Below are 280,499 nucleotides of genomic sequence, written 5' to 3' on the forward strand. Positions count from 1 at the left end.
TGGTTTCAGTGAGTGAATCAAGTCGTATATACACGTCACCCGGGATCAGCCAGGCTCAATGGCTTATTCCTTTGCCAAACCTAGACGCTTGCCACCCCTGCCCGGTGTCACCGCTTTGCGGAAAGGGCGGGGCGTCTGCTAATTCGGACAGGGCCTCCAGTCACCCACAGGTGGCACTGCTCCGGGGACTGCCCGGCCGGCTGGGGATGTCAGTGCGAGCCCTCGTGGGCGGCTCTTAGACCAGGAAGCTGGGGCCTCCGGAGGTCCAGAGCCTCGCCGCGGGACCCAAGGACGCCCCTGCGACTCTCCGGACGCGCGGGCAGGCTGGCGGGAGCCGAGCCCCGCGCCCAGGCGCCGCTCCACCTGGTCGGTTTCGCTCGGGCTAGACCCGCCAGGGGGGCCTCGAAACCGCCGAAAGGCGTGGGAGCCCGAAGCCGCCCCTGGCCGCGGCGCGAGGGGGCGGGGCGATCCGTCGGGGCGGGGCGAGCTATGGAGGCGGGCCTGCGGACTTGGGGCTCCGGACACTCAGACCCCGCGGCTCCCGCCGGACTTCACTCCCTGCGGTGCTGGGCGCAGCCGTCACGCTCCGACCAGGTAAGAGTGTGTTGCCAGTCGGCGGAGGGGCTGGGCCGCTGCGGGACTCCAGGTGAGGAAGGATTCCCGGACAGGGATGCGCCTGGTGGCTTTGACAATCCTGAAAGGTCCGTGGTTTGAAGCCACCAGCACCTCTGTGGGGACAGAGATGTGACAGTTTGCTTCCATAAAGATCCCAACCTTGGCAATCCTGTGGCACAGTTCTACCCTGTCCTTTAGGGTCGCTATGAGTCGGAATGGATTTGATGGCAGTGGATTTGGCTTTTTCGTTTGAGCACCAGCGAGCGCAGACGGGAGGATCAGGTGAGGGACATTGCCGCCGCAAGGACAGGTGTGCGCCCTGTGTGGCCTGCCTTCCGGGCTGGCGGGCGGCCTAAGGCAGCCTCTCCTCCCCGCCTTAGTGTCCCTGTTCTAGGGCCAAGCAGTGGCGTCGCTCTGGGGCTTCACATTGCACAAGGTAACACGGTCAGAGGCAGTGACGCCAACATGAATGTCTGTAATGCTTGGGTGCAATCTTTCAGCAGACAACTATTGTTAGTTTTCGATTAAAATATCCCTGAAATCAGTGATAACAGTACAAACTTTTTTTTCAGTATACCCAGCTTTCATGTATCAACATATATATAAGGTTAAACTGTATGCTAATACTTTTTAAATCTTTTAAGACTCTCCAGTCAGATTCTCATTATTACCCAATTAACAATGGTCACTTTGAGTCCTGTGTGCTCTCTGCACATGACACAAGCAGGGGCCCTTGGCGGCTTTTCCTTGGCTGCCCGTGTGTAGTTGCCGAGTTTGGCAGAGTTTCCGGTGTTTTAGCTCTGATTTTGTGGCAGTAACTATTCAGATAATGAAAAGAAGATAATGTAACTAATAATGTAATTCATTGTAGAAAGATTTCACAAAGAATCATGCATGTAAGCAATTTACAATTAAATTATTGGATTTAAATAGTCAAGAAATATTATGAAGTATTCTGTATGGTCTGATCTAGGAGGGGGCAATGGCGTTGGTATTGGTGTTGGGGGATGGTGGTGGTGACACTGAGTTAGCGCACTAGGTGACGCTAAGTCCACTGACACTCACTAGGGGTCAAGGCTGAACTGGTAGTAGCAAGTTTAGCGTTGGTTTCACTTCCCGGCTATGTGATGGAGTTGACTTTTCCTCTCTGCTTGGGTGTTAGCTTGTCTTCTCAAAGTCAGCGGAACCACAGGGCAAGTTCGACAGTTGCCTGGGTCTGAGCGCCTCACCCCACCTAGCTCACATTTTTGTTTGTTTGTTTTTTCTCCTGGATCGTTGTGTTTGAGTATTGAAAACGGGAGGTTAGTGAATATTTGGACTGGAAAAATGAGGGCTTTAGCTTCAGTGTATACATGTTTCCTTAATGCCTCAATTTCCTTCTGAATTTCTTACCCACACCACGGAAGACCAATACACTGCTGTGTACTGGGTCCCGAGGAGAAAAGATAATACATTCTTCTCCCGCCAAAACTCACAGCCTCAGAAACCCAAAGGGGCCAGTTCTACTCTACCCTACACGGTTACTGTGGCTCAGAAGTGACTGGTTGGCAGTGAGTTTGGCTTTTGGTTTGGCACGGCCAGCAGGTTTGGAAACACTCTGAACGATTGCAATTCTTTCGCTGCCAGGATGTTTGATTAGAATGCTAACTCAATCCAACAGGATGCGGTGGCTCAGGGTGGGGGTGGGGGGGTTGAAGATGGCCCAACATCATCAGGCGTCTGCAGCAGTGTCGTGTGTTTTTCCAGTGGGTGACCATTTTCCTCTTAGGAAAGTCTGAGACTTCACTCCCTCTTAGAAGATTGCCCCCTGAAACCAAACCAAACTGCAGGGAGAAAAAAAATCCCCAAACTGCCAGGTTCCCAAAGAGCTTGGAGGTTTCCCTGGTTATTTGGTGGCACCTGTAGCTCCTTGGCCCACCAAAATCATATGGAATGTCCTGTTTCTACGAAGAAAAATAGTGTGTATAATCTTCTTACTTACTTGAAAGCATTTCTCCCCCAGTATAGTTACATTTTCAGTGCTTCCGAAGGACCGATGCTTTCCCCATCCTCCAGGTGCTCTACTATGGTACTCCTTTTGTTGACGTGGGATGCTTCCTTACTATATAGTGTGTGTATATCAATGATCTTGATTCTCCCCATCAAGGTATGTGCATTCCGGTTTAGTGTTGTAAACACATGCAAATCATGCTCCAGTTGACAGTACCTTTGACCCACATCCTACCATCCATCTCCCCAAACAGGAGAGAAAATGAATGTTTACTCAAACCCTTTCACGCTGTATTTAGATAGTCATCCTGTTTCCCCAGCAGCCAGTTCCTCCAGGGGCAGAGGGTGTGTTTTAGACCCTGGTGATCAGAGACTAGCTACCTTTGCTCCCTGAAGCTGACACTTGCCGGGGGAGTTGGAGGGGTTGTGGGCAGTGTAGGCTCACTTTTGGGCTTGGGGGAGAATTGCCGGTCTCTCTGCCTTGCTCAGCTCACTCTCCTCCACTGACAGCCTATGTGTATGCTGAGTGCCGGGAGCCTGGGCTTTGGGCCTTCTGCTGCCACACCTTCAGCCTACAGGTTCCTCCAGGTTGACAGGGTTGGTGCCTCCCATCTCCACCCCAGATCTTTCAGCTCCTTGGCTTCCACCCCAGTCCACCCCGCCTGGGATTTCCACCCCCAGGGAGAAGCACCTTACTGTGCAGGGTAGGCAGACTTGGTGGGTGCCTGCTGGTAGCAGTATCCCTTGTCTCATAGCCCCTGCAGTGCTCCCATCTTGCCTAGTCTCCATGTGCAAAGTGGAGTCACTGAAATTGAACTCAGCAGCCTCAGGAACCAGCTGTCTGGGTTGAACTGGGCACATAAACTAGGAATGATTTTCTTACGGAGAGGAGTGAAATTGGCCCATGGTCACTGGAAATTGTAAAATTACCCCATATGATGTGTTAATGCCTTGAGAAATGCTTTGGGAAGACAGAATCCCCAGAAAGGGGGCTTGGTCTTTACCTCCTTCTCCAAATTGTCTTCTGGCCTTTTGGTCTCTGTCCTAACTCCACCAATTCACCCTTGGATTGAACTGTCATAGCTCATCTAAGTGATCACACTTAGTGGAGAGAGGAACAGTGAGTCCGGAAAGTCTGGAATTGTGTGTGTGTGTGTGTGTGAATTTGCAGTTTTGCCCTACCCACAGTCCTTGTTTTTTTGGTCAATATCTAGCTCTTCTGGTCTCAAGGTGGTGGAGACTGTGGTTCAAGTGGACAATTGATCGTGTAGACGAGTTCCTTCTCTAAATCTTGGGTTTCCTTCTTTCCCATTTGTAGGGAACAACAGTTGTGCCTTAGATAGATGGCCTCCCATAAGCTTTTAAGACTCCAAATGCTACTCACCAAGTTAGGACAGAGAATTTAAACTTTATGAACTATATTCAGGCAGTTGCGACCATGAGTCATGAGATCGTGACTCTAAGTCTTCAAACCAAGAAGACTAATCCTGTGAAGTTAAGTCTAAGAAGCATCAGGTTATATGACCCTTATTTGTTTTATAGGCTGCAATCTGCAAGATCAGCAGCTTGATACCACAGCGGCTCCATGGCAGAAAGATTGAGCTTTCTACTCTTGTAAAGAGTGATAGTGGTGGAAACTCACCCGCAGTTCTACCCTGTCCTATACGGTCACTATGAGTTGGTGATACTTGATGGCAGAGATGTTTGTTTTACATATACATGTGTGTGCATGTATATATATATGTATGAAGGTAAATAAAAAGTATTGCTACCAGAATTCCAATTAATCCATGCACGGGTTTATTCCCAATAGAATTATTTAAACATTATTAAACATGCGCTGTCATCCGTGGGTGGCTGTAGACAAGTGCTGTTAGTGATATACTTGTCTCAGTATCATTAAGGGGCCTTCAAAAGAGATCCAATCAAAACAGTTCAATTCAAGACAGAGATGTCATCTCAAAAAGTTATGGGGTTCCAAAAGGGCAATCTTGATAGGCTTCTCAAAGGATGCAGGATGATCACGGGGGCTTCTCAGGAGGAAGTTTAAGACAGTGACAAACTGCACGTATGAGAAAAAAAGTTGTTCTGAGAATTTTTTTTCCTAGAATGAAAATGTTTTCTCCTCGAGCTTAGCAAGGATCATCCTACTAGAATTTTATTGGCAAGCCTTGCCCCACGTACCCCACGGTCCTGATTTTGTCCCTTCAGACTTCTTTTTGTTCCCCAAACTAAAAGAGAAAAATGTAGAGGAGCATAATTGAGTCCCTCAAGGATGTCAATGCTGTCGCCCTGATGTGTACATTACAGAGCACAGCATTCTCGGGGAATGCTTAGAGAGATGGAGGAGAGGTTGAGAAACAACACACATACACACATGGATACTTCATAAAGATTTCTGTGCTTTTATAGCAATACTTTTTGATGTACCCTCATGTATGCGTGCGCGCGCGCGCACACACACACATACACACACACACAGAGGTCAGAGGTAGCTCTCCCTTTTAGAAAGCTTGAAAGTTCTCTTTTGGCCCCTTTGAGTAAATACCCATGTAAAATGAAACCAAACCAAACACACTGCCAGGGAGTCTGTTCTGACTCACAGCGATCCTATGGACTCGGTAGAACTGTCTCTGTGGGTTTCCGAGGCTGTAAATCTTTACAGGAGCCTCATCCTTCTGCCACAGAGTGGCCGAGGGTTTTGAACTGCTGATCTAGCGTTTACCAGTGCATTGTGTATTCCTCTGTAACAGCAGGGCTCCTTAGAAACCCTCGGGTAAGTATCTCTTTGAAAGAAAAGAATGTTCTCTTTGATGAAGAAAGGTGAAAAGTGAAACCAGCCATCTGTGAGCGCTTGTTTTGCAGCCTGGGGTGAGAATGGCAGTGCTCATCCTGAGCAGCCACAGTGGCGTCTCTAGACTTCTTCCCTGGAATTACACTCAGCCGCTGCGCATTATGCTGCCAGAGCGCTGGTCTGGCTCTGAAAACGCTGACTGCCAGCGTTACTCTAGCTTTTTCCTGTTGTTTGGTCTGATCCCCATAGTAGATTAAAAAAAATTTATTGGGGGCTATTACATCTCATCACAATCCATACTTCCCTCCAACACGTCAAGCACATTTGCACATATGCTGCCATCATAATTTTCAAATCATTCTCTTCCCACTTGAGCCCCTGATCTCAGCTCCTCATTTCTTTCCCCTCCCCACCCTCCTGCCCTCCCTCATGAACCTTTGGTAAGTTATAGATTATTTTTTCCATATCTTACATCATCCTCTGTTGCCCCTCACCCACTTTTCCATTATTCCTCCCCCTGGGAGGGGGTTCTAGGTTGATCCTTGTGATTTATTCCCCTTCCTCCCCCCACCCTCCCCTAATCCTCCTGGTATCTCTACTCTCCTTGTTGGCCCTGAGGGGTTTATCTATCCTGGATTCCCTGTGTTGCAGATGCTTATCTGCAGCAGTGTGCATGCTCTGGTCTAATCTGATTTGTAAGGTAGATTTGAGGTCATGATAGTGGGGTGAGGGAAGCACCAAAGAGCCAGAGGAAAGTTGTGTTTTTCATCGGTGCTACACTGCACCCTGACGGGCTCATCTCTTCCCTGTGACCCCCTGTGAGGGGATGTCCAATTGTCTACAGATGGGCATTGGGTTTCTACTCCATTGCTCCCCGCCACCCCTGCTTTACATTGGGTATTGTTTTATTCTGGTCTTAGATGCCTGGTACCTGATCCCATTGACACCTCATGATCACACAGGCTGGTATGCTTCTTCCATGTGGGCTTTGTTGCTTCTCAGCTAGATGGCCGCTTGTTTACCTTCCAGCCTTTAAGACACCAGACGCTATATCTTCCTTCCATTGATTTTAGTTCACTTTTTGTTCCTTTGTCTCTGGGTTGGTTCCCACCCCCCACCCCCATTTCTTTTCTCCCACCTCCTCTTCTCCTGTATTCCAACCCCCTGCTGCCCACCCCCACTGGGAACTCTCCAAAACTTCCCATCTAAAATGGATAGTAATTGCCTCTTCCCTTTACCACATTGTTTATTAAAATAGGTTTCACAGCAACACCCTGCTTCCAGATAGCTGGGGAAACTTTGTGTCTCTGTGTGTAAACATATATGCACACCCCTGGGCTGCTAACCACAAGGTCAGCTGTTTGAAACCACCAGCCTCTCTGAGGCAGAAAGATGAGACTTTCTGTTCCTGTCAAGAAGCCTCAGAAACCCGCAGGGGCAGTTCTGCTCTGCCCTATAGGCTTCAGTTTATACTCAATTGCAGTGCGTTTGGGTGAGTACACGTACACGCATACCTGCATATACATACATGTGTTTTTGTTGTTGCCAAATTTTATGTGACATGTGGTTGTTAGGTGCCTTTGGGTCGATTCTGCTCAGAGTGCTCCTGTATACAACAAAAGGAGCGCCGCCCAGCCTTGCACCGTCACCTTCACAATTGTTGCACTGGAGCCCATTGTGGCAGTCCCTGTGTTCATCTATCTTGTACAATATCTTTCTTCTTTTTTTACTGCTCCTCTGCCTTGCCGGGCATGATATCTTTCTTTCTTCAGGGACTGCTCTCTCCTGATAAAACGTCCAAAGGAAGTCTTGCCAATCTTTCCTGTAAGGAGCATTTTGGCTTTACTTCTTCCAAGACAGATCTATTTGTGTTTTTGGCATTCCATGGTACTTTCAATGTTCTTGGCCAGCACTATAAATCAAATGCATGAATTCTTCTTTGGTTTTCCGTATTCAGTGTCCAACTTTCACATGTATGTGAGGCCAATGAAAACACTATGGCTTGGGTCAGGTGCACCTTAATCCTTAAAGGAATATCCTTGTTTTTCAACACTTTAAAGAGGTCTTGTGCGGATTTATCCAGTGGAATGTGGGCTTGATTTCTTTACTGCTGCTTCCATGAGCATTGATTGTGGAGCCAAGCTAGATGGAATCTTTTCTTCTTTATCATGATGTTATCTGTTGGTCTAACAGTAAAGCTTTTGGTTATATTTACTAAAAGATGAGTTTTTATCCATATCAAAGGCTGTAATCCTTGATTTTCATCAGCAAGTGCTTCAGGTCTTCCTCGATTTCAACAAGCAAGGCTGTGTTATCTGCATATCTCAGGTTGTAAATAAGTCTTTCTCCAATCCTGATAGCACATTCTTCTTCATGTAATCCAGATTCTCTGATGATTTTTTCAACGTCCAGATCTAATAAATATGGTGAGATGATGTAATCCAGACACACACATTTCCTGATTTAGACCATACAATATTCCTTTATTCTGTTTTTACAACTGCCTTTTGAACCATAGGCAGGTTCATCATGAGCACAATGTAGTATTCTGGAATTCCCATTCTTCTCAAGGTTATCCATAGTTTGTTATGGTCTACACAGTCAAATGCTTTGCATAGTCATTAGCCAAAACATTTGTGTGTGTGTGTGTGTATAGCAAATGTGTAACATATCACTGACCCAAACATTTTTTGTGTGTGTGTAGATAAAGGCATCTGTTACTTTGGTTAAGGTGTGTATACCCCTCCCATGAAAATGAAAAGTGACTGGTAGCTCTCTCAGGTAAGCACTGGACTGCTAACCACAAGGTAGGAGGTTCAAACCTACAAACTGCTTCTTGGGAGGGAGATGAGACTTTGTTCACTCATCAAGATCTACAACCTCAGAAACAATAAAGAATAGTTCTACTCTGTCCTCTAGAGTCACTATGAGTCGGAACCAACTTGATAGCAGTGGGTTTGGTTTGATGTTTGTGTGTGTGTTTGTAGAGATTGAATATCCCTCTCACTTCTCCCACCCCTACTCTTGATAACAACCAATGAACTCCTTGGCCTCTGTGTATATAGCTAGTCTTACCATTTTATAAAAGTGAGCTCAAAGAACCTTTGTCTTTCTGTGACTGGCTGATTTGTATTCAGCGTAGATACTGCTGGCTTAAACCATGTTTCCATAAGTTTTGTGAACTCATCTTTATTGCTCCAACTTGTGCCTTATTTTGGAGGAAGACATCCTCCAACAGCTTCCTGAAAGGGAGTCATGGGAGTTCTGTTGTTGGCAACTGTGAATACCTGAAAATATCAATTTTAGACTACTGATAATTTTGCTGACTATGGAAATTTAGGAGGAGAATTATTTCCTTTAGAGTTTTTAAGGAACTGCTCCATTCGTTGCTTTCAAACTATGGTCTTGCAAGTTAGAAATTCAAAGCTGTTCTGACTCCTCATTTTTATGGTTGATAACTTGTGTACTTTTTTATATTATCTGGAAGGCTATAGAATTTTCTTCTTTGCTGCCACAGTTCTGAAATTTTATGATGCTCTGCATGAGGGTGGGTCTGTTTTCATTCATGGTGCTCAGCTCTTTGCATCTGGAAACTCACATCCTTAATTAGGGAAATTTTCTTAGACTATTTCACTGGTGATTTCTTCCTCTCTGTTTTCTGGATGGTCTCTTTTAACAATTCATATTACAAGTTCAGATATTGAATATCTTGGGCTGGGACTCAACTTTTCTTATCTTTACTTTCTTGGTTCCAGTTTTAGGGAGGTATTTTTCAACCTTATGATTCAAACTTTCCAATGAGATTTCACGAATGTAATAATATTTTTAACATTTTAAATGAAAAGCTCTGTTTTGTTCTCTGTATACATACGCAGAAAGTAGCCCTGTTGGCACAATAGGTTAAGTGTTGGGCTGCTAGGCAAAAAGTGTAGCCCTCAGAACCCACTGCCCCTCCCCAGGAGAGTGATGCCACAGTCAGAACGATTCACAGAAACCATATGAAGCAGTTCTGCTCTGTCCTGTGGAGTGTGAGTTGGAACACGGTTGACGACAATTGGTTTTGGTTATAGTTGTGTGTCTGCCTTTTTTAAAAAACATGGCTTCAGTGTCTGCCTCCCAAGTTGAAGTGTTGTACATTAAGTTGAGTTTCTGTCTCTCATGCTGGAGGGTTTCCGTATTTTGGATGCCTCTGGTTTGGGGCTGTTGTTTCAGTCGGGGAGTAACAGCTTACTGATGGGAAACTCCACTGCAGCACGATCTGGTTTGGCCCTGTATTTGGGGAGTGTCTTCTATTATTTTGCTTTTAGTTGTGTTCTCATGGGTGGGTAGGAGGCCTCCGAGATGCTTTCTTGAATATCCTTCCAGGAGGGTGAGAGATATCCCATCTGTGAGCCATCACTTGGGGAGGAAACGGAGACAGCTGAATGATGGCTTAGCGTCTAAGATGCAGATGTTCACATAACCCCTCCATAACAACTTGATGGCTTTTCCCAGAACACCCCGCCCTCATTTAAGTATGCCCGATGCACCCCAATTTTGAGACCCCTCTTTGGTTCAAACCCGCCAACCTCTCTGAGGGGGAAAATAAGGCTTTCTTCTCTAGTAAAGACTTACAGTGTCAGAAACCCAGAGTGGCTGTTCTACACTGTCCTGTAGGTTCTCTGTGAGTTGGGAATAGCTTGACTGCAGTGAGTTCGAGTTGATTTTGTTGTTTAATTCAGTTATGGTGTAACTCAAGTTGTTTCTCCTTTCCCTCACGCGGCCAGCTTTGGATCTGGCGTTTGCAGTTTTGCTAAGTCATTTACCACTGGTGCGTATTTTTAGCACCTTGCCGCTGTCTATCTGCTCACTCATGCTTTCCATGCTTGTGACAGGCTTCACAGGGGGCTGGGAAAACCATTTACTGTCCTTCTAGTTGACTTTTTGGAAGAAGAAAAACTTCAGTTTTGTTCAGTCTCTCATGAGTGCCTGGAACCCAGGTTGCTTAACCACCTTCTACCCAGACATTCCTGTGGTTCCAGCTTAGCTTGGACCCTACAGAGCTTTTATAAGTCTAATATTAATTTAATCTGCAAGGTAGGTCAGGCGTCATTGTTGGACATTATAGCCTCAGTGGACATTACCATTGTTTCTGTTTGGAGGCCCTATTTCCAGGCTTCTGTCTTTCTTGGAATGGCATCAAGGTCTTGGTTCTGGCTGCTCTCCGTAGAGGTGACTGCCCTATGCTGCTTCTCCAAGAGGGCCACTATTTCCCATTCCCTTTTTACCACTCGAGTCACTTCCCACAGCCTCTTCAGACAGTCTGACCTTGTTGCATTCGATCCCAAGAGCTCTAGCATCTACATTACTTTATGCTTGCCCACGAAAGACTGATGACAAGATTCCACTTCCACCAAAGTAAAGAGAACGTTTTCCCCAAACGATCTTACCTGCACAGAGAAAGCAGAAGCCTACACTTCCATGATGGTACCTGTGCATTGAGAATACAGAACACAGCACTGCCAACGGCTGCTCTTGGTGAGCTGCTGTCATGCTGACGTGTTCTTTGGAGGGTGATCATAAAGGACCAGGTAGTTCTAAGGTCTGGAATCTGCTAGCTTCCGTTATGCGCTGAGCTTGCCCAATGGCAATTCCATGGAGTGCCTTTTGCTGTCAATGTGCTTCCAGAGGCAGCCTCTCTTCTCTATGTGGAACTTTAAAAAAAATGAAAGTTTCATTGTCACAGCATTCACATATCATAAATTCAATAGTTCAATCATATGAAGAGTTGTACATTCACACATGTCCTTGACACAATAGATGTATGTATGGATTGTGATACAAGCTGTAAGAGCCTCCAATAAAATGATTTAAAAAAAGAGTTGTACATTAATCCCCACAGTTGACTTTAGAATATTTTCTCCTTTCTTGTGTTCATTGTTGTTAGCTCCTTATTTCCCCCCAGCCTCCCCTGCCATTCCCTCAAGAAACCATCAATCCAGTTAATCTCTGTACATGCACTTATCCTGGATTCTATATACAGAAAAACTCAGAAGCAACAACAACGAAAACTCAACAACATAAACAAAGTAAAACGGAGAACAACCTCCATCAAAAAGAAAGCAGGAAATATTAAAACTAGAAGAGATTTAAAATGGGCTATAAGGGAGATCTAATCATAATATGTTATATTTTAACCTAATTGCACCTGCGGTAATTCTGTAAGGGAAACTTTAAGAATCATCACAGTCTCTCATTTAAAGAGGAACAACTCATGGTGGGCTAAGCATTGGGCTACCAGCTGTAAGGTCAGTGGTTCAAACCCACCAGCCACTCATTAATGCTACCGGAGAGCGATGACGCTTTCTGCGTATAGGACAGTCTTGGAAACCCGAAGGAGAAGTTCTACTCTCTGCTGTTGGGTCACTAGGAGCCAGAATTGGTCCTGAGGCAGTGGTTTTACTGAGGAATCGTTTTCTTTCTAATGTGTTAAGGATTTTCACATACGTTCTTTATGTCTTCTCAGTAAGATTGTAAGTTTTCTAATGGAGAATGTACTGAATGAAATTCTAGGTCATTTTGGCTACCTCTCTTTAAAAAATAATTTTATTGGCATATAATTCACATATCATTCAATCGTATTAAGAAAAGTTGTTTAATCGTCACCACGGTCAATTTCAGAACATTTTCTTCTCATGCTCATTGTTGTTCGCTCTTCATTAACCTCAACCTCTGCTGTTTCCCCTAGGCAATTGTTAATTTAGTTGCTGTCTCCGTAGATTTACCTCTCCTGGATTTAATATACAGAAAATCATACAATACACAAAGAATCAAACAAAAATCCAGCAACAGTGACAAAACAAAACCAGAAATATTCAATCAAAAAGAAAGCAATATTAAAAAACTGAAGCAACTTTATAAAGGGTCAAAAGGGAGGTCAAATGATAAGGTTTTGCATTTTAACTACAACTGCTATAATTGATTTTACAATGCTCCTGTCTAGGAGCAGTACACAATCCTGGCCTATGGTCAGAGGGAATTCACTGGAAGCTTAATCTATGTGAGGACCCTGCCAATAGATTTTGACTTTCATTGTCGTATGTCGTACATAGCCTTCTGCAAATTGAATGTTCACGATTTAAGTTCTGATACCATTCCCTCCTTCAGATTGAGATTTTATTATTTAGAATTCTGGGATCACACAGTCTGGTGTACATCTACTTTGTGGATTTAGTTAATGCCTAACTTAGATGGCTGTTTGTTTGAAAACAATCCTTGAAGACCCCAGAAGCTATTTTTCTGGGCACCGTCTGGTTTCTTCACCACACTGTGCTATAGAACCTGTATCTTTAGTGATCTCTTATGCACGTGAGCATCGAATAGGGCCATGCCATAAGAACTAATTTTTCTTGGATTGGGGCTAGAATTAAGTGTGAACTCCAAATCCATTAATACATTTATGGTTTGTATATGTCTCTGGTTTACTTTAGTGATATCATGTTCATTTTATGACAGAGAGAACATTATACATTATCTACCTAGGGCATAAGATGATTCTATGGATATTGTCATTAATTTAGCCAATGGTATAGAATTTATAACACTGTTGATAAAAAGAAATTATACATGTAAAGGCTGGCTTTTCAGAGTGCAGTCCATGAATTGTTGACTTGTACAGACCAAACGCTTAAATGATTGGACACTGTTTACACCAACAATGCGGGGGTTGGTGATAGGACAAACTTTCAGTAGTACTCATGTTTGCCAGACTAATACATGCCGTAAGGAAGCAAGGAGAGCATTTAAATAGCAAATATATGACAGTTCCAGGCACCTTCCATTGGGCACCCTCAAAGCAAGCGATCTAAACCAAAGTCTAATGACCACCAGTCCATCCTTTGGGATAGTACTCCCCTGCTGCTTCTTAGGCCCAAGGTGTTTCAGCCTTACAGGAATATGTCAGTTCCTTCAGTCTGCCGCAGGTGAGTTTGAGGTGAAGCCCAGTTCCCTTGGTGGAGTTTCCACATTGAGTCCTTCTGGTAGGTACCTCTTTTAAAGAAAATAAAAAATAGTTGGTCATAATTATCCAAGGTGTGGACAATAGCCTAAATTCGTTATTTTCTGGATGAACTGTTCTGTGCCCTTTGGGTATATAGGCGGAGCCACCGAGCATTCCATTTGAGCCTATGGAAGCGTTATGTTTCTCAGGTTATTTAGAAATATTCCTTAGTGGAAGCACTCTTGAAAGGAACACATAAGCTGTATTTTTAGTTTTTCCACTCATATATTTCTTCTTAGCACAGTGACTCAAAAGAATGGTTTATGGAGAGGGGAGGGAAACGGGTCAATTAGATTGTCTAGTCCAGTGAGTATTAAGTTTTAAACCTCTGCTTTGGCTTTCAACACACACACACACACACACACACACTTTTGTAACTGCGTGGCATTTACTTTTCAGAGTGAAATGTTTTGGGAACACCTATGGGATATCAAATGGCAGATTGAAAATTTTCATGTACTTTAAGAGCCCTGGTGGTATAGTGGTTACAAGTCAGGCCACTAACTACAAAATCAGCCTTCAAACCACAAAGTGGTCTGAAGGAGAAGGATGCAGGTTTCTGCTTTGGGAAAGATCGACAGAAACCCCGGGACAGCTCTGTTCTGCTCTTTAGAGTCACTGTAGGTTGAAATCAACTGGATGGCAAGGAGTTTGGTGAGTTATACTGTGAAACTCCCCGCCAAATTGATGAGATAACATCAAAATATGGTGGAAAAATGGAATTGAAAGATAATGAAAAATTTCCGCCAACTATGAAGCCCCGTTGCATTTCTCTTTTTACCCTTAATTTTTGCAAAGTTCCAACCTGGTTCAATAGGCTCAAGCTTTAGCCTTTTCTCTTTACCTGCTCAGCATCTCTTCACGTTAGTCCCGCACACATACCAAGTGCTTTCACTTCATGGCGATGTGCAATTGCTTATGTAACTCTCAATTTTATAATCCTTGTTTAGCGGCATGCCATTATGACATTGTAATTAGGGCATGCCTAATGTTTTGGGGGTAGCACCTTATTATAGAAGTGATCATTGTTTAAAAACTGCATGGCTTTGGATCATGTTAACAAAGAATGGTATTTTGGGCCTTCCCCCAATTGTTGAACATACGTGTTATTTTTCAAAAAAAATTTTTAAGTGAGTGTTGTCATGCATTTTACCCCTTTGGCAAGATTGTTTCCCTTAAGGGATATGTCTCAAAATATCACTCTGAAATCAAGATGTTTCTAGCTTCTCTTCGTCATTGTCCATGCAAATCAAGCCCACTGCCATCAAATCAATGCTGACTCATAGCAACTCTATAGGATGGGCTAGAACTGCCCTTGTGGGTTTCCAAGACTGTAACTCTTTATGGGATTAGAAAGCTTCCTCTTTCTGTCAGGGAACAGCTAGTGGTTTTGAACTGTTGACTTGGGGGTTAGTAGCCCAACATGTAGGCACTAAATCACCAGGTCTTCTTACGAATCAGTTAGAAGGATTTAGAGTAATACCTTTTAAAAAACCCACCAGCAACCTGACATGTCGAACTGGCAAACGTTGTGTTATAAATATTTTTATAACCATTAAATGGGAAAAGAATGGAAAAACCAACTTCTCAGTTATGTAAAGTTTTCATTCGCCTTGCTCCTTTGAGTAAGGAAGGACAGAAAGTACATCTGGACTTATTGAGGCCATGTTATGGCTGCAGTTGTAGAGGTTACAAGTTGGGCTGTTAACCACAAGGTCTGCAGTTCAAAACCACCATACGCTCTGTGGGAGAAAGAGGAGGCTTTCTACTTCCGCAAAGATGTACAGTTTTAGAAACCCACTTGGGAAGTTCTACCTTGTCCTGTAGGGTCGCCAGGGGTTGGAATCAACTCAATGGCAATGATTTTGTTGTTTGTTGTTGTTGTTATGGTGGGAAAAGTTCCTAGGAATTAGTAACAAGAGGTGTAGAGGTGGTTATGATATCCTTTAAATGACATTTGACTTTTGTGTTTAGGTAAGGGCTCATGCACCACCCTGTGCATCAGGAAGGCATCAAACATCCTTAGGTGGCTAGAGTCCTCACCCATTTCCCTCTTCCTGACTGCGTGAGTCATCAGGGCCCAGCCGCATGAGCCGGGCAAACCAACGTTAGACAATTTTGCATTCGTGTGATTTCTTGACAAAAAAAAAACAAAAAACAAACAGGAGCAGAGTGAATGCTTATTCAGATTTTTTCTTTGACTTCTCTTTTGGACCTCTTATCCAAATGTTTCAGCCTTGGAAAGTCTGAGCTGGATCTCTAAGTCAGCTATTAAGTGGAATTATATTCCTATGCCTCAGGCTTTCCAGCTCTGAAACATAGTATAGTGACACCTAATTAACAGTCCACTTCAGAAAGATTCTTGGCCTCATGCTGTGAAGGACTGTGAGTTTTTCCTCCAGGTGTTTTATGCATGTGCGTGAATAATGAGATGGCTTACTGCCGTGTTTGGCAAAGAACACATATAATACGCCCATTTTATAGACGAGAAAAGTGAGTCTCAAAGATAGCTTGCTGAGAATTAAAAGGAAAATTAACTTATGCATTTTTTCCCCTTGAACTTTGTGGAGCAGTGGAAAATAAAACAAATCTTGCATGGGTGTGCATGCGGAGGAATGTGGATTTTTATAATTTTAAGCAAACATACCCAGTTTGGGGAGGCTCGACTACTCCTTTGTAAAAGAAAGTTGTGTTTGAAGAATGTGCCACAGGTCTTAAAGGACATTAAACAAATATGGAAGCCAGTGATAACCGGTGATTTTCAAAGTAGTTTTGAAAGCATTCCACAGCAAAGGCTATTACGTTACGTTGAGTTGGAGCGAGACTGGAAGGCATGTTTCGAAAAACAGGAGTGGGGCGGAACTGAAAGAACAAAGCTGAGGCACAAATGGACATTTCTCAGAAACCAGATGTGATTGAACCAATGATATCTCTTAAGACCAGTGAGGCATAAGATAAATACACAGTGCAAACTCCAAATTTACAGTCAACAGTGAATTTATTGACACACTCAAAAGCCAAGCTGTTGATCTCCGGTCCACACAAAATGGCCAGAGGGGAGTTCTACTCTGACATGGGTTATCATTTATTGGAATTGACTTGGCAGCAATGGAGTAGGGGGTAAGTATGAGGAACACAGGTAAGTTAAACTTTCCAGTGGCCACATGTTCTCAGGAAAGACCAGTCCCTGGAGAAGGATATCATTCTTGGTAAAGTAAAGGGGCAGCAAAAGGGAGGAAGACCTTCTTTGAGATGGACTGGCCCAGTGGCTGCAACAATGGGTTCAGACACAGGAACTATCGTGAGGCTGGTGCAGGACCGGGCAGTGTTCGTTCTGCTGTGCTATATGGTCGCTTTGACTTGGAACCAACTTGATGGCACCTAACAACAACACCAGCCACAATAACAAGTACCCAACAAATGTAGAAAGTTACTGTTGAAACACATTTTTATATTATAGCGGTTCCAACCCAATGTATTTTTAAAATATGGTATTTTAAAGATGTCACCTATAGAAATTACTACCCATGAGATACTAGAAACTGTTCCTGAGCTTGATGAGGACACTGGTTTCTCTCCGGTGGTACAGCGCACGAAGTGAAATGGAGCCCTTCCCATACAATCAGGTATGGTGAACAGAAAGATCCTTAGTGCTACTCCGGCTTTAAGATGAGCATCAGTGAAGGTGGAGAATTCAGGACTTCGGTCATCCTGGCTCTACTTGCAGTACTTCCTGTGGTGAGCAGCTGCCATATTGGAGAAGGCACTCTGTCTCCAAAGGCCCAGGTTCTCCCAGCTGCTGACCCCTACATTGACCCCAGGTCCTTCTTAGACGTCCTTTCTTTTGCCTGCCCGTGCCCAGTGCTTCCAGGACACTCTTACAGGGTTTGCCCTGTGGACAACACAGTCAGATCCTGGGCACCGTTCACATGGTAATACCTAGTAGGTTTGTGCATTTACTGCACCAGTTTTGAAGGGCGGTTGAGGTAAAGTCTTTCACGCAAGAGGCAGTTCTCCTCATTTCTGCTACAGCTTTTTTTGTTTGTTTGTTTTGGATGGTGGTAGCTCTCCTTCGCCTTTCTAGCATCATTAGACCTGTTGCCTTATTCTCGTTGTCTTTAGCACTATTCATAAGCCATGGTTGAAAGTACGGAGACTGCCTCAACCAACTTCCCTTCCCTCAAAAGAGATTATCCTAGAGCTGCCGGCACGCTTCATGGCAGTTGGCCATGAAGCCATGCGAACCTCATCCGACGTTGTACCCCTGGTGTCATTGAGCATTGATGTCCCAAACTTGTAGCACTTTGAATTGTTATGTCAGTGTTGACTTGGCTCCTGCATTGTGTCGTGATTGGCCTTTCTTGGTACTGGAATCGGGCCTGATGGATCCAGGCTCTGATAGGACTCGGTCTTTCACCACGCCCCGGCTCCCCCTTCATGTGGTAGGTACCCTGTTCTCAGAAGAAGAGTAAGGGTCATTATCATTATTACTGCTAATGACAGCTGCCATTTACTAGGCAGTTCCTTTGGTGTCGGGCCTGGTGTTCAGCAGCGCATTATTTGATGGATCCCCACAAACATCCCTAGTCTGTAGGCACTATGCTTATCCTGACCATCACACAGCGAGTGTTGAGGCTGAAATTTCAAGTTAGTTCTGTCTGACCACAAAGTCCTTCTGTGCTTCAGGTAGCAAGATTGGGCTTCTTCTTTTGGTTTCTGGATCTCACTGACCACTGACCACACGGTACTTACTGATGTGGTGATTCATGGTGACAGGGTAGAAATGCTCTTGTGAGTTTCCAAGACTGCAATTCTTTATGGGAGTAGAAAGCCTCATCTTTCTTCCATGGCATGCCTGGTGATTTCGAACTGCTGACCATGTGGATGGCAGCCCACTGAACAGCCTCTACGTCACCAGGGCTCCTGACCACACTGTTATGGACATATATATGGTTTTTGTTTGCCCAGATTTTCTTCCTATGGGGCATCATTCTGTCCCCAATTTGGATGGAGTTGGAACTAATCCCAGTGCGGTCATTTGACTCGGCTTTAGTCAATCAGAGAAGCCCCACTGCCTGGTGCAGTTAGCAGGGTGGAGGGTTATGTCTGACCTCTGGAGGCCCTATTTCCTAACTATGCCTCCACACTCCAGTCTTCTTTACCTACATTGACCCTAGCCACTCCCCCCATGGCACTCCACTTCTGGGCGAGAGTTCAGTACTTTGCTCTAAGGGCCTCACAGAACTCAGCCAATATTTGCAATCATGGGGGCTTATTAGGGAAGTTAATAGGGTACCCCAAGTCAGAGCCAGTAAGCAGTGAGGTCACAGTCACTGGTCCACAGCAACACCTCCCCTCAGTCAGCAGTCCAGTCTTTCCAGCCCCCAGCCACGCAGTCCCTTGGCTTCTGCCCACTCGTTGGTCTGTCTCAGTCCCATCGCCTCAGCACTGCTCCTGGCGTTCTGTCCCATAGTCTCTGGGCCACAGCTTCTGGCATCCCTGCACTCGGCCTCTGCCACAGCAGACAGATCTGGAATGTGTTCTTCTCATGGTCTTGTTCCTTCTTCAAAGATGGCTTATCCTTATAGCCAGTGGGGCGGTAATGAAAACGGACCTCTTTGTATAGCCCGCCCCCATCATCTGAAGGGTTCCAGTCATGTAGGGGGGAAGAGCCTCCTTTAAGAAATGCCATTCCACCGCACCTGGCTATGTGGTCCGGGCTCCAGCACATGATCCGAGCTGGCTGAAACAGGGCCTTTTGCTGCTGGAGTTTCGGAAGGGAGGCATTCTTTTCCTCTGGGAATTTGTTGCTGCAAGTGTGATGCAACGTGTAGCTCCTGGGGCCCATCTTTCCCAGGGGGCCTTGGAGAAAGCTGTTGGCAGCCGGTGAGCAGGAGGCCGTGATACAGAGAGATATCACGGAGCAGGCCGGGGCACAGGCTGTCTGGAGCAGCCCTGGCTTTCTTGACTGTGTAGACCAACACAGGCTTTCCCTTGTCCTTGATGCTTTTCGCTTACATCTAATTCTTTGTATTTGAAAAAAAAAATCCTGTCTAATATAGACTTTAAAGAATTTAGATGTTGTTTTCTGCATTCTGTATTGCTTTTCTCTTTCTATTAGACAAGCCCACCTCTTCTCGGGCCTTGGTATATATTGTTATCTAGACTGTGAGTGGAGGCTTTTGATCTCTGCATGGTACCTGTGATTAAGCATTCAACCAGCCAAAAGTTTGTCTGTTGAACCCACCCAGAGGAGCCTGAGAAGACAGGTCTTAGCCTGGAAAACGACTGCACACCTGAGTGCCGTGAGTTGGAACTGACTCGACGCCCGCCCACCCCCCAGCACCGCTGCATCGTGAACTCTGTACTGTGTGCAGCTGAGTTTTGCTTTTCAGATCTACAATCACTGCCTTAGGCTGAAGGACGGAGCCTTCCCTTCCACCCAACCCTCCCCCCCACTGCTCCCCACCCTTCCACGGCACAGCCCCCACACAGATCTGGGTGGGATGAAGTTTGGGCCAGCAGTGTAGTATTAGAGAAGTCTGTTCTTCATAGGCATCTGAAACCGACCCACGAACCTATTGTTTGAATGCTCCTCAAAGACTTTCCAATGCTTAACTCTTCAGACCTCTGACACAGCCTGGGACCCCAGCCAGCTTGGGCCAACGCCTTGCCTCTTATTCCCAGTCTCCTTGGCAACTAGTATTTATGACCAGCTGTCTTCCTATGTACTGTCAACCCCCCTCTGATTCTGAACTTCCATTCATGTTGCTGGCTTCCAGCCCAGAGTTTCCCGGTGGCCCTCTGAGAGCATTGTTCCTTTGTGAATCCACTCTTCCACACCCTGGCCCTCTCACAGAATGCAGGCACTCCTTTCCCTGAAAGCCTCGCTCCTGAATCTTTCCTAGATTTTTCCATACTGCTCCAAGGCCACCACCTTCTGCCCTCCTGCAAAAATCCTTTCTCCTTTGGTTCAAGTACTTCTTGAAAACACCCTCCCACTTTCTTCTTTGGCCACCAACCTCTTGGTCATTCTCCTTGATAACTTCACCTGCTTCACTATCTTCTCCCCCAACTCCCACATCTGCGTTCCTTTGCACAACCCGTTGTATGCCTCTCACAAAGGTCAGCAGTGAAATTGCCTTGGCGACAGAAAAGGGGAAAGATGATTCTGCATACAAGTGATTTCCTTTCCACCCACTGCCACCCAGCCGTGCCTGCTCATATCAATCCTGTGGGACAGGGGAGAATTGCCCTTTGTGAGTTTCTGAGACTGTAACACTTAAAAAAATCATTTTATTTATCTATGCATCATCCAATCATTGTGTCAAGCACATTTGTTGCCATCATCATTTTCAAAACATTTTCTTTCTACTTGAGCCCTTGGTATCACCTTCTCATTACCCCCCTCCCTTACCCACCCTCCCTCATGAATCCTTGATAATTTATAAATTATTATTGTTTTTTTCATGTCTTACACTGACCAATGTCTCCCTTCACCCACTTTTCTGTTGTACATCCTCCTGGGAGAGGTTTATATGTAGATCATTGTGATTGGTTCCTCCTTTATCCCCGCATCTTCCCCTTCTCCTCGTGGTATGGCTACTCTTAATACTGGTCATGAGGGGTTTATCTGTCTTGGATTCCCTGTTTCCAGCTTTTATCTATACCCATGTACATGCTCTGGTCTAACTGTATTTGTAAGGTAGAATTGGGATCATGATGGTGTGGGGGAGGAAACATAAACGAACCAGAGGAAAGTTGTATGTTTCATCGGTGCTATACTGCACTCTGGCTCCTCTCTTCCTTGTGACCCTTCTGTAAAGGGATGTTCAATTGTCTACAGATGGACTTAGGTCTCCACTCCGCACTCCCCCTCATTCACAATGATATGATTTTTTGTTCTTGATTGATCAACCTGATCAACACCTCATAATCACACAGGTTGGTGTACTTCTTCCATGTGGACTTTATTGCTTCTCAGCTAGATGGTCGCTTGTTTATCTTCACGCCTTTAAGATCCCAGATGGTCTATCTTTTGATAGCCAAGCACCATCAGGTTTCTTCACCACATTTGCTTATGCACCTATTTTTTTTTCAGTGATTGTGTCAGGAAGCTGAGCATCACAGAATGCCAGGTTATTAGAATAAAGTATTCTTGTGTTGAGGGAGTACTTGAGTAGAGGTCCAATGTTCATCTGCTTCCTTAATACTAAACCTATAAATATATGCACATAAATCTATTTCCCTATTGTTATATATAAATATGTTTACATATGTACATGCCTGTATTTAGACCTCTATAAATTCCCTTTGCCTCCTAGTTCTTTCCTTTATTTCCTTTTACTTTCCTCTTGACCCAGTATCATGTTCAGCCTTCATTTGGGTTTCAATAATTCTTGGTTACATTGCCATGGATCAAGCCCTACCAGGCATCCTATGCCCACCTCACCATCAATTTTAGATCACTTGTTGTTCCTTGGTCCCTGGGCTTGTTAACCCACTTCCTTTCCCTTGCCTCTCCTTCTCCCATGTCCCCACGGAACTGTCAGTCCCTTGTTTTCTCCTCTGGATTATTAATCCTGCCTATCTTATCTAGATAGACTTGCAGAGACAATAATAAGCACAAAAACAAGACAGAGCAAAACAAGACAATAGAGACTGTGACTCTTTACAGGAGTATAAAGCCCTGCCTTTCTCTTGAGAAGTGGCTGCTGGTTTGAACTACTGACCTTGCAGAGATTTCAATAGGTGGTTAAAGACGGAAGAGCCTTCCACGTAGAGAACAGCATGAGCAAAGGCATGGAGATTTGAAGTCTTGATCATTGGGAAATAAACTGGTGGGAAATGAAGGTGGAGCTCAGATAGAAGTAGGCATAAATATAATATCTACTTAAGGTTAAGGAATGACCTAAAGAGAGTACAAGTTGGAAAATGTAAGAACAAGAACTGCCTTATTACAAAAGGAGAGGACATACTTCGAAAAGATTTCAGGAGGGGGATGATATTGCAAATGACAAGATTCAAACTCTTTTGGGTGGCTTGTCAGGAACCCTGATGGTGTAGCAGCAGGCTATGGACTGAGCTACAGGGTTTAAGACTAGCAGTAACTCCTCGGGAGAAAGATGTGACTTGAGTCTTGGGAACCCAACAGGGTCAGTTCTACTCTGTCCCATAGGGTCACTATGAATAAGAATCAATTGGATGGCAGTGGGTTTGCTTTGGATTGATTGTAAAGGGGGAAGAAGAATTATAGAGCAATTTTCATGTTAAGACTATGGATGTAGATTGAAGAGAGGCAGAGGATTTTCAGAGCAGGCTGATTTTGTAGGAATAGATTGTAGAGCAGAGAGACCAGGCAGGATGTGGGGAGGTAGGCGAGATAGAGACCCTGTGTCGTGATGGGAAGATTAAAAGGACAGGATGCTGGGGGGAAATGGTGGGGTTATCAGAAAACACTTAAATGAAAATCCATCCGCTGCGTTCTAGATATGAGTCAAATCATTTTAACTTTTAATTATATATATTTATATGTAAAAATAAATAAGTAATATAAACATATCAACATACAAATTTATAAATCACTTATTCTTTATATATATGTGCATATATACTATATTCATTGTGTATATATATATACACACACAGATAATAAGGTAATTTATATATTTTATTTTAGTAAAGATGCGTGTAGACTTAAGGTGTTTTCCAAACTGTGTATAATGGACTACTACAATTATGCGAGAGGTTAATCAGGTTCGAGAGGAAGAGAGCTCTGTGATGGAATAAGATTGGGAAGTGCTGTACTCCTCAGGATTCACAGAGTCTGCTCATGGATTAAGGGCGCTGAGACATGCACACGGGAAACCGGTTTGGCATTGTTTGACCCTGTTTCCCCAAACACGATTTGTTGGTCCATTCCATTGGGTATCTCTGTGACATAAAATCTCTTCCAAGTGTTGATTAACAAGGAGGTTACTTTGAGGACTAAGGTGCACCTGACCCAAGCCATGCATTTTCAGTTGCCTCAAATATATGTGAAAGTTGGACATTGAATAAGGAAGTCTGAATCTATGTGTTTGGATTGTGGTTTGGGTGAAGAATTTCCAAAGTACCCCAGGCTGCCAAAAGGATAAACACATCTGTTTTGGAAGAAGTCAGTCAGAGTGCTCCTTAGAGGCAAGGATGACGAGACTTCATTTTACATCCTTTGGGCATGTTGTCAGGAGAGAGCAGTCCCTGGAGAAGGACACCATGTCTGGGAAAGTGGAGGGGCAGTGACAAAGAGGAGGGCCCTCACGGAGATGGAGTGACATTGTGACTGCAGCAGTGGGCTCAGATATAAGGATTATTGGGAGACTGGTGCAGGACCAAGCTGTGTTTTGTCCCTTTGTAGACAGGGTCACTAGGAGTCGAAATTGCCTCGGTGGTTTCTAACCATAAAAGCATCACGTGTTGGACATTGTGCTGGCCACGGATCTGTAATAGTGAATAAAGCCAGTCAGGCAGGCATCTAAACCCTCTGGTTGATTCCAATTCATCGTGACGCTAGAGGACGGAGAACTATCCCAGACTGTTAAATGCTCACAGAAGCAGACTGTCACATCTCCCACCAACCCCTCCTCCCCGACCCCCGGTAGCTGGTGGGTTCAATCCATTGACCTTTGGTTAGTAGCTGAGCGTTTTAACTACTGTGCCACCAGGGCTCCTTCTCTTGAGGTGATGCTCTATTAAAAGTAGATGTTCTCATTTGACAAGCCCTAATGTTCCACCGTCTTCTCAGGAAAGACCAGTCCCCGGAGAAGGACATCATACATGGCCAAGTGCAGGGGCAGCAAAACAGGGGAAGGCCTGTGACGAGATAGATGGACACAGTGGCTGCATCAGGGAGCTCGGGCTTAGGAACCATTGTGAGGATGGCACAGCACTGTTGCACAGAGGGTCACTACGGGTGGGAGCCAACTCGATGGCACCTAACGACAGTGTCCTAAGAAACATCATTTGGGAACATTGCCTTCGAGTGTTTAGACATTACTCTGTGTGTTCTGGCATGAGGTTGTCCATTCCATCTGCAGGTCATTCTATCTCCATCGGTCTTCTCTCAATTTCTCTTGCGCATCACTGAATATTTCTTGTGCCTCTTTCAGCACATTGGAGGAGCTGATGACAAGCTAAGTTTTAGACCGTGGAGATTGGTGACTTCCCAAGGTTACCCCACTGGTTACTGGGAGACCAAGGCCAGAACCCCAATATTCTCATTCCAGATCCGGGGATTATGCCATTCTTGGGAGAAGTGGCATATTAGAAATGGGTGAAAATTGAAAACTAAAATTAGGTGGAGTGAGATTCTAGAGATTTATACCAATTCAATGTGTAATGGTTGGGTTGCCTTCGGGTACCATCACTGACGTCAGCACCATCATCACATAATGTTTAATTAATGACGGATGCAGGTAGGAACACTGGTGGTGTTGTGGGTTACAAATTAAATTACTAACTATAAAGTTAGTAGTTCGAGCCCACTAGCTTCTCTGAGGGAAAAATATCAGGCTGTCACCTCCCATAAAGATTTATAGGCTCAAAAACCATATAAAACAGTTTTTTTCTGACCTATAAGGGTCACCTATGAATAAGGATTGGCTTGATGAAAATAGGTTCTTATCTTTGCTTTTGGTGATCCATGCACCATACTAAACACTTTATGTAACATTTCCAATTTAATTTGTGCAAAAACTCTAAGAAGTTAGCCCACTTTATAGATGAAGAAGTGAAGTTGAAAGAGGTGAGTAGCATGCTCATATTTGCACAGCTACTGAAGAGCAGAGCCAAGCTTCATTTTAAGTTGTGTGTTAGGCCTGGTTGACTAGAGAAACAAATCCAGAGACACTCATATGTATAAGAAAGAGCTTTATATTAAGAAGTACTTATATATCAAGCAAAACATCCCAGTCCAGTTCAGTCGAGTCCAGATCAAGTCCACAAGTCGGATACTAGTCCATAAGTTCGATTCTAGTCCATAAACCCCTCTTCAGACTCACACAGCCAAATGCAATGATGCAGAATGCAGGAACATCACGGACTGGTGGGTGCAAAGTCTTGTGGATCCAATGGTGGTGGAAGCTTCACAGGACTCTCGCGGGCCTCCAGCATGGTTCCAGCACCTTGCAGAGTGTCTGTCTCAACAACAGGACAGTGAAGCGGCGGGGGGAGGGGAGTTGTTCCTAGAACCCTCCTTAATGAGAAGGCCAACCTCCGAAGGACGCATCCTCAGGCTGTGACCTAATTGACCGGCTAGGCTCGGCCTCTTCCTTCAAGGTGGCATGAAACCCTGCACCTGCCTCAGGTTGTTTCAGACTCTGAACTCTCAGTTTCCTGCTGTACCTGCCGACATCGTTTTCCTCCTTCTAAACGTTTCACTCAGATTAGTTTGCATTCCCCTTTCCATTTCCAGCTTGATAGCTCCTTCATCGTACAAACCTGATCTCAGAAAGTTTCCAAGTCGTCCATCTATTCTGTAAGTCAGATAGCATTCATTCAATATTTAGTGGGTATCTATGTAAAGAAGCAGTTTTAGGAGCTGGTGATCTAGCAGTGAATAGACAAACAAGATACCCATTTTTCCTGGAATTTATAGCTAGTGGGAAGATCAGAAAACGAACCAGTTATCAAAAAAAAAAAAGAGTCACATGATGCTACCAGGTACCATGCAAAGAATTAAAACAGGATATCAATCCATTTAGAGTGCGTGATTGAGGGAAGACTTCTCTGAGACGGTGACTTTTTTAAGCTGGAAAATGAGTTACAATAAGGAGAAGCTTAGTGTGTAAAGGAGCTAGGCATGCTAAACCATGGAGCTAGAGGTAAGTAACCCATAGAACTTGGCCAGAAGCTCATTGGTGGAGTGGGTGCCTTTTGGTGCTTAATTGATAGCACTACAAGAGCTTTTAACACTTGCCTCAGCAAGGCAGAGGCCAAAGGAGCCATGACTGAGATGCTAAGGGCCTGAGGGGGATGTGCATTATGGATATGACTGAGAAGAAACGGTCCTGATTAAAGAATTGTATCCTGAGTAGTTTCTCCTTATGAATTATAAACTGTTACTTCCCAAATAAAATCTATAATTTAGAGTTTTAGAAAGGAGCCAGCTACAAAGAAAGTAAGTGGAATGGTTTTCCAGGCAGAGGGAGGACTGTGTGCAAAGACTTCTACTATCAGTTCGTTGGGTTTGAAGAACAGGAAGGCTGCTCTGGTTGCATCATAGTGGCCTATGGGAGGGGTGGTCCTAGATGAGGCTGGAGAAGTCGTGAATGTGCCAAGTGAAAAGTTTGGGTTGTCGTCTCAGTACATGGGGATGGCATGACAAGTTTAAGAAGGCTGAGAACATGAAGTCATCTAGGTTTTTATAAGATCATGTTGACTGATGAGGGAACCTTGGTTGTATCGTGGATTATGTATTGGGTTATTAACTGAAAAGTCATTAGTTTGAATCCATCAGGTGCTCCACGGGAGGAAGATGAGGCTGCCTGCTTCTCTAAAGATTTATAGCGTCCGAATCTCAACTCTGGTCATAGGGTTGCTATGAATCAGAATCAGCATGATGGCAAAGGGTTTTCTTCTTTTGCTGGTTGACTGATGAGTGACGGAAGAATTATAAGAAGGTAAGACAGGAAGTAGGGAGGCTTAGTGGGAGCCCTTTGCAGTAGTCTTGACAAGAGATAATGGTTGCTGCTTTAGTCATCATGGCAGTAATGGCGTTCACCAAACATCTCCTTAAATGTAGTAGCAAATGACAATCAGCACTTACTTTTGTACATGAGTTTGGATAGGTCTGATGATATGGTCTAAGCTTGGTTGCCACGGACTTCTCTTTTCCAGGAGCCCATTCACTCGGGCAGCTCTGTAAACTTGGCTGGAGTTTCTAATATATTTCATGTGGAAGCTGGCTGTTGGCTGATCTAAGATGGCCTTAGCTCAGATGCTTGGTGATAACTCGGTTCTCTTCCATGTATTTTTCACATCTCTTTAGCAGGATTGTTGTTATTAGTAGCCATCCATTGCCCAGCCATTGTACAGCCAGTCAGTGCCCAGTGGCTTGCAGTGACTCGTGTACAATAGAAAGAAACATTGCCTAATCTTGTGCCGTCTTCATAAGCGTTGATATGGCCTTTCGAACCAAGGGAACACATTTTCCTACACTGTATCAGACATATTCTGTTGTGTCAAGTTGACTATCATCTAATCAAATTGAGTCACATGGATTTATCCAAAGTCAGCATGCGAGATCATCACCAAAGGCCAGGGTTACAGGAGGTATGAAAAGGTACAGGAAGCCGCACAGACTATTACATTAATGGGAGAAGAGTGGAGTCTGGGCACTAGACCCTTGACAGTGTTATAATTTGCACATATTTTCTCCCATTCTTTTAGCTTTTATGAGCGTGTCCTTTAATAAAGAAAAGCTCTGTGATTTTGATGAAATCTCATATATGTATTCTTTTTAAAAAAACATTTTATTAGGGAGTCATACAACTCTTATCACAATCCATACATACATCTATTGTATAAAGCACATCTGTACATTTTTTGCCCTCATCAATTTCAAAGCATTTGGTCTCCACTTAAGCCCTTTGCATCAGGTCCTCTTTTTTCCCCTCCCTCCTCGCTCCCTCCTCCCTCATGAGCCCTTGATAATTTATAAATTATTATTTTGTCATATTTTGCCCTGTCCGATGTCTCCCTTCACCCACTTTTCTGTTGTCCGTCCCCCAGGGAGGAGGTCACATGTAGATCCTTGTAATCGGTTCCCTCTTTCCAACCCACTCACCCTCTACCCTCCCAGTATCGCCACTCACACCCCTGGTCCTGAAGGTATCATCTGCCCTGGATTCCCTGTGCCTCCAGCTCCTATCTGTACCAGTGTATATCCTCTGCTTTATCTAGACTTGCAAGGTAGAATTCGGATCATGGTAGTTGTGGGGGAGGAAGCATTTAGGAACTGGAGGAAAGCTGTATTCTTCATCGGTGCTACCTCACACCCTGACTGACTCATCTCCTCCCCTAGACCCCTCTGCGAGGGGATCTCCAGTGGCTGACAAATGGGTTTTGGGTCTCCACTCTGCACTTTCCCCTTCATTCACTATGGTTAGATTTTTTTTTCCTGATGATGCCTTATACTTGATCCCTTCGACACCTCGTGATCACACAGACTGGTGTGCTTCTTCCATGTGGGCATTGTTGCTTAGTACTTAGGTTAGGCTGGGTTTTCTAGAGAAGAAAAACCACACACACACACACACACACACACACACACACTCACACACTTTTTATATCACAAAAACAACTCCCGCAGTTGTACAAGTGGGTCCATCTTGTCCAAGTTTCATGGGTCTAATGTTAAGCTGGAGGCTTCTGTTGACTGACAGCTTCTGCAGCTCATGAGCCCCAGGTGAGGAGTGCCCCACAGGCTGATATCAGGTTATGGATGTGGCTGGATTCCAGGTCAGTAAGCCAGGCTTATGACTGAGGAGACAAATAACTCCCATGAACAGTTCCAGTCTTGGAAACTCACAGGGGCTATGAGTCAGGCATTGACTTGAGTTAACTTGAGCTGTTGTTTTAAGATGACTGCAAGAGATATTTTTGGTTTAAGATTGAAAGATGATCTCAGGGCAGCCCTTTCTCTTTTGTGCTTTATTTTGCATTCCTGGGACTGGTAGTATCCCGGGAACGGAGTAGCTGTTCAGTTCACAATGGTGTTTTTATCAGGTTCCCTCAAGTTGCTTCCTACTCATGGCAACACCATGTGCGACAGAACAAAATATTGCTCTCCCTGAGCCATTCTTATAAACAACAACAATCCATCAAAACTCCAAACTAAATTCACTCCCGTCATGGCAATTCTGACACAGAATGACCTATAGAACAGGCTAGAAATGCCCTGTGGGTTTCTGAGATGGTAGAAAACCTCATTTTCCTCCCCAGGTGGTTTTGAAAAATGCCCCTCGGTTCCAAAGAACGACTCAGCAACCGCAATGACAAGGAGTAATTGACCCACCACGTTCCCCAGTGCCTGCTCTGTGTGCTTTCTGGCTCCTCGTGACAGATAATCTCTGATGGCTATCGTCTTCCTCATTTTGCAGATCAGGAAGCCAGCTCAGAGGAAGTAAGCCGCTTGCATAAAGTTATATAGGTGATAAAGAGCAAAGCCAAGGTTTAGAACCAGGTCCGGCAGACTAAAGAGTTCAGATTATTTCCACTAAAAGATGCAATTTAGCTAGAACTGTCCAGGTAAATGGTTGGTGAAATAAGATCCATGAGGATGATGTGGGGAAAGACACCTGTAGGATAATTTGTACAGAACCATTGCTTATGTTTTTTCCCGCTCGGTTATGAAACAAGTTAAACTTTGGGTATTTTGATATCAAAACCTATGTACCTACATGTACCCACATGCTTTATAGATGACTGAATTCCAAGGGAGCTTCTAGAACAGTGGTTCTTAATCTTCCTAATCCCATGGCCCTTTAATACAGTTCCTCATGTTGTGGTGACCCCAACCATGAAATTATTTTCGTTGCTACTTCATAACTGTAATTTTGCTACTGTTAAGAATCATCATGTAAATATTTGATATGCAGGATATATCTTCATTGTTACAAATTGAACATAATTAAAGTGTAGTGATTAATCACAAAACAATATGTAATTATAGATTGTGAAATATTTATTTCTAATGACAAATAAATGACATTTTGTCTTGAAGCATGGTGTAGCATGGGTAACAGTCTTCATGCCGGGTAATTGTTTGTGGGCCTATCTGCATGTGGGCAGACCCGCCTGGAGACAGATAGAGGAGTGGCGTCTCGGTTCCTAACACCATCGGAAATAGGTCTTAGGTGACCCCTATGAAAGGGCCATTCGACCCCCAAAGGGGTCGCGACCCACAGGTTGAGAACCACTGTTCTAGAATGTCACGTTATATAGAACAACTGCATTTTAGAGCTCAAGGCAAGGCTAGAGCTCCCCAGTTTCAGCCCATTACTCGTACAGATGATAGCACAAGGCCCTCCTTGTTTGTGATTGTACTACGAGTTGTATTGTTGGTTAAAAAAGGCAGGTGGGGACAAGGACAGATTTCCTTGGCACCATGAAAGCCACTTTATTAATTAATAAAAGACTTGGAAGGATGATGGGTAAATAAAAATTTGTCATCGTGAGGAGAGCTGGGCTGAAATAATATCATTTCACACACGAGAGACACACAAGACTCCAGACTAGGCCTCTCATGATTGAACTAAGCTCTCAGCCTCTTCAGGAAAAACAGACAAACAGAAAAACCCTCCTACATAGGACAGGAGACCTGGTGGCACAGTGGTTACACATTGGGCTGCTAGTCTCAAGGTCAGTAGTTCAAAACCAATAGCTTCTCTGAGGGAGAAAGATCAGGCTTTCTATTGCTGTGAAGGATTAACAATATTGGAAACCCACAGGACCTGGATAGGGTCCTATGAGTCGCCACTGGCTCGAGGGCAGTAGTTTGGTTTGGTTTTCCTGCATAAGAAAGACTTGATCCTCAAGGCCAATTCAGAACAGAAAAGGATCCTCTTAGTTATGTGTTAATTTATGATTCCAAGATCCTGTTGATTCAGAATGCAGATGGATGTACCAGGTTTCCTTCAGCTCTGTCCAGTGACAATAAGAAAACTAAAAATGGTGAAGGGTTCGAAGTAAACATTTTGGCTATCTTTGAGGTTTAGTTTCTGAAGTGACTATTATCTAGTTTAAAATAAAGTGGGTTCCTCAAGTCATCTAATAAATACTGAATTCCTATTGTGTTTCAGGCAGTGGTCGTGGAAAATAGGACATTTTCTTTTGCTGGATCAGTAAAAGACTGAATGGGGTCCGGGGCTGGTGGAGCAGGAAGGACAAAACTTAGACTACACCTTTGAGACATTGCTATGGAACAGAAGATTTATACATATGTATACATGTGATCTCCTCACTTTAGACAACCAAGGTTGTGTCATCTACACATCAAAGGTTGTTAATAAGCTTTCCCCCATCCTGATGCCGCATTCCTCTGCATATAACCCAGCTTCTCTGGTGACTAGCTCCGCCTACAGAAGGAAGAAGTATGGTGAGAGGATGCACCCTGACTCATATGTTCCCTGGTTGTAAACCATGCAGTATGCCCTTGTTCTCTTCCACAACTGCCATAGCAAGATCCATATCGAGGCTCCGAGTGAGCACAATGTGGTGCTCTGGTATTCTCCTCCTGCTCAAGGCTATCAAGGAGTGGGCAGTGTTTCGTTCTGTTGTACATCGGGTCGCTGTGACTTGGAACCGACTCCATAGCACCTAACAACAACAACAACAACAACAACATGCATATATTCCATTGAGAAAGATGTAGCAGTGTGCTTCTATAAAGATTACAGCCTTGGGAACCCAATGGGGTAGTTCTATTCTGTCCTACAGAGGCTCTATGAGTTGGAATGGACTCAGTTGCAGTAGGTTTGGTTTACTCTTATCTTCCCAGGTGGTAGAAGTGGTTTAACATGCTGTCTACTAACCAGAAGGTTAGAAGCTTGAGTCTATCCAGAGGCAGATGAAAGACCTGGGCATCTACTTCTGAAAAACCAACCAGTGCACACACGATGGAGCACCATTCTACCTGACAGGCATGGGGTGGCTCTCAGCCTTACAAGTGGCCACTTACAATGGTTTGGGTTTATACATATTTTAACATATATTTGTATGAGCTATTCTGTGATGGTGATCAATTTATCAGCATCACTTATTTAAGTACACTTCACATGTAGCATTTCATATGTACAGCACTGGAAGAATTAGACAGGTTTATATATTTATTTTTTGGTACAGAACATAATTTCTCAAATCAGACTATATTAGTCCAGCATGGTGTTGAGCTCTTACCGTAGGGAGAGATGCCTAGCTAGAGAAGCTTTAACTGTGTGGTCAGAGCATGGTTACGAGTGAGAAAAACGAGTTTTGTAGTTAAGTGTTAAAAGTAGTAGGGTATGTTATGGAAAATAGTAGATTTTTGTTCAAATGTTTGAAAATATTGGAAGGTCTATGGAACTATTCCTTAATTATCTAGTCCTCAGGTCACCTGGATGCCAACATCATTCACCTTGGTTCATCATAGATGTTTGAACCAATTTTTTTCCCCTATGAAAATGTGCTTTTGATTCTATAATTGAGTGCACATAGAAAATTGCTCTGGTTGAGCTATTTGGAATGCAGTGAAAATGTGGATAATTTTAAAAAGGAACTATTCTGTAACTAAAGACGCATTCTGTTTAACTGCTTCTGTCCTAAGCCAATAAAATGTCAAAAATTAGAACCCATGATGGAGAACCATTCTAGAACATTTGGAAAGGACATAGCCAACACACGACCATATTTTCTTTTCCTTTCCAGAGACTCATCTGTTTATTATTCTGATTAAAATTAAGCGAGTTAAACATTTTTATTTCCTCATGCATTATTTGAGGAAGTGGTTGTAAAGGTCAGAGCATTAACGTCTACTTCCATTCATGTGCTGGACATCTTTGTCATCTGCCAAGGTCCTGTTCAAAGGTCATTTCCTCATCGAGGTCCCTAACACTTTGAACAGGGTGACTGTCTGTCTTCTGTGCTTATGTTTTAGTGATTACTAGAGGATGGCAAGGCCTTTAAGCACTTTTATATCTTACCTCCTGTCTCTCCCTTAGCTGATTTTATCTTAGCGCCTTGTTTCGAGTCACTGTCTCTTGTGCCTTTCTAGAGCCAGGAACATTTCTGCTCACCGTTATGACCACTTCAGTGTCTCGCACATTAGCACATCTAGGTTATCCATTCAATGCCATCAGAAACGATCACATCAACCCCTGAAGTAATTCCTGTGGACAAATTGACTCATGAGCTGGAAGTAAGGCCCAGGTGAAAGGAGGCATTTGAGTGAGTGAAGGAAGGTTGATCGGAAGTAGAGATGAAAGAAATGAGAACAGGGCAGATAAACGGGGTCCCATAGAGCATGTGTTCCAACGAGTCCTGCTCTGTAGCAAACCACTCTGAACGTAAAGCATACCAGAGCAGCTGCTTTATTGTGATCATGGATTCGGCAGGTCAAGATTTAGGGGGAGTGTCTAGCTCTGTTCCACATGTCTAGGGTTTCATTTGAGAAAATCAAATGCCTGAGCGTGACTGAAAGACTGGGGAGTGGAATAATCTGAAAGCTCTCTCACTCAAAATGGGCAGCAAGGCTGAGTTGATTTGAAAGCTGGGCTCAGGCAGGTCTCTGAGCTAGGACATCTTTACTTGACTCCTCCGTCTGCTGTGGGCTTCTCTCAGTAGGTGACTGGATGCCAGGGAGCGTCCAAAGAGCTACCAAAACTAAGCCAGTTGCTGGCACTTCTGACTCATGATGAGTCAGTGTGTGCAGAGAAGACCTGCATTCCACAGGGCTTTCATGACTCTGATCTTGAAACACATGTGCCTTTTGACTAACCATTTGCACCTCCCAAGGGTTGCCTCCCCAAAGCAAATGGTCCCAAAGAAACAGATGAAAGCTTCAGACATGTCAGAACCTAGTCTCAGAGGTCACACAGTGTCACTTCTATTGTAATTTAATGACGTTTCAAGACACTCCATTGTGAGAGGAGGGAGAATAGATCCTGAGATGAGATCAGTGTCAGTGAATTAGCAGCTCTCCCCCCTCTCTCTCCCTCGTTTGATGAGTGTGTATACAGCCAACTATCTATCATTTTAATTTTTACATGTGTACCTCTGTGACTTCGGTCACATTAAAAAAAAAAGTTTTGCTTAAAACCACCCTGGAAATGCGGTTTCACTTTGTTCTTCATCTATTATCTTAAAACTCACTGCCCCTAAGCTTCCCATCCAGTCTCTCCGTGTGAGTTTGATAGCACAGACAATTCTTTCAAAGAGCATGATGCGCAGAGCAGGCATACCCTACGAATGCAGGTCTTTCTACGAGCAGGGCAGTCAGTCTATCAAAATGGACTAGATCGTGACAATGATAGGTAAGAAAAAGAACAGGCAGCCTATGCTGCCGACATCAGAAAAGGACACTGGACATTTCCAAAGAGTAGTTAAATTGTGACTTAGGGTCATGACACTTTCTGAGTATAGTTCTATTCCTGGAGTCTTTGGGTGGTGTGGACCATGTGCTTGGCTGCTAGTTGAATGCTTGATGGTTCGAGTTCACCTAGAGGAATTCAGGAGAAAGGCCTGCAGATCTCCTTAGAAAAACCAGCCATTGACAACTCTCTAGAACACAGGGGGACTCTGATACACATGGGGCTTGCTAGGTATTGGAATCAACTTGATAGCATCTCTTGGCTACAGTTTCTCTTTGTTTTAGTGATGTATGAAAGAAGTATTTTAAGCTTTTCCCCCCTCCTTCCTCTTACATCTCAGGTATATAACAGCTGACATTTCAATTTTAGAAATTCTTCATTATCTGAGACCCAGAAACCTTCAAAGTAAAGAAGTCAGAGTATTTCCCTGGTTAGATTTTTCCATCTTCCTTTTGTATGCTCTGAAGCGTAGTCATTGATCTTTGGTGATCTTTCTAAGGATATATATATATATGTTCATATGTATAGGAATTCACACATACACACACACACGCTGCAATTTAGATATATCCATTTTGCCTGATGGCCCACTGTGCTTTGTTACTGTACTCACTCACTGCCGCCAAGTGAATTCTGACTCATAGCAACCCTAGTGGGTAGGGGAGAGCTGTCCCTGTGCGTTTTCGAGACTGTAAGTCTATACGAGGAGCGGAAAGCCTCATTGGTACCTGATTAGTCTGTACCACATTGTACCATGCTGTAAGCTTGAAAACCCAACCTTGCCTCCTTGAAATTTGACAGAGGAAAGCAAGAGAAACAAAGGGAAGAGAAGTTATAACACAGACAAATGCTGCATTACATTGTGGTTTTATTTGGGGCTTCTAGGAACCACATATTCCTGTGTGTATGAGAAGAGGAAGTGTCATAATACATTATCAGAGGCTCAGCTGATCCCCAGGAAGAGCTCAGTAGTTGGAGGAGAGTTAGTGAGGCAGTAAAGCAGTGTTGGTACTCAGGGAAGCAGAGCCCCACCCTTTGGGACTCAAATATGAGGCCCTGTTCCTATTCAATCGCTTCTGTTCTTTCAGGCCTGGCTTCCCTTCTAATCCTTTCACCAGCTTTCAACGCTCTTTCTTTCTTAAACAAACAAAAACCTTTTTATTGTGAATTGGGTGAAGGTTCACAGAAAAAAAGTAGTTTTTTTTCTCCCTTCAATAGTTCATGCATTTCGTTTTATGCCATTGATTGCAACCCCCCCCCCCACAATGTAATAACACTTACCCCATGGACTCCCCCTTGTTTCCCATTTCCTTCCCTCCTTATTTCCCAATCTCTCTGAACTTTGTCATCGGGTAAGTGTTACCCTTATGATCACAGATAGTTGATTATTCTAGGACATGCATATCCCCATGTATCTTTCCCATATAGACCTGTCTATGGTTGGTTTGAAAATTGAGCCATGGGGGGGAATTCAGTTCAGTGACTAAGGCCATGCCAACAACCTCAAATCACTGTTTTCTTTGGAGTCGATTTCCCACGATATATTTGGGTAACTCGTGGTCTTCTCTGTTTTACCTGTCTTCTTGGTTATCAAGTTTGTTCTCTTCCTTGAAGATGTTCAGAAAGGTCTTTTGGGGTCTAGGCTGCCCCAAGAGTTGCTTATTTGGAAAAACAATTCTTCTAGGGGGAAAGTGCTGAACAAAGATAGGCTCTTAGTCTGTTGGATACAATTATCGTGTCATTAAACTGATGAGCACGGCTGTGAGACTCAGAACAATGTCCTGGACAGAGGCCGTCGCGTCTTTGTGGTTTGGGTTTCACACCCAGTCACACAGTGACAGCTTCCCTCTTCAGACTGTTCGTGTCAAAGACTAATGTGCTAATGATTAAACTTTTAAAAATTGTCGTCTGGGGAAAAGGAAATGATATTCTTTTGTCTAGCTCCTCCAGTTAGGCATCAAGGAAAAGGGATTAAATGACAGTTTAGAAAAGACAGTCGTAATCCTGAATTGTAGGAAATCCTCAAATGGGTTGGGACAGAGCCTAATATTTATTTGCTGTGGTCTTAGAAGTGGAGAAATGTGTCTGATATGCTCTACGTATGACTTGAGGGAACTTGATTAACTTCATTTATCACCGTAAGCTTGAGTCTCAGGAATGTCCAAAAGTGCTGAGGGAGCACGTACCCTGCAAATTCTGTTGACAGGCACACATTCTCTAGGAGAAAACGCCCTTTCTCCCATCTGTGAAAGGAAATCCTCGCCATCTCTCCTTAGGTCCCATTTTCCTGTTCCCTTTCATGAAAAACGTTCCTGAAGGAGTTCAGTGAAAGCTCTCGTCTCTGTGCACAACCTCCTTCCTTCCAAACTGCTGTTTACAAGAAGCCTCTCTCATTGGAGATGTGTTCAGCTCATTTGTCAACCGTTTTCTGATTCCCAACATCAGGTACTCTTTCCCTTTCCCTTTTTTGTACTTTCTTGGTTTAATCTTTTTATTAGGGGGTATACTTTCATATCTCTAAGTAAAATGCTTGAGTCACTACTTCTTGATTTTTCAATTTGAGTAGTTATTTATTGACTTCCTTCTACTACTATTTCACAACATACTCCCCACCCACCAACAAGCACATTTCCTGTTTTTAACTTCCCCCAATATATTTCTTTAAGAACAGTAGTTTAATTATTGTTTGTATTATAGTGCAAATGGTATTTATGAACTCGGTAGTGTGTCATGATTATGTTTTCTTTTCTGGAAAATTTTGAGTTTTCCCTCAGATAGTGGGCAAGGTGAGCAGTTCAAATCCACTAGCCAGTCCCCTTCAGAGGGGATGAAGCTATCTCCTTCAGTAAGATTTACAGTGAGGGAAATTCTATAGAAATCCTATAGCAGTCCCATGATGTCTGTAGAGAGTCACTGTGAGCCAGAATTGACAATGGATTTGGTTTAGGATAAGTTTCACTAAAGTATTGCAAATTTTTTTCTAATACATTCAACTGAATATTCTTTCCCATGAGCCTTCAAACCTGGTCCAGTGTAGATCAGGTGCTCTCTAACCCAGCTACTCACTGTCCCCTGGGGATCACTCTTCGGCATCATCTAGGGATCCTGCTTTCCTTACTCTTGTATTAGAACTCTGATTTCCCAGAGCCCACGTATATTTGTAGTGCCCTCTTTTATTCTGGCACAGTAAATCCTTAAGGTGAGTAAGAGCTGAAAATGGAACGCTTCGTGAATTTATAAATGGCCTTAAAACCTAGAGGGCAGCCCTTCCGATGCCACGTCGTACATTCCGTCACGACGGAGGATTTCCCCCCAGGTCATTTAGAACCTTTATTCTTTCTTTCTGCCAGCACCGAGTACCCCTCGCTCTCTTCGTTCGGTTCTTGCGAACCTTGTGTGGTGTTCCTGAGGTCTTTTGCTTCTCATACAGGCTGTGTCTGGCACGTCTGTGTTTAGGTTGTTTTCTTTGCATCACCCAAAGAATAATCAATCATGCCGAAGCCAGTAGTCTTGCCACCACCAAAATGGGTGCTGAGTCCAAATACAAAAATGGCATCTGGTGTGGTCTTGTACATTTTGGCTAGTTTTTTTTAAACGAATTTTTATCTTAGGCACTGTCACTTTCCCAGGGTGAAGGACAGCAATGACCACTTGTGTTCGTTGAAGTAGTTGGTTGGTCATGAACTTCCTAGTCCAGATAATTTCTGGGTCATTCATGATGGTGGGGGATGCTCAAGCAGCCAGAGACTGACTTATAGGAATTTTGCTGGTTAATTTTCTAGTAGGCATTTCTTCCTAGTCTGTATTAGTCTGGAAACCTGCCACCATGGGTGACCTTGCTGGTATCTGAGATGCTGATATGTAGCATCATAGCACCACTCAAAAGCCCCTGCAAATCCCACTGAGTAACTTGCTTTTCTCTGAGAAAATTTCCCTTTAAAAAATCATTTTATTGGGGGGTTCATACAACTCTTATCACAATCCATACATACATCAACTTTGTACATTCATTGCCCTCATCATTCTCAAAATATTTGCTCTCCGCCTAAGCCCCTGGCATCAGCTCCTCATTTTTCCCCTCCCTCCCATTTCCCCTCCCTCATTAACCCCTGATAATTTATAATGATTATTTTATCATATCTTACACTGTCCAACATCTCCCTTCACCCATTTTTCTGTTGTCCATCCCCCAGGGAGGAGGTCACATGTAGAGCCTTGTAATCGGGTTTCCCTTTCCACCTCACCCTCCCTCCACTCTCCTGGTATCGCCACTCTCAGCATGGTCCTGAAGGGATCATCTGTCCTGGATTCCCTGTGAAAATTTCCTTTTTAAAAAACATTTTAACTGTTTTATCGGCATGTATCTCATGAACAACACAGTTCAACAGCTTAAGCATATATGAAAGGGCTGCGTGATCATCGTCACAATCAAGCTTTGATCATTGTCTTCATCCTTGGAGCCATTGCTACTAGCTCCCCAGTGCCCTCTGCTACCTAACCTTCCCTGTCATAACTCGAAGGATCTCTTGGTCTAGTGGCTTTACCTATCTTGCATTTCATACACAGAAGACAATACTCTAAAAACACATGCACATACCCACCCAAATAACCCATCCGCAATGTAGGTAGCTATTTTCATCGTGCACTGAAATTTTTTTGCACAAAGATGAAATGATAGCTTCCAAAGAAGTGATTTTTATACGTTGGCATTTTCTCCAGACAACGAGTACCACGGTTTTAACTGCAAATATGGAGAGCCAACTTAGATGCAGCCAGAATATGAGCTGTTCTCTGAGTACTCAGCTTAGGGTGGTTAATGAGTTCCTTGAGCCTTTGATTAGTATGTTTATTGAGAATCTACTTTGCGGCCAGAAAGCCTGGTAGCTCCGTGGTTAAGTGCTCAATTGCTAACATAAAGGTTGGCGCTTCAGACTCACCAGTTGCTCTGTAGAAGAAAGGCATGACCAATGGATACAGTAAAGATTCTAGTCTTAGAAACCCAAATGGGACAGCTCTACTCTGCCCAACAGGGTCGCTAGGAGTTGGGTCAGCTTGGAAGCCCATCTGTAAACACCCAGAGTGGAAAACAGCCACAGAAGAACACGGTCTCATCCTTTGGCATAGAGACTCTCAATCCTACCTTCCTATCAAATAATGATGCCCAGGGCCCCACCCCAAACCAACAGAATTAAAATATCTTGGGGTGGGGCTTGGGCAGCTACAGTCAAAACAAAACCAAATACAATGAAATTTTCTCTGCTATTTCTAATGTATAATTAAAGTTGAAAACTATTCCTTTGTGGTTGTCCTCATTGAGTAAGTTCCAACCCATAGTGACACTATGTACCACATAAGGAAACACTGGCCAGTCCTTCTCTAGTCTCACCATCGTGGCCATGTTGTACCCACTGTGGCAGCCTCCCTGAGGGGCTCCCCTTTTTTGCGGACCTTCTTCTTTACCAAGTATGACGATGACATTGTCCTTCCTGATGGCATGTCCAAAGTACGTGAGATGACGTCTCACCATCTTCCCTTCTAAGGGGTATTGTGGCTCGATTCTAAAACAGATTTAGTTTTTCTTTCAGCAGGCCACAGCATAGTTAATATTCTTCATCAACACTATATTAGTCACTGTCCAGCTCTCAGAAGCATATGAGGTGATTGAAAATACCCTGGCTTGGGTCAGGTGCAGCTGAGTCCTTAAAGTGCCGTCTCAGCCTTTTAACACTATGCAGAAGTCTTTTGCAGCAGATTTACCCAGTGAAATGTGTTGTTTGATTTATTGACAGCTGCCTCCATGGATACTGATGGCGGATTCAAGTAAGATGAAGTCCTTGCCAACTTTGATCTTCTGTTTATTGTAATGCTTTTTTTGCTCCAAATGTGAGGATGTGTGTGCGTTTTACATAGAATATAATCCACACTGAGGGCTGTGTGTGGTCTTTGATGTTCATCAAAGTACTTCTGCACCTCCGTGCTTTCATCACAGAAAATTGTGTCCCCAGCCTGTCACAGTCATTAGTGAGTCTTCGCCCAGCCCTGATGCCATGCTCTTCCTATAGTCCAGCTCCTGGCATTCTTTGTCAGCATGCAGATTGAATAAGTACAGTGAAAGGATACCACCTTGACATACCCATTTCCTGACTTTATTTTATTTAAAATTTTTTATTGAGCTATAATTGACATGATGCAATTCAATAGTTCATATCACGCAGGGTTGAGCAATCTTTGGCACAATCAACTGGAGTCTTTCCTTCTGGTACCCATTGCTGTTGACTCTCCATTTCCCCTCCCACCCCTTCCACACCCCCCAGGGAATCATCAATCCAGCTACTGTCTTCACATTTCCACCCATCCCTGTGTCCCTGTGCGTATAAACATACAAAACAAGGGCAAAGGACAAACGAGGACCCTGCAACAATGCAAGCAGAGAGCTCAACCTAAGATAAAGCACAGACTATTAAAACTTTAGAATAAAGTCTTGGGTCCAGAGGGAGCTCAAATCACAAGTTGTTACATCACAACCTAAGTACAGCCTCTAAAACCCACTTTACAGTACTTTTCCTGTCTGGTCCTAGGGCTGTTACATTCCTAGCCTATGCGCATGGGGATTCGCTGGGCACTCGATCCACAAAGGTACCGATGGATTTGGGCGATCACTATCAGCCATCACTTCCTGCCAACCAGCTGTTTAGAATTTAGGCCCTCGTACCGGTTCCTCCTCCAAGTTTAAAACTTATTAGTTGCAAACCTTGGGTCGCATAGGCTGGTGTGCTTCTTCCATGGGGACGTAGCTGACTTCTCACTGAGAAGGCTGCTTATTTTGGGACAAGCCTCGAATACCTCATCTGACTTCTTCCACACGCTTTGCTAGGACACCCATGTTCTCTGTGGTCTCCTGAGGGTGAGCACTAGGCAGGCTCATGTCATAAGAGCTAATTGTTCTTCTAATAGGGCTCTGATCAGGTGAGAGCTCCAACTTCCTTCATAGAACTATTGTTTCTGTATTTCCCTGGTTCCCTTTTGGAGACATCATTGCCATTTCGTTGTAGGATATCATAGATTTTTCTCATGGGGCTTAAGGCAACTCTGTTGATGGGAACATTATTTTAGTCATTGGCAAACACCACTGAGCTAAGGATGTTCTACGCGTGTAGGACTTCTTGTCAGGCTCCAAAACAGGAATTGTTAGCGTCTGTCTTCAAATGTGGGTGACTAGATATCAGTTACACATGCCACGAGGACTGGAGCTATGCCAGTACTTCCAGTAGCACTTCCTTTCAGAGGGCAGAGCCACGTCTGATAGACTCACTTGTGAAAACAGCAAATATATGTTGGCCCTGGGCTGCCATCCATTGAGCTCTGCCTTTCTTGACTTTAAACCACATCACATTCCCTTGTTCTGTTCGCAGGACTGCTATGTATAGGTTCCATATTGGCACAATTAAGTGTTCTCAAATTCCCATTCTCTGCAGCTATCCATAATTTATTTTGATCCACAAAATCGTATACCTTTGCACAGTCAATAAAAATCTAGGTGAGAAGTAACCAGATACACGCATTGCCAAAGAATATAGAAGTATAAAATGAGACACACAGCCTGGGTCTAGGAATTGAAAGGTTTGTAATCAGTTGGAGTCACGAGGAAAGGCTTTGCTTTTCGCTGGTGGAGACACAAGAAAGGGGGATTCTCGAGGCCAAGGGCATGAGTGGTGTGAGGGCCCCTGTGAGTTCAGGAGGCCGTTTGGTTGGACGGGAGTGAACAGTTGGCTGGTGAGCAGTAGCAGTAAAGGCAGGCCAGAAGGTGGGCCATTGCCATTTTGCTCTGCAGGTGGTGGGATTCCCCGGGGGTTTCTAATGAATGGGCCGTTATAATGAAAGTATTCCCTACAAGACGGACCCAGTTGGGATAACATGCTGACAGAGTTTGGGGAAAGAAACCCCCCAAAGCTACTGCCATGACGCAAATATTAGGCTTCACTGTTCTCAGATAGGAAAATTAAAGTGGAATTGAAAATAATAATAATAGCCATTTGCTCAGTGTTTTTATAATGAACACATTTCCTCTCATTTCATTTAAGCCTCATAGTAACCTTGTGGCACATACCCTCATATTTTATAAACGAAGGCTCAGAGGTTGAGCTGTTTTTATGTAACCTCACAAAACACGGGGGACCTGAGTGGATGGGGCCATACCAGTCATGGGGAGCTCTGAGGGAATTTCTGGCAAGTTAGGCTGGATGTGAAGATGGCAGACTCTCAGTGGGTTTCTCGGGGTGAGTGGCCTTGCGTGGTGAACACATTCATGTGCTGGGCTCATTAGAACTTTAGATCCATGCATCGGTGCCACACAAGAAAGGGGTTACAATCGGCTTCCAAAAAACCAGTCACTGAAAACTGAGGGCACACACTCCTTCACTGCCACCCGCCATGAGTGGGAGTTCGCACCATGGCAACTGTCCATTGACTATTTTTCATCTTGGAGCCAAGTCCCTGGCTCTGCTTTCAGATACCCATTCATGGGACTCTTCTGGTCTCTGGGGATTGCATCTTGCAAGCGTGTGATGGAGGGAAGGGAAGACAATTGAGGATTCAAGTTGGTTCAAGTACGAGTGGCCAGGGTTTCTCTGAGTATCTTTGGATTTTCAGACAGGTGAATTTGGGTCCACTTTGAGAGGCTGAGCCCAGGTGTGACTCGTTGGGAGGTTGTGAGGTGAGTTGCTGCTGGGTTGACTGACTTCATGGAGACCTTTTGTTTAACCGAAGGAAGTGGGGTCAGGTGCTGTGTCACCTTCATGACCTGGGTGATACTTGGATCCCTTGCTGCAGCTGTTGTGTCAAACCATCTCAGTGGGAGATTTCCTTATTTTTATCGGCCCTCGAGTTTATCAAACCTGACGTCCTTTTCTAGTATTAATCTTTCTTGATAATGTCTCCAGTGTAAGTGAGTTGAAGTTTCATCATGTTTGCTTCGAAGGACCATTCCGCCTGTATAGTTTCTAAGACTGGCTTGTCTGTTCTTTTGTCTGTCCCTAGTGTGTTCTGTACTGTTCACCAGCATCACCTCAGCGTTTCTCTGGCTTCCTCTTACCATTACCCGATTTTCTTGTGTGCAAAAATGGCCTGGGAGCCATGCCTGACCTCTCAGGAGGATGAAGGGGGATCCAAGTGTGCCCCACTCTAGTACCAGTTACCACAGGCAGAGGTTAGGCAGACCCCCACCCTCCAGCCGCTGTCGCTCTATCCTCAGACCAGCCGTTCCTCTCACAGCACTCTGCTTCTCTCTTGGGTTCCATTATCTGTTGCAATGGTCACACGGAACTCACAGACAATACGAATAGGGCAGTGAACAGGTTACATCAAGTCAGGCCCTGAAAACATTAAGGATGCAGTTCTTTTGTCCGCAATGCCTCTTCTCAGCTGTGCCCGCAGCCATAGCTCTCTGGCTATTGTCCCATAAGCCACATGCCTGTTGGCCTCTTCCCTGGTTGGGAAAAGTTTTAAAGGCTCATATACCCTGAAAAAATACCCAAAGACCACTCTGCAAGCGTCCTACCCGAAGGTACCCAGCTTTACTCATTTTTTGTGGGCCAGGAAGCCTGCTGCCCGCTTCCTAGTCTCTGCTGCTCGGGTACCTCTGCCGCTGCCGCCCCTTCTGCAGCTGGCTCTTCTTGGTGATGGCAAGCTCCTCTCTTCCTGCTTCGCAGGTGGTTTACTTTGACCCTGTGGAATAGAAAAACGGACAAATCTCTAAGTTAGAGTCCTCTACACCATATTTGTATGCTCTCACCCAGCCTTTTGGGGCCTTGGCGACATAGTGGTTAAATGTTGGGCTACAGTCTGCAAGGTCAGCTCTTTGAAACCACCAGCCACTCCTTGGGAGAAAGACCGTTCTTTCTACTCCTATAAAGTGTTCCAGCTTCAGAAACTCACAGGGGTGGTTCTACCCTGTCCTATACGGTTGCTATGAGTCCGTGTTAACTCGATGGCAGTGAGGTTGGTTTGGGTTTGAATCCAGTCTTTTGATGGGTGTCACAAAGACTACGAATAGGAGAGCTATTCCAAGTACTTTCGCTTCACTGCACCAAGCCCACAAAGTCATGGAAAGACCATGTCTTAGGTCAAGTGCACCTTAGTCTTCAAAGTGTTATCTTTGCCTTATTTTTGGCAGGCTCAATTCACTTTATTACATTTTGTATAAAATTGACTATGTGGTAGCCACAGCTGGAGCCTGGGCCCTCTGCATAGAGACTCTGGTGTGGGTCTTCCCAAGATGGTCAGTGAATTCCTGGTAGGGAGACATGGTGAACACAGTCTCTTTCCAGAGGTCAGGGGTCAGAGAGCTGTAGGTCTTGGAGATGGCATCAAAGGTGGCTTTGGCAAAGTTGCCCAGGGTGGCTGTGCAGCCCCTGGCCGACGTGTAGCAGTCATCAGTCCCTGCCATCAGCAACAGTTTCTTGGGCACAGGGGCTGAGACGATGCCAGTGCCCCTGGGGGCAGGGATGAGTCGCACCAGCACAGACCCACAGCGGCCGGTCACCTTGCAGGGGAACCGTGTGGGGCTTGTCGATCTTGTTGCCCCAGTAGCCTCACCGCACGGGGACAATGGACAGCTTGGCCAGGATGATGGCCCCTCGGATGGCGGTGGCGACTTCCTTGGAGCACTTGACACCCAGGCCAACGTGCCCGTTGTAGTCCCCGATGGCAACGAAGGCCTTGAACCTGGTGCGCTGGCCGGCTCCGGTGTGCTTCTGCACAGGCGTGATCTTTAGGACCTTGTCCTTGAGAGCCATCCCCAGGAAGAAGTCAATGATCTCAGACTCCTTGATGGGCAGGGAGAACAGACAGATCTCCTCCAGGGACTTGATCTTCATGTCCTTGACCAGACGACCCAGCTTGGTGACAGGGAGCCACTCCTTGTCTTCGGCTTTGCCCCCGTGAGTTCCGGCCTCGTCCACGGCCCTGACCCCGGCCACGACCCCGTCCTCGCAAGCCGCTGCCGAAGCCTCCGCGGAAGCCGCCACGAGCTCCGGATCCTGGGCCCCGGGGCCTCCAGGCCCTTCCGCTTCACCGGCGTCATCCGCCATTTGGTGTTTTCTCGGAGAAGAAGCTATCTTTGCTTTTTAAAGCTTCAGAGACATATTTTCCAGCAGATACCATTTGCCTGATGCACTATGATAAATCGATCTTTCTAGCATTCTCTACTTTCAGCCAAGATCCATCTGATAACAGCCTTGATCCCCCCATTGCACATCCTCTTCTGAATCATGCTTGAACTTGAGGCAGTAGTCAGTTAGAATGATCTTTGGCACCGTTTCGCCAGCCTGTGATATTACTGAAACTATTAGAAAATGTCTACTTTCTATTTGCCTGTCTTTAGAATTGGAACATACGAGGGAACATTTCATCTACGAATCTCTTCCAGTCGGGTGACAGGTTGCTGTCTTCCATGTTCCCTGATATAAATGAATAAGAATCTTTTGGCTCCTTGTTACCCAGACAGGCTCTGTCCTAAACAGGGTTAGCTGTGGTGGAATGGCTTTCCTTTTCTTGTGTGGTTCTCGCGGCACTGTGGGGCAGAGAATGCTAAAACCAGGTGGTCTAGACAGCTGGGATTATCTTTGTCATGCTAGTGACTGGGATATCTCCTCAGGCTTGCAGCTTTACCAGACCTGGAGTTGAATATCATCCACCAGTGTGGCAATTCACTTCGTTCATAAGTCAAACCTTGTCAACACGGTCATCCGCTCACTTTGTTGACTCCGATCCTGAGGCAATGAAAACGCCACCCTGAAGCAGCCACGCAGGTGATGCAATCTGCTCTTCTCTTCCAAGTGTTCGGTTCCCTGCCGTCAATCAGAAGCCAAATGCTCCTGAAAGACAAACAGTGCTGGGCAGGTGCAAGGGCTCGGGTCATCCTCATGGCAGGCCTTGATGGTTTTCTTTTTTCATTGTTAACATTTAAAGAATTCTAAATTAGGATAGGGTTTACCTATCAGAGCATCAACTTTGTACTCATCAAGCTACTCATCAAACCCTCAATAGTTTAAACTACTCATCAGCCCTCAATAATCATTTATACTTCCCCGCCCCTTGATTTCCCTTCTCTGTGGACCCCCATCTTCATTCCACCCAGTTGACAGCTGTCAAACATCTAGTTTCTTGATTTGTATTGCCTCCTTTTTCTTTCTCTCTGTGGCAAACCCCAAAGTCGATTCCCTTTGGTATGAAAGTCTGTATCTTATCCCTCCCCGCATATGACAGGGGTCTCGTGTAATATTTGACCCTTTGGTTTATATACATATATATAATATTTGTCCTTTGTGATTGACTAATTTTCCACACCATAATGTTCTCTAGGTGCATCCATTCTAGAAGTGCTTCATGGTTTTGTCTTTTTTTTTTTTTAGTGATACATAGTATACCATTGTGTGTGCCGCCAGCGTTTCTTTGTCAGTTCTTCTACTGATGGGCATTTAGGTTGTTTCCATTGTCTTACTTTGGGAACAGTGCTGCGATGAACATGGGTGTGCATGTGTCTCTTTGTGTCTGTGATTCGTACTTCTTTAGGATATATACCCAGCAGACGGCTTGGGTGGCGAATGGGGAAGGAGAGGAGGGTGAGATTTGTGGCCTCTGTAGTCTCAATCCAGGTGTGGAGAGTTACATTCACATCTCCAATTTTAGTCATTTGAAATGATAATGTTGTTGGAAAATTGCAATGTCACATGCTATTGTAACTGTATATTTTATCTCCTTAGAATACTGGGATTTTCAATGGCAGGAGAAAGAGTGACCACAAGACCGAGATGAGTTTGAACACTATCTTAGAAGAGATTCTTATTAAGAGGTCACAGCAGAAAAAGAAGACATCACCTTTAAACTACAAAGAAAGACTTTTTGTACTTACCAAGTCCATGTTAACCTACTATGAAGGTCGGGCAGAGGTAGGACACGATCACATTTTATGTTGCCACTTTCTGTGTTGATAACTGTTTTTGAATAATGTTCCCGGATGCCTTCATCTTCTCCAATTTTACAGAATAGGCTTTAGGCTAATGACATTAAGGTAATTTTCTGTTGTCACTTGGAACAAAAAGATTAAGTCTAGTTTATGTATAGAAACTCAAAATTTCATTGATGATAGGTTTAGTGTACTGAAGTATGTACTAATTTTCTGTCAGTCTACAAAATTAATCAGTTAAAGAAAATAAATGTTTACACCGCTGTTCATTCCTCACAGACTTCCTTCAGTATATTGGACTCTTTCCCTCAAACTATTATATTATGTATTAGTCTTCTCTCAGGAGCTGTGTGGCATTTCCTTTTATGCATCAGGCTATGACTGCAAGCTTAGCCCCAACCAGATGCTCCTTGAGAGAAACAGGAGGCGTTCTTCTCTAGTAATCTCGGAAACCCACAGGAGCAGTGCTGCCCTGGCCTGTAGGGTCTTTCTGAGTCAGAAGTGGGTCAATGACTGTGAGTTGTTGCTGTTGTCTTCTGTAGCACATCTAGACGATGTTGCTGCTCACCACTTTATACGAATGTCATTGTTAGGTGCTAGTGAGTCAGGCCTGACTACTAGTGACCCTATGTACAACAGAATGAAACAGTGACCTGTCCCGAACCATCCTCACGATTGTTGATGCTTGAGCCCATCACTGCAGCCACTGTGTCCATCCATCTCATTGAATGCTTCCTCTTTTGCATTGACCTTTACTTTCCAGGTACTGGTCCCTCCTCATCACATGTCCAAAGCACACGAGCCAGTCTTGCTCTCCTTTCTCCTAAGGAGATTCTGCCTGTACTTTTTTCAAACAGATTTGTTTATTCTACTGGAAGTCTATGATATGTTGTTCAATTTTTTTTGCCATCACCACCATTAAGATGCATCAGTTCATTTTCTTCCTTAGTCAGTGTTCAGGTAGTACTTTGGCTGCTTCGGTCAGGCACACCTTAGTCTTCAAATTGACTTTGTCTTTTTGAATAATTTTGAAAGGTCTTTTGAAGCAGAGTTGCTCAGTCAGACACTTTGTTTGATTTCTTTTCTTTTTCCTTTACTTTGCTTGATTTCTTGACAGCTGCTTCCATGGGTGTTGATTCTGAATCCAGGTGAAATGAAATTCTTGACAATGTCAACATTTTCTCCATTTATAATGATGTTGCCTATTGGTCTACTTATGAGGATTTTTATGTTCTTTATGTTGAGGTATAATTCATATTCAAAACTATAGTCTTTGTTCTACTTCAGTAAGTGCTTCACTATGGCCCTTCCTTCATGGTTAAGTGGAAATTACTTGCAACCAATGATTGATTTGATGAATCCAACACACATCTTCAGACCTGAAGTAGAGCGACTCAGCCCTTTTTGTGGTTCGTAGCACAGTACTTCTGATAAAAGCAGGGAGAGCTCAGGGTGGGGGTGGGGAGGACAAATGGGCAGCGAGGGTGTGGCTGTATCAGCGAGTCTCTGTCTTTTCAAGTGTTTCAGCTTCTAGCTCACCACGCTATGAGGCATACAGAGGGCAGAGAATATGCAATGATAGTTCATCCCCCTTTTTCTCCTGGCATGGGTATCACCTGGTACTGGAGACCATCGGCTGTGCTTCTCTTTGCTAGAAGTATTCCAAGGTTGCAGGGGCTTAATTGCCAGAAATTGCCATTGGTTGACTATGCATGATTGCATGCGTGTTGATGGTTGCTGATCCTGATGCTTGGTGTTCATCTTATTTTCTTCCTAGAGCGCCTCACTCAGAATTTAATTAATTGGTTATATTAGCGAGCACTTATTTCTCTATGGTTTGGTTCCTCCTTCCCACCAATGCCAACACAATGACATGACTTCACACAGGAGGCTCTCAGCTCTGTCCTTTTGTGCTGTGGGCAGTCACTGTGACTTGTGGAACTCTTCAAGTTCTTGTTATCTAGTACAATAATCCCTTGTCCACTATTTCTAAATCACCAGCGTACTGCAAATCAAAACTTCAAGAACTCTTTAGCCACCAAAATCTGATGTGTTGTGAGGCTAATTTTGGCCTGCCGGTGAATATTTATTTCCCCCCAGAAATATAAATATATTTATGGGGTCTATACTATTCCTTGCTTTGATTGAACCTGGATTCCAAGGCACATTTGACCCAAAGGGTTTGAAATCAGGACTATAGAAGAATAGTATTTTCATTCACCAGAAGAAGGAATCATTAAAAATAAATCTGAAACAGTTTTTAAGATGGAATGTTGATACATTGGTGCTGTGTGTGAAAACAGGTCCTAATTTGAATGTCACATAGTAACCCTAAGAGAAGACTAGACATGGAACAATGGAAGTGGTTAAATGTGGTTCATTAGTGACCCAAAGCCTCAGAAACCTGCTGTATCTGCTCAGCAACATGGACAGATGCGCTTGAGATAGGCTGCAATTGTCAACTCACTCTGCAGAAGATACACATTGTTGCACAATCCAAAGAGTACAGATAGCTTTAGTTTTACAGAAGCCTCCTAAGGAAAACAATGGAATCTTCTTAATCTGGAGCCTAGCCTTGCCTGGGAGCTGCTGACTCCACCACTGGGAGAACCAGAAAGGTCAGATTGAGAAAGTCAGCGCTGGAAACCCGGTCGATGATACTCAACCCTCAGAAACCCTCTGCGTTCCAGCTGCTTCTGACTGTCCGGGGCACCTGCCTGTGTTCGCTAAATCTGAGTTTAATACTCACTCCTGATGAGCTAGACCTCTTGGCTTCCTTTCTCCTGCACTGTAGCCATCAGCATCATGGGGGCTTGTGGGTATTAGATAACATCTGCAAATTTGTTTGCCTGTCACAGTTAAAAAAGAAATAGCTGCCAATTTAAAAAACATGAGCAGATTTCAAAGGAGAATCAAAATTCTTCAAGCAATGGGAATTCTGTGACAACACTAGGCTAAATTCCCACACAGCTGTCTACCTGGCTTGTGGGTGTATTTGCAGGCCCAGTAATAGCTTCCTGTTATGTTTTTTTCTTTCCTCTTTGGGATTAACGTCCTCAGCTCCCTGATTCTCATGAATGAGACTTCTGGCTTTCATCTCTTCAGTCCTAGAAGTTCTGTTACAAAAAGGAAAAGACACACACACACACATATACACAAAGACTCTGACGTTGGTCTTTTTTCCTCAGGGAACTTGTGATCCTCTGATTGACCACACTGGCTAGTCAATATAATGGACACATCTTTTCCAAGACCCTTTCCTAATAGTGCTTTTAATATTCTCTTTCATTTCTTCCTCTGTCCCTTGGATTACAGGCACACTGCATTTCCACTGACTAACACAGAACCTGATTTATGCCACAAAGCCAATTCATATTTACTGAATGAATAAATTGACCCACTTCTAAGAGAATTGAAAGACATTTACAAAATAATGTAGCACCAGGAAGCACCAGCTTTTAAGAGGAGTGTGGGTAGACCACAAGCTCTTGTTGACATTGATCTTCGTTAGGGCAATTTTAGTAGAATAGGGATACAGAATGTACACACTTTATGTGTCAATTTGAGGAGGGAAAGGGCAGGAAGGAATGATATCTTAAGGCAGATGGGAACTAGATCAGAATGTTGTATGAAAAGAGTCTGAGCCTGGATAGAGCAGAGGTTGTACACTGGTGCATATAGGAGCTGGAAGCACAGGGAATCCAGGGTGGATGATACCTTCAGGACCAGGGGTGTGAGGGGCAATACTGGGAGGGTAAAGGGTGAGTGGGTTGGAAAGGGGGAACCGATTACAAGGATCCACATGTGACCTCCTTCCTGGGAGACGGACAACAGAGAAGGGGGTGAAGGGAAACGCCGGATAGGGCAAGATATGACAAAATAATAATTTATCACTTATCAAGGGCTCATGAGGGAGGGGGGAGGAGGGAGGGAGGGGAAAAAAGAGGACCTGATGCAGAGGGCTTAAGTGTAGAGCAAATGCTTTGAAAAATGATGAGGGCAAAGAATGTATGGATGTGCTTTATACAATTGATGTATGTATATGTATGGATTGTGATAAGAGTTGTATGAGCCCCTAATAAAATGTTTTTAAAAAAAAAGAAAAGAGTCTGAGCACTTCATATTCTGATTTTATAAAGGAAAAACCTTTTGAGGTTTAGGGGATAAAAAAACTTGAGGTGGATGAAAAAGACTATGGGGACTTTGTTAGTCTGGGCTGACTAGAGAAACAAATTCATAGGCACTCATATGTGTATAAGAAAGAGCTTTATATACATGAGCAGTTGAATATTGAGACAGCCCAGCCCAGTCAAGATCAAGATCATAAGTCTGATGTTAGCCCATATGTCTGATACCAATCTATAAAGTGAAACACATGCAATGACACCAAATGCTGGAAGATCACAGACCAGTGGGTGGAAAGTCTTGTGGATCAGTGGCAATGAGCGCATCTCAGCGCCGTCAGGTGTCTCCACGTGGCTCCTCCAGCTCCAGGGCTCTGGCTGCATCAGCGTAGCTCCATCAGGTTCGTTGTCCTCAATAATGTCTTGCAGGGAGTGTGTCCTGCCTCCAGTGAGCTATTTATGTCCTTAGTACCTCCGAATGAGGCAATCAAGCTGTGACCTGATTGACAGGCTGAACTCCACCCCTTCACTCTTAAGTCTCAAATTGACGACAGATTGCAACTGCACAATAATAGGGATCAAATAAACAGCCTTAGTTGCTGCTGGTGGGTGCCCTTGAATTGGCTTAGTCTCCCTGCACTCTGTGCACTCGAACAAAGCACTTCCCAGTTTGGCACCATCCTCACAATTGTTCTTATGCTTGACATTGTGTCAGTCCATGCCCTTGAGGGTCTGTCTCTTTTCTCCTCGCCAAACAAAACGCCCTTCCCCCAGGTCTTAATAACATGGCCAAAGAACTTGAGACCAAGTCTTTGCTTTCAAAACATTCTGGCTATAATTCTTCCGGGACAGACTAGTTGGTTCTTTTGGAAAGCCCTATTGTTGTTAGGTGCTATCAACTCAGTTTCGACTCTTGCAACCTTATGTACAACAGAACAAAACACCATTCGGACCTGCCCCTTCCTCATAACCAGCATGCTCGAGCCCATTGTTGCAGCTACTGTGTCGACCCATCTTATCAAGGGACTTCCTCTTTTCAGCTATACTTCAATTTCACCAAGCATGATCTCTTTCCAAGGACTGGTCACTTCTGACAACATATTTCAAGTACATGAAATGAAGTGTTACCAGCGTTGCCTCTAAGGAGCATTCTGGCTGTATTTTTCCCAAGGTGGATTTGTTTGTTCTTTTGGCTGTCCATGGTACTTTCAATAGTCTTCTCCAACACCGTAATTCAAACGCATCAATTCTTATTTGGTCTTCTTTCAACTGCCGTGGCTCAGATCAGGCTTACCTTAACCCTCACAGTAACATCTTTGCTCTTCAATACTTTAAGGAGCTCTTGTGAGGTCCATTTACCCAATGCAATGCATCATTTGAGCTCCTGACTGCTGTCTGTGTGAGTGTTGATTGTGAAAGCAAGCAAGATACAATCATTGACAACTCCAACCTTTGCTCCATATTTCATGATGTTATCCATTGGATCGGTTGTGAGGATTTTAGTTTTTTTTACATTGAGTTATAAGCCATACTGAAGGCTATAGCCTTTGATCTTCATCAGTAAGTACTTTAAATCATCTTTGCTTTCAGCAAGCAAGGTTGTGTTATATGCAATGCACAGATTGTTGATGAGTCTTCCTCTGATCTTGATACCACATTCTTCTTGGATTATTTGCTCAGTATGAAGATCCAGTAAGTATAGTGAAAGGATAACTCTGATGTGTCCCTTTTCTGATTTTAAACATGGAGTATCACCTTGTTCTGCCCAAAAGATTGTCTCTTAATCTATGTACAGTTTTCACATGAGCACAATTATGTGCTCTGGAATTTCCTTTCTTCACAATGTCATCCATCATTGTTATGATCCACAAAGTCAATGAAACACAAATAATTCTGTTTCTGTTTTTCACCTCGCTCAGCAAGCTCCATCTGATGCCGACCCTGATAGCCCATTCTTCGTCCTTGTCTGAATCTGGCTTGAATTTCTTTCTGGTAGCTCCTTGTTGAGTACTGCTGCAACTCTTTGTGAATTTTCTGTAGTACATTTTCACTTGCATGTGAAGGGAATGATAGTGCTCAATAAGTTCTGCAATCTGCTGCGGCATCTTTGGAATGGACCCGGATGTGGATCTCTTCCAGGTTTGGTCAGTTTACGGCCTTCAGATTTTCGTGGCGTAGGTGAGTGAGTGTGCCCAGTGCTTTATCAGTTTGTTGAAACATTTCAATTGGTTTTCTACCAATTCCTGGAGCCATTTTTTTTTTTTTTGCTAATGCCTTTAGTTCATCTTGGATTTCTTCCTTCAATACCATTGGTTCTTTGCCCTTTGCTACCTCTTTGGAGATGTTGTCAGGAGCGCCTGGTCCCTGGAGAAGACATTATGCTTGGTAAGGTGGAGGGGCGGTGCAAAAATGGATTGCCACTGTGGTTGCAACAAATGGGCCCAGGCATGAGAGCACCTGTGCGGATGACAGTGCAGGACCAGGCAGTGCTCCATTCCGTTGTGCGTAGGGTCACTGTGGGTTGGAATAGACTCAGCGATTCCTAACAACAATAACCTCTTCAGAACTCTTCTATCTATCTATCTATCTATCTATCTTACTAATCATTTTACTGATAACAATTCATTTATTCATAACAATTCGTAATTCAATTGTATTAAGCACACTTGCACATATGTTGCCACCATCATTTCCCAAACATTTTCTTTCTACTTGAGCCTTTGATATCAGCTCCTCTTTTTCCTATTCCTTCCCCCACCCGCCCATCTTTGTGAATCCTTGATCGATTCTATATTATTACTGTTACTTCATGTCTCACACCATCTGTTGAATACCTCCCCTTTGGGGCCATCGACTGAGTATCCCTTTCATCTTCTCCTCATGCTTCCAGCATCAGTAAATATGTTGCCCATAAAATTTTCAATATTGAAAACTCGAGACTCAAATTTCCTCTGCAGTTCCTTCTACTTGAGAAGTACTGCATATCTTTTTTGTTTTGCTTTTTAAACTTTAGCTCTTTGTACATTTGATTATAATGCTTTGCTTTGCCTTCTTGAGCTGCTTTTTGAAATACTCTGTTGAGCTCTTTTATTTCATCATTTCTTCTTTCTTTTGAGATGTACTGAGCATAGCTGATACTAAATGCATCATGGGGGTGAAACAACCCAAGATGAGGATATCAAGGACAGTGTCAAGACTGGAGCACCAGGAAGCATCAGCACTACGAAGCCTGTGGATAGATCATTAGCTCTTGTAGACTGACTTTTGTCCACGGTTTGCTTTATCCTTTTGATTCTCTATGTTATTTGTTTCTTTTCAACAGCATACACTGTTTTCGTCCCTAAAAAGCTAAAATTTATGTAAGATACACTAGGAGATAATATTACCAATATCCTTACATTGAAAGTTTTTTTAATTGTTATAATTTCAAATTTACAGAGGAGTTACAGGCTCAGTACAAGGTAATCTCGCATATCTTTCATATCACACTCACAGATTCTTATACTTTTGCTTCATATCCTCTTAATCATTCTCTGGGCCTCTCTCCCTGTCCCCTTTCCCTTTGATATGCATCTTTTTTGTTTTGCTTTTTCCCTAACCATCTGAGAGTAAGTTGTAGACATGGGTTGCTTTACCACTACCCAGGTTATTTTGGATTATCTAGAAACAAGGACATTCTCTTGTTTTACCTACTGTACAAGGTTCACACTCAGGATACGTAGCATTGATACAATACGTGGTCCTTATTTAAATTTCCAGTGTCCAAATCCCTGGTCCATATTTAAATTTCACCCCTAGTTTCTTCCACTCTCCCATTCCAGGATCTAATACTGGATCATTGATCAGTGGGAATTTACTTGACAACACATAACATCAGGAATCCAGGATCACACATTGCACTTAGTGAGTAAATACACACCAGTTTTAGATGCCAGCAAAGAGAAGAAATATGGAAGTGCCCATTGGGTGTACTATAAAATGCTGTGAATACTTAATTACTTATTGCTGACAAGAGTCCATAAACATGAGATATTTCATTAGAATCTGTTGGCCCACACCCTCACTCTCATGGTCATCATGAGAAAATAAAGGTTCCCTCCCCCAATACTATGCTAGCGAGGCCTACTGGGATGTGTATGAATCACTTACCTTTTTTGTTTTGCATAGTCCCAAACTTAACTTTTTATTTGTCCGCATTAAACAGCTGTTAAGGAGCCCTGGTGGTGCTGTAGGTTAACCATTGGTTCAAACCAACCAGCCACTCTATGGGAGAAAGAGGCTGTCTTTGCCTTTAATTTTTAACAGATTCATAAACCCTGTCTCAGCTAGATATGAGTTCGAATTGATTTGACAGCTGTGGGTTTTTTGTAAACAGCTGTCTGTCATGCAGACTTTTTAATGAAGTTAATCTGTTCAGTATATGTCTACAGTCTTCATGCAGACTTGGTTTGTGGAGAACAGCACCATACAGAGGGCTGCTGTACTGATCTCCCTCTGCTTCAAAGCAGAGACAATTTTCAGTTCTAGGACTTGAATAGCAGTCTTGAATCTGGTTGTGATAGTCCTGTTTTTTTCACTGATCACTTGTGTTATGATAAGACAAGATAAAAACCCCTAAGGAAAAAGTATTACCTAGTTTAATTTTCTACTTTTACTCTTTAAAAAAATCATTTTATTGGGAGCTCATACAACTCTTATTACAATCCAGACATCCATTCTTGTGTCATTGCCCTCATCATTCTCAAAACATCTTTCTTCTTGAGCCCTTGGTATCAGCTCCTCATTTTGACCCTTTCCCTCCCTTCCCCTCTCCCTCATAAACCCTTGATAATTTATAAATTATTATTATTTTGTCATGTCTTATACTGTCCAACATCTCCCTTTACCCACCCTTCCGTTGTCCAGCCCACAGGGAGGGGGTTATATGTAGAACCTTATAATCAGTCCCCCCTTTATACCTACTTTCCCTCTACCCTCCTGGTATCGCCACCTTCACCAGTGGTCCTGAAGGGTTCATCTGTCCTGGATTCCCTGTGTTTCCAGTTCCTATCTATACCAGTTTACATCCTCTGGTCTGGCCATATTTGTAAGGTAGAATTGAGATCATGATAGTGGTGAGAGGAAGCATTTAAGAACTAGAGGAAAGTTGTATGTTTCATAGTTGCTACCCTGCACCCTGACTGACTCGTCTCCTCCCTGAGACTGTTCTGTAAGGGGGTGTCCACTTGCCTACAGATGGGCTTTGGGTTCCCACTCCTCATTCCCTCTCATTCACAATGATATAATTTTTGTTCTTTGATGCAAGATACCTAATCCCATCGACACCTCAGATCTCACAGGCTGGTGTACTTCTTTCACGTGGGCAGCCTTTAAGACACTATGCTATGTCTTTTGATAGCCAGGAACCATCAGCTTTTTCACCACATTTACTTTTGCACACATTTGTCTTCAGTGATCGTGTTGGGAAGGTGAACATGGAATACCAGTTTAATAGAACAAAGTGTTCTTGAATTGAGGGAGTACTAGAGTGGAGGCCCAATATCCATCTGCTACCTTAATACTAAACTTATAAATATATGCACATAGATCTATTTCCCCATCATCATGTAAAATATATTTACATATGTACATGCCTGTATTTAGACATCTATAAATGCCCTTTGCCTCCTAGTTCTTTCCTCTATTTCCTTTCACTTTCCTCTTGTCCCACTATCATGTTCAGCCTTCATTTGGGTTTCAGTAATTCTTCTTGGTTACATTGCCCTTGATCAAGCTCTACCAGGCCTCTTATACCCTCCTCGCCACCAATTTTGGATCACTTGTTGTTCCTTTGTCCCTGGGTTTGTTAATACCACTTCCTTTTCCCTACCACCACCACTCCTCTCCCATCTACTTTTATTTTTAAGACTTAACTCTCAGCAATTTTTGGTGATGCCCAAAAAGTCCATCAATGTTTATTTAGCTATTTGTTCACACTGAATATATTAGACACTGAAGGAAATCACATAAAGAGGACTTCCCAGAATGTGTTGGGGGATGGCATTGTAGTTTAAATAAACATATGATGTTTGTGTCCATAGCTACATACCTGAAAATAAATGTGTCTTCATTGAATGTGTAACTTCTTGCAGTTTTTCCTCGGTAATTATGTTTGACATCAAAATGTGTGTAATAGGCTTTCTTTTCCCCTGCTCTTGTTGCATCATCAGCGACTGGCCAGAGATTCTTAGAAACAGTTGAAGCCGCTTCCTTGTCGCTGTTCTTGTTGTTTCTAGTTCCTCTTGAGTTGGCTCTGCTGCATGGCAAGCTGATGTGAAACAGGACTCTACGTGTGTGTTGGTGAGGGTGCATGTGGTAGAACACTGCCAAGGAGGCCGCTGGAACAGACACTCGATGATGTGAGTGCAGGCACTCGGGGAGGATAAGTATGGGTCTGTGTAGATGTCGAGGGGAGCTGATTGTCATGCTGTTGCTGGCTGGTGTCCTGGAGCCCCTTCTGACGACTCGGAGTCGTGTTTCTGAGCAGCTGGTAGATTTGCACTGTGACCCTCTGGTTGGCAGCCACACACCACCGGGGCTCCATGATAATCACCACACCAGGGAATCATGGATTGAGCTAGGAATGCGAAGAATCAAACACAGGAAGAATCTAGAATTTAGGAGGAAGTTTGAAACGTGACCTTCTGAGTGTTCACTTGAGGAAACAGAGGCAGAGGAGAGGATTGGCTCCTCCCGCTGCCATTGAGTCAATCCTGACTCACGGCGACCGTATGGCACAGGACAGGGCTGCCCGCGGGAGTCGTCTCCAGGACAGTAACTCTTGGTTGTTGCTACGTGTCACCAAGTCAGTTCCCACCCAGAGCAAGCCTATGCACCGGTCCTGCGCCAACCTCCCAATTGTTCCTGTGTCCCAGCCCATTGTGTCGTCAATCTCACTGAAGACCCTCAGTGAGACGACTTGACCCAGATTGACACAGTGTGGCGCTTTACAGGAGTAGAAAGCCTCATCTTTCTCCTGTGGCGTGGCTGGTGGTTTCGAATTGCTCACCTTGCAGTTAACAGCCCAATGCATAACCCCGCACTGCTCCCAGAGTTGCTCCCCATCCCCCAATAAGCCAGTTGTAAGAACGAGGCCCGGACCCTGCTGGGTCAGCCTTCCGCATTGTACTGCCTTCGTGCTGATGAGAGGCACCTGCTTGGCAGGTAGGCACCCGCTTTGCCAAATAGGCGAGGGCATTTTCACAGCTTCAGGTAACGATTGGTCACAGTGATAATCAATGGCGCCTGGCGAGTCTTCAGACCCCCTTTGTTGAAAAATACTTGGCGCTTAGCTGCCTGTGAAGCTTTGCTCCTGCTGTCCCTCGCAGCTCTTTGCCCTTTACTTACTCAGGCCCCGACTTCAGCCTCCCTTGCCATCCTCAGAGTTGTAAAGCTTTCCCCCTTTCTGAATTACTGTTCAATTGCTCTGTGTTATTAGTATCACCTCCCCCCTCTGTCCAATTAACAGAATCATCTCCTTGGAGGCAGGGCTTCGCTAGGTAATACACCAATATACCACAGGGCCTTGCACCCAACAGGACCCCAAATCCACAGATAATACACCGATATGCCACAGGGCCTTACACCCAACAGACCCCCAATCCACTGCTGTGAAGTCAATGCCAATACCCAGAGGCCTTATCAGAGTGAGGAGAGACTGCTCCATAGACTTTCTGAGCCTGGAAATCCCTGTGCCCCGCGTGGATTTTACCCAGCTGTGGACACCGCTCCTTGTGCTCGTTAGGCACTCAAAACAGTTTTGTTGCTAATGGCTACAGAGAGGACGATCACTTGGGATTTAGAGTAAGCACAAACTCTTTGGAGACATTTTGGGCCTTCTGTCCTATATCATTTTGTTTCATTTTATTTCTATTACTTAGATTTGGGGGAAAAGTTTATTTTAATTTTACATGTATTAGTAGGAATCCCTCTCCAGAATGTGAACCTGTCATAACCTTCCGGGAGATGCATGGTCAGAAGAAACCATAGGACAAATTGAGAAAGGGAAGCTACATGTTCAGTTGTCAATGACTTAGGACCGGGAGCCCTGGTGGTGCTGTGAGTTGGCATTGGGCCTCTCAGCATAGGGATGGTGATTTGTTTGACTTAACCAGCCCCCTCCGAGGAGAACGGCGAGGCTTTCTGATTCTGTGAAGGAGGACAGTCTTGGAAAGCCTACGAGTTGAACTTGCGAAGCGTTGGAATGGACTCAGACGCTGCAGCCACTGCGCAGGAGAGAGAGGCGACCGTCTGTTTCGTCGAGACCACTGCCCTGGAAGCCGGGTGGGGCAGCTCTGCTCTGCTGCATTGGGTCACGATGAGGAAGCCCCATGCAGCAGCTCGACTCTAAAGCAGAGAAGTGCGCCTTTGAGTTTCTGAGACTGTAAATCTTTACTGCAGTAGAAAGCCTTACCTTTCAGCCTCAGAGCTGTTGGGGGTTCAAACCGTCGACCTTATGGTCCGCAGCTCGGTGTGTAGCCCACTACCCCACCAGGGCCCTATATAGGGTTTCTAGGACTGTGCATCTTTATGGGAAAGGACAGCATCTTCTTTTCCCTGTGGTGAGGCTGGTGGATTTGAACTTCTAACCTTGTGATCATCAGTGGAATGCCTAACCCATATCACCACTACTTCACAATGACAAATATTGTGTTGTTTTTACCAAAGCTCTTCACCTTCCATCTTTATTTTTAATTTTAGCGAACGAAGATTTGTATGCTACCACATTGGTAAACCTGAAAAGGAAAAAATGTACAAAAATATATGCAGTAACATTGTTCAATAAAATTCAATGATTGCGTCAAAGACGTACTTAAATGGATGCTCTAGTGATATTCATCGTGCACGGGAAAATAAAACGTTCACCTTGGTTTCTCTTCCAGTGGTCACATAGCTGCAGCTGTTTCTTTTTGTTGCCCGGTGAAAGCAATAGATAGATGTGATAAGTTGCTCGTGAGATAAGAGCTAATAAATTTACTTCTTGTAGAGGAATAAATGTTATCTCTCCTTGCACAAGACTCCACACAGGTCTTGTTTGTTGCTGTTGAGACTTGGCTCCTTTGTTTGGTCTATTTGCTGTCTGTACATGTTAGTGCAAGGAGCATATGCGGTGTCCTAGGGGAGTGCAGCACGCGAAGACTCCTCCCAGTCCTGTGCCGGCCTCACAACAGTAGTTCTGTTTGCGCCCCTTGCTTCATACACTGTGTTCACCCATCGCATTCTCCCGACGCTTCCGTTTCACCGAGCATGAAGTCCCTTCCCAGGGACTCATCTCTCTTAGTAACATGTGCGATGTCCATGAAGCCAAGTCTCACCACCCTTGACTCTAAAGAGCATCCAAACCATACTTCTTACAAGACAGATCCATTTGTTCTTTGGCAGTCTGGTGCTTTCAGCATTCTTCACCAGCACCGTAGTGTGGATGCATTGGTTCTGCTTCAATCTTTCTTATTCGGTGCCCAACTTTCAAATGCACATGAAGTAATTAAAAATACCATGGCTTGGATCAGGTGGTCCTTAGTCCTCCAAATGATATCCTTGCTCTTAACACTCTAAAGAGAGCCAGTGCAGCAGATTTGCCCCATGCAATATGTACTGGGTCTGTCTACTGGTGCGCCTACGAGAACTGCTTATGGATCCAAGCAAGAAAACATCTTTGACAATTTCTATCTTTTCTTCTTCTTCTTCAAGAACTGCTTATGGATCCAAGCAAGAAAACATCTTTGACAATTTCTATCTTTTCTTTTTCTTCTTCTTTGCAAGAAAACATCTTTGCCAATTTCTATCCTCCTCCTCCTCCTCCTCCTCCTCCTTCTTCTTCTTCTTCTTCTTCTTCATCATGATGTTGTCCATTAGCCCAGTTGTGAGGATATTGGTTTTCTTTACATTGAATTGTAGTCCATACTGAAAGCTGTGATCCTTGATCTTCATTAACAAGTGCTTCATGTCTTGCTCACTGCTAGGGATGAAGCAGTTAAATGATGAGTGATTCTGTCTTCATTACGTTTGTAGTCTGGCTAAGCTATAGATCTGCGTTTATGGGCGCACGATGGCATCGTTCTACGCTATGTTTTCTCTATTGTGAAGGGAGTGTGGCTTTCTTAGGCGCACATGCCTCTGTGGTCCGTGCTTACCTGGGCATTTCTGAAGCACCTGGGCAACTGAAGCCCTTCACTGTGCTGTGACGTAGGGCACTTGGACTCAGGGGTTTTCAAGGTTTCCTTCTGTATGTAGCACAGATTTCACAAATGTGTAGGGGTTTCCGTAATGCTTACATTGTCCTCTTCTCTCCAGCATTGTCTTACCTACTTTGGACATGCTATCAGGAGGGACCAGTCCCTGGAGAGGTGCTCGGTACAGTAGAGGGGCAGCAAAAGAAGAAAGGCCATCAACGGGTAGATCGACCCGGTGGCTACGACAATGAGCTCAAGCAGAGGGACAATTGTGAGGATGGCACAGGACCGGTTGGGGTTTTGCTCTGTGGCACGTAGGCCACTATGGTTGGAAGTGACTTGAAGGCACCAACCCCCCCCCCCCCTCCGGCATTGACATGAAGTACGAGGGGGCTTCAGACACTCCATGGGGAAGTGGCATTAAGAGATCATGGACTTTTCCTGTGTCTTGAAGTCCCCCTGTAGAAGCCTTGGTGTTGTAATGGTTAGGTGTTGGGCTGTGATCCACATGGTTGGCAGTTTGAAGCCACCAGCAGCTCTGTGGGAGAAAGACTGAGCTTTCTACTCCTGTAAACAATTACAGTCTCAGAAACCCACAGTGAGGGTCACTATGAGTCAGCTTGATGGCAGCAAGTTTGTTTTTGGAAGTTTGCCTCTCTGTAGATAACCAAACAAATTTGCCTGCTGTTCATTTTCTACGTGAAGACACTGTCTCTACTGACATCCCATTTGGAAGTGACAAGCTAACGCGCCGTTTCTCCTGGCCTGTGTTCTGTTAGACCGCACTTGCTGCTGACCACAGAGTGGGACTTCCTTCAAGATTAGCTTCACTGACCATCGCTATGGATAGCTGCTTCCTTCCTCTTCTGTCTTTGGCTTCAGATATGTGACTTCGAAAATGGGGACCTTTTAATACTTAATGCACATTCTTCTTTTTTTCCCTTCCACTGAACTCCCATGAAGTTGTGGGAAAATACAAGTGTATAAATAAATTAAGAGACATGCAAGAGCACCACTTTGGGTATAGTAGGAGAGCACATTCGAAAAATAAATGATTCTTCTATGAGAAGATTTACAAGGCACTCAAATACAGTATAAATTAGTATACTTGTGTTTGTTGTTTGCTCCGAGTGGCAGAGAAATGATGCGTCACAGTTGGCTCATAAGTCTACAGTATTAGAGTAGTAACTTAATTTAATTTTGAAAATGGGAAAGGGAACTGAATATTTTTAGAGTAATTTGGGGTTGATTGTTATGGTGCTCTGAAACGGCAGGGTAGTGACTGGAGTTTTCTGGTTGAAAGCTGAGTCGTGTGATGCTGAAGCTCAGCTATACAATGCTGAATTGTTCAACCAGGAAACACGAAGCTGTGCTCTTGCTTGACTGCAATACGTCACACTTCATCATTTTTGATGAGCAGATGTTACGACTCAAACTGTCTTCAGGAAACAGAAGCAACGTTCACTGGGTGAGATAGCATGGCTCCTGACATTGCAGAAGCAGCTTATCAGCAGTTTTCTGTTCCTTTTTCATTGGATAAAATTTACTTGATCTTCATTTGTCAAAGCTTTCAGAAAGGTCTGGGGGCCTTCTCGGAGGTAACAGTATTTCTGCGCTCAAGACAGTTTCCGAGCGTGGGCCCAAGTGCGCGATGGCTCTCTGATCCAAATTCTCAATTCATTCCTTGCTTGCTGGGTTGCCATGTGCAATGGTGATGACAGTTAATATGCTCAACTGCTAATGAAAGACTAGAGGTTTGAGTCTGCTCAGAAGTACTTTGGAAGAACCAAAAAACACCCTGTCTTCTAGTTGATACGGACTCGCAGTGAACCTATAGGTCAGGGTAGAACTGGCCCTGTGGGTTTCTGAGACTGTATCTCTTGGCGGGAGTAGAAAGCCTCGGCTTCCTCCCTTGAAATGTCTGCTGGTTTCAAACCGCTGGCCTTGCAGTTTGCAGCCCAACACATAACCACTGTGCCACCAGGGCTCCTATCTTGGAAGAAAGACCTGGTGATCGTCTTCTGGAAAATCAGTCATTGAAAAGCCTGTGGAGCAGAGATGTACCTCTGACACCCCTGGGCCATCATGAGTTGAAATCAATGTGATAGCAACGGTTTAGCAGTTGTGTGTGACCTTGCTATTTAATCTCTCTGAGTCTCATTTTCCATTTCTTCAAAGCTGAGAAAACATGCCTTCCATCATAAGTCTTTTTAAAAAACTAATTTACATACTATGTTTTTGTGAGTTGTAAATGAATCAATGTTCGTTATTGGACGGTACTTGGCATGTAATAGGTGCTAGCTAAGTTGCCTCAACAGCATGTGAAAATAGGAAGACCACAGTAGAATCAGTGGGTTTGGGTGATGATACTGGTGAAGAGCATTGAGCGTATCATGGATTGCCGAAAGAACAAACAAACCTGGTTTGGGGAGAAGTACAATTGGAATGCTCCTTAGGAGCAAGGATGTGGAGACTTCATCACACGTAGTTTGGACATATTGTCCGCAGAGACGAGTCCCTGGACAAGGATATCCTGCTTTGTCGAGTAGAGGGGCAGCAAGAGAGAGGGAAGACCTTGAGCAAGATGGATTGACACAGTGGCTGCAGCCATGGGCGTAACCCCAGAGCCATAGTGAGGGTGATGCCGTATCAGGCAGGGGTTTCTCCTGCTGTGTCCGAGTCGGGATCAACCACAACGCGCTGTCAGGTGTGGCAGTTACTACTGCTGGCGCTCGAGTTCAGGCTTCACGTGCTTTGCTTCCTTCGCTCAGCACACCCAAGCTCAATATGTATTCATGATGTAGCAGATAAAATTCACTCGAGTGGCTGCCATTAAATTGATGTGGAGCCATAGCAAACCTGTAGGAGAGAGGACCACTGCCCTGCTGGGTTTCAGAGGCTGTCATTCTGTATGGGAACAGAACATGCCATCTTTTCTCCCACAGAGTGGTTGGTGGTTTTGAAATGCGGACTATGTGGTTAGCAGCCCAACATGTAACCTACGCCACCACTAGGGCGCTGGTGTTGATGCGAATATGTCAGCAACGAATTCCCTTTTATTACCAACCAGCGTTTCATTGTCCGCGTAGAGCACATTTGATTTATCCACGTGTCAGTTGGTGGCTATTTGGGTTGTTTCCACTTTGGTATAGTGCGCATAAAAGCCATTATGAACATGTGTGTACAAGTCCTTGCATGGATGCATATTTTCACTTTTCTTGGGTACAGGACTAAAGTTACCTTGGTCAGACAGGGAGTTTATGGGAAAGATAGTGGAACTTTTGGAGGTAGTGAGTTTACTTTGGAGCTCGCTCGATGGTAATCCTCGCTTTCACCTTTTGAGCAATGGCCACATATCCCCCTTCGAAGGACCACCAGCAGGGTCTGAGGAGTTCTGTCTTCTGGGATAATAGCCAACCAAAAGGAGTCCTGACCGTGTAGTGGTTGGGCTGCTGACCACGACAGATGGAAGAAAGAGAAGACAGATGGAGCGTTCTACTCCCACGAAGAGTTACGGTCTGGGGAACCCACAGAGGCAGTTAGTTCTACCCTGTCTTCCCGGCTTGCCCTGAATGGGCAGTGACTTGATGGCAGTGAAGTTTTCTTATTTAATTTTGGTCAGTAGGGGTAAAGTGGATAGGCGATGAGTGAGAACACAGCGATGCCAACAAAAAAGGAAACCAATTACCCATAGAAGAATAAATTAATTAAAAGAAAAAAATTTAAAAGAAAGAAAAACCTGTAAGTAGATCAAGGTCTGATTTATAGAGGTCTAAAGACTGGAATGTACGTATGTAAATATATTTATATAAGACTGTAGGGAAACAGCTCTATGTGCATATATTTATAGGTTTAGTATTAAGGCAGCAGATGGAAATTGGGCCTCCACTCAAGTGCTTACTCAATGCAAGAACACGTTGTTCTATTAAATTGACATTCCAGGATGCACACCTTCCCGACACAATTGCTGAAGGAAAATGTGTGCATAAGCAAATGTGGTGAAGAAGCTGATGGTGCCCAGCTATCAAAAGATATAGCGTCTGGGGTCTTAAAGCCTTGAAGATAAACAAGTGGTCATCTAGTTTAGAAGCAACAAAGCCCACATGGAAGAAACACACCAGCCTGTGTGACCATGAGCTATCAAAGGGACAAAGAACAAAAAATCATATCAATGTAAATGTGGGTGAGTGCAGAGTGGAGACTCAAAGTCCATCGGTGGGCAACCAGCCGCTTCCTTACTGAATGGTTGTGGGGAGGAAATGAACTAGTCAGGGTGCTGGGTAGCAACGATGAAACTTTTCTCTAGTTCTTAAATGCTTCCCCCCACCCCACTATCATGATCACAAATCTACCTTACAAATCTGGCTAGACCAGAGGATGTACATTGGTACAGATAGCAACTGGAAACACAGGGAATCCAGGACAGATGACTCCTTCAGGACCAGAGGTGAGAGTGGCGATGTCTGGAGGGTGAAGGGAATGTGGGTAGAAAGGGGAAGCCGATTACAAGAATCCTCCCTGGGGGATGGACAGCAGAGAAGAGGGTGGGGGGAGATGTTGGACAGTGTAACATATAACAAAATAATAATAATTTATGAATGATGAAGGGTTCGTGAGGTGAGGGGAGTGGGGCGGGAGGGAGAAAATGAGCAGCCGATATTAAGGGCTCAAGTAGAAGTGAAAAGTTTTGAGAATAATGATGGTGACAAATGTACAGATGTGCTTGACACAATGGATGCACGTATGGATTGTGACAAAAATTGTATGAGCCCCCAATAAAATGACTTAAAAAAAAAAAGACAAAAGCCAGGGAAACACTATGGGTGGTTCTACTCTGTCCTGTTGGATCACGATGAGTTGGCATTGATTTGACGAAAGAGGGTTTGGCTTATTGGCCTGGAGTGTCTGCTGTATATTTAATTTTCTGAGGAAGATTGTGTTATGTTATTCTCAGAGAAATGAAGGCTTGGAGACTTTAATTAATTCAGTTATTCATAACACATTAGTGATGATGTCAGGATTTCAAAGAGGCCTTTCTTTGTCATCTGAAAGCTCATTCCAGCTCACTGACAGTGTCAGGTGGGGGGTGATGATCTGTAAGGATGCTCAGGACTCGGAATATAGTCTCAGATTTATTGCGGTGCAATGATAATGAGGGACAGAACAAAAATCAACCAATGGAGAAAGAGTGGGACAGGCCAGGGACAGGCAGGCACAAGCTTCCAGTAGGGTCACACCGTAGGCGCTGGCTTCCACCAACAAGGGACTGTGACAACCATGTGAAATGCTGACCAGGAAAGGTCCTAAGAGACTCGTCATGTAGTCACCCTCTGCCTAGACCTGCCTCGAATCCAGATTTCCATAAGGAAAGCAGGCGTACAAGGAAAACTAGTCACCTTGTTTCTACCAACATTGTAGGCACAAGGATGCACTGTTAGAGTCAGGGAGCTTTAGGAACCTCCACGAAGTCCTAGTTCCCAGACTCTAGCCAAGGCCATCCTTGCAAGTAGGTCTTTCTAAGGTCTTTCTTCTCCAGCCAGGGAGATGAACTCTGTGGCTGATGCTGGCCAAGTGCAAAATAGGAGAGCAAACGGAGAGGTGTCCAAGCCCATGCTTGCTTATCTATCACAGGGCCCAGCGCCTGCATAAGCTCAAAACCAACTCACTGAGTCCACTCTGACTCCTAGCGACCCTACAGGACAGAGTGGAACTGCCCCTGTGGGATTCTGAGACTGCAACTGTTCATGGGAATAGGAAGCCTCATTCTTCTCCTGAGTGCCTGCATAGAACTTGACATATATGGGTTCCTAATAATGGCTCACTGAGTTATTCATAGCCTTCTAGGTGTGTGTGTGTGTGTGTGTGTGTGTGTGTGTGTGTGTGGTGTGTGTGTGCAGGAGCCTGTGTGCAGTGGTGGTCCAGTGGTGGAATTCTCACCTTCCATGTGGAAGCTCCAGTCTGGATCCTCAGCCCGGGCTGCTCCCTCATAGCCACGCCCATCTGCCAGCAAAGGCTTGCCTTCCCCTCAGCAGGTTTAGTGGAGCTTCCAGACTTGGAGGAAAGTTCTGAGGATCTCCTCAAAGCCAGTGAATGGAAACCCACAGAACCATGGGGTGGGGCTGATGGAACTGATGGTTGGGATGACAGCCTTTTGCTCTGTCACATCTGAGGGGGGGGGGTGGCGGGGAACTGACTTGGTGGCAATTTAAAACACTAACAACAAAAACAACTGAATTTTAGAGGTTCTCTGGATTAGCCACAAACCATTGGCCCTCAAATTTATAATCATGACAGTTTGTCCCTGAAGTTCCTGGTAGCTTCTAACTGCTCAGTGACTATTCTCTTTTGTAAGGTCTTTGCTTGAGATACTGAGGTCAGCTATTTGTGCCTCCAGCGGAAATACTGATTCGTTTGTTCCAGAGCCCCAGACACCTGTGTACCTTGATGGAAAGTGGAACTGTTTCCTCCACCTGACCTCCTCCGTGCCTGGGTCACATGGTGGGGTGGGTGGGGGTTGATGAGGCCTTCCTTCCTTCATGGGCAGAGGCTGACGGAACTGTCTGTCCCAGGTCCAGCGGTTGTCACAGGCCCATTCAAGGAGGCCGTGCAGGAGGGAAGCAGTCCTGGGAAGGAGCAAGCTCTCCTCTCCCTGGTTTCCTTCGTTCTGAGTTGCCAAGACCGACTGAGTAGTTGTCAGGTGCTGTCCCGTCAGTTCTGACTCATACAACTTTATGTTCAACAGAAGGAAACACTGTCTGATCTGGTGCCACCTCACAATTGCTCTTAAGCTTGACCCCCTTATTGCAACCACAGTGTCAATCCATTTTGTTGAGGGTCTTACCTCTTTTTTTTGCTGCCCCTCTACCAAGCATGATGCCCTTCTCCAGGGACTGGCCTCTCCTGACAGCATGAGTAAACAGGGCAACATAAGACCGAGTTAAAACCAACAAAAACGTCACCACCTGTTGTTTGTTTTCAACGGTTCCTTCCATTCGCCAATGAAATAAAAATGATTTTCTATTCTCTCAGTGCCCCAATGAAGGAAAAGCCAAGTTCCTGCCATCATTATTCTTGGCATTCAGTGTTTAGATGCAAGGATTGGAGACCCCCACGTTTAGAGTGAAGGGGAGCAAATCACCCAGATAAAAGAAGCTGTCTTGTTGTCAGATAACATGTGCTCAAGGCCTGGGTGCTGCAAGTCAGTGCACCACTCTGTACCTCAGTTTCCCTCAGGAGGCAACAAGGGTGAGAAGAGTTACTACCACACAGGTTTGCACTTGGGGTTTGATTGAGGTGATGCATCCAAAGCGCACACTTGAATTTGAAGCAAAACCTGGTTATTGAGAGCCTTGCAGAAAGTCCATTGGTGCTGCCTTGGAAATGACTCCTGCAGCCAGAAGAGGGTTGGGTTGACTGAAGTGTCACCTAGCCCAAAGTTTGCCTAACGGAATTGAGAAATAAGCCGCATCAGTGGGTGAGGAGTGAGTGGGTTTATTCCTTTAGTCGTTTTTCAATCTCTGCCGCCCACTAACTAACTGGTCTGTAAGTTTCCACGAAGCAGGTGCCATCCATCTCATTTAATGGCTGTCTCATCTCTTAGCCCAGGACTGGTTGATGAATGTTGGGGCCCAGGTAGGAAAGGATTAGGGAGCATTTGTGTTCAAACATGTCAACGAGATATAAATGGAAGCAGTACACTTTATCTTGCTAGGGTCATCAGAGATACAAAATTGGGGCACAAGTGAGAAGGTGAGGCTAATCAACACTGAACTCCCTGCCTTGAGTCATTCCAACTCATAGCCACCCGATAGGACTGTGCAAAATGGTCCCTGTGGGCTTCCGAGGCTGGCACTCTTTACAGGCCTGGGAAGTCTCATCTTTCTCCCACCGAGTGCCTGCTGGTTTTGACCTAGCGGTTAGCAGCCCACGCATAACCACCATGCCAGCCAGACTCCGTGAAGTTGGGGGCTAGAGAGGTGAATATTGGAGTCATTTGCTTGCTCTTCATCCCATCGTGAGGCAGCTTGATGACGGGAAGTTCAGTAGTCTTAGAAACCAGACCGAGCTGCTCCGAGTCCTGTCTGTCATTTGCCAGCCTGAGACCTTGGTGGTAGCTCAAACTCTTAACTCTCATTGTCATGGGAAACAGGAGCACTCCACTGTAGAACTATGCTCCTATCAGTGCTATAATGTGACAAGTGTGGTCTTACATATTTTTTAGGTAGTAACTTGAATTCTATTAAAACTGTATGAGGCTGATAATATGTGTATTAGGCCTATTTTTCAGGTGATGGAACTCAGGAAGAGAGAAGTTGATAACTTTGCGGAAGTTCACGGAGCCCAGAATCCAGCAGTCTGATTCTGTTGCTGTATGTTTAAGAATTGTCAAGTCAATTTTGACTTACAGCAATCCCATGGGAAAGACCAGAACTGTCCCATAGCGTTTTCTGGAATGCATTCTTTAAGGATCCCGGGTAGCTCGGTGGTTAAGCATTGGGCTGCTATCTGAAAGGCCAGCAATTTGAAACCACCAGCTGCTCTGAAAAAGAAAGATGAGGCTTTCTTCTCCTGTAAAGAGTTGCAGTCCTCTGAGGAGCCGGCCCCAAGCCCAACTGTGTGGACAGACTCCATTCTCTGCAGAAGAATTCACTTCAGAGGACAGCACTGAAGCTACAGCTCAGGGAGAGGGGCATGTCTAATCAGAGCACACAGGAAATGAAGGGGGAGGGAGAGAGAGTGGAACACATCCTGTCCCACCAAGCTCTGAGGACGATATTCCCACTCAGTGCAGCCAATGCACAGAGAGGACCATATGGCTGGCCCCAGTATGAGACGCAACGCCCCTCACTGACCCATAGCCCTACGGGGGACAGTAATGAAGACACGGTGCTGAAATTGCGCCTGATCTGATCCCACCACGCTGAGGCGAAACACTAAGGGCGTGCAACAGAACAGCGAGGGGAGCAGAGCAACAAAGTCCCCAGGGAATACCAAAAATAGACTGTGGGGCCAGGATGTGGCACCTCCTCAGACTTCATCAGAAAACATTCCTAAAGGTCAACAAGCAGACTTTGAGCTATTTACAGGGTTTTCATTTTTTTGTCCTTGTTTTGCTTTCTTTTGTTGCTTTGTTTTGCTGTCTTGTGTTTTTTTTTGTTTTTTGTTATTCATATTATTATCTCTGCAGGTCTATCTAGATAAGATAGGCAGGATAAACAGTTTGGAGGAGAAAACAACAGGACTGACAGGTCTGGGGGGGGACATGGGAGAGGGGGTGGGGGGGAAGGAAGTGAGTGTTAAAAATCCCAGGGACAAGGGAACAACAAGTGATCTAAAACTGATGGCAAGGAGGATGTAGGAGGCTTGGTAGAGCTTGATCAAGGGTAATGTAACTGAGAGGAATTACTGAAATTCAAATGAAGGCTGAATATGATAGTGAGACAAGAGGAAAGTGAACGGAAATAGAGCAAAGAACTAGGAGTCAAAGGGCGTTTATGGAGGTCTAAATACAAGCATGTACATATGTAAATATATTTATATATGATGATGGGAAAATAGATCTATGTGCATATATTCATAGGTTTAGTATTAAGGACATTGGACCTCCACTCAAGTACTCCCTTAATGCAAGAACACTTTGTTCTATTAACCTGGCACTCCTGACACAACAACGGAAGACAAAGCAGTGCATAAGCAAATGTGCTGAAGAAAGCTGATGGTTCCTGGCTATCAAAAAACATAGTGTCTTGGGTCTTAAATGCTTGAAGGTAAACAAGCGGCCCTCTAGCACAGAAGCAACAAAGCTCACATGGAAGAAGCACACCAGCCTGTGTGATCACGAGGTGTCCATAGGATCAGGCATCAGGCATCAAAGAACAAAAAATCATGTCATTGTGAATGAGGGGGAGTGTGGAGTGGAGACCCAAAGCCCATCTGTACGCAACTGAACATCCCCTCACAGAAAGGTCGCGGGGAGAAGTCAGTAAGGATGCAGTATAGCACCAATGAAATATACAACTCTCCTCTAGTTCTTTAATGCTTCTCTCCGCAACTATCATGACCCCAATTCTACCTTACAAATCCAGCTAGACCAGAGCATGTAACCAGGTACAGATAAGAGCTCAAAGCACAGGGAATCCAGGACAGATAAACCACTCAGGACCAATAATGAGAGTGGTGATACCAGGAGGGTAAGGGTAAGGTGGGGAAAGGAAGGGGGAACTGATCACAGTGATCTATATATAACCCCTCCCTGGGGGATGGGCAACAGAAAAGTGGGTGAAGGGAGACATTGGACAGTGTAAGATATGACAAAATAATAATTTATAAATTATCAAGGGTTCATGAGGAGCTGATGCCAGGGGCTTACGTGGAGAGCAAATGTTGAGAATGATGAGGGTAACGAATGTACAAATGTACTTTATACAATTGATGTTTGTATGGATTGTGATAAGAGTTGTATGAGCCCACAATAAAATGATTTAAAAGAAAAGAAAAAAAAGTTACAGTCTTGAAAACCCACAGGGGCAGTCCTGTAGGGTCATGATGAGCTGTCACCGATGAGATGACAGTGAGATTGGGTTTTTTCTTTTTAATTCCTTCTGGGGGTAGACAGCCAGAGCTTTCTCATGATTTACTGCCGAGCGGGTTCAAATGACCAACCTTTCACTTAGCAGCCACGCATTTCATTTCGACACATCTGGATATTGTTGTCACTCTTTTTAGTCTGGTCAAATAGTGTATTTGCATAAGAATCAGACATATTTGAGTATTTCTGTTGGCCAGAACATGAGTTTGCGACAAAAAAACCCCCCACAAACTGGTAAACGTGTCATTTTGTAAAATTACCATGATACCATAAAAGAAGAGAAATGTTGGCCAAAGGGGTCCACCTGCTTTGTGTCTTAAAGGCTGTGAGTTGAATATTAGCAACTCATTTAACACAAAACGGAAGTGCTCATGGAGCTGCTTGCTGCTGATTCAGTGCTGGTTTCAGACTGTGAACAGAAATAAACACCAGCCTCATCGGATAAAAATAGAGCAGTCACATGAAGCCTCACACGTCCTTTGTAAAAACAGAATTGAAAAGCCCACCAAAGTACACTCGAAGCTCTCTGGTCGAAGAGGAATGAAAAACGGTGGACCTTGGTTGGTTCTACATGTCCTCCTGGCAGTTTAGGCCATGGATGCGAGGGAGCCTCAAACAGTTCCCGGAAAACATGGCGTGAAAAGATCATACTTCTTGAAACCCCTTCATGTCTGCCATGGTCTGAGGAAGACTCTCATACACGCAATCTTGTTCTTACAACATGCATTTGACATTCGCTCTCAGATGACTTTTCCTCGGGTGTAGAAGGTGATGCGAGGATTGGTTCTTAAACAGAACTAGTGACTTTTCTCTTCCCTACATTTTGAAAAAACCATACCGAGAACACATTTTATTGAGAACGTTTGTCAGCTTTGTTCCGAGAAGGTTACCTGACTTCGTTCTTAGTTCTTACAACAAACTTACTGTGTTCTCCTGCGGTCAACTGTCCCCTTTCATAGCTAATGAGACTGAAGTGCAGAGAGGTTGGACAACTTATCCAAAGACACGTAGGAAGCGCCTGAGCCAGACTTCAAACTCATTCTGCCTCCAGCCTGGTTTTGCTCTTGAACAGCAGACTTGATTTTTTCAAAATCCTGCTGGTTCTTAGCATACGATGTGTAAAATAATGTGAGTTGTCCTCTCTCCATATTTTTATTTTTCCGAAGCTCCCAGTATTTTTTCTTTCTAAGAATAATAGTAGTGGTGTAGTAGATTATGTATGTTGCTGCTAACGGCAAGGTCAGCAGTTCAAAACCACTGAGGGAAAAAGATGAGACTTTCTACTCCAGTATAACATCTTGGAAACCCATAGGGCAGTGCTACTCCGTCCTATAAAGTTGCTATGGGTCAGAATCGACTCAGTGGCAGTAAGAACTAGATTAGCTTAACTTTTAAAAAACGTTAAAAAATCATTTTATTGGGGGCTTGTAAAATTCTTATCACAATCCATCCATCCATCCATTGTGTCGAGCCCATTTGCACATTCGTTGTCCTCATAATTCTCAAAACATTTGCTTTCTAATTGAGCCTTCATCTCCTCATTTTTCCCTTCCTTCCCGCCCCCTCATGAACCCTTGATGATTTATAAATTATTATTATTTTGTCATGTCTTATGCTGTCTGCCATCTCCCTTCACCCACTCTTCTGTTGTCTTTTCCCCAGGGAAGGGGTTATATGTAGATCCTTGTAATCAGTTCCTCCTTTCCACCCCACCCTCCCTCCACCCTGCTAGTATCACCACTCTCACCGCTGGTCCTGAAGGGATCATCTGTCCTGGATTCCCTGTGTTTCCAGTTCCTATCTGTACCAGTGTACATCCTCTGGTCTAGCCAGATTTGTAAGGTAGGATTGGGATCATGATAGTGGGTGGGAAGGAAGCATTAAAGAACTAGCAGTAAGTTGTATGTTTCATCATTGCTACACGGCATCCTGACTGGCTGTCTCCTCCCCATGACCTCTCTGTAAGAGGGTGTCCAGTTGCCTACAGATGGGCTTTGGGTCCCCACTCTGTACTCCCCCTCTTTCACAATGATATGCGTTTTTAGTTCTTTGATGCCTGATACCTTAACATTTTTAATATCCTTAATCCTTATGTGCAAAATATGAACATTTCAGGCAATGGCTCCTCATTGCCTAAAGGAGTGGATAGAGACCGGTGGCATTACCTGCAAAGTCCTGCATAATCCCATCTCATCTCATGTTCCCAAGCTGTCCCTACAATGTACAGAAAAAACTCCATTGCCAGAGTTGATTCCAACTCAGAGTGACTGTATATTGTGTTTCCAAGACTGTAAATCTTTACAAGAGCAAACAGCCTCATTTTCCCCTCAAGGAATAGCTTATGGGTTTGTACTGCCAACCTTGTGATTAGTGGTCTCTTAACCCAGAGGACCACCAGGGCCCCACCCTCAGGGCACAGACTCACGGGGCAGTCCTTGCAGTCTTCAAACGTGCCCTGCTCTTGGCTAACCACAGACCTCTGCCCCTGTTGTTCGTTTTTTGGTGTGATCTACATTCTTTCTTTTCTGGGAAATTGCTTATTCATGCTTTGAGGCTTCCTTTGTGGAGCTGAAGCATCTTCTAACTCCTTTCTGGAAGAATTAACCTCTTCTCTTTTTGTGCCCCACTGCACTTTGTTCATTAAAGACGTCACACTCTGCCTGGTGGGTAATTGTCTCTTCATAATCAATGGGGTTTCTTCTTTACAATGGGCTGTGCCTTTTTTACCCAGATGCTACCTACATGTTGGAGAGAGGATCTTTGGGGGCTGAGGGGACGGGGTGAGGGGGATCATACAAAGGTATGGAGATATTCGTGGAGTAACTGCTAGGGGCCTTCCGGGTGGTGCCACTGCATGGTGATCACTGCCCATCCTACAGCGTCCTCACAGCCACTGGGATGTTCGAGCCCATTGTGGAAGCTGCTGTCAGTCCATCCTCTTGATGGTCTTCCTTTTGTGTTCACGTACCCAGCACGAGGTCCTCCCCCAGGACTGGCCCCTCCTGATCGCCCGTTCAGAGACATGAGCTGAAGTCTCTCCATCTTGATTCCAAGCAGTCTTTGGGCTGTACTGCTCCCAACACAGGTCTGGTCATCCTTCTGCACGTCTATGGCATATGCAGTAGTGGCCCCCACCCCCTTCGATTCTTCGTCCTCCGTACTCTTTGTCTGGCTTTCACACACATGTGAGGTGATTGAAAGCACCCTGGCTTGGGTCAGGGACACCTTCGTTTTCAAAGTAATATCTTTGCTTTTTAAAACCTTAAAGGTGTCTTGTGCAGCAGATTTGCCCTATGTAATACATCATTTGTTATATCTTATTTTTAATGTGTTATAGACATTTATTTAAATAATTCAGATTTAATCTTGCTCCATGATCATCACACCTGTATAGTCCTACTACTGAGTACTTGTTAAGTTGCTAACCCCAAGGTCAGCACTTTGAAACCACCAGTCACTCCTCAGGAGAAAGCTGGAGCTGTCTACTCCGGTAAAGAGTTACCGTCTCACAGGGACATCTCATTCCTTTCGGGTCCCTGGGAGCTGGCATCAAATGGATGGCAATGAATTCTGTTTGGGCTTTGACCCAGTTGTGTGGCAGCAGTTAGAAAGACACGGACAGAAAGGCTGCATCAAGTAGTGCCAAGCAGTGCAAGAATTCAACGCAGTAGCCATCGCTAATTAAGAAGGGGACCGTGGAGGTACAATGGCTGAGACTGCGGCTAACCTAAGGCTAGTGGTTCAAACCCATCAGCTTGCTCCATGGGAAAAAGCGGCAGTCTGCTCCAGTATGGGAGCCCTGTGGAGGGCAGGCGGTTCTACTCTGTCCTACAGCGTTGCTGTGGGTCGGAACTGAGGCAATGACATTGAGTTTGGATTTTGAGTTTTAGATATGTCAGTGGCTGTAGAATTAGTTACAGGGCACTGTAAGGTAGTTGCTGTTCCAGTGTTGTCTTTAAGAGCTCTGTGTCCTTAGCGATTAGGATTGTTGTTGCTTGTAAGGCTTGTTTTTGCTCCAAATCCAATGCACACATGACCTTAAATGATGTCTTGAGATTTATTAGTAGCAAGTAGGAGGGGGCTTTAAAAAGTTCATGGAAAAATAGAATCAAAAGATGATGGAATTTTCCACAAACTAAAAAAAAATCCTACTTTTTATCAGTTTATTTATGATGGGCCCTTTACAAATTCTTACAGAGGTATGAAATAACTTTTTTTCAAATAGGTCCAGCTATGATTTTGATTAGGATTTTTTTAATGTGGTGGAAAAAAGTGATTAAAAAAAAAATCACATTTGGGAAACTTCAAGTATCTCTGAGAGTATACAGAAGAGCATACTGAGCCAATTTACCCTTGCTCAGCAATGTGACCCTCCAATGGCATGCACCAATGACATGGATTTCTAGTTTTGATGACACATTAAATCTTCATGGAGCAATAACTGGAATCACACAAATGTTCTCACTTATCAAGAGGAACTTGAGTGAGATAAGTTTTGTGAGTTTCTGGTGGGTGTGATAAGAAATGAATTTTTAACATATCTGAGCAAAACTCTTTTCGTCTTTTAATCCCCCGCATTTCTAATACATACCTGTGTGTGTGTGCATATGTGCTCTCCACTTGGGTTCGAAAAGCAGAGAAAGTGGCCTTTTTTAATGGAGAAAGACTGATCAGCGATGGGGAGTGTGGAGGCAAAGTGCCCAAGCCTGTGAATCTTCCACCAAGACTTTGTGCCTGTCTGGAAACCCAGCCCCTTCCTGTACGTCATGGACCACTCCTTAGAGTGTGGCAGTGGAAGGATTGTCATAGGAGTCTCCCATTTCTAGGGCTGCAATATCCCTTCTTCAGTTATTCAGCCACAAACAGGCTCCTGAGAGAGGGGGTGGTAATTATATCTTCATCTGTGTGACAGCTGTAGGTTTCACACCTAATGCCAGCGTCACAGTGTTTGCCATTGGGGACTTGGGTTCCCGGTTGCCTTTGCAATCCAAGTCATAAACATGCCTGCTGTTGTTGTTAGGTGCCACTGAGTTGAGTCTGATTCAGAGTAACCCTGTGTACAACAGAATAAAACACTACCTGGTCCTTTGCAAACCTCACAATCATTGCTCGACATGAGCCCATTGTTAGCATCACTGTGTCAATGGATCTCTTTGAAGGTTGTTTTAGACTGGGTTCTCAAGAGAAACAAAACCAGTGAAGCGTACGTATGTTTACGTACAGAGAGATTTAGGTCAAGGAGACAGTTCATGCAGTTGTAGCTTCTCAGGAGTTCCAAGTCCATGGGTCAAATGTCAGGCTGTAGACTTCTCTGGACTCACATAGCTTTGCAGGTCCAAGATTGACAGGTCAGATGACAGGCTGCTAGCTGCAAAAGCAAATGAATCCAAGATTGGCCGGTAAGAAGGTAGTTGCTGGCCACTCCCAGGATTGTCCCAGGATTGTCATGCTATTGACTCAAGCCCAAAGAACAAAGGCCAGGTGACAAGTCAGCAAAAAGGAGGTGAAATTTGCCAGAGTGTCCACGTATTTTAGAGGCAGCTTCCACTCCTATGGAAGCCCCCTTTCAATTAATTGACTTTTCATAGCAGATCTCATCAGAGATGCTTATATTAGATCTCAACATGAGGGAATGATTATAATTGCCGAGCCACTGAGAATCACGCTTCAGCCAATTTGATACAGAACCTTAATCAGCACAGGGTGCATGACATGTCACGGGGGTGAGGGAGAGGTGGCCATCTCTGACCTCCTCTGGCTTTCCTATTGCCACGAGGTAGGAGGCAGGCATGCCTTCACCCTCATTGTCCTTCATGCAGCGACCAGACACAAGCCATCTTCCCTCAGCACTCGACTTCCTTTCTGGGCTCAATCATTCGTGGCAATGGCCACACACAACTCACAGACCATACTCTTGATTTAGGAAATCAATAGATTGCCACAAGGCAGGATCAGTAAACAGTAAGGATGCAGTGGCCCACCACAGGTTCATCAGTAACACTTCTCCTCAGCCGGCAATCATGTCTCTCTGGTCTTCAGCCTCTCAGCCACATGGTCACTTGGCTTCTGCCCCTGTGGACCAGGAAACCAGAAACCAGCCCTCCAGTCGCTCCTGTCTCTTGTCTCCCCGTCCTGTTATTGAGCTAAAAGAGGAGAAGAGACCCCACAGTCTTGGCCCTGCCACTCTGAGTCTCCCTGTCAGTTTCAGGTGCACAGGCAGAGATTTTGTACGTGCTCTTCCAAGGGTCCCCAGATTTCTCTGTCTCCGGATGGCTCTTGCACACTGGGGAATGGCTTTGATGGAGGTGTGGTTTCTTTTAGCTGACCATATCTCCAAGGAAAAGGATAGGGAGTGTCTTAAGTTACACCCTCTAGTAAAGTGGTCTTGAGGATGTCCCCAAGGAAACAAAGGTTATGACTTGGTTCGTACCCTCTATATTAAGGCCAAGTCTTCACCCCACCTAACTTGAGAACTCCCTCCCAAAAGGGATCAGAGTCATAGGTATAGAGTCTAGAATTCTAACACCGCACCTACGGAATGATGGCACCAAGGGGCGTCCTAATTGGTTATAACTCACAAGGACCTTCCTCGTGCTGACCCTCTACTCTTCCAGGCATCATGTCCTCTCCAGGACTGGTCCAAAGATGTCTATCTCCCTAAGGTTTCCTCATTCCTCCCATTTCACGCCTACCATTTCTAGCTTATCTCTGATCTGCTTTTCTGACAAGATAGCTAGCATTTTCAAGAATCTTATCTAACTAATTCAAAGAATATGCATTCTTTTTAGACTAGCTTCTTTCATATTCTTTTGAGATACATTCATTTTGTTTCATTAATGTGGCATTTTAAAATTTCATTTTGTTACTGTGAAATGTGCCGTTGAATCCATGAGCCACAATTTATTTATACATTAATAGATGCTCATGTGGTTTATTTCCAGTTTTTGCCTATTACAATTAAAGATGCTATGAAAATTCATGTACAAGTCTTTATACACCTTCATTTCTCTTGGGAAGTATAGCAATTCCACTTTTTATCTCCACGTTTCTTGTGCTGAGCTCATTGCACTAGAAAGAGGGTTCCCTGTGTTTATTGAAAGTTGGACATTGAATAAAGGAAACTGAAGAATAGAAGCATGTGAATCATGGTGCTGGAGAAGAATATTGACGTATCATGGACCGCTAACGGGACAGATGGATCTGTCTTAGAAGAAGTACAGCCAGATTGCTCTTCAGAGACCTAGATGCCAAGACTTCATCTAACATACTTTGCACATGTTGTCTGTCAGGTGAGACCAGGCCCTACAGAAGGACACATGTTTGGTAAAGTTGAGGGCCAGCAAAAAATAAGGCCTTCAAGAAAATGGATCGACACCCTGGCTGCAACCACAGGCTGAGGGTTCAGTTCTTTGGAAGCATCTAGGGAGAGGCTGCGTCTCACATACTTTGGACATGTTACCAGGAGGCAGCAGTCCCTAAACAAGGATATCGTGCTTGGCAAAGAGGAAGACGCTCAAAGAGACAGTTTGATCCCGTGGCTGCAAACATGGACCCACCCAATAGCTGCAACTCTGCGGATGGCCCTAGACAGTGTTTCGTTCTGTGGCCCTCAGGCTTGCTTTGAGTTGGAACAGACTTGACAATATCCAGAGGAACAAAAATACAGATATCTGTTGAATTCGTGGAACAGTTACTAAATTCTTCTAGGGAAACGGCGAAGAAATGCTGGTATGTTGCCTACAGAAACAATGAAGCCATCAAACTATTTTAAAAAATCTCTGTTGAATAGATTATGTTCCTGTTGAAATGTCACATTAGAGACTGTATAATAAGGGGGGGAATCTAGACTTTGTGGGGAAAGAAAGAGTTTAAATGTCGAAAAAATTTTAAAAACTCACATTTAAAGGCAAAAACAATGATAATAAACTGAATGTTCGATGCGATTGCTGAGTATATTACATTTAATTCTACTGTGAACTTATGAAATAATACTCTCATTATTCTTACTTTACAGGCAAGGAAATAGAGACTAAACCAGGTTAATGAATTTGCCTGTTGGCATATGAATGTGCCATTTGACCGTGGCATCGAAACCCAGGCTAAGCATCATGTGGCGCATTGACTTTACAGCTTAAAATAATACCACAATGCCCCAAATATTGTGGCATGTTCAGCGCATCTTTAAAAAAATTCATTTAGGCAAAGATGTTCTTGCTGTAACAATCATTTTTTACATATTGTTTACATAAGTTCTCCTAAAACATTTTCATCGGTTTTACAATTTTTCCTAATAGCATCTGATTTGCATTTACAGTCATTTTGGGGTCCGTTCCCCGTCACTTGCATTTGTTAATCTGGTATGGTCACCAGCTGTTAGTCAGAGTTCTCAGGTAGACAGATTTTAATAATGCGACCTCCTCCGTGGTCTCTTCCACAGGTGGCTGTGTAGCACTCTGACCACCCATTCGTGAGCTTCATGCTTTTATAATTCACACTTCCTGCGTTGTCTGGGATGGCTCTTCTATCTGTAGCCTGCAGTTGGAATGACTCTGGCCTTGGACCCTCCCTCGGATCTATTAGGCATCAAACTGGTGTACACACTTCATTTCCTGCCCCGCGTCTCACTCTCAGGAAGTACAAAAATCTGCTAGTGCTGAGTTCTTGCTTTGTCTTGCTAAATGGATTCTGCTATCCCACTGGCCTGGAATTCTGGCATCACAGAGACCTTTCCCGCCTAGTAAGATCCCGAGGGATCTGGGAAGAGCATTGTTAGTCTGGGGGGAGACAAATTAATCAGAATTTAGTGTGTGGGAGCTCCGGTGGGCCACTGTTTCTGCACGAGAGCTTCACGTTTAGGTATGGTAAGCAATAGAGTTAATTTGTGTCTTCAAAGCTGGAAAATCCAGAGTTATAATCAGACAGCACTCAGCTGCTAATTCAGACCCCACGAAACAAGCATATATATTTCCATGGCAGAGAAAGGACTTGAGGGAAATGAGTTACTTCTGTGGTCTAGCATTAGCAAAAGTAGATGTTAGCGTACGTAGTGGTAGCCGCTTCTCATGATGTCTAGCTCAGATAGCTGAGTACCCGGCAGTGGTGAGTGGAATCAAGTGGATTATGACTCATCGTCACTCAATATGACAGATTAAAGCTGCCCCATAGGCCTTCCTAGGCTGCAATCCTGACAAAAGCAGACTGCGCGGTCTTTCTTTTGCAATGGGTTGGAGTTATTGAATAGGCCTTTACAAAGGCCCAACTCCCTTGACTTGTACTGTTTTGAGTTTTCCTTTTCTGACAGTTTTCACAGGCTCTATGTTTTGCTCCAACCGATTCATAATCTTTCTTTTTCCTTTCTTCTAAACCAATTTATTAGAAGCTAATCCAGATATCATACATTTCCATTGTTCAGTCATAAGGTTTATAATTTTTGAATTGAGTTAGTTACTTAATTTTGCAATCCTGTCAATGAAGCAATCATAAATTGCATTACATTCAATAAGTAAGAGATCCATATGTATTTACTTCCACATAATTCATTCCATTTTGATTAACATTAAGAATTAAACCAGGTAATCACTTATAGATTTCTTTAAGACATATGTATTACTAAGTTTTGCTTTCAACTCTAATAATACACACCTCGTGACAGTTTTTAAGCAGTATTCTAGGCTTCAAAGGTATTAAGGGAAGAAGTCCAAAGTGCACTGAATACATTGCAAAAAATGAGGCTTCAAGAATTGGCACAAGACCAACTGATACTACTTACTCATGTATGCTGAGAAGCACTTATTCATCTATGTCAGGAAATTTGGAAGATAGTTATCTGGCCAACTGACTTGGAAGTTATGCATATTTGTGCCTGCTACAAAGAAAGATGATTCAACAGAATGTGGAAATTGTCGAATCGTGTCACTAATATCACATGTATGTATAATTTTGCTGCAGATGGCTCAAAAATAGCTGTAGCATGACATCAGCAGGGAGCTGCCAGACATCCAAGCTGAATTTACAAGAGGACACGGAATAAGGGATCTTGCGCTTGATGACAGGTGCATCTTGGCTGAAAGCAGAGAATACCAGAAAGATGTTTACTTGTGTGTTATTGATTATGCTAAGGCATTTGACTGTATGAGACGTAACAAACTATGGCCTAGTGTTGAGAAGAATGGAAATTCTAGAACACTCCACTGTGCTCATGTGGAACCTATATATCGAGGCAGTCGTTGGAACAGAATGAGAAAGTGCTTCAAAATCAAGAAGGGTGTGCATCAGGGGATGCATCTTTTCACTGTACTTATTCGCATGCTGAGCACACGCTGGAAGAAGCTGGCCTATGTGAAGAAGAATGCAGCGGCAGGACTGCAGGAGAGCTCATTAACAATCTATGAGGTGCAGGTGATACAGCCTTGCTTACTGACAACACGAGGACTTGAAGCACCTACTGAAGAAAATTAAAGAGCTCTGCCTTCAGTCTGAATGACACCTCAAAGTAAGGCGAACAAAACCCCTCACAACTGGACCAACAAACAGCATCGTGACAAATGGAGAAAAGAGTGACGTTGTTAGGATGTCAGCTTACTTGACTCCACAATCAACCCCCATGGGTGCAGCTGTCAAGAAGTCAAATTTTCATGGGGAGCAAGACTTCTTTGAAGTTTCGAAGAGCAAAGATGTCGCTTTGAGGACTAAGGTGTGCCTGTCCCACGCCGTGTGGCAACGAGAAGACAGGAGCGGAACGGATGCCTTTGCACTGCGGTGTTGGAAAGCGTATTGGATCTATCACGGACTTCCAGAAGAAGAACCTATCTGTATTGGAAGAGCTATACCCTGACTCCTGTTTGCACATGAGGATGCCAAGTCTTCTGCCTTGGGTTTGTTATCCGAGCATCATGCTTAGTAAAGCAGAGGGTCAAGTCAGAGAGAGGGAGGCTTGAAGGAGATTGGCTACACCAATGGGCTCAAACATAGGAATGATTGTGAGGTTGGCACGGGATTATGCAGCATGTTGTTGTGTTGGGTTTTTTTTAGTTATTTTTTTAAAACAATTTATTAGGGGCTCATACAACTCTTATCACAGTCCATATATATACATACATCAATTGTATAAAGCACATCTGTACATTCTTTGCCCTAATCATTTTCTATTTTTTCTCCTCTTTTTTTTTTTACATTTTATTAGGGACTGTTGTTGTGTTGTTGTGTTAGGCATAGGGATGCTATGAGGGGGACTGAACTGACAGCACTTAGCAACAACATCAGCAGGCACTTTTGCGAAGAGTATTCCCTGATTTGGGAAACAGAATTTTTGTTTGTTTGCCTTTCGATTCCTTATAATTTATAGAGATTCCCAACATCCTCGTTTTATTTTGGCTATGCCTTTAAAAACCATTATCTTAATCATTAAACATGTTTATATAGGGAGCCTTGATGCTATGGGGCAATTTGCTAACTGCAAAGTCGATGGTTCAAACTCATCAGTTGCTCTTTGGGAAAAAGATGAGGCTGCAACTCTCTTCGTCTTGGAAACCCTAGGATTTAGAAGGAGCTCTGGTGGTGTAGTGGTTAGGCATTGGGCGCTAATCTCAAGGTCAACAGTTTGAAACCACAAGCTGTTGCACAGTAGCAAGAGGAGGTCTTCTACTTGTCTAAAGAGTGACAGACTTGGAAACTCATAGGGCAGTTCTACCCTGTCCTATAGGGTTGCTGTGAACGAGAATCATGTCCATGGCGGTGAGTGAGTGAGTGATGATTTGGAATTGACTCAATGGAAATGGGTTTGGTTCATATAGAACAGTGGTTCTCAACCTTCCTAATGTCGTGACCCTTTAACACAGTTCCTCATGTTGTGATGACCCCCCCCCAACCATAAAATTATTTTTGTTGATACCTCATAACTGTAATTTTGCTACTGTTATGAATCAGGTGACCCCTGTGAAAGGGTCGTTTGATCCCAAAAGGGGTCACGGCCCACAAGTTGAGAAGCGCTGGTCTAGAAGCTTTTCTTTTTGTAACTGTGAAAGCCCTTTCCAAAATAGAAAAAAAGCAGCTATGTAAGATCCTATTATTACCTTGTTAAAGTGGAGGAAGAAATACTGGGATGGAATTTATTTTTGGTAAAGAGGAGGGGTAATTTATCATAGAACCACCCATTGGAAATAACTTTAGATTTTGTTTAGTGTGCTTCTTCTGACCCCAAGGAGAGAATACATCAAATGTATACCCAGTGCCCACAAGAAAAATATCAAATATGTCCTGAGGTTTTCCTTGATCCCCTGTCTGAAGATCAAGTTTCACTGCACTGGAAACCCATTCTTTTAACTACATCATGACTGCAATTGTAGGAGAGCGGCTGTCCTCAGACTCATTTCAGATTTTTAGATAAGGGTCTCCGTTCTGTTCTCTCCCCCTCGCCCTCTCTCCTTCTCTTTTTTCTTCCTTTCAATTTTACGACTTGACTGGAACTCTTTAGCCTTTCAATACTGACCTATCAGATCTTTCTTTGTAAACATTATCCATTCTCTTTTTTTTTAAAAATCATTGTATTAGGGGCTCATACAACTCTTATCACAATCCATGCATATATAAAGCACATTTGTACATTCATTGCCCTCAGCCCTCTTTAACCTTAGCAAAAGTCTCATTGCAAATTCCTAAAGGACAGGCATTTTGTACTGTTGAATCTTCTTCAGGGCCCTCGGTTATTTGTACCCGAGACAGAAAAAAAGCTGGAAGCAATAGTCCTTGTTTGTGGCTGAATGAGAATTGGAATCCTAAAGCAATCGTGCTGGCTAGCAAATTTGGGCCGATCTGTCTGCTAAGGATGGCAAGCCTCTAGAGATTTTTTTCCTTTGTACAGGTTTTGTTCAAATTAATGTGATGGCGAAATCTTGTATACACATGCAACCACAGCAAGATGGTTTTGTAGCAATACTTTCTTTGCTTGTCCTCATATACAATGGGAATGAAGTTGGGGACATTCGGCTGATAGGGGTCTTTAAGCAGACCACAGCCCCCTGCTCCAACGGCTGGAAAGCTGGCAGATGATGCATGACTCTGAGACCGTGCTTAGGTGGAAACTCTGAAGTCAGCAGTGAGTAGGGGCTGAGGGCCACACAAAGGGGTCAGACTCAGGCCTCTAGAGTGAGCATTATGACTTCTTCACAGAAAGGTGATGTTCTGGTGAGTTCTTTTGCCATTACCCGATGCACATCCCGGTAGCAGGGCGGGCAGTGCTGTCTGACTGGCCCCCTTAGCAGAGCGCACGCACCGGGTCCTCCACAAGCTGGCCCTCACTCACTTTCCATCCGCACCTTCACACTGTGCTTCAGCCACTCTGACCATTTTTAGTCCTTGATTTATGGAACAAACATTTATAACGATTTCATCCAACAGACCATTCTTCTAAGCACTTTGCAAATATAACCGCAAATACAAACCAATGAGCTATATTATTATTATCCCCATTTTACAGAAGAGGAAACTGAGGTCAGTCTGGAGTGTGTTTCTTTTGGGTGAAATTCTCCCCCCTCCTGTTTCTCTGCAGGACTTAGCTGTGCTCCTTTCGGTTGCATGTGGGTCACCATGATTCAGAGCAGATGCAACAGCATTTAACAAGCAGCAATAACAACAGCCATTTCTTGTCTGAAATTATGCTCCCTTAGTGTCCTTTGCATACGGAGCACCTCCCATTGCCTTAGATGCAAGTGGGGAGATGGACGATGACTAAGGAAGACCAGGGGCGAATTGATGCATTTCAAATTATGATGTTGGCAAAGAATATTAATATGGGAGTCTTTCTACTCCTGTAGAGAGTGACAGTCTCAGAAACTTCTGGAGGCAATTATCCTCTGTCCTGCAGGGTCCCTGTGAGTTAGCAATGACTCAATGGCAGTGAGACGGATGGCTGGAAAACTAACGACTCTGTCTTAGAAGGAGTACACAGAGGTGAGCAGAGAAAGACGTTATTTCACCTACTTCGGATATGTTAGGAGGGACATGTTCTTGGAAAAGGACATGATGCTTGGCAAAGTAGATGGCCTGTTAAACAGGAAGATCCTCAACAAGGTGGATTGATTGACACAGTGGCTGCAGCAATGGGCTCAAATAGAAATGATTGAGTCTTACAGGTGTTTCATTCTGTTGTACATTGTGTTAGGCTGGGTTGACTAGAGAAACAAATTCAGTGCACATCAGAGTGACACACATGTAAGAGAGAACTATAAATATCAAGAAGTAATTATATATCAAGCAACCCTCCAAGTCCAGATAAAGTCAGTAAGTCCTATACTAGTTCATAAATCTGATACTAGTCCATAAAACCCTCTTCAGACTCACACAGCCACATGCGAAGATGCAGATGCAGGAAGATCACAGACCAGTCGTTGCAAAGTCTTACGGATCCAATGACAGTGGAAGCCTCACAGGGCATGTGCGGGTCTCAGTGTGGCTCTTCAACAGGAAGGTGAAGGCAGAGACAGGGGGAGGCTCACAGGACCCTCCTTCTGAGAACATCACACCCACAAGGAAGCATCATCAGGCTATGACACGATTGACAGGCCAGGCTCCACACCGCCACTTTTATTTCTTCCAGTCGACACAAAATTGTGTAACTACCATATAAATAGAGCCGCTTTGAGTCAGCTCTGACTTGACTTCATCTAACAACAACAGGAATAACACATTATACAGTAAGAAGTTGAATGTCAGTCATTCCCATGGTGAATGTGGGCACGTTACCCAATCTTAGTTTCTATGTCTATAAAGCGGGTGTCAGATTCCAGAACTGCAAAAAGAATGGCGGATCGGACCTGCCGGACGCCTCGGCCATCTGTTCCCATAAAGATTACAGCCGAGAACACCGTAGGGAGCAGTTCCACTCTGGAACCCATGGGGTCTCCAACCGAGTCAGTCCCAACCAAAGGCAAGTGGTTTGGGCTTTTGCTTGTTTCTGTTTTCCGACGACTAGAGCATTACTTCTTCACCAGGGAGCTGTGTGGATGGAAGGCGCTTGGCATAAATTGGACTGCGTGCTCTGTTAAGGAGCTGCTGGGCCCCGTGTTGTTGTATTCCAGGCACAGGGAGATACTGCAGGGAGGGCAGAAGGAAAAACAGGAGGTCCCAGGCATCTGAGGGAGAGGGGGTGCCAGCCTGCCTTAATGCCCCGAGAAACACTCCAGTAGGTGATAACAGAAAAGATCTTTTAGGATAGTCATTGCTAGCTTTTTTTTTTTTTTTTGAAGAACACTTTTAGCAACGTGTGCTGTGGGTGGCAAGTTGTAAATGCTTGAGGAAGGAGTGGGTGGGGAGGAAATGAAAGTCAGGCATGCAATCATCTTCTCTTTAAGACAGAAAGACAGTCAGGCAGTTGCAGGTCAGAGGAAGTGTTCTTGGTACGGCTGGGAGAGGCCCGGCACGTCTGTCAGGCAGGAGCAAATCTCCTAGGGGAGGATGATCCCTGAGGATGAAAGCCCTTCTCTCTGGTCTTGGCTGAAACTCATTCAGTGCTCAGAGGCTTTATTCCAGCCATTCTCAACCTGTGGGTCATGACCCCTTTGGGGTTATGAAGTAGCAACGAAAATAATCATATGGTTGGGGGTCACCACCACATGCGGAACTGTATGAAAGGGCCGCGGCATGAGGAAGGTTGAGAACCACTGCTCTAGTCTGTTCGCTCCCCTAGGGCTGGGTTGCATTAATTCTCTCACTGCCTTGCAGCTGGGGAAACCCAAGGTCTAGGGGGCTCGATGGGCAATTGAAACCCTTGGTAATGAGGTTGTGTTTGTCTGAGCTGCAGTTCCCTGACCTGTAAAACAAGACCAGTAATGCCCACTTTACTGGGATATTTGCACACCAGCCTGTGAGATCACGAGGCGTAGAAGGGGTCAGGTATCAGGTATCAAAGACCAAAAAAATCACAGCATTGTGAATGAGGGGGAGTGCGGAGTGGGGACCCAGGGCCCATCTGTGGGCAATTGGACATCCCCTTGCAGAAGGGTCGTGGGGAGGAGACGAGCCAGTCAGGGTGCAGTGTAGCAATGAGGAAACAAACAATTTTTCTCTAGTTCTTGAATTCTTCCTCCCCCGGACTATCAAGATCCCAATTCTACCTTACAAATCTTGCTGGACTGGAGGATGGACCCTGGTACAGGTGGGAACTGGAAGCACAGGGAATCCAGGATAGATGAACCCCTCAGGACCAGTGGTGAGAGAGGCGATATTTGGAGGGTGGAGGGAAGGTGAGGGAGAAAGGGGGAACAGATTATAAGGATCTACATATAACCTCCTCCCTGGGGGACCAACAGCGGAGAAGTGGGTAAAGGGAGATGTCGGAGGTGTAAGATAAGACAAAATAATAATAATTTATAAATTATCAAGTGTTCATGGAGAGGGGGAAGTGGGGAAAAATGAGGAGCTGATACCAAGGGCTCAAGTAGAAAGCAAATGTTTTGAGAATGATGAGGGAAACAAATGTACAATAGTGCTTGACACGGTGGATGTATGTGTGGATTGTGAGAAGAGTTGTATGATCCCCCAGTTAGATGATTTATTATTTTTTTTAAAAAGTACTACTTAAGTCATGCCTGGCTGGCATCTTTGTAGTGCAATGGTTAAAGCGCTCGGCTGTAACAGAAAGTTAGGCTGTTGGTCCGTGAGCGAAAGTTGCTGCTCTCAAGATTGTTGTTGTTGTTGTTGTTAAGTGCCGCTGAGTTATCTCTGACTCATAGTGACCTTGCATACAACAGAACGAACCCTGCCTGGCCCTGTGCCATCCTCTCAAATGTTCTTAGTTTGAGCCACTGGGTCCATGCCTCTCTTCCAGGGTCGTCTTTTTCGCTGCCGCTCCACTTTACCAAGCATGATGTTCTTCTCAGGGGGCTGGCTTCTCCTGAGAAAATGTTCAAAGTGCTTGAGATGAAGTGTCTCCCTCCTGGCCTCTACGGAGCATTCTGGCTGTACTTCTTCCGAGACAGATGCGTTGGTCCTTTGGCAGTCCACGGTACTTTCAGTAGTCTGCACCAGCACCATAATTTAAGTGCATCAATTCTTCTTCTGTCTTCCTTATTCAATGTCCAACTTTCACATCCACATGTCATAAAGAACACAGCCTTGGAAACCTTCGGGGACAGTTCAGTTCTCCTCTGCCCTGTTTAGTCACTGAGAGTTGGAATCCACTTGGCAGGGGTGGAAGTGGTGTGGGTTGGTGGCGGGGGCGGGGGGGGGTGGCAGGACATGGGGCGGGAGGCCCAAAGGCCGAAGGGACAGTTTCAGAGGAGGAGTTGCAGTGATCTTAGGGGCGCGTGGCAGAGATGGCTGGGCTACCCCCAAGTACAACCGCATTCGTCCTCATTGTCTGTTCTTCTATTCTTTGAAAAACATAACCATAGTTCTCCAACTGTCTCTTTAAAATGTGTCCATTCATATTATTCAGTGAACATGTTTGTATTTTCTACACAGTGTGTCTAATAATTTTTAATGGCCACATTATATCCAGTTATTTTTTGCACGTATTGCATTGTACTCTTTTGGATGCTTTTTCCCTGGGGTAAATTCCCAGGAGGGGGGCTACTGTGCTCAAGGGTGAGGATAATTTTCTGGGTTTAATATTCCATCGATTCATTTTAAGAAGCCAATCTATTAGCAAGGGTGTGGGAGGGCAATGCTAAAGGTTTGCAGAGGGCTACGGTTGACCGTGAAAGCCCCAAATTCATTTGCAGTGTCTGCACTCGGATTAAGCCTCCACTGAACTCCCTCAGACCATTAACTGGGGATGTGAATAGTCTCGCCCTCAGACAGAGTGCATTGGAAAGTGGATCACTGGAGATTTAACATATTATCATTAGTTTTCTTCTTTGACCCATATGTAATTTGTTCTAGTTCCTATTATTTTCTACTTTCTTTTGGATTAAGGTGTTTCTGTGCTTTACTTTCTTGTCTTTTCTGGGGGTATGATTTTCTTTATATGCAATCCAGGATAGCTAATACTTGGAGACAGTAACTAGATTAACAGTTCCTCAGGGATATGACAGGGGAGGTAGGTGGGGGGTTAATGAGGAGCTAATAATAATGGGCACAGGAATTAAGAAAATGTTAAACTGCTTGTGGTGATGATTTCACAACTCTTATTATATGCCAATAATATTAGGCAACATGAAGCATCGAATATGGAGATTTTCTGTGGAAGCCTGCCTGGACCTCTCACCCACTGGGTGCTCTCTCTGCTATGGAGCAAGGGTGGGAGTGGGAGGGCAGGGGGGACCAGAGTTACCTGGAGGTGGGGGTTGTGGCTGGGTAAGTGGAAGTTCGCTGCAGTTTGGTCTCTGATTTTTTGTTTTGGGGGACTCTGATCAGAAATAGAAGATGTTGGAAGAGGTGTGTGTCTGAGTAGAAAGGGCAGAAACAAAGATAGTCCACTCTCCAGGTTCTAGAGCTTTATTGGGGGGGCAGAACAATTTCATCATTACAAGATATTAAATGATCTCATAATTTGATTGCAGCTTTTACCATGGTAATGTTTTGTTCAAGTTCAACAATTAAACCATGTGGTAATGATTTTGTTAGCAAATATTGTTTTAATAGCTATTTTCCTGCCTGTATTTTAATTATTTGTACTGAGCCTTCTCCTTTTTTCTCTTCACAGAAAAAATACAGAAAAGGGTTTATTGATGTCTCAAAAATCAAGTGTGTGGAAACAGTGAAGATTGAAGATGGTGTCATCCCCTGCCAAAATAAATATCCATTTCAGGTGAGCAGGTGTGTCTGCACCACAGTGTGAGGCCGGGCTCGGACTCCTGCACATGACCGTGAAGTGCCCTAGAAGCTGACATTCAGGTTCAATGGGCATTTTAACACTGCTGCTTCACAAGTGGCTGGTTGCTGGATAAGTCCTGGTCTGTTGCAGGTCCTGAGTCTCTAGAGACCTAGTGTACTGCTATTCTGATATGCGACAGAGAGATAAGGCCGGGAGTTGGGGGCTTGGCTAAAATATGTGGGAAGAACTTTTCTCTGTGAAGTTGAAAGGCTGAGAGGGGCAGGTGTGAGCTGTGTGCATGGACATGAATCTACATGGCTGCGTGTGAGGAGAAAGATAGCATCGGGATCACTGGCGGACCAGTGTTTGGACTTGCGAAAAGGACTGTCATGTTGCTTCATTTTCCCCCCAGACAGACCTATCACAGAAAGAAGGCACATATCATACTCTCCTCATTTATGACTGAGGAAATTGTGGCTCACGGAAACTGAGGCTGGCCAAAGTCACTGGAAGTGAACAACCTTCCTAGACACACACTCACAACCCCTTGCTTTGAAGTAGACAGTACGGCAGCCCGAGCCATTCGGCTGTGTGCACACTAGCATGTTGGTGCACACATGCCTTGTTGAACCCTAATATCTAGCTGGCAACAGACACACTAGTATCCTTCTCTGGGATCTAGTCTCTAGTTCTCTGGTGGAGGAGACTTGCAATCTTTCTGGTGAGCAATATACACGTCAAGTAAAATTGACTTTGTATCTATGCATGTGGTCTGCAAGGTTGGCAGTTCAAAATCACCGGTCACTCCATGGGAGAAAGATGGGGCTTTCTACTCCTGTAAAGAATTCCAGCCTCAGAATCACACAGAGGCAGTTCTACCCTGCCTGCAGGGCTGCTATGAATTGGCATCAACTTGACGGTGGTGAGTTTGGTTTGGTGATCTTACCATGTTCTGGAGGAAAGGGAGCAAAGATATATATATATATATATATATATATATATATATATATATATATATATATATATATATATTTACAACGTGGTATCTCAGTGAAGTTTGGGGCTATTTTGAATTGCATCTATGAAAATTATCAATTAGATATACTCTAAGCATGTACCAGTTTCAGAATTAGGATGATAGTCAAAATTTAAAAACCACATTTAGATTACTTTCCATTATGATGACAATGTATAGGCAAGTTCAAGTCAAAGCTGAAGAAAATTAAAATAATACCACAAGAGCCAAAGTATGGATTTGAGTATGCCCTATCTGAAGTTAGAAAGCAACTCTAGAATAGATTTGGTGACTTGAACGCTAGTGATCAAAGACTAGATGACCTGCAGGTTGACATTGAGAACATCATACACGACAAAAAGTGAAAGATTCTTCTTTTTAAAAAAAAGGAAAGAAAGACCAACATGAGTGTCAGAAAAGACTGAAGCTTGCTAAAGCAGATGGAAGAAACGTTGTAAAGAACTGAACAGGGGATTTCAGTGGCTGACTCTAGAAGACAGAGTATTATAATGAAATGTGAAAACGACAAGTTAGGAAACCAAAGGGGAAGAACAAGCGTGGCATTTCTCAAGCTGGGAGGGCTGAGGAATAAATTCAAGCCTCAAAGTTGCAATATTGAAGGATTCTGTGAGCAAAATATTGGATGACGCAAAAAAAATCAAAAGAATATGGAAGAAATAAACAGAACCACTGAACTGAAAAGAATTGGTTGACATTCACCCATGTCAAGAGGGAGCACATGATCAGGAACTAATGGTATTAGAGGAAGAAATCCAAGATGCCTTGAAAGCAAAAACCAAGGCTCCAGGAATTGATGGAATACCATTGTAATGGCTCATCAACTGAATGTAGCCCTGGAAATGCTCACTTGACTAAGTCAAGAAATTTGGTAGACCACTACCTGGTCAACCCACTGGAAGACTGTCAAAGGCTTCTTTAAAGTGTTACAAAGCTGAATGTCGCTCGGAGGACTAAGGTGGGCCTGACCAAGCCATGGCACTTTCGACACCTCATATGCAAGTCATAGCTAGACAGTGACTTTGTAAGACTGAAGAGGGATTGAGGCACTTGAGTTACAGTGTTGGTGACTGTTGAAAAATGGACCGCGGACTGTTGAAGAACAAAGAAATCTTTCTTGGAAGAAGTACAGCCAGAATGCTCCTTACTGGCAAGGGTGGTAAGATTTTGACTCGCCTATTTTAGACAGATGACCAGGAGGGTCAGTCCCTGGAGAAGTTCATCATGGGTTGGGGGTCAGTGAACTAGAAGAAGCCCTTCAGTGAAGTGGATTTGCACTGTGTCTGCACCAATGGATTCAGACATAACCTTGTCCATGAGGATGGCCCAGGCCCAGGCAGTTTGGTGTCCTGTTGTATACCAGGTTGCTGTGAGTAACAGCACCAAACCCAACAGCAAAAATTGTGGCAACAACACAAGAGGAGGCAGGACTATATTTAGTTTTCCTTTTCTCGTTTCTCATTTTACATCTGCCATTTCTCAGTAGAACAATATAGTAAAATGCTTAGAGAGATAACCTTGAGTCCAAACTGCGCAGCCTGTCACTGACCTGCTCGGTGCCCTTGTACATGTCACTTACCTCTCAGCATGTCTCAGACGCTGGAAAACAATAACAGTAATAGTACTAACATCAGAGAGTTAGTGTGGCAGTTAACTGAGGTGGTGTATCATTAGCCTAAACTAATAAGAAAAAACAAGATAATTATTAGTTTCTATTATTGTTATTATTGCTTTTACTACTACAACTGTTTTTTGCTGTTAACACTACACTTATGCCCAGATCTATAAATACGCCATATTTAAATCATCTTTTAATTTGCATATGTTAAGTACATATGCAATTTTCTGGGTGTGTGTGTGTTATTACATTTGAAGTTCAACAGAAATGTCAGTCCTACACACTTCTGACGACAGTTAGATATTTGGGCCAGTGGGTGGGGAGTATATGAGCCTCATGGTTGTGGGCTTAGAACGAGGATTTGTTTTTCCCATCTAAGCCACCTGTCTCCGTTATCGCACTGTGAGAAATGGAGGGGGCTCGCATGTTGCTATGATGCTGGAAGCTATACCACTGGTATTTCAGATGCCAACTGGGTCACCCATGGTGGGCAGGTGGAGTGGAGTTTCCAGACTAAGAAAAATTAGGGAGGAAAACCTGGTGAGCTACTTCTTCTAAAAATTGGCCAATGAAGACCTTATGAGTCACAAGAGAGGATTGTCTGATGCAGTTGCAATGACCACAACTGTGGGCTGATAAAATGCCAAACACTCTTGCAGATGGCACAGAGCGGAGCAGCATTTCATTCTGTTACACCTACCGTCACCTTGCGTCCGTGGAAGCCTGCTGGAGAGCAGCCAACAACAGTCACTTGGTAAAGGGGGCCAGGTTGTCAGCCCTAAATTGGCTAAGAATGATAATACAAATAGGGATGACAGACAGCATTGAGCCTTGAACCGCTTTTAATTGTCAAGATGAATAAATATGGAACGAATGAGAATCAGTCTTAGAAATGGAGAAGTGGTAGGCTTCAGCCTCAACTGAAATTGAGTCAGCAGATTTTGAAAAGGGAAAATGCCTTCTTTTATTAAAATAAAAAAGCATAGCTCCTACTTTACCATCTGAATAGGGCCAGTTTGCATTCGGTTGAGGTGCCAGAGAATGGAAGGGGAAAGAAACGAGAAAAGAAACCTACCAAGAGAAGACGGGTTGTTTGTCTGCGAGCACGTTCTAACCGCCAGGAAAAGATAGGGCCGTGTTGGCGGTGCAAACACACTGAGCTTGTAACAGAAAAGGTCGGAGGCTCAAGTCTGCCCAGAGGTACCCCAAATAAAGGCCTGGCAATCCACTCCTAAAATGTCAGCCATCAAAAATCCAGAAATTGGAATCGACACAATGGCATCTGGTTAGGAAGGTGCACTAACCGAGGGCAAAATAGCCAAGTCTCGCCTTTGTTGCTACAAGCCTGAATCTGATCCTCACATCACAGGGATGGAGCCAGGCCTCACCTTCTTACTTCTCCCTCCTCCTTGCCAGGGGCCCAGGTAGCACTCTCTCTGTCTGCCTTGAGCTACCAGGAGCCAGGCTGGAGCTCACAAGTTAGAAGAACATCGTTTAGCCTGTCAAATTGGCCATTGTCAGCCCTGAATGTCTCTTGCTGCCTATGGAGATTCAATACTTCAACTGAAAAAAACTTACAGATTCTCACAGAGCGTATACCATACGTAGGGCTTTGTCTTTATTTCAACCAAAAAGAATACAAACGAAGAGATACCTAAGGTGTGTCTAGCAGGGTTCCAGCCCAGTGCTTCCATATCCCAAAGAGCGGTGCACTGCCTGATTCCGAGCATGGCCAACAACCGGGAATCTCATCTGAGCCTTAGGGTTGCCAGTAACTTAACAGCCTCCCCATGTGACCATGATCAATTAAATCATGCCTCTCATGATTTAGCATCAGGCCCCTGGGTGTTTCCTCCTGGTCTGGTCAACGCCCACTTATTAGCGTCAGGTGTGGTCCAACACTCTGGAATCAAGACCAAAGGCCAAGTTGCTTTTAGCTGGGTGACTCAGCGCTGCGCAGAAGGGATGGGGAAAATAAGGAGGAGCCAGCTGCCTAGAGAGCCACTTCTTTGATGAGTCATTTCTGTTGGCCGCTGGGGATTCCCTAGGAGGTGGTGTTTCTTCTCAAGATTTGAGCCCAAGTATAACATCTGTTTGATCTCTCTTCCACCACACCGCCATTAAATGTCCATTGACAAATGAATGCGCGAATGAAGCTATAAACAGGAGGGAGGATAAGGATATGAAGCTATAAACAGGAGGGAGGATAAGGATATGCATTACTAAGGGAGAGTACTTCCTCCTTGTTGAAACTGGCACCGGTGCCAAGCCCTCTCCCCTGACAGCTTCCGCCGTGATGGGGTGACTCATCACCAGACGGGAGGCTCGTGAGAGCTCTGGCACTTCTCATTTGTCCTGCATATGGGAACAGCATAGAAAGTACCTACACGGATACTGGACCTCAAATCTCTCTTCCAACAGCCTGCCAACCTGCGGAAGGTGCCAACACTAGAGATTTATTATTTGAACTTAAGGGTGATGTCCATAGGGTAGACCACATGAATAGAAACAGAGCATCTTCAGAGATAGGGCCAGAAGGTGAGCCCCTCAGGTCAGAAGGCACTCAAAATGCGACTGAGGAAGAGCTACCGTCTCCAAGTCAAGTTGATCATCATGATGTAAATGGAGTCAACCCTGTAAGAGGAGAGCCTTCGGGACCTTCGTTGCTGATGGGTCACAACTCAATATGAGAAGAAAAAGTTGCAAGCATCAATTAATAATCAGAACTTGGAATGTATAAAGTATGAATCTAGAGAACATGGAAGTCATCAGAAATGAAATGGGAGGTATAAGAAACGATGAAATCAAAGTGCTGAAGAGGACATTTCAAATGGACAAAGAATTTTTGGGCCCCATGCTTTATCATGTTGAGGAATCATGACAACCAGGAAGGTCCTCAACAAGATGGATTGACGCCGGGGTGGCTTGTATCGGTGGCTCGAGCAGAAGAACAATTGAGAGGATGGTGTGGACCTGGGCTCCTTCGTTCCATTGTACGTAGGGTCTCCGCGAGTCAGAACCAACTCAGAGGCCCCTAACGACAGTGCTGTGTCTAGAAATGCCTCACAAAAATGCCAGTTAGCAGCAGCATGTGCCAAACTAGCCTTAGGTATCAAAATTTTGTATTTGGATTTTTTCCTTTTTGAGATTCGCTCATTTTTAAAACACACAAGTCACAGGCTCATGGAACTGGCTGTTAAGGCCAAAGTGACAGATCAAAGGGGAAAAAAATCCCTGGAGTTCATGTCCTCGGCTTAATTTTACCACGTTCAAATGGATCACTCTCTGAGTCCCTTTCTCAGAATCTGTGTAGCCAGGTTAGCCACTGTACTGACAAATTGCGGCAAGTGATGTGATACTGAAGATGGAGTCCATTGAACAGATCTATAATTCTGAAAACACACTGCAGTAGAAGCTTTCCTAGTACACCAAGCTTATCTAAGGATTAACAGAAGCCCGGAGATGTGGGAACTATCCTGGCCAGTGCATTTGTTTCTTCTATGGAAGCATAAACCTTTGCAATAGGTGTACTCACTGAATGTGCAAAGTATGAAATAGATAGGTTTTTTGTAAGAAAATAATATAGGTTCTTTGAATCTACTGTAATTGATGTTTAATCTGTCACTTGGTAATAATTGATATTGGGTGCCTGAGGTAATAGGGAGCCCTGGTGGCACAGAGGCTAAAGCACTTGGCAGCTCAATCTCACGCACTTTACTGAGGGAAAAATGAAAGATGTGTAGCCTCAGAAACTCCGCATGGGATACCCTAGTTAGACTCTGTCCTATGTAGACTCTATGAGTCAGAATTGACTTGCTGACGGTAGGTTTGAGTGGATGGTGTGAAGGACACGGTGTTAGATAGACACGCTATATCCATGTCTCACTAACTCTATCATGTTGATTTTTTTTCCAGGTTGTCCATGATGCTAACACACTTTACATATTTGCACCCAGTGTACAAAGCAGGGACCGGTGGGTAAAGAAGTTAAAAGAAGGTAAAAAAAGTCACTGTGAAATCTTGATCTGTGAAATATGAATGGTCAGAATGTTCACACATAGCATTATAATGTCTAAGACCAAAGTATGGAAACAGTACCTACTGTATTTATCACTCATTAATCTCCAAGGACTTACTGTAAGTGATAGTATCACCTTGGCCATAATTTTCCTTTTAAACAACCAGTTCCTCCTGGTGGCGTTTATAATGTTTCTAAGAAAATGGTGCTCTAATGTAGCATACCATATGTTTGAAGGTGGTACAGCGCTGGGCTTTTAGCATCAACAAGATACGGTATTTTCAAAGAACTGGCTCATGTAGTTGGCATTTACTCAAGAAGTCAGTGGTTTGCTTGTATGGAAAGTATTGAAGTGGGTGATTTATTCTACACCATCCTCATCACAAAGCATGTGAAGGCAGGGGAGGGTCACAGGTTGGCTGACTTTTGCGTTTTTCCATCATGGTCCTGCAGCAGTTAACATCTAGTAACTAGGACACACCATCCAAAAAGGGCGTAAGTAAGAACCAAGTGATTTTTTTCCAGAATGCCCATTCAAGAGCTGATGTCGTAGCTGAGGAATAAGTCAGGATTGTGTTAGAAAATATCCTGCCATCTTCTTTATCCCATTAACCATGACTGGATCTGTGAATTACAGAAATAAAGAACAACAACAACATTATGATTAAATATCACCCTAAATTTTGGGCCGATGGAAGTTATCAGTGCTGCAGACAAACGGAAAAACTCGCACCTGGATGTGAAAAGTATAATCTTTTTGAGAGCAGTAAGTACTTGTTCCGTCTAAGATTGTGTTCTCAGAATGTATGCACTGTCCATTGGCGAGAAAGCGGTGGGCTACTTTGTCAAACAGCTAGAAAACTGACTCCAAACAATTTTATTTTGATTAAGTATGGCCTGCGTGCTTCCTGGCACACTGTAAGTGTGAGCTGGCATATTTTGTGAGACTAAATTGTAAGGCTGTCATTAGCACAGGGACTACCTCATGAAAATTGCAAGTTCTGTTCAGGAAAACTTTTCATTCAACGTTTAAGCCCGCGAAAAAGGAATCTACAGAAGACAAAAACCCAGTGTAGTATCCTCAGCCGCTGGTCTTAACATTGATGGTTAGGAAGATGGCGAGAGATGGTTGTGTCTTCCTCAGCAAGCAAGTTTCTCCGAGGTGTGTAGCGAGAAACCTCAGGCACGCTGCATCTGTTAGCTGAGGAGGCGCTATGGACGTTCCAATGGGGTGTAGTAGATTGTAGCAGCGACTTCACAGTCTTTCAGATCAATAAGGTGTTCACAGTGATACCCAGGTATGGATGAACAATAGATATATAAATCTATTACAAATCATGGAAGCAGAAATCACACTGAGGTATAAGCTCCATGTACACAGAGAGAGATTCACCTTTGTAGCTGCTCTGAAAAGACCCATGATTCTTGGATTGGGCTAACAGTAGAATCCTCGAATTCCATCTTGGGACTATGACTTGGCACCGTGGTTTCAACTATGGGCTCAAAGGTGGTGGCCTGGTGAGGAGGGTGTAAGATTTTCTTCTGTTGTGCATAGGGTCGCTCGGAGTAAGACCGAGTCAGCAAACATAACAACAACAAGTGTGGGAGATGTCAGGTTGAATTCCTGGGCAGTGCATCTCAAGCACAGCCACTACTTGTCTGTCATTGGAGGTTGCTGTTGCTGTGATGGTGGATAGGTTTCAGTGGAGCTTCCAGACTAAGACAGACTAGAAGGAAAAAAAAACAACAACAAAAAGACCTGAAAACCTACTTGAAAAAAAAAAATCAGTCAACGAAAGCCATATAATTCACAAGGATCTGATCCCAGGTGTGCTTGGAGATTCCTGGAGTCAGAAGTCAATTTGTCAGCAGCAAAAACAACAATTATTGATATACCATATTAAGCGGTTCTCAAGAGAAGCAAAACCAGTGATCCTTATCTGGATGTGTATATAGAAATAAATATATATCAAGAAATAGCTCACATGGTTGTAGAAGCAGGTAAATACCGTCCAGTCCAAGTTCATGAGTCAGTCAGTAAGTGGAAGTTTCTTCTGACTCATGTAACTGTGGGCATTGATGAACCAGGAAGCAGGAAGACCACAGGCTGGTGGATGCAAAGTGAAATCCAAGGTTAGCTGTCTGCTGATGGCTCCCAGGATCAGGATGCAGTATGGCAGGAAGTTGACAAACCAGGATACAGGATCTAGCTCCAGCAGAAGTAAAGCTTTCCCAAAGGGTCTGCTTAAAAAAAAAAAAGGATCAGCTCACATCCCTGGGGTATCTTTCTTCCAATTGCATCAAGGTCGTGACCTAATCAAGGAGTCGACATTCCACCACATCTGCTAGCTGCTCCCAGAGGTGATTCTATGACGTTAGAGCCCATCATGGAGTTGAGTTGATTACATTGTGTTATATCACATCTCAGGTATTACTGCCAAATCACTGAACACTAACCCAGCCAAGTTGACACACAGTCTAGCTATCACATACACCATACTTTTTTATTCTTGCTTGTATTCTTAATTACATCACCGAGACCAAACTTCTGGATACAAGTAAAATTGCCATGCCCTAAGGACGCTGCCTCGTATACCGGGCCAGGCCAGACGACTTTCTTGGTCTCTTGAGGCCTCAAGTCTGAGTGCTGGCCATGTGACTTTCCTGGGATGGCCTAACTTTAATGTAGCACATTAAAATGAAGGTCCAAGTTTCCAAGGCTATTATTTATATTCTTAATTTATTTTTCCTTAAGGCATAGTAGTTTGTGTAAAGTCTTAACTTGCTGTAAAATACAAAACAACAAAAAACGTCTCTTCAACTAGAGAACATGTCTTTCAGTCCCATGTAATCATCCCTCAGTGGTGTGTGGCCCAGGGCTGATAAGAATCAGCTTCAGTTCTCTCTCTTCCTGATAGCAATGAGGGAGGAACGTGGCCATGGGTGTCCAGGGGGAACCTTTTAAAGGTGGAATCTAAAAATGACGCCGGCAGTTATGCACAGAGCCTTGTAATGTCAATTTGGCCCCATGACTGCCACATCTAACTGGGGAATAAAATCTTCAGCTGGTGGCAAGTGCTCGCCAGAACTCTCGTACTGTAGACTAGAGATGAGACTGACCCAACTTGGTTATCTTCCTGTGTGTTCCTGTTCCTTTTTCCTATTTACCGTGCATCCGACCTGATACGTTGAATGTCTGACATATACAGTGGTGGCAGATGCAAAGAAAAATGACAAGTCCTGGTGGCATTGCCAGTCTATGTAGGAAGGGAAGGCAGAAAGACAGACTGACTCTGAAATAAAGACCAGCAGGGACGAGTTCTGCTCCAGGAGAGTGGGATAAACGAGCAGCCGCAGACGGAGAGCAGGAGAAGCAGGCGTGTCCACCACTATCTCCTTCTGTGGATGGTAGAGGATTACCTTTTTGATCTGTTGTTGTCATTTTCAGGCATAAGAAAAGCACTACCTCCAGCCCCCGAAATAAAGAAGGTAAGTGGCCTTGACCTTCGGGAAGCATTTGTGGTTTGCTGAGGATGTTTGTATTCGTTCCATGACAGCCGGTTGCCGCCAGGATCACAGTTAAGATCAAGAGTAGATGGGCTGTGGCTTTTTGCATTGGGTCTTGGTGTCAAATAATATTAATAGACCTGTATTATCCGTGGCCTTGTATTTTGGCTTAGGGTTCTATAAGAAGTGTGGGTGCTCAAGGAACATTTCAGGCACAAGGATGACCAGTGACTCAGTGCCTTGGAAGAGGGAGATGTGGGGAGAAAAGCACGCACCTGAGACCAGACGGCACCTAGTCTTGAGTCTGATATGAGGGATGTAGCTGGATTACTTACATTGTTTTCGTAACTGCAAAATGAAAATTGGCAGATTGAAAACAACAACAACATAGATCCAGGAATGAGTTTTGGGCTCACACTAAATCCTAGCTCCAACTTAAGAACAATTAGTTTTTACATCATGGCCCTGCTCAATACTCACCCCCAGGAAGGGTACACAGAAGATAGGCGTGCTATAGCAAAGTGTGGTGAAGAAATTAGATGGTGCCCGCTATCACATAAAGTCACATCTGGGGTCTTAAAGGCTTGTCTCCAAACAAAGAGCCATCTAAGAGAGATGTCAACTAAGTCTACAGGGAAGAAGCACACCCACGTCAGTCACCGAAGGACTATAAGTCGCATACAGTCAAAGGAGGTAATAGTAACAGAGCCTAAATTGTGACAGTCTGGTTTGCAGAAGGCTGTCGACGACGGCGGGAACCCAAGATACCTTTGTAGGATCTACACAGGAAATAAGCCTCCAGCGATGTCCCTTTGTCCATAATAGGGGGATGGGAGGAAAGCAGTTACCAAATACAGTGCATTAGAGAGATGATTATAGTAGACCAAAATCATAAACCTGGCTTGAATGGCTAAAATGTTGTCAGTTGATCCCCTCTCTGATGAACATTAGGCTTGATCTGGTTTTCAACATTTTCTGTTGGGTTTTTTTTTTTCTTTTCGTTTTGTTCACATTGGGGTTTATTTCAGATGTGTTATGTCATTGGGGGTCATCCTCTTGACTCTTCGTTATATGTATCTGTTTTTCAGAAGATGAAACCCAGGATTGATGAAACTATAGGGACAGCAAGTAGAATAAATAAGGCTTTCTGAGGGATACGGTGGTGCTGCTGGTCGTGGGTGGGGCAGGGGGGGGGGCAGTGCTAAAAGGGAGCTGAGGGCAAGGAGTTCAGGAAGGAAATGAATATTTTGAAATTGATTGTGGTAGCAATTGTACAATACTGCTTGAGGTAATTAAATGATGTAATATGATATCTGTATTAACTCCCAGTAAAATGGTTTTGGGGGAAAAAAAATAAGCAAGAATAGATAAGGGGGTTGGAGACATGTCAGGTACTACACAGTGCGCCTTGCTCATAGTACGTACAAAACACCAAACCAAACCCATTGCCCTCGAGTCCATTCCAACTCATAGTAGGATTTCTGGGACTGTCAGTCTTTCTCAGCACAGGCAACCTCGTTTTTCCGCCTCAGAGAAGCAGGTGGACTTGAACCACCAGCCTCGGGTTTAGCAGTCTTATCCTAGCAGGTGGCCAGAACTCCTTCATCAATGGCACAAAGGAATATACATTCTTTTGAGTGGGAAGAAAATTCTCCAAACCCATCGCCATTGAGTCATTGCTGATCCCCAAGAGCCCTGTCGGACAGAGCAGAACTGCCCCTGTGGATTCCAATGCCGTTCACCTTGCTAGGAGCAGAAAGCCTCTTCTTTCCCCCCCGAGACCTGATAAAAGGCTCTGTAGTGAGTTCTTTCTTTCTGGCAGACCTTTTGCATGGTGGGTCTACCGACAGTCCTCTTGGCCCCTATTCACATGTTGTCCACTGCTCTTCTGGAAACTGTCCCTGACACGAAGCCAAAGGTTTTTTCTATTTAATAGCACATTTGTTCGTCTCCTGTCTGAGGAAACCCATCAAGAAGCCGTTAGCACCATCTTCAAACTCATGAGAGGGTGACCTCATGTTGATGTGTGGTTTCGGTTTTATTTTGTGATGTGTGAATCATTGAGGGATTTGCTCCATGCCCAATTTAAACAAACGTCTGAACTTCCAAACAATATCTTCCTTCCTTCCTTAGCGAAGGCCTCCCCCACCAATTCCTCCTGAAGAAGAAGATAATAGTGAAGACATCGTGGTAGCAATGTATGACTTCCAGGCAACGGAAGCACATGATCTCAGATTAGAGAGAGGCCAAGAGTATGTTATATTAGAAAAGAATGATGTCCATTGGTGGAGAGCCAGAGATAAATATGGGTAAGTATTGTGTGTGTGTGTGTGTGTGTGTGTGTGTGACACACAGTGGGTTGGTGGAGCTTGACCTTGAGTGAGACGAGACGCACTCTGTGCTGTCGTGCAATGACACTGGATCAGCTGAATGGAAATGAAAGTGCACGCTATGACTTCAAAGTACCACAATCTATTCATTAATGGTCACACAACACATGCAAGTCAATCAAACCTCTCTGTCCTGAAATTAAAATACACGAGTCTCTTCCTGGCCCGTGATAGCTTTGATTTAATTATTTTGACTTGAGAGGACATTGTGTCGTACACCGCCCTCCCCAACATGATTGCAAAGGACAGAGGATAGCGGGAGCGTCCTTGTTAACGTATGCGTTGTGTTCACGGGTCTCAGGTGGACAGCGTATCGTTGTTGTTCGGTGCCGTGGGATTGGTTCCACCTCACAGCCACCCCATGCACCACAGACACGTGCACACGCTGGGAGTTAAAGAGCAAGCACCATTCATTCATAAGTTCCCAAGTGTACTGGACTTGCTGCATTCTTCTTTTTTGGGGGGGGAGGTGGGGGGGGGGAATTACTAGGCGCCCCCTGGTGTTGAGAAACTTTTGTAGTCTTGCCCATCATCCGAGATAAAGCTTCTTTTGCAGCTACTCTGGATGGTTCTACACCCCGCAGGAGGTGATAGCGCCCACTTTGGTCATCACTGATCTATATACTAGATAGAAAGGAAAAGAGGAGATAATTTAAGATGTGAAGGAAACAGTGAGTCCTTTCAACCTCTTTACGGGTAAATAAGTGCGTAGACAGACCTAAGTCTCTTTTAAGCTTTATTAAGAAAACAGCTTCCCGTGTTTACTTGATTTTGAGCTCTCACCCCAACGCCCACTGTCTCACCCGACCCCCAGTGCCAACTCCATTGCTGGGAGTCTGCTCCTGGTACAGATAGGATCTTTAGGGGGAGATGATGCTTCAATTATGCAGGAAGGGAATCATCTTTGTTTGTTTTAAAAACCTCTCAGGAAAGCCTTGGCAGAGTTTACCTGAAGTATTAATCTTCTTTCTAGGAGCGAAGGCTACATCCCCAGTAATTACGTGACACCAAAGAAAGCCAACAACTTAGACCAATATGAGTGAGTAGATGCTTTTCTTCTTCTTGAGGGTTTCATTTTCCTGCCTCCAAAAGGTCGTTTGAAGATCAGTAGATATTTTTCATTGTTGGACATCCCCTTACAGAAAGGTCGCGGGGAGGAGAAGTGCCAGTCAGGGTGCAACATAGCAATGATGAAACATAACCACTTTCCTCTATTTCTTAAATGCTCATCCCTCTCCACACTATCATGATCCCAATTCTACCTTACAAATCTGGCTAGACCAGAGCATGTACACTGGTACAGGTAAGAGCTCAAAACACAGGGAATCCAGGACAGATAAACCTCTCAGGACCAATTTTGAGAGTAGCCGTACCAGGAGGGGAAGGGGAAGGCGAGGGAAAAAAGGGGGATAGATCACAATGATCTACTTATAACCCCCTCCCAGGGATGGACAACAGAAAAGTGGGTGAAGGGAAATATCAGTCAGTGTAAGACATGAAAAAAAATTTTTTTTTATAAATTATCAATTGTTCATGAGGGAGGCAGGGTGGAGGACAGAGGGGGGAAATGAGGGGCTGATAACAAGGGCTCAAGTAGAAAGAAAATGTTTTGAAAATGATGACGGCAACAAATATACAAATGTGCTTGACACAATGGATGGATTGTACTAAGAGTTGTACGAGCCCCCTTAAAATGATTTTTTAAAAAGATACTGCCAACATATCCAGTGCAGTACAGGCCTGTGAGACTGGGCTCCTGAAGCACACCTTACCTGAAGGTGCTGTACGTGAACGCAGATACCGCGGAATGGGCTGCAAGCAGTGACCACAGAGGAGAAGCTAACGCCCACAGCTTATGTGCCTTTGAAACAAGAAAACATGTTTATTCACTGAGTGGGGGGGGGGACTCTTAGGGGTGGGGTGGTAGAGGCAGTGGTTAAGGGTCTTGCTGCTAACCAAAAGCTTAAAGGTTCAAACCCACTAGCTGCTCCACATGAAGCACCTCGGCCTATCTGCTTCTAGACATAAGGATGGTCAGCCTTGGGCATCTGTGGGCAAGTCTCCTCTATCCTCTAGAGTCGCCAGGAACTAGAATCACCTCCATGGGAATGGGCTCATTTACTCAAGAAATAGAGTTTCTAGAGTGGCCTTAAAAAAACAAACCCAAACATGCTTTATTGTTTCTTTTTATGAATATAATAGAAATATATCATTATTATGGTTATATGAATATATACCCGAATGCTCAATGTTGGGCTTGCACTGGATTGTTTTCGGGATCTTATTATATAAAAATGACAAGCAGCGCCTCTTTCTGGTTCTCTGCTTATGCTAGATCTCGAAGACCTGAGTATCAGGTTAAAGGCTAAGCCTGATCTTGTTTGATCCCTGTATGAAAGGGTCCGGTCGCTGGGTGGTGCAGTCAATGCTCTCAGCTGGTCATCAGCAGGGCTGACATTCAAGTCTACCTAGAGGCACCATAGAAGAAATGCCTAAGCTCCTTTTAAAAAGACCTTCGAAAATTATGCTCTGGAGTATTGTTTTACACTGACCTTGATGGGGTGACCATGGGTCAGAGTAGATTTGATCGCCATGTTTTGGGGTTTTGCTGTCTTTTAATGAGCCGACACGTGCTGCCAAATTGCTTTCCCCAAAGAGTACAGCGGTCACTGTCCACTAGCACTTAGTGGCTGGGTGGTTTAAATGCGAGGTGCATCTTTGCCAAACACTCTTTTGTGGTCATTCGGAGGAAGTCTGTTTATTGATGCTTTGCTCATTTCGTCAAGGAAGAACGCCAACCCAATCTCTTTCCTCTGCCTGTGCCAACTGTTTGTCACCCGAGTGTCCCTTAAGGTCTAGAAAAGGATTACTGGGCTCAAAGTCACAGCACTCTATCATTTGAACGATATGCAGATCAGTCATGTGTTCCTAAAGGCATCTTTGGAAAATATTGCCGTATCCTTCAATGAGGGAAGATGCTAAGAGGTGAAAACTAGGGCTTGGTATTAAGTCGGTCTGACTGAGCGCCAAGTGATCATTTGCAGACAGAATTGGAAAGAAGACACTTCTCATCTAAGTTGGAAACTTCTCTTCCGATGCCTAGAAATTCAAAGACAGATTTTTAGAGAACAAGGTTTAGGAGCCATTGCCAGGAGTGTGGGGGATAGATCTCAATTTGGAAATGGTCTGTCTTCTCAGGGACTCTCCCCCTCCTCTGTGAGTCTCCCTGACTGCACTGAGGACGGGCTTCAGGTGGGAAGGCCCCTGCCTTTCTGTCCAGACCAGGCGTTCACTAGCACAGTCCCATGAATTGGCAAACAACAGCCAATGGAAAGACACCAGACCACTGTGTTTGGCCTTCAACTTTGAACTCTTTTTTTGTTTAGCCTATTTTAGATGAATTTTTAGTGGGCCCGGGACTCTTCACTTTGATCATAGGCCGTGAGCGTTCAAAGGTTATTAAACACTTGGTCCCTAAGTATGTGTGAATTTCCCACCCCGGTGGGATGGAGGTGAGGGTTAACATTCAATTTGAATTAAAGACAATAATGGAAAATGACATTGTCTGCATGTTTGAGCGTGAGGAATAAAAATCTCTTTTGCTATAATAGTGAAAATGGTAGAAATGATTTTTATGTAGAGCAATGAAGAATGACCTAAGGACATCATGACACAGCTATGTAATTTCATAGAGAGAGCCATATTGATTGACAAAGATGCCCATATCTCCTGGTGTATGAAAATTTCAGATTAGGATATAACAAGTGTAGTTTGAGCCCACTTTAATAAAAATTTAGGAGAAATATATTATGTAAAATACGAATAGGGAAAATTCTCTAATTATACACATTGAAATGTTTCTAGTCATGTATTGCCATTGCGAGTGACATCTTGCTTATTTGTATTTGCTGCTGTTGAGGAATATGACTTGGCTCATCCTAAAGAAAATGAAAACCATGCTTTAAATACCCCGAGCCTTCAGTGCAACTTCTCTGTTTAGGTGGTACTGCAGGAACACGAACAGAAGCAAGGCCGAGCAGCTCCTCCGAAGTGAAGTAAGTGCTCCTGCTTGTCTCCCGGGCTTGGTCTCCACCTGTGGTCCTTTTCCCGGTCCCTCACGAGTACATCTGTCCATCTGTGTGCTGGAAGCCGAAACAAAGAGGTCACTAGACCATCAGTAAAGTTGCATTTTACTTCTATTCATTTGTCTAATTAATTAGATGTGGACATAGGTATGCTTTATATCATGCGTGACTTCTCGAGGCTTCGCTGCTGCTTTATCATTTGCTTCCTTGACTTTAATCGTTAGAAGTGTTTCCCCTTTCTGCGTGACACTATATTATGATCATTACTTTGATAAAGCATATTGCCCCCATTCCACTGTCCCTCCCCTACAGTAATTATGAATAAACTTTGACCCCTGTCGCTTTGCCTGTTTGGGATATTTCATAGAGGAGGACCGGACAGTATTTGTCTGGTTTTCATGCTTCATCCGGACCATAGCAGACACAAGGATTTCCTTTCTCCTGACGACGTTAGATGTCTATTTTATAAGGTCTTTTGGCTTCAACTCCTGTAGCCTTAACATTAGGTGATAGCTATCGCTCACCCAAAGAGGTTTTAGTATGATGTTAAACTGCCTTAAGAAATCAAAGTGCGGAGCACCTTACACTTCACAGGGAGAGACAGCACCGAGCTAAGGTGCAGCAGGGAGCGCGGCAGTGCAGCGGGCTGCTGAGAGCCCGGCTCAGCCTCTCTGGGCGAGCTGCCATGTCTGCAAGAGAAGGAGGTTGGACCAAAAACAGCCTCTGCATTTACAGCCTAGTTATGCTACTTACTAACAGTTCCCAATCTTTTAAAGCCATGCTTTCCAATTTATCTCCTGCTTATTGCCACCAGTAGAGATTTTGTTAGCTACTTTTTTCTGTAGTTTATGTGCAGAAAGTAAAACAACAACAAACAAACAAAAGAACTCACTACCATCAAGTTCATTCTGACTCATAAGAACCCTATCGGACAGGGTTGAACTGCGCCAGTGGGTTTCTGTGTTAGTCTGGGTAGACTAGAGAAACAAATTCATGGACACTCGTGTGCATAAGAAAGCTTTATATACAAGAGCAGTTGAATATTGAGAAAACATCCCAGCCCAGTCCAGATCAAGTCCATAAGTCTGATATTAGCCTATATGTCCAATAACAATCTATAAAGTCTTCTCCAGACTCATGAAACACATGCAGTGACACCAAATGTAGAAAGGTGGCAGACCAGTGGGTAGGAAGTCTTGTGGATCCAGTGGCATTGTGAGCACCTCGGGGCTGGGAGGGGTCTCCACTTGGCTTCTCTGGCTCCAGAGGTCTGGCTCCATCAGCCTCTCTCCATGTGCCTTCTCCACGGAGATGTCTTACAAGGAGTGAGCATTTGTCCTGCCTCCGGTGAGCTATTTATTTCCTTAGAGCCTCCAAGTGAGGTCATCAAGCTACTACCCGGTTGACAGGCTGGACTCCACCCCTTCACTCTGAATCCTCAAATTGACACCAGATTACGTAACTACCACAGTTTCCAAGACTGCAGCTCTCTACAGGAGTAGAAAACTTCATTCGTCTTTCTTCCAAAGAGTGGCTGGTGGTTCCTAACAGCTGACCTTGCCATTAGCAGCTCAGCAGGATAATTTGCTACACCATCAGAGAGCCTGAAAGAAAGTACAGAACAGGGTGAATTTGCTTGATTCAAATTACATATAAGCAGGCCTGATCCTCCCCAGGCTTTGGGCCTCTCTGATGGCGTTTCCATGGAGGCACTGCCTCTGTATGATGTGCATCAAATTATGTTACCTGTCTGTGTCCCCTATTCACATTATCTGTGGTGTAAAACAGCTAACACCAGAACCTACCTCATTTTGATGATTAAATGCATGAGCCTATTAAAGTAGAATAAATTCTCAATCAAGAATGTCATCCTTTTTGAGGTGCCGGGGTAGTACAAAAGGAGCTCTAATGGCATAGTGGGGATGAGTTGGGTTGCTAACCATAAGGTCAGAGTTCAAAACCACCAACAGCTCCTCTGGAGAAAGACAGGGCTTCCTACTCCAGTGAAGAGTTACAGTATCGGAAATACACAGAGGCAGTTCTAGCCTGGCCTGCAGGGTCACTTCGAATTGGCATAGATTCTATGGCAGTGAGCTTTTGCTTGTTTTGGAGTTTTTCAGGGGTACACACAGGTTTTGCACACGACCACAGCCTGAAAGGCTGGCACTTCCAACTCACTCCAAGGTTTTGTGGAAGAAAGACCTGGCAAAACTCCTGCCAACAAACAGATAGTAAACATTTAGAAAATTATGATGGCAACATACGGACAAATATGCTTGATACAATTGATGTATGGATTGTTATAACAGCTGTAAGAGCCTCCAATAAAATGATCTTTGAAAAATAATTTTAAAAAAACATGATTGCCAAGAAACGCCGTGGCGCAGTTCTATGGTGTAACACCTGTAACACCTGTGGTCCCAGAAGTCAACATCAACTCAACAGCAGCAAATGTTACACTTTTCACTAAATCGATTAACTATGATTGTTATTCTATTGTACTGGTGGTGTAGTGGGTTACAGACTGGGCTGTCGGAAACAAGGCCAACAGTTCAAATCCACCAGCTGCTCCCTGGAAGAAAGATGAGGCTTTCTACTTTTGTCCAGAGTTACAGACGGGGAAACCCACATTGGCAGTGCTGTTCTCTCCTTTATGGCTGCTGTGAGTGAGAGTCTACTCAATGGCAGTGAATTTGGTTTTTTGTTTACATAAATAATAAAGTAGTAGTGTCCCGAATTGTTCTTACAGATGCTTTGGTGGGGCCTTACCTAATTTCATGCACAGCTAAGAATAAAATGTGGTTTCTTTTCCAATTATTAATTATACTTTTCATCCTATGTAAATTTTAATGCAACAGACTGTCTTGTTTGAGTGGAGAGGTAGTTGAGGCTTGTGGCTTTTATTTCTTGATCTTCAGTTTGAAACTTCATGGGTACTTATCCTCCAGTCATCTAGTGTCATTCCCGCCTTCTGATGTTTTTTTTCTGCATGAGTTCCTTGTGCCTTCAGCTCTTCTGCTATAAAGAATGAAACTAGACAGTGTCTATCAAGGGGATTAACAATTTTCAATGACGTTCTTATAAAAAACACTGAGACATTTGCAAGAAAAATACTATGAGTATGAAAATGACACTGAGTCAAGTCTCAAAGCTTAGAACTGAGACATATGTAAAATGAAACCCAGTCACTAAGAAATATTGTTTTTAATAACTGTTTTCCCACACATTTAGGACCTAGAGGAATTGTAAAAATCCTGTCTGTTGGGGTGGTGGGGACATCCTTAGAAATTATCTTGCTGGTATGTGTCACTGCAGTGTGCGGCAAGTGAGTTTGTGGTTGTTGGGAATTGAGAGTGTGTGTATTTATTTTTAATGAATTTCATGGCCCATTACTGTGAAGATTGGTAGGAAGTTCAAACGAATTGGAGAGTCCATGTGCCCTGTTGGTAAAACAAGCCACTCTAAAGCAGATCTTCCAGCAAAGGAGACTAATCTTAAAATCCTAAGATCAGGTTCTGGGCTTTTTCTTCGAGGTTTTAATATTTTTTCACTGGAATTTAAAAACATGATCTCTTTGGATTTTAGGATAAAGAAGGTGGTTTCATGGTAAGAGACTCCAGTCAGCCAGGCTTGTATACAGTCTCTCTTTATACGAAATTTGGAGGGTAAGTAGACCTGTTCTTTTTTTTAATTCCAAATTATTGTATGGACTTCCAATGGAGTTTGTTTAGTTTCATACTTTGCAAAAAGAAAGAAAGAAAGAAAAATGATGCTACATTTCAGCCTTTAAAAGGAAATCTGACCTTGATTTCTAAAGCCTATCCTATTTTTTGATATCTATGTTTTCAATGTTTTACCCACAATTTGTGTGTGTGTGTACATATGTCATTGAGAATGACTAGAAACTTCAGCAAGAGTCAGTATATAGTGATTATGCACTAAGCTAAGTGGTCTGGTGACACTATGGGTTAGGCGTTGGACTATTAGCCTAAAGTCCGTGGCTCAAACCCACCAGCTGCTCCACAGGAAAGAGATGATACTGTTTGCTCCTGTAAAGAGTCACAGACTCAGCGACCCTATGTGGAAGCACCATGAAATGAATTTGACTCCATACCTGTGGGTTTATGCCAAACCCTTGAGGCTTGCTAACTTAGTAGTTTATGCATTGGGTTGCTAACTACAAGGTCAGGAGTTCAAAACTACCAGCTGCTCTGTGGGAGAAAACTGAGGCTTTCTACTCCTATAAAGCATCACAGAAACCTACGGGGGTTGTTCTGCTCCATCCTATAGGGTTGACTACATATCAGAATCACTTTGATGGCAGTGAGATTTGGGGATGATAGCACAGTGAGCAACGTAGACCCAGACCTGCCCTCAAAGAGCTTAGTGGCTACAGATCAGCAAGGAGGCCGCCATAGTGATCTGGGCCCAGATATATCTGAGTTAGTCCCGAAAGGTTTCCTAAGTAGCACTCAAACTGAAACCTGACTGGAGGGCCGGGAGAGTTTCTTTCTCTAGAAACTGCCCTCCTCTGGGAGCAAGAGCCCGCAGGTGCAGGGATGTTGTGAGTGTGCGGAACTGAAACAAATGCATGCGGTGCTGTGGGAGGGCCGGGTGAAGGGAGGAACGAGACCAGGTTGGGGGTCACCAGAGGCACGTAAGCTTTGTCCCTGGGAGCACTACTCTGAAATGTGTTTTAGCAAGAGATGATTGGAAGGGGTGTGTCTTCTAGAGAGATCATGAACATGGACTTTGCACCTTTGTTTCATTTATCACTTTTAGTGGGGTAAGGAGCCATGTCCATGTTTGCCACAGGGGGAATAAAAGGCAATCTCTCGTTTGAGGTGCTCACCTGATGCTGCGGCTGGTAATCTTCTCTTTCACCAGCCAAGTCTGTTGCCGGTGAACAGTGTATGAAACCGTTCCTCCTGCTCATGTGGAAAGCAAAGTATACAAGAGCATGGGGCCAATAGCATTTATATTGGGAAACCTCTTAAGAAGCACGTTGAGTGATTCCAATTTAGTTCTGACACATTTTGTCTCTTGTTACAGAGAAGGGTCCTCGGGTTTCAGGCATTATCATATAAAGGAAACAACAACATCTCCAAAGAAGTATTACCTCGCAGAGAAACACGCTTTCAGTTCAATTCCTGAAATTATTGAATATCACAAGCACAATGCAGCAGGTGAGTTGTTAGAAATCGACTTCAAATTTAAAACTGTTTTGAAATAGTTGACCATGTCCCTGATAAACTCATGGTATTTAAAAACTAAACCAAAGCAAAAACACAAGTAGAGATAACATTTAAAAAAATTATGACCTCGCAGTGTAGCACCAATGAAACACACAATATTCCTCTGGTTCTTTGAGGCTTCCTCGCCCCCCACTATCATGACCCCAGTCCTGCCTTCCAGTTCTGGCTAGACCGGAGCATGTACACTGGTACAGATAGAGGTCGCAATACACGGAATCCAGGTCAGATAAACCCCTTAGGAACAGAAATGGGAGTAGTGCTAACAGGTGGGGGAAGAGGGGGAAGGAGGGGAGGAAGGAGGAGCAGATGGCAATGATGGACACGCAACAGTGCCCCACCCCCGGGGGGGCGGACAACAGAAACGTCGGTGAAGGGAGACAGTGGTTGGTGTAAGATATGAAAATAATAATAATTTATAATATATCAAGGGGTCACAAGGGTGTGAGGGAGGGAAAAAGAGGAGCTGATACCAAGGGCTTAAATAAAAAGTAAATGTTTAGAAAATGATGATGGCAGCATATGTACAAATATGCTTGATACAATTGATGTATGGATAGTTATAAGATCTGTACGAGCCCCAATAAAATGACTTTAAAAAAAGAGAGAGAGAGAGAAAATATGACCTATAAAAATATGTCAATTCAGAGAGCAGAGTCCTAGTCTTTATATCCTTCTGGTCCTCTGCTTCCCCACTCTGCACTTGCCTCTCCTCCTGCCTCCCTTTTTCCTAGCACTGTACATAGTAACTTCATCCCTAAGATATTCAAAATGCAACTTCATTGTTAAGGATTTTTCTACCTATGGCCCTGTGCTAGTCTGCATTCTCTAGGGAAGCAAATGCAGTGATGTATGTGTAAAGAATTTATATCCAGAAAGTAGCTCGCACAGCTGTAAAAGTGGACAAGTCCTATCTAATTCAAGACCATGGACCACGTGCTAACCTGGAGGGTTTTCCTGACTTTGTAGCTGCTGGTTCTGACAAACCAGGAAGCAGGAAGCTGATGGATGCAAGTCCAAGATTGGCGGGTCAGATATTAGATGCTGATGGTTCCTAGGGTCAGCAGACAATATGGCAGGCTGCTGGCTTAAGTCTTAAGAACCAAAGATTGATGTGGCAGATGCAGGATCCAGACCAGCAAGAAGAGACAAGCCTTGCCCCAGAGTCTGCTTAAATAGGAGCAGGCCACCCCCACCCCTAAGGAAGCATCCTTTCGACAGTAGTAGGGCTGTGGCCTGAGTAAGTTGGCTTCATTCCTCCCTAATCCTCTTACAACTGCTTTGCAGCCTACAGCAAACTCCATCATGGAGTTGATTATACTGTTAGGTCACTTCATGGGGGACTACCAGATCCAACTGCTGAGCCACTGAGAATCCTGGCTGAGCCAAGTTGACATAAAACCCAACTATCACAGGCCCCTTCTATCCCTTGCATAGATTTTGTTCCCACCCCCACATTCTTCTTAATGTCACAGCTAATCACTCTGTGTTGTGTTATACCTGGAAGGTGATCAGAAAACGAACAAGTGAATGAAGTTTAGATGCCTCTGTTTTCGTGAGGACCCATTCATAATGATAAAGAATGAACTCATCTGCAATCTTCGTTTTCTTTCCTAGGACTCGTCACAAGGCTGCGGTACCCAGTTAGTGTAAAGGGAGAGACCGCGCCAACAACTGCAGGCTTCAGCTATGGTAACTCTCATCTTATTGCTGCTTTGGCGAATGTTCCTTGACAAGAATTCATTGTCATAAGACAAATTCAGACATAGACTCTTACATGGGGAAACTTTTTTATTTGCATATTGAATGGGGTTTTATGTTGCATGATTATGCTTGCAGCTGTAGTAACCCAAAGATTTCTACTTTCATTATTCATAACCCAGTAGAAAATTGGCTGACAATGAAAATTAGCTTTATCATGTTACATCTAAATAAATCAAAGCTCTTCCTGGTTCTCAGCACCATTGTTGGATACGCACAGGGATACACAAGGAGGTACCCACCCCCCACCCCCGACCCGAAAAAATGGAATTTTTTCAAAGACGTGTTTAAACTTTTTTTCCAAAACAACCTTATCACATTCAAAGTACTCTCCATTACACTTAATATATTTGTCAAATTTGCAATTCCATTTGTGGAAACATTTTTCAAACTCATTCATTTGGATGGCTGACAGCAACTCCCTCATTTTTTTCTTCACCTCTTCTATGTCATCCAATCACTGTCCTTTCATGTCCTTCTTCATTCACGGAAATAATCAGACGTCCCACCGAGCGAGGTCAGGGGAATTAGGGAGTAAAAGAGCGGCATGCTGGGGTATTTTTTGCCCAAACTGGAGCACTGAGATGGCTGTGTGAGCAGCTACATTGTTGTGGTGGCAAAGCCAGTCCCCCGTCTGCCACCAATCAGGCCTTTTTTGGGTCTCACACTGTTATACAATCTATTCAGAACCTCTAAATAGAAGCCCTGATTCACATTCTGACCTGGTGGAATGAACTTGGAATGCACTATCCCCCTCTCATCACAAAAACAAGTGAGCATCATCTGGACATTTTATTCCACTTGGTGAGCTTGATTGAGGTGACCGTGACATTTTCCACCGGCTTGATTGATGTTTGCTTTTGGGGTTGTAAGAAGAGCACCGTGTCTAGTCGCCAGTAATGGCCTTGAAGAAAAAAGGCCGAGTCCTTTAGGAGCTGTTCCTTCAAAGCATGGCATGCTCCGCACTCTGCTTTGTGATCAGTCAGAACCTGAGGCACAAATTTTGCAGTGACCCTTCTCATTCCCAAATTTGTCATTAAAATGTTGCTGAACTAAGCTCCAAGATAGTCCAGAAAACTTCCCATCTCTTCAATGCTCCACTGTCATCCGTCTTTAAGCACACGTGGATGAATTTTGTGACATTTCATCCCTTCTGGAAATTGACCGATGTCCAGAATGACAAAGCTTGTCATCAATCAACTTTTCACCTTTTTGAAATGAGAGAACCACCTGTACACTTGAGGTTTTCCCAGAGCGCTGTCCTTGTAAGCTGTGTTCAACATCAGAACAATTTTGCAGCATTTTCCCTGAGCAGGAAACAAAAATTCACAGTCTCACACTGTTGTCTCAAATCGGTCATCACAAAAATGAGGTTTGAATGAAGCTGGTTTTATGAAAAAATTCACTCTCCCTAGAGAGAATCTTCCCAGATGATGCCACTGGGGGCACTAACTTGGAGAAGTTGCTAGATGTTCACCTAGATGGGAAAATGCATACTATGAAAATTACACTGTGGAGCGGAACTTTTTAATGTTTTTTTAAGGGGTTACCCCTTGTAAAGATGGATAGAATAGAGAAGCCATCCAACTCAATTATTGTTTTAGGCCAAAGCATTGTAAACAGCAGGTTAACTGATTGTTTCTGAGGTCCCTGGGTTTTGGTTCCAACCAACCAAAGGTGTGGTGGTTGGAGCCCCCCAGAAGTACCACAGAAGAAAAGGCTCGGTGATCTACATCCATGAAGATTTCAGCCAGGGACGCCATGTGCTCTGAACAGTTCTACCCTGTATCACATGAGGTTTCCAGGAGTTGGAATCGAGTCAGTGGCAACATGCTTGGTTTAGGTAAATTCCAATAGAATTTGAAACAACAGCGTAGAGAGAAGCGTGGTAGAGGAAGAAGTATCGATTTAAACCCCCCACCACATCAGGTACCATTAACTTTCAAGCAGTATTATTATTTGTCTACCGCGAAGCATTTTCGGTTCACTTGGTTGGGTGAGGAAAGCTGCAGTGGTGGACCGTCCGTCCCAGGGAGTGGAAAGCCATGCTTTGCAATTCAGGGTCAGGCTGCCGCTCTGTTCTGTGTCTCACTGATAATGGTATTATCCTACAACCTTGAGGTTGATCTTGGTCATGATTTCTTCCTTCCGACTGCGTTCTGATGAAATGTTATTTAATGTCTTACAGAAAAATGGGAGATTAACCCTTCAGAGCTGACCTTTATGAGGGAACTGGGCAGCGGGCTGTTTGGCGTGGTGAGGCTCGGCAAATGGCGGGCGCAGTACAAAGTAGCTATCAAAACTATCCGGGAAGGCGCCATGTGTGAGGAGGACTTCATAGAAGAAGCTAAACTGATGATGTGAGTCCCTATCTTCTCCACCCTCCCCTGCTCACATGGAAAGTGGTCCTTCCCCCGCTCATACCCCTGCCTGTCCCTCGTCCTGTAGTAACGCTCTACACGCACATCTTCCTTGCCAGGAAACTGACACACCCGAAGTTAGTCCAGCTCTATGGCGTGTGCACACAGCAAAGACCCATTTACATTGTTGTCGAGTTCATGGAAAGGGGCTGCCTCCTGAATTTCCTCCGGCAGAGACAAGGCCATTTCAGCAGAGACCTGCTGCTGAGCATGTGTCAGGATGTGTGCGAAGGGATGGAATACTTGGAACGGAACAGCTTCATCCACAGAGACCTGGTAAACCTCCCACCTTCCCATTCACCCAGTGCCTTCATGCTGTTGGGTCAACCGATGAATGGACTCCGATGGACTCATACTCGGGATTTTTCCTCCACAATATTTATTTTGAAACTTGTTATAGTCATGAGCTTATTATGGTTATGGCAAAAAATGATAAAATTTATATGGTTTATATCATTAATTATCACCAAGCAAGCTCCCCTGTATTTATCATCTGACCTCCCCGGGAATCTTGTGAGATGGCTAGTCCTAACAGGTCATATTCATCGAAGACTAGCTTCTGAGAAGTTCGATGATTTGCCTAAAGTGATAAGGTTGCATGTGACGCTTGGATAAAATCTCACACACTCTGAACAGAAACTTTAAGTGAATTCCTTTGGTCCATTTTTTTTTTTTCTCTTTTAATTAACTGTGGGAGAAAAGTTCTTTCCTGAAAATGTCAGAGGAAATTTTCAATGACAGGTTCTAAATGTTCTGTGACGGAGCAACTTCTTGATAGAATTCCGTTCTGTCTTCTGATAAACTATGGACCCGTCTTCCTCTAGAGCGGCAGCAGAGCTCTGGTTTAACCATCGCGCTAAGTGGGACATTGTTCCATGTTGTTTACGAGTATAAATTCATTTAACTCTCATAACCACCCTAGGCAGACCGAGCGTTCCCAGTGTACAGAAGAAATTGAGCCACCGTAGGCTAAAACAACTTGCTAATGGTCAAGTGAACTGTGGAACCCGGATGTGCACCCAGGAGTTGTCCCGAACTCCTATGCTATGCTGTGTCTTTGCTGAGAACGTCCCAAGGGGTTAAGCAGCTGGACTTGAAGTGACTGAGAGACTTGAAGTCCTTGGTGACAGAGTCCCTTTGGAGATAGCTAGCAAATCTCTGTCAGACGCTGCTTCCACTGTGGTACAATGGTGGGCTTTCAGATTGCTCTGCTCACAGAGGGTTGTCAGGGGAAAATTGTCTGGTTGGGACAGAGGACTTTGAAAAGTCAGGGACTCACTGTGTGTAGCACTAGTTGCTGCCATCATGCTCAGAGATGCCAAAGAACATCGCTGTCATGTTGAACTAAGCACCTTTCTCTTTGTACTTTTGAAAACCAGTTTTTTAAAATAAATAAATACAGGTCCATGTGAGTGTAGCAGACTACCCATCTACATAGACCATATCTTAAGGAAAGCTTTTTTTTTTCATTTTCAACTTTTTATTGCAAAGCTAACATAAAGTAAATGTTTAGGTAAATAAAATTTCACAAAATAATCACAAGCATTTAATAGCATAAAGGTATAAAATTGGAGACTAGTGCATGCACAAAATCTCCTTCATGATCTTGTAAGATTTTTTGCTTTTAAGGATGATAAATAGGATGTGCAGAACTTCTAAATTCTTTCACCCATGTTTCCTGTTGAGTTTAAGATTTTGTGTTATCTTTCTTGTTATGTTGTTGTTTCTGACTTAGTTTTATTTTTATCCACTTATTCATTCCCAGTGCCTTCCTTTTTCCCTATTATGATTTGGGAAATAATAACACTGAAATTAACAAGCAGTTGTTAATTCATTCAATTAGTGCTAATTAAGTACTTACAATTGCCCATAACCACAAGCCCAGAGGATACTAGATGAGTAAAGGACTTTGTAATATCTCCGTGCCGTGATATTGATATCACTATAGCAGTTGTGTATCGACTGTCCTTTTAAGAGCAATAAACAACTGAGTAGCACATCAGTTGGAATAGTTTGAGGATTATCTTTAGCATTTCCTATTGGTACCAGTGTAATTGAATGCGATACAAGATTCCCAAGTAACAGCAAAGTAGCTACTTGCTACTCAGGCTGTGTGGGTTGGAATTCACATAACAGAAGAACTCAAATGCACAGCGGCTTCCGCCAGGAGGAAGAATGTTTCCCTTGAACACCACACACACAGGGGAAGGATGGGGAGCTCCCTTTCCATAAAGATGCACAGCTGTAGAAACCACATGGGCAGGATTACTCTGCCTTATAGAGCCACTGTGAGTCAGGACCTAGTACAAGGCAGTGGGCTTTGCTTAGCATGTGCCCTGGGGTCACCAACAGTTCAGGCAAGAAGTCCGCAGGTTGAACTCCCCAGCTGTCTACGTGGGAGAAAGGCGTGCCAGCCAGCAGCCAGGGTTCTGTCATAACACACAGGGCAGCTAGCAGACTGGGCACAGTGGACTTTAAAGACCTCCTTAATCCAAACTTTATCCTGAGGGATCTGAGCTTCTTGGGCTTTTGTACCTCTGTTTCTTAACCTGCAACATAGGAGTGATGATGGACTTGCCCTCATTGTCATTGTTGTGATTTGCCCTAAAGTCAGTTCTGACTCATAGTGACTGCCCAACAGAACGAAACACTGCCTGGTTCTGTGCCATCCTCGCAACTGTCCCTACGTTTGAGACCGTTGTTGCAGCCACTGTGTCAATCCACCTGGTTAAGGATCTCCCTCTTTTTTCACTGCCTCTCTTACTTCTCTAAGCATGATGTCCTTTTCCAGGACAACATGTCCAAAGTATGTTGTCCCTGTCTCCAAGCAGCATTCTGGTTGGACTTCCGCCATGCTACTTTCAATAGTCTTCTCCAGCACCGTAATTCGATTGCATTGATTCTTCTTCTGTCTACAGTCGCCCATGTCCAACTTTCACACGAGGCGATTGAAAGCACCATGGCTTGTATCAAGCACATCCTCAAAGTAATGTCCTTGCTTTTCAACACTTAACAGAGGTCTTGGGCAGCAGATATTCCCAATGCAATGTGTCCTTTGTTCTCTTGACTGCTGCTTCCATGAGCATTGCTTGTGGATCCAAGCAAGATGATATCCTTGGCAACTTCCATCGTTTCTCCGTGTTTCCTGATGTTCCCTAGTGGTCCAGTGGTGAGGAATTTGGCCTTCTTGACATAGAGTTGTAAACCACAATGAAGACTGCGATCCCTGATCTTCATCAGGAAGGGCTTTTGTCCCTCCTAGGAGCAGAGGAAGCGAATGTGAAGGCCCTTTATAAACTCATGTATGAATGGGAAAACCTTTTATAAACTCATTTGAAGTGTCTCTCCAAAAAAAATCCTTCTGCATTTTTTAACAATAGGAACCCAATAAGGCAGAGCCATATGACACCCCAACTGGTTTGCTGGAATGAGACTCTATTGATTGGGAATTACAATGGCAATAATAATAATTTTTATTAAGACTTTTGTGAAGCTTGAATGAGGTAATACACATGTTTAGCTTAAGATAAGTGACCCCCACGTGTTAGCTGTTGCTTCTCGGTTACTATGGGTGGCACAGCTCAATGAATAATTAAATGAACTATTGAAGGACCCAGAATTGATCAAAAGTCTCTACATGTACACTTTCCATTTTGAATACATGTTCAGGGTTGTTTTATTTCATTTATGCTAGATTTAAAGTGTTATTACGCTTTTCGTAAATATAAACTGTCCTTTCGGGATGCATCGTTGTGAAGTAAGGGGAACTGAGGTGCTTAAAATTGCACTCATTATCATCGGTTGCCTTTAAAATAGGTTTGCTGTCCCCATTATATTAGGTTCCTAAGACTGCCATTGAAAAATGCCACAAGCTGGTGCTGGTGGCTTTTCGGAATAGAACCCAGGAGTTGGAAATTAGGGCTGACACAGGTTCTTTTCCATGTCTCTGTCCTAGCTTCCTGTTCAAGGCCAGAGGTCATTGGCATTCCTTGGCTTGTAGAAGCATCATCACATGATCCTGGTTTCTATGTCTCTGTATACATCTTCCTCTGGTATTCAGATACCAATCATATGAGAATAGGACCCACCTGTTCATTCATTCATATTTACCTAACTTATAACATCTCCAAAGGCCTTATTTCCAAACCGGCTCACACTCAAAGGCACAGGAGTTCACAGGTACACATACAAAGGTACTTCAATGTAACTCTTTAGGGAAGACCTAATTTAGTTGATTGATAACACCTACTTTATAGGTGAGGAGACTAACACGCAGGCCCATTAAGCAAGTTCTTCAAGATTGCATTACTAGTTTTTAGAATTAGGATCCAAAGACGGGACTTTTTTTTTTTTCACCCCACAGATGCCACACATCCCCCTGCCATTTCCGAGCAATTCATTTGTTAAGTTACTTCCCCACTTACACGGTGGTGGCAGGTGTTGCCACATCATCTGTGGCTACCAGGTTTACTCAGTCAACTTTTGAGATTTTCTGTAGAAAAAGTTCAACCGCAGATGTATGGATATAAGGAAAATGGCCTTGGTGATGCCTAGTTTTCCCTTCCCAAAACCCACAGAATGAACAATATGTGGTATTCCAGAGATTCTATGCCCCAGCCATACGTGGAGCAGCTTTTCCTGTTACCCAGGTGGAGAGGGATCGGGGATACATAATGTGTGGAAAGCCAGCAGGCATTTGCATAGGAAGGAGGTGAGGGCGATGAGGAGGGGCTCTTCAGGGAAATGATTTCTGCCCCAAACGTCAAGCTTCACTGACTGCTTCTAATGAAGTTCTCCGTATTCATCTGACCACGTTTTGGGTTCTGCTGCACAGATCTGTTTTATAGGCTGGTTGTTTGGGAGCCAATTATGAGTCTCAAAAATCCATTCGAGATTATGAAACCACCTGCTTATATGTTGTAAGACATCATCTTTCCCAAGGGGTCTTCTCTTTCCTCTAGGGATCCATCCACGTAATCCGAGTGCAGGGGCATGAAAACTTAAGGGAGACATTTAGTGTCTATAAAAGAGATGACATGAATTCGCCTGTCTTCTCAATCCCTGGTGAGGAATTGTGTGGGCCATCCAATGATGGCATTGTGGATGTCTGCACAGGAAGATGGAGGTGATCTAGGGAAGGACACTAGCTAGCTCTCTGGAGGAGAAGCTCTTAGAAGTGCAATGACCACAGAAAGAAATCACATTCTGAGCAGTCACAGAAGGATAAATATAAGCCACGAGTTATTGCTGAGGCTCCTAAACTTATTTGGCCCACCACATCCTTTTCATAAAAAAATATTACTCAATTCCTCCTTGGACAATTAAAAATATTGGTAGCTCATAATACAGAGTAAAATGCAGCCCCCCTGGATCATTCCAGCATTCCCAGGGGATGGCATTGGCCACTTTGGGAAACACTAGTTAATATATTTAAAATCTCACATCTGTTTTCTGATGTGAAGAAAGACCTGTCTTTTTACCAAACTATTTTACTGAGCCCTGCAACTTTAAGAAAGGGCCAAGAAGGTAGAAATCAAATAATATAGAACTGCATTTGACCAGTTCAGTAGAGTGTATTATAATGTGCTGAAAACATCAAAATGGCAAATCAAACTGTGTTTCCATGTCACTTATTTTTGGACTATTTGGGATCAATGTGACAATCACTAAGCAAAGCCTTTGAGTAAAAGATTGGTCATCCATGGCCTTCATGCTTGTGTGCCATGAACCTGGCTGAGGGAAAACCTGGATTAAGGACTTCAAGAAACTGAATAAAATAGTCAGATTCCTTAATACGGCTAGGACTGGAGGGGAAGTTGGGATTGGCTCTTCTGTAGAACATATATACTCAGGTGGGGACGGAGCATGATAATGGGACAGGAGGAAAGTCAAGGGAAATAGATAAAAGAGCTAGGAGGCAAAGGGCATTTATAGAGGTTTAGACAAAGACATGTACATATGCAAATATATATGACAATGGGGAACTAGATCTATGTGCCTATATTTATAGGTTTAGTATTAAGGTGGCGGAAGGACCTTGGGCCTCAACTCAAGCACTCCCTCAATGCATGAATGCTTTTTTCTATTAAATTGGTATTCTATGATGCTCACCCTTCCAACACAACCACTGAAGCCAAAGCAGGTGAACAGCAAATGTGGTGAAGAAAGCTGATGGTGCCCGGCTATCAAAAGATATAGCATCTGGGATCTTAAAGGCTTGAAGATAAACAACCAGCTATCTAGCTCAGAAGCAACAAAGCCCACATGGAAGAACACACCAGCCTGTGTGATCACGTGGTTCCAAAGGGATCGGTTACCAGACATAAAAAAACAAAAAAAATCTATCATTGGCTGCACACCTCCATGATACGATCACCGAAGACAAATGGATGCATAAGCCAATGTGGCGAAGAAAGCTGATGGTACCCGGCTATCAAAAGATAGTGTCTGGGGTCTTAAAGGCTTGAAGGTAAACAAGTGGCCATCTAGCTCAGAAGCAACAAAGCCCACATGGAAGAAGCACACCAGCCTGTGCGATCACAAGGTGTTGAAGGGATCAGGTATCAGGCATCATCAGAACAAAAAAATCTTACCAAAGTGAATGAGGTGGGGAGTGCGGAGTGAGACCCAAAGCCCATTTGTCGGCCACTGGAGATCCCCTCACAGAGGGGTCTAGGTTAGGAGATGAGTCAGTCAGGGTGCGATGTAGCACCGATGAAGAATACAGCTTTCCTCCAGTTACTAAATGCTTCCTCCCCTCTCGCCCACACCCGCAACTGTCATGATCCGAATTCTACCTTGCAAGTCTAGATAGAGCAGAGGTTGTACACTGGTGCATATAGGAGCTGGAGGCACAGGGAATCCAGGACGGATGATACCTTCAGGACCAGTGGTGTGAGGGCTGATACTGGGAGGGTAGAGGGAGAGTGGGTTGGAAAGAGGGAAACTTTTACAAGGATCTACATGTGACCTCCTCCCTGGGGGATGGACAACAGAAAAGTGGATGAAGGGAGACATCGGCCAGGGCAAGATATGACAAAATAATAATTTATAAATTATCAAGGGCTCATGAGGGAGGGGGGTAGCGAGGAGGGAGGGGGAAAAAAGAGGACCTGATGCAAAGGGCTTAAGTGGAGAGCAAATGCTTTGAAAATGATGAAGGCAAAGAATGTACAGATGTGCTTTACACAATTAATGTATATATGGATTGTGATAAGAGGTGTATGAGTCCCTAATAAAATGTGGTTTTTTTTAAAAAAGAACATATATACTATAGGTCTGACCATTGTGAAGGTGATGTAATACTTTATCGCAGGTAGAATTTCCTCATCTTGGTTTCTGCTCACTTTCAAGTGTGTATTGGAGTTGAGACAATTGTTGAAGATGGCATTTCCACACTCTGCAACTGTTGACAGGTAGCACCACAGTTAACATGAGGCATAGTGGTTACAAGTTGGCCTGCTAATTGCAAGGTCGGGAGTTTGAAATCACCAGTCAGTCAATTTTCAGCAGGAAGATGAGGTTTTCTGCTCCCGTGAATTTTACAGTTTTAGAAACCCACAGGGACAGTTCTGTAGGGTCGCTATGAGTCAGGATTGACTGAATGACAATGAGTAGCTATTGCAACTTTCTGTTATGATTCTTGAATCTTATAACTAATATAATATTGTCTTCCAGGCTGCCAGAAATTGTCTAGTAAACGAAGCAGGCGTGGTGAAGGTATCCGATTTTGGAATGGCCAGGTATGACCCAGGTTATGTGAGCATTGCCTGTAGATTTTTGCCTAACACTGGTGTGAGGCTCTGAGCTTCTCCGTGAAAGTACAGAAAGCATGAATTTCCCTCTGCCGTTGACATCAACTTCTTACCCCAGTTCCTGTTTAAAGAACCATTTTGAAAGTACATATGAGTTGTAGCTGTCATCTTTGTATAGGGAGAACCAATTCCTTTTTTCCTGCTACTTCGTGGGTTTTTTGCATAAAATATTAAAATAAATTAGGTTCTCAACATTTTGAAAATTTATTGCCGAATTTGTTCATTTTAACTGTTAGCTTGAGCATTTCTAAGATAAACAAGCTGTGTTGAGAAAGGAACCTGGTGGCGCTACGGGCTAGGCCTTGGGCTGCTAACTCTAAGGTTGGCTGTTCCAACCCACAAGCCACTCTGCAAGAGGAAGATGAGGCTGGCTGTGCCTGTCAAGATTTAAAAGTCTCAGAAACTGGGGAGGGAAAGGTGGGTGGTGGTGGTGGCAGTTCATTCTGTTTGATCCCTTAGGGCTGTTGTGACTCGAATCAATTGAATGGCAGTAACTTTGTTTCTTTTTCCTTCGTTGCCAAGATGAATAAATTCATTAAAATAGCCCAGTATGGACACCGGGATGTATATGCAGTTCTTCTCCACTAGGTGGCTGTATAGCCTGTTATAGACACTGCTTTCTGGTCTTCTTTCTCCCTGCTGTGGGATCCTTAGTTTTCCCAGAAGTGTGTTTGTGGGGAAAGTCCTTAGTGTGTCCATATCACATACTTTTATTCTCCTAACTTTTAAATCTTAACAGAGGATTCTGGGGGAAAAGCCTTTAAAAACTACTTAGTTTGTCCTTTGTAGGAGAAAGCCCATTCACTCATCCATAATCTTCCAGTACCTTTTATGTACCCAGGGGCCCACAGGCAACTAAGGAAGCTTGGATGCAGGAGGAGGCAGAAACCCAAGACCTGAAAACATAGTTTTAAAAAAGTAGATAGTGATATATGGTAAGGGCTGGGGTGGGAGGCAGGGTGGGGCGGGCAGGATGATGTGATAGAGCAGTGATCTACAGGCCAGATCTGGTCCACCTCTCCTTTTTTATACTGCCTGTGACCCAGCCCTTGTGACCCTGTTGGGTAAGCATTGGACTGACTGCTCACTGAAAGATAAGCTGTTCAAACCCATCAACTGCTCTGTGGGATAAAACTGAGGTTATCTGCTCCGGCCAAGATTTACAGCCTCAGAGAACCTAAATAAGGTCGCTTTGAGTTGCGGTTGACTCAGTGGCAGTGGGTTGGGGTTTTGCGTTTATTATATATTAACTTAAAATGGACATGGATACATAAAGACATCCCTCATGTAAATACTGAAAATGTATAGAGAGGGCTGAAGTCCACTACCTTTTGACCCTAATCTAGGAGAACCCAGACGTAACCTCTGATAATCGGGTTATGTGCATCCTGTATTCTGTCTGTAGAGAAGAAATAGACCAGAACCAACCTCACTGCCATTGCGTTCACGCTGACTCACACCGACCCCACACAACAGGGCAGCGCTGTCGCCGTGGGTCTCCAAGACTGGAACTCTTTGCAGGAGTACGAAGCCTCCTCTTTCTCCCTCAGAACAGCTGGTGGTTTCAAACTGCTGACCTATGGCTCAGCATCCCAACTCGCAACCATGATGCCACCTCTGTACTGTTATTGTGAATGTGTGCAGCAGGGACAGCGATGCCACAGTGCAGACAGATATGCTCTCCCATCCACTTAAGGGACCCTGATGGCACAGTGGGTACCCAGTGGGCGGCTAACTGCATGATCAGCCCTTTGTACTTACCAACCCCCCTGAGAAAAAAAGACGAGGCTTTCTACTCCTGTAAAGATGTACCGCCCCAAATACCCTAGTCACGCTGAAGTCAGGGGCTTGGGGCTTTGTTTTCCTATCTGCCATGTGCTTTGTTTACATGCTGTCCTTTTCAAGTGGTGCAGCCTGACTTTCTCCAGAGCTTCGACACCACTTCCTCTAGGGCAGCTCGGCTACAGAGGCTTTGCGTATTGAACTTGGGAGTAAAGTTGTGTTTGAAAGAGCAAAGCGACTCTCACTCACTCACTCTAATTCACTCACTCACTCTCACTAATTCACTCACTCTCTCACTCACTCACTCTCTCACAATTAAAAAAAAAAGAGCAAAGCTTGCTCACAAGGAAACTGTGCAAGCACTTACTGCAGTGTGCCTCTGATGTTGTGTGTGTGTGTGTTTGAGAGAGAGAGAACTTCAAGTGTAGCTACGGGTGTGTCGATGTATCCTCCACATGCACTTAAAGAAAGCTGAGAGGAAGATTGAAATCAAACAGGTGTGGCCGCAGAGTTAAACACGCCGCTTCCACCGGATGCCCGCCAGTGGGAGGGAGGAAAACCACGCAAGAGCGTGTACACCTGTACGCAGTATAACCCCTGGCGTGTGTCCCTCTAGGTACGTGCTAGATGACCAGTACACTAGCTCCTCGGGAGCCAAGTTCCCTGTGAAGTGGTGTCCACCCGAGGTGTTCAACTACAGCCGCTTCAGCAGCAAGTCGGACGTGTGGTCGTTCGGTATGTCCCGTTCCCCGTGTGCCCCCCCCACGTCCCCCGTCCCCTGTCCCCCGCGGCTCGGAGGAAGCGGGTGTGCCACGGGCTGACCGTGGCCTTGTTTCTAGGTGTCCTCATGTGGGAAGTATTCACTGAAGGCAAAATGCCCTTCGAGAAGAACACCAACTATGAAGTGGTCACCATGGTGACTCGAGGCCACCGACTCTACCGGCCCAAGTTGGCGTCCAAATATGTGTACGAGGTGATGCTGCGGTGTTGGCAGGAGGTATACTGTTTCCTTCGTGCATTCTCACTTTGACAGGGAGGGATCTGGGCTTGGGAGATGGGTGGTCCAGGTAGAGTTTGTACCGTTTACTGAGTGGGCATGTGTTTCGTGGCCGTTTCAAACTGGGCAGGAGTCTTATCCTATCAACTCTGCTCTGAGAAACAAAGGAAACATGGGAAACGCTAGCGATTGCTTCCGTCAAGAAGGGGCTGCTCTACTCCCAAATGCGAGGCAGGCCCCACTGGCCGGGCTTACGGCTCTTCTTTTCTCATTGTCTCTCCTACGGCACTGGAGGACCACTCTGGGATCAGGGAAGATTTTTTCTTTCTAGACCCCAACTTCCTTCGGTGTTGCTTCTTACAGTCTTCTTACCTCATAGAAGGTACTAGAGACGCAAATGACTTTTAAAAGTTCATGATAGTCACACACTGTAGTAAGACAGCACTGACTGTCTGAGTTCCATGTGTTATCTGATTTAATTCCCCAGATCTCCCTGTGTGGGCAGGAGCGCTCCCTGTGACAGTGCGCTCAGGGAGGGGACGAGGCTCTGAAGCTTTGTCTTGGACAGTGGTTGTTTAGCTAGAGAGCAGCAGAGGCCTGCCTGGCCCCAGAGCCCCTGCTTTCAGTGACTCATTAGAAAGACACCCTCCCCCCCCACGCACCCCCCAGCACATCGGGTTGGGCAGTCCCAGGCAGGAAGCCGCATGCGGGAAAGAGAGCAGTGAGAAGCCAGCTGAGAGGACAGGAATAAGCATGGCCTAGTGTACCAGAAGGGGGCTTGGTGCGACAGAAAGCAAGAGCGCCCTGCGGCTGGGGTGGGAAATCAGGCGGGTAAAGCGTGGGAGAAAGGGAGGATGCATGAGCAGGGCTGGATTCGGCTTTGTTCCTTCCAAATGTTTCTCGTGGTTCAAACTCACTCCACATGCTACAGAGAGTCACTTGCTGCTTTGGGACCGGAGCATGCCAATGTCCCCACGGGGCCTATCTCATCCACACGTGTGAGTAGACCGCTGGGTGGATCTTCCTAGCTTCCTGCCACGCTGATCTCTCTTCCCTGCTCCCCAACCCAGTCAAGCTCCCTACCAAACACAGCCAACCCAGTGGTCGTCTGACCCATTCAGACTCATGGTCAACCCACGTGTGGCCAAGTGGAACTGCCCTCAGGGGAGATTTTTGTTTTTTAACAGTTTAGTGTGTTGTCAAGAATAGTCACAGCAAAACACACCAGTTCAGATAACTCAGTGGCCTCTCCTGCCCTCTGAGAGCGGTACAACCTTCCCATGCTCTTTGCCCTGTTCCTCTCTTTTCATCGAAGCCCCCTGCCCACCAGGGGTTGCTTATCAAATATTTCCAGTTGCCGCTGGGAATTGGATCCCACCTGGAACACTCTTCAAAGAGCATCCTGCTGCAGGCAGACCATTTTGTATCCGTCACACTGCACGATGGTTGGGTTTTAAGGAGCTGCCAGCCTCCCGTGGGGTTTCCCAAGCTGTGAACATGCAGAAGCAGCTTACCAGGATACACTTGCCCGGCATTTCTTGGTAGATTGGAATTGCTGCCATGTTGCTTAGCATGTGTCCCTGTCAGGCCCAAAACACTGAGCCCCTCGCTGGAGCGTGCTGTGCCAGCTAGAACCAGGAGAGAATGGGGGGATCGACTCTGGGACCCACCACTTCTCTTTGATTTCTGAATTGCAGAAGCCAGAGGGAAGACCTACCTTCGAGGATTTGCTGCGGACGGTGGATGAACTGATTGAGTGTGAAGAAACATTTGGAAGATAGAGGAGTGGTGTGCGGCCCCCTGATTGAAGAGCATGAGGAAGAAATGGTGCTTCGGTTTTGTTTGTTTTAATTTACTCTGCACCCGAGTACGCAGATGGTTTTACTTACAACAGGGTAACACTTGAAGCAGTCTCTTCCAGACGAACTTTGAAACGGAATCCTCCAGACGATAGAGACGCTGTCTGAGAAATGGTGATTCAAACCCTGCACTTTTATTCATTCCATAGACACTTGAGTGGCCAGTAGGTGTCAGGTGCTATGCCCAGGCTCCAAGGTTTGCCCAATTTAGGGCTGCACCTTGGGCTGTGCCAGCTGGTGCCAGTTTCGGGGGTGGGGGGGAGGAAAGCGTATTAGAGCCATGTTCCTGAAACCCTCTCCTCCTTTGACTTCTGCAGAAATCTGGGCCTGGGCATTGTCTAGCATGTAGCTTCTGCTTCTATGAGGAGCTCACCTCAGATAAGCACCCATGTTTTATTTTGAAACCATCTCTGTTTTCAAGATTACTGCTAGTATTACATTGACAAATGTCTGTATGCTGTACATGTTGTAAATATATATAGTATATTAAAGTTATATATTTATAAGAAACATGGGCTGTCTCTTAATTGAAACTTTCAGTTCTGTAGTAGACCAGCGAACCCACCTTCTTAGGACTGAGGACTGGGACTGATTGCTGGGGATCCTTTTCCTCTCGGGGACAAATATTCCTTACTGAAGTGAAAGGGGGCTGGACCTTTCTTCCTTCAACACCTTCACCTCATTCTGGTGGGGGATGTTATTTGGGGATGCCTGTCGAGCCGAAGGGAGTCCTTGAGTGGCACAAATAGTCGACTTGTTTTGCTGCTCATTTAAACTTTGGAAGGTCAAGCCCACCCAGAGACCCTTTGGAAGCAAAGCCTGGGATCTACATCTTACACAGCTAGCTGCTGCAAACCCTGCGGGCACAGTTCTACTCTGACACTCCTGGGTGACCGTGAAGGGAAACTGAGTGGCCGCTGGTTTTGTTCCTGGGTGGTTGTGGTGCAGAAATGACTTGGAATGGCCTTTGAGACTCCCACCAGATGATTGGGTGGGACCATGCAAACAAACTGTGTGAAACACCAAGAGAGAGGATTAGTGGGTATAAGAAGGAGACATCTCAGAACCAGGAGGAGAGAATCCCAGGGACTATCAAGGAAGAAGAGGGACCAGAGGACCTTGTTCTTGTGAGATTCCTGTCCAAAATGATGGAGCGAGCAGAGGCCATGCCACAAGAGACCAGGGCCACCAGAGCAGAGAGCCACAGGGCTGGGGGACCAGAGACCATGAAACCATAAGGCTGTGAGGCTGACTAGAAGGTGGGCTTTCTAGCCCGTGGAACAAGGGGAAGGCCAAGGCACCATGTGGCTGAAAGATTGGGAACCAGAGTGACCTGCAGCTGTTGGCCAAGGGCAGGCTCTACTGTGGACCCAAGACTGTATCCTTCACGTTTTATAATCCTGACTGCAGTAACCTGTTCACTTCCCTAATAACATCCCATAATCATGAGTATTATCTGTAAGCTATGTGTGGCCATTGCAATGGATTATTGAAATCGGCAGACACATCGAATGAGTGGGATGGAAAGTTGGTGTCAGGACAGAGTAAAAGGCAGATGGAGGGTGGTAGCGTGCTTGTCATCTGCTTTGTGGTAATCAACCTTGGACTAGCGTGGAGAAGGGATTCTCTTTCTCCCCACTGAAGCCGAGGGGAGGTCAGATGTGGCCTGTCCGTCAATCCCTCAGTGGTGCAAGCAGTTCATGTGTTCAGCTGGTAACTGAAACATTGGAGGTTTGAGCCCAGGAGCTCCTTGATGATCTTCTGGAAAGCTTCCTGGGAAACGCATTGTGCTAGTCCGGGAAGACTAGAGAAACAAGCCCGTAGACCCTCGTGTATAAGAAAGAGCTTTGTGGGAATAGAGGGAAGACTTAGGAGGCAAAGGACATTCATGAAGGTCTAAGTACAGGCATGTACATATGTAAATATATTTATATATGACAATATGGAAATAGATCTTGTACATATATGTTAAGTATTAAGGTAGCAGACAGACATTGGGTCTCTACTCGAGTACTCCTCAATGCAAGTACACTTTGTTCTAATAACCTGACCTTCTATATGCTCACCTTTGCAACGCTATTGCTGAAGACAAAATGGGTGCATAAGCAAATGTGGTTGTGTTAGTTTGGGTACACTAGAGAAACAAATTCATTGATGCTCATATGTATATATGAAAGAGATTTATATACAAGAGTAATTGAATATTGAGAAAACATTCCAGCCTAGTCCATATCAAATCCATAAGTCCAATATTAGCCCATATGTCCAATACCAATCTATAAAGTCCTCTTCAGACTCATGAAATACATGCAGTGCTGCCAAATGTAGGAGGAGGATCACAGGTGGGAAGTCCTGTGGGTCCAGTGGCACTGTAAGAATCTCAGCACTGGCAGGGGTTTCCATGTGGCTTCAGCAGCACCCAGGCTGCATCAGAGTAGGTCCATGTGGCTTCTCCTCAGGGATATCTTGCAGGGAGTCAGGCTTGTCAGTAGAGAGTCTCTAAGGGAGTGAGCCAAGAGAGAGAAGTATCTCCAGCCTCCAAGGTGGAAGAACAGGAGTTCCCAGAATTCTCAGAAGGCCATGCCTCCCCAGACGCCTCATTGGCTATATCTTGATAGACAGGCCAGACTCTACCCCTTCACTCATAATCCTCTCAAATTGACACCAGATTATATAGCTACCACAGTGGTGAAGAAAGGTGATGGTGCTGGCTATCAAAAGATATAGCATCTGGGGTCTTCCAGGCTTGAAGATAAACAAGCGGCTATCTAGTTGAGAATAACAAAACCCACATGGAACAAGCACACCAACCCGTGTGATCATGAGGTGTTGATGGGATTAAGTGTCAGGCATCAAAGACCCAGAACAAAAAAATCATATCATTGTGAATGAGGGGGAGTGAAGAGTGAAGAGCCAATGCCCATCCCTAGACAATTGGACATCTCCTTACAGAAGGGTCACAGGGAAGAAAGGAGCCAGTCAGAGTGCAGTATAGCACCAATAAAACATGCAACTTTCCTCTAGTCCTTTAATGCTTCCCCACACACACCGGCCCACTATCATAACCCCAATTCTACCTTACAAATCCAGCTAGACCAAAGAATGTACACTGGTACAGATAAGAGCTGGAAACACAGAGAATCCAGGACAGATAAAGCCCTCAGGACCAATAATGAGAGTAGAGATACCAGGAGGGGAAGGGGAAGGTATCAGGGGGTAGAAAGGGGGAACCGATCACAATGATCTGCATATAACCCTCTCCCAGGGGGGTGGACAACAGAAAAGTGGGTGAAGGGAGACAGCGGTTATTATAAGATATGGAAAAAATGATAAATTATCAAGGGTTCATGAGGGAGGGAGGTTGGGGGAGGGGAGGGAATGAGCTGATACCAAGGGCTCAAGTAGAAAGAAAATGTTTTGAAAATTATGATGGCAACATATGTACAAATGTGCTTGACACAATGGATGGATAGATGGATTTTGATAAGAGCTATAAAAATTCCCAATAAAATGATTTTTTAAAGAAAGAGCTTTATATAAAAGAGTAATTGTATATTGAGAAAACATCCCAGCCCAGTCCAAATCAAGTCCATAAGACTGCTTTCAGCCCATATGTCTGATACCAGTCTGTAAGTTCCTCTTCAGATTCACGTAACACATGTAGATGTTGAATGCAGGAAGATCACAGACCAGTGGGTGGAAAGTCTTGTGGATCCAGTGGTGGTGGATGTATCTCATGCATGAGTCTCCACATGGCTCCTCCAGCTCTAGGGCTCTGGCTCCTTCAGCATAGCTCCATGTGGCTTGTCATCATGAATAAGAAGCAGAGTGTGTATCTGGCCTCCAGCTATTTATCTCCTTCACACCTCCAAATGAGGTCATCAAGCTGCGAACTGATTGACAGGCTAGACTCCACCCATTTGAAAGTTGACAGGAGATTATGTAACTGCCACAACCATGTTCCACAATGGAGCAGTTTCACTCTGGCACACACAGGAACGGCGTGGGTTGCAGTTGACTTGGCCATGATTAGAACTGGATCCCTCTAAGGTCCCAACTTGTGCACATTTGGGCTAAATGATCCTGCCATATGGTCCACAGCTAATTGGCATGGAGTAGCAAATTGAAGTAGGGGAAACCAATCCGATTCTACTCTCAAGCCAGGGTGCAGATGCTATCTAGTTGGCAGTACTGGACTCGAGCGGAGCTGAAGCACCAGGTGATGCTAGCAGCAAAGACTGCCCCACTGCAGGCGAGACACAGGAGCACCTGCAGTTGTGACTGAGCATAAACTATGGTTATAGAGAGCAGCCTTCTGGGAAAAGAGGAAAATGGAGCTGATGCCCAGAAGGAGAGAACAGAGAACCCGAGTGGTGTAGTGAGCAGCCTCCATGTTGCTTTTTAGGAGAATGGATTTTAGAGCCACAGGATTGTCCCTGGTAGCCTCACAATAGACCCTTGTGGAGTTGGTGTGGGGATCTAAGCCTTGCTAATCCTCACTTGAAACACCCGCTGAATTGGAGCCTTTGTTGTTCTTTCATGAGCCCCAAAGACACACAGCGCATCGTCAAATGCCGTTTGCATGGAGTCGATGCTAACTCATGGCAACCCTTTAAGACGGGGTAGAACTGCTCCCTCTGAGACAGTGACTGTTTATGGGAGTAGAAAACTTGGTCTTTCTCCTGAGGAGCAGCTGGTGGTTTCAAACTGCTGACCTTGCAGTTAGTAACCCAACACATAACCATCACACCACCAGGGGTCCATTATCAACTCCCGAGAAAACCAACACACCAAACTCGCTGCCATCAGGTCAATGCTGACTCATAGCGACCCCTGTGGGTTTCCGAGACTAACTTTACGGGAGTAGAAAGCCCAGTCTTTCTCCCTCAGAGCTGCTGGTGGTTTCAAACTGCTGACTGTGCAGATCACAGCCCAGTGCGTAGCCACTACACCACCGGGGCTCCTTTATCAACGACAGAAGCCGTTCATTGTCTAACACACTCTTCTTGGTATTGTGTAGGGACCCAAAAAAGACAGTTCCAGCCCTCTGGCTGCTGCCTGGTCTCCCCTGAGCTGTGGGTGCAGCGTGTTCTTGGAAGCTGTTAGCAGAGAGGAAGCTGCTCTGGGGGCTGGCTGCCTTCGCGGTCACTAGAAGGACCGCCGCTTCCCTCTGGGCAATCGGGAGCCTGTGCATCAACACCCACCCTGCTGAGGGGCCAGCTTCCTGCTCCCTTGTATGCCTGCACTCATGACCATGGAGTCAATTCCCACCCGAGGAGACCCTATAGGACAGTTTACTGCCCCACAGGGTTTCCAGGGATGAAGATCTTTATGGGAGCAAAAGGCCTCATCTTTTCCCATGGAGCAGCTGGTGGGGGCAAACTGCCAACTGGTGGTTTGCAGTCCAGTGCTCAACCCAGTGTACCACTAGGGCTCCTTATTGCCCCTTAGAGTGGAAAAAAATAACACATTTACCCTCACTCGGGCCACAGCCTGATGGTTACCTCATCTTCCAGTTTAGCTGTCTCGCATCACAAAAACACATGCACCTTTTCACTGAATTATAGCTCACGTAGGACGCTCTGCCTGGGTATCAGGAACTGGCTTTCCTACCACCTTAGGCCGCTAACCACAATATTGATGAGTCGAACCCACCAGCCACTCCACGAGAAGAGTTACCGTCTGGGAATGCCACAGGGGCAGCTCTACTCTGTCCTATAGGGTCGCTATGAATTGGAATTAACTCAGTGGCAGTGAGTTTGAAGTGATGTTTACAATAAAGAGAAGCTATAGCCCTTGCCCTAGCAGTCACTGTAATTTTGTTATTCTCAGATATTACCTGGCAACATTCATAAATGCTTCCTAAAGAAATTCTGTAATTCTTTCATGCACTGCCATCAAATTGAGGTCGGCTCTCAGCGACCTAACAGAGCAGGGTAGGACTGCCCCTGTGAGTTTGCAGCTGGAGACACTTCCGGGGAATAGAAAGCCTCATCTTTCTCCCGAAGAGCAGCTGGTGGTTTCGAATTGTTTCCCTTTTGGTTAGTAGCCCAATGCATAACCACGATGCCACCAGAGCACCTACAAATATTTCTGTAGAAGGTACAAGAACAGGAAAAGGGCTGGGGCTAGACGCAGACCCATCTGTTCCAGAGGACGCCTGCTCCAGAGGTTGTCTGGGCAGAGCGTTACAGGAGCAGAGCGCCAGACGTTTCCTCCATGGTGGTGCTAGGCTGTCTCGAGCTGCCAGCTTTTAGTGGGATTGTTATGGTTGGTGGTTCTCTATTTGGGGCCATGCCCCAGTCACCCCTTAAATGTATGTTAGTAGGTTGGCTTTTCTACCCACAAAATAAAAAGCTCTCTGATTTGGAGCCCTGGTGGCACTGCCAGTCTAAGTATTATGCTGCTAACACCAGGTTGGCAGTTTGAACCCACCAGCCACTCTGAGGGAGAAAGGTGAGGCTGTCTGCTCTTGGAAAGATTTCAAACCCATCCAGTCAATTCTGACTCATACTGACCCTGCAGAACTGAGCAGAACTGCCTGGTGAGTTTCTGAGACTGTAATCCTTGTCGAGAGTAGAAAGCCTCATCTTTCCCCTCGGAGCTGCTAGTGGTTTTGAACTGCTGACCTTGTGGTTAGCAGCCCAACACGTAGCCACTATGCCACCAGAGCTCCTTTATATCCGGAAAACCGACATAGGATGGCTATGAGTTGGAATCGACTCAAAGGTAATGAACTTAGTTTTGTATTTTGTAATAAAGTCCCAGGAGTGTCCGTGTAAACAAGAGGGCAGCATATTGTAGCTCCCGTCCTACTAAACACTGTGCGGCCTGAGGCACACCCCTCCCCTTTCTGTGCCTCCATTTCCTCCTCTGCGGAGAGAGGGCACTTGGAGTTGCTGGGCTTTCAGCTCCCTCTTGGCTTCCAGTGGCGTGATCCCTTGAAAGAGTGCGTCTTGGCGTCACTGGGGCCGTGCGAGAAGAGGAACTGTGCAGCCCTCCTCTGGCAGTAAATGGAGGCCCGTGGCGCTTCCTCGCCCAGGCTCTGGCTTCTCATTCACACACTGCTCTTGAGGTTTCTAGAACCGGAAAATGGGTGGGGTTAACTTTGCCCGTGAGAAACGTCTTGGGTGAGCTATGATTTCAGTTTGTGTGTGTGTGTGTGTGTGTGTGTGTGTGTGTGTGTGCACCTTGAACACTGCTGAAGAGGTGAGGACTGCCGAAGGCTCCCGGCAGAGAGCAGCCATGATTCTTTCCTCCTGTAAGTAAGATGAGCTTTGCCATTTCTTTTCAACTGGTGTGTGTGTTAGTGCAGGCCACCCGGCCAGAGGACATTATGTCTACGGTGTGGGCTGCTGAAAGTCTGAAGGCCTGCGCCCAGAGAGTGTGCTGGGGCTCTGCTTACTTGGTCCTATTATTATTTTTCACCCTTGGTGGTAACACAGTTGCACTTTTGTGAAGGTTTTACCTTGAGAGCACAAAACAAAACAGAAGGTTGATGTCTCGGTGTCCGTGCAGGCCCCAGCAGTTGGACAGGTGGATGTTTTCACACGCTATGGAGGGCAAGGGACTCAGTTCTGAAGGTCAGGAGACCAAATCCTCCTTCTGGGAGATTCTCTCTGTGGACTAACTATTATGGACTGAACTTTCTCCAACCCCCCCCCCCAATTCTTCCCTCACCCAAAAATATATGTTGTAAATGGTAACCTCTATGCCTGTGGATAGGAACCTATTTGGGAATGGGTTGGCTTTGTGCTCTTAATGGCAGGGTTCCTGTAGGGCAGTGGTTCTCAACCTTCCTGATGCCTCGACCCTTTAATACCGTTCCTCATGTGGTGGGGACCCCCCCCACACCATAACATTATTTTCATTGCTACTTCATCACTGTAATTTTGCTACTGTTATGCATTGGGCGAGCCCTGTGAAAGGGTTGTTTGACAACCCCCCCCCCCCAAGGGTCATGACCCACAGATTGAGAACCGCTGGTAAAGAGTGTATTGTGAGTTCTTCTCTTTTGCGATATGAAAGTGGGCTGACCTGGGGTAAGACTGATGCCTTGCAGCCAGGAACTAGGAAACAGAACTGAAGAGACAAGGACACTCCCTTCCTGACCCTTACCTCCCCCCGCAACTCCCCAAAAGCTTTTCCTTTGAGCTGGTGCCCAAGTATTCTAGAATGGATGCATTTTCATTGTGGCACTGGCGAAGAATCTTGAAAGTTCCATGGACTGCTAACAGGACAAACCGATCCGATCTGGGTTAGAAGTACAGCCAGAGAGCTCTTGGAGGCAAGGATGGTGAGACTTTGTCTTAGGTACTTTGGACATGTTGTCAGGAGAGACGAGTCCCAGGAGAGAAGGACTTCATGCATGGTAAACTGTGTGTGTGGGGGGCGGGGGCAAGGAAGGCCCTCAGCGAGATGGAGTGACACCGTGGCTACAACAAACGTAAGAGCAGTTGTGGTGGTGGCAGAGGGCCGGGCAGTGGTTTTTCTGCTGTGCATAAGGTCGCCATGGATGGGAACTGACTCGATGGCACCTAACAATGGCCTGTGAGAAATTACACCTCTGTTTGTAAAGGCCCCCGTTTTGTGACATTTCCAGGACAGCAGCCCTAGGCTCCTAAGGCAGTGGCTTGGACGAGTGTGGGAAGCTGGCGGCTCCCTTGCACTCAGGTATCAGAAGGAACCAGACTGAAACAAAGCCCTGTTTGTTGCACCAATGTCCTTTGAAAAGCACTTGAGACTTCTTCGGGGCCTGCACAATTTTCATTAGAGCCTATCAATTTGGCTCTAAAGATTCAGCCAGAGGGGCCTTCCTGTGAACAATACAAAAATGGGGAAGGAAAAAAAATACTACCCTCTGATTATTTTTGTTTATGTCTTTCTTACTATTGTCTGATTTTAATTCTGCCTGATGATGGGCCCAAGCTTCAGGAAGGCTCAGTCATGTCACACCAAAATAAGCAAAGGGCAGCTATCCAACTTTAGGCAGCCTTCCGGGGGGAAATTATTATAATTTTAAAATGTCATCTGCCTAAGCCAGATCAACTCGGAGTAGCCAACCCTGGTTGGTAGAATGATTTTGTAAAATAAGCTAGACTCTTCCGACTGTACTGAAATGGCTTGCCCTTTTGGTCCACTGACTGAGTAATGAAACAACACAAAGCAGGGCTACCTGTGATCAGAAATGTGGGCCATGCAGAGGGCAGGAGAAGAGGCTGGAGGGCAGGGACCTGTGCCCTTTGTCTCCCCCAAGGGCACTTCAAAGCTGAGTCACAGCTGGACGTGAGCCTTTCAGAAATCAAAGCTCCTGGAGCCATCTGCTCTGCAGACTTGGAGAGCAGGTTGTAAATTACAGCCTGAAGGATTTGGTTGTGTGACAGAAATCATCCAGAGGGTTGGTTCAGACAGGGATTAGAGGGCCTAGAGCAGTGGTTCTCAATCTGTGGGTTGAGACCCCTTTGGGGGTCAAACGACCCTTCACAGGGGTCACCTGATTCATAACTGTAGCAAAATGACAGTGATGAAGTATCAACAAAATAATGTTATGGTTGAGGTCCCCACCACATGAGGAACTGTATGAAAGGGTCCAGGCATGAGGAAGGTGGAGAACCACTGCCCTAGAGGGTTAAATAAGAGACCATCCGGAGAGGGTTATTTTGAGGATCCTAGCACAGAAAGTGATGGCTAAGAGAGACTCTATCTCACTGCCCCGCCACCTTCCAAACATTGGATTTCAGACTGTTTTCTCTGGCTCTCGGCTGCTGCTAGATGTGGCTCCATTTTCTTCTGGGAAAAACAATAAATGTTTACTGCTGACCAGGAAAAAGGCAAAGGATGCTACCAAGGTGGGCGTACTGCTAAGCAAAGTTTGAAATGTGTTAGTCAGGACAGCCTCGCTCTGGAAATATTTGTTGTTTTAAAAGATGTCAAGATGAGACTTGAATCTAGGGATATATATATATATATATATATATATATAGTGTTAGACGGGGTTCTCTAGAGAAACAAAAAAACAGGACAGTAATAAGTTTGTATATAGATAGATAGATAGATAGATAGATAGATAGATAGATAGTTAAGAAACAAACAGTTAACTAATCTATAGAGCAGTACAAATGGCTCAGTGCAACTCACTTCGTGAGACAGCTAGTACACCACAGTCCTTCAAGTCTTGAGGGCCGCGGGGTAGTCCTCCGTGGAGCAATTCAGGCTATCCAGCCACAGGCAGCAAACAGCAAGCAGGTTACCAACAGTCGGCCAGATGACAAGGTCCGACAGTCCTCAGCTCAAGAGATGTACCTTCCAGTATATGGCCAAGCAGGTCTTGAAGGAACCTCAAGTTACAGCGACACCATCCATGGGTAGGCGTCCCACAGGTAATGTAAATTGTAAATGGAGGCACAGAACAAGCAAGGAAGCCGCACATTCATCCGATGATCAAAGAGCAAGAGAGAGAGAGAGGCAAGGCTCGCCAAGCTATTTATCTCTCCGCCCTTCAACCAATCTCACATGTGTTCATTGATCATGTTGGCACAACAAACCCACCTATGATATATACATGTTTGTAACTGACTTACTTGTTACAACAAGTCGGAGAAAGAGAAGGCTTTCTACTCCTGTCAATAGTTCCAGTTTTGAGAATCCACAGGGGCATTTCTACCCTGTCCTATAGGTCCACTGTGGTCAGAATGGACTTGGTGGCAGTGAGCTTTTATCACAAGAGAATGTGTATATACTTAAAAAAGAGGAACTATGTCCGTGTAGGACATATTTATGGATCTGCAGAGACCCTAAAGCAGGCGTCCTCAAAAAGAGGACCTGATGCAGGGGGCTTGAGTGGAGAGCGGATTCTTTGAAAACGATTAGGGCAAAGAATGTACAGATGTGCTTTATACAATTGATGTATGTATATGTATGGATTGTGATAAGAATTGTATGAACCCCTAATAAAATGTAAAAAAAAAAAAAAGCAGGTGTCCTCAAACTACGGCCCACGGGCCACTTGCGGTCTGCTGAGGACATTTATCCAGCCCGCTGGGTGTTTTTGCCCCATTTTGTTTTTTACTTCAAAATAAGTCATGTGCAGTGTGCATAGGAATTTGTTCATAGTTTCTTGAAACTATAGTCTGGCCCTCCAACAGGTCTGAGGGACGGTCAACTGGCCCCCTCTTTAAAAAGTTTGAGGACCCCTGCCCTAAAGAGTTCTGGTCACTTTGTAATAACTACAATATCCACCACCACCTTGTCCTTATAAGCTGCTGCCTGGTGGACTTCAAATTGTCGAGCTACCTTCCACTCTAGGCAACCCACATGTGTCAGAGTGGAACTGTGCTCCCTAGGGGGTTCAATGGTTGATTTTTCAGAGGTGGATTGCCAGGCCTTTCTTCTGATGTACCCCTGGGTGGACTTGAACCCCTAACATACAGCATAGTGCACTAATTTGTCAGAGGAAATCAGTGTCCCACAACACGAAGGGCCAGAAGGCACACGTGTACAGTGATAATATATAAAGATTGCAGTAAGGTCATAGAGGATCAGGAAGATAGGAGAGAGTAAAATAAAGGAGTCAGACACATTGTCTGGCAGTGTGCGCACCTCAGCGGCTCTTGATGGACCACGTGGAACTTAGAGAAGTGTAAGTGCGCCTTTACTGTCTTGGGACATTTATAGGTCGCCGTAAGACATGCATATTCAGTAGTTACATGTGTCACAAAGTGGGTGAAATCTTAAGGTCCCAGAGCTCACAGGTGAGGAGACCTAATACCTGCATTACAGGAAGGTATGAGGAGGGTTGGGTGACACAGCTGGGAGAGAGAGCAAAAGGCTAATGTCTGCTTCTATAGGGAGATAGAATCAACCACATGCTCACTTTAAGGCAGCAGAGCTGTTAAGGGGGGAATCTGTGGGAACGAGATTTAAAGCAGGATAACGTACTTGGACTTTACCTCTAATGTGCGGTAGTGGAGGCTTTCCTACTGTGGAATACCCACTTTCCAGACTCCCTCTCAGGAGTTAGGGCATACAGTCATCATCGTTCCTTCAGTGTCAGTTTTCCACTTTGACTAGTTGTGCCACTCGAACATCCCTGCCACAGGGCAGGAGGGGCAAGTGTGAAGGTGGGATATCAGTACTGAACCTGGTGTCACCATGGGTTAAGCATCGGCCTGCCAACTGCAAGATCAGCAGTTCAACTTTACCAGCCGCCCTGCAGCAGAAAGATGAGGGCGTCTTCAAAGATCTACAGGCTCGTGAACCCTCAGGAGCAGTTCTATGCTGTCCTATAGGGTGGCTATGAGGCAGAAACAATCACGGCAGTCAGGAAGTGAAAAAATTCCAAACTCACTGCCACCAACACTTGATTCCAACTCCGAGCGACCCCGAGAGCCGCATGGAAGTGCCCGCTGTGGGTTTGTGAAACGAACTCTTTACTGGAGTAGAGAGCGTCCTCTGAGGATTTCAAACTGCTGGCTTTGCAGTTAACAGCCAACCCAGACCCATGATGCCCCTAGGGCATCTGTGGGCAAGTTGGGGGTGCCCTGGGGGGGGTGTCTTCATCCAGCTGGGCGGTGGAGCGAGTCCCAGGAGGGCCTAAAGGCATCAACTACTCCAATGTGCGCGGTGTGTAAACTATTGTTGTTGTTGCCATTTTGACCAACACACCTGTAACCAGACCCAGGCAGGGGAGACCACTGCAAGACAGGGCCAGGGAGGGTGGCCGATGGACGTGAAACCACGTCCACCGTTGACCTCCTCCCCACCGCCATTTGACCGAGTTTTTAATCTTCGTCTTGGCTCTACGTTTAAAGCAGAAGGGAACAAGAACATAATGACAAAGGCCTGGGCCGTCCTTAAGTTTCGGTGTGTGGGAAGGGATTCCAACAGGAGGGATTCCAACAGGAGAGAGCTTCCCCAGAGAGGGCGCCACCACAGATGGCCAGGGCATTCTCTCTCCGAACGGCTGCAAGGTTCAGACCGCCGGCCTTTGCGTTCTCAGCTGAGCTGTCACCGCTGCCGCATCAGGGCTCAGTGAAGCGGATGCGTGTGCAAAGCAGCTTTAAGGGCGGGGTCAACATATTCTGCATTTGTCTGAAGTCACACCCCCACCCCACCCCCACTACGATTCTATCGGAGAATCCTGATCAAAAGGAGGAAAATGCAGAACAGAATATCGAAGTCTAGTAGACCCCAGCCTCTCTGGAGCCATGGAGGCTGGATGAACCCCCAAACTATTACCCCGGGATCATCTTAAATCTTAAACCCCAAATGCCCTCTGAACAGCAGTTTAGCTGAACCAGTAAAGAAAGTGTGCCTAGAACATGGCGCTCTTTTAGGAACAGAGCCTTCAAAGTTAGTGGGAAACTTCGTTACCTTTTGATTCCGTTTCCCATAAACATTTGGAAGCCCTCATGGATAAGATCATAAGAAGAACGGCACCTTAAAGATTCCACAGCACCCTCAGAAGGCAACGAGCTGTCCTCGTCGTCGTGTTGGGGTGGGTTCTCCAGAGAAGCAAAACCAGTGATGCTCATATATGTGTATAATACACATATGATATGCATGTGTTATATATAATCCATATATGGGAAATATATGTCTATCTGAGAATCACTGTATATGTGCATTTACCTATCTATGGAGAGGGAGAAATTTATATCAAGAAAATGGCTAACAGAGTAGTACCAGGGCTCAGACCAGTCTGGTTTCAAGAACGTGGATCAGATGTGAAACTAGGTGCTTCATCTGACTGCCGTGGCTTCGGGGGCTGAAGAACCCAGGATTGGCAGGAACACCAAGGCTGCAGAGTCAGATAAATCCAAGGTCGGCCAGTTAGGCGTGTGACTGGAAAGACAAATGAATCCCAGGTCTGCAAGTGAGATGGCAGGCCCCTGATGACTCCTAGGATCAGCAGACAATGTGGAGATCTGTTGGAGCAAATCCAAAGAACTGGAGATCAATTAGCCAGATGCAGGATCCAGATCCAACAAAAAACAAGCAAGCTTATATGGGAATTAGTGCATACCCCGAAGGTACTTCCTTCCAATTGCATCAGGGCTGTGAAAAGGGGCTCGTACTTCACCCTCATCGTCTTACAAATCCTTGGCTGCTCACAGATCCCATTATGGAGTTGATTACACTGTGTTACGTAACATCACAGAGGATTACTTAGCTTAACTGTCAACCCACTGAGAATCCTAACCCAGCCAAGTTGATTCAAAAGTGACTTATCACAAAGGTGGGGGAGCAAGTTGGAAAAGGAGGGGGATAAAGGTTATACAACTTGACAAATGGAGCCTGTGCCTCTGGATTTGCTCTTACCTGTAGACAATGTTGAATTGGCACTTGTGATACTGCATACATTCTCAACAAAAAGATCAAAAACAATTTTAAGTAGAGTGCTGTGAACACACTGAATTCTGTTTTCTTATTCTTTACCATAGTTCATCTCTTCACCAAGCCTGGGGGGTACAATTACTGCTATTATGAACCCTACAGTAAGGAGGGTAAGTGGGGTAGGTAGCTGCTCAGATGGTCCCCCATGACCTTGCCAATACCATGCCATTATGCAATTTCTTCCCCTGAGTGTGACCTGGCCCTAGTAGCTCACTGCTCACGACTAGAATGTGGCAAAAGTTACAGAATGTCACCTCTGTGGTTGGGTTACAGCAGCCCCATTTCACAGCGACTTCGTGAGAGAATTTGAGCCAGAGGCACTCAGCTGAGCTGAGCCTGCACTCCAAACCCCCAACTGTGACATGCTAAATATTTCAAGGTGCTCTGTTTGTTGAACAATCAAATCCATTGCTGTTACTTTGGTTCCAACTCATGATGATCCTATGGGGCAGGATGAAACTGTCCCTACAGAGATTCCAAGGTTGTAATCTTTTTTTTTAAATCATTTTATTGAGGGGCTTGTACAACTCTTATCACAATCCATGCATCCATCCATTGTGTCAAGCACATTTTTGTACATTTGTTGCCATCATCATTCTCAAAACATTTTCTTTCTACTTGAGCCCTTGGTATCAGCTCCTCATTTTTCTCCTCATGAACCCTTGATAATTTATTAATTATTATTATTTTGTCATGTCCTACGCTGTCTGACGTCTCCCTTCACCCACTTTTCTGTTGTCTGTCCCCCAGGGAGGGGCTTATATGTAGATCCTTGTAATCGGTTCCCCCTTTCTACCCCACCTTCCCTCCACCCTCCCGGTATCGCCACTCTCACCACTGGTCCTGAGGGGTTCATCTGTCCTGGATCCCCTGAGTTTCCAGTTCCAATCTGTACCTATGTACATTCTCTGGTCTAGCCAGATTTGTAAGGTAGAATTTGGATCATGATAGTGGCGGGGAGGAAGCATTTAAGAACATAGGAAAGTTATGTTTCATCATTGCTACCCTGCACCGTGACTGGCTCATCTCCTCCCTGTGATCCTTCTATAAGGGGGTGTCCAGTTGCTTACAGAGGGGCTTTGGATCCCCACTCCACAGTCACCCTCTTTCACAATGATATTATTTTTTTGTTCTTTGATGCCTGATATCTGCTTCCATTGACACCTCATGGTCACACAGGCTGGTGTGCTTCTTCCATGTGGGCTTTGTTGCTTCTCAGCTAGATGGCCACTTGTTTATCTTCAAGACTTTAAGATCCCAGAGCCCAGGCTTCAGCTCAGTGCTGCAAGATGTAAATGCAACATGCCGGCATGGAATAGGGAACCAGTGGAGAGTTCTAGGGGCCGGCCCCAATCCCAATTACTAAGTGGACACCTGCCCCTCCCCCCTGAAGAATTTATTTCACAAGACGGCATTGAATCTGCAGCTCTGGGAAAGGGACATATCTGTTCAGAGCACACAGGTGCTGATGAAGGGGGAGTAGGAGAGAGTGGAGCACATCCTGGCCCACCAGACCCTGAGGACTATGACCTCAATTAGAGCAGCCAGTCCACAGAGAGGACCACATGGCCAGCCGCACTATGAGACATGACACCCCTCACTGACCCATAGCTCTACAGAGGACAACACTGGAGACACACTATGGGAATTGCACCTGATTTGATCCTGCCACACCGAGGCAAAACACTAAGGGGGTGCAACAGAACAGCAAGGGAATGGAGTGGTGAAGTCCCCAGGAAATGCTGAAGATGGACTTTGGGGCCAGGGCGTGGTGCCACAACAGACTGGACTGGAAATCACTCCTAAAGGCCAACAAATGATCCTTGAACTAACTACAAGCTTTTCTTTCTTGTTGTGTTTTGTTTTTTCCCCCATTGGTTTGTTGCTGTTGTTTTGTTGTACATTGTTGCTTGGTTGTGCTCTGTCTTGTTTTTGTGCATGTTATTATCTCCGCAGGGCTGTCTAAATAAGATAGGCTGGATGAACAATCTGGAGGAGAAAACAACGGGGCTGACAGTTCTGGGGGAACATGGGAGAGGGGGAGGTGAGGGGAAAGGAAGTGGGGTAACAAACCCAGGGACAAGAGAACAACAAGTGATCCAGATTGGTGGTGAGGAGGGTGTGGGAGGCCTGGTAGGGCATGATCAAGGATAATGTCACAAAGAGGAATTGCTAAAACCCTGGTGGGGACTGAGCATGATAGTGGGACAGGAGGAAAGTCAAGGGAAATAGAGGAAAGAGCTGGGCGGCAAAGGATATTTATAGAGGTCTATGTAAAGACATGTATATATGCAAATATATTTATGTATGATGATGGGGAAATAGATCTATGTGCATATATTTATAGGTTTAGTATTAAGGTAGCAGAAGGACATTGAGCCTCCACTCAAGTACTTCCTCAATGCAAGAATACTTTCTTCTATTAAATTGGCATTCTATGATGCTCACCTTCCCGACACAACCACTGAAGACAAATACGTGCATAAGCAAATGTGGTGAAGAAAGCTGATGGTGCCTGGCTATCAAAAGATATAGCATCTCGGGTCTTAAAAGCTTGGCAAAGAATGTACGGATGTGCTTTATACAATTGATGGATGTATAGGTATGGATTGTGAAAAGAGTTGTATGAGCCCCTAATAAAATGTTTAAAAATAAATAAATAAATGAACAAGGGCTATTGACACATTAAAAAAAAAAAGCTTGAAGGTAAACAAGCGGCCATCTAGCTGAGAAGCAACAAAGCCCACATGGAAGAAGCACACCAGCCTGTGCAATCACGAGTTGTTGAAGGGATCAGGTATCAGGCATCAAAGAACAAAAAAAAATCTTACCAAAGTGAATGAGGTGGGGAGTGCGGAGTGGAGACCCAAAGCCCACTTGTAGGCTACTGGAGATCCCCTTGCAGAGGGATTGTGGGGAGGAGCCGAGCCAGGCAAGGTGTGATGTAGCCACGATGAAAAATACAACTTTCCTCTAGTTCCTAAATGCTTCCTCCATGCCCCCTCCCCTACTATCATGATCCCAATTCTACCTTGCAAGTCTGGCTAGACCAGAGGATGTACATTGGTACAGATAGGAACTGGAAACACAGGGAATCCAGGGCAGATGGCCCCTTCAGGACCAGTGGTGTGAGTGGCGATACTGGGAGTGTAGAGGGAGGGTGGGTTGGAAAGGGGAACCTGATTACAAGGAGCTACATGTGACCTCCTCCCTGGGGGAACGGACAACAGAAAAGTGATTGAAGGGAGATGTCAGATAGGGCAAGATATGACAAAATAATAATTTATAAATTAGCAAGGGCTTATGAGGGAGGGGGAAGTGGGGAGGGAGGGGAAATATGAGAACCTGATGCCAGGGGCTTAAGTAGAGAGCAAATGTTTTGAGAATGATGAGGGCAATGAATGTACAGATGTGCTTTACACAATTGATGTATGTATGGATTGTGAAAAGAGTTGTATGAGCCCCTAATAAAATGATTAAAAAATAAACAAACAATCCAAACAAAAAAGAAAAAGAAAAAAGAAGATCCTAGATGCTGTGTTTTTTGATAGCCACCACCATCAATTTTTTTCACCACATTTGCTTATGCACCTAATTTGTCTTGAGTGGTCATGTCAGGAAGGTGAGCATCCTGAAATGCCAGGTTAATAGAAGAAAGTGCTCTTGCATTGAGGGAGTACTTGAGTGGAGGCCCAATGTCCATCTGCTACCTTAATACTAAACCTATAAATGTATGCATATAGAGCTATTTCCTCATTCTCATACATAAACATATTTACATGTGGACATGCCAAGGCTGTAATCTTTATGGAAATAGATTTCTAGGAGAAGCTGGTGAGTCAGGATCTAACTGACTTTTGGTTGGCAGCTGATCACTTTAATCACAGCGCCCTGTGGTGTGCCACAATAGAGAACGAATTCAGTGGAAAAGCTGAAAAGGGTCATGACCCCCCCCCCAAAAAAAAATGATCTTGGACATTCTGATCACCCTTTTGTCTCAGGCTGAAGTTGATGCCCTGTCTTTTGTTTTTATATCATTTCATTGTTTCCCCCGAAAACTGGTTAGTAATAATCATGACTGCAGCCACCATATGGAATCCCCTGCTGAGGGGTCCAGGTCTCCCCAGGTACTGGTCTGCAGGTTCTCCTACAGCTTCTCTGTGGAGACAGGCCTGCTGGCTGAGGGTCACGTGCACAGCCCCCACCAGCACGCCTTGCGGCAAAGCATTTCTTTGAATCACAAGCTGGGCTGCCCATGGCCATGTGGCTTGGGTGTGATGTCTGTGAGCTTGCCACCACCTTTGAGAGCACAGGGGACAGTGTTCTAGGAAACACGGCTCTGAGGTCTGGGGGAGGGGAGAAGTTGTGTGAAAGATGAACGCAAAGTCCAGTTCCTTCTGCTCGTGACTAGCATGAAATAAAAAATGCCTGCCTAGAGCACACATGGGCTCCAGGATACTGGGGATTCGTGTGGTAGCTGGACTTTGTCTTGGTGAAAGCTGTGGGATGTACGGATGAGCAGTTCTTGGGGAGTATTCCTGGCTTCTTTTTCAGGACCTTCTGACATCTGGGCACACTCTCTCCTCTGGCATCCAGTGTCCCATCCAACTTCTCAGGCTTCTCATCATATCTTCTCACCCCTTCCACATACATGGTGCCCTGTGGGGCCCAGCCAAGCTAAGCACCCTTCTTAGCAAATGTCCACCTGAATTTGCCAGTCCCACAGAAGTCAAGTGTCCACAGACGGTTTGAGGTTTCACATAACGGTTGCTTACTTACTTTGTCTGCTGGGTTTGAAAATTCTAAGACAGTGGTTCTCAACCTTCCTAATGCCACAACCCTTTAATACAGTGCCTCATGCTGTGGTGACCACCAACCATAAATTATTATCGTTGCTACTTCATAACTAAAATTTTGTTACTATTATGAACCATAATTTAAATATCTGATATGCAGGATGTATTTTCATTGTTACAGATTGAATATAATTAAAGCATAGTGATTAATCACAAAAACATTATATGACATTCATGAAGTATCGTTTTACCATTAATACTGCTGCTTCAATACAGTAGCTGCTTTCAACCCAGCAGCTTCTTTCAACAAAGAAGCTGCTTTCTACACAGTAGCTTCTCTCTACATGCGTGACTGGCCCGCATAAGTACATTATGATGCCAATCCTGTCACATACATCTGTATTTGTACGGGGTGTACGTGATGGGGTTGTTGTGTTGATGTCATCACGACTGGTACTCGTGTGTGGGCATGTCTGCATGTGGATGAACCCACCTGGAGATGATAGAGGAGCAGTGTCTTAGTTTCTAAGACCATCGGAAATATGTGTTTTCTGATGGTGTTAGGCAACCCCTGTGAAAGGGTCGATTGACCCCCAAAAGGGTTGTGACCCACAGGTTGAGAACCACTGGACCTGGTTTATCATTTCTGAGAATGGATACTGGAATATCAAAAGGAGAAAGACACACATAAAAAGGATCATCCTGCATCTAAAATATGTATCGTTTTCAAAATTAAATAGTAACATTTATGAAAAACTCCATGTATCACCTTTTCTTTCTTTCTGCTTCCCCCGACCTCATTGGTGTGAACCTTGGCTTCCTTCCTCCAGGGACTGGTCTTTCCTGTTAACATGCAAAAGCATGTGAGACAAAAGTCTTGCCACCCTTGGCCCTGAAGAGCACCCTGGCCATCTTTTTTCTAAGACAGATTAATTGCTGTTGTTAGGTGCATCGAGTCAGATCCACCTCACACCAACCCCGTGTACAGATAGAATGAATTCTATTTCTTCAATACCATTGGTTCTTGATCATACACTACTTCCTGCAAGGTTAAACATCAACCACTTTTTTTTTTTTTTGGTTCAGTGACTGTATATTACTTCTATCTTCTTTTGATATTTCCGCATATCTCAAGCGTTTGCCTGTCGTATCCCTCAATATTGCGACGTGAGGCTTGAATGTTTCTTCCGTCCTTTCAGCATGAAAGGTAAGGAGTGCGTTCTTCTCTTTTGATTTTCTCACTCCATCTCTTTGCCTATTTTAGTATAATGCTTTCCTTTGTCCTCTCAAGTTGCCCTTGGCAATCTTCTGCTCAATGCTACTACTTTATCGTTTCTTCCTTTCACTTTAACTACACGTCTTTATCCCCCCACCCCATTTACTCTACATTTAAGAGCAAATTTCAGAGTTCTCTGACATCTGATTTGGTCTTTTCTTTCTTCTCTATTCTTTTTAATGAACTTTGACTTTCTTATTGTATGGTGTTCTTGGTATCATTCCACTTGTTTAACCTTTGATCATCAGTGTTCAATTCATCGAATTGATTCTGGGCATGGTCTCTGTATTCAGGTAAGACATACATAAGGTCATATTTTGGCTCTCCTGGCCTTGCTTTAATTTTCCTTTCTTTTCTTGTACCTTAGGTAAGGGTTTACATTTCTGAATGTTAGCATTGTATTTCACAGTCTAAACTACTAGCACCCATCATCAGTTTACCTCTCCCCTACTCCTTCATTTCCCAATTTAGGTATGAACAATTGATAGTCTGTTCCACGGTGAGCCCCTGACCTTGTTCAGCTGATGATAGTGAATTTTTCCATTGTCTCTTTCCACAGATATGGTGGATTTATATTCCATCCGTGTGTATAGTTGAAGGGGGGGAAATGTTGCTTATGTTGTTGGAGGGGGGAAAAAAGTCTGTTCATTAGTTTTAGAAAATTCTTTGCATCATCTTCAGTGTCCTTTCTATCACTAAGACCCTGGTTTTGAACTGTTGATCATTCTTGTGTTTCCAATGCTTGCATTTCAAGTGCCAGTTAATATGATTGCAATTCCGATTATAGATTTCAGACCGTTGACATTGGCTAAAAACTTCAGTTTCTTCATCTACCAACTGGTGTGTAAATTTGAATAATGCTCATACTAAGCAGTCTCCCTTGCAGGCATGTGGCTGGTATTTGATCACTGACAGCATTGCCCTTCAGGATATATTTTCAAATGTGCTTTCTGATGAGGAATACGACACCATCCCTCTTGAATTTGCCATACGATCAGCTGATTCCAAATGGCCACTATCAGTCCATTAGCTCACCAGTGCCGAGGGGCTTGAGCTCGGGGCATTTCGTTTCATTTCTGATCATTACTCTCATCTATTTCACACGCCAGGCAATCCATATTCTGATTTTTAGTGGATGCCTGCAGCCGTGTCTTCTCGTCCGTGTCCTGACGATCATCTCGACTTTAGGAGACAGCTCTTCCTAGTGGTATTTTAAGTGCCTTCAGACGTGAGTGGCTCATTTTCTCCTGTGATGGCAGGCAATATTGCGTTGGCATTCACAAAATTTTCACCATCTGATTTTTTAAGCAGTGGATCACGGTATCCTTCTTCCTCGTTTGTCTTAGTCGTGAAGCTTTGCTGACACCTGTCTCCCCTGGATGACCCTGATGGTAATTGTGGCCTAACTTTTAACCTCCCATCCACCGGGAAGCCATAGTAGGACAAACTGGCAGACGCACCTTACCACCTTACCGTTAGCAGTTCAAGCACTTAATCATAGTGCCCAATGTCTCCCTCACCCCAACCCGCCCCCCCCAAAAAACCCTCCAAGAAATCCTCATTTGCAATTCTGCTTCTGTAACAGGGTCCTGCTGTGCCATCATTGAGTGCGGAGCCAAGATTAAGGGCATTTGTTTTGCTTTGTTTGAAGTGAGGAAAGTTAACCTTTTCTGTCAATTTCGGGAGGGGGAGAGAGGGGGGTGGGGACTGACTAGTTCTATCCTGAAGCTCAGGGCCTGTGCAACTCAGTGCCTTTTCCCCAGAGCCACTGGTTTCTTTTCAAGACGCCAAGGGGTCGCAGCTGCCAAGGTAATGCCTTCGGAGCTCCAGAGATTGCTTTTTGGTCAAAGCCACCCGAGGGACTAGCCTGCCTGTCTGCCTGCCTCTGCGCTCCGGGCAGCACTGGAAAGAGAACCAGTTACTCCTGTTTTGAAATAAAAGATCACCAGCCCAATGCCAGTTATTATTGATGATCCAGTACAGTAGGCACCCATTTCACTCACAACGCTGACTCAGAACGAAAGGCTGGCGTCCCCATGCCAGAGGGTGAACGCGGGGTGACAGCGACGTCAACCTCAGAACACTAGAAACGAGGGCGTGGCACCAGCTTCGCCTCGCAGGCGGCGATGGCTCCACTGCTTCTCATGTTCCCTTGCATCCTCTGCTCACAAGCATCCTTTCCCGCTGCCCCTGGAGGAAACACGGTCCCAAAGAGAGCGCTGCAGTAGCACCCACGTGCCTCTGCAGGTGGGAGAAATGCCAAGTGGGGCAGAGCCTTCCCAGGGAAGGGCACCAATGCCGAATAAAACCAGAGGCTCGGAGATCACAGAGCTTACGTCTGGATGCAGTGTCCTTTGCAGGCAGAGGCGCAGCATTAAAGATGCTTGCCTGGGCATAAGAAGCGGATGAGTCCAGCGAGGACGATGTAATTCTCAGAGAGGAAACACCGCTTTCTTCCTGTGGTCTTGAGCCACCGAGCTTTCTTCTACAGGCAACTAACCGTTGCCCATCTGGGGAGTATTTTAATGCCTCTCTGACAGAGACTCTTGGTATACATGAGTGTCTGTCTAAATTGGGATATTTTCAAAGGAACAAATTTGCTTTCTCTGAAGGTTAATCAGGAAAAGGATTCAAATAATTGCTTCTCCAATCACAGTCTGGATGTCAGCTCTTCGTTTCCCCGCTGAGCCAGAAGACCTGACATGCCAGCAATTGAAAATGACCTGGGAGCTAACCGTCCTTGAGAAGATAGCCGGGTGGTGCATTGGGTTAGTGTTGAGCTGCTAGCATCAACATCCGCAGTTTGAAGCCCCCAGCTACCTGCTCGGTGAGAGACAGTCTTTCTCCTCCCAGTAAGAGTTACCGCCTAGAAGCCCACAGGAGCAAGACTACCTGCCCTACAGGGTCGCTATGAGTTGAAATGGACTTGGCAGTGAATTTGGAATCATCCTCTATATCTACTTTGGAAGAAAATTTGGCCCAGTGATTTTACAAATAAAGGAGTGTTTTAGAGAGTTGTTCTAAACAAGACAAATATGAGGGAACTGTTTGACTTTGGTGGTTTTTCTTTTGATTATTTAGCAATCGTTCATTGGGCATCAACTATTTGATACCAACTGTGCTGGGAGCCCTGCTGGAATAGTGGGTTACATGTTGGGCTGCTTACTCTACGGTCAGCAGTTCAAAACCACTATTCATTCTCAGCCAGTAAGAGGAGGTCCCATGAGTCTGAATCAACAGGATGGCCCCAAGTTTTAGTGAGTGGTCTGTGGGGGCTGCACAGGGGTGGTGGTGGTGGTAACTTCTCAGCTTCAGAAAGGCTGGGATTCAAGTCCACCAATGAGCATTAGGAAGAGAAGGCTGTTAACGTACTTGGAAAAGACAAGCCACTGAAAACTCCTCTCTGTAGCATAATTCTGCCCTGACACACATGGGTTTGTCGTGAGTTCACGTGGATCCTAGGCAACAGGTTTGACTGGTGCTGGTCAAGAAGGGCTGCATTGTTAAGGAAGGCAAGTCCCAGCCTCTGTTCATTACAGCTTCTTGTTCTTCAGGGGAGATGAACTAAACCTTGACCTTCAAGGACAGATTTATACCTTCAATTGGAAGGCAGCTGCCTTTGCTACTAAATCAAGAAAACAAGAGTTCCTTCTAAAATTGAGGCTTGGACATAAATGTCCTTTTGGTCTCTTATGGTTGATTGTTTGAAGGAACACCCTACTCATGGGTGATATTGTTTGTAGGCCAAGCTATTGTTTGACTGAAAGCTGACCGTCGCGAATGGCTTCAGTTCCAGGTTAAAGCATGTTTTAGGGTGATAGTCTCAGGGGTTCCTCCAGTCTCTACCCGTCCAGTAAGTGTGATCTTTTTTTTTAATCGATTTTGAGTTTTGTTCTATAATCTTCTCTCATCCTAACTGGGGCCTTCTTTTGTATCCCTTGTCAGAGAGGTCAGCAGTCTTAGCCAAGTATCCTCTAGTTCTTCTGGATGGACTAGAACTTTTAACCTTTCAGTTAGCAGCCAAACATGTTCACTGTTTGAACTACCCGTAACTGTAAACTGCTGCTGTCCTGTCGATTCTGACTCACAGCAAAACTGTAGGACACAGTCCCACTGACCCACAGGGTTTCTAAGACTGTCATCTTTACAGAATCTGACTCCACATCTTTTCCCCACGGAGGGGTATTAATGAGGAAGCCTCATTAAAGATGACAGCCTGGGAAGCCCTGGGACATAGTTTCATTCTATCCTGTAGGCTTGCTAAGGGAGAGTTGGAGAGTGGGAGAATTCTACTCCCGTAATGAGTTAAGTCTCAGAAACCCACAGGGGCATTTCTACCCTATCCTATGGGGCTGCTAGGAGTCAGAATGGAGTTTGTAGTATAGGGCCACTACGAGTCATAAATCATCTCCTCTTAAGTCACATTTCAAGTGCCCTCGTTTCAGAGGGACCATTTTCAGGCAGTGTCTCCAATAATGCTCTGATCCCTTGGCTTAGGCTCTCAGTATTTGAAAATACTTCCAGGATATGCATAAGGTTTTCAGCGGCTTCTTCCTCTGAAGAGGGGGAGCCAAGTCCTTCACTGTCTAGTCTTAGCCCAGAAGCTCTGTTGGAAGTTGTACCCTTTGGGCAGCCCTGCTGGCATTTTGAAATACCAGTGACATATCTTCCAGCATCACAGCAACACACAAGGATCGACAATATGACAAACTGACAGACAAGTGGTAGAAATAGAACTAGAAAACCCCAAAGGACGAATACACTCAGCATATCTAAAATGGAAAGAACTCAAGAAGATAGTCAAGCCTCGAATTCTAACTTTGAAATATTCTACAGGCAACATATTGGATGACACAGGAAGCATCAAGAGATGATGGAAAGAATATACAGTCACCGAAAGAATATACAGTCACTGAACCAGAAAGAACTAGTTGACAGTCCCCGATTTCAGGAGGTGGCATGAGCAAGAACCAACATTGATGAAGAAGAAGTTCAAACTGCACCGAATGTGTTAGCCAAAAACAAGCCTCCAAGGATTAATGGAATACCCACTTAAATCATTCAGAAAGTTGGAGAGGCACTGGAAGCACGCACACACCTATGTCAGGAACTTTGGAAGACAGCTACCTGGCCAATTGACTGGAAGAGATCCATATTGGTGCCCATTCCAAAGAAAGGTGACCCCACGGAATGTTCAAACTATAGATGATATATTGATATTAAACAATTCTGAGTCCGAATTGACTCAATAGATGAGAACAACAACAACAAATAAAGTTTTGCTGAAGCTCATCCAACAACAGTTGCAGCAGAACATTGGCAGGGAACTGCCCAAAGTTCAGTCTGCATTCAGAAAAGAAAGTGGAACAAGGGATATCATTGCTGATGTCAGAAGGATCTTGGCTCAAAGCAGAGAAGACCAGAAAGATGTTTATTTGTGTTTTATTGACTATGCCAAGGCATTCGACTGTGTAGACAATATAAACTGTGGATAACCTTGAAATGAATGGTAATTCCAGAACTACTTTTGCTGTGTTCATTTGGAACTTGAACATGGATCAAGAGGCAGTTGTGTGAACATAACAAGGAAATACTGCATGATTCAAATCAGGAAAGGTGTGCGTCAGGCTTGTATCCTCCCCCCGAACTTGTTCAATCTATATGCTGAACAAATCATCATAGAGGCTGGGTTGTATGAAGAAGGATGCAGCATCAGGATTGGAGGAAGGCTTATTAACAACCTTCAGCATGCAGATGACACAACCGTGCTTGCTCAAAGTGAGGAGGACTTGAAGCACCTGCTGATGAAGATCGAGGATTGCCGCCTTTGGTATGTATTACAATCTAAGAAAGACCAAAATCCTCATAACTGGAACAATAGGTAGCATCATGTGATTGTTACATAATCTTGTGTCAACTTGAGGATATAAGAGTGAAGGGGTGGAGTCTAGCCTGTCAATCAGGTCAAAGCCTGATGCCTCCTTGTGTGTGTGGCCTTCTCATGAGGATTCTGGGAACTTCCTCTAGACCTCCTTGGGGGCAGGATTCACACTCTCTCTCTGCTTCACCTTCCTGTTGACAAGCCATATGGAACTACACTGATGGCAGCCAGAGCCCTGAGATGCTTTGATCACCACTGGATCCACAAGACTGTTCACCCACCGGCCTGTGATCTTCCTGCATTTGGCATCATTGTATGTGTTGTGCGTGAGTCTGAAGAGGAATTTATAGACTAGTATTGGACATATGGCCTTGATGTGGACTGGGCTGGGATATTTTCTCAATAAACAATTGCTCTTTGATATAAAGCTCCCTCTTATGCACATATGAGTGTCTCTGGATTTGTTTCTCAGGTCACCCAAATCAATCAGTGGAGACAACGTTGAAGCTGTCAAAGATTTTGTTTTACTTGGATCCACAAACCATGCTCATGGAAGCAACAGCCAAGAGATCAAAAAATGTCTTGCATTAGGTAAATGTGCTGCACAAGACCTCTTTAGAGCACTGAAGAGCAAGGATGTTACTTTGAGGACTAAGGTGGGCCTGACCCAAGCCATGGTGTTCTCCATTCCATGAGATGCATGTGAAAGTTGGAAATTCAATACAGAGGACCATAGAAGAAATTACACCTTTGAATTGGGTGCTGGAAAGGGATATTGAAAGTAAAATGGACTGCTCAAAGGATGATCCTATCTGTACTGGAAGAAGGAAGGCCTGAGTGCACCGTAGAGGCAAGGGCGACAAGAACGTAGCCTTACACACTTTGGACCTGTTGTCAGGAGAGGCCAGTCCCTGGAGAAGAACATCAGGTTTGGTAAAGAGAAGGGGAGGCAACAAAAAAAAGTGGAAGACCCTCGAGGAACTGGATTGACAGCACAGTGCAGTAATGGGCTCAGGTCCAGGCACCATTGTGAGGATGGCACCAGACTGTGCACTATTTCATTCTGTTGTGCCTGCGGTCGTTATGGGTCGAGACCAACTCGGTGGCACCAAACAGCAACGTGAGTCAAAATTGACTCAATGGCAGTGAGTTGGGTTTTTTGAGTGGATAGTGTTGCCGTGAGTCAGAATGGACTCGACCGAACACAGCAGTAACGGCACAGGTAGGCCTCCATTTACTTCCACCTTTCATTCTGACGATTCCCTCCTGCGTAGGTTCTGCTGTAGATTGAACTCCTCCGCCTATGTCTTGCCTATGTCTTGCAGCAAATTTGCTTCCCAAATTTGTCTACCAACTTTAATGAAGCTACCAGGATTTGAGTCCATGTTTTCAAGCAACTGAAGCCCCTGATTTGCTTTAGAAAATGGACTCTACAGATATGGTAGTATCATGAACCGTAAATCACAAAATGGGACACCTTTGAGGGGACCTCTCAGAATGATGCTGCTGTTGGGTGCCACGAGTTGGTTCTGACCCATAGCGACCCTCTGTGGCACAGAATGAAGCCCTGCTGGTCCTGCTGTGTCCTCACAATCATCGTGATGTTGGGACCCACTGTCGCAGCCAGAGTGTCCGTTACTGGAAAACATTATACTTATTACTAGGGATAAAAACCAAAATGAAACACACTGCCATCAAGTCAATGCTGACTCAGAAATGGAGTAGGATTGTCCTTGTAGGTTTCTGAGACTGTAAATCTTTAAAGGATGAGACCGTCTTGTTGGCCCCGAAGGAGTTCACAGAGGCTGAAGGCAGTGGACTGTTTCCGTGGACACCAGCTATCCCTTGCACACGGGGGATGACCTGGGCTGCAGATGCAGATGTGGCTTAGAGGCGGTTATGGGAGCAGGACCTGTCCGAGGGCGCTGTGCTCCGTCCCAAGGGCAAAAAGCTTGAGTTTCCTGATAAAGCCCTTTGTTATGAGATCCTAGTGCTTAGTCTGCTCCCTCCTCCCTTGTTTACTTTGAGGAAGTGCATCCATGCTTACTAACCCATGCCCTAGCTCGCAGAGAGAATAAAAGACCATGCAGGGTGGCCGTCGGTGCTACACCCAGCACTGAGGGGTCAGCCCTTAGCCGGTGTTGAACCGCATCTCCCATGTCCACGTCTTCATTTCTGCTCTGCATTGTCATCGAACACACCACCACATCTTTTCTTGCGGAGCGGCTGCTGGCTTAAAACGCCTAACTGTGCAGTTAGTTAGTAGCCCGATGCTTAACTCACTGCACCACCAGGACTCTTTACTAGTGCAACAAACAAACTCCTCACCATCGAGTCAATTCTGACTCAGAGACCTTACAGTGAAGAATCGAACCGCCCCTGTGAATTCCAAGACTGTAACTCTTTACAGGAGTAGAAAGCCTCATCTTTCTCCTGAGGAGCGGCTGGTGGCTTCTAACTGCTGACCTTGTGCTGAGAAACCCAACTCATAACCACTACATAACCAGGGATCCTACTACCAATGACAAAGCATACCAAGTTAAAAGGACAGTCACAAGCTCGGGTGCGATAATATGTTGAGCGTCAGTCAGGATTGCCTGTGAGGCTTAATGTCAGCATCAACAAGATTTCTTGCCAGATGGGACTGGGGTTGAGAGGGAAATAGGAGTTAGTCAGGACTCCAGTTATTGACCTGCATATTCGGGAAGCTGGCCTTTGCCCCTGGGGAAGGGAGGGCAGAGCACATTTGGAGAGGGGGGAAGAAAAGTTCAGATTTCATCGTGTTAAGTTGAGGTATCTAGCAGACATCCAAAAGAGCACTTGTTATGTGATGGTTTCTTGCCACAGTCTTACCTTATTCTGACCCACTTCTCTCAGCATTGGAACCCACATTTGGCTTTGCATGCTGTGGCCTAGATTAATGCAGCTAAACACGCATCTCAAAAATAACACGGGGCTGAGCTACTAAGAACTCGAACAAGACCCACTGCCACCAAAGTCAGCAAAGCCCTCAAGTGCTAATGCACACTCGCCACAAGGAGAGTCTTGGGCCAGTGGCTTGTGCTGAAACAACAGAACCCCTGGAATTGAATAATGTGCAGCCGAATGAAGATTGTTCAGGCTCAGTAATTCGTCTAAATTTTAGATCCAGAAATAAAACATAGGCATTGTAATATGAGTGGTACCCTGGATATAAGGGAAGAGATCAAGTAAATCAATCTAAGGTGAGCACTGAAAAGCAGTGGGGTCAAGATGAGTCCTTTGCCTTCGATGAGAATTGTCTCCCCTCTTTAGGTGAGGGAGGGGTTTGCTACTGGACTGCAAGTGTGTCCGTGACTCAGACACAACGGCAGTGTCTTCATTGAGAAGATCAAACACCTAACGCTCGAATAGAGGCTCGGAAGATCAACTTTTATAAAAGGAATGAAACTAATATGTATTGATTACCCCACCTAGTAACCACTTCCATTCTTCCTTCACCCAGGCAAACCAATTCTCCTCTCCACCCTACTCTGACGGGGAAGGATAAATTGTAAGGATTGAATGTGATACTCCATCTCCAAGAGGACACAGTAACTTCTTGGTGTTTCTTTTCTGCCCTGCACACTGTCCTGGGGAGACAATCTATAGGAATTAGTTCAACAGATATTGATCTACACTGACTAATGGACAATGACAAATATAATTGATTCAAATGTAAGAGTTACCTCCCAAGATTCTTACATAGTACATATCTTATTATTCTCATTTTATGGATGAAAAATTTGAAGACTAGAAGGATTAAGTGGCATGAAAGAGGTAGATGTAACTATGTAGTTTGTACAGATGGGAAAAACTAAGATTAAAGGAATGAATGGTTTTATCCATGATATAGTCAGTCACGTAGCTGGGACCTCAGAACCAAAATCCTCTCCACTGGCACCTTTATATTGCCTTTCTATTGTCACTTTATATTACTCTACCACCTTTATATTACTCTATTGTCACTTTTCAAGATAGCGGTGGATCCTGTGGACATAAAACTTGCCTTTGAGATTCAGTTTCCATATGGAATGAAACAAAGCAACTAATGTAACGTAAACAGGGTTACGCTTGACAACAAAAGCATCAACATGGCCCACAGTTACTAGTTATTTCTTTCTTAGTGTTGCTGGCTTCTACTTGAATTTAAACCATAGACAAACAGAGAGCCCAAGTTTTACATAATCTTTTTTTGAAAAATTAAGAAATGTGATCCATTGAACTAAAAATCTCCCCTAACAGATCTCCTTGTAAAAGTATTGTTTTGAGTATTATATTCTTTTGCCTGTTTGCCAACTGACATTAGCCCTGATCAAAGGAAAGTCCAACGCCACGGTCACTTATGCTTCACAGAGGAGGAAATGCACAAACCAGTCTGGGGGGAGGTGAGCCTGAGAAGGGAAACCACATTGGCCTGGGTGCCACTAACTTATTTTTGCTTTCGTGACGATTTGGGGTTTCCGCTGGTGAAGGAGGGCATGGTCAAGAATTTACGTGCACTGTAGAATAATCTGATCATCTTTGATCTTCAGGACTTCCTCTTTTGGGAAAGCACTACACACCTCAGGTATCCACCGCCATGGGCTCATGGCTTCTAACAGCTGAACATGATCTGCCTTTCAGATAACACCATCCAGTCGGTGTTCTGTTGCTGCTGCTGCTGTTCCGTGCAGAAGCGGTAAGTCTACTTCAGGGGCACCTTCCTGCAAATGGGTTCATCCAGGGGTTCTTCGTCTTCCCTTGGTCTCCGCCATGCCTTTCTGTATGTGCAGCTACCTGGGCCTGGGCGGGAAGCCTTCTCCTGTGCTCTCCATGCTGAGTTCCCGTCCATGTCGATCAGCATTCTAACCAGGGCCCACAAGTGTTGGTCCCAATAGAATGGAAGAAAAAAAATACAGAGCATGAACATGCACATAAACGAAAGGGCTTCCAAAAGCTTACTGAGGGGGCAGGGGAGAAAGAGTTCATTATCTGTTTGTTTATCCCATGTTCCGTGGAATTTTTGAAGTCTCCTTGTAAAAAGTTTTCTCTTTTAAGTCCGACGAATTGGAGACAGTAGAGACAGTCTCCCTGTGATACTCGTTAAACCTAGCAAGAGCCGATCCTCTGAGCTCACCTTTCGTGGAAATGGAAAAGTGGCAGCAGGTGAGGGGTATTTTAAGACCGGTGCCCTACTTCAAACCCGTCAGGTTGAGACTAATGTGTCAACAATTGCACAAAAGCAAAGATAAGACCATAAGGGACACGAGAGGACTGGATAGACAACCAGCTGAGCACGATTACAGAGAGAATGTGGACTCAGGCTGATAAAGCAATTAATATCACTCAGCAATTTGTGTGGAAATTGTCAAAGGCCAGTCTAACTTGCTATAAGTTTCCCCCCAAATATTCAATAAAACATTTTAATGAGTGTAAGTCAAATGTCAGGTTTTATGGGGTTCCATGTGACTTGGGTTCCTATTTAAGGTTGATTTCATTTATAGTGCTTCTAAGTCTGTGTTCCACTTGGTAATTTTGACTATTCAAGGGCAAGAATCCTGTCTTATGCACGTGAATCTCTCTCCAAAGCTATCGTGTGTCTTACACATTTGTGCCCAAAAAGTGATCATAGAAGAATTAAATCCAAGGTGTCATGCTGATGACCCTCTGTCCTTGAGTTGATTCCAACCCAGAGAGACTCAATAGGGTAGAGTAGAACTGTACGCCGGGGTTTCCAAAGCTGAGCATCTATAGGGGAGCAGACAAGAGCAGATTGCCTCGTCTTTCTCTCAAAGAGCGGCTCATGGGTTCAAACTGCTGACCTTGCGAATAGCAGCCCAACCTGTAACCCCTTACACCACCAAAGCTTCTTATTATGATGGAAGTCACAGCTAGTATATAATGATAGTTACAGCTAATATGTAGCATTCTGGATATCAGACACTATGCTGAGAGGTTTATTTTACTAATTCATATAACTCTCAAAACACCTTCTTACTGTAAAATGATTCTCACTTTAGAGACGAGGAAACAGGCTGAAAGAGGTTCCATTGCCTACCAAGGCCACACTATGAAATGGTGGAGCTCAGTTCAAATGCCCTTTTCTTGATGTCATCTTCTTTTAGCAGTGCTGTTCTTATTAGCTGTGGTTGGGCCTCGTGGTGAGCCCACGCACATGGGAATGAGCCTTCATCAGGCCCTGCAGGGTGCCCATGATCAGGTGCAAATAGGAGCATTGTCATTCATGCTTCCATTGACTGTTACAGGGGTAGATTGGCCAGGCCTTTCCTCCTCTTTTTTCTTAGTCTGAAAGCTCTTAGATCTGTTCCCCCTCATTGCAACACTCAAGCATCCACACAAGCCTCCTGGATGGTGGCGGCATATGAGGTGCTTTAACTGGGAATTGAAACCATATCTCCCACATCCCCAAACTGAAACCAAAGTCACTACCATCTAGACTGTTCTGGTTCATAGCAGCCCTATCGGATAGACTAGAATTGCCCCCTATGGATTTCCAAGACTAACTCTTTATGAGAGTAGAAAGCCTCGTCTTTCTTCCAAAGATCAGCTGGTGGTTTCAAAGTGCTAACGTTATGGTTAGCAGGCCATTATATGACTCACTACACGACCAAGGCTCTCTCATCTCCCGAGAGGAAGGCAATAATTCTATCACAGAACTGCTAATGCCTCCTCACTTATAACAATCCCAAACAAACCAAACCCCTTGCCATGAAGTCGATTCTGACTCACAGCGACCTTCCAGGGCGGAGCAGAACTGCACCTTTGGCTTTCTGAGGCTGTAAATCTCTTAAGAGAGCAGGTTGCTTCATCTTCTCCTGGAAAGTCTGAAAGGCTGAGCTTTCAGCTAGCATCCCAGTACAGAGCCAGCCCATTACACCCCCCAGGGCCACTGCTTAGTAGAAATCATTAAATGCAGTGACATATGTGAAATAATAAGCATGCTGCATAACACAGAGAAACTTAGTCTTTTACCATCATGGTCAGGATTCTGTGCCGCTGACATAGACCGAACTCGGTACTGGACTTATGGTATAGGCTTTCTTTATTTTGTTTTGTAGAAAGTCTATAGGCTGTTACTACCTCACACTTCCAGGTAGGGAAACTGAAGTTCTGAGAACTAGCAACTTGCCCAAAAACACAGAGTGAAGAAGCCTTGCAGTCAAAGTGGAGCTGGAACAGACAAATAAACATGAGACTGTAAGGGGGCAGGGAAATCACACAAGTGGAAACGTAACAGCCAGAGTGGAAAGAATAAGTCGAATGACCACACCTTGTGAAGACTGCAGCCAACGTCGCTGAACAATTTGTGTAGTAATTGTCAACGCACACTCATTCACTACTATTGAGTCAGGGCCCATAGGACAAGGCTGAACTGTCCCTGTGAGTTTCCAAGTCTGTATCTCCACGGTTCCTCCCCAGTAATGGTCAAAGGGGACCCTACACTGCTGTGTAAGCCTTCGCTGGAAGCACAGTAGAATGTCATATTTTTTAAAAGGGTAATTGGAAAGAGAGCCTGGTAGGTTTCCCTCCCCCCACTAGTTTTGTGATAATTGAGAAGATGTTGAGATCACATAATACAAATATTCCCTTGTGACCTGTTGCTTTTCAATGTCAGACAAGTGAGAACACAAATAAGCCTCAGCAAAGATGAAGAACGCTCCGGAAAATGCCCACCACATCACAGGCCCCGGCTCCTCGAGCTGTCAAGCAAGAAGAAAGTGAGTGTGTCTGGGATGGGGGTGGTGGGCGGGGGGGGGGGAGGCTGTCCTTTAGGGTCTATGGCACAGGAGGACCTGCTTGTGGCTGGGTCCAGAGGCGAGTATGTGCTTGGCACGTGGTGAGCGCTCACCAATACTCACAGAGTCAGTGTCCTAGAGGAGGATGAGCAAGGAGCAGGTCAACGCCGCCGTCTACTCTGCCGTCTTCAAAGGCGTGACTTGAAGCTGGAAATGGGTGGGGGGAGGGAAATGTCTTCTAGTTTGACTGACAGTTTGAGGCCAGCATTTATTTTCATTTCAGTGTGGGGAGACATTACGTTCTTAGGAAGTGTGGTAAAAACCAAATACAAGCTTACAGCAGATCAAAGAGAGCAGCAGTTCTTCCCCCAAGAAAGAGAACTCTTTTTTTAAAATCATTTTATTGGGGGCTTATACAACTCTTATTACAATCCATGCATACATCCATTGTGTCAGGCACATTTGTGCACATGTTGCCATCATCATTTTCACAACTTTTTCTACTTGAGCCCTTGGTGTCAGCTCACACCCCCGCCACCTCCCGAGAGAAAACTCCTTAAGATGAAGCAAGACCATTAAGGAATAGCTCACCCTTTAAGAATAGTGACAGGAAAGACCCAGTGCCATACTGGGGAGAGAACCTGTGATCTCAGTGTCCTAGGGCTCTCTGGATCAGAACCAGGGACATATAAGAGATTGCATGAAGGGGCTTCTAAAAATTCGTGGGAACATGGAAAAATATTTCCCACATATTTTGGAAACCCCCTTTGGTCTATGACACATATGTGTGTATATGTGTATGCAATATGCCATATGTGTATCCATACACAGAGCGGGTCTGTAGGTCAGGTGGCAGGCTGGAGACTTGAGCAGGCTTGTTTCCGGAGATCCTTCAGTCCGGTGCTGGGAAGAGCGCCGAGTGGAGAGAGGGAGTCTTTCCACCATGTATAGTTAGAGTCAGAAGGTGAAATGCACGTTGAGGAAACTCGCTTTTCAACAGAATGATAGATTACGTGACGTCAGATTACTGGGGAACATCTAGTCTAGTATTGGGCACCGTAGCCTAGACAAGTTGACACCCAAAATGAACCGTCACGGTGTGTTGAAGGTAGTCGCTTCCTGCATGTGTCCCACCCTGGCGTCTTTCTTGGTGCAGCTAGAAGGGAAATGTGAGGTCATTGGCAAACCTGCTACACAGGTGTTTTGTTTTTAGTAAAATAACAGTCAACCAACTTTGTGGTTTGGGGCAGTCCAACAGGAGTCCCGGGCAGCCGTCCAAACGCAAGCCACTGCCTCCCCTGCCAGTCTCCGAGGGAGCTCAAGAGATGATCCAGGTGAAGGCACTTTATGACTTCCTGCCCAGAGAATCCTGTGATTTGGCCTTAACAAGAGCAGAAGAATACTGGATATTGGCGAAGTATACACCACACTGGTGGAAGGCAAGAGATCAGCTGGGGTAAGATTGGTGGGTTAATGCTTTCAATTTTTGCTTTTTCAGCTCCTAAAGACTCTTAAACACGAAGAAGACTATTTTTTGGCTCATGTTATCCTGATTGAAATAGAACCGGTCCACGCACCCCTGACCCACCCCACCTGCTCCCTGCAGGTCGTGGGAACCTTGCAGCACAGTGATTTCCGGCTGAAACGACTTCACAGCCAGACAGTCTCACCCACTACTGTTTGGGCAAGTCCCCCAGCCTCTATGAGTTCATGTTGCTTAACTTGTAAACCAAGAATGTGAATCTCTACCGTCCAAGTTCTTATTCTTACAGCTATGCTCTCTACTTGGGAATTGGTCTGATTGTGCCTTTTATGATCGAAGAGAAGAACAGAGATCGTGCGTGTTTTATTTGTTATTGTGTTTTCATGACAACTGGTCTTAGGGGAAAATATTGTAATTGCTGCTGAATTAAGCTAGAAAGAAGAAAAGACCTTGGGGGTTCAGGTTGATTTCATTATGTGTTAAAGATTGTAGATTACCAGTGCTTCCCACCACTCATCTGTCAGTGCGTTTGGACTGAGGTGCCCTGTGTGTTGCTGTTGTAAGATAATGTAGAAATCGACTCTTTATCTTACATATCGCAAGGGTTCAAGAGGGCACAATCCACAAGTTAAAACTTATATACAAAAGAGATAGACACAAAGTTGGGGGCTGGGGGGGTCTCTGCAGCAAGACGCTGCCGAGAACCCAGAGCTTTATCAGAGGTGCGCTTATATACTCCTTGGATCACGTAGCCATTGGATCACGTAGCCAGCATACTCATGCCAGGATTCACACAAAGGCAGTTTGGTTCTAAGTATACAAAGAAACATTAACATTTCAACAAGGTTAATCATAGACAGGAGGGGAGGATGAAGATGGGAATCTGAAGAAATAGATAAACTTGCAGGTGGCTGCTTTTTGCAGCCTTTGCCAGGGAACAAGGGCAAAGTGCCCATTTTATCTGGAATGGAAAGACAGACCAACATTGTTTCAATCAGCTCCCAAGGATGAACTATTATCATCCTTCCATGACCTTGGGCCATGAAATATGTTGCTCCTGTCCCATTTGCCCAAGGAATGAACAGCTTTCTCCCCACAGCTCTGATGCCGGAAGCTATGTAACTGGTGTTACAGCTAAGTGACCAGACTAAGACATCTAGCAGACGCTATGTAACTTATAGCAGAAGCTATGTAATGTCATTGTGACCACATTGCAAACTGCAGTGGAACACTGGCTGATACAGTGCTGGAGAATAAGCCCCTGAGGTTAGGACACACTCAAAATATGACAAGGGAAGAGTCACCGCCTCAAACTAGAGTCAACCTGAATAGCATGGATCGAGTGGGAAGAAACAGCTGCAAATGACTATTAATATTTAGAACCTGGAATGTACTGAGAATGAATCTAGGAAAATTGGAAGTTATCAAAAGTGAAATGGAGTACACAAGAACTTATATCCTAGGCATTAGTGAGCTTAAATAGACTGATGCTGGACATTTTGAATTGAATAGTCATATTGTCCATTATGAGCACTGGTGGCTTAGTGGGTTGTGAGTTTGTCTGCTAACTTTAAGGTCAGAAGTTTGATTCCACCACCACTCCAAAGGATAAAGATGAGGGCTTCTACTCCCATGAAGAGTTACAGTTTCCAAAACCCACAGGGGCAGTTCTACTCTTTCCTATAGGGTTGTTGAGTCAGAATCAACTTGATGAGTTGTCTATTATGCAAAAACTGTCAAATTGTAGATGAATAGCATCACATTGATCATAAAAAGAGCCCGTGACATAGTGGTTACAAGTTGTGCTGTGATCCCAAAGGTTGGTAGTTTGAAACCACCAGTAGCTCTCAGGAGAAAGATGGGACTTTCTACTAAACAGGTAAAGTCTCAGAAATTCATGAGGCAGTTCTACCATCCTATGGGGTCTGTAGGCATCAGCATCAACTCCATGGCACCGATCCCATTGCCCTTGCAAATCCTCAAAACAAAATGAAAACCAAAAACATGTCAAGTTCTGTCCTGAAATGCAATGCCATCCGTGATAGGGTAATATCCATATGCCTATAAGAAGACAAGTTAATCTGACTGTTCCTCACACTTACACACCAAGCACTAATGGCCAAGATGGAGAAATTGAAGATTTTTGCCATCTTTGGTATTATGAAATTGATCAAACATGCAATCAAGATTAATTGATAAGTACTGGTGATTGGGAAATTCAAAACACAGAAAAAGAAAGGATCAGTAGTCAAAAAATATGGCCTTGGTGATTGAAATTATACTGGAGATTTCAGATAGAATTTTGTAATAGCATTTTCCAACAGAGTAGGTGCTAACTGTACACGTGGAACTCACCAGATAGCATACATCAGAATTACATCCACTGCGTCTAGGAAAAGAGGCAATGGAGAAGCTCCAAAAGTCATGACAAGGCCAGGGTCTACTGTGGAACAGACCATCAATTGCTCATCTCCAATTTCAAGTGGAAGCTAAAGGAATATAAACTTGTGTATATCCCCAGAAATGGTATAAAACAAGACCTATTGTTGATGAGACCAGATGAATATCCACTAAAAGCAGGCATTACCCAAAAAGGGGCTTACATGTGCTTTATTTGTTATACAAAGGCTGTGTGGATCATTTGATTTCTTGAGTGCTGCTTCCATGGGTGTTGACTGTAGATCCAAGTAAAAATCCTGGATAACGTCACTATTTTATCCATTTATTTTGATGTTGCTTGTGGTCCAATTGTGAAGATCATCATGAAGTATGGATAACTTTGCCAATAGGAAATCCACAACACTTAATTATGCTCATGCAGAAGTTGTATATAGATCAAAAGGCAGTTGTTCAAACTGAACAAGGGGGAGCTGCATGGTTTACAGTATGGAAAGGGATGTATCAGAGTTGTGTCCTTTTACCAGACTTATTCAATCTGTTGGTTGATCAAATAACTGAAGAAGCTGGACTATTTTAAGAAGATATGCCATCAGGGAGATTCTAACTTCTTAGGCATATGCAGATGATACACTGCTTGCTGAAAGCAGAGTACTTGAAGCACTTAACTGATGAAGAACAAAAATTACACACAGCTCTCAGTACGGATTATACCTCAACATAAAAAAATCTTCACAACTGGACCACAAGCAACCTCAAAATAAATAGACAAATTAGTGACATTATCGAGGATTTTATTTTACTTGGATCTACAATCAACACCCATGGAAGTAGCACTCAAGAAATCAAATGATATAATGCATTTGGAATTGCGGCAAAAGACCTCTTTAAGTGTTAACAAGAATCTCTCTAATTGGAGGTTGCATGGAGTGCATATAATAGCAACTGTATTTTATTTTACTTATGCATTTTTATGGACCTCGCTTTTCTTACTCAACCATATGTCTGAGTGATCTTTTCATAATTCCAAATCCTGGTAAGAGTGTAGGGAGAGAGAAGTCCTTGCCCTAACTGGAAAATTAAATTTCTAAATAGTGTATAAATTGATATGTTCTCCTTAGAGGATAATTTGCTGTGTTCACTAAAATATGCATTTATTAGATGATACAGCAATTTCACTGCTTGGTATCTTAGAGAAATACTCATTCTTGTGCACAAAAGGGCATGTTTCAGGGTTGTTTATTTGAGTTGATTGAATGACAGTTGGGGAAAGTGTGTCTTTAAAATAGTTCCCCCCATCACCCCATAGGAAAAGTCATGGCTAAACAAGTTATGGAATATTTAGACCAGTGTTTCCCAAAGTAGGCACTACACTCCCTGGGGTTGCTGAAATCCCACAGGATACTACACTTTATCCTGGATTATAGGCTAAGCACACCAGGTTCTTAAAAAACTTTTTTAAAAATTTTAATAAATCATTTTATTGGGGGCTCTTACAGTTCTTATAACAATCCACATATCAATTGTATCAAGCACATTTGTACATATGTTCCCATCATCATTTCTAAAACATTTTCTTTCTACTTGAGCCCTTGGTATCAACTCTTTTATCCCTCCCTGCCCCACCCTCTCACCATCATGAACCTTAATAATTTATAAATTACTTTTATTTTCATATTTTATACTGTCTGCTGTCTCCCTCTACCCATGCTTCTATTGTTCGTCCCCCCTGGGGAGGGAGTGGTGATGTTATATGTCAATCATTGTGATTGGTTCCCCCTTTCTCTGTCCCACTTCGTGGTATCACTATTCCTGTTCCTGCGGGGTTTACCTGTCCTGGATCCTGTGTGTCGAGAGCTTTATCTGTACCAGTGTACATGCTCTGGTCTAGCCAGATTTGTAAGGTAGAACTGGGGTCATGGTAGTGGAGGAGAGGAGGCATTAAAGAACTAGACTAGAGGCATGTTGTGTGTTTCTTTGGTGATTTACTGCACCCTGACTGATTAGTCCCTTCCTTGTGATCCTTCTGAGAGGGCATGTCCAAGTGTCTACGGATGGTCTCCATTCTAACCCCCTCATTCGCATCAAACTAGTTGTTTGTTTTGGGTCTTCTGATGCCTGATACCTGATCCTGTTGACATCTCTGGATCGCATAGGTTAGTGTGCTTCTTCCATGTAGGCTTTGTGGCTTCCCTGCCAGACGGTCCCGCTTAAAAAGAATGAAGTCAATATTTTTATAATAAGTAGTGATTTTATACCAGTTATTAGAACATCCCAGTGATCATTTACGTCTCATCTTTGAAGAGATCTGAGGCCATGAAAAGCCTTAAACTACTCACATTGTAAGTCAATGTCTCAGTATTAACACACAGAGATTTTAGTTGGATGTGGAAATGGAACCCCTTTTATTCTTTAACAGCCGAATTAGGGAAAACAAATTTGATTTCCCTCTGTATCTTTGAGCTATTGGAAAATTGTTACCATGAAAATGCTACAAATGTACCAAAAGTGATTTTCTACTTTGTATTTTGTTGTAGGAATGAAGGCTTAATCCCAAGTAACTACGTGACTGAAAACAAGCTGACCAATTTAGAAATATATGAGTAAGTCTCCTCCGAAATATACTCTGTGGCTTATCTTTAAAATCAGGTACATTTTGACAGATTCTGTATGAGGTTCGTAAGAGGAAAAGAAAGTAACACTTTTTACAGTTTTAGCCAAAAAAAAAAAAGATCTTATCACAGTTGAATTAGAAACTTCTCTTTCTTAAACTTATTTTTGTTTTGTTTTATATGGGACACCTTTTTTCCCTCTTTTAGACAGGGTCACAATGGAAACAAACACTCATCTGACATTCGTTTTAATATATCTCCTAAATGGAAAATTAACTGCCTAAGTAGTAGAATTATATTTTTAAAATCTTAACAGTTTTATAGAGATAGAATTCACACATCATACAATCCCATGGATTAAATATATTATAGGCTTGTGCAAGCATCACTTCTATTTCAGAACATTTACTCCTTTCTTGTACTCATTATAATTAGCTCCTCATTTTCCTCCAACCTTCTCTGCCATAACCTTAAGAAGCTATTCATTAAATTAATGGTCTCTATAGATTTACCTTTACTGGATTTCCTATAAAGAAAACAAACATCCAACAACAAAAGGGGGGGGGGCCAATAACAATAACAAAATAAAGCAAAGAAAAACCTCAGTTTAAAAAAATAATAAAAACAAATTTAAGATGGGTCAAAAGGTTGAATAAATGATAAGGTGTTAAATTTTAACCTGACGGCATTTGCAATTATTAATTCACTTTCCAGGGTACTCTGTCTGCCAGCAAGGCTATTAATATCTCTGGTCAGTGGGCCAGAGGGTATTCACTGGAGGCTTAATCTACATGAGAACCCTGCAAATGGACTTTGGGTTTTCTTTGTCATGCATAACCTTCTGCAAACCACGTGCTCAGAATTTAAGCTCTGATGTCATTTCCTCCTCTCATCTTGGATTTTATTATTTACCATCTTTGGATCACAAAGGAGGCGAAGGTGCTTCTTCCATGTGTACTTAGCTGTCACCTCACTTAGATCATTGCTTGTTTTAAGACAAGTGTTTTGTACCCACGGCACTATTCTTTTTGAGAGCCTGGAAATCTGGCCGATTTCTTCACCATACTTTGCTATAACACCCATATCATTGTGGTCTTTTTATGAGAACAAGTACTGAGTAGGGTCGCATCTTAAGAACTAGTCATTCTTAGCTTAAGACTACAATAAAATGTGAGCTCAAAATTCATTGATATATTTGTAGATTACATATATCCCTGGCCTACTTTGGAGACATCATAATCTTATTGAAGAACATTATAAGTTCTCCCCATGGGACATATGGTAATTCAAGTGGTATACAGTATTATTAGTTTAGCCAATGATACAGAATTTGAAATATTGTGTGAAAAGGAAAATGCATGTACAGAACAGCCTTTTAGACTAAAATACATACATGGATTGTTGGCTTGTACTGGTTTAAACCTTAAGTGGCTTGACACTAAATATACAAACAATAAGAGAATATGAAAGCAACCAAAATATGGTGGTATTGAATTGGGCACCCTCACAGCAAAAGACTTGAACCAAAGCCAATGGCTCCAAATCCATACGCTTGGGATAGTCTCTGCTTCTTCTCACAGTAGGTGCTTCAGCCTTAAACCCAAGGGAGTATTTCAGCTCCTTTATTGGTGCATTTATGGTAAAGTCTGGTTCCCTTAGCCAGGTTTCCACATCAGATCCTTTTGGTGTGGCATATACAGGATGTTGTGCATCGCGAAAGCACAGAGTCTAAAGTCCTGCTTGCATGCAGCACATGGCCTGAGCCACCAAGGGTTGTACAGAGACCAGGCCGAAAGCACCCAGGTAGGAGCAGAACACCAGGCATAGTCTCCCATTGGGAGTCTGTAAAAGGAATGCGGTGTTTTCCCGATTGTAGATTGCCCCTCCTGGTTACCCACTAGCGGAAGTGAAACATCTTCCTGGAGAAACACATGTTCTTCCCCAGACCTCTGGACTTGAATTGTCATTAAGTGGTCTTCAGGACATTAAGTGAGAGGGTGTTTGCTAAATGAATCATGAGCAGTAGGCAAGCACATGAGCATTGTATTTTCAATGAATAGTCCATTAGACTTCATACATAGGTGCACATATTATTATATTTTGGTCCAGGCTTTTGAAAACAGTGTGGGATGGAAATGGGCTACTGCTTAGAAATCTCCTGTATAGTGATTATAGATTTGGAAGATGAAGGAGATAAGTAGCAATAGCCTACTTGTCCCTTTATTCTGCACATGAGAAAAATAATAAGGTTGGCAGATTGGTTCATTAGAATTAGGACTGTCCCTACGTATTTTATAAATTTAGTCATGTAGGAGGCCTGGTGGTTCAGTGGTGAAAGCCCTCGGTTTCCAGTGGGAAGACTGGAGGCCTGAACTCACCAGCCGCCCCATGGGACAAAGATGTGACGACTGACTTATGTAACAACAGTAGTCTTGAAAACCCAACGGGAAGGTTTTATTCTGTTCTATAGGATTGCTAATAGTTGAAGTGAGTCAGGGGTTTAGGGGATGTGAGCCCACCCACCTCCTATCCACCGCCACCCCTCTTCACCACCCCTCCCCCCCCACACACACACACACACTGACACTTATCTTGCAATTAGCATATGCTTCCAGCAGATGGTGGTACATAATGTGTGTGTTAAAGTATTAAGACAGGCACTTGTAAGAGAACCTGATAGTAACTGTGGGACAGTTCTTTCAGCTACTGATTTAAGCTCATCTGAAGGCCAGAGTCAGCATATCTCTCTCCCCAAATAAACCAAATTCCAAAAGTATTGGTGAAGAATCCAGCTAATCTATATACCATCATTCTATGATGGTGTAATGCTACCCATTGGACTGCTAATCCCAAGGTCAGCAGTTTGACCCTGCCAATCACTCTGTGGGAGAAAGTCAAAGTTTCTATATTGTGAAGAGTTGCAGTCATGGAAACCCACAAAGGCAGTTCTACCCTGTACTATAGGATCGCTCGGAGTCAGCATCAACTTATTTGATTGTTTGTTATATGTGACTTTATCCGACTTCTCCATTCGATATGTAGTTCCCACACAGGATCCCTTTTCTGTTCTGCCCTCCCTCCCTTAGTCAGCCTTATGTCCTCTGCTGATCCCCATCACTTATGTCTGTCCCCAGATTCCAGTCTCCATCCGTAAAAGGAAGCCCTCTGGTGGTTGAACCCATTTGTCTTTAGGAATCAGATCCACAACCATCACTTCTAGGGGAACCCAACAAAAACAGGACTTCTTGAAAACCAGACTTGGGAAAGTTTGAGATGGACATTTTGCCAAGAAAAAGAAGATTTTCGTCCATATCATTACTTCCATATGAGTACCTCAGGGGGTTCAAAAAGTTCATGGAAAAAATATCCATTCTTGTTCCTTGCCATTTTTCCACAAACTTTCTGGAGCCGGTCTCCTATGTAAATGGACCTTACACAGTGTCTAAGTATGAGCAAAGAAAACCCCATCGATGTTACTTTCTTTCCTTTTGTTTTTTTTAATTAATTTAGATTATACAGTTTGTTCATATTGTTGATATTGGATTATTTTGAACTAAATCATATGTTTCTGGGGTTAGTATAGAAGCCCTAATGGTGCAGTGGATTAAGCATTGGGCTACTAACTGAAAGATTGGCGGTTCAAACTCACCAGCCACTCCGTAGGAGAAAGATGTAGCCATCTAACTCCGGGAAGATTTATATCCTTACAAATCCTATGAGGCTGGTCTGCTCTTTCCTGTGGGGTCATGATGAATCAATCAACTCAAGGGCAGTGGGTGGGGTTAGAAAAACCATTTGATTTCCTTGGCTTCTGATTTATGCTCTTATTCTATCCCCCAAATCAAATTATTTCATTCCCAATACTCTAACATCAACAACTTGAATCAATTGTTATCATGAGTCCAGGACTACTCTAAATTGCTTAGTAAGAATGCATCTACTTGAAAGTCTTTCTCCTCAATGACTCCAATTACCAGAAGACTGATATGTTTAATGTTCTTGCTATTTACTTCTTTAAAAGGTTTATAAGATATAGTCATTATCCTTACTAAAATAAAAACACTTGAGGCACTGTCAGGTAAGCAATGGACTGAAAGCCATATCCATCACTAGTGTCTACTGGCCACTAACTGTGCGCCAGGTACTGTTTCCATGACTCTGCAGAAATCACTGCTGCACATCTCACACCGGGCTTAGCAATCAGAGAAATCTGGGCTCAAATTTTGGCACCAACCCTGATCAGCTCTGTGTAAGAGAAGTTATCTGATGTTTCTGAAACCTCTGGAATGTCTACGAAATGGAGACAATATTACCCATAAATCCCTATCTCAATAGATTCTAGCAGCTGTTGTTATTATTTTATTGACCTGGCAGGAAAAGCATTTATGTTTCCGTCCACATTGCCTACTCACACCAGGTCATTACATTCCATAGTCACATTTACTTGAATCATGTGAGCTGTTCAATCTATAGCAACAGTTCTTGCTTTCAAAGAACACGGGGAAACACTTGAAGATATTTGAAGAACCCCTAATTCACTAATAAATGCATAATTCTAAATTGTGGAATTCTGGAGGAAATGTATAGGGTACTGGGGGAGAAAACAATTTGGGGTGCGACTGGAAGTGGGAGAGAAAAGCCAGTTGCTGTCAAGCGGGCTACCCTCTGAGCTGCTAACTGTGAGGACAGTGGTTTGAACCCACTTGTCTCCCTGCAGGAGAAAGATGAGGCTGTCTTTATCCAGTGAAGATTTAAAAGTCTTGGAAACCCAGAGGGGGCAGTTCTACTTTGTGTGATAGGGTCGCGATTAGTTGGAACTGACTTGATGGCTGTGGGTTAGTTTTTGTGAGTTTAGTCAAGTTGATTGTGAATCATGGGGAAGGGGAGGTACTTCACATGAGAGACGGTGTGTTGGTGAAGAGCTTTCTGAGGAAGTGATTTGAGGCCTGACCGTGGCAGGAGAGAGGCAGCCGGAAATAGAGAGAGGAAATAAGCTGGGTCAGTGTGGGCTTCTTTTGTCTCAGTGGAACCTTTGTCCATAGAAATATTAATGGTCACTATGGTTTTAAATTAATATCCAAATTAACAACACTGAAAAGTAAAACTCTGATTTCCATTTCATGAAGCCTTCAACTTGAACTTGTAAACTGGTATTCTACTTATAACTATTCAAAAACAATCACCATAATTTGAACTGAATGGACTAAATGCCTTTAAATTATCAGTCCTAATTTGGAATGTCAGTCAATTAAATTTCCAGAACCATTTTGACTTGCATTAATAAACTGAATAAATTCAATTCCCGTTTTTGTAAGTACATTGACTGCCTGCCTAGGGAAATTTACAAGGGTCCCGGGCATTCCCAAAGTCGCTGAAGAATGCTGGGAAACTATGCAACGATACATGTCTGTGAGCTGAGTCCTCCTAAATGTTCCAACTTAGTTTTAGAATTAGTCAAATTCTCTTCCACCACTTTAAATCGGTTGGAAATCATTTTTGCATGTTCAGCCGGAAGTAAAAATTAGATGTGTCTAATTCTCGTACAAAGACTTATTGTCATAGGCACCCTGTGCACAACAGAATGAAACACCGCCCCATTCTACACCGTCCTCACCACCCTCCCTACTTGTGAGCCACTGTGCCGATCCATCTTGTCAAGGGCCTTCCTCATTTTCACAAGCCCTCTGCTTTACCAAGCACGCTGTCCTTCTCCAGGACTGGTCTCTCCTGACAACAGGCCCAAAGTGCAGGTGACAGAGTCTCACCACCCTTGCCTCAAGGGAATATTTTAGCTGTCCTTCTTCCAAGACAGATTTGTTTGTTCTTTTGGCAGTTCATGGTACTTCTGATATTCTTTGCCAGCACCTTAATTCAAAAGCATACATTCTTCGTCGGTCTTTCTTATTCAATAGCCAACTCTCATTTGAATAGGAGGCAATACAAATATGATGGCTTGGGTCAGGCACACTTCAGTCTCCAAAGTCAAGTCCCTGTACATGTTTCAGGACTTATTTCAGTGAGCCGTACTTATTTTTCTCCTTTTCATATCAAAAGTTGTACAACTCAGTCTGTGGAAGCCCTTTAGTTCAGTTCCCTGTATCTTTGACAATATCTTATATATTTGCAAAATTTTTCTCCTTTATAGAAGAGGCTTTGCTTGACTTGAAATTCCCTTTCCAGTATGAACATTTACATACAAGTGCTAAACAATGTTCACAGCTTAACTCTATAGCTGCTCTTGTTCCCACTAGTGATGACTTGTCAAATTACATTCCCTAGGACTACCAGATTCCATCTATATACATATGCCTTGTTCTCTGTGTCTCCTCTATGTTCAATCTCATTCTCAAGTTAAGGGTATTAGTATTTTAATTGCTGACTCTTATAACTTAGGGGCAACTTTACACCAATGGAGGTTAAAACCCCCAAACCAAACCCATGCCATCAAACCTCTTCCAACTCATAGTGACCCAATCTATGGCTTCAATGCCTTTTAAATCTTTATGAACACAAACAGCCTCAATTTTCTTCTGTGGAGTGGCTGGAGGCTTGAACCATAAACTTTGTGGTTAGCAGTGAAAATGATGAGAGGAGTGGAACCATGGAAACAATTCCACCCTCAACCTCACAGTCCAGAGTTTCATTTAGCCCCCGCTGATGCACCCACTGAGAGTCTGTGGCTACATGTGAATTCTTCCTTCCACCCACCAGAAAAAAGTATTTTGGGTTTACTCCTGTTATAAGGTTTCTGTTTTGTTTGGTTTTCTTTTTAACTTCTCTTGGGTTTGATCGCTTTTCTTTTATCTTGCCCTACATTTGCTGAATGATTAGATATTGCCCTATCAAATGTTATGTTTAAATTGTAATATGACTTACTGAGAGTTCCAATGTAGTTTGATATTCTGAAGCTGTTTCATGGAATGTTGCCTGCAAAGCAAATGGCAGAATCTGAAGGAAACGAGAAAGGGCTTGGGGAATTTGAGGAAAGAAATGATCCCATGGTGGGTGGAGCCTAGTGAGTCAGTGAAAGAAAAACAAGGAAGGTTTTGGGGGCAAGACCGCCTATTGGTTGCCTTACTTGCTCTGCCAAAACCATCTCTATTATGAGTTAACATGCTCAGGACAGTCAAATCAAATGACAGCATGCTTTAATTTTGTGAGGGGTAGTGTAGTCCAGGGAGCTTTGCTGGTGCTATGGAATAAGTATTGAGCTGCTAATCACCAGGTTGGAAGTTCGAAACCATGATCTGTCTCATGGGGAAAAGATGAGGCTGCCTGTGTTCATAAAGATGTGCAGTCTCAGAAACCCTAGGAATTTGAAGTAACCTGACAGCAGTGAGTTATGACATAATGTATATAAAAGGAAGCTTATGGGAAGTTCCTGAAGGGGTGGGGGGTGGGATTATTTGCTGAAATTGATTTGTTAACCACATAAACTTCTTTAATATTGACAGGAGATTAAACTATTTGAAATTATATACTAAATATGTGTCAAATTGTTAAACTGAGATATTAAAGAAAAACAATGAAAAAAAGAATAAACAATGTTGATTTGAAATGAAAAATACTATTAAGTAAAATAATTGACCCCATAAAACATTTTCCCTCCTCTGAGTCTAAAACAACACATTTGCTTATATCAGTTTTTGAGTAAGTTCTTAAAGATAGAAATGAAATACTTTTCCTGAAATAAATGGAATATACAATTTTAAATCATTTTTTAAAATTGCTTTTACAGGTGGTACCATAAAAACATTACCAGAAACCAGGCTGAGCGTCTATTGAGACAAGAGGTAATTCAATTTATTCATGCTTCAACCTAGATATTTCTGAGAGAGCTACATTCCAAAGATTCTTAATGAATCAAAAAAGATCATGACCTCCTGTTCTTTTAGTTCTCAAACACTATTAAAATTTCATGCCAATTACATGTTTTCTGAAAAAATGGTAAATCAGATAATATTTTCAATTGACTCCATCCTTTCAGAAGTGTGGTTCTACTGAAATGATTTCAACTCTGAATCACTGAAATGTCTTCATTCCTTCTAAAGTATCCTCACCTAATAGTTTGTGTGTGTTTTTCAGCCACATAATTGTTGCCAAAAAGTTGGCTTCATATTACAATCCAACCTCCTGAACTTAGCTTAGGTTTGTTAAAAACACTAAAATGTCAAAATGCAAGGCATTGGACTTTTTTTGTTCTCTGGGAATGGAGGAACCAAAACATTCAGCTCAGATCAAAACTACTCACTTAGGTCAAAACAAAACCGCAGAGAGTTTAAGTTTCCAACTGACGGTAAGTAGTAGCTGCGGATAAATGTTGAGTCAAAACTGGAAATTAGGTAAGAGCTATCTGTCAGCTATTGAGGAAATCTGAAAAATATGAATGAGGAAGATTCAAGAACTAAAAATCCAATGCCTCTAATGATCAGCACATGGGAGAACAGACAGAGGGTAGGAGGGACATCTCCACTCTCAGGTGGTAGACATGGAAACTGGAGGACAGTCTTGGCCTCACTTGCTGGGAGGAAACTAAGCGTCATGTCTGCCTGTTGTACAATTGTTGGTGACCATCTGTGAATTGATACCAGAGAGTTCAGCATGAAGAAGTAAGATAGTAGGACAGGTAGGCTGAACCAGGGCAAGAAACTCCAGTAGCAAGTTTCCCAGTAAGCAAGCTGGTCATAGATCAAAGGCTATGATCACTAAGCTGAACCAACTTGCCAGCTCAGCACCAGGGTCCCGGTGTCTAAAAGGATGCCAGAATAAACCCAAGGTCCACTCTCTTGTCGGAGGTGAGGGCTAGGGAGGGACTCACCTGACAAACGCCCGAGTGCCCCCGAACAGATCAAACCAATAGGACATTTGACCATCATACTTTCAAAAAGAAGTTAAACACTACAGTTATCTGTAATCTATAGTTCAAGTTCGCCTCCTTATCTTATTTGTCACCCCTCCCCGCCCCACTCCCCAGAGGGATTCACAATTTGAAGGTATTGTTTCCATTTTATGTGTGCATTTTAACTTTTATTGTATATGTATGTCCATAAATAATCTATAGGAGTCCTGGTGGCATATTGGGTTGTGGGCTGGGCTGCTAAGCACAAGGTTAGCAGTTTGAAACCACCAGCAGCTTGGGCGGGGGATAGTGCAGGGTGGGGGGAGATGAGGTTTTCTATTCCCATAGAGTTACAGTCTCAGAAATCCACAGTGCCAGTTCTACCCTGTCCTGTAGGGTCATTCATGGTCCGAATTAACCCAATGTTAGTGAGTTTATTCACTTGTTTGTTTTTATAAACTATCTATAGCATTTCTTCATGTGTTTTACAATGCTGATCTAAACAATGTATTTTTAAAATTCACCCAGATGGCTAGATATAGATCAAATACATCCTATTTAATGGTTTGCAGTATTTCATTGCATGACTATATTTAATTGTATCCACACAGCTATTGCCAATCATTCAAATAGTTTCTAGCTTGTTACTAATGCAAAGGGATCTGCAGTCAACTTTCTTGTAAATATTACCTGTATATCTTCGTGTGGAAGGGTTTCTGTGGGTTAAGTCCTGGAGGAGGAATCGTTGGTCTGTGCAGCACTGCTGTGAGTCCAAGGTCATGGTGACCCTGTGTGGGAGAGCTGTAACTGTGCCCTGCAGGTTTTTCAATGGCTGCGTTTCCACAGAGACATCTCCAGGTCTGTCTTCTAAGCACCTCTGAGCAGGATCCAAGCTCCCACCTTTGAGTTAGCAAGGGAGCTCTTAACGGTTTGGAACATCCAAGACTTTGGCATTACTGTGTATATTTATGGAACCAATCATGAGATGGCTCTGGCCCAGGCAGCGCTTCTTTCTACTGTATGTGGGGACACTATGAGTCAAAACCAACTCCAGGCATCTAACACCGTCCCCGACACACCGTTTGGAAGCACGACTCAAGGTGATGGCGCTGGTGCACCTTCTCACCGGGAACAAGATAAACCGGCTGCCTCCTTCTTGCCAATAGTTGCTGGCTACACATTTTTTTTCTTTTACAATTTAATTGTTGAGAAACGGTACTTAGTTTTTTAAATGGACACCTCCTTAATTACCAGTGAGAGTTGGCATATTTTTATGTGTCTATCAGCCAATTGGAACATGCTGGTTCGTTTTCTTTTGCTCACTTACACAAATAAAGTGATTGCTATTAAAATGTACTTGCTTTTTAATGTTAGTCGTGACACTAACATTACTTCTGAGGACTGCTCCACTGATAGGAGAGGTTCTGATGTCTAAACCAAAGGCAAATTCACTGCCATTGAGTCAAGGAATCTCATAGCAACCCTATAGGAGAGAATAAAACTGCCTCTGTGAGTTTGCAGGACTGTCGCTCTTTATGGAAGCAGAAAGCCTCGTCTTTCTCCCATGAAGTGGCTATTGGTTTCCAACTGCTGACCTTGTAGTGAGCAGCCAAATGTGTATGGACTATGCCACTAGGGTTCCTTCTGATGTATACCGGTTTCTTATCGTGTTCTAGATCATTCAAGTTCTTATTTGAATGTCCTAGAGTTAAATAAAAGGATATGGTAAAATGTACGCTTGTGGAGTTTGCCCTCGGTGTCTAGCTTTATTGCTGTGTGCCCAGTGAATATTGTTTGCTCTCTTTCCACTTCGGAGCTCACTAGAGGGGTTCACTGCACAAGGCTGCGTCAAAATCTAGTGCCGCGGAGGTCCCAGTTCACACACACACAGGTTCAGTTCAAAGAAAAGGTGTTTGCACACGTCTCTGCGACCAGCGGATGACAGCGGAGCCATTCCCTCAGTGAGACACGGTCTCGGTGTGTGAGTGCCTTCACAACAGTCCAATCCCAATGCTGTCAACAGGCCAGGGGCGTCCAAAGCAGAAAGGTCCGTTCAGAGGCTAAGCTGACCTTTGTGGGGCTTCCAAAGGGATGATCTTGATAAATGTTCTCAAAGACATAAGATGACCACATGAGTTTATTAGGAACTCTTACAAAAATTGAACACTATATCAGTGAGGAAAAGACCCAGAGAATTGTGCTGAGAATCTCTTCCCTCATCACAATGCATCCACTCGTTCGTCAAAGAAAGCAAGGAGTGTGTTATGAGAGTTTTGTTAGGAAACCTTACCCCAGCCACCCTACAGTCCTGATCTTGCACCTTCCGAATTCTTTTTGTGCCCCAAACTCAAAGAACATATGAAAGAATTGGTTTAATGCCCGAAAGGATGCCAAAGCTGTTGTTTTGACATAGTGCAAATCAGAGAGTGCAGAATTCTTTGGGGATGGGCTAGAGAAATAGAAATCATGCCTTCAGAAGTGTCGATTGCTAGATAGAAGCTGTGTTGAGTAACATAAGTGAACATTTTGACATTTTTGTTTAATAAAGCTTTCTATGACTTTGTAGCAATATTTTTGACTTACATGTAATAATAATAATAATGAATAATAAATTTAAAATAACCAACTAGGACACAAGTGTGTCCAGTCCAAAATGTTTAAAGAAACATTAGGGACAGAGATTGTAAATACTCAGATATTATAAATTCTTAGGTAGGCATGACTTCGAAACTCATAAAAGAGAAAAGATGGTGTGTATTATGAAAACAGTTCTCTAGTAAATCATTATAGCTTTGTTTTCCATTGTTGAGTTGGTTAGTCTTTCTAAAAAAGAATAAACTTGTCTAATGAATGGATTTTTCCACAGTCTAAAGAAGGTGCGTTTATCGTCAGAGATTCAAGACATGTCGGATCGTATACCCTTTCTGTGTTCATAAGAGCGAGAAGGTAAGAAATTATGATTTGGGTGACTTTACGAATAACGATTTCTAGGGAGATTGCAGCCTATCTCAGGGAGAGTCCATCACTTGGCGTGCATAGCAAGAGCCAGCACAGGGAGAAATTGGCCCAGGACACAGGACCACCAACTAGAGCAAATTCTGCGACACTAGATAGATGTCCTTTCCCTCCCCTCCCCCCTCTGATACTTCCAGTGAAGGGGTTAGATTGGGGCAGCTGTGCTAGGCTTCTTTGCGTTCGTGTGTTCTCTGGGTATGGGAGCTCATAGGCTCAAGGCGAGGAGAGAGCAGCTGGAGTGTCGGCAACCCAGGAACAACACGTTCCGTGAGCACTGAGTAAACACCTTCCTCCTGCTTCAGTGAGACAATTCTGAGCCCCTCAAAGGTTCCTAGAGGTCTGAGGCTCACGTGTCCTCAGGGTGCTTACTGCTGGTAGTTGGTATTGTGTTGGTTCCGACTCATGACAACCTTATTTAGAAACAGATGAAGATGCAGCCTGGTGCTGCACATCCTCGTGATCGCTGGTGTGCTCATGGCCAAAGTCCATGCAGGCACTGAGCATGTTGAGGGCCTTCCAGTCTAAGGGGCTTGTTGTTGGTTACTATAGCCTGCTGTGATTCACAGGGTCTTTACTGACTCACTTTCAGAGGTAGGCGGCCAGGTCTTTCTTCCTATTCTTTAATAGTCTGGATGCTCCACTGAAACCTATGAGACATCAGTGAGTGACGCTGCTCACAGGCTTTGAAATAGGAGTGCCATAGGTTCCAGTTTCACAGCAACATACATGTACTCACTCACTCACTCACTCACTCACCCACTCACCCACTCACTCACCCACTCACTCACCCACTGCTATTGAGCCAATGCTGACTCACAGTGACTCTGTAGGGCAGGGTACAGCTGCTCCTGGGAGTTTCTGAGACTGCAACTCTTTACAGGACTAGAAAGCCCCATGTTTCTCCCGAGGAGTAGCTGGCGGTTTTGAACTGCTGACCTTGCTGTTAGCAACCCAATGTGTAACCACTGTACGACCAGGGCTCCTTAAAGTCATCACAGAATGATGAAGCGACCGAGGGGCAGCGGTTACTATTACACCCTATATATGTTTTCCAACCTTCCTTCATTCCTGCCTTTATTCCCCTAGAGAGCAATCATCCATTCCTTCCCTCACCCTCGACTTGCTGTTTTATGTTCGATTAGAAAGCAGACGTCAAATGTATGCTTCCAAGGATCCAGTGTGCGCGCTAGCTTTTCGACACTGGACTTGCCATCCAGGCAGCCCTGCTGGCAGTTATGCTGGGAGTCCTGATGAGATCTTTGAGGGGTTCCTGAGAGGATGAGACACCTGTTTTAGCCAATGTGCCCTCCAGCAGGTAGTTTTGGGGGTGGAGTTGTGTTGCTTAATTGACTTAGTTCCTCTGTGAGGTTTTGCTTATCTGCGGTTTCACATTTTATTGATCCTAGAAGTACTGAGAATTCCATCAAGCATTATCAGATTAAAGAGAATGATTTAGGACAGTACTTCGTGGCAGAAAGACACCTCTTTCAATCAATCCCTGAACTGATCCAGTATCACCAGCACAACGCAGCTGGTAAGTCCCGAACTTCCCACTGGGAGTGCCTTGGAGCCAGACCCTGGCAGGAGTGCAGCTCTGGCCTCTGGGACACGACAGAGGAGCACATCTTTTTTTCAGAAATTGTTGAAGAACTTGAGACACAACCTGCCTTCCTGGCAATTCTCTTTTTTCATGAATGCCTCTGTTTTTCTCAGCAAGGGCAAAGTCCAGTTTCTAACATGTCTTCCAACTTGGGAACATGATGGATGGAGATGCAAAAAGACTCTTTTGCTCTTTTGCACTAGTTCCTGGCCTCTACATGAGGCCCTGGTGGCGCAAGGATTAAGCACTTGGCTACTAAATTAGACCTGGCAATCTGCTCCCACAAGGATTACAGCCCAGCTGGGAATGGAGTGGGAGCAGGGAGGTGTTAGACACAATGTGACATCAGAGGCGTCTTTCTCTGGGGCTTTTTGCAGATGGGGACACACCTCTGCTCTTCTCACCTGAGGTTTTCTTTCCTTGGAAGCAGCGAACATCTTAGGGAAACAGAAAACACCATCCCATTGGCAACTTGGCATGGGATCCCCAGGCCCCTGCCAGCTCCTTGTTGCCTATTGTTCCCTAAGGAACCCTTTAGCAGAAATCCCATCCAGGCTAGCCCCCTGATTGCTTTCCAGCAGGGTGGATTGTTTTTAAGATGTCAACATCCTTTATGCAGCATCCCTGTGAAAGGTCACAAAACCATGGTTGGTCCTTGGCAAACACATTTGTAATTGACGCAGATAAGTGGGACATTGAACAAAGAAGGCTGAAGAAGGATCTATGCATTTGAATGTGGTGCCGGAGAAGATTGTAGAAAGCACCACAGGGCCAACTGATCAGTCTTGGAAGAAGGGTGCCCGGGGGCTCTCTGGAAGCAAGGGTGGTGAGACTTTGTCTTGCCCGTTTGGCGCAAGTTGTCAGGAGAGGGCAGTCCCCGGAGAAGGCCATCGTGTTTGGTAAAGTAGAGGATCAGCCACGGAGAGAAAGGCCCTCAATGAGATGGATGGACACCGTGGCTGCCACTATGGGCTCAAGCCCAGGAACAATGCTGAGGATGGCACAGGACCAAGAGGTGTGTAATTCTCTTGTGCATAAGATGTCTATGAGTCAGAACCCACCTGGTAACATCTAATAACAACAACACCGGTCATAGGAGCCCTGGTGACATTGTGTTAGGCTCCTAACTGCAAAGTCAGCAGTTCAAAGCCACCAGCAAGATGGGGCTTGCAACTCGTGTAGAGTTGCAGTCTTAGAAACTCACAGAGGCAGGTCTACCCTGCCCCCTAGGGTCAGAATTGACTCGATGGCAGTGAGTTTGGATTTGAGTTTTTTGACATATAAAGGCACATGTAGTGGGTGATGAGTTTGACTGCTAACACCAAGGTCAGCAGTTTGAGACCACTTTTCTCTCTGTGGAGAAAGACGAAGCTTCCTACTGGTGTCAAGAGCTACGATCTTGAAAACCCACAGGGAGAGTTCTATTGTCATATAGTCGCTGTGGATTGGAATAGTCTGATGGAAGTGAGTGCGATCACAAATGAAAGTTTTCAAACAATACTTCTGGCTTCTGGTGTGATCACCGTACCAGACCTTACAGAACTATGTGTCCTCTTCTCAGGAGGAGCCCTGGTGATACAGCGTGTTAAGCATTGTGCTGCTAAGTTAAGCCCACCAACTCCTCTGCGGAAAGATGAGACAGTCGGCTTCCTTAAATATTGACTGCCTCAGAACCCCTAGGGAGCAGTTCCACTCTGTCCTATAAATTGTAAATCGACTTGATGGCAGCGGGTTTGGTTTGTTGTCCCCAACTCCGAAGACGAGTTCACCGTGGAAATGAAACAAAGGACCCAAAAATTTGTTGGAAGAAGAAGGTGACTAGAAACCAAACCGAAGAAGGGAATCCTATCATCCTGTGTCTGGTCCACCAACTGGGGCAAAGGCTTCTTGTTTTGTTGAACCAGGACTACTGCCCCGGTGCAGGGGCCCTGGTGGCAGAGTGGCTTATGTGTTGGGCTACTAACTTCCAGGTCAGCAGTTCAAGCACACCAGCTGTTCCCTGGGAGAAAGAGCTGTTCTCTCCTCCTGTAAAGACTTACCGCCTCAGATGACCTAGGGAGCCATGGTACTCTGTCCTACAGGGTCACTGTGGTCAGAATTCAAAATCAGAGAATGACTGGGATTTCAGCTCTGCCCCTTCTCTGTGCTGCTGCTACAGTGTCACAGGTGCCCATCACAGGTGTCCGCCTGACGAAGACCAGCAGCTAATGTGATGGGTATTTCCAAAGTCACGCCCAACAGAGAAGACACTATATGTGACGGAGAAGAGTTCTCCACTGAAGACCTCTCTATTCATTCAGCTTGGCTGTGGGACGTTGATTTTGAGAGTCTCTGGGCTTTTGTGTTACATACACACATTTTACCCACATCAATGTACAGTTCTATCTGCAAAAGTTGAAACCTAAGTAAGCCAAAAACCCATCAGAGAAAGAAAACTCAGTTTTTCCAAAGTTCTATGGACAGCCAAAAGAAAAAAATAGATCTGTCTTGGAAGACGTACAACCAGAGTGCTCCTTGGACATGAGGACGCTGAGACTTCATTTCACGTACCTCAGACACGTTGTCAGGAGAGCCCAGTCCCTGCAGAAGGACACAAGGCTTGGTAAAGTGGAGGGACACTGAGGAAGAGAAAACACAGAGCATGATTGAGAAGAGCTCTCCTCCGCCAAGGACCTCGGTATTCCTATTCCTCCGGCTTGGCTGTGGGCATTCATTTGGAGGAGGAGGGACGGGCACAGGGGCTGCAACCAGGGGCTCCAACAGAAGAAGCCTGGTGAGACTGGCACGGGACCTGGCAGTGTTTCCTCCTGTTGTGCGTCAGGTCGCTGTGAGTCAGGCCCACTGAGCAGCCCCCAGCAACATCAGCGCAGTGGGAGTGCATCCTGACAAACGTGTGAGACCTGGAGAGACACAGCAGGCCTGTCATAGCCCTGCTCCTGTGGATTTCGTGGTAGTATTTATTAAAATACAAAAATAGCATAAAAGTAGAAAGAAAGCAAGATTGCAGCTAGAAAACCTGATGGGACAGTAATACTTGACACTATGAAGTCAAGATTAATTCAATGGCATATAGCAGAGAGAGAGAGAGAGAGAGAGAGAGAGAGAGAGAGAGAGAGATGACACAAATGAGTAAGCCAGCAAAGGTGGCAGGGTACATACACCCAAGAGTGCCTGGTAATGTACTTTCTACGACCCACTCCCTGCCAGAGTCCATTCCAGCTCATAGAAACTCTACAGGACAGAGTGGAACTGCCCCTGTGGGTTTCCAAGGCTGAAACTCTTTAAGGGACTAGACAGCCTCATCTTCTCCTACAAAGGGGTGGGTGGTTTTGAACGACTGACAAGACCACAGCCCCTCCAACCCCCCTGGAATGCAGGCCTGCCCTGCCATGCTCATGTCTCCAGGAATCCGAATCGACGCCATGACAACCGGTTTGAATACAATATGGCTCTAAAGTCCCTGTTAATGGAATCGCCTTCTCTTCCGCCCCACGAAAGCACTCTCTGCTTTATACAACTGCACTAGCAAGCTTTCCTCGGGTAGGGTCGTGCATGCTCTCTTTGGTCTGCCACCTCCTCCGGACTGAAGAACAAAGAGCCATGGCATCACAGTTGCAATTAGACTTACAAGTACCACAGGTTACTTAACCCTCTCCCCCATTGTTCTTTGCAACAATTGTTAGTTGTGCAAAAGTATGATCAATAGAAAGATGTTGGAACCAGAAATTTCTACTACAATTGCATTAAGTCTCTGGCCTGAATTCAGCCTCTGTGGACGAACCACTGTGAGCCCCTGGGGGAGAATCTTCTTATCTCAGCATCTCAGAAATGGGAACCCATTGTGACTTTTCATATCTTGTCATGGTAACGTGCTTTTTAAGGTCTTAAATGAAAATGTTTTACATTTAAAACTTGCGTCGCCCCCCCCTTCCCCCACCTACTCCCACCTCCACCCCCAAAAGAGAAAACGCCTCTTTGGAAAGTGGTCAGTTTTCCATTATGCTGTTTCCACATATTAGGAATGAATCCGAGAAACTTTTTGTCCACCCATGAGATGAGTCTGTAAGGATATTCCAGGTGATCCCCAGGAGTTTGGGTATGGAGGCCGGGACACAATACCTGGGTGGGGAGGGGAAGACGTGAGTCTGAGGCCAAACCCAAACCCACTGCCATCATAACCCTGTAGAGCAGTGGTTCTCAACCTTCCTAACGGCGGGACCGTTTAAGACAGTTCCTCATGTGGTGGTGGTGACCCCTTCAACCATAAAATTTATCTCATTGCTACTTCAAAACTATAATTTTGCTACTTTTATGAACCGGGCAACCCCTGTGAAAAGGTCGTTTGACCCTCAAAGGGGTTGCAACCCACAGGTTGAGAACCACTGTTTTAGAGGGTTTTCCAGGCTGTTAGGAACAAACACTTTCATCTTTCTCTGGTTGGCGGGTTTGAACCACCAACCTTGTGGTTAGCCAGCTCTCCACAGGGAGGATTTGGCTGTAGCTAAAGATAGACACTTTCCCAGGTAGGAAAGCTGTTCATAATCCTTTCTCCTTCTTTAGGTTAAGGGTGGGGGTGCGGGCAAGAGGTAGATCAAGATGTGCTGGTGTGAAAACATGTTCACAATAAGATATTAATGAAAAAAGCGCTGCAGAGCATAAATTTAGTATGTCATCTATTTTGTCATATATGTTCTTATTACTACACAAACGCATGTGTATAGTAGTAACATACTGTTTATACTCTATGGAGGGGGGAAATCCCCCCTCTGTTAAAGTTTAAATAAGACTTTTTAAACTACTCAGATTATTCATTACAGACTATAAACTATTGAAGAGGAGGCCTGGTGGTACAGTGGTTCCACATTAGGCTGCTAACTACAAGGTCAGCAGTTCAAAACCACCAACTGTTCTGTGGGAGAAAGATGAGGCTTTCTAATTCTATAGAGTCACAGTGTCAGAAAGCCCCAGGATCAATCCTACCTTGACCGATAGAGTCACCTAGAGTCAGAACTGATGTGATGGCAGTGAATTTTTTATTTTATTTTAATAAACTAATAATGTTTACCTCTGGGAGATGAGACAGGCAAGCAGGTAGGCTTACATTTTCTGCTTCATAGAAACTTCTCTGGATATTTTTTTAACTAGAAATGTATATAAGGTATTGCTATACATTCTTATGACAAAACCATTTTTAAAATACTCTTGATGTTAGCCAAAAGGCCGAGAAGCGATATCATTTTAAAAATAAAAACTAAATCAAAGATGGAAATCAGGTGTGAACATGTATACCCTTGCTGCTGTTTAATTCAAAAAGGAATGAGGAAGAAAATAAGAAAACAAATACAAGAGGATGATAAGGGCAAAGGTTTCGGACCCAGAAATAGCTGCTCTCCACCGAGAGGCGCCCAGGTGGTGCCTAGGTTACCCATGTGTCTGGGTTACGCGGGGAGCTGCTAACTGCAGTCGCCTGTTTGAAATCAGTAGCCACTCCAAGAGAGAAAGAGGATGCTTTCTACCCCCGTGAAAATATCTGAGTGCTGCTCCTGCACTGCTGCTGCTGGTGGCGGCGGCGGTGGCGGCGGCGGCATGTGTGTGTGTGTGTGTGTGTGTGTGTGTGTGTGTGTGTGTGTGTGTTGAATTTTCAGAACAATCAGATGAGGGAGGAGCTTTTGTGAGCTCCATTTTTCAGATAAACGCCCTGAAGCACAGATTTCTGAAGTAATCGTCTTAAGGTCACACTGCTAATTAGTAGCAGTGCTGGGATTTGAACTTACAAGACTCAAGTCTGTGCTCTACTGCCTGGCCCATCATGCCAAGGGACGGTATTGTGCTGGGCCCATTTGGGGAGAGGCTTTACCTCTGAGTCCCTGGGAGGAGCAGATGGTTACAGCCATGCATTAGGCTGCCAACCAGAAGACTGGGAGCTGGGCTCGACTCCAAGGAGACTTGGATGGACGTCCTGGTGATCTGCTGTGGAAAATCCCATCATTGAAAATCCTGTGCACAGTTCGGCGCTGACACACGTGTAGTCACCATGATTCAAAAGGAACAGGATGGCAGCTGGTACTGGTTTTTAATTTGAACCCGTGATTGTCTGCATTTTGAGATCGGGTCACTGCAGGAGCAATCCAGGTCACAGAAGAAAGAACCGGGCAAAGGCAACGAGGACATTCTGCCGGAGACAGTAGGGTGCCTCCAACTCTTGCTTCCGAAGTCATTCACAGAATAAAATTATTTGACAAATAAGAACTTGGGAGAGAGAGGAAAATGTTGGGGTGTGAAGGAATTCCTTCCCATGTTCTCCATGTAGATCAGGCACTGCAGAGAGATCCAACTTCAACCGGGTGTTCAGAGCCTTGTTCTCTGTAGTCACTATGGTAGACGTTTACGATTCCTTCACAACTTCTTTTTTCAGTACCATGCACTTTCTTATCCTTCTCAACAAGCTGCCTCCCTGCCTCTTCCATTGAGAAAGTGCTAGCTGCAGGCCTGAACTAGGTTTCTCTCACCTGCCTGCCTCCCTGAACTTGGACCCTCACCCCATTCTCCTGGGGACTATAGCACTGTGGCCTTTCAGACCATGATTGGCAGACCTTTCTTTCGAAGCACCTCTGTGGAGACTCGAGCCACTGACCTTTCCATCAGTAGCTTCGCGCTCCACTGATCTCACCAACATGCTAACAGTATCACTTCATCTGTATAGCCCCTTGGATTCTTTCAATTCCATACAATGCATATATATTATTATATGGGGTGGGGTAGTGTCCCGTCCCGCGGGTCATCAACAACGTGGATACCTGAAAGAGGGACTGGGAATGAAGATGGGCAAGGGACGCCGAGAGATGGAGGCAAGACAGGAATCTGAGCAAGCCTTGTTTATTGAGCTGAGAGCAGAGGCTTAAATAGCCAGCGAAGGGTGGGCACCATTACATCACATGGAAATAAGGTACAGCTGAGGTAGCCAATAGTCGTACATCTCCCAAATAAGGAAGAAATCGCTGGCAACTGTGTTCGAACAGGTCAGTATGCTAATGAAGCATACCAGGCACCTGGGGGGAAATGCCACCAGTCATGTATTGACCAATGAACATAGCAACTGCTAGTGAAAGAGCACCAATCCTAGCAAGGGTCAAGGCAGCCACCATCTGGTGGTATGAAACAAAGGCAGTAAAATCACAGGGCACAGTTTGTATGGCAGGAAACAGAGTAAATTCATAAAGGTCGTACATGGCTCAAATCCAAGGTAGGGGGACACGCAGTTCCCTACAGGGTAGAGGGCAAACATATACCAGCCTGTAGAATACGCTTTTGGGGGGAGGTGCTATTGTCCAGGTGTATTGTTTTCTCTTTTACCTGAGCATTTTTGGTTTGAAATGTCTCTTCTCCTTTTGCCTAGGTCTCATAACCCGTCTCCGCTACCCAGTGGGACTGATGGGCACCTGTTTGCCAGCCACAGCTGGTTTTAGCTACGGTAAAGGACACTCAAGAGTGGAATGGTGGGATCCTTGGTGATGCAGATGCTAGCTTTTGTAAATGTTATGTTTTCCAAAGAGGTTGTTCCAAATTACCCTCTCATCAACAATTCCTAAGAGTTCTGGCTGCACCATCTCTTTGCCAGTATTTGCTATTCTCCTTTGTACAAAGGCAAAAAAAATGGAGACAATGAGTGTGTAGTTGTATCCCTTATAGCTTAACTTTGGCATTTCCCTGGGAGTGATTTTTTTTCAAACAGCTTTGCATCAGATTAGTGTACATTGGATATTCTCTTTTGTTTGAGAACAGTCTTTGTTTTCTACACTTTAAAAGATAAATGGGATTATACCCTGGGTTCCCCACCCAAGTGTATACCTATCCCCAGGCCATGAGTATTTCCCCTCCTTGTTATTATCTAAAAGCTACTTTTGAATGACCTGCTTAGCAAAGCTGCAAGGACTGCTGCCTTTTTAATTCCTTTACATGCAGTGCTCTGACCTTCCAGCAGATAGCAGTGTTGCTGTATAAACGGAGATGCCAAACGGTTTACTATTTGTTTCCAAGTTTTTAAAAAAATATTTTTTTCTCCCCTGACTTGGTTTTATTGAAAAAGAAAATACACTGCGGCATAAATTTCTTTATACATATAAGCCTATATATATGTATACACATATATACACACTCATGTTAAGCACATATATCGGTGGGTCAGATCCTAACATTAGACATAGCTCTTAGATGGGTTTGATCAGGTTTTCCCCTGAGGATGAGGATGGAGCCTGGGTGGCGCTGTCAGGGAAGGGTTGGACTGCTGGGTGTAACGTTGGAGGTTAAACTCACCAGCTCCTGTGAGGGAGAAGGATGCGGTTATCTGGTTCCATAAAGGTTTACAGCCTCGGAAACCCCACATAGGGGTTACTAAGAGTCAGCATTGACTCAACAGCTGTGAGTGGGGGTAGGGGTGGGGCTAAGATAGACTATGCAGCAGAGCCCACAGGCACGGGAGCTTGAAGGAGAGGAGAAGGAATGAAAGTGGGAGAAGAGCATTATGAATTTCATAATCTTATTCACCAGAACAAACATAGTTGGAGGACAGAAATCTCGTGGTCTAGTTTTGGTAGATTTGGTTTTGAATAGCACTGACATACATTTCATTCGGGGTCTTGCTTGGGAAGGAGAGCACGCCCTTATACCCATCAATTGCTATATACTTTTAACTTGAAGACTTATTTTCTTCAACTACAGTAATAAACCAAATGAACTCCCTGACATCAAGTCAATCCCTTCTCGTAGCAACCTGATAGGCCAGCGTAGAACTGCCCCTGCGGGTTCCAGAGTCTGTCAATCTTTGTGGCAGTGGAGAGCCTCGTCTTTCTCCCACTGAGCAGCTGGTGGTTTCACACTGCTGTCCCTGGGATTCACAGCCCCATGTGGAGCCCACTACACCTCCAGGGCCCCTTCATCGACAACAACAGAATGTCTACAATGACTCCAGATCCTCTCCACACATTTACAAGTCAGAAACATTCCCTGTGATTTTAACATACATTTTTAACTTCTTTTTCAGAAAAGTGGGAGATTGACCCATCTGAGCTGGCTTTTATAAAGGAGATTGGAAGCGGTCAGTTTGGAGTGGTCCACTTAGGTCACTGGCGGGCCCATGTCCAGGTAGCCATCAAGGCCATCAACGAAGGCTGTATGTCTGAAGAAGATTTCATTGAAGAGGCCAAAGTGATGATGTAAGTATAGACGACCTCCCGGTGTTAGGGGAAGGTCCTGGACCTGGCAGTTGGCCGAACCTCCAAGTCTGGCAAGCTGTTGTGTGAGATGTGCTAATTCGGCTCACGGAAACTGTGTGTGACCTGGATGAGTCACTTCACCTTTCCAGACCTTCATGTGTTCATCTGTCACGTGGGGGTGTGCTGAACACCACCTTTCGGCGTCACCGTGAGGGGGAAGTCAGGCCATCTGTGAAAAGGTCTCTCTTCTCAGCTCCATAAATGGTGTTTTCATTTTTCCATCTTCCCAGAGTACAAAATACTGGTGGAGTTAGGGTCGTGATAGACCACGTCACGATGGCAATGCTTTTGTAAGGATAAAGTGTTTGCTTTCACAGAACTTGTGAACCCACACTTTCAAAGAAGTGGTTCAACCTCAGCTCCCTTTGCAGATCTGAGGACCCCGTGCTTAACTCCTGTGATTTCCAAGGAGTTTCCGGACTCCAGTGAACATGAGTGTTGGGTTTACATCTCTAAGTGGGTTTCCTGACCACCCTGCCCAAGATGGCCCCTCCACCCCTCCACCCTTTCTGTTCCGTAGGACCTTGGGCTAGTTCCATCGAAGTCCTCGCACTACCTTGAAGCTTCTGTGCCTTTGTTCTGTTTCTCCCCATGAAACTGTGAGCTCCATGAGAGAGGAGCCTTCTTTCCTTCTCTTATTGAACCTGGCGCCAAACTATGACACACCCACAGCGTTTAGAGGCACCGAGTCAGTTAATGAACCCTCGCTGTAATTCTATGTGGGGGGGGTCTAGTGCCGGCTCCGTTTTATGAATGAGAACCTGACAATGTATGAAGTCACTGTAACTTGCCTCTAGTCACCAGCAAATCATTGGCAGAGCTTCTAAGAAACCAGAACTGTGAATTCTCTGGACACAAAGCCTGTGAATTGAATGAATATATCCAACACGCATTTATTATGCCAGAAACCATAGTTGTCACTATAGTTATTAGCTCAAGTTGTTGACAGTCCATGTTGATTTTCTGGTGCAGTAAAAGAAAAATTTCGATGCTACACTGTGCTCTTCTTATTCACTAAGCGAATGTGTTCTGGTTGGTTAAGTCAACTAGTCTGTTCCCTCTGAAACAACATCAGTCCATGAAATCCTCTTCAACTTTTGAATTGTATCTGCGTGTCTTCACCTAATTTATACATTTTTCCTAATGTTTCCATAAATATTATCTCATGTAATGTTCACTGGAAGGAAGCAGAATCGGTTTTGTTTCATTCCGCTTCAGAAACGCAAAGTAAAAACAAAACCTGAGGCTCAGAGAGTGCAGGCCATCCCCAGCCATGCAGCTGACCACAAGTAAAATAATGACGGGGGCTCACATCTTTTGATGTAGCATGGCTGTATTGTCTCTAAATCATACCACACTCTACCACCTTTAAAAGACCTTGCGTTTTAGTTGCTCAGTGTGTTAGTCTGGGTAACCTGGAGAAACAAATCCAGAGACACTCACATGTGTATGAGAGAACTTTACCTCAAAGAACAATGGTATATTACGAAAACATCCCAGGCCAGTCCAGATCAAGACCATAGGTCTGATGTTAGCCTATATGTCCAATACCGATCTATAATACCTCGTCAGACTCACGCAACACATGCAATGATGCAGAATGCAGGAAGATCTCAGACCAGTAGGTGGAAAGTCTTGTGGATCCAGTGGTGGTAGAAGCATCTCGGTGCTGGCGTGGGTCTCCACGTGGCTCCTCCAGCACCAAGCAAAGCTGCCATCAGCAAAGCTCCACGTGGCTTGTCAGCAGGACGGAGCAGAGACAGTCAAACAGAGAGTGTGTCTGTCCTCCAGGGAGCTGTTTATCCCCTTCGAGCCTCCAAATGAGGTCAGCAAGTTGCAACATGATGGACAGGCTGAACTCCACCCCTTCATAACTTGACACGAGATTATGTAACTGCTATAGGCTTATGTCTTGAACGCAATGTATTAATAGCAGCTCATTAAGTAGAGATGTTGTGGTGGATGTTGTCAGGTGCTATTGAGTCCGTTTCAACCTGTGGCAACCCCACATGCAACAGGAGAAAACACTGGCCGGTCAAGTCAGGTTTCCAATAATTAGTTAGGATTTTCAGAATGAGCAACAGAGTTAAACATACCTTAAATGGATCTAATAATTTTTAAAGGTTTCATATGTATTCTTCAATGCCTCTCCAGTATTGTATTTCACTTAGTACTTTTTTTTATCATCATGTCTTCACAGTTAAATATTTTCATTTGTAAGGGAAAAGTTTAAAATTCATACAACACATAATTAAATCAAGTAAGAAGTAAAAACACTCTATCATTCTTGCTTCCTCACTCTTAAGTATTTTTCTCTAGGAATAATGAGTATTTAATCATAAAGGTCAAGGTGGAAGATATTAAATTAAGTATAGTGACTGGAGATGATATTTAAAACCGGGGAGCATGACAAGATCATGTAAGGAAAGAGAATAAGTATGAGCCCTTCTTTAAAATACTATTGAAAAAATCAGAATGCTTGGAAAATAAGAAGAGAGCTGTTCTCTCCCAACACAGAATGCCAAGTCTTTTCAGTTTGTGTTTCCTTTCGGTTGTTTTCTTTCCATGAAGTCACTTAAATCGTTGTATCAAGCCTTTATTTTAGCCTGAAAATAAAAACTGAAAGAAGGTAAATAGAGAGTTATGGAAATATCGCAAATCAAATCATGCATCCCTCCGAGAAAGTCATCAACATAAGATCTCTTTTATGTGTGAAAGAGCAAAGCTGTCCTTTTGAGGGCTCGGGTGCACCTGACCCAGGCCGTGGTCCTTCCATTGACTCATATGCACGTGGAAGCTGCACAATGAATAAGGGAAGACTGATGCCTGTGGATTGCAGTGCTGGCAAAGAGTACTGATCATGAACCGTCAGGGCAACAGACAAATTTGTGTTGGAAGAAATACAGCCAGGATGCTCCACAGAAGCAAGCTGAGGCTTTACTGTTCATACATTGGACATGTTATCAGAAGGGACCGGCCCCTGGAAAAGGACACTGTGCTTGGTAAAGCAGATGGTCAGCAAAGAAGAGGAAGACATGGATGACAACATAGTAGCTGCAATGATGGGCACAAGCCAACAATGATGGTGAGTATGGCAGGAGCGAGCAGCGTTTCCTCCTGTTATACAGAGGGTCCTGTGAGTTAGAACCGACTCAAAGGCACCTAACAACAACAGATGGAAGAAGGTCTGGAGGATTCAGGTGAGATGGAAAGAAGAAAGTAGATTCAGGCTACATTTTGGAGGTAAAGGTAACTGGATTTTCTGAGAAATTGGATGTGACAGATCGTGGAAAGCAACTGGAGGAGCAAAGAGGACTATAATTTGGGATTACAGATTCAACTGTGGTCTCCAACAATATGTGTTGTGATCCTTAATCTCTCTGTTTGTGGTTATAATCCTGTTTGGGAGTGGTCTGTGCTTGTCATGTTAATGAGACAGATGTAGTATAGGGTATCTCTTGAGTCAACCTCTTTTGAAATATAAAAGAAGTTAAACAAGCAAGCAGAAGAAAGAGAGATGCTAAGTCTCATGAATGGAGCCCTGGTGGGGTAGTGGGTATGTGCTAACCACAAGGGCAGAAGTTCAAACCCATCAGCTGCTCCATGAGAGACAGATTGGGCTTTCTACTCTGGCAGAGATTCACAGGCTCAAAAACCCACAGAGGAAGTTCTACTATGCTTATGGGGATGCTGTGAGTTGGAATCAACGTGATGGCATTAGGGAAATCTGCTGCACAAGATCTCCTTAGAGTACTGAAAAGTAAGGATGTTACTTTGAGGACGAGAGGGTGCCTGATGCAAGTCATGGCATTCTCTATTGCCTCATATGCCTGTGGAAGTTGGACATTGACAACTTCAATGAAAATCAAAGAAGAATCAATACAATTAAACTGGTTTTGGAGAAGAATATTGAAAGTAGCATGGACTGCTAAAAAGACAAACTTGTCTGTGTGGGAAGAAGTATAGCCAGAGTGCTCCTTACAGGCAGGAGAGACCAGTCCCAGGAGAAGGACATCCTATTCGGTGAAGTGGAGGGGCAGTGATAAAGACGGCCCTCGATGAGATGGAGTGCTATCATGGCTACAATGAGGGACTCAAGCATAAGAACAATTGTGAGGATGGCCCAGGACCAGACACAATTTCATTCTGTTGGGCATAGGGTCGCTGTGGGTTGGAACTGACCCAATGACACCCCACAACAGCAGCAAAGCCTCAGGAAGACCTCCCAGAATATCAAAGAAAGATACAGGGTGCGGGAACATCACAGGCCAATGGATGCAGTCTTGTGGATCCAGTGGTGGTAGTTCTAGCAGATCTCAGAGCGGCTCATCGGGAGGAAAGTGAATGGAGAGAGGGGAATGAAGGACTGGGTGGCCTCCGGAGAGCCATTTATCTTGGTCCCACCTCCAAAGGAGGTCATCAAGCTGGACCTGATTCACAGGGTAAATTCCACTTATATCTTCTTACAGGTGCCATGTTGGCACACAAAAAATATAACTATCACAGAGGCTTGTTAGAAAGCCAAGTATGGTCGACTGGCCTGGTAAATACGAGTCTGGAGTTCAGCAGAGAGGTCGGGATGGAAGATGAGAGTGATCCCACTGGATGACATTTAAAACCTTGGTGCGTGAGATCACCTAGTGAAAGACAGAGAAACATTGGAAAAGGAGAAGGCCGCAGAGAAGCTGGGAATATTTGAGTAGAAAAGTGAAATAAATGTGCTATGCTTTCCCAAGAGTGAAGCATCGCCCCGTCTCTAAATTGGGGGGCTGTGCAGGGGGGGGTGTCTGGTGGCATATGAACAGAGGCAAGTGAATGCCTATGAATGGATGACTGGAAACCACTAGAGGGACTCCTGCCCTTTGCATCTTTCAAAGCAAATGAGAGGTCGGCGTCTTGCTTATTAGTCTGAGCCACCGATATAAGGGATTTCTCTTTTTTCTTAATCTGATTGAACTTTGCCAGGAGTCCTGCAAAACAAATGCAATAAAAAGTTCCAGTTCTCAGTTGCTTACATATGGGTATCATGTGGATTTTCCACGGCAAGGCAGTCTCGCATTGCAAGACCTGGCTTCCTGCCATTGTCAACCGCAACCTTCAACTGAAGGTTCACTTTGTAAATGAGGTAAATCAGACACGGCCACCTGTGTCCAAATTAAAATCATGTCATATTCCCTGAATGCCTTCCTCTCCATTAACCAGAGTAGTCTCCCATGCAGATCCATGCGCACCAATTTTAATTTTATTTTACTTCATGCTACTTTTGACCAATAAAATGGGCAATAGAAATATATAAAGATATAACCTTCAAAAATTACAAACATTCATTTCAATATTGTTTTTCATAACTAGTTGGCATAGAAGGCCTTTAGAGACTGAATATTGTATTTCATAACACGAACAATGACCTTTTGAAGTCCAGATGATTAAAAAGTTGTATTTTTATAGGCAATGGTCTCAGGAGTATGTATGCGCGTGTGTGAGACTTACTAAGTAAATTCAAAGCACAATTTCATTTGAGCAAATGCTTTTCAATTTTCAGTTTTATCCGAAATTGTTTTTATAAGGAGTCTTATTCTTTATGTTTTCACTTTCTTCTTCATCAGCATCCACCACTCTTTCCTCCCTCCTGCCTGCAGAAATCTTTGTCTGAGCAGAAGCCATTAGGAAGGTTGGGGCTTGAGTCTAGCAAGTTTGTGAGCCGTGGCGGAGGAGGAGCAGCAGGGAGGAAACAAAAGACAAGTGAGGAAGGAAGTCGAACCTGAATGTGACCCCAACACCTGCAACAATGGGCTCAGACATGGCCGCGGTCTTTAAGATGACCCAGGACGGGCAATGCTGTATTCTGTTTTTCATAAGGTCACCAATACTCAGATCCAGCTTGATGTCCACCAAGAAAAAATAATCTTTTGTATCTCCATTGACTTTGGAAGTATTACCAATGGTTTTTTTCCCCCCAACAGTTTTATTGACATATCATAAAATTCAATCGTTTGATCACATCAAGAAGAGTTGTACAATCATTACCACAATCAGTTTTAGAACATTGTCTTGATTATTCTATTTCTCATTATTAGCTCCCCACTTTCCCCCAACCTCTGCTGCCATACCCCCAAGGAACCATGATTCCAGTAACTATCTCTGTAGGTTTACTTATCCTGGATTTCAAATACAGAAAAACATCAAAAAAACAAAATGACTAACAAGAATAGCAGAGTAAGACATTAAAAAGTCAATTCAAAAGAAAGCAGAAAATGTTAAAAATGAGAGCAAATTTAGGTGGATCATAAGGGAGATCAAATGATAAGGGTGCTAAATTACTACGAAAGCTATTGGTCTTGCTTTAACTGTGGAAGTGTATGATATGTGATATTAGATCAGGAAAACTACTTTAAAAAAAAAGAAGGAAGAAGCCAAACTTGACCGATAGTTACCATGAGTGAAGGAGGAAGAGCTTTGGTTTAGGGGGCATTGAATTTATATTAATGGTGCTGGAATAATTTGATATCGATAATGGTTGTACAATTTGAAGAGTGTAATCAATGTCGCTGAATTTTACACGTAGAAGTTGATGAATTGGACAAGATTGTATTGTGTATATTTTTGCCACAATTTTAAAATATCACACAAATAGCAATGAGTACAAGGAAGAAGAACATGTACTGAAACTGATTGTGGTGAAGATTGTGCACTCTTCTTGAGGTGAGTGAACTAGTGAATTCGAAGATACGCGGATGAATGCCAACCACACTGTTAACAATATGATAATATCAATAGAGCTATCGATTCCAGTTTCTTCTTGCATACATTGGAAAGGAAGCGGTTGATTTTCTTTCTTATGATCTCCTGATGATGCATTTGACAGATAGGTGGTAAATAGTGCCCGTCCAGTCCAGCACTTTAAAGTGAAAAACAAGAACAACAAAGTAAAACGCGTCTTCTGCTCACTGGTCGGTGTTTTTCTCCGACAGGAAATTATCGCATTCACGGCTGGTGCAGCTGTACGGAGTATGTATACAGCAGAAGCCCCTGTATATTGTGACAGAGTTTATGGAGCACGGCTGCCTGCTCACCTACCTCAGGGAGAGACGAGGCAGGCTCAGCAAGGAGGTGCTGCTGAGCGTGTGCCAGGATGTCTGCGAAGGCATGGCCTATCTGGAGAAAAACTGCTTTATCCACCGGGATTTAGTAAGTACCGGGCAACTGCACTTATTGCTCTATGGCTTTTCCCCGTGGCTAGAAGCCAGTGGTCATTATGATAAAATGCTAAGTGTGGGAAAGGACCATTATTAAAAGGATCGTTCTAAAACGTTAATAATGTGTCCTTTGGCAAGCGTTTTAAACATTTTCCCACCCAGGCAACTTGTTAAGACAGGTAACATTTTTATTGTTTTGCATTGTCCGCTGATGCTGGAGCCAAGTCAGTTTTTACCTGATCTCTCCGTAATCACTTAAACGAGCACCTGTTTTCTTTCTTCTCTTCATTCTTCGACGCCTTCCTTGTGTCTTCCTTTCTCTCAACCAAACATCAAATATGTACCGAGTGCAAAGCAAGCTGCTTGACACTGACTAATAGTGAAAAAGCAAGCTCCAGAGGTTCTGGCGGGAGAAAGACAAGGCTTTCTACTCCCACGAGAGCTACAGTCTTGTAGACGCACGGGGATGGTGCCTCCCTGTCCTACACGGTCACTACGAGTCTGTATTGGCTCGGTGGAGGGGAGCTCATTTATTTATTTTTGGCCCGGAGCAAAACCGCCTCATGTGGAAGGGCTTTGGCTCTGAGAGTTTGGGGAGTCCATTGTGGGTTATGGGGGAGGAGTGGAATGCTGGGTCATGGCAGTGGGGAATTGCTTCTCTTGCCCCAGAGGCCAGCAGCTCTGCTTCCCTGCCTTGCCCCCTGGCCCTGGTAACAATGTCCATTCGGTATTTATTCGTGATGATCATGCTGTTCCTTCTGTGTCCTTCCACCTTTCTTTCTTTCTTTTTTTGGTCCAAAAACCAACTCAAAAGGGAGTGTGAATGTGTGTGAAAGGTCGCTGAGACGCTTATGTAGATGTAATCCAGTGCTTTGTCGCGCATGCGCAGCTGATCTCATTATTTTGCATCCAAACTGGAATACTGGGAGGGAGAAAAAGGAAATATTGTTGCTCATTCCATTGGCCTCAGCATTGGGAAGGATGCTTGCCCTGTGCATGACGTAGGACTCTCAGGGCATTTATTTACTTCTTCGTGTACCGGTTGCTGTTTCCACAAAAATCAGTCTCTCAGAGCCTCCAGAGCAGACCTTAGCCTTCTGAGATAAGTGTTAAACACGGCAATTCCAGCCGGCTGCACAGTAATGGTTCGTGAAATTGCATGGGCAGCTTTATTAAAATTCCAAAACCCAGACCATACCCCAAACCGATTCCATCAGTCTCTGTGGGAGTAAAATTTATTCATCAATGTCTTTTGAAATTTTTCCTGGTGAGTCCAATGTGCAGTCAAAGTTGAGAACAACTGCTTCAGAGCTAGACTGCCCGTGTTCCAATCTTGCCTGTGGTTTTCCAGCAATATGTAAAAAAAAACAAAATCGGTGGGGACAGTGTCTGACCTCCTCTGTCTTTACAAGGGGGAAGAGAAACTAACAGCATCAGCTCAAGGCCAATTCCTCTGAGGCAGGGGTGAGACCCGCCTCTATCCTCCACCTTCTTACCAATAGAGTACCAACTGCCCCTCCCACGGCTCTCTCAGCTTCTCAGCTGTGTTTAATACTACATTACAATGGCTACAAAGAACTCATAGACAATACTCACAATGCTGGGTGTATTAGGAAAGTTATCCCATTTTAGGCAGCCTGGGCGCTGCCCTAGAGAAAGACAGGCAGACCGTTCTCTGGCCTTCATACACTTGATCTGACCTGGCCTGCTCAGGCGATGTTACAATCACCTGTTAAGACTCCTAATCAATACAATCCCAAAGTGTCAGCCCGAAGGTGCTAACCTCTTGCTCCCTGGGTCAGCAAACCTAGATCCCCCAAATTAAGTGCCTCGAGGTAACCTATTCTGCAAGCAACCTTCTGCTTAAAAACCCTCAACTTTACTCTGTGGGCTGGGAAACCTGTTCTAACTCGTGTGCTGGTTCTCGGTTACGTTGCTGCTACTCTTCTGACACCCCTCTGCTGCTTCTCCTGTGTCCCACAGTTCTCTGTCTCTGGATGGAGAAGGTGGAATGCTCAGGGTTCTCTGGATCCAAAGAATGCTCTCCACTGCAAGCTCTTCCTTCCTGAATGGATAGCTTGTTTTGTACCCAGCAGGATGACAATCACAATTGACCTGTTAACAATCACTCACAACTGAGTTATTTAATCTTAGCTGCATTTCCTTTTCCGTTCCCTTAAGCAGAGTCATCAGGAAAAAGTAAGTTGGTGGGGCTTTTAAAGACTATCGCTAGAAGATGTATAATAAGCAGTTTACTTCAGTATGTGACCTTGGGAAATTTATCTAGTAACTCAAATATCTCAATATCATTGAGTCAATGGGACAGGGTTGAACTGCCCTTGTAGGTTTCTGAGATCATACCTCTTTATAGGAGTAGAAAGCCTGTCTCTCTCCCTTAATTAGTTAAGGTACATCAATGTATCTTCTACATATAAATGTGCTAAAAGAATCATATTAATTAATATATGTAATCATTTAAAACAGTGCCTGGGACACAGAAGTACTCAGTAGCGGTAACTATTGGTATCACATAGATCAATGGTTTTCTTTCTTCCTAACACATTGCTAGTGTCCAGTTATTGAGCAGATTTCTCAATGGAGAATTGTAAATGGAGGGAGAATTGTTAGAATTCTAAATGGAGGAAGAGGGTATAAATCCACCTAGGACACTATCCTACTCACTATAGATTTTGTCTTTCTTGCTAAGGATTAGAATTCAAAACGCAGCCAGGAGACAGTGTCAGAAGTTCTGTTTGCTCCAAGTGGTTCTTTATAGTCTAGCCCGGGGTGTTCACACTTTTCCAGCATGCGAGCTACTTATAAAATGATCAAGTCATTTGTTGCCATCATCATTTTCAAGACATTTTCTTACTACTTGAGCTCTGGGTATCAGCTTTAGGAGAATGTTTAACAAGAATATTTAGGATCTGAACTTTTTTTTTTTTTTTCTTCCATGCAAGTATCCATTAAGAGGGTACAAAAGGATGTTTACAGAGCAGGTCACAAACAAGTATTTAAAAATCTTACATAAGAAACTGTACATAAATGAAAAAATAAATTAGGCAATTTACAAGAAATGTTTTATAGTTTACATTGTTGTAACTTAGCTTATTATGAATACAATTTCTAGCACATCATACATTTTTTACATCAAATTCAGTGTTAGAGAAATTCAGACATGACAAAGCTCAGTCTCGACAAAAAGCAATGTAATTGATAAAAAGGCAACTGAAGCCAAAGTGGTTGCTATAAATCAAATAAACGTCAAACGGAGAGTTCCATAGTTTAGGACATATGAGCCTCTTCTCAGGTATGATCTGATTAGTAATTGGGTCAGACTGGGAAAACCCCATTCAAAAGTGTAAGTTAAACCATGGGGATTTCACTGGGGTTCAAGTAGAAGCACATCGGTGTACTTAAGCACACACCGCCACGGACGTCCCAATTCCATCAGTGACAGCTGGCACACAGAGAGAGCAGGACGCATTCATGGTTAGGACTCCAAAGTTCTCTTTGGAAATCTAAACGCTGTCCATTAAAAGTGGCCCTCTAAACGTGGCTCCGTGTGCGTGATGAGTGCCGACTGTCAGACAGCGCCCGCAGATGAGATGTGGACGCACCAAGTAAAGCTACAGACTGCACGCACTAGGCATGCACTTCACACATGACGCACCAACAGTTGAAATGTTTTCTTTGAAAGCTACTGGTTCAGTAAATGCAGTATGTGAAACGTGTTCCTAAGCAACAAGAACATTTGTAACATCCTAGAATTGGGCTTTAGTTGCATATTTAAAACTTTAACTCTAATTTCATTATTTTGAAGAATATATTTCTCATTAGTTCTTTTCAGCACAAAATGAGTAGTATTTCCAAGACTTACAATGAAATCTACAGGAAAATCTCTGCCCAGAAACAGGATTTCATTAGTCAGCACGGAGTGTGGAAAGCTGTAAACCCCCAGAAGCAGCTCACTGTGAGTGTTCTCATGAACCAGCAGTTCAGGACATCAAGCAGGAGCCTTCAACAGGAAGTGTGGTTCCGTACTCTATGGTACTGAACTTCACTGCAGCTGTGCCTTAAATGTTGCCTGGCACTAGCAACAAATAATTCTATGACTGTCTCTCATCCTCAGTGCTCCACAACCAGAAGCTGCATGAAGAAAAGGGAAATGAACCATACCCAAATACTTAACTTCCACAAACACCTATGAATTTAGTGGAATGTGTTTTTTTTTTGTACAATTAACAGGTTGTTATAATAATGTCCATATAATCATAGGGTCAGACAAAAAAAGTTCAGACACCTTCATAGACTAGTTATAAAGTACACCAACAAAAAACCCTCAAATTACTCAAGCTTTACCCACTTGGTGGTAACATGAGAATTGGTTTCGTGTGTGTGTAAAATCTAGTATCAACAAACTCAAATGAAAATTATGGGCTAATTATAAGAATACATACAAGAGAGATCTGAACTTTTTTAAAAAGGTAAAACTCTACTAAGGAGCATAAAAAAAGAGTCAATGAAATGAGAAGAAATATTGTACTCTTGGATATTAAGACTCAATTTTATTTCTATTTTATAGACTATAAATGTGTGAACTTAATCTCTGTATTTAATGTTTTGCTTATTAAAAAACAAAACAATTTCACTTAAGAAATTTGCCAGTATATCTTGAGTTACATTTAAAAATAATCAAGTCAAAATTATCTATCAACTACAAAAATGCAAAACATATATTTATTTCTTTATTACATTTAATGCATTGAGAATTCTTTATATGTACTATATATGCTTGTGTACTGTGCATAACTGCATGAGTCCATATTGCACAACATAACACAATTAACTATGTACATTTTTTGTCATGACCTGAGTTTACTCTGACGACTTGCACTGAATGGACTGAGCCAGGGATGCATAGTCTGGACAGTAGCTGCTGACAGCCAGCCTCTAGCACACTTCCAAATGATCATCTGTCATGGTGGAATGGTACTCGGACTTAATGATCTTTATGTGGGAAAAGGCTGACTCACGTAAATAAGTAGAGTCGAATAATGCAGTCAAGCAGGTAGCACATTTTCTCATGTTTGGGTACTTTCCCTCTGTGAGCAAGTTCCAGAATTGTTCATGCACTCTGGACTTCAGCTGAATGTCGGCTTGTAGTGTCAACATCTCCCATTCCGTATGAAAGTGATGCGGTTTTGTCTTCTTACTTGGTCCAGCTCCCCACTCATTTAATACCCTTTTTTGTTTAAGAGGAAAAAAAAACAAGGTCTAAAAATTGGCGATAACTTAGCTTGTCAGTTTTGCTCCACTTAGCACAGTTGTTTGTGCATGCGTTTGACACCCAAGATTGTATCTGATTGACTGCGCTGTATATCAACTAAGTGACAGGATTGATGATAGGCTTAGGTCTATTTTTTTAACGCCATGCGATCTACCCATACTACATTTGCGATCGACTAGTAGATCGCGATGGACGTATTGAGCAGCCCTGGTCTATCCGATCCTTTATTACTTTCTTTTGTGTTTATTTTATCCACTTGCATACCACTTACTATACATAAGCCGAGAATGAGTTCTTTCTCAGTCAAGGACTTGTATCATGGTTTGGCTTTGAGTGCAGAGCCAGAACAGTCTGGCATCCTGCTTCCTGCTTTCGTTGCTACATGCGTTAGGTGGGGTTGGCAAGAGAAGTAAACCCAGAGACACTCATATGTGTGTAAAAAGAGAGCTTTATATCAAAGAGCAATTGTATATTGAGAACACATCTCAGCCCAATTCAGATATTAGCCCATATTTCTGATAGTAGTCCACAAATTCCTCTTTAGACTCACACAGAACATGAGCTGGCGTGGGTCTCCACATGGCTCCTCCAGCTCCAGGGCTCTGGCTGCCATCAGCGTGGCTCCATGTGTGGCTTGTCAGCAGGGATGTGGAGGCAGAGAGAGAGTGTGTCCCGCCACACTACACTAATGGAACCACAACGTGGTTGGAAAGAGGAAAATTCTGTTAGGCAGTTGATCACATGCGACTAAAAATGCAGTCAATTGCCTTTCTAAACCAAGTTGAGTGAAAATAGGTAATTTGGGCATCAAATAGATTGCCTCTTCAGTATACACACCCACTTCTCACTTATTGACATGGTTTCAAAGACCAGGTCTTTATGTGAAAATTGATACTATGCAAAAATGGAGGAAGGTCTCATCAAGATCCCAAAATGGAGTCTAACTCTATCATTACAGAACTGCCAAATAACATTACATAATCGCCAAACCACTGAGAATCCTGGACCAGAAAAATTGACACAAGCTTAATACTTTGGGTTTGAGACTAGAGCCAGCAACACTCTTTTATTGCACTTAGCATTTGCTAACGCCAGACATACATTTGTAATGCACAAAATAGTTAATATTTGGTTTTTTACTATTGCTATAAATACAGAATGCCAAGAACAAGGTAGATAATAAGTGAAGAGTGGTTGTAGTACCGTATCAAGTGTAGCGTGGTATTTTTAAGAAATGTGAAAATATTACTGTAAGTAAAGCAAAAGTGGACTGCTTAAGAGCAAAGGTCACGACCACAGTTTTTTTTTTTTTTGGAAAGGTCAAGGCCTGAAATCCTGATGATGGTGTGGGTTAGGGATTGGACTGTAACAGTAAGACCAGCAGCTCCAACTAACTGACCATTCCATGTGAAAAAGATGAGGCTTTCTGCTCCCAAAAAGATGTGCAGTCCGGGACACCCTAAGGAGAAGCTGGGTCACTGTGAATTGGAATCGACTCAGGGTCAGATGGGCTTTCAAGGCACTGTGCTTATGGACTTCCTGGTAGGGCCAGCAATCTGCTCACTAGGAGGGTTTTGAGACAGTTAGCCAACGCTTTAGCAGAAAAATATGTGGAAAGCTTCACCAGAGAGTTCTTCTCCACCACAACAATGCTTCTGCTCAGTCCGCTCACCAGCAAGACAATATTAGCAAGAGCTTTTGCGTGAACTCATTAGGCATGCACCTTAAAGTCTTGATTTGACTCCTGCGACATCTTTTTATTTCTTCATTTTAGAAGATATTTAAAGGATGCCTACTTTTCTTCAGTGAGCAATGTAAAAGTCGGTGGTATTAACATGGTTAAATTCGCAGAATCCTCTGTGTTATAGGAACGGGCTAAATGGTTGTCATCATCAGTTACAACTGTATTCAATTTGATGGAGCTTATATTGAGAAATGAAATCTGCATGTTCAATTTACATCTTCAGTTCCATTTGTCCCACGAACTTTTTAAACATCCTTCATATTTAACATATTTAACTTCTTAGCAAAGTTCACAAATTCTTTAAAGCAAAAATAGTAACATTTCTTTTTTGTTTTTGTTATTTCTTTGAAACTATTTAAAATTTATTCAATGAAGACAGGCTGTTGATCATACATAGGTAGTATTGGCAGGTTTCACCATCAAAATAGCTTGACCCACGCAAGAGGCAGTGGGAGGCTTAAACGAACTAAGGAAAAGGGGAATAGAAAACCTGGAGAGAAAAGCGTGGATTCAAATTTATATTGTTTTCTTCTTTTTTATAGGCGGCAAGGAATTGTTTGGTCAGCTCTACGTGTATTGTAAAGATTTCGGACTTTGGAATGACGAGGTATGTGATATATTTTTTGTTTCGTCAAAAAAGGAGTTCCATATTTGTCTACAGACCAATTGAAAACACAACTGGTTAAACTTTGTTCTCCCTTGAGGGAAGTGTTAGTGCCGCCGTGTGACTTCCCACCCAGATAGCAAGGACAGATAGCGAGTTTAAACAAAATAAGCAAAATGAAATCTTGCTCTCCTTGTTTCTCAAATGCATTCTTCTTCTTAAAAAAATATCATTTTATTGGGGGCTCGTACAACTCTTATCACAATCCATACATCAATCCATTGTGACAAACACATTTGTACATTTGTTGCCATCATCATTCTCAAAACATTTGAAAAGCATTCTTCTTCAAAGACAGTTTTTTTCTTCTTCTTTTTCTGGCTGCATATAGTATAGTTGACACTCTTTGCAAGGGTGTTGAGACTTCATCTCACTACTTTGGACATATTATCAGGAGCGACTGGTCCCTAGAGAAGGGATTATGGTTGATAAAGTAGAGAATCAGTGAGAAAAAAGAAAGACCTTCCAGGAAATGGACTCAATTATACCTACTGTTGGGAGAATAGCACAAAGCTGAGCGACATTCTCTGTAATTAGTTCTCTCCTCACGGTATGTCAGAATAAATTTAATGGCAGTGTTCATTTGAAGGAACTCTAGTGGCATGGTGGATTACATCGTGAGCTTCCAATCACAAGGTCGGCAGTTTGAAACCACCAGCTGCCCCAAAGGGGAAAGATGAGGCTTTCTATTCCCATAAAGAGTTACAGTCTTGCAAATCCACAGAGGTAGGTTCTATAGGGTCGCTGTGAATTAGAATAGACTTGATTAGGTAAGCGATGGACTGACTGCAAACCACAAGGTCATCAGTTCAAACCATCAACCTCTCTGGAGGAAAACAATGAGGCATCTGCTAACAAATGTAGCTTTGAAATCCTATGTAGTCACTATGAGTTCCTATCCACTTTATAGCAATGGGTTTGGTTAGGCTGAGTAAAAACATCCTTTTTAGAAGCAAACATTAGTTGTGGGGTTCTGTAACATAAGGCTACCATCAGTTAGGATCAGTTCAATGACAATCAGTTCTGAGTTTTATTTTTCTAATCAATGTCCCTACTTTTATTCTTCTGATTTTCCTTAGGTCATTATGGGAAAGCAAAATGGCAGCCCTTTGGTTTTATCTTAAAGGTTTCAAAAGATCATTGTGTAAGAATAAGAAAAATTTTTTTCTATTTGTATATTTCTAAAAGAAAAATAAATACACTTAGTTACTGTGTTAATTGAGTTGCCTAGAGAAATAAAACCAGTGACACTCATCTATGTATAAGAAAGAACCCTGCTTTATACAATTGATGTATGTATGATTGTGATAAGAGTTGTATGAGCCCCTAATAAAACGTTTTTTAAAAAAAAAAACCTTGGGGGGCAGAATAATTTATTCTGCTGAACCCTTGCCTTTGAGGCAAATTACATAAAATAAAATTAACTTTTCAACCTATAAAAAAAGAAGGAAAGAGCCTTACATCAAGAAGTAATCTTATATCAAGAAGGCGTCCCAGCCCAATTCAACTCAGGTCCATGCGTCTGATGCTAGCCTGGACCCTCTTCACACACATGTACCTATAGGCCAATGAGGCCAAAAGGTGACTCTGTGTAGAGAGATCACAGACTGGTAGGTGCATAATCAAGTGGCTACAAGTTTGGTGGAAACATGGCAGGGTGGGGACAGCTCTCAGGGTCAGATAGCCCACAGGAGCCCCAGCCTGGAGGCTGACACAGCGTCCCAGCAAAGTTAAAGACAAAGGACATTCTCAGTTTCTCTTTATAAATAGGCTACTCCCAAAGAAGGCATCATCAGGCTGTGGCCTGATGAACAGGTTGTCATCTACCCCTACACTTTCATACAAATTCAAGTTGACATAAAATCATCCAATTACCACAATATTTCTGTTATCGAGTGTAGCATTTTTAAAAATCATTTTAAGGGCTCATACAGCTCTTATCACAATCCATACATCCATCCATTGTGTCAAGCACATTTGTACATTTGTTTCCATCCATTCTCAAAACATTTTCTTTCTACTTAAGCCCTTGTTATCAGCTCCTCATTTTTTTCAAGTGTAGTAGTTATGACTTTAAGTCTACACTCAAGACTGGAGGGAAAATGCAACTCAATATAGCTTATTTTTTGAGCCTCCTTTCTTTTAGGAAGAACCCTGAGTAGGTGGTGGGTTACACAAGGTCAGTACTTTGAACTCACCAGCTGTTCCATGGGAGAAAGATGAGGCTTTCAACTGCCATAAAGGTTACAGCCTGGGAAACCCATAGGGGTACTGCTTCTCTACTCTGTCCTGTAGGGTCATTATGAGTGGAAACTGGTTCTATAGCAATCTTAGCACCCATGTTCTGTGTGTCTCATCGACCACAGTCCTTGTAGGGAGATAGCCCATCTGGTCTTTGACTTTATCCATGCACATTGATATCCTTGCAGCTATTATCCTTCTGTTTTGTCTTTGGTTGGTCATCCAAACAGGCAGCTGCGGTCTCATCCTGAGCTTCTGTCTGAGAGATTCTTGGCATTGTCCATGATTAGAAAACTTCACCAGGCATTTAAGGCTCAACTTACCTAGGGAAATCTATAATTATTTGTTATCTGGAATATTTTTGCCTCTCCTGCTCCTGAATCCCTTTAACCTATTGTGGGTGATGGATTTCTTTTCATACTCAACCCATGGGCAACCCTGGAAAAGTACAGGATACAGGACCCAACTCAATGATCCACTACTGCCTAATATTGCTTTCATGAAGGATCATTCTAATGCGCTGGAAAATTTCACAACAAAAGTAGAATGTTCAAATACTTTCTTTTTTAATTCTTAAATCATTTTATTGGGGGATCATATAATTCTTATCACAATCCATACATACATCCATTATGTCAAGTACATTCGAACATTTGTTGCTATCATCATTCTCACAATATTTTCTTTCTTTGAGCCCTTGATATTAGCTCCTCATTTTCCTCCTCCTTCTCCACTCCCCCCTCCCTCATGAACCCTTGAAAATTTATAAATTATTATTGTTTTGCCATATCTTACACTGTCCAACATCTCCCTTCACCCACTTTTCTGTTGTCCATTCCCCACAGTGAAGGTTATATGTAGATCCTTATAATTGGTTCCCCCTTTCTACCTCACCTTCCCACCACCCTCCCCGGTATCGCCACTCTCACCACTGGTCCTGAAGGAGTCATCTGTCCTGGATTCCCTGTGTTTCCAGTTCCTATCTGTACCAGTGTCCATCCTCTGGTCTAGCCAGATTTATGAGGCAGATGGGATCATGATAGTGGGGGAGCGGAAACATTTAAGAACTAGAGGAAAATTGTATGTTTCATTGTTGCTGCCCTGCACCCTAACTTCTCGTCTCCTCCCCACAACCCTTCAGTAAGGGGGTGTCCAGTTGCCTGCAGATGGACTTTGGGTCTCCACGCTGCACTCACCCTCATTTACAATGATATGAGTTTTTGGTCTTTGATGCCTGATACCTCATCCCTTCGACACTTCATGGTCACACAGCCTAGTGTGCTTTTTTCCATGTGGGCTTTGTTGCTTCTGAGCTAGATGGCCGCTTGTTTATCTTCAAGCCTTTAAGACCCCAGACACTATATCTTTTGATAGCTAGACATGATCAGGTTTCTTCACCACATTTGCTTATGCATACCCTTTACTCTATACTCAACAAAAACTATTTGCATAATGTAAGAAAATATAAATCAATTTTGAATTGTTCTTTTCCAGTATAAGAATAGTGGTTGCTTATCTTTTATTTCATTTTGTTAATACATCATGGGCATGCTTTAAATTGAAAAATTTCTGTGGGTTTTCTGAGCTCAACATTGAATGAATACAATTGATGATTGGTTTAGGGAAGAAATATTTTAAGAGATCATTTTCTACTTTGCTAACAAAAAGATAATTTGTACAGAACCTTTTGGCGTTCAAATAATTTTTAGCAACAGAGAGTTAACTGAAGGATTTGAGTTAAAGTAAATGGAACTTGAACGTAAATAATACAACATGCATTAAATCCAATGACCTTAGGTATGTTTTGGACGATGAATATATCAGTTCTTCTGGAGCCAAGTTCCCCATCAAGTGGTCCCCTCCTGAGGTTTTCCACTACAACAAGCACAGCAGTAAATCAGATGTGTGGTCATTTGGTGAGTACCTTTGCTCTTTACCGAAGTTTCCTTCCGTAAAATGGGCCAATCTTTTTCAAATCTTCAGTTTTTAAAACTATGGTGTAGCATTTTAAGAAATCTAATCATCATGGAAAAGGTCATCATGCGTGGTAAAGTGTAAGCCCAGGGAAAAAGAGAAAGACCCTCGTGGAGATGGATTGACCTGGTGGCTGCAGCCAGGAGGTGAAACATGGCATAGACTGTGAGGATGGTACAGGAGCAGTAGCAGTTCATTCTGTTGGGCGTAGAGTCGCTGGGAGTCAGAAAAACCTTGATGGCCTGAGCAATTGTGCTTCTGTCTTAGGGGTCCTAAATATCGAGGCTGTCTTTGGCAGGTAGTGTCATCCACCTTCTTAGGTATCCATGCCTCTTGGGTATTTCCCTTTCCCAACAATCAGTACTGTAAAACCATAACTGTCTGTTGATCAAGAAATTAAACTCAGCCAACTTCTTTCTACCACAAAGACTTGCATGGACAATTGATCTTACAGAGTCCTTGAGAATTGCCTACAATCCATCAATTTAATTACCTAACTCCTGAGTGATTTGCTTATTCTTAAGGTGCTCAGTTGACAACCTGAACTGGAAACTTTGATTTTAAACCTGGTACTAACTTATTTACTCTCTTATGTTGGCTTCTCCAGAGAAGCAAAACTAATGACGCTTGTATGTGTGGTGTGTAGAAAGAGATTCAGATCCAAAATTGGCTTCGACAGTTGCAGGAAAGGATAAGTCCAGTCCAGTTCAAGTGAGGCTTCTCCTGACTCCTAGAAGCTGATGCACAGGAAGCAGGACAATGAAGCAGAGACTGCAGGGGGCACAGGCTGGTGGATGCAGAGGTCCGAAGTAAGCTGAATGAATCTATCTTCAGTAGTTTGCTGGCAACTTCTAGGATTGACAGGTGATGTAATAGGAGATTGAGGAACCAGATACAAGATCCCGCTCTGACAGAAGGCAAAAGGGCCAAGAGGACTTGACTTTGCTTGCTTTCTCTCTTTTACAAAAAAGACTTGCACACTAAGGAGATTTCATCAGGCTTCGACCCAACTGATAGATTGGGTTCTGTCCCTACCCTTATCCAAGAATGTCTAGTTAACACATTCCCTAACAATCACACTTAATAATTTTAAATTTGTGCAATTTACATATGGGCTTCTTTGGGCTCTACATATGATAATGTTTTCCATTGAGGAAGACACTTTATAGATCTATATCCAATGGAGTTTTGTTGGTTTCCAAAATATAACAATAGGTGAGCAATGACAAATCTATGCTCTTTCCTGCAGACACTCTTGGATGAATTTTTAGGGCTAAAGGGACACCAGAGACCGCAGAATAGTGTGAGTTGCTAGGTGTCCGTGGACATGAGACAACAGCTGACATTGCACACTCTGCGGGACAGTGCTAAGTTGTAGGCCCACGTCTTGAAGACGGAGGGTTAACAACACCAAAGGTGCTCATCAAGTGAGTTACAAAGCAGCTAGACTCTCTGAACTGTACCCAACCCTTGTCTCCCTTTCTTGTGTGACAGGGAGCTTCTAGAGGTCACAGACTAGACTTGTTCTTCTACAATTCTCTGCCCTTACACAGACCTGGTTTCTAATCAATGCTCTCTACATATTTGTATATGTGAATGATGAACTTCCAAATTGGAAGTTCTTGAAGTTTTTTTCAATCAATCGATCAATGATTATTGAACCCCCAAAATGTACCGAGTTACAGATACTTAGGGACACGATCCCATTCTCTAATCGTTCAGTGCAGAGAGTGAGACATGGGCCATCTATTGTGGCTGGAAACTCCTGGCCAGAGCCTCCTATAATTCTTTTACTTTCTATGGACTAGCAGAAAGGTTCATTGATCCAAGGACATGGGCACATGAGCATTATCTAGTAATGCTAATACTGCCAGCATTTTTATTTTCCTTTAGGGGGTGGTCAAGACCAATGAAATTGTAAGACAGAGCCGGGGGAGTTATTTCAACTGACAAGTCTATTCAGGAATTAAGGTGCATGCGGCCTGGAGAAGGATAACAATGCCTTGTACTTTGAAACGGCTCAGCTTCAACTCACCATTTTTCTCTAACCCTTTCCCCCCCACCCTGGGTTTTGTTTGCAGGTGTTCTGATGTGGGAAGTGTTTACAGAAGGCAAAATGCCTTTCGAAAATAAATCAAACTTAGAAGTTGTGGAAGCCATTTCGAATGGCTTCAGGCTCTATCGTCCCCACCTGGCATCCATGCCCATCTATGAAGTCATGTACAGCTGCTGGCACGAGGTGAGCGCCCCTCCCTTTCCTGTAAGTTGGCAATCCCATCAGCTGATAGGAGACTTGATAACTGGATAACTGCAAACTTTACCCCAGGCCCCATCACAAGGAAATGGTTTCTATTTCACCTAAGGAGGCCAAGAACCAGAAGTACTATTTCTGCACAAAACTCTCACTACAAGGTCATGAATCTATTGTGTTTTCAACAATGGTCTTTCACCTGAGGAATTTGGAGCATTTCCAAGTCTTTTCTTCCTGAGATTGGCTCTTACAGAAACTCTTGATGCCTCTAAAGCCTCAGAGATGAGATGTTTTACCACATTTACACTAGCTGATAGGAACTAGAGTAGGATCAGCTTTGTTAAATTTCTGTACTTAAGAAAGACAAAATAGTTCTCTTATTTACTTCACTCATTTCATTTGCCTAAAGTAGGGTTCCACCTCTCTTGGCAGCCCTCAGGACTCCTGATAGAGATATTAAACCAGAATAAGAATTAGGTTTGAAGTATGTCAGAAACTACCATTTAGGAAACTTGGAAACTCAGTTTCTTCTCTTGAAATGCCAACCTTGAAAACAACGCAAATCCCAAAACGTAACCCACTGCCATGGAGTTGATTCAGCCTCAGAGCGCCCCTAGAGAACAGAGTGGAACCATGTCCCTTTGGGTTGCCCGGACTGGGAATAGTTACCAACCCAAAGCAAAAGCCCCACCCTTGCCCCCCCCCCCGCAGAGCAGTTGGTGGAGTCAAACTGCTGACCTTGTTGCAGCTCAATGCATAAATGCTATAGAGCGTGACATTTCTCTAATGAGCAAGTGGGTAGAGATCTAAGCTAATTAATGGTGTTCAAGGTGTTAGTGAGCTGAAGTGGACAGGTATTAACCATGTTAAATCAGAAAGTCATAGAGTGTCCTATGCTGGCAAGGACAAATTCAAGAGAAATAACATTGCATTCATCACCCAAAAAGCCATTTGAAGGTCTATCTTTATGCACAGTGCTGTCTGTGAGAGGATAACATCCATCCTCATACAAGGCAATCCAGTCAATACAACTATTATTCAAATTTATGCACCAAACACAAAGGCTAGTGATGAAGACATTGAAGAATTCTACAAATATCTTCAGTCTGAAATTAATCAAACATGCAATCAAGGTTCATTCATAATCATTGGCGATTAGAATGAAAAATCTGGAAACAAAGATGAAAGAAGAGTAGTTGGAAAATATGGTCTTGGTGATAGAAACAAAGCTGGAGACCACATGATAGAATTTTGGAGGAAAAACTACTTCATTACCAATACCTTTTTTGAAATAGCACAAAAGGCACATATACACTGAGGCCTCTTCAGACAGAATACACAGAAATCAAACTGCCTGCATCTATGAGAAGAGATGATGGAGAAAGTCAATGTCAGCAGCTAAAGCCAAACCAGGGCTGACTGTGGATCAGACCGCCAACTGATCAATTCAGATTGAAGCTGAAGGAAATTAAAATTAGTCCACAAGGGTCAAAATTTGACCTTGAACACATCCCATCCAAATCTTGTGAACATCTCTCGAGAACAGATTTGTCTCAGTCAACACTCGACAGAAGTCCTGATGAGCTGTGTGATGTCATCGGGAACACAGCACATGAAGAGAACAAAAGGTCATTAAAAACGGGAGAGAAAAGATCAAAGTGGGTGTCAGAAGAGAATCTGAAACTGGCTAAGCCAAATGAAAAGCCAAAGAGTAGAACAGAACATTTCAAAACACAGATTGAGAAGACATTCATTATAAAGTATTACAATGAAATGGGCAAACATCTAGCGTTGGAAAACCAAAAAGGAAAAAGAACATGAACAGCATATCTTATACTGAAATACCTCAAGAAAAAATTCAAGCCTTGAGTTGCAGTATTGCGAGATTGCATGGGCAAAATGCTGAAGGCTGCAGGAAGCATCCAAAGAGGATGGAAAGAGCACAGAGCCACTGCGCCATAAAGAACCAGTCTACATTCTAATATTTAAGGAGTACTACAAGATCAGGAACCAATGGTGCTGAAGGAAGTCCAGGTTGCGCTGAATGCATTAGCCAAAACAAAGCTATTTCTTTTTTTAAAAATCATTTTATTGGGGCTCATACAATTCTTATCACTATCCATACATCCATCCATTGTGTCGAGCACATATGTACATTTGTTGCCATCATCATTCTCAAAACATTTGCCTTCTACTTGAGCTCTTAATATCGGCTGCTCGTTTCCCCCCCTCCCTCTCCACTCTCCCCTATCTCATGAATCCTTCATAATTCATAAATTATTGTTATTTTGTCATATGTTACACTGTCCGACATCTCCCCCCACCCTCTTCTCTGCTGTCCATCCCCCAGGGAGGAGGCTATATGTAGATTCTTGTAATCAGTTCCCCCTTTCTACCCTATATTCCCTCCACCTTCCAGGCATCGCCACTCTCACCACTGGTCCTGAAGGAGTCATCTGTCCTGGATTCCCTGTGCTTCCAGTTGCTATCTGTACTTATGTACATCCTCTGTTCTAGCCAGATTTGTAAGGTAGAATTGGGATCATGATAGTGTGTGTGTGTGGGTGGGGGGGAAGGTGTTTAAGAACTAGAGGAAAGTTATATGTTTCATCATTGCTACCCTGCACCCTGACTAGCTCTTACCCTCCCCGCAACCCTTCAGTAAGGGGGTGTCCGGTTGGCTACCAATGGGCCTTGGGCCTCTACTCTGAACTCACCCACATTTACAATGATATGATTTTTTGTTCCTTGATGCTTAATACCTGATCCCTTCGACAGCTCATGGTCACACAGGCTGGTGTGTGTCTTCCATTTGGGCTTTATTGCTTCTGAACTAGATGGCTACTTGTTTATCTTTGAGCCTCCAAGACCCCAGATGCTATATCTTTTGATAGCTGAGTACCATCAGCTTTCTTCACCACATTTACTTATGCACACGTTTGTCTTCAGTGATCATATCAAGAAGGTGGGCACCCACTGATATGATTTTTAATTCTTTGATGTCTGATAACTGGTCCCTTCTATACATCATGGTCAGACAGGCTGGTGTGCTTCTTCCATGTGGGCTTTGATACTTCTCAGATAGATGGCTGCTTGTTTATCTTCAAGCCTTTAAGACCCCAGCTGCTGTATCTTTTGATAGCCAGGCACCATCAGCTTTCTTCATTACATTTACTTATGCACACATTTTCCTTCAGCAATTGTGTCAGGAAGGTAAAACAAGACTATTTCGATTGGATACCTATTGAAATGTTTTAACAAGCCAATGAAGCACTGGAAGCACTCACTCATCTATTCTAGGACATTTGAAAGATAGCTATTTGGCCACCTGGCTGGAAGAGATCCATATCTATATCCATTCCAAAGAAAGGTGACCCAACAGAATGCTCAAATTATAGAACAATATCATTTATATCACATGCAAGCAAGCTTCGGCTACGGATCATCGAGCAGAAGTTGCAGCAGTTCCCTGAAAGGGACCTGCCAGAAGGTCAGCCTGATTAGAAGTGGAAGTGCAGCAAAGGATTGCATCGCTGAGGTCATATGGATCCTGGCTGAAAACAGAGAACACCAGAAAGATGTTTACTTTGTTTCATAGACCATGCCCAGGCATTTGATTGTGTGGACCATAACAAATTATGGATAGCCTTCAGAAAAATGGGTATTCCAGAACATTTCATTATGCTTATTTGGAACTTGTATATGGATCAAGAGGCAGTTGTGTGAACAGAAGGGGTAATACTGCCTGGTTTCAAATTAGGAAAAGTGTGTGACTTGGCTGTATGCTCTCACTGTACTTATTTAATCAATTTGTTGAGCAAATATCAGAGAGACAGGATTATAGGAAGAAGCATGTGGTATTGGGTCAAAGGAAGGCTTATTAACAACCTGTGCAATGTGCACTAGACACCATCTTGTTTGCTGAAAGTGAGGAGGACTTGAAGCAGTTGGTGATGAAAATCAAGGATTCCAGCTTTCAGTAAGGATGTTAAAAACAAAAACAAAACAACAATAAAAATTAAATCCTCACCACTAGACCAATAGGTAACATTATGATAAACGAAGAAAAGATTGAAGTTCTCAAGGATTTCAACTTACTGTATATACTCATGTATAGGCCATTTCCCAGCACATTTTTAATGCAGTTTTTGTGGTAAAATTGGGTGCCTCGGCTGATTCGGGTCGACTTCTGCTCGAGTATATATGGTACTTGGATCCACAATCATGGAAACAGCAGTCAAGAGGTCAAATAATGCGTTGCATTGTTGTTGGTGTAAATCTGCAGCACAAGAGCTCTTTGGAATGTTGAAAATCAAGGGTGTCATGTTGAGGACTAAACATAGTATTTTCATTCACCTCATATATATGTGAAAGTTGGACATTGAATAAGGGAGATTAAAGAAGAATGGATGCATTTGAATTATGATGCTGGAATGAATATGGAAAGGACCAGGGACGGCTAAAAGAGCAAACAAATCTGTCTGGGATGAAATACAACCAGTATGCTCCAGGATGGTATGGTAAGATGTTGTCCCATCTACTTTGTACATGTTATTGGGAGAGATCTGTTGATGGAGAATGGCATCAGGGTTGATGAAGTAGAGAGCCAGGGAACAAGAGGAAGGGCATCAACAAGATGTATTGGCAGTGGTTGTAACAATGGGTTCAAATACAAGAACAATGGTGAAGGTGGTACAAGACTGGGTGGTGTTTCATTCTGTCATACATAGGGTTGTTATCAGTTGGGACCAGCTCAATGGCACCTATAGAAGGGAAGGAAAGAGAAAGGAAGACAACAATATTTAGGGAATACTGTGCTTCTGATAAGAGTGATGAACACATTTGGGAACAAGAATGGTTGAAGAAGGAGCTCTGGAGGTACGAGGATGACAGAAGTACTCAGCTGTTAGTCAGAAGGTTGGCAGTTTGAACCAACCCAGCAGCTCTCTGAAGATCTGCTCCAGTGAAGATAGCAGCCAAGAAAACCTCAGGGAGCAGCAGCACTCTCTCAGTGGGTCACAGTGAGTGGAAATCAACATGTAGGAATTTAACAATAGTTGGAAACATAGTGAACATATTTGATGTCACTAAATGATTCATGTGAAGATGAATGAAAAGCCAATGGTTTTGTTACTTGTATATTTAACACACACACACACACACACACACACACAATATAACCTTTGCCCTCCTTCAAAACCATAAAACCAAAATGGTTTCTGTCTTATTTCTGCCTTCTCTGAGCACTAACTCAACACACGACCTTTTTAAAATCTCACTCCCCCATGATCTTGACAATTTCTCTCTCTTTCCATCTGACAACAGGGGCCTAGAAAAGTCATTGCTTAATGAAGAGTTTCTTCCTGGCTGAAAAATAAATCACTGATTCCCAATTCACAAACACTAGGGAATTCAAGAGTGATGTGTTTGTTCAGATTCCAGCGAAGTATTAATTTGTTTCAAAGATCCCTTTGCGCAGTAAACTCTGCCTGATGGATGAAAATATATCACATATAATTAACTGCTCCTTGAGGCCTCTTAACAGACAGGAAAACGTTAAGTAAACTGTTAGTAGCAAACCGATGTCTTAAAAGCGCCTTTGGGTATTCATTCTCCATACATTCTTAATGACAAAAACTAAGTAAATTATTTTGTGATAACCTATAAATAGTAATGGGATATATTCTATGTAGCCAATAATTACATGTGCATATACATAATATTTGTTGAGGATTTATTCTATTTGTGAAGAAGAGGCAGAGAAAGCTGATGGATGCTGATGGAAGGACAAAGTATAAACATCAATTTCAGAATGCAGTGGAATATTGATTGAAACAGTGTTTTTGGCTATACTGTTTTATTTGGATGCACAGTTGATTTTACTAACACTTTTTAATGTAATATAAAGGCCCCCGTCCCTTATTTGCTTCCAGATTCAAGTGTGATTACATTAACATTACAGCATATTTCATTGCCTCTACCAGTAAAATCCCAGTCCTTTCACAGCCTCCACAGTTCATTCTTGGAGGTTCAATGGGAACTCTCACATGTGCCCAATGTTCTGTGTCCTCCAGCCCTTGAGGGGTTAGCATGCCTGGCTGGTAAGCAAAAGTTTGATGATTGTAAGCTACCCAGAGGTGCTCCTCAAGAAAGGCTTGGTGATGTCCTTCCAATCACCAGTCATTGGAAACTCAGTTCTACTCTGAGGTGTGAGTGCTGCTGTACCTCACAATGGACTCCGTGGCAACTGGTTTGGTTGTTTTGGGTTTCAAACCCTCATGCTTAGCGCTACATCCCATGAATTTCAGAAATGTAGACAGGGCCAGCTCTTCTTTAGTCTTCCCAGTGCCAAATTACATCCCGTGATGAAATAGGAAAAATGGTCCAATTCCTGGCTCTATGGCTAGGGATTCTGTTGACTGAGCCCCAAGAGAGTAAATGTAATGCTTGCTCCAGGACCTACAAGGCCCTTATGAAATCATGCCTTCAGCTTTCTGACTGAACTGCTTTCAGCAGCGGCTCAAAGGGGCCCTGGTGGAGTAGTAGTTAAATGCTTGGCTGCTAACCAGAGATCTATGGTTCAAACTTACCCTCCAGGAGAAAGATGTGGCCACCCACTTCCATAAAGATTCCAGCCTTGGAATCCCTGTCGGGCAGTTCTACTCTGTGCTCTAGGCGGGCTACTGTAAGTTAGAATTGACTCAACACAACAGGCATAATAGGGCTGCTCGGGTGTCGTAACAAAAAACTGAACTGTGCTTGGGAACATGGAACATAATCCCCATCTCTCCACCTCCCTTTTTATTCTATGAATATCAATTCAGGACAGTGCTGCTGAACAGAACTTTCTTTGATGACATAAGTGTTGTAGACCCACATTGTCCAATACGGCAGCCACTAACCACATTTGGTTCATGAGCTCTTGGCAAGTGACTGTTGTGACCGAAACACTGGATTTTTCAGATTTAACCACTTTATCATCCCAGTGCTCAGAAACTCTTCTCTTCCTTTTGTAGAGAAACAGCCTGGATCCAGGTCTTTGATGGCTCGTTCCTGAGCTGGTGTACGAATCAGTTGTAACCCGAACTGACCACCACCGTTTCTCTTTTCCAGAAACCCAAAAGCCGGCCTACGTTTGCTGAGCTGCTCACGGCTCTCACCGAGATTGCAGAGACTTAATGAGCTCAGATGGGCTGCCGACCCAAAAGGTCACTGAAAACTGTCGCAGAAGAAATTCGACATAGAATCACCAATGGGTAATATGTTGCTTTCCAGTGTTGGATACGGTGCAAAGATCAAAGGCTTTTCAAACATTTGGATGTGCTTGAGAGACTTTTAAAACTCTTTTTGGGGGGTAACATTTTCCATGTCCCTTATGTGAAGAAGGGAGAAAGACTCTGAGCAGCCTTCATGTTGACTGCTTTCACAATAATACCCCGAGAGTCCCTGTAGGTATGTAACCAATTCATGCTTTACAGGATGAAGACATTTCTTACTGAAGTAGAGCAAGTCTTTACCTCAGTGGTCCGTATATAGAAAATGAAAACAAATTCTGTCAACTCATGGATCAAAGGACATTCCTCTTCAGAATTTCATGTTTTTAACTATACAGACCTTGACAGAAAATATGCCACATGAATATGAACATTCTTTTATAATCTCCTGACATTCTTGGACAAATATGCTTTTTTGCACATATCTGATTATTTTGGAGATAGGTTGTTACTTTACAGTTCTAACTGCTGTTTAGGATGTAATCAAAGTTCCCTTTGAGCATATGCTGGTGACATTTCTATTTCAAGTGATATCTGTTGTCAGGAGTAGCTCAAAACCTAAATTTTGAAGACAAAGTGGGTGCATAAGCAAATGTGGTGGAGAAAGCTGATGGTACCCGGCTATCAAAGGATATAGCAATCTGGGGTCTTCAAGGCTTGAAAGTAAACAAGCGGCCATCTAACTGAGAAGCAACAAAGCCCACACGGAAGAAGCACATCAGCTTGTGTGATCACATAGTGCTGAAGGAATCAGTTATCAGGCATCAAAGAACAAAAAAATCATATCATTTTGTGTTCACCTCCATGATACGATCGCTGAAGACAAATAGGTGCATAAGCAAATGTGGTAAAGAAAGCTAATGGTGCCTGGCTATCAAAAGATATAGCGTCTGGAGTCTCAAAGCCTTGAAGGTAAACAAGCGGCCATTTAGCTCAGAAGCAACAAAGTCCACATGGAAGAAGCACCAGCCTGTGTGATCATGAGTTGTAGAAGGGATCAGGTATCAGGCATCATCAGAACAAAAAATGTTATCATTGTGATGAGGGGGTAGTGTGGAGTGGAGACCCAAAGCCCATTTGTAAGCCACTGGCCATCCCCTTATAGAAGGGTCTTGGGGAGTAGACGAGCCAGTCAGGGTGCTATGTAGCAACAATGAAACATACAACTTTCCTCTAATTCCTAAATGCTTCCTTCCCCCCTCCCCCTACTATCATGATCCCAATTCTACCTTGCAAGTCTGGCTAGACCAGAGGATGTATACTGGTACAGATAGGAACTGGAAATGCAGGGAATCCAGGGCAGATGATCCCTTCAGGACCAATGGTGTGAGTGTTGAGACTGGGAGGGTAGAGGGAGGGTGGGTTGGAAAGGGGGAACCGATTACAGGGATCTACATATAACCTCCTCTCTGGGGGAGGGACAACAGAAAAGTGGGTGAAGGGAGACGTCGGACAGGGCAAGATATGAAAAAAAATTAATAAATTATCAAGTGTTCATGAGGGAGGGGGAGGGGCCGGGAGGGGGAAAATGAGGAGCTGATTCCAGGGGCTTAGGTGGAGAGCAATTGTTTTGAGAATGATGAGGGCAATGAATGTACAAATGTGCTTTACACAATTGATGTATGTATGGATTGTGATAAGACTTGTATGAGCCCCTAATAAAATGATTTTTAAAAAACCACCTACATTTCAGTTCTGAGATTTCATAGTGTGCACATGTAAGATTAGATCATTTAAGGAGCCTTATTTTGTCATTAGAGTTTCCTCCAACACTGGCTTAGCCGCATTCTTTAGAGAAATAAAGTAAGTGAAGCTTGTATATGGATATCTGGAGATAAGTTCATCTCAGGGAAATTACTCATGCAGTTGTAGAAGTTAGAAAAGTCCAAGTCTATGAGTCAGCTAAACTGCTACAGGTTGTCCTAACATGCATAGCTATAAGGATTGACAAACATAATATTTACATGTTAGACAGTGGGTACTGACTAAAGAGACCAATGAATCCAAGGTTGGCAGGTAAAGCAGCACGCCGAGTCACAGACATTAGAAACTAATGACTCCCAGGATCAGTGTGCAATATGGCAGGCTGCTGGCTCAAGTCTGACCTGGAAATCAGCTGATGTTGAGTCAGATTCAGGATTCAGATCCAGCAAAAAGCAGAATTTTGCCAGAATATTCGAATATATATTAGTTAGTGGGCCATACCCCTGAGGAAACTCCCATTCAAGTGGTTGGCTGCTCATAGCAGATGCCATCATGGAGGTAATTATATAATATCAGATCTCAGCATGGGGGCTGACAGCATCATTACTGTTAAACCACTGTGAATCATGGCCCAAACCATTTGACATACAGTCTTACCTATCATAGTCTACCCTTTGTCAACTTGGCATCTGTGCACATCTCCTTAAACCATATAATATCTCTAAATAAATTTTTTAGCTATATTTACATTGGGAGGGAGGGAGGCTTAAGTAATTAAGGGGGGAAATTCCATTATCTTTTCATTCTATTTTCATGAAAATTTTAAAAGCTTCTTCACATTTCCTAAGTGAAGAACACAGAAATCTAGGTCTCAGCAGTGGCTGTACCCAAGTCAGCCTTAGTGAATGGAATGCTACGTTACTGAGCCTCCATCCTGGCCACTTTGTTCATGAGCTCAATAAACAGTAGCAGGAGTGGCTGAGGAAGAGAACGATGGTTTCCATAGAACAGGTGCTCCTGTCCACTGCATCATTAAAATCCTCCTCTGCTGAGTAACCTTTGCTGAGCACTCACATGACACACCAATATCCTCATTTCTTTGGCTCATTCTAACAGGCTGTTCTACGGACCTCTTCCTCATATCTCCTTGTAACCAGTTTTCCTGGGATGTTCCTTTCAAGTCCTTGACAATTGGCCAAAGCCCCTGAAATTATCATTTCATATGTGACCGTTTTTCTGTTCAAACAAAATGAACCAACAGGTGCACTCGTTGAAGTTATAGCTATTAAGAGGATTTCCCTTTACCACTGTCTTTCAAGAAGGTCCCAGAAATGGACGGCAGAGATGCTGTTATCTACTTTTGAGTGGTGCCTGTATATCCTTCAGAACCACCTATAAGCTAGGCACACGTTTTCTCTTCCAATTTGATGGATCATAAGTAACTCTCCATGAGATCATAGGTGGCGAATAGGAGAATGAAGGTACTGTGACAGGAGGAGAGATCGTGTGCACTTGGGTCACTGCCTCATGCAGCTTCCTTGTAGCTCATGCCCTGCTTGATCTAGTGTATACCACTTCCACATGCTTCTGTGCATGTCCCACTTTATAGCTCTTTGGATAAGACAACACTGAGTTCGTGGTGCACAGCTTTGGTTGCATGGTTGTCCATGGTTGGACTCCAAATTTTTTTAAGTGATTCTTCTTGCCAAAGTCTTCATAACTCCCACTAAGCAACCTTTTCCTGCATGGATCTGATAGGGGCAGAAAATACTTATAGGATTTACCTATGAATAATTGTGAACAGGATTCCCTGAAATGCCATCCTGCTGTGTATACGATGAGCCCTCTTAGAAGCAAGAGAGGGGATCTCATTACCTGCAAGAACCATGAGTAAAGAGTGCCCTCTGGACTCTAGATTCCCTGCACAGTGAACTTCCTAAATCCAGAGGACAGTTATACCATCAGAGGAACCGCAGCAGAGTCAGGAGCCAGACATGGAGCACAGTCGTGGACTTCCAAGTCCATAGAGGTAGTAAAGCTAAGTGTTTCTGTGCCGGAGGCTGGCTAGTTGACTGGGGGGCCTCTGGACACTGAATTGGGGGAGCTGGATTTGCTGACCAATGGAAGTGGAGCTGAGTGCCTTGGGGCTGAGGTTTACTGGAGTAGGATGCCTCTGGGCACTTAATTCTGGGGGGTAGATTTGCAGACCCATAGAGCTTGAACTGAAGGCCTTTGAGTTGAGGCTTATCCCTGATGGTTTTCTCTTTGACCACCCACTGGCAGCCCTGGAAGGACTTTGTAGCATGTCCTGATGAATGACTCCATCCTGAGCATTTCTCACTTGCATTACAACCTGTTAATTTCCTTCATAAACCCTCTAATCATGATTCTTTCGGTGAGCTCTGGGTAGCCATTGCACTTAGCCTTGGGTGTTAGAACCTGCAGGTAAAAGAGAGAATGCCAGTGAACATGATACACCTACCCAGAAGCTTTTTCTCAAGCACAGTGCTGTGATTTTCAAAGGATGGCAGGGTTTTGCCCCCAAATCCTAAGGGTCTACCCTGTGATTCACCAATAAGGACTAGTCAAAGATTCCAACTGCATTTCTATCTGCCACGGACACATGAAGCACCATTGGGCTAGTTAGAGCATATGGCCCCAAGTGGCCGGGAGGCTTGCAAGGCAATCTGAGCACGTTGCAGAGCCTCTCTGGTTCTAGGTTTGTGTTAGTCCAGGAAGACTAGAGGAACAAATTCACAGACACTCATATGTGGGTAGGAAATAGCTTTATATTTACTACCAAGTGCAATTAATATTGAGAAAACATCCCAGCCTAGTCCAAATCAAGTCCATAAGTCCAATATTAGCCCACATGTCCGATAATAATCTGTAAAGTCCTCTTCAGACTCATGCATCACATGCAATGATGCCAAATGCAGGAAGATCACAGGCCAGTGAAAAGTCTTGTGGATCCAGCGGCATTGTAAGCATCTCAGCACTGTCAGGGGTCTCCTCGTGGTTCCTCCGGCTCAGGGCACTAGGGTGGTTCCATGTGTCTTGTCAGCTACAATGTCTCACAGGGAGTGAGCCGAAAGAGAGAATGCCTCCCGCCTCCAAGGAGGAACACAGGAGTTCTCAGAATCCTCAGGGGAAAGCCATGCCTACACAGAAGCCTCAATTATAATTACTGGGTAAATGTAAAAGCATGTACTGTAAAATCATCAACTAATGCAAAAAAAAATCTGCATCATGGAAACTTAATCTGGTCTTTTTATATTTAGCTGTGGTTGATGTGAATACTGCCCCCTTGTGATAGTAACATGTATGTAAAAAAAAAAAACCCAGAATGGTAAATCATAGGAAACTTTAAAGAACTATATTGACTGAACTATTCAATGTATCATCTTTTGTATTATCAAAGCTATTGTTAGTTATTATTTTCTTTAGCAAACCATCCCATGACAATGGATCATGTAGAGAAGAACATTAAGAAAAGAGAATACAGTGAGGACTTTTTTCAGTACAGTTTTACCTCAATAATTACAGCAGGAATTGAGAAACTGCGATGTGTTATTTGTTGTGAAGTTCTATCAGTCGAATCTATGAAGCCAAACAAACTGAAACACCATTTTGATAGCAAACATCAGAGCTTTGCCAGCAAGGATCCCAACTATTTTAGAAGCAAAGATGATGGACTCAAGAAAGCCAGACTTGACACTGGTGACAAGTACCACAAACAAAACACAGCAGCTGTTGAAACTTCATATTTGGTGGCCCTCAGCATTGCCAGAGCTATGAACCCTCACACCATTGCTGAGGATTTACTGTTGCCAGCAGCCAAAGACATTGTTTGAGTTACGAGCAGAGACGAATTTGCTATGAAATTGAGTATAATTTCCTCATCGAATGACACTGTCCTCAGAAGAATAGATGACATGTCTGCTGATATTCTTGATCAGGTAATCCAGGAAATGAAATCTGTTCCACTTCCAATTTTTAGCCTGCAGCTTGATGAATCTACAGACATTACAAACTGTTCGGTTACTGGTTTACATGAGGTATATTAATGATGGCAACGTTAAAGATGAGTTTCTTTTTTTCAAACCTCTTGACAGGACAGCTACTGCACGTGATGTATTTGACACAGTTGGCTCATTTCTGAAAGAGCCTAAGATCACTTGGGGAAAGGTTTGTGGTGTTTTCACAGATGGAGCTCCAGCTCTGCTAGGATGTCGTTTGGTGTTGAAGGAGTCACCGGGGTTCCTAGTTACAGACAGCGTTCATTGTTTCTACTGCTACTTTTCCCATGGTCACAGCCCATATTCCACATGCCCAGGGTACAAGATGGGGGGTTCTGGAGCATCTGGTTGACCCCTGGGAATGGAGATTGTGATTCTAGTCTGAAGGTTAGAGAACATTGTCTGGGTAGTTCTTTTCTTTCTTGTTCATGTATTTCTTACTAATATCTCACTGGCATTTCTTGGCTTCCTGAAACTGCCTATTGACCTTAGCAAATCACACACTGCAATACTGTCTATATTGCACATTACTAATAAAAGCTTTTTAAGGGTTCCCGGGGGAGGCGTGGTGAACGACCCCATTGGCTGAATTGCAGTCACCTGGCCCAGGTGGGCTGCTCCAGGTGTAATACCCATCTGAGCCCGCCGGCGGGAAAATCCAGCCTTGTCCTATGCTGGCTCTCCTGGGCATGCGTAAATGGACTTCCCAATTCCCTAGGCTAAGCTGTCTAACATAATTAACCTGAAAAAGGAATTATGATTAGTATTGGGTGACTTCTCCATCTCTTCCTTGTCCATCTTTCTCCAAATGTGGTTGCGTCCTTTTAAAGGGAGTCCATCAGTTTTATTCTGTAAAAACATAAATGCAAAAAAAAAGAGAAAAAAAAACATAAATGCATAGCTTTTTCTCCAGGTGACAGGCGAACCTGGATCCCAAACATGGTTTCCATCATCTTGGGACTTCTTAGGATCAATTTTCTCTGTAGCATTGAAAACGTGTTTATGTGCCCTAATTTTGTTACATACTTTTAGTAAGGAGAAAAATTTTTTGGTTAAAATCACTAAATGAAATTTGTCACACATAAGATTCCTCTTCTCCCCCTTCTGTTTTAACAACTCAGATTTCAAAGCACTGCTAGCAGTCTCAGTTAACTTGCTAGGCCTTGACTCAATGTAGACTAGTTAGATAGCCTTCATTGTTATGTAAATTTTCACTCCCAACTCTAAGAGAACTAAGAGGGCTGAAGTGTAAGAACTTCTTACCATACTTAGAAAGACTGAAAAGATGTCTTTTTTTTCTAGATATTCTTATTTGTTTTTATTTTTATTTTTAAAACATTTTATTAGGGGCTCATACAACTCTTATCACAATCCATACATATACATACATCAATTGTATAAAGCACATCTGTACATTCTTTGCCCTAATCATTTTCAAAGCATTTGCTCTCCACTTAAGGCCTTTGCATCAGGTCCTCTTTTTTTCCCCCTCCCTCCCCGCTCCCTGCTCCCTCATGAGCCCTTGATAATTTATAGATTGTTATTTTGTCATATCTTGCCCTATCCAGAGTCTCCCTTCACCCCCTTTTCTGTTGTCCATCCCCCAGGGAGGAGGTCACATGTAGATCCTTGTAATCCGTTCCCCCTTTCCAACCCACTCACCCTCTACTCTCCCAGTATCGCCCCTCACCCACTGGTTTTGAATAAATTTGTTCAGCTGTTCTTTAAGTAACTTACCAAACAGACATTTTTTTCTCCAAACTTACCAATAAGGTTATAGGCTCAATTAAGCTGTTTTGCCTTTCAGGTTTCTTACGCTGTATGATTTTACAATCTTGCAACAGTCCCTCTTGATTAACTTCACTCATCCCATCCCTTCCAAGCGGGATTTAGAAGAAGTTAATGGGAGGGTGTCAGGCCCTCCTGATGGCTCTAAGGAAATGTCTCCGTATCCAAGGTTTAAAATCCTTTTCCCTTCAATTTCTAATTCCATGTGGGGGCCCTGGTGTTTCCAGAAGACCCCTTGATTTAAAGGGTGGTCAAACTTCCCAAGTACTCTTTCCTGATAGACATATATTTTTACTCTAGGAATGCAAGGAAGCAAAAATTGGTTTAAGCGATATTCTTTTGTAAACCATGATATATCAGAATTCATCACTGCCTTAACTTTTTCATGATCTTGTTCAATAATTCCAGCAACAGTCAGAACACCTTGAGGATTTACATTACAGTTTCCTAATAAACATCCTATAGTTCTTTTAGGTAGCGAACCCCAATTACTGCTCTTAATAATTTCTGATTTCATCACAGCTTTTGGCTTTAGGTCACAACTCTGGTCAATTTTAATTTCTTGGGTACTTAGGTTAAAACTTCCTGATAAAAAGTGTATTACTCTTTCAATAAGAGGCTCTTGGTATTTAGAATCAGCAAACTGCTTTGAGAGTTTCTGAGCCTTCTCTTGGTTAATCAGTCCAACTGCAGCGAGACCAGAGGCGGGGGTTCTGCAAGTTTGGCTACTTTTGGTCTCCGGCTGTGAGGTTGGGGGATGCCTGCAGTTTCTCTTTAAGATCTTTACAGGCAGACACCTTGCCTCCCATGTTCTGCTGGGTGGGGTCTGTATCAGGCTCCTTCTATTCCCTGCGCTCTGTTCAAAGGGGCTCTGAGCACGCCCTGCTGCCCGTTTTTTTTGGCAGGGCGTTACTTCCAGGTAAATGTCCTCTATTGCTAAACTTTGAATGACCACGCTCTGCCCAGTGACTACCTGTCTCGCAGCCGGGGCAGAGTCCAGTTTCTTCGGACTCTTTCCCTGGGTCTTTTCCGCTGTGAATCGTCCTGTTCTTTTGCGATATTTGCCTGCAGTCTGTCTGGTAATGTCCCTCTGCTCCACATGTAAAGCATCTTATTTTAGGTCTGGTGTAACTTGCCAAAGCAGCAGCCATGAGGTTGGCTCTATGCTCATCTGTCCCTACATCTTTGCATAGCCTGATATAATCTAACAGCGTGCTCTGTCCCTTGTAAGGGCGTATGGCAGCCTGACACGATGTATTCGAGTTCTCAAACGCTAATGTAAGAATAAGATTATCCGCTGCCGCTTTGTCTGTTACACTCTTGTGGACAGCATCCTGCAACCTGGATATAAAATCTATGTAAGGCTCATCATTCCTTTGCTTTACTGTCACGTAACTTGGCCGTCTGCTTCCTGATGGTATTAATTTCTCCCAGGTCTTAAGACAGACTTCTCGAGCTTGAGCAAAAGTCTGCTCATCAAAGTTTAATTGTGCCTCGATTGTGATATAATTCTCATCTCCTAGCAGCTGGTGAACCCCTATATCTATGTCCTCTTCTGCATTTTTTTGCGTGCTTGTGCAAGGGCTGCCTCGTTCCATAGCATCTGATATCGCAAAGATTCTGAAGGGGACAGGCACACCTTCGTCAAAGCTTTCCAGTTTGCCGGGATCCAGTATTCCATATCTGCCATCTTCTTGATCATACCAATTACAAATGGTGATTCTGGACCATAACTAGAAACGGCTTGCTTGAGATCTTTCAGTAGCTTAAAGGAAAAGGCAGTATATCGCCTTTCTTGATTCCCTTCGGGGTGCTGCTCGTCAGGCTCCCTGTCTATAATTCTAACAGGATAAGCCATTCTAAATTCTAAATCGGCTTCTGGAGCTATACTCTTCTCCACCTTGAGAGCAAAGGTGCTTTCCTATTCCCTGACTCTTTGCCTTTCACTTTCCAAGGTTCACCTTGTAGGTTAAATCTCTCTATTTGCATTTCTTTGGATCTAATCTCTTCTCCTCCAGCACTGGCTTGCTAGATGGTATTGTGATTCCCTGTGCTGTATTCTGGCGGGGCAGATGCTTCTACTTTGCAATTTCCTGATTGAACTTCTCAGCTACACCTAAAATCTTCTCATCTGCCTGAAACTCATTCTGCCTGCTTCTCACCTGATTTAAGTCTGTGTAGCTTAGAGGTTTCTCACTACTCTGCTGGTCTTGGTCTTTAGCTCTCTCACGCTGCAGCGGCTCCAACACCTGCACCCACAGCTCCCAGGTCTCCACGGGTATTGCTCTGACCTTCCCTGTGAGCTTGTCTTAAGTTAATGACTACCTTTTCCCAGATCTCCATATCAAAAGTTCCTGACTCCGGAAAAGAAGGATGAAATTTCTTTACCAATTGAAGAAACTCTTTCATTCTCTTATTCGTTATCACTACATTTTGTTTCTTCAAGAGGTGGCAAAGAGTGATACCATACACTGTATCCTTGCTCTTTGCCTGACCCATATCTCACTCAGACTAACAACTTCACACTTTAAAAGTATTGAAATAAATGGACACGATTCGTGGTAGCATGCTCACTTCAGCTCCACTTGATGGTCCACGTGGAGTGGGAGAGAGATCTTTAATGCTAGCCTGCAGTCTCTCTGGTTCTTGCCTTGGGGCAGGGCAGGGCTTGAGCAGAGGCCCAAAGTCCATCCACTACCAGAGAGACTATATATATATATTTGGTTTCCTGTTGTAGGGTACTGTAGTTTTCATTGCATAAGTCTTTTGTTTTTTTGTGTGTGAAATATATCCCTAGCTATTTCAATTTGTTCGTGGCTATTATGAAGGATACTGCCTTCTTGATCTCCTTCTACATGGTCTTGTTCGATGTACATAGCAAACCAATAAACTTCTCTTTGTTGATCTTGTATCCTGCCACTCTTCCATTTCCTCATCACTGTCAGTGCTCCTGTTGTCGAGCTGTTAGGTAGCTTAGCCTAGGGGTTGGGATGTCCATTGGCACATGGCCAGGAGAGCCAGCATAGGACAAAGCTGGATTTTCCCGCCGGTGGGCGTGGATGGGCGTTACACCTGGAGCAGCCCACCTGGGCCAAGTGATTGCTATTCAGCCAATGGGATCGACCTGGGGTCATTCACCATGCCTCCCCCGGGAACCCTTGAAAAGGCAGGAACCAAGAGGGAGGGGGGCTTGTCTGGTCATCTTGTTTCAGAGGAAAACTTGGGAGAGAGATCTTTGCGTGACCCTGAGCAGTCTCTGCCAGGCCGCATGGTCAAAGGAATCCTATGGGTGCCGCGTAAAACCTGAAGCTTCTTTTAACTCTCATTAAATTCAACTTGATCACGAGCCCGGCTTTGGCGTGAAATCTTTCTCACGCGGAGCCAAGGACCACGGCTGAAATCTAGTCCCGGAGAGAAAGACCTAACAATTACACCCCAAAGAGAGGGGCTATTTGTTTATATTTTCACAGGCAAAGGAGATAGATTGATTTCTCTTCAGCCAGCAAGGCCCAGAAGAAAGCAGGGAAGCTGATGTGTGACCAGACCCTGTCCTGTTACTGACGTTATCCAGAACGTCCAGACCTCGCAAATTCCTGGGAATGGCAATTGCTGACTGCTGAGATATTTCTTCCATTGCTGACACTGTCTAAAAGAAAGTGTGGGACTATCATAACTGAACATTTTATACAATAATGACTGGACTATTACTACAGGCTTGTTTTGCTGAAAGATCAAGATTTTGGACTTGTTAATTAATGCTATAATGTGATTGGAATGTAACAGATTTTTGTGTAACTCCTTACCTATATTATGTAACATTGCATGATTGGGATTTGATTAGGAAACATTTGCAAGGGAGTAAGGGAAACGTTTCATTAGATGTTGATCAGCTGAAAAAGGATATTTTCTACACATTCAAAGACAGACTTGAGGCATCTCCTGGCTCTGCTATAATTAAGCAATTGGTAAAGGGCATGGAAGGATTGGACCCTTGTGCTTGGGTTCAAAGTATTTCTCATAGTCTGGGTTCCAGCCTATCAGTGCTGCTCATTATCACAATTGCCGTCCTGGCTATCACGTGTTGCTTCTATAGAAAGCTAAGGTGAATGAAGGAGAATCACACGGCCTCTGTGGCACTTTTGAAGTTCGCGCATAAGGCAAATACCGTGAGGAGCAGAGGACGAATCCTTCATTGTCTCGCAAAGGAGCCTGGAAGGCTAGGTTTTTAGTGATAGAGGGGGACCTCCACCCTTGTGAGTATGCAGGTAAGTCCTAATCACATTCTCATGACATTGTTCCTCACTTTACCCTCCTACATGGTGCTGATCTGAGGCTGTCTGTTACAAGCACATAGCTGGTTGCTGTGTGGCCGGCAGCTTTGACTATAGAAGCAGACAGTCCTATTTGGCTCTATTTCTTCCCGATGTGGTGTCCAATCTCTCTCATACCTTCCTCCAATAGCAGATGGGCATAAAGGGTCTTTATCCCCAGCGCCTGGATTCTAAATGTTCCTATTAAGCCTGAATTTTTGGCTATATTGATTGGATCATGAAGTTTTTCCTTGCCAGCTTTTAATGTATAGAAAATAACCATGTTGCCCATGTGGCTTTTGAATTTTATGTATAAAACAAAAGGGGGAATTGTGGGATACAGAAGGAATTCTCCCAAGCTGTCTCCCCCAAATATATGCCAAATAGCTGCTTGCGAATGACCATACACGTGGATGTCATCAGAAGTAGGTCAGGGGTTATTCTCCCTAAGAGCTATCAGCCATCTAGAGCAAGGAGTCACTACTGTTTAATCCCACAACAAATAGGGCCCACTCCAATCTGTTAAGGATAGTAGTTGTCTGTTTCCTTGTAGGAGACCCCAGAGAGGTTAAACCTGCCCAAGGATGACTAAGACTAGGCTGCCATCTTGAATCTAGGATCTGCCCATCTTGTCACATGTATGTATACCCCCAATCCCTCCTCTTCATATTGCATGTATTTCCCTAGACCACCCCCTCTCATTGCTGTATTACCAATAGCACAACCCCTTCCTGTGATATATGTCCTTACCTGTGATTAGGGGGCTTGCATGTCCCCAGAGAATATAAAAAGCCTGGGCTAGCATTAAATATCTCTCTCCCCCTCCATGTGGACCACCAAGTAGGGCTGAGGTGAGCATGCTACCATGAATTGTGTCTGACTCCATTTATTTCAAGATTTCTTTTCTATCTCTCATGCTCTCTATAGCTTTACTATAATCCTTACTTATCACTGTACAATTGTGCCTACCGGACCTGTAATGATGTGTTAGGGGCTGGACTCCCTTGACAGGTAATGGTGTCTCAAAAATTGAGGCAGGCTCTTACAGTAAGTATGCTCAAATATTGAATGAGACATAACTATCCTAAAAAAAAAAAGTATTCGCTCTTTATCTGGAAGTTAAATGTAACTGGGCAGGCAGTGCTTTTCTTTGCAAAATATAGTATCCTTACCTATAGATCAGGGAAACCGACCTCAGGTCCCTCCTGGCATTGTAGAATGACTGCCTCAGCCCTGAATCTCCCACTTCTAGACTTCTTGTTACATGAGACAAATGAAATGCTCTTTCTCTAAGTTACCATTCCTCAGACTTTCAATTACCTGGAGTCAAGCCCATTCATAAATGGTATACCTTGGCTAACACCTCTGATGGCAGCTATTGTTCTGTACATTTCTAGCTAGGAATCTTTATCAAAACAATTATGCTAGTTTTGCTAGAAATAATACCTATTCTCAAACTCAAGGACTACCAGCATCCAAATCCAGTTTTGCTGCTTCCTAACTTTCTAAGTACTTCACCAACTTGTATTTATTATCTAGAAAATGGGAATTATGCACCATATCTTACAGAGAGGTCTTTAGATTTAAATAAGATTGCACATGATGTACTTGAGGAGCCGTCATGCACAGTGGGTTCACACTGAGCTGCTAGCCACAAGGCCATTGGTTCAAATCCATCAGTCACTTCTTGGGAGAAACCTGAAGCTGTTTGCTGTTATAAAGATATAAAGTCTCAGAAACCCAAAGGGGCACTTCTACTCCATCTTATCGGGTTGTAATGAGTTGAAATTGACCCAGTGACAGTCACTGTTTTGATTTGATATGATGTACTCAGAACAGTGTCATAGAGTAAATACTCAATAAGTGTTAGATAACATTTACTTATATATTTGAATAAATTTATTGTGATAAAGCATTCTATTTGGATTTTCATGTAAACATTGGGATGTGTTAACAGTGACCATGGCACTTCCAATATGTGTCTCCAGCATCACAATTCAGATGCATCCGTTCTTCTACTGTCTTCCTTATTCAAGGTCCAACTTTCACATGCATATGATGCGACAGAGAATAATATGCAGTGGAGAATGGAGAATTCGTAAGCTACTGATCTTGATGTGCTCCATTTCATTTTTGAGGACTTCTAATCTTCCTCAACTTATACTTTGAATATTCCAGATTCTGCTTATTAGCGGATGTTTGAAGCTGTTTCTTCTCATTTTGAGGAGTGCCCCCAACAACTAATTAGTAATCGTTCCTAAAGGTGTATATTTCTATTCTATCACATGGAGTTTTTATAAATTGAAATCTGACTCACATATCCCCAACAACAACATAGTGGGGGTTGGGAGGATATTACATGAGCATGCCATGAAGTGCACAGACAGGAGCTAAAAGCTGAAACAAAAACGGCACCTGATGCAGTTGAGCCTATCTTATTCAGGGGAACTCTATGGTACAGAGCACACCTATTCCACAGGATTTTCTTGGCTCTAAATATGCTGCACAAGACTTCTTTAAGGTGTTGAAAAGCAAAGATGCTACTTGGAGGACTAAGGTACACCTGCCTGACCAAAGCCATGGCCTTTTCAGTTGGTTCCTATGCATATTAAATGTAGGCATTAGGAAGACGGAAGAATCGATACATTTGAATTGTGGTGCTGGAGAAGAATATTGACAGTACCATGCACTGTGAAAAGGACATACTGATCTGTCTTGGGAAAAGGGAGGGCAGGATACTTCTTAGAGGCAAGGATGGTGAGACTCAGTCTTACATCCTTCAGATATGCGGTGAGGAGCGACCAGTCCCTGGAGAAGGACTCCATGATTGGTAGAGCGGAGGGCGGTGAAGAAGAGGAAGGGCCTCAAGGAGATGGGCCGACACAGTCGCTGCGACCACGGGCTCAAACATAAGAACAATTATGAAGGTGGCACAGAACTGACCAGTGTTTCATTTTGCCGAACAGAAAGTTGTTATGAGTTGGAACCAACTCCATCGCACCTATTAACAAAGAACAATCATCTTTATGGAAACAGATTACCAGGTCTGTTCTTCTGCACTGCTGCTGTGTAGGTTTAAACCACAGACCTTCAGGTAGGCAGCCAATCACAAACAGTTTGTACCTCCCCATGACCTTCCAGGAAAGAGCTAGGGGAGAGAGCTCAGATAATTTTATTTTATTAATGTGTGTGTGTGTGTATGTGTCTGTGTAAACTGATGGTTGACTGAAGTCCTTGGGTGGTGTAAATGGCTAATGAGTTTGGCTTCTAACTCATAGGTAGGAGGTTTGTCTACCCAGAAATGCCTTTAAAAAGGTTTAGTGATCTCCTTTCAAAAACAATCAACAGTTGGCAGCCCTATGAAGCAGTTCTTTGACATACATAGGGTTGCCTTGAATCAGACCCAACTGTAACTGGTTTGTTGGTTGATAAGGGAAATTAAAGTTGAGTGACTGCTGACTTTGAAGTAAGCCTCATTCGGCTTCCTGGTGGCTCAACTTAACATGTTCTGCTGGGAAGCATGCTGCAGCTCCTGCTTTCTGCTATCGTTCCTGATTCTCAGGACATCCCCTTCCAGGCACAAGGGTGTGTTTGGTGGGAACAGTTCATCTCCACTCTGTTGGACTTTGACTTGATTGGATGCTGTGAAAGTAAGACTGTGTGCAGATTTGTGGGGCTTGATTCCTCCAGCCGCAGCCGCTTCACGCTGCTGCTTGGAAAAACAAGAGTTACACTTGATCTTGTTGGACCAGTTCCTCCACACCCTATATTTTTCCTTTTTGCTCCAGGCTAATCTTCCATCAGCGGCCCCTCCCTAGAAAAGGTGGAATTGCTGTGTGTGTGTGTGTGTGTGTGTGTGTGTGTGTGTAATCTACAGCGAACTGAATTCCTTAGGTCTCACAGAGTAAAACAAACAAATAAGCAAACAAAGACCACCACAAGTCCCACTGGCATCTGCCTTCCTTTTTCTCCAGTACACTTGGTCCAGGAGCCTCTCTTTGCCGAGTATCTATCTGCTTGTCTCCCAGTCTATGGTAAGAAGACCCAATTACTGTTTCACTTACTGTTTCTACCCTGTGATCCTGAAAACCGACTCTGCTCTGGGGCCTAGTGGAAAGCACTGCCCTTTTTCTTGGACATGTAAAGATTATTCAGAAGGAATTAAGCTAGTGATCGATTTCAAAAAATTAGCCAATTGAAACTGACTAGATCACAATGGTTATCTTCCATTCTGGTGCCGTTGGTGGGGCCCAGGGGTGACTTGATGGCAGCACATGACTGTGTGAGATTAGTGGTAAGAGAGGCTTCCTGGGGTTTTGTGAGTGTCACATGGAGAAAATGGATACGAATATCTGCATATCCCAAAGCCAAGGCCACTCTAGAGAAGAGCCTGGCTTATAGCTCTGGAGCCCCTCCTACCCCTAAGGGAATTTGCATATACAGTCTAAAATGCTGAACATATCTTCCAACCCACAGATTTTCTCTTAAACTCATGGCATTTAGAGATTTATCATTCCCTCATCACCCATGATTTGTAAGCTTACCACCACTTGTCTGTCAGTTTGCTGTGCTGTTGTGGCCTGAGAGTTGCTGGGGTGCTGGAAGCTGTGCCACCAGTACTTCAAATACCCAGAATTTTCCACAGGACATTGTCAGATACAGTGCCAAAAGAGGAGCCACTGAAGGTGGAGGGCACTCAAAATGCTGCAGGGGAAAAACTGCCTCTTAAAGTTGAGCTGACCTTAATGATGTGAAAGGAACACAGCTTTTGAGCCCTGACTCAAAATAAGAGAAATAGCTGCCTTAAAAACTGGAATGGAGGATGTGTGAACAATGAATTCAGGAAAGTAGGAAATTGTCAAAATTAAGTGGAATAAATTAAAGATCAATATCCGGGACATTAGTGAACTGAAATAGACTGGTATAGGCCATTTTGACTCAGATAATCATATGGTTTACTATCCTGGGAAAGAAAATTTTAAGTACAAAAGAATCACATGCATCATCAAAAAGAACATTTCAAGATGTATCTTGAAGTATAATGCTGTCTGTGATAAGATAATGTGTATGCACCGACAAGGAAGATCAGTTAATGCAACTGCTAACAATTATGTGTAAACCACTAACGCTAGAGATCTTGAAATGAGAATCCTACCAACGTCTTCCGTCTGAATTTGATCAAGCATGCAATAAAGATGCTTTGATAGTTACTGGCGATTGGAATGCAAAAGTTGGAAACAAAGAGGAAGAAGCAGTAGTTGGAAAATAAGGCCTTGGTAAAGGAAATTATGCTGGAGGTCACATGACAGAGTACTGTAAGACCAATGAATTCTTGCAGATACCTTTTTTAACAACATAAATGATAATAATGCACATGGATTTTGCCAGGTAAAGTACACAGGAACCGTATTGACCATAATCGTGGGAAGAGGAGATAGAGAAGCTCAATATCAGCAGCCAAAACAAGATCCGGGCCAACTACAGAACAGGCCATCAATTGCTCATATGCAAATTCAGATTGAAATTAAAGAAAATGAAAACAAGTTCATGAGAGTCAAAATCTAACTTTGAGTATATAGTACCCAATCTACAAGAACATCTTCAAAACAGATTTAGAACATTGAACACTAATAGCAGAAGAATCACAAGTTCTAGAAGAATATCAGGAAAACCATACATGAAAGAGCAAAAGATCACTATGTGGAAGAAATAATAAAGTAAAAGAGCTGAACAGAAAAATTCCAAAGGCAGCTTGAAAAGATGTAGTAAAGTGTAATAACGAAATGTGCAAAGATTTGGAGTTATAAAGCCTAAAGGGAAGAACACTCTCAGCATACATCAAGCTAAGAGGGTTGAAGAGAAATGACAAGCCTGGAGTTGCAGCGCTGTAAGGTTTCATGGGCAAAATATTAAACAATGCAGGAAACATGTAAAGAAACTATAAAGGCGCACAACCCAGGTACAAGAATGGGAAGAGAAATACCAGATGGGAAGGGTGAAGGGGGCGGAGGAGGGGAAGAAGGGGAAACTGATCACAATGATCGACACACAACCACACACCCCTCCAGGGGAAAGAACAAAGGAAACCATGGGGGAAGGGAGATAGTGGTTGGTGTGAGATATGAAAATAATAATAATTTCTAACCAATCAAGGGGTCACAATGGTAGGGGAAGGGAGGGGGAAAATAGAGGAGCTGATGTCAAGGGCTCAATAGAAAGTAACTTTCTAGAAAAGAAAGATGGTAACATATGTATAAATATGCCTGATACAATTGATGTATGGATTGCAATAAGCATTCTAAGAGTGCTCAATAAAATGATTTTTTTTTAAAGAAGAAGATGTAAGGGATAGATGGAGTCACTGTACCTAAAAGAACTGGTTGACATTCAATCATTTCAAGAGGTAGTACAGGGTAAAGAGCCAATGGTATTGAAAAAGTCCAAGCTGCACTGAAGGCACTGGGGGAGTGTGTGGGAGCCTCCAGGAATCGACAGGATACCAATGGAAATATTTCAACAAGCTAATTAAGTCTTGGAATACTCAGCCATCTAGGCCAAGAAATGTGAAACACTGCTACCTGGCCAACTGACTGGAAGAGATCTATGTCTGAGCCCACTCCAAAGAAAGGTGACCCAATCGAGTGTGGCAATTATTAAACAATATGATTAAGATCACATGCAAGCAAAATATTTTGAAGATAATTAAAATGCAGCCTTGGCAGTACACTGACAGGGAGTTGCCAGTAATACAAGCCAAATTAAGAGGATGGGGAATGAGAGATATTATTACTGACATTAGATGGCTCTTGGCTGAAAATAGAATACCAGAAAGATATTATTAATTAACTATGCAAAGGCATTCAACTGTGTGTGTACTGACTATGGATAACACTGAGATGCAAGGGGAATCGAGAAGACTTCGTTGTTCTCGTGTGGAGCCTGAACATGGCCAAGAGGCAATTGTTGTAAGAGAATAAGATATTGCTGTGTGATTTGAATTAGGGAAGATGAGCACCAGGGCTGCAGTCTTTCACCATCCTTCAATCTGCATCCTCAGCAAATGATGCAAGAAGCTGGGCTATCGGAGTTGGAGAAAGGCCCGTTGACAATTGCCTCGTGTCCATATGAACATTGGACGATCGGTAAGAGAGACCAAAGAACTGAAGCACTTGACTTACGGTGTTGAAGAATACTGTACCGTGGGCTGTCAGGAAAATGCAGCAAAGGTGGGCCAAACCTCATCTCATGCACTTTGGACATGTTATCAGGAGGGACTAGTCCACCGTGCTTGATAAAATAGAGGGCCGGTAAAAAACAAACAGTGGCTGCAACAATGGGCTCAAACATCACAACGGTGATGTGGGGCAGACTGGGCAGTTTTGTTCTGTGGTACATTGCGTTGCTGAGTGAGACCCTACTTGATGGACCAGACCTAACAATGAGGCTTTCAATTGGGGGCAGGGGCGGGGGCGGGGCGGGGGAAGCTCAGAATCTTTGTCACCTGAGCTCACCTTTCAGAAGCTTCCTTCAAATGACAGCCAGTATGCGGAAGTGCTTTATATTCATAATTACAGTTTTCTGGGGAGAACTGCTGCCAGGGGAGGGGCTCAGCTTCAGCTGACCCTATGCGAGACAGGGAGAATGACTGTCCCATTCGGCATCACCCTCATACCTGTTGCTATTTTGTCCCGACTGTGCTCAGGTTGTGCTGTTCCTGGGCTGTGGGGGAAGGCCAGCCCCTCACAACTAACCGCGGGTTCTATAGGCACAGTTGTCCAGTTAAAAATATAGATACAGATTATAATAAAGTCATCGAGAATAAGGAGAGAAGAGAGATTGAAATAATGGAGTCAGACACATTGCATGGTAGCATGTTCACCTCAACCACGCTTGGTGGTCCACATGGAGATGGGAGACAAGAGGGCAGAAGGACAGGAGGAAAGGAGATAGGGGAGCGAGGACCAGGGGAGTGAGCTCTTTATACTAACCAAGGCTTGTATATCATTTGGGGATGTGCAAGCCCCCTAATTACAGGTAAGGATATGTCACAGGAAGGGGTTGTGCCAAGAGGGGGGTGACCTAGGGGTATACACGCAATAGGAAAAGGAGGGACTGGGGGCATACATGTGACAAGATGGGTGGATTCTAGATTCAGGGTAGCAGCCTAACTTTGGAAGTCACTGAGCAGGTTTGACCTGTTCTCTGGATCTCCATGGAAACAACTCCTATTCTTATCCGTAGAGGGTGAGGCCCACCTACAGTAGACCAGACGCCTTCAGGGAGAATATCTCTAAGCATCTGACCTCCCACCAAGTGCTGGCACAGAGCCTCTAATGTTTGGCATATCTTTGGGGGAGACAAAGCTGGGGGAAAGTCTTTTGTATCCCACACAGTCTAGCAGGTCTCACTTTTGTAAATATGCCTCCATCAGGGTAAGGGACTGTGGGGCACTGGCAGGCTTGGATGTGGGTCCTCGTTCTGGCCCTATGAAGTTACATAATTTTAGGAAATACATTTTTAACTTCCTCATTTGTATTATGTTGGGGTGTGAGTGGAACACAAGTAAGAAAGAGGCCTTTTGTAGCCTAGACGACTCATTTCTACAAGAAGGACTGAGTGCGTTTTTCTCAAACATTGCCCAAACCCAAACAGGGCCAACTGAAAGAGGCACAGCAATGTAGTCGGTATAGGAGTAAGGATTTTGTTCCACGGAGTTTGGAAGAAAATCCGTGCTGGGGTGCGAAAGTAATGCTTCTGAGCTTCTCCCCGCTCTTCTTTCAAATTACTGAGCTGACTTTAAAATGACTGCTTTGGAGTTATATCTGACTCAACACAATGGCTCAAAAATGAAGCAGCAGCTCCGACTGCTGCTCAGGTGCCAAATCAATTATTATATGAAGCAGCTTTGTGTATGACCTTCTTGTTGGGAAAGAAAAAAATCCCAATTTCAAGGAAAAGTAAAAAAGCAAAATTAATCAATTGTGGCTACTTCCTGTTTCATCTCCAAACCAAATGGGAATTTAAAAAATTATGGATGAAGGGACTTTAGCATGTTCATGGAAAAATGGAATTAAAAGATAAGAAAGGCCTCTGATTCTGAGTGGGGCCCAGAACAAGAAAAGGCTCTGCAACAGGTTCAGGCTGCTGTGCAAGCCGCTTTGCCACTGGGCTCACATGATCCAGCTGACCCAATGGTGCTGGAGGTGTCAGTGGTAGACAGAGATGCAGTGTGGAGTCTTTGGGAGACTCCTATTGGTGAACCACAGCATAGACCCTTGGGATTCTGGAGTACAGTCCTGCCACCCATTTCAGACAACTACTCCCCCTTTGAGAACAGCTTTGGCCTATTACTGAGCCTTAGTGGAGACTAAACCTCACTAAAGGCCACCCAGTCACCATGTGGCTTGAGCTGCCCATCATGAAGTGGGCATTGTCTGACCCACAGAGTCATAAAGTTGGACGTGCACGGCAACACTCCATTGTTAAATGGAAGTGGTATACATGCGATCGAGCTAGAGCAGAACCTAAGATACAAGTAAGCTGCATGAAGAAGTGGCCTAAGTGCCCACAGTCTCCACACCTGTCAATACTTTCCTTCTCCGAGTCTGCACCTATCGCATCCTGGGAAGTTCCTTATGATAAAGTTGCCTGAGGAACAGAAAATTCATGCTTGGTTTACTGATCACTCTGCATGATATGCGGATGCCACTCACAAGTGGACAGCAGCAGCACTACAGCCCCTTTCTGGGATCTCCCTAAAGGACAGTGATGGAGGGAAATACTCCCAATGGATTTTGCCTGGAAGGAGAAATGGCAAAATGTGAGATTGTATACTGATTCATGAGCTGTGACTAATAGCTTGGCTGGATGATCAGGAAATTGGAAGGAACATGATTGGAAAACTGGTGACAAGGAAGTATGGGAAAGAGGTATGTGGATAGACCTCTCTGAATGGGCCAAGAAGGTAAAGATACTTGTCTTTCATTTGAACACTCACCGAAGAGTCACCTCTGAAGAGGAGGACTAACAATCAGGTGGGATAGAAAAAGGGCTTTCCCCCAGTTTTTTCCCCCCAAATATTTCCCACACCTAAGAGGCTGCTTGCCAGTACATGGTGGGAGGTCAGATGATAGGAGATATTCTCCCAAAGGGCAGTGAACCATTCAGAGCAACCACACCCTCCTGTCTGGTCCTCACACTCGACTGATAAGGACAGTGATTGTTTCCATGGAGAGACCAGAGAAGCTGTCAAACCAGCTCAGTGGCAATCAAGGCTAGGCTGCCACGAATCTAGGACCTGCCCATCTTGTCACATGTGTACCCCTAATCCTGCCTCTTCCTATTGCATGTACACCCCTATGTCATTCCCCTCTTATTGCTGTATTGCCTGTGGTAAACCCCCTTCCTGTAATCAAGGGACTTGCACACCCCTCAAAGATATATAAGCCTGTGTGTTAGTCTGGGTACTTTAGAGAAACAAATCCACAGAAACTCATGTATAAAAGAGAGTTTTATATAAAGGTTATGTGCACATCAAGAAAACATCCCAACCCAGTGCTGCCCAAGCCCACAAGTCCAACATTACCCATATGTCCAACACCAATCCACAAAGTCCTCCTCCATCTCACAAAACAGACACAATGATGCCAACTGCAGGAGGAAAGCCAAATCAGTGAGTGTGTATGCATCTCAGATCTCAGTGTTGGCAGGGGTCTCCACACAGGTGCTCCAGCACCCAGGGCTGCATTGGGGTAGGTTCATGTGGCTTCTCCTCAGGGATGTCTTGCATGAAGTGAGCCTTGCCAGCTGAAGCAGGGAACTGGCTAAGGCAGCTGCACCCTGATCTGACCATCAGAAAGCAAGAGACCTGAGAACTAGAAAGGCAAGGCTCACCGAGCCATTTATCCCTATGCCCTTCAATTAACCCCACATGTGTTTATCGGCCAGGTTTGTATAATAAACTAACTCACCTTGGGTGGAAATAAATCTCTCTTCTCCTCCTCCTGCACCTCCACCTGTACATCAAGAGGGGCTGAGGTGAGCATACTACCATAAAATGTGTCTGACTCCTTTATTTTATTCTCTCTCCTATGTCTCTTATTCTCTATGACTTTACTATAATCTTTATGTATTATAGCCATACAATTATGTCTATGGGCCTGTGATGTTGTCAAAGGCTGGCTCCCCTGACACAATCAAGTGGATAAGATGACACACACTGTGGAAACTGGTGCTCCTCTTTCCTCTGCCACTTCTGTCATCGCCCATGGATACATGGTAGCAGAAATGGAGGTTATGCATGGGTACAGCAACATGGACTTCCACTCACCAAGGCTGACTTGGCTACTGCCACTGTTGAGTACCCCATTTACCTGTAGCAGAAGCCAACACTGAGTCCAAGATATGGAGCCATTCCTTGGAGAGATCAACCAGCAAGCTAGTGACACGTTGATTACATAGGACCCCTTCTGTCATGGAAGGAGCAGTGTTTTATTCTTACTGGAATAGACACCTACTCTGGATATGGATATGGATTTTCCTTCCCTGTACACAGTGCTTCTGCCAAAACTACTATTCGTGGACTTACAGAATGCCTTATCCACTGTCATGGCATCCCACATACCATTGCTTCAGACCAAGGAACTCACTTCACAGCAAATGAAGTATGACAATGGGCCTATTCCCATGGAATCCACGGGTCATATAATGTTCCTCATCATCATAAAGCAGCCGGCTTGACAGAACGATGGGATGGCCTACTAAAGACACAATCATGGCACAAGCTAGGTGGCAACACCTTGTGGGGTTGGGGCAATGCCCTCCAGGATGCTGTATATGCACTAAACCAGTGGGAAATATATGCTACTGTGTCTCCAATAGCCAGGATTCATGGATCCAGGAACCAAGGGGTGGAAACTGGAGTGTCACCACTCATTATTACTCCTAGTGATCCACTTGCAGCATTTTTGCTTCCTGTCCCAGCAACCATATCCTCTTCAGGCCTGAAGGTATTAGTTCAGAAGGAAGGAACTCTTCCCACCTGGAAACACAACACTGATTTCACAGAATTAGCAGCTGAGAATGCCCCCTGGCCACTTTAGACCCCTCATGCCTATAGATCAACAGGTCAGGTAAAGTCTCGCTGCATTGAGTGGAGTGATTGATCCTTATTACCAAGGATAAATTGGACTGGTGATTCATAATGGAGGTGAAGAAAAATATGCCTGGAATCCAGAAGATCCCCTAGGCCATCTCTGAGTACTATCATGCCCTGTGATTAAAGTAAATGGTAAACTACAGCAACCCAACCTTGACAGGATGTCTAATGACCCAGACCCCTTAGTAATGAAGGGCTGGGTCACGCCACCAGGCAAACCATGACTAGCTGAGGTGCTGGCTGAGGGCAAAGGTAATACAGAATGGGTAGTAGAAGAAGATAGTTCTACCAATCAGTTACAACTATGTGATCAATTGCAAAGATGAGGTTTGATTGCATTTCCTCTTTATATACGCTTATTGAACATCTTTCCTTTGTTCATGTACAAAGTAGCAAATAAATACAATTAGAATTCAGTGTGTTTTCATTTATATGTTTGCTCGATGTATGATGTTAGGTGTGTGAATTCGTCAATGTCTGGAAATTATATTGGCTAAAGAACTGTATACAGATACCAAGTTGGCAAGTGGTGGACTGTGATAGGTTTACTGTGCCAACCTGGCCAATAGGAACATGTGGGATTAAAGAGATTGCAGTTTGAGTGGAGGGCAAAGAGAAAAAATGGCTCTGCAAGGCCTGCCCCTGTCTCTCTTGCTCTCTGGTGATTGTGCTGATAATGCTGATATTTTAGCTAGTTCTCTGCCTGTGAGCTCAATCTGTGAGCCAACCCATGGATTGTGGTGCTAGAGCTTAAGGCTGGTGGATCCTGTCACCTTGCGTTGCTTGAGTTAAATGTCTCATCAGGGTCTGCTTTGCTAAGCTCCTGAGCTACTGTTGTTGACCCACCCTGCTGTTTGTTGCCTGTGGGCAAATTCTGCCTGCCTTGCCCAAGGGTGGACTGCACTGTCTTCTTCCTTGACCTTGGACTCAGAAGCCCAAGTTATTTGAAGGACTTCTAGTATATTAACTGTTCCATGGAAGTGTGTTGAACTGAGCCCTCTGTACTGCTGCGTGGACTAATTATCTGTAATATTCCTTCTTGTTGTATAAATCTATCTATCTATCTATCTATATTCATAAGTGTCCTGGTTTTGTTTCTCCTGAAAACCCTACCTAACACAAGAGGAATTGATTTTTTCCCACAAATATGTTGAACCTCCTCATATATAGCTTCCATAAATTTAAACACTGAATTCCAAAAATCATAATTAACCATTTATTTTATTACAAGGGATATACAGAAATGTTCATTAAAATGTATAAACATTCTAAAGCAATATTATTTATAGACATTTGAAAATTTTCATGGCCATAGAGTTCATTGAAAATATCTGAGAACATTTTATATGTATTCATGTAAATTGCTTCTGCATAATGTTTAGTTGAAGTGTAAAAATGGCCTTTAGTTCAGTTTTACTATTTTACACAGGAAAATGAAATGTAAATTTGGAATCATTTCATTTTGATATAGCATGATGAAATTGTGTTTCATTTGGATTATTTGAACGAGTGACTCAAATTCAGAAAAAGAAGATTGTATGAAACTGACAAGCAGTGGTTCCTCACCTCTACAGTAAAACACCACAAAGTTAAAGTGCTGATTCAAAGAGAACTACATCTTATAATGTACCTAATATATGCTTTAGGCTCGATACAGGTACTGCCCAGGTACTACTTGTCTTAATGCTCTCAAAAACAGGTCATTAATTGAATTTCATGCTGCTAAACCTGAAGGGTTTTATAAACACCCTGAAATCCAACCTAGAAACAAAATCATGCGACATTGACCTAAGAATAAAACCATACACCAAAATACAAAATGAAGCAATTATCTTTACAGAATTAGAAAAAAAAACAAACCTTTCCATGGCGACGAGATCATCAAGCAGGGCTTGGCAATAAGGAACATCCAGCCAGTGGGCCACAGCTGGCCACGAGATCACCAAGACTGGCTAACAGCACACACCTCACCGAAGAGAGGCAGTTCCAGACATCATCTTAGGGGTGACTTCATCAAATGGTTGACCAAATATATTTATAGCAAGCTAATTTTTAAGTTGATACTATTTTATGGCTCGTGAATGATGTTATAAATCCAAATAGCCCCTGGCAAAAACACAAAAAAGTGTCCCCACCCCTGAAATAGAATGCCTGTGGATATGAAACATATACTGTATGAATAACTTAATCTGAATGTGAAGATCTAGCATTTTTCCTCCTCAGGCACTATCTATTTGAAGGAGAGGGGGGAAAAAGCTAAATTATAGATTTGGAATGACATTGTGATTTTCCAATGCACCTGCCCATTAGTGACTTTCGAACATGTAATGGTTTCTCAGTATAGCCCATTGCGAAGTTTTTTTCTGTCTTCCTCCTGGACATTATGTCAACACCAGCTGAGCGTGTAGTCCAGAGCACACTATACAGAGGTCCTTGTGTTCCGGGAACTCTTAATGTGGGCCAGATGCACAAAGGATGCCTGCTTTGTAGCAGGTAACACTTCAAATACCTGAAGCCGTACTCTCATCATCAAGCACATAACCCAGAGAAACAGCACGTCACATAGTGGTGGGGAGGGGAGGGGGGGTTTCAAATAACTGCTACAATTGTCATACTGCCCTTTCAGAAGATGTGCGTCCTATAAATGTGTGTCTAGAGCTTGTCTATCTGATGAATAATAAAAAGGCACAGCCATCCACAGAGTAAACCTGCACTTGACCTGAGATATCCATCTGCGTGTCTTCCATGGATTGCTCACTTTCAAAACCTTAGCAATTCCTGAATTGCATTCCCATTCAACTGTGCTGAAGGGACTATTCTCCCATTTTTAGACTCTGCAGTCCAGACAAGAGGAGGTGACGTCCGTTGAAAGGATTCCGGGATTGTAAATGTTTGCTCTCACCCCAGTAGGCTTATGTTCCAGCTTAGAAAACCAAACTCAGAAGAACATCGGGCGTTAGAGCTGAGAATGTCCGTTTGGGGTTGTTTTTCTTTTTTAGTTTTTAAATTTGTGCTTTTTTGTCAGGATATTTTATTTGCTCCGAGGAAAGTAAGTTTCCTATACAAATAAGATAGCCAAATTCCTTCCCAAAGAACCAATGAGTACTGAAGAATCCCTGGTTCAACATGAAAAACTCAAAACTCACTGCTATTGAGTCCATGTTGACTTATAGCAACCCTCTTTGTAGACAGGGGAGGCCTACCCCTGGGAGTTTCCAAGATTGTAATTCTTTGCAGGAGTAGAAAGCACCCCCTGCAGAGCAACTTGAGGTTTCAAACTGTTAACGTGAGGTTTGCAGGCCAAGGCATAAACACTACACCACCGGAGTGCCTCCTTCAACATGAAACTCAAACAAACACACACAAACCAAAAAACAAACTCTCTGCCATCAAGTCAGCACTGATTCATAGCAACCCACTATGGGTTTCTAAGACTCTGTTTACAGGAGTGGAAAACCCAGTCTTTCTCTTCTGGGGATGCTGGTGGTTTGGAACTGCAGACCATGAGGATCATAGACCAAACCTAACCACTGTACCACCAGGGCTCCATATAGACCACTTAAAATACCACGAAGTGCTAGGTGATGTAACACATGGTTAGACATGCTCAATAGCTAGTGGAAAGCTGGCTGGCTTGAATCCACAGAGAAGTGCGTTGGAAGAAAAAGCCTCATCAATCTACTTCCCCAAAATCAGTATCTAAAAACCCTTTGCAGGAAAATTATATTCTGACACATGTGGGGATAACATCAGGAGTTGGAAAGGACCCAATAGTAATTGATTTTTAAATGTAATTTTAAATTACAATTGGAACAAGACAAGGATATCTTGACAATTTTAATGTATGTAGGGTATTCTTACCCCACCCCGAAGGAGCCCCTGAAATTTTAATGCTTTTAAAAAATTAATACACCTTAAGTTAATTTGTACCCCTTCCTGCTTCTTTCCCTATCTCCAAAGAGAAATGACTTATCAATCACTCAATCAAATGTATGGAAACATGGTCAGGATGAAATTTAACAGAAAATGACACTCTATCGTTTAAGGTGGGAGAAAACATATACTTTCACATGGTTAGTGGCTAATTATAATTTTCTAAAGATGAAAGTGACAAATTAAAGAGAACCATTATGATATTCAAGTGGTTCATAAAGACTTTCCTCGTTTCAAAACAGTCTGTCAAACCCACCTTTCCTTTGGAGTTTAAACATTTGATGAACATTGAAGTGTATTATATAACCCTGAAGTAACTTAGCAATGCTTTGGCAAACATCTTCCCCTTGAAAACAAAAGCAATCTTTGGAATAATAGTGAGAGACAGAAGGTGTACAGTAACCCTAAAGCAAGATTCACGTGGGCTTCTCCAGTAAGTCAAGGTTGTCTTAATTTCAAAGAACCAGTGAGCAAATGTCACTTATGTTTATATTTTTGTGAAAAACAAGGGGGAAATGCCATCACCCTAGGTCTAAAGCATTGGTTCTCAACCTGTGGGTCGCGACCCCTTTGGAGGATGGAACCCTTTTAGAGGGGTTGCCCGATTCAGAACAGTAGCAAAATGAGAGTGACGAAGTAGCAACGAAAATGATTTTATGGTTGGGGGTGGGGGGTGGTCACCACAACATGAGGAACTGTATTAAAGGATCGTGGCATTAGGAAGGTTGAGAACCACTGGTCTAAAGTATTTTTTTCTCAAATCCTTAATTCTGTCATTTTTAATTGGCAATAAACTCCTACGACATGTCCATAAGCTACAATTCATAAGTCGGTAGTTGAGAAGTCCTCCATGGTTAGGAGTCTCTTGTGCATAGAAGCCCAATGAGCAACAGATTTCCAAAGCAGGCCAATTTGTTCATGAATAAGGTGCCTGCTGACTAGTGGGAGAGGCAGAGAGGCGTGGATGGTGGAAGGGACAAGGCGTGGAAAGCAACAGTGACCTTGCCTCTCAGCTTTCCTCATTCAAAACTATGACTCAGCACAGAAGGGTTACTACTCCGTGTTTGATCAGTTAACCTTATTCATGAATGACAGACGAATAGCAGCCAAAGAAACGGAGAGCCACCCAGCAGAGGCAACGGTCCTGTGGCCGGAAGAAGAGAAATCGTCTGAGACTCATCTGCTAACCCCTCCACGTCCTTATGTTCAGAGGCTATTTTGAGTTTGTAGACGTAAGTTGTTAAACGTGACGAACAAGCATGAAGGCACTGCTGCTTGGCCTCGCTTCTTTACTGGGAGCTAGAACTTTGGACTGCCGTCTTTCCTGTGGTTCTTCCAAAGAGCAGGCAGCGGCTCCTTTTCTGCTCCACGAGTCTCATTCTGTTGAAACTTAGAGTTTCTAGAAACTGTGTTCGTCGGCCCTGCTGAACAAGGTAATGTCATCACTGTATCCTAGGGTCAAGGATTCCGCATTCTCCAGCAAAGCATATTTGCCTTCACTGCCACTCAGGCAGGGGGCTTCTTCCTTAGCAGTGGATGTGAGCTGACTCCAGGTAATGTCAGTATTTTTGAAAGCGTGTAGGAGGAAGATGCCATTGACAATAGTCAGGAACCCACTCAGGGTCCCGATGATATCCCCGGCTTTCATGCCATACCACTCCTTGAATAAGATGGCAGAGCAAGTCACGACCATGGACGTGAAGAAGACATAGTAGATGGGAGTCACAAGAGAGGCGTTGAAGGTGTCCAGAGCCTTGTTGAGATAGTTGATCTGTGTCATGACGGAGAGCACGAGCACGGCCAACAAAATGAAGACGAGGGGATGCTTGTAAACAGGCTTCCACTGCAGGAGCTCCTTCATGGCAATCCCCAGGCCCTTGACAGAAGAAACGGAAAACGCTCCAACCATTGAGCAGATGCAGATGTACACCAGTATGTTGGTCTGCCCCATCTTGGGAGCCACCACCAAAATCAGCACCAGGGAAATCACGGTTACAATGACTGCAAAGGTGAGGAAGCCTGCGAGGAAGACAGAAGAAATGACTTCAGACACGCCTAGTGGGATCTCACCTGTCGGAGAAGCTTGCAGGTCATGCGTTTGAAAACACAGGGGAGGACCATTGAGATAAAGCACACTAACCCGATTGTCTAGCTCTGGCTAGTTCACAAAGGACTTTCATAAGCATGTTATTTGACTCAGGCAAAGAACAACAGGAAGTGGGGCGGGGACTGTCCGCTTGCCTTTTTATTTTCAAACGGGGTACGTGGGGAAAATCTGGGCTTGGATGTCGGTCTTTTGTCTGGATCATTCCAGCTCCCCTTTCCATTAGGTAGAGTGGAAGCAGAAACAGAAAGTTCTGTTTGCTTTGGAGAAGACTCATCAAGCCTGACTGAACTGCCCAACCCACAGCGGGCTTGTGAGGAAGCCTGAAGTAGCATGATTCAAAATACCTTTGCATGAGGAGGGCAGGGCAGAATTCGGGCAGTTGTTTTGTCAGAATGGGTTACAGACCTGGATCTCTCAATTTCATTTCCATTTCGTTCAAAGAAGCGACTTCCTCTTCTTGAGGGGCATGGATAACCATCACAGTTGATCCCAGTATACTTAATATGCAGCCTATTTTTCCATGAATATTCAGGTGCTCATTTAAAAAATAGGAAGACAGAATTGCACTGTTGGGAGAAGAAAATAAAAACAACAGCAATTACTCTGGTTGAATTATCCTGTGGTCTCATAGAAGCTCAGAAATCACAGTGTGGTATTTGACATGTGGAATATACTTTTTGACATGGAAAAACTGGACAGAGTCTAAAACTCAGAATGATAGCCAATCAAACCTGTTGTTAGTTGCTGCCAGCTCAATTCCTATTCAGGCCAGCCTAAGCTGGTGCTCCATAGGGTTTTCCAGGCTGTGAGCTGGGGGTTTGGGTACTACTACTCTGGAAGCCACTCTGGATCACTAACCTCAAGGCTGGTGGTTCTAGCCAAAGGTTAGAAATCTTTACAGGAGCAGACAGTTTCATCTTTCTCCTGAGGAATAGCTGGTGGGTTTGAACTTCCAACCTTGCGGGGTAGCTGTGCACTATGCCACCCACACCAAAAGCCCAACTCACTGCCATCGAATCCATGTCAACTCCTAGCCACCCTGTAGGACAGGGTAGAGCTTCCCCTTTAGTTTCGAAGATTGTAACTGTTTACAGGAGTAGAAATCCCCATCTTCCTCCTGAGGAGGGACTGGTGGTTTCGAATGGCTGACCTTGCAGATGAAAGCCGAAAGCAGCCACTATGCCACCAGAGCTCCTAAAGAACCATAACAAGACAATCTATTTCGTAGGAGCCCTACAGTCCCAGTGCTGGGCTGCTACCTAGAAGGTAAATGGTTCAAACCACCTGTTGCTCTGTGGAGGAAAAATGCAGCGGCAAACATTTTGCATGGATTATAGCCCTGGAAACCCACACACGCATGGACTATGCTGTGGGCTCACTGTGATTCAGGAGCCACTCCATGGCAATCGTCGCTTTGTTTCCTTATTTATATTGCTGTTTATTTCATAGTCTCCTCAAATTATTTGTGTGCTTCTGTTGTTGTTTGTTGCAGCTATCTACTTCTTGGGGTGACTTTGACAATGGCATGAATACTCCCACAGAGGTCTAGCTCCTCATTGTGTCCACATACCTTATGAGCACGCTCAGGGCACCCAGTGGAGTGACCAAGGTGGCAGGGGCAAAAGCATAAGCCACGAAATTCACCACCTCTCCTGCTCCCACTGGAAAGGAAGCGAGAAGATTACAAATGAAGGATGGCTTTCAAGTATCACGAGAAAAACACATGCAGAGCAAGAAACAGGTCAGCTCGGTTTCTGTCCAGTTGATTCTGACTGACGGTGACCCGACTTGTCACAGCGTGGAACTGCTCCACAGGGTTTTCTCAGTTGTAAGGTTTCTAGAAAGGTGAAAACGGTTTAAGTCTCTGGCTTCTACCCAAAGGGTTGTTGGTTCAAACCCACCCAGCCACTCTGTGGGAGAAGGCCCTGCAGATCTGCTCCCACAAAACAGTCAAGAAAGCCATGGGGGCATTTGTAGTCTGTCATATGGGGCCACAATTAAGCCAGGACTGACTCCACAACCCTGAACAACCAGCACCATTGCATGGGACTGAACTGCCAACCATGTGGACGGTAGTCTCAGGCAAACGAGTCTTACTATCTAGCACTCTTAGGAAGAGCCTGGTAGCATAGTGGTCTCGAGTAGAGCTGCTAACTGCAAGATTAGCCAGTTCAAAACCACCAGCTGCTTCAAGGGGAAAGACAGGCCTTTCTACCCCTGTAAGGAGTTAGTCTTGGAAACTCAGGGGCAGTTCTACCCTGTCCTACAGGGTCATTATGAGTTGGAATTGATTGATGGCATTGAGTTTGGTGTGGTTTTTTTTTTTTTTTTTTGGTGGAAAGGGTTTTTGGAAGATTGTAAACAGTTCAAATACCCCCAGAAGTACCTTAGAAGGAAAAACAAAACAAAACAAAGAACCAACTTCACTTTCAATAAGTCAATTCTGACTTCTGAAATCCCATGGGACAGGGTAACTATCGCAGCGGTTTTCTGAGCGACTGTAACTAAACAGGAGTAGAGAAGACCTCCTTTCTCTGTCAGAGCAGCTAGTGGTTTCAAACAAATAACCTTGTGGCTAGCAGCCCAATGTGTAACCACTGTGCCATGAGGGTTCCCTCCTTAAAAGACAGGCCTGATCTAAGAACCGTAGAGAGCACAATTCGACTCTGACACACAGGAGTCTAAGCTGACTCGACAGCAAATGATTTCGTTGTTGTTATAAATTCAAGTAAAGCAAAAATGGGGTTACACTGAATGTGAGGAAAGATGAATATACATTTAAGTGACTCAATAGAAATAGGTAATTCTGAAAACATTTTTGGTCATCCTGATGAACTCTAGTAGAAGTAACTTTGGAGTCAGTAGATAATAATTCTTTCTGCTCAAGAATCCCAATTGATTTATAATATATATATAACATATATAATACACACATTTTATGCATATGAGTCAAAATGTACTTAATGGCAATGGGTCTATTTTTTGATATATCTTTGTAGAGCTCCATAGTCCAGGTGGTTGACAGCTAGAAATCCTAGCACTGGCCTGTTTATTTCAGCATCTCTGAATGGCAGACTATCTAAACCCCCTTGAGCAGCTCTGTGGATCAAGGACATCCAAGCCCTAAGGACATGAAGCCCTAAGACCCTGCTCAGAACATAATCTTTCTAACGCCCTGCTAGAAATGTGATCTTTTTTCTCATCTGAAGAACTCCAGACTTCCACACGGCACTGTGATGCAATGATGTCTAGGGTGAGGGAAATCCCTTGCACAGTTGGGCTCTTGTATTCGGGCCAAATAGTCTTCACAAGCCAGAACTGGACACTTGCCCAGAGAACATAGTACTTGTTGCTGGCAAACTATGTCAAGCAAGCCTTTGTTGTAGAGAACGCATCTTCACTGCATACGACCCCAGCATCCTTTTTCCCCTTCCCCTCAAAACTGCTGGAGGCCTGTTTTAGGAAAACACCAGAGAACAAAGCGAACCTTGCAGAACAACAGGGCAATTGCCCTCAAAATCGCTTCCTCAGAATATGAAGCTTTCCTGGAGGACTTTGTATTACTTAAATGTTTATCTTTATAGGTAGCTTTTCAGAAAATTAATGATTGCACCATAAAGATACCATGCCACTAAATAATATTTCTAAGGTTGAAAGCTTCAACTTTTCTCTCTTCAACATTCATCTCATCAAGCTGACTTCAACTCACAGTGACCCTGCAACACAGAGTAGAGCTGCCCCTTCGGGCTTCAGAGACTTACAGTTTTACAGGAGTGGACAGCCTCACCTTTCTCCTGTGGGGCAGCTGGTGGCTGTGACCTGTTGACTCTGTGCTTACCACTTCAGTGTGTAGCCTACACCACTGCCAGCACTGCAATACTATTGCGTACTCTTTATATGATGAGAGTAAATTGTAGATGTATCCACTGTCATTCTAAACTATAGATGGGAGCCCGGGAGAGAATCGCCCACCTAGCTATCTGGAATCTTACCAGTCTAACTTTTATCAGTGTTTATTTAAATAAATTAAGAAATGTGAAAGTGCCTTGAAATAAGAAAGAACTTCATTTAAGTTACTTTTCATCATTATTCTTCTATATTTCACTGTTTCTTATTGAAAAGTTATCCAATTCCTTGCTACAATAAGACCCCAAAAATACTAAAATGTGCTACACTTTATGATGTTCTTTTTTTGAAGTATATATTTATAAGTATTAAGGTAGCAGATGGACATTGGGCCTCGAGTTTTCCCTCAATGCAAGAACACTTTGTTCCAATAACCTGGCATTCTTCGATGCTCAGTTTCCCGACACAATCGCTGAAGACAACGTGGGTGCTTAAGCAAATGTGATGAAGAATGCTGATGGTTCCAGGCTATCAAAAGATATAGCATCTGGAGTCTTAAAGGACTAAAAAGAAACAAGCGGTCATCTAGCTGAGAAGCAATGAAGTCCACGTGGAAGAAGTACACAAGCCTGTGTGATCATAAGATGTCAATGGGATCAGGTATCAGGCATCAAAGACCCAGAACAAAAAAAATCATATCAATGTGAATGAGGGGGAGTACAGAGTAGAGACCCAAAGCCCATCTGTAGACAATTGGACACCCCCTTACAAAAGGGTCATAAGGAAGAGATGAGCCAGTCAGGGAGCAGTATATCAACAATAAAACATATAACTTTCCTCTAGTTCTTTAATGCTTCCTCCCTGCCACACTATCATGACCTCAATTCTACTTTACAAATCTGGGTAGACCAGAACATGTACATGGGTACAGATAAGAGCTGAAACACAGGGAATCCAGGACAGATAAACCCCTTAGGACCAATAATGAGAGTAGCAATACCAGGAGAGTACGGGGAAGGTTGGGGAAGAAAGGAGGAACTGATCACAATGATCTACAAATAACCCCCTCCCAGGGAGATGGACAACAGAAAGGTGGGTGAAGGGAGATATCGGTCAGTGTAACACATGAAAAAAAATCATAATTAAAAAATTATCAAGGGTTCATGAGGGAGGGATGGAGGGTGGGAAAGGAGGGGGAAAATGAGCAGCCACGATACCAAGGTCTGAAGTAAAAAGAAAATGTTTTGAAAATTTTGGCAACAAATGTGCTTGACACAATGGATGGATGGATTGTGATAAAAGCTGTACAAGCTCCCCATAAAGTTATTTTAAAAAGAAAGAAATTTAAAAGGAGTTCAGAAAAGTCAATCTCACTGCCATTGAGTCGATTCTGACTGATGGCCACCTTGTAGAGCAGGGTAAAATTGTCCCTGTGGGTTTCTGAGACTGTAATTCTTTATGGGAGTAGAAAGCCTAATCTGTGTCTCTTGGAGTCATTGCAGCTTCAAACTGCTGACCTTTGGGAGGGCAGCCCAACTCATAGACCCTGCACCACCAAGGCTCCTGAGGGGTTCAGAGGGAGACAGAAATCAGTGAAAGTGGCTGGGTAAGAGATGCATGTCCATTTGTGCATTGTTTTAGGAGTAAATGATTATGAAAGTGCTTTCCTATCCATAACACACCGTTTGCTCTTTGGGGCAAATCTGGAAGGAGATTGGTGACAAAGTTCATCTTCCCTCTACTTTTCAGTACCAAACATAAAGAAAGGTCTTTATTTTACCCATATTTTGATGCTACCAAAGAAAATGTACTGTTCCTTAGAAAATATGCAGCTAGCAAAGTCACAGATTTGGATTAGGAGTGGGGAAAACAGGAAAAGAAAGCCTTTCCTTCCATGACTGTGAGGGAGAAGCTTGTGATAGAAGAGAATATCTGAAACATCAACTTCCCCTTGTATTTCAGGACAGTATTGATAGTACTTTATAACGTATACACATGACAGTGTACTCTACTCACACAAAGCTCCCTAGACGCCTGGCCACGAAGTTAATTAATTGATTCTGAAATTTTCATTATAATTTGGTTATCATTTTAAACATAAACACGGTTGTTAGTATTAAGAACTTACTTGAGAGTAATCCTGCCCACCAAATCCATTCTTTGAGATAAGAATGCCCACCTTGCCCTAGAAAAATAATAAAAGCAAGAATTAAGTTTTGGTTGAACAACATGATGAACATATTCAATGTGACTGAATGATACATATGAAGATGATTGACATGATGTTTCCCTAGTTCTAAATTAGAGGAAGAAGAGTTGCCCTCTAGGAAGGTTATTGAATGACAGTTAAAGAGGAGAAGACGTAACGTCTGAAGTCTTGTAACCTAATACTGCCTTTAAAAAAAAGGCTATCAATACACATCATGACTACTTTCTCATATCCTTAAACTTTTAACGTTGAACGCTATTCCAAAATCTGAATAGTCATCATGTACTTAAGCTGCATGGTATTTCATAAGGAGGTGTAGTTTCCAACGGGCACTGGTGGTCGAGTGAGCTACAACTTGGGCTGCCAACCGTAGACTTTCTACCCCGTAAAGAGTCAGACTTGGCAAAACTCATAAGGGTGTGGCAACTCTGATGTATTGATAGGAGTCAAAATCGTATTTAAACAGCAGGATTGATATGAGTCAAAATCGTATTAAAACAGCATTTAAATTGTATGTAAGCCGTGGTATGTCTCTTCATTTGCTTAATGAAGTAACTTATCGAGGAAGTAAACTTATTAGGTTTCAAAATATTATTATTCAAGTTCTCACCACCAGCACAGGACATTCTCTGCACACACACAAAAAAAGATACTTGATAAATAGGTAGGCAACCCAAGAAGTCATGGTTATGCAGTCAGTATCTACCTCTTTCTGGGGACCAGTGAAGTAACATTTACTTATATATATTTATTGGCCATTTACACTTCTTCCGTTAATGTCCTATTGGCTTGAGTCTTCACTATCTAGTGATGTTATAATGGGCTACAAGCTGATGTCTTTTGCAAAGATCTATTCTCTCACAATCGGTGGGGGGGGTGGGGGGGTAGGAGTGCAGTTTCAGGTCACCAGCTGTAGGAGAAGGCTTTCTCAGGGTAGGCCTTGGGCAGGGGGTGGGGGGAGGGGGGGGAACCAGAAGGTCCTGGTCTACTCTCAACGTCTGTGGGCCTGGAGTTCCTTGGAGATCCCTATGGCTCTTGGAATCAATATCCCCAGGTCTAAAGCACTTGGGTCTTCTTTCTCTATGGGTTTCTAAGGCCAACTCTTTACAAGAGTAGAAAACCTCATCTTTCTCCCAAAGAATGGATAACCTAATTCTATTGCTATCATTTGCTGATTTAATATGTATTGGGTGTCGAACGCTGACCTAGGCAAAGTCCCTGCCATGTGAATCTATTATTAATAGATAATAAAATCTACTGGCATTAAATTAATAAACAATAAATGTAGAATGCTAAATTGTTCTAGTTGTCCTAAGTATAAGAGAGGGAACCATTAGTACAGTGGCAGAGACTAAGGAAAGATGAAGGAAATGGAAGATCTTTCGGGTGTGATGAGTAAGCTCAAGGATGAGGGATGGGAAGGAGTCATTCAAATGAGCAACAGGAGCGAAGATAATTCCAGGAAAAGACAAAGCACCTTGAGGAGGGAGAGAAAGAAGTTCCCCGGTAGGTTCTAAGAAAAGCAGATGATTAGGAAGGTAACACAGGATGAAGCTGGAGAGGTAGCAGGGGCCACACCATGCAGGTGGTCAGGCATGTGAATGGTCTCCTGAGTACAAAGAAATGCCAGTGGCGTTTCCGCAGGGATGTTGCATGATCTGACTCTGGAAACTAAAACTGCAGAATGAAAGCGCTGAAGGACCTGCACCACACATCGAACCTCTGAACGCAACACACACACACACACACACACACACACACACACATATATATATATATACATATATATATTTGATTTTCGCTTTACCTTAAAAGAGACACAGCTGGCTCTGTCTTGGAACTGAGAGGAGAGAATATTAAGAAAGGACATAGAAGGTAAGGATTTTAAAAATTATCTCTAACCCCTCTGGGTCAAACTGTGTCCCCCTCCAGCTTCCAGTGGCTGGTTTTTGATCACCGGGACTTTCTTCTGCGGCACCACTGGATTGACTTCAACAGCCTGCTCTACCTAGGGACTCCAAGATCAACCACAAAATACTAGGGCCGCAGCACTGTAGTCTGCAGTTCGGATTGGAATTGATTAGTGACACCCATTTCTTACCGGCTCTAGTCACGCCCTTGTGGGCCAATTGCAGGAGGCCCTTCTTCTTCAATATGAAGCTGGAGCCAATAAATATACTGGAACTCACTGCCAGTGCCAAGCCCACGTAAAGACTGTATTTGTTTTCCTTGTGTGCAGAAATGCTCAAGTTGGTTATGCTTGAATTCAGATCCGTGTAGACAACAGGAGCAACCACCAGCTGGGACACATTCGTGATCTCACACCAAGCCATGGATGAGTTTGGACAGACCAGAGAGAGCACATAACCTGTTGGAGAGAAATGGCAAAAAAAAAGGGAATGAGATGTATACTGATTTTTACCCTTCTTTCTCCGAGACAGACTTGGTGGATGGTACTGTTTCTATTGCAGAAGAAGTGGCCACAGGTCGAAGGGCAGTCACAGTTGGGCATGCACACATTTTTAAAAAAAGAGCTTGAGTGTTTGGTTGTTCACATTACAAAACAAGAGCTCTTGCAAAGCAAGAGCAACGATGAGACACCTCCTAGCGGCTAGCCTATAGAGTAGAGGGACAAATAGTGCGTTCCGATTTCGGGAATGAACAATGAAGGCGGGAGTGGGAGCGGATGTTCTAAAATTGATTGTGGAAATGATTACACGACTCGTCTTGATATGCTTGAATGATTGAACTACTGAATTGTGTGATTTGTAGATTAGTTGCCAATAAAGATATAAAATCATAATGCATTCCGAGAACATGTTTCAAAGTGGGTCACATTTCCCCTACCACTTTCCCCGAAGGGAATGTCTTTTCAGTGCTATAAATCCACCCTTCCCTAAATTAAATAGAATTTATTTAGATCACAGTAAAATGGTGCTCCGAAAGACTGTCAACAATTTTAGGGGGAGTAGTAGATTGCCAGGCCTTTTCCCCTGGGTGCCTCTGGGTGACCTTGGGCATCCAATCTTTCTTTTCATAGTAAACATAGTAACCGTCATCTATCTTTCGGAATAACACTGAAATGAGCGTGTCAATTCCCTGCACCAGCCCCATTATTTTAAGTGTCTTGAAATATTAAACACAAAATGAAACCATTTTATGCTATATGATAAATTATTTGTAATTTGTTCACCACTGGAAAAAGATATTAACAAGATAATATTCTTTCCTTGAGGATGATATTCCTGCTCAGGGCAGCCAATCCACAGAGAAGACCATTTGGATGGCCTCACTATGAGACACGACATTCCTCACTGACCCATAGCCCTACAGAGGACAACACCATAGGCACAGTGTGGGAATTCTGCCCGATCTGAACCCACCACACCGAGGCAAAACACTCAGGGTGTGCAACAGAACAGCAAGGGGAACAGAGCAACGAAGTCCCCAGGGAATACCAAAAATAGACTTTGGGGCCAGGGCTTGGCGCCCCATCAGACTCGACCGGAAAACACTCTAAAGGCCAACAAACAGTCCTTGAACTAACTACAAGCTTTTCTTTCTTGTTGTTGTAGTTTTTATTTGTCATCGGCTTGTTGTTTTGCTTTATTTTGTTGCTTGGTTTTTCTCTGTCTTGTTTTTGTGCATGTTATTATCTCCGCAGGTCTGTCTAAATAAGATAGACTGGATGGTCAATCTGGAGGAGAAAACAACGGGACCGACTGTTCTGGAGGGGGGGGTCATGGGAGAGGGGGGAAAGGAAGTGGTGTTAACAAACCCAGGGACAAGAAAATAACAAATGATCCAAATCGGTGGTGAGGAGGGTGTAGGAGGCCTGGTAGGGCATGACGAAGGGTAAGATAACCGAGAGGAATTACTGAAACCTAAATGAAGGCTGAACATGATAGTGGGACAAGAGGAAAGTCGGAGGCAAAGAGCATTTATAGAGGTCTAAATACAGGCATGTACATATGGAAATATATTTATATATTAGAATGGGGAAATACATCTATGTGCATATCTTTATAGGTTTAGTACTAAGGTTTCAGAAGGACATTGGGCCTCCACTCAAGTACTCCCTCAATACGAGAATAATTTATTCTACTAAACTAGCATTCCAAGATGCTCACCTTCCTGACACAGAGCTGAAGACAAAGCGGGTGAATAAGCAAATGTGGTGAAGAAAGCTGAGGATGGCCGGCTATCAAAAGATATAGTGTCTGGGGTCTTAAAGGCTTGAAGGTAAACAAGTGACCATCTAGCTCAGAAGCAACAAAGCCCACATGGAAGAAGCCCACCAGCCTGTGTGATCACGAGGTTTCGAAGGGATCATGTATCAGGCAGCATCAGAACAAAAACTCATATCATTGTGAATGAGGGGGAGTGTGGTGTGGAAAGCCAAAGCCAATCTGTAGGCAATTTGACATTCCCTTAGGGAAGGGTTTCAGGGAGAAGAAGAAACAGTCAGGGTGTAGTGTAGCAAGGATGGAACATACAACTTTCCTCTAGTTCCTAAATGCTTCCTCCCCATGCCCTCTCACTATCATGATCCCAATTCTACCTTACAAATATGGCTAGACCAAAGGATGTACACTGGTACAGATAGGAACTGGAAACACAGGGAATCCAGGGGGGATGATCCCTTTAGGACCTGTGGTGGGAGTGGCAATACAGGGAGGGTGGAGGGAAGGTGGGGTTGGAAACGGAAAACCGATTAACAAGGATCTACATATAACCTCCTCCCTGGGGGACAGACAACAGAAAAGTGGGTGAAGGGAGACGTCAGACAGTGTAAGATATGGTGAAATAATAATTTATAAATTATCAGGGGTTCATGAAGGAGGGCGGAATGAGCTGATGCCAGGGGTTTAAGTGGAGAGCAAATGTTTTCAGAATGATGAGGGCAAGGAGTGTACAAATCTGCTTTATACAATGAATGTATGGATTGTGATAAGAGTTGTATGAGCCCCTAATAAAATGATTTTTTTTAAAACGGGGACAGGCCAATTTTTTTCCATTATGGTTTGTATCTAACAAAAATGGATAAAGAAAAAATAAACTACAACTTGAAAAGTCAATGAAAACTCAACTTAAGACCCTCAAAATATCAAGAAGGCATATAACAGCAGCATATGCCAGTCTGACCCAATTATTTCTTAGAAGCAAAACTTCAGTGCATGGATCAATGTCTGCCTGCAGGCGGTCTGTGGTCCTCTCAACTGCAGAACAAGCCAACTTAGCAAACAGCCACCCAGTTCAAGTTTGGAAAATGTTAAAATCATTCAAATCAGGTTTTCATGGTGATTTTGCCTACCGCGATGTACGTATCAATCATCTTTGTTTCAGAGATACGGAGGTTATTCAGAACTAAGCTGCTAGATGTTCTAAGGAGAACTATGTCAGGGATATGTTCCAATATTGAAGAATTTTCAGGCAGCTGGGTTGAATAAACTTTCAAATCACACATTTTCAAGCAAGGCAGTTGGCAGAAATCCTGTTCTGGACACTGCCCATCTCATCTACACCACTAGGAGAGTCGTTGTGGATATTTTTATTAGTAAGAATTTCAGCTGCATTCCTTCCCGAGAAAATGTCTGACTTGACTTTCTAGTGAATTCCATGGTTGCATTCATGTGCCTTAGCATGTCGTTAACATAACCATCCCAAAACTTCATCTCCGAATCAATGTGGGTGGGTCGCATTCCAGGGAAACAATATTCTTTCTAATCTGGTGTTGGAGCAAAACGTTTCCGACATTTACAGAGGGGGTGGGGGCGGAGGGTGACAAGGGGGATCCAATGATCTTTGGGGCATTTTGCAAGGTCTTCTTGTAAGCAGCAGACAAGAAGGCTGCAAGCTGAACGAGAGAGCTTCAAAAGCATTCATGGTAAGATGGTATTAAAAGATAATGGCATTTCCCTGTGCACTTTTTGAAGCCCCCTTGTACAGCAGAAAAAATAATAAGAGTTTCGTCTGGTCATTGACCTTGGAACTTACATTGTTTCCCGTGTTGGGAGCCTGTTGTGGAGAAAGCCTGTGACAGACACTGCTGAAGGAGGAAGTGAAGGGGTGGCCTGTGGAGGAGGAGTGTTGTGGAGCTGACTGGGAAAGAGGGAGGAAGTCCTATGAATACATGGGCAGGGACTTCTGAGTGTTTCAGGGGAAGTAGAGAGATCTCAGAACCAGACTTGGTTTCTAAGGATCTGAGTAAGCAAAGCAACGTGAGTTTACTCTAAGTACCATAGAGACAGGAAAAATTCAATGCATGTCTTTCCCATTTTTAATAGACACTGCCTCCAAAGTGATTGGATCAATCTATACCCTTGCCACGAGGGTGTAAATCTAATGCTAAATTATTTATTCCAGGTATCACAGAAAGAGAAAGGCCAATGCATTTCTTATTTTTCATTTTTAATAGACATGCCAATAACCCTTTAAAATGACTACCAAACAAATAAAGTGACCACTAATCTATATCCTCAACAACAGGATATACCTTTAGCGTTAAATTACTTGTTTTACTAAATATTGACTAATGACTATTTGGGAAATATATGCTCGCTACAAAGAAAATAATTCACCACTTGTTGTCTCTACCACTCCATGTAAGAAATAAACCATTACTCCTCCAACTTAACAACTATTCTGATGTTAATAGAACTTTGGTTTTTGGTTTTGCCTCTTCTTATATTTTGTAAAATTGTGCTCTTACAGTCTGTGTTCTTCAGTGAATTACTTGGCTTTGAGATTCATCATTGTTGACACGTGGTCATAAAGTTTGATTTCTTGCCCGCTGTCCCTTAGGAGCCTACTGTATGCCTCTATCAAGTTGAATTCTCCCCTGTTACAGTTGACAGACACTCGGGTAACTTCATGATGTTGCACTTATAAATAGCACTGCTGATATTCTTATACAAAACTTTGATCCATGGGAAATTGACAATATTGGATAGCTTTTGACTCCACAAAGCCAATAATTTCAGGTGGTTCATCTTAATACGTATCTACTAGTGGACACGTGTAAAAGCTTATACACATGTGCAGATTACTTTAAAATGAAAAACAAGTTTCCTGCTGGTCTATACCAGGGGGCTTCAAAAAGTTCATAGGACAATTCCATTATCTTTTAATTCCATTTATTTTGTAAACGTTTTGAAGACCCCTCTTATGGCTTGCCCCACCTTAATTTCTACCACTAATTTGTAAGCATGGGCAAGTCCAGTAATCGCTCTTGGCTTCAGTTTCCAACATCTCTGAAGTGCGGCTGATCCAATGATTCTGAAGGTATCTTCAGAGGGTAGCCTTTGATAATTTTGTGGTTTGATCACATGCTATCTTTGTTCCCAGAGTAATTTGCTTTCAAGCCTGGTGGTTCCTAAATGCTGCTGAAGGATCAGTCCTAAGCTCACGGACACAGAAAGGTGAAAGAGATTTTAAAGAAACTGATGCCAAGCTATTAGGTGGCTTGTCGAATCATGTATCTGCCAAAACCAGGGCTAAATTACAACTGGCTAGCCAGAGCCAGATTGCTTTCAGAAAAAAAAGTGAAAATAAAAAATGTGGAGTCCTATTCCATTTGTTTATGGAGAATAATAATTCAAGGCGATCACTTCACTACAGGAAAGAGTCTCTCTGGTTTCTAAGCAAGTGATTGCACAAGCTACAATTTGAATGAGTGCAAGAGGAAATTTCCAGTTTGAGGACACCATGGTCTGACCAACGATCTATCCCACTGGGATAATTTTGCAGTCTTTCCTCATCAAGTCGATGACGGTTCATAGCAACCCTACAGGATAGGGTAGCACTGCCCCTGTGAGATTCAGAAACTGTAACTGAAACTGAGAGAGTAGAAAGCCCCACAGTGCTTTTTCCAGTGGAGCGGCTGGCAGCTCAACTCATAACCATCACCTGACCAGGACTCCCCTTGGCAGTATTAGCTGACCAATAATCACTCCTGTTCCCTTCCCAGGAAGAATATTCTTTTCCTGATGTTGGACTTGGTGACAAACAGATGTCAGTGGCTGTGACACAATCTCCTTGGGGTGGATCTTCCTGAAGGGGCTCCTAACCCTTCAGTCTGCGGTCATCTACAGGGAAAGACCAACCCAGCTGGACCTGTAGCTCAAGCAGAATCACCTAGGTGAGCCCAGCCGAGATCTGCCTACCTTCAGCTGATCCACAGGCACAAGTGCAAGAACATATCATTGTTTTAAGTCACTTAGTTTGGGGTTGCTAATTTATGTAGGAATTGCTGACTGACATATTTGCCTATTCATAGTAGCATAGGAAGGACCCTAGCTCCCTTATCAGCTCATCTTCTGATATCAGTCATTGTGTCACTTCTTTGCTAAGGCTCCCCCAATAGCCTCTCATCACAATTATAAACAAACCCACTTCCAAACTTAACTGCCATCACGTTGATTCCGGCGCAGGAATCCTACCAAGGATTTCTGATGGTGTGCAAATCTTTATGAAAACAGACAGTCTCATCTTTCTCCATCGGAGTGACTGATGGGTTTGAACCGCAGATCTTTGGTTAGCAGTTGAATGCTGACCCACCAGGGCCCCTTCTAGCATACTTCTAAACTTCAGAGTTTTCCATGCTAAATCTTGCTTGCCTTCGACAGCATATTGTCGAACAGCTCCCTACCTTTCTCCTCCTTGCATTCATTCATTCAACACATGTGGATTGACTCGATAGAGTATGTTAGGTACATTTTAAGAAACTGGTGAGAGATACAGCAGACCAAAAAAAGGTCAAACTCACTGCCATTGTGTTGATTCTGACTCATTGCTATCTTACAAGACAGGGTATAAGTGCCTCTTTGGATTTCTGAGGCTGTACCTCTTTATAGAAGCAGAAAGCCTCATCATTTTCCCTCAGATTGGATGGTGGGTTCAAACTACTGACCTTGCAATTGGCAGCCCAACAGGCAACCCCACTACATCACCAAGGCTCCTAGGATCAGGGTCAGGGCACTGATAGAAAACAAGTGTCGCTATGGCATGAGCCACAGTCATGTTTGGGTTTTCTAGCGCATACGAAAGTTATGTTTATACTTTTGTTTATGTTTAAGTTCATGGAAAAATGGAATGAAAAGATAATGAAATTCCTCCATGAACTTTTTGAAGATGTCTCTTAACTATGCAGTAGCATTATGAAAAAGTGTGAAGTGTGGTGAGAATTACCCACATGTGACACAGAGGCACAAATGGAGCACATGCTCTTAGGGAAGAAAATGGCACTGAAAGACTTGCCAGGGTTGCCAGAAACCTCCAATTTGTAAAATCAAAATAAAACAAAACCAACACAATCAAGCCACGGTAAAATGAATTGTGCTTATATTTAACTTTTTACCGAATACTGGCTAGAATAGCCAGCTTCTCCCCACTGCACCTGCTTAAAATGCCAACTTCATGAACAGGTCTTCCCTGTCTGTCCAATCTCAAGTCACTTTCCATCACACCATATTATTTAATACTCCAGTCAAAGCAAACTTCCTCTTGTAACTAAAGCCATATATCTACTTGACGTGTTTACTCAATAAAATAGCTTAAGAGCTACCGTGCAATTATGTTAGGTATTCAAACCATCACCCACTCTGTTAGGCATCAGCTCCATCTAGAGATCACAGAAGGGGCTCTAAGAGGCCATTTAATACCAGGCAATTTCTTATCGCCCATTTCCATGCTACAGGTCAACTTTGAGAACGGCTGGTCACCTAGTGGTCAGCTGAACAGGTCAAAGATCTCTTTTTTCATGGAGTGGACATGTTTAATGAGACAACAGAGAAATATAGAAGAGCAGAAAAAGAATGAGGAATAATTTACAGCAAATTTGGGAATCAAGTCATATTGTAGATATGTATACAGGAAGAGTCGTGGTGGGGGGGATGGAAATCCATTTTGGTCTGCTAACCAAAATGAAATTGAGAAGATGCTGTTGAGTCAACAAAAAGGCATAAAACCTCTATCTGGAAAAACAAGATCTTGCCTCTGTGGGTGTGTTCAGAAATCAAGGACTCAGACGATAATTGACTGTCAGATTTTCTACATCAGCTGTTGCTGTGTTCGCTCTTTGCATATTACCAAAGTTACAACATTGTTAGAGATAAGTAATTGATGCTTTGTAGTTGATGGCTTAAAAAATGCACTGCCACCAAGTGGATTCTGACTCATAGTGACCAGACTGCAGGTTTCCGCTGGAAATCTTTACTGGAGGAGAAAGTCCCATCTTTCTGGCCAAGAATGGCTGGTGGTGGGCTCAACAGTTGATTGTGTGGTTAGCAGCCCAACAGTTAACGCACTATGGCACCAGGTGATGGCAGTCTTTTTTATACTTCATGGTGTCATATTTGGGTTACAATAAAGCTCTATTGGCCTCTAACCTCAAACTGATCTGTAGAATGTGCTATCTCAAAAACCTAAACACACACATACACATACATATACAAGTATTTTTACATTTGGATTTTTAAAATGGGTTTGGACTTGAAGACCTTTTGAAGCAAAAAAAAAAAAAATCTTTTGAAGCATCCTTGGCTCCAAAAGCAAAAACCAAAGTATGGAAATGATGTTTTAAAATTTTTTATAGAAAGCAAACCTGAAATGCTCTATTCCGAGATTTCAGGAGAGACACCTTATCATTCAAGTCTCTCCTCAAATGTAATTTTCCCAAAGGGGCCAATCTTTGACTATCTATTCTAAACATTCACAACTCCTTTAATGTATCATTCATGGGCAAATCTGTAATGCCCTTTTCATTCATTTGTTTCTTGTCTATTGTCTGTCTTTTAAATTATACGCATGAAGGTTGGTACATAGTCTTAGACTCTAGGACCAGAGTATCTTGCAAATCCCCTTATCCCGGCACCCAACTCAGTGTCTGGCACATGAGACCCTTACTTGCTACTTATTAAAAAATGTGCCAATAAACAAATGCATGCAGAATCTAGCTTCTATACCTACTGAGCTTGAGTATTTGTTTTTGGTAAGTAAATACATGTGCAGAGTTGGAATAACATCCAGAAATTCCACTAATGGTGTAATTCACACACTCTCAATCCTTACTGATCCTTAGGTCCACAAAGGAGGGTGTGCTGCTGGACTGCCTTATGTTTTGGAGAGATTTAGAGAAAGGGCCGACGACCTGACTATCTAGGAAACCATTCTAAACCCAGCTGCCTTCCAACCAACGCCCATATTTCAGTTTTTGAACAGTTTGTGGATTATTCAGATATTTTCTTTCCTTGCACCCCTTATTTCATTACCGTTTATATTCGCCGTATCAAGGAATACAATGCAAACGCCAAGCCCAGATTAAATGTTGGGAGCCCTGGCGGTAACGCCTAGGGCTGCTAACTCTTAGGTCAGCAGTTCAAAACTACCAACGAGTCTGTGAGAGAAAAAAGATGAGGGTCTCTATTCCCATCCAGAGTGACAGTCTCGGAAACGCACGGGCACTGAGCCACTCAGCCTTGAGTTCGCCATGAGTCCGTATCTACTCGATGGCAGTGAGTACCGGCAAGTATGGAAAGAAATCATTCTTTATCACTCCTCTCTCCCCACCCGCTTCCTCTTTCATGTTATTGCCCGCAAGATTTAGAAACTCGCGTTCCCGCATGATATGAAAATCATCTTCCGAGTGGATACACATACCTCCTTTCTCCAAACCCTCCGCCACGCCCCCCTTTTATCTAGGCTCACACGCCCCGGGAACCAACGCACCCAGGGGCGAAGGGCCACGCCAAGGGCTCTGGCCACTCAATCCCAGCCCAGCAAGCAGCGAGAGCACCTCTTACTAACGACCGCACCCAGTTCCCGCGCCCCTTTCTGGTGGGGCTCTCGCCGGAGTCGGAGGCCAGTGGGGGTGGGAGACGTGTCCATCTCCACGTGCCCTTGACCCGGGGACCAAGGCAGCTCCCTCCTGAGTCCGCCCTCGGGCTGCCAGCGCTGGACGCAGCTCGGGATTCCGGCCGGCCGCGCCCCTGGTCCCAAGAGGTGACGTCGCCGGGAGACTCTGGGAGCGAATCTGGGCCGGAGAAGAGTCCTTCTCAAAAGGCCGTGGCACCTAGAGTCTTCGCACAGCGCTCGAATCTCCACGTCATGAGACTCAGCACCCCGTAATTTGCGCGGGGTGCCTTCCCGACCACCGGGGGAACCACGTCGGTCTGGTTCTCCCGGATCCATACGCGGATCGCGGGCACTCAAACATCTGGTAGCAGGCAGACTCATGGAATGAATGACTACGTTGAAGGATGAGTTCGGGGTCTGTGCATCCGTCCAGCGCTACCCCGAGAACCCCAGGACAGCCCACCGGATCCCTCCCGCCCAGGTGCCGGGTCCCCCGCCTCCGGGCTGGCACTCACCTTCCCGGCAGGGCTTTCCGGGCGGCAGCCTCACCTGCCCCTCCATGGCCCCGGGACCGGGCTTCCCGGACAGATGCTCTAGCTCGCTGTTCACCCACCCGGGCTGCCTCTCTTCCACCCCTTGGACCCCGCCCTCGGGCGGGGCTCCCAGCACAGCTGGGGTGGGACCTGGTCCCGCCCCAGGCAGCTGCAGCCAATGGGGAGGCTCAGTGGACCCTCCGAGGGCCACGCCCCCGGGCTCTGGTGAGCAAGCCAGATCCCAAGTGCCTGGGTCACGTCTCCCCTGCGGCGAAGTCTGGAAGACAGAGCCCTCCTCTCCTGGTGACGAGCTCTTGGAGCGGGGCCACCGCCGAGGAAACACTCGGGGAAGCTAGAGGACATAAAGTAGCGCTGAGGCCCCCTTCTGGCTCCCCGGCGATGGAAAAGTCCTGTGCTCTTCTGGACCCGCGTTGGCTTTCTGAGCCTTCCGTGTTAGCGTCTTGGTAAGAAGTATTCTGGGGATTTGGGGGCAGATCTTGCCCTTCTGTTTGATCACTGGCTGTGCCTCCGAGCCAAATCCAACCAGCAATTTCGTTTTTTTAGATTTCCCAAATCAAATACTTTGAAATAAATACTTTAGGAAAAAGGAAATATTCAAACTGACACCACCTATTCTCACACATTCATAATAGTTAACCTGTATTATAGGGAGCCCTGGTGGCATAGTTTATGAGTAGGACTGCGATCCTAAGGTCAGCAGTTCAAAACCACTAGGGAAAGATGAGACTTTCTAATCGCATAGAGTTACAGTCTTGGAATACCACAGGGGCAGTTCTGCCTAGCCTCTAAGGGTCATCGTGAGTTGGAATTGACTGGATGGCAGTGAGTTTGGTTTTGGAACACATATTGTAGGGGAAAAGGCTTTCTATGCCTCTAAAGAGTTAGTCTCAGAAGCCCACAAAGGCAGTTCTACCCTGTTGGAAACCGACTTGGTGGCATTGAGGTGTTTTTTAAAAAAAATCATTTTATTGGGGGCTCGTACAACTCTTATCACAATCCATACATCCATCCATTGTGTCAAGCACTTTTGTACATTTGTTTCCCTCATCATTCTCAAAAAATTTGCTTTCTACTTGAGCCCTTGGTACCAACTCCTCATGTTTCCCCTCCCCGCTCCCCCATTCCCCATGAACCCTTGATAATTTATAAATTATTATTTGTCATATCTTACAGAATCTGACATCTCCCTTCACCCATTTCTCCGCTGTCTGTCCGCCTCCTCCCCCCGGGAGGAGGTTATATGTAGATCCTTGTAATCTGTTCCCTCTTTCTCCCTCACCTTCCCTCCACCCTCCCAGGCAGTGAGTTTTTAACATTTTCTGTACTATGGTGACTTGCGTGTGGTTATGAGGTGGGAAGCTATGCTACCCGCCTCCCTCTCACACACAAATACAAGCACACATATGCACTGCCATCCAATAGATACAGTAGAACTGCCCCTATGGGTTTCCAAGGCTGTGAATCTTTATGAGATCAGAAAGTTTACCAAGTGGCGGAGCTAGCAAGTGGTGGAGCTAATGATGGGTTCAAACTTCTGACTTTGCCTCGAGGTTAGTAAGTAGCCCAGCACATAAACCACTGTGACACAAGGACTCTGATACCACCCGCCAGTATTTCAAATACCATCAGGGTCATCCAGGGTGGGCATGTTTCAGCCGAGCTTTGTGCACTAACATGAGGAAGAAAGGCCTGGGTATCTACACCTGTGAACCCCTCCTGGATCACAAGAGAACATGGTGGGACTTGCTGCTTCGGACATGTCATCAGGTGGGATCACGTTATGTTTGGTAACCAGGCAAAACCCTGGTGGGATGGATTGGCCCTGTGGAAACAAAGATTCCTCCTCCCCCAAATATATGCCAAACTTAGCTGCTTGGGAATGACTATATACTTGGAGGTTCTCAGAAGTAGGTCAGGGTTTATTCTCCCCAAGGGTTATCAGCCATCTAGAGCAAGCAGTCACCACTGTTTATCCCACAACAACTAGGGCCCACTCCCTTCTGATAAAGAGAGTAGTTGTCTGTTTCCTTGTAGGAGACCCAAGAGAGATCAAGCCCACCCAAGGGTGACCAAGGTTACGCGCCATCATGAATCTAGGGTCCGCCCATCTTGTCACATGTATACCTCTAGGCCCTCCCATTCCTGTGGGCACACCCCTAGCTCATTCCCTTCCTGTCAGGCTTATACCTATCTTACATCCCCTTCCCATGATGTGTATACCTATCGTGCTGCCCCTTCCTGTGATGTGTCATTACCTGTAATCACATCCCCATAAGAAGTTACAACCTTGATTAGCAACAAAGTTGGCCTCTCCTGCTCTCGCTCCTGAGGCTCTCCCCATGAGGACCACCAAGCGGGGCTGAGGTGAGCATGCTACCATGAATTGTGTCTGACCCCATTACTTCAATCTCTCTTCTATCTCTCATGCTCTCTATGACTTCACTATAATCTCTACTTATTATAGCTGTATAATTGCGCCTACCGGACCCGTGATGATTTGTTGGGGGTCCTCCTTTCCCCCGCATGGCCCATTCAGAAAGATGGTGACCATACTAGTGATAATTAGGACCTTCAGCACCGGGCAACATTTCATTCTATTGTAAGTAGGTGCTCATGACTCAAAGGCAGCTAACAACAACAGCAGCATGTCTTACATCCTTGCTCTATCATAAATAGGAGGCACTTTATGTGTAGGAACGAATTTAACCTCACAGCACAGCCTACTCACCTCCAGTTTGCACAGGAGGGATCATGCCTCTAGTCAGTGGAAGGCTTGGAATCAGGCAGTACACAGAGAGCTCCGGGACTGGCTCTTATGTAACAAATGCCGGACACAAAGCTGACACCTTCTTCACCATCGGGCTAAGGGTGTGGTGAATTTGTGCTTGGGCATTTCAGCACGAAGGAGAACAGTCTGCTCCAGGTGGTCAGGAGCAGTGCAAGATTCACTGGTTATGCAAGAGTTTCAGAGCCCAGCCTCCAATCTTGCTTTTCTGGTTCTCAGGCTGATTGGGGAAGAGTTAAGACCTATTAGTCAACACAACTAAGCATGACACTGCTTTTACACATGAATGAATGCATGGCTTTGTGAAGAAGGAATAGTGGGGGGATGGAAGGGAGGAGGTAAGTGGAAGTTAAAGGGGAGGGAGCACAGGGGAAAGATAGGCAATCAAAAGACATGCTTGTTAGTAGTGAACTTTTTGATAGCAAGCATTGAAATTTAGATAGCTGCACTGGGGGGGGGGTCAGACTACCTCTGTATCCTCCTGTGATTTCACTCTTACCCTAGCGAATCAGTATTCCATTATTTGGAATGTGCGTTGGATAGTTCTTTCACAGAATGCTGGTCAGGTGGTTGTGGGTCCACGAGGATGGCATTTCACTGGTTGATCTCCTGGTAAGGAATTGCTAAACCCAAATGAATGCAGAACATGATGGTGGGACAAGAGGAAGGTAAAAGGAAATAGAGGAAAGAACCAGGAGGCAAAGGACATTTATAGAGATCTGAATACAGGCATGTACATATGTAAATATATATATAACCAGAGGGGAATAGAACTATGTACTCATACCTATCAGTTAAGAATTGAGGTGGCAGATGGACATTGGGCCTCTACTCAAGGGCTCCCTCAACACAAGAACACTTTGTTCTAATAATCTGGCATTCTGTGATGCTCACTTTCCCAACATGATAGCTGAAGACAAAAATGGGAGTATAAGCAAATGTGGTGAAGAAAGCTGATGGTGCACAGCTGTCAAAAGATATAGTGCCTGGGGTCTTAAAAACTTGAAGATCAACAAGCAGCCATCTAGCTGAGAAGCAACAAAGTCCACATGGAAGAAGCACATCCACCTGCGTTATCATGAGGTGTTGATAGGATCAGGTATCAGGCATCTAAGACCCAGAACAAAATCATACACAATGTGAATGGGAGATGGGGGGAGAGCATGGAATAGAGACCCAATGCCCATCTGTAGACAATTGGACATCCCACACAGAGGGGTCACAGGGAAGAGATGAGTCAGTCAGGGTGCAGTATAGCACAAATGAAACACACAAGTTTCCTCTAGCTCTTTGGTGCTTTCTTCCTCCCACTATCATGACTTCAATTCTACCTTACTGTCAGGAGAGCCAGCCCCTAACAAATCATCATGGTTCTGGTAGATGCAATTGTACAGCGATAATAAGTAAAGATTATAGTAAAGTCACAGAAAATAAGAGGACAGAAATAAAATAATGGAGTCAGACAAATTTCATGGCAACATGCTCACCTCAGCTCATCTTGGTGGTGCATGTGGAGATGGGAGATGAGAGGGCAGGAGAGAGAGTGATTTATTGCTAACCAAGGCTTATATATATATTTTCTTTTTAATCATTTTATTGGGGGCTCATAAAACTCTTATCACAATCCATACATACATCAATTGTGTAAAGCACGTTTGTACATTCATTGCCCTCATCATTCTCAAAACATTTGCTCTCCACTTAAGCCCCTGGCATCAGGTCCTCGTTTTTTTTCCCCTCCCTCCCGCTCCCCAATCCTTCATGAACCCTTGATAATTTATAAATTATTATTTTGTCATCTTTCCCTGTCTGACGACTCCCTTCACCCACTTTTCTGTTGTCTGTCCACCAGGGAGGAGGTTAAGGTAGATCCTTGTAATCAGTTCCCCCTTTTCAACTCACCCTCCCTCTACCCTCCCAGTAGTACCACTCACACCACTGGTCCTGAAGGGATCATCCGCCCTGGATTCCCTGTGTTTCTGGTTCTTATCTGTACCAGTGTACATCTTCTAGTCTAGCCAGACTTGCAAGGTTGAATTAGGATCGTGATAGTTGGGGGTGAAGGGGTGAGGAAGCATTTAGGAACTAGAAGAAAATTGTATTTTTCATCATTGCTACATCGCAGCCTGTCTGGATCGTCTCCTCCCGGAGACCCCTCTGTTAGGGGATCTCCAGTGGCCTATAAATGGGCTTTGGGTCTCCACTCCGCACTCCCCTCATCATTTACTATGGTATGATTTTTTTGTTCTGATGATGCCTGATACCTGATCCCTTCAACACGTAATTGCACAGGCTGATGTACTTCTGCCATGTGGGCTTTGTTGTTTTTGAGCTAGATGGCTGCTTGTCTCCGGTTTTGTCCTCTGTAGAGTTATGAGTCAGTGAGGGGGGTCATGTCTCATAGTGAGGCTGGCCATGTGGTCCTCTCTGTGGACTGGCTGCTCTAATTGGAGTCATCGTCCTCAAGGCCTGGTGGACCAGGATGTGCTCCACTCTCTCCTCCTCCCCCTTCATCAGCACCCATGTACTCTGATCAGATATGTCCCTCTCCCGGAGCTGCAGATTCAATGCTGTCTTTTGAAATAAATTCTTCTGGGGGGAGTGGGGCTTATATATCTTTGAAGGCATGTACACCTCCTAATTACAGGTAAAGACATAATTACAGGTAAACACATACGTCATAGGAAGGGGTTGTAACAAAGACAATACAAGCAATAGGAGGGGAAATACAATGAGCATGGGTGTAACAGGAAGGGGATGAGCTAGGGGTGTACACATGATAGAAAGGGGAGGAACTAGAGGTATACATGTGATAAGAAGGGTGGACTAGATTCATGTTGGTGGCCTAACCTTGGTCCCCCTTGAGTGGGCTTGACCTCCCTGGGCTCTCCTTCAGGGAAACAATCTACTATCCTTATCAGAAGAAAGTGCGCCTTACTTAAGGTGGGACAGACTATACAGTCTGATTGCTCTAGATGGCTGATAACCCTTAGGGAGAATAACCCCTGATCTACTTTTGTTGACTGCCAAGTGTATAGTCATTTATCATGTGTAGCAAACAGTTAAGTTTGGCATATGTTTGTGGGAGACAACTTGGGAGAAATCGTTCTGTTTCCCACACATTACAAATTGGATTAGACCAGAACATGCGCACTGCTACAGATAAGAGCCCCCAACGCAGGAAACCCAGGAGAGATAAACCCCTCAGGGTCAACAATGAGAGTATAGATACCAGGAGGAGTAGGGGACGATGGGTGGAGAAAGGGGGAATCAATTACAAGGATCAATCTAGAAACCCCTCCCAGTGGGATAAACAATGGAAAAGTGGGTGAGGGGCAACGGAGGACGATGTATGATATGAAAATAATAACCTATAACTTATCAAGGGTTTGTGAGGTAGGTGGGGAGGGAAGGGGAAATAGGGAGCTGATATCAGGGGCTCAAGTGGGAAGAGGATGCTTTGAAAATGATGGTGGCAGCATATGTGCAAATGTGCTTGACCCACTGGATGAATATATGGATTGGAATAAGAGATGTAAGAGCCCCAAATAAAAGTATTTAATAATAAAGGGAAGATAAAACCATTAGAAATAACGCCAAAACTGAATACAAACAGAAACATATCTCTGCCCAAACTGGACATCGCCTTATGGAAGGGTCTCAGGGGGGAGATGAGCCAGTCAGGGTGCGATGTAGCAATGATGAAACATGCAACTTTCCTCTATTTCCTAAATGTTCCCCCCACTATCATGATCCCAATTCTACTTTACAAATCCTACTAGACCAGAGGATGTACACTGGTACAGATAGCTACTGGAAACACAGGGAATCCAGGATGGATGATCCTTTCAGGACCAGTGGTGAGAGTGGCGATACCGGGAGGGTGCAAGGAGAGTTGGGGGGGAAAGGGAGAACTGATTACAGGGATCTACATATAACCTCCTCCCTGGGGGATGGACAACAGAAAAGTGGATGAAGGGAGACATCGGACAGTGTAAGATATGACAAAATAATAATTTATAAATTATCAAGGGTTCATGAGGGAGTGGGGAGTGGAGAGGGAGGGGTAAAAAAGGAGAAGCTGATGCCAGGAGCTTAAGTGGAGAGCAAATGTTTTGAGAATGATGAGGACAACAAATGTACAAATGTACTTTACACAATTGATGTGTGTATGGATTGTAATAAGAGTTGTATGAGCCCCAAATAAAAATGATTAAAAAAAAATCTCTGGCAAAACACTGTCAAAGATTTTTTCATGTAAAGTTGCTAATTTTTTCTATCAAGACACAAAATCTAAATTTCAAAATATGGCTACCTCAATGCATTGCCATATAAATATATGTACATATGCCAATACCTCTATTTTTATGAATTCATATATTTATATATGTACACACTATGGTTATACCTCTATCCATAGCTTTGCTTCCTAGATGTTTCTTGTTTCCTTTTACCTTCCTTTGTTCCACCATCACACCCACCCTTTTTCTGCCTCTTAGTAATTACTCTCAGCTAGATTGCTGTTGATCCAATATCCCCAGGATCTCTATGTACTCCTCGTTGTTGATTTTATTTATTTATTTGTTTATATTTTTAATCATTTTATTAGGGTCTTATACAACTCTTATCTCCAACCATACATACATCAATTGTGTAAAGCGCATTTGTACATTCATTGCCCTCATCATTCTCAAAACATTTGCTCTCCACTTAAGCTCCTGGCATCAGGTCCTCTTTTTTTCCCCTCCCTTCCTGCTCCCCCTTCCCTCATGAACCCTTCATAATTTATAAATTATTATTTTGTCATATCTTGCCCTGTCCGACGTCTCCCTTCATCCACTTTTCTGTTGCCCGTCCCCCAGGGAGGAGATCACATGTAAATCCTTGTAGTTGGTTTTCCCTTTCCAAGCCACCCTCCCTCCACCCTCCCGGTATCACCACTCACACCACTGGTCCTGAAGGGATCATCAATCCTGGATTCCCTGTGTTTCCAGTAGCGATCTGAACCAGTGTACATCCTCTGGTCTAGCTAGATTTGTAAGGAAGAATTGGGATCATGATAGTGGGGGTGGGAGATGGGGGGAGCATTTAGGAATTAGAGGAAAGGTTTATGTTTCATCATTGCTACACTGCACCCTGACTGGCTCATCTCCTCTCTGAGACCCTTCCATAAGGGGATGTCCAATAGCTACCCTTCCATAAGGGGATGTCCAATAGATGGGCTTTGGGTGCATTCCCCCTTATTCACAATGATATGATTTTTTGTTCTTTGATACCTGATCCCTTCAGCATCTCGTGATCGCACAGGCTGCTGTGCTTCTTCCATGTGGGCTTTGTTGCTTCTGAGCTAGATGGCCGCTTGTTTACCTTCAAGCCTTTAAGACCCCAGACGCTGTATCTTTTGATAGCCAGGCACCATCAGCTTTCTTCATGACATTTGATTTTTCACCCGCTTTGTCTTCAGTGATTGTGTCGGGAAGGTGAGCATCATAGAATGCCAGTTTAGTAGAACAAGATATTCTTGCATTGATGGAGTACTTGAGTGGAGGCCCAATGTCCACCTGCTACCTTAGTACTAAACCTATAAAGATATGCACATAGATCTATTTCCCCATCCTCATATATAAATATATTTACATATGTACATGTCTCTGTCTAGACCTCTATAAATGCCCTTTGCCTCCTAGCTCTTTCCTCTATTTCCCTTGACTTTTCTCTTGTCCCATTATCATGTTCAGTCTTCATTTGGGTTTTAGTCATACTCTTGGTTACATTACACTTGATCATGCCCAACCAGGCCTCCCACACCCTCCTTACCACCAATTTGGATCACTTGTTGTTCTCTTTGTTTGTTAACACCACTACCTTTCCCCCCACCTCCTCCTCTCTCATGTCCCCCAGAACTGTCCATCCCATTGTTTTTTCCTCCAGATTATTCATTCAGCTTATTTATTTAGACAGACCAGCCTATCTTACTTAGATTGTTCATTCAGCCTATCTTATTTAGACAGAGACAATAATATGCACAAAAACAGGACAGAACAAAACCAAGCAAAAAAATAAAACAACAACAACAACAACAAAAACAAACCAATGACAAGAAAGAAAAGCTTAAGTTAGTTTAAAGATTGTTTGTTGGCCTTTAGGAGTGTTTTCCCGTCAAGTCTGTTGGGGCTCCAAGCCCTGGCCCCAAAGTCTATTTTTCGTAATCCCTGGGACTCCGTTGCTCGGTTCCCCTTTCTGTTCTGTTGCACACCCTTGGTGTTTTGCCTTGATGTGATGGAATCAAGTGGGGTAGAATTCCCACACTGGGTTTCCAGTGTTCTCCCCTGTAGGGCTGTGGGTCAATGAGGGATGTCGTGTCTCTGGTGGGGCCGGCCATGTGGTCTTCTCTGAGGATTGGCTGCTGTGAGTGGGAATATTGTCCTCAAGGCATGGTGGGCCAGGATGTGCTCCACTCTCCCTCCCCCTTCATTTTCTCCCATGAGCTCTGATCAGACATGTCCCTCTCCTGGAGCTGCAGATTAAGTTCTGGCCTCTGAAATAAATTCTTCTGGGGGGAGGGGCAGGTGTCCACGTAGTTGAGATTGGGGCCTCCTTTTTTATTTTAATTCCCTAGTTGTTCCCCTGTCTATGGTGTTGCTTGCTCACCACTACCTTCCTCTGCCTCCTCCTCCCGACAAGTCCCTCCAGAACCATCAGTCCCAGTGTTTTCTCCTCAGGCTTACTTCCCATGCCTATCTTACATAGGTAGGCAAAACAATAGCTGAGACAAAACAAAAAGAAAACAAAAGATTGAATTAAAAAAGAAAAAAGAGCAAAACAGAAAGAAAGAAAAAGCATACAAAATTCAGGTCTGTCTGCTGACCTTTATGACTATCTCCCTTCCAGTCCTGGGGTAGAGGGGTGTTCTGGGAACTTCCCCTCCTAGCCTGATGTCTATCTGGGGGGGCTCCTTAGGGACTCTGTGACTTTGCTTTGCTCCTGTGGCTGATCTGTAATGCTCCCCTTTTGGCTCACCTACTGTGTTGTTTTTTTTTGGGGGGGGTGTTTCAGATCAGGGTCACTCCTCACCATATGTTCTCTGTAACACAAGAACACTTTGTTCTAACAACCTGGCATTCTGTGATGTACACCTTCCCAAAACTATTGGTTAAGACAAAAATCAGTGCATAAGCAAATGTGGTGAAGAAAGCTGATGGTGCTTGGCTATCACAAGATAATGCACCCGGGGTCTTCAAAGCTTGAAGATAAAAAAGTGGCTATCTAGCATGGAAGCAACAAAGCCCACATTGGAGACCTAAAGTCCATGTATAGCCAATTGGACATCCCCTTATATTAGTGTCACAAGGAAGGGACAAGCCAACCAGGGTGTAGTATAGCACTGATGAAACATAAAACATTCCTCTAGTTCTTTAATGCTTCCTTCCCTCCTCAATATCATGACACCAGTTCTACCTTACAAATCTGGCTAGACCAGAGTATGTTCACAGGTACAGATAAGATAAGAGGTCTCCACACACGGAATCCAGGACAAATAAACCCCTCAGGTATAGTAATGGGA

General features: G+C 44.0%; 3 protein-coding genes and 1 pseudogene across 3 annotated transcripts; 2 read left to right on the forward strand and 2 right to left on the reverse strand.

Moving 5' to 3' along the window:
• The first annotated feature begins 204 nt into the window (after positions 1-204).
• On the forward strand, positions 205-130,171 carry TEC (tec protein tyrosine kinase). Its single transcript, XM_075544370.1, has 18 exons — positions 205-594; positions 47,302-47,487; positions 91,068-91,172; positions 97,745-97,826; positions 98,485-98,613; positions 101,296-101,336; positions 103,488-103,663; positions 104,718-104,783; positions 107,745-107,799; positions 111,415-111,494; positions 112,882-113,015; positions 114,699-114,773; positions 117,031-117,202; positions 117,322-117,538; positions 124,940-125,004; positions 127,475-127,593; positions 127,698-127,855; positions 129,553-130,171. The coding sequence occupies exons 1-18, from the start codon at positions 490-492 to the stop codon at positions 129,634-129,636; spliced, it is 2,049 nt and encodes a 682-aa protein (XP_075400485.1). The 5' UTR covers positions 205-489; the 3' UTR covers positions 129,637-130,171.
• Positions 44,717-45,627, reverse strand: LOC142443676 (small ribosomal subunit protein uS5 pseudogene; annotated as a pseudogene).
• A 30,518-nt stretch (positions 130,172-160,689) lies between the features above and the next one.
• Positions 160,690-221,575, forward strand: TXK (TXK tyrosine kinase). The gene is made up of 14 exons (XM_075544975.1): positions 160,690-160,760; positions 163,698-163,800; positions 165,069-165,274; positions 170,236-170,301; positions 178,049-178,103; positions 182,016-182,095; positions 183,571-183,698; positions 191,161-191,235; positions 192,805-192,976; positions 200,008-200,224; positions 207,809-207,873; positions 211,969-212,087; positions 214,227-214,384; positions 221,510-221,575. The coding sequence occupies exons 1-14, from the start codon at positions 160,690-160,692 to the stop codon at positions 221,573-221,575; spliced, it is 1,581 nt and encodes a 526-aa protein (XP_075401090.1).
• Positions 221,576-246,901: 25,326 nt separating this feature from the next.
• NIPAL1 (NIPA like domain containing 1) lies at positions 246,902-270,252 on the reverse strand. The gene is made up of 6 exons (XM_075544371.1): positions 270,112-270,252; positions 259,845-260,111; positions 257,663-257,719; positions 253,259-253,349; positions 252,094-252,254; positions 246,902-251,600 (listed from the first exon to the last, which is right to left on the reverse strand). The coding sequence occupies exons 1-6, from the start codon at positions 270,155-270,157 to the stop codon at positions 250,981-250,983; spliced, it is 1,242 nt and encodes a 413-aa protein (XP_075400486.1). The 5' UTR covers positions 270,158-270,252; the 3' UTR covers positions 246,902-250,980.
• Positions 270,253-280,499: the final 10,247 nt, after the last annotated feature.

The sequence above is a fragment of the Tenrec ecaudatus genome, chromosome 3 (genome assembly GCF_050624435.1).
Source record: "Tenrec ecaudatus isolate mTenEca1 chromosome 3, mTenEca1.hap1, whole genome shotgun sequence".
NCBI lineage: Eukaryota > Metazoa > Chordata > Mammalia > Afrosoricida > Tenrecidae > Tenrec > Tenrec ecaudatus.

Excerpts from the sequence above, each read along its gene's own strand:
- TEC (XM_075544370.1), top strand. The coding sequence starts at position 490 with ATGGAGGCGGGCCTGCGGACTTGGGGCTCCGGACACTCAGACCCCGCG. Across the intron at positions 117,203-117,321 it reads GAAGAAGCTAAACTGATGAT|GAAACTGACACACCCGAAGT; the intron begins GTGAGTCCCTAT and ends CTTCCTTGCCAG. Across the intron at positions 125,005-127,474 it reads TCCGATTTTGGAATGGCCAG|GTACGTGCTAGATGACCAGT; the intron begins GTATGACCCAGG and ends GTGTCCCTCTAG.
- TXK (XM_075544975.1), top strand. The coding sequence starts at position 160,690 with ATGATCTGCCTTTCAGATAACACCATCCAGTCGGTGTTCTGTTGCTGC. Across the intron at positions 165,275-170,235 it reads AAGGCAAGAGATCAGCTGGG|GAATGAAGGCTTAATCCCAA; the intron begins GTAAGATTGGTG and ends ATTTTGTTGTAG. Across the intron at positions 191,236-192,804 it reads CACAGCTGGTTTTAGCTACG|AAAAGTGGGAGATTGACCCA; the intron begins GTAAAGGACACT and ends CTTCTTTTTCAG.
- NIPAL1 (XM_075544371.1), bottom strand. The coding sequence starts at position 270,157 with ATGGAGGGGCAGGTGAGGCTGCCGCCCGGAAAGCCCTGCCGGGAAG. Across the intron at positions 253,350-257,662 it reads GTGGGCAGGATTACTCTCAA|TGGGAGCAGGAGAGGTGGTG; the intron begins GTAAGTTCTTAA and ends CTTCCTTTCCAG. Across the intron at positions 252,255-253,258 it reads GCCCTGAGCGTGCTCATAAG|TGCAATTCTGTCTTCCTATT; the intron begins GTATGTGGACAC and ends TTCTCCCAACAG.